This window comes from Bos javanicus, chromosome 22, assembly GCF_032452875.1.
Source record: "Bos javanicus breed banteng chromosome 22, ARS-OSU_banteng_1.0, whole genome shotgun sequence".
In the NCBI taxonomy this organism is placed as follows: Eukaryota; Metazoa; Chordata; class Mammalia; order Artiodactyla; family Bovidae; genus Bos; species Bos javanicus.
The window spans coordinates 51,808,413-52,096,770 of record NC_083889.1 but is presented as its reverse complement, the minus strand read 5'-3'; the positions used below and the strand labels follow the sequence as shown (position 1 = coordinate 52,096,770).

The following is a 288,358-nucleotide window of genomic DNA, read 5'->3' as shown; positions in this document are numbered from 1 at the left end:
ATAATGAGTTGGGTTCTTCTACACAGAGCTGTGACAAATGGCTCAAGATACACTCCTTGAGTTCATTATTCCACAAGGCATTCAGGAGCTCAGGGGATAATTCACTCATTGATATAAAAGAATCTTCTCTGAACATTCTATATATAATAATATCTGTGATTCAAGTTCCCTAAAAGCATAGTCAATAATAAGGAAAAGCATCAATGAACTTAATCTTTCAAATTTCTCTAAACCAGAATTAAGATAGACAGTGAATCTACTCAGCATGCAAAACAATAAAATAAAGTAAAACCCATACTTCAGATTCAGTTCAGTCGCTCAGTCGTGTCTGACTCTTTGCGACCCCATGAACCGCAGCTCGCTAGGCCTCCCTGTCCATCACCAACTACCGGAGTCCACCCAAACCCATGTCCGTTGAGCCGGTGATGCCATCCAACCATCTCACCCTCTGTCATCCCCTTCTCCCCTTGCCCTCAATCTTTCCCAGCATCAGGGTCTTTTCAAATGAATCAGCTCTTCGCATCAGGTGGCCAAAGTATTGGAGTTTCAGCTTCAACATCAATCCTTCCAATGAACACCCAGGACTGATCTCCTTTAGGATGGACTGGTTGGATCTCCTTGCAGTCCAGGGGACTCTCAAGAGTCTTCTCCAACACCACAGTTCAAAAGCATCAATTCTTCGGTGCTCAGCTTTCTTTATAGTCCAACTTTCACATCCATACATGACCACTGGAAAAACCACAGCCTCGACTAGACAGACCTTTGTTGGCAAAGTAATGTCTCTGCTTCTCAACATGCTGTCTAGGTTGGTCATAACTTTCCTTCCAAGGAGTAAGCGTCTTTTAATTTCATGGCCGCAATCACCATCTGTAGTGATTTTGGAGCCCAGAAAAATAAAGTCATCCACTGTTTCCACATCTATTTGCCTTCAGATTAGGCAATACAAATGGAGGGTACAATAATATGTATTTAACAGACTCCTGCCTGGCCCCTGAATATACATGCACATTCCAACACCCTAAGGGGAAGGGCTGATGACCTTAAGTGACTAAGAGTCACTGTATTATGATATTTATTTAGGAAAATGTCCTTATTCTTAGGAGACACTTGCTGAGTTACTTAGTGGGGATGAAAAGAATCATGAGGTATACAACTTACTTTGAAATAATTCACAAAGATAATAAAATAAAAATCGTTTCTTTAGATGCCTAAATCGATTAAAATGGCAAAGCTGAACCTACCTGGTAGGCACAGGAGACTCCACTGTGCTATCCTATCAACTTTTCAGTATGCTTGGCCACAAATAAACAGATGATCAAAAAGGCAATTCTGTTTCCTTTCCAGGTCAAATTAAAAAAAAAAAATGAAGTTCTTTAATAAAAGGCGTGGTGATAAAAATAAAAAAAAATTTAATATTCAAACACAGTACATAGTTATTACAAAAATACATCAATTTAACAATTCCTAGATGGGGTCTATTCTCAACCTAACAGAATAAAACATTAAAACACAGGTTACACCCTGACACTCTTCTGCTCAAATCCCTCCTTTGGCTCCACCTCCAAGTAAACGTTAAACTGTTACAAAGGCCCACAAGGACCCTCATAGTCTCCCCTGACCTCCTCTTCCCTGCAATACAGCTACCTGTCTGTGATTCTTCTTGCTATTCCTCCATATAGCAGGCAGCTCCTGTCCAGAGGCCTATATGCTGGCTGCACCCCATGCCTTGAACCCTCTGATCTTGGATGTCTACACAGCTCCCTTCCTCACCTTCCACTTGTATCCTTGCTCGAATGTCACTTACATGGTGAGACAGTCATTCCGCTAACCATTTAAAATTGCAATTCCCCACACCTCACTCTTATCGATGAGTCCCTGCTCTGATTTTCATGATGCCAGGAACCGGCCCACACACTCTATGTATTTACAATTAATTTATACATCCTAATTCCATCTTCCACATCTAAAATAAAAGTCCACTAGGGCAGGAATTTTGGACGAATTTGTTTACCAGTACTCCGACACCTAGAACACAATGAGACGCCATGATAACACAACATATTTACAGTCTCATTTATCTCTGAGTGAAAAAGGCAGTGGGGCGGGGGGGGCAGCTAGAGTCTAGCTTAAAACTGATCTCACATCCAAGAATGCTTATGTTTTAGGCTCATACACTGAATCACACTGACTGAATTTTTCTGTGTGTTTCTTAACACTTACTTCAGTATAGATGAATCACCCACAGCCACTCTTCCCAGGAGTCATGTATGGATGTCAGAGCTGCACTATAAAGAAGGCTGAGCGCCGAAGAATTGATGCTTTTGAACTGTGGTGTTGGAGAAGACTCTTGAGAGTCCCCTGGACTGCAAGGAGATCCAGCCAGTCCATCCTAAAGGAGATCAGTCCTGGGTGTTCATTGGAAGGACAGATATTGAAGCTGAAACTCCAATACTTTGGCCACCTGATGCAAAGAGCTGGCTCATTGGAAAAGACCCTGATGCTGGGAAAGATTGAAGGCGGTAGGAGAAGGGGACGACAGAGGATGAGATGGTTGGAGGGCATCACTGACTCAATGGACATGAGTTTGAGTAAACTCCGGAAGTTGGAGATGGACAGGGAGGCCTGGTGTGCTGCAGTCCAAGGGGTCGCAAAGAGGCAGACGTGACTGAGTGAGTGAAGTGAACTCAACTCTTCCCAGTACATTTGCCTGACTCCTTCTGTAGAGCCTGGGTGTTCAGGAGGGCCTGGGTCTTTTTCTATTGTATTTGCCAATATTGTATTGTATTTTCTATTTACACTATATAAGGCAAAACATACAATGGAGCCATTAGGCTTTTAATGATCCCTGTTCAATGAATGAAAATACACAAACATACCTATATAGTTTACAGAGGAAAGAAGCTGAGGAAAGAAGGAAGGGTCAGAGATATTTAGGTTCAAATTTTAGTCCACTCTTACAAGCATGCCAATGTCATCTGCCAACACCTCAGTTCCTTCGCTCCTATATAAAAACCATGGCACTTTCTCCAAAGGGTTGTTCTGAAAAGAATCGCAAATGACCAGAGAGTCCCTATATAGGAATTTCCCTGGTGGTCCAGGGGCCAGGACTCTGCACTCCCACTGCAGGGGGCCTGGGTTGATTCCTGGAAGGGGAACTAGACCACACGTGCCACAACTAAGACCCACCCATTGCAGTGAAATAAATAAAAACAAAAATATTTTTTTAAAAAACAACCCTATGTAATGTGTAAAAAATATGGGTGCTCAGAAAGAAATGTTGGTTTATAGTGACTTCCAAACAATGTTTAAAATTTCTTTCCATTTCTTTTGTCTTAACTTCTCCCATCTTTCCCACAAGCAAATAAAATCTCATATATTTTTAGATTAAATAAAAAAGGTCTCAAATATCAATATCATTTTTTCTATTCCCAGAATGGTCTCTGGTCAAACAAAAACCCATACAAACCCATACAAAAAAAAAAAAATCAGTAGATACTAATCAATGACTAGAGTGTTAAAGAGGATAAACTGAGCAAAATCCTAAGCTGACACTTCTTTACTAAATAATTCTCATGAGAAACCGTAACAAATGAAATTCACATAATAAATGAAAAATACGGTGTTCCAGACCTAGTGTTCATTTATCTTAACTTTTATTTCACCAAATACTCCCTTGCAATTCACAATAAACAGTTAGATAAGGGAGTGTCCTGTGGCACAGTGGATAAGAATTCACCCCCTAATTCAGGGGACACGAGTTCAATCCCTGATTGAGGGATTCCACATGCTGTGGTGTAACTAAGTCCATGAACCACAACTATTTGAGCCTGTGCTCTAGAGCCTGCGAGCGGAGACTACTCAGTCATGAGCCCCATGTTGTAACTACTGAAGCTGGTGCACCCGGAGCCTTTCCACAAGAGAAGCCAGTGCAGTGAGAAGCGTGCGCACTGCAAGTAGAGAGTAGCCCCTGTGTGCCACAGCTAGAGAAAGCCTGTGCAAAGCAACAAAGACCCAGGGCAGTCAAAAATAAAAACAAATAAAAAAAAAAGATAAGCTAATGAGAGAAATCCAAAGTCTTATATTTCATAAGGAAACATTTTTCCCCGTATTGTTTCATCATCATCAATTCACATTACTGCAACTGCAAATTAAGTATCACAATAAAAAGTATAATTAATCTACCACCCAAGCATGATATTATCTTGATAAGGAAAACCTACGTCATTCTATTTTCAAAGTGCTATGTATAAAGCACTATTTTGTTATATAAAGGGTAAGTTTAAATGTACACTTGATTCTTCCTTTCTTTGAACTCTGAACTTGGAATGTGGTTCAGAAAGATAGGAAGCATACTATTGATTCCCCACTACAACTTTGCTGAGTCAGTTCTACAGGGAGCACCACTTGCTGTTTTGTAATTTCTTCAGTCACAGCCCAAGATAAATCACTTTAGCTGTAATAAGCCAGCATTAGTTATAGAATTCTGTTCATGACTCATTTAGAAATATTCACATTATCCTGGTTCTTTCCCTAACCCTTATTAAATGGTGGCTATTGTTGTTCAGTCACTCAGTCGTGTCTGACTCTTTGTGATTGGATGAACTGTAGCACGCCAGGCTTCCCTGTCCTTCACTATATATATCCCTGAGTTTGCTCAAACTCATGTCCAATCTGTTATACCATCCAACCATCTCATCCTCTGTCATCCCCTTCTCCTCCTGCCCTCAGTCCTTCCCAGCATCAGGGTCTTACTAAATGGTAAAAGGACCCAAATTCTGCTGCTGCAACCAGTGAGTACACACTGCACTTCAAAAAGTTTGGCTGGCAAGACTACCTCCAGGTACTATGAGTGAAGCTTACTGTTCATGTCAAAGAATCACCCTGTGGAGTCTCCAGTGCTTCCTGCAGCAGTCTGATTCAAGCTTTGTACACTGTAGAAACCGTACGTTCACTAATGAATCAGAAAAATCTAGCCTCACAAGACTAAGGTTGGTTGATTTTGGGGGGAGGTGTGGGGGAGAAGTCCTCTTTTAAATCCCACTAAACCAGAAATGGCCAACTTTGCAAGCTGTTTCTCAACCACTAATGCTTTATGATATTATCTACCAAAAAATTTTAAACAAATTTATATGTAAAAGCATGTCTCAGATACCGCAAAGTACAGAAACACTTTTTGAATCAAATAAGAAGGCTTTGCCAACCCTTTTCAATTCCATGACCACAGGGAACCAAAAGACCCTACAAATGAACCAAAAACACACAAAAAATGTTGAGCAAAGTAAGACCTTTCCCAGACATTCAATAGACCCAGGTTTTCCTGGCCTGAACTGGGCACTGCCACATGGTGTAGAATCAACAAAAAGCAACAGAGACATGGTCTGGCTTGCTAATTTCTGTCTCCATCTAAGAGAAAAGAAAATAGTGTGTTTTCAAACTCAGAAATACTGTGGATACTGTAAATTACTTTTTAATTCAAAGCCTTGGTACTCTGGATTAGTAACCAATATTAAGAACAATTAGGTCAATAATGTGTTCTTAGGGCTGGATTGAGAGGTTTCATGAATCTGAAAATCTGTTTTCATATTTGCAAAAAAAAGCTGCTAGATTGATACTTTAAAAAAAGCAGAGAAAACAACAGGGGTAGGTCCTATGGTAACTCTCGGAAACTGTGAGGTTTGAGGCTAGAAGAGACCTTACTAGCATCTACTCAAACCACCTACAACAGAGCACCAGGAGTCCAAATGGTATCATCTGTGGAGTACTGGCTGACAATTTAAATTTTAACTTTATATTATCTTTATTCTGTAAGAATAAATAAAAAAGACAAAAGAAAGCCACTGCAGCTGAAGCACAGATTATATAAATTTCATATAACTAAGACAATGACAGGACTAGTAGAAAAGATGACAGCAATAAATATTTAGCTTGAGTTATTCATCAGAAATTGTTTCACAATGAATGAAAAAATTAATGAACAATGTAAAAAACATTGGAAATACACGACTGATAACTATATATAAAACAGGGTTTTTACTTTAGTGTAGAATAGGAACACTTCTCATTTGAGAAGTGGGTTGCCATTTCCTTCTCCAGGGAATCTTCTGGTCCCAGGGATCAAACCCGTGTTTCCTTCTTAACCACTGAGCCATCAGGGAAGCCCCGACTGTCTCCACATATTTACCTATTTGGAACATTTCATATAATTGCAATTACATAATATACTGTCTGTTTTCACTGGCTTCTCTCACCTACCATAATGTTTACAAGGTACCTCCACGATACAGAATATGTTTAATACTTCATTCCATTTTACAGTCCAATAATATTCCACTGAATACCGCATTTTGCTTATCCATTCAGTTGATGGACATCCGAGTTGTTTCTAGTTCTGGTTTTATGATTTTTTTTTTTTTTTTTTTTGCATGCATGGCAAACAAACCAGATAATCTTAAAAATTCCTACAAAAACACACACTACCAAAACTATCCCAAAAAGAAAGAGAATAATTTCCTATAGCAAGTAAACAGATTTTGAATCAGTAGTCAAAAAACATTTAAGTATAGCCACTTCATAAAACAGTATGGAGGGTCCTCAGAAAACTACAAGTATTTATGTGAGAACGCGAAGAAATTAGAAACCTTATACATTGCTAGTGGGGGAAAAAAAAAGGTAACACCACGGTGCAAACAACTGAGTAGAGCCCCAAAAAGTTAATTATACAATCTGACAAGATCAGCAATTCCACTCCTAGGCACCCAAGAAGCAGAAAACGTTATGTACATGAATGTTCATAACAGCTTTATTCAAATGAATAAAAAGCACAAACAAACCAAACAGCCATGAACTGATTAGTGGATTAGTAAAATGTGGTATATCCACCCAAGAGTATTATCGAGCACAGAAAGACACGAAGTACTGAATTACACTACAACATGACAACATGAATGAACTTCAAAAGCATTACGCTACATGAAAGAAGTCACACAAAAGGCTACAATGGCATGCTTCCATTTATAAGAAATGTTCAGAATAGGCAAATCCATGGAGACAGAAAGCAGATTAATGGTACCAGAGCTGAGGAGAGAAAGAATGGGAAGTCACTGCTTAATTGATATGGGATTTCTTCTGGGGTGAGGAAAATGTCCTGGAATTAGATAGTGGTGATGAATGCACAACACAGGGAATTTACTAGAAGCCACTGGATAATATACATTTAAAGTGAATAAAATGAAGAATTTCACATGAAGTTTATTTCAATTTAAAAATAACCAAAAACAACAGTCTACTCAGCAATATATAAATTAAAACCACAAAAGTCCGTTTGGAATTCTTAGGTCTATACACTCAAAACCTAGATTTAAAAACAGGCATCAAATACCTCACAACTGTGATTTATTAACAGGAGACAATTTTTAAAAATTCTATCACAAAAGGAAGAGATTAACAAAGTCACACATAAATTTTTTTAAGGCCTAAGTTTGTACTGATCATTGGAGCCAATTTTAAGTGCAAGCGAACCCAAGTATTCTAGCAAGCTGACAGAAAAACACAACCACTATTAACCGTGTCCTTGGGGGCAGCAGGGACTCACCCAGCTTCTCTGGCTCATCTGGCCCCGTGCCTGCAATGCAGCTGCTCTCCAGGCCGTAGGTGGGATCCACCTTTCCGGAGGCTCGGGCTGCTTCTTGAACTTTCTTGACATGAGCCTCCACCAATTCCAGGGGCACCTCCTCCCGGACCCGAGAAAACTCCTCTGTGTAAGAATAAAAATGGAACAGTGATCTGGTGTCCCGTGAATATTTGCTTCAGTGTAAACTAGGAAATCTGACACAACACTAGTGTGTCGTGTGTAACCTAGTGACCTTTCTTGAGACTCAATCTGATCTATCCCAGGAAGTCAAGAAGGCCAAAGTTGATAAACGTGTACAGTGAAGCAATTCCATGACTCTTATGTCTTACCCTACACGTCAGTCTTACTATATAACAAGAGATTATGATCTTTAAATATCTATCAGTAACAATCAAAACTGCTGTCCAAAATTCATCTAACTCTGCTGTTTGGATTTTAATCAAGAAAACAGTAAGGATGAAACAACCAGAATGTCAAGAAAGAATTCTATAGTGTGAGAAAATTCTAGTTAGAATTCATGCAACCCAAGAGTGTTAAATAACTTTTTGCCAATTACATAAAAATCCATATGAATCACAAAATACCATTAAAACCCACTGTTTTGTCCCTCTAAATTCTTAAAAAATGCTCATAGTTTGAAAAATGTTGTATGTTAACTGCTTTATTTAAAAAACATAATCTACTATCCTTAAGGGGTAATACATAAAACTGCAAGCTGATAACACCTAAATCTGAGATAAAACTATCATGAAAGAAAGCATGAAACCATGATCTGAAACGGTTACGCTCACAAGACAGCGTAAGAAAGTCCATACCCAAAGCTGCTTTGGCTGCAGCAGACGCCACACGAGGATCCACCACAGATGCCAAGAAAGCAACAGTGCTCATGACTGGGTTTCCTGACTGACTGAAGGGGACAGGCTGGTAGGCCAGGGGCCCCAGGGAAGCGTCAGAATTCTCAAGGTATGGGTCCTCAATGGGAAGCCTCAAGAAGTGAAGGATGCATTCATCCTGAGTGCGACTTCCAACGTGCTCTGACACTTTGTTCCAATCATCCTTATACATCTCCAGAGCCTGTGATGGAAAAAAACAGGAGCTTTAATAACAAATAACAAGGAAGTAATACTTAATGACATCAGCAACCTGTGACTATTCTTTAGATGGGCTTTAAATTAAAAAAAGTAATGAAAATAGTTATACTGTTCATAGCAGGTAGATCTGATTGCTTTCCTTATTATGTTAAATTCTCAGTCAAGAAAAAAACAAAAAAAAAGGCATGTATATTACAAAGAATTATGGTGCTGGAGAAGACTCCTGAGAGTCCCCTGGACTGCACAGAGATCAAAACAGTCAATCCTAAAGAAAATGAACCCTGAATATCCACTGGACAGATAGAAGCTGAAGCTGAAGCTCCAATACTCTGGTCACCTGATATGACAGCCGACTCATTGGAAAAGATCCTGATGCTAGGAAAGACTGAGAGCAGGAGGAGAAAGGGACGACAAAGGATGAGATGGTTAGGTGGCATTACCAACTCAAAGGTCATGTTTGAGCAAAATCCAGGAGAGACTGTCTTAATACTTTCCAGCATAACCTTTTCAGATGAGCTTACTTTTAAGCTTTTTTCTTTGTTCATTTTCCTTTAGCCAGAGAAAAGTTCAGGAAGTTTTTTTCCCAGAATAAAGCTAAGGAATAGATATGCAGAATTCAAGCCACCATCAGCATCCAGAAAAGCACAAGGCGAGCAGCAGTGAAGTTCTGTGCCTGAGCACCAACAGAAGCATTACATGAGAGAGGCAGAATGAAGAGAGGTTTTCAAAACAAAATGGCGACAGGCGTCCAGGAAGGAAAAGGGTGACAAGCAGAAAAAAGGCATCAGCAGACATTTACACTATACACCACCACCTCCGGCCATCACTGGGGCCTTCACCACCGCTTACCTGGATTCTTAGACTCGCCTGTCTCTACCCTTCAATCCAGCCTTCTTCCTGTTGCTGGATGTATGACACAGGAGACTGTCTCTTGCCTGCCTAAAACTATTTCAGTTCTCACCATTATGTTAAGGAATTAAATCATACTCTTTAATGTTCCGGGAATACCCAGATCCCACATCCTAAGTATTGTGTGTATGTCCAGTTTGTTCTGTACTAGAAATATCATGAACCAGAACCAATACTAGCACCCTACTCCAGGAAGCTGTCCATTACATCTTATCTACCCAGGCCAGCTACACAGCCACTCCTCTGTATGTCTTATGCTCGTCATACCTCTAATCACGTTTCAATCAGTTTCTATCACACACTAGACTATTACTGAACTGAATTACTGAACTGTAGACACTACGGGCTAGTCATCTCAATCTGTCTGCCACAGCGCCTGAAACACAGTACCAAATAAAATGTGCTGAACTTAATCACAGGTAGCCAAACTAAATTAGAAAAGGAATCTTACTTTTCCATGACTCCAAGCATTAAAAGAAAAAAGAAAAAATCTGGGGAATTCCCTGGCAGTACAGTGGTTAGGACTCTACTGAGAGGGGCAAAGGTGCAATCCCTGGTCGGTAAGATCCTGAAAGCCAAGGAGTGTAGATGAAAACACCCCATAATTTTAAAAAAGGCCTTTCTTCAAGACAACTGGAAGCTGAAGTGTAATATAAAATTACACAGGAAGATACCTAGTAAGTAGCCTGCCTATGTGATATGCTTGTCTGATAAAATGGTATGATTTGGGGGAGGGAGAATGGACAACAATAAACTCTAACGAGTCTTCCAGATGTATTTGTCAGGGTGAAATTGATGAAGTTTTTGGTTATAAACTGATTAACAAATTTTCCTCTGACTTCATGTTCTTAAGCTATTAATTATCGATAAATAAATGATAAAAACAGAAGGTGTGAATAGTCAACAATGCTGTTGGGAAGACTTTTATATTCCTCTGTGTAAGTGCAGACATCTGTTGGTTCAACAGCATGTTTTAAATGGAAAATCTACTGGTTGCAAAGCCTCCAGCTGCAGGAGAGAAAACACACTATTGTGTGGAGATCTGTGGCTTTCTTGGCTATGTTCAGGGTAAACAGGAGCTCGGCCATTCTGACCTCACTCTTTATTTACTATCCACTAATCTTAACCAGTCAATCTTAGAAATCAACCCTGAATACTCGTTGGAAGGACTGATGCTGAAGTTGAAGCTCCAGTATTTTGGTCATCTGATGTGAACAGCCGACTCAATGGAAAAGTCCCCGATACTGGGAATGATTGAGGGCAGAAGGAGAAGAGGCCACCAGAGGACCAGATGGCTGGATGGCATTACCGATGCGATGGACATGAACTTGGGCAAACTCCAGGAGATAGTGAGGGACAGGGAGGTCTGGTGTGCTGCAGCCCATGGGGGTGCAAAGAACTGGACACAAAGAAGAAAACTCCTGAGTATAAATGTGCAGCAAGGAAAAGAACTGACAGGAGAATGCTGTTTCAGGCAGTACTGCACAACTGCATCTCTCCCCAGAGCCCACAGATTCTATATGAGCAATACAAAAGCATTTCCCATACATTTCCCCACAAGGGCTGAGAACGGTAAAATCAATACCCACAAGCAGATATGACTAGACAAGACAGACCTGAATTAAAGAAAAAGGAGTTCAGGAAAGAAGCTCTCTGCATACCAATGACACTTAAAGGACAGACAAGAACAAATGAAAATAGTGGTAAAAATGCAAAAGGAACCAATCTTTTTGAATACAGACAGACACGAAGAGAGAATAAGCAAAGTAGAAGAGGGTGGTAAAAATGAAAACGGAAGAGTTAATACACCATTAAAAGTTTTCATGAACCATGACTGTTGGAACAATTCATAAAGTCAAATTAGAGCAAAACAGATACATGAGACACCACAAGGCCCAAAGGATCCCTAAGTGTGGTCTGGAAACTCACAGAGCACCAGACCCCTTCCCAGAAACCAAGAGATCAAAATAACAACACTAGGACATTACTGTCCTACTTGTTATGTCGACATGTGCACAACGGTACAAAAGCAACGGGGGAAACCCCTGGCCCCTTAGTATGAAGCAAGGAGGTGGCACCAGACGTCTTAAGGGCCATTTAATTCCTCATCACCACGTACTTGGAGAAACCACATAAACCAACTTAAACGTTTCCTGGATGAAATAGTAAAAATGATTTTTATTGAATCTAATTATCTTAGCCCATGTGTTTTCAATATTTGATGTTATGAAATGCCAGGCAAACAGGAAGACTACCAACTCTCGAAGCATCATAACTACCTAAAGGAAAAGCACTCATGTGATTGAGTTTCAAGTAGCCACTCTCTTCTCCAAGTATCACTGTCACTAGAACGAATTGCTAACACACCACAGTTTTACAGACACAGATGTTTGGCAGACACTTTCTCGAAAATAAACAATGATTCTCAAAATTATCACTCCAAGGAAAACAACTGATACTGTCTGTTGCCAACAATTAAGTGAAAAATTACAATTCCGAAAATCATGCATCTGCCATGAAAGCTGGTTCTACTCTCTAAAAGACTTCCTAACGAGATTGGTACCAAATATTATCAATTTGCATTTTTTGATATTGTATAATGAACTGCATCAACATTTGGAAGATCTGCATAAATCAGAAAACCAGTATTTTCCAACTTATCAACGAAAGACACTATGTAATCATACATGGGTATAAGATCCATTACTAGTTCAACAGGAGAGACCAACTGATTTCACACCAACTAACCTTTAAGAAACTACCAGTGGTCAAGGTTTAATGTGATACTGTACAAGCATACCTTGGAGATGCTGCAGTTTCAATTCTGGACCACTGTGATAAAGTGAGGACTGCAATAAATCGAGTCACACAGATATGTTGGCTTTTACAGTGCATATAAAAGTTATATTCATACTGTGCTATAGTCTACTAAGTATGCAATAGCTTTATGTCTTAAAAAAAAATGCACTTACTTTCATTTTAAAATAATTTGTTGCTAGTGCTTCCTTGGTAGCTCAGTGGTAAAGAACCCGCCTGCCAATGCAGGAGACATGGACTCGACCCCTTGTCTGGGAAGGTCCCACATGCCAAGGAGCAACTGAGCGTATGCACCGCAACTATTAAGCCTGTGCTCTAGAGCCTGGGAGCTGCAACTACGGAAGCCCTGGCAACACAGAGACCATGCTCCACAACAAGAGAAGCCACTGGAATGAGAAGCTCAAACAGCGCGATGAAGAGTAGCCCCCACTTGCCACAACTAGAGAAAAGCCCCCACAGCAATAATGACCTAGAACAGACAAAAATAAATTAATTAAAAAAAATACAATTTCATGTTACAATTATTAACTTTATCCACAACAACCAACATCTGTTATATTCTTATGTGACATTATCAAGGCTTGTCACTACAAATATAAAGATAGATAAGAGTTTTGTCTTTTCAACTTGAGAAAATTAAACACTAAAAGTTGTGTTGTGTAATACACAAGGCACCAAAAAAGAGAGCAGTCTCAGTGATGGATTCTGGGCAAAGATAACTTCTGAATTAAGTATATCCCCAGGTATGAGTTCTTAAGGAGACAGCCAGAGATCAGGTGATTTCTACTAAGGGGATCATATCAGGAAAGATCTAGTTGTGGGAAATCACAAGCAGTTTGGGAGAGTCATAGAAGATGGAAGTACAAGCTGGAAATCAGTGAGAAAACAGGCTGAGGAAGGAGGCAGAGAATAGATCTTTAAATCCTAAGGATATTGACAAACAGAGCTAGTTCATGTATAATAGGCAAGGCACTTGGCAGTGATATGGAATTATCAGATCTAAATTTGGAAGAATCATTTAAGCTGAGTGCAAGATCCAGTTAAAAAAAAAAAACAAACTTTGCTACTAAAAAGTGCTAGCTATCACCTGAAAGTAAAAGTCGCTCAGTCATGTCCAATTCTTTGCAACCCCATGAACTATATACAGTCCATGGAATTCTCCAGGCCAGAATACTGGCGTGGGTAGCTTTCCTCTCCTCCAGGGGATCTTTCCAACCCAGGAATCGAACCCAGCAGGTGGATTCTTTACCAGCTGAGGTACAAGGGAAGCCCAAGAATACTGAAGTGGGTAGCCTTATCCCTTCTCCAGCGTACCTTCCCAACCCAGGAATCAAACCTGGGTCTCTTGTATTGGAGGAGGATTCTTCACCAGCTGAGCTATCAGGGAAGCCCATAACCATCATCTGAGCCTTCAGTGAATGATCTTTTTGAAATAGTAACATCTAAGACCACAGATCACTGTAAGAAATATATAATTAACAATAAAAAGTTTAAAACATTCTGAGAAGTACCAAAATGTGACACAGACACAAGGTGAACAAATACTGTTGGAAAAATGGCACCAACAGACCTGCTTAATACAAGATTTCCACAAACCTTCAGTATGTTTTTAAAAAAATGGGGGGGTGGCAGGGCAGATGCCTTTATCAAAGAATACTAATTATCTGAAAAAGCCATTAAAATATTTCTCCTGCTTCTAACTACATATCCAGGTAGTAACAGACTTGCCTAATAAACTAAAACAATATACCTAATGGACAAGCAAATTATGAAAATCCAGGTCCATCTAGTGAAAGCTATGGTTTTTCCAGTAGTCATGTATGGATGTGAGAGCTGGACCATAAAGAAAGCTGAGCACCGAAGAATTGATGCTTTTGAACTGTGGTGTTGGAGAAGACTCTTCAGAGTCCTGTGGACTGCAAGGAGATCTAACCAGTCCATCCTAAAGGAGATCAGTCCTGGGGGTTCATTGGTAGGACTGATGTTGAAGCTGAAACTCCAATACTTTGGCCAGCTGATGCGAAGAGCTGACTCATTGGAAAAGACCCTGATGCTGGGAAAGATTGAGGGCAGGAGGAGATGGGGACAACAGAGAATGAGATGGTTGGATGGCATCACCGACTCAATGGACACGAGTTTGGGTAAACTCCGGGAGTTGGTGACGGACAGGGAGGCCTAGCATGCTGCGGTTCATGGGATAGCAAAAAGTCGGACATGACTGAGCAACTGAACTGAACTGAAGACAAACAGTTCTCCTCTGAAAATGGTTAATATGAAACCAGAGATTCTCTTTTTCCTACCCTTCAGAGTACGATTAAGAGATCTGCAAGAATCTCCAAAGACATAAGCAAACTGAAAAAAGCAGCGTGCTGATGGACAGAGATATTGTGTATAATCACAGATTCATCACAGTCTTCACCTTTCATTCACAAGGTAATGTTTTCAATGGCAGATATTTTCAGTCCCTTTTCTGAAATCCTTTTGGGAGATACGGAGGTTGTATGCTCAAATGCATAGAAACTCTAGGGAATTAATCTACAATGACTAACATGGTCTAAGTTAAGAAAAACTGGATATGAAGAAATCCTCCAATTCAAAGGAACATCTGCTACCCAAGGCCAAGGAGATAATTATTGCTGTGTGAAAACGAGGGTCCAGAGTTGCTAGATCTTCTAATTATGGAGGAAGAGTTAGAAATCTAGACTACCTTGGCAAAGTTCCAATATTTGTTAGTAACAGATTTAAAATAAAAAAACTCAACCCGTGCCAAAATAACACATATCCAAGCTTGATCTCCCCTACTGACAGCCAGCACGTTATCTATATGTATATCACAGCCAGTGTGATATACAAACTGTAACAGCCCAAGAATATTCCATTAAAACTCACCACATGGATTTACTATTTTTAGGATAAATTTCAAAGGTGTATTTAAAATGCCAGGCACAGAAACTTGGCACCCGTAAGAATAAAGGGACTCCAGCATTACTGTGCTTACCTCCAAGAGCAGCAGAGTCTCCTGTTCGGTCCATTCTCTTCCAGCACTAGCACCTTTACTCTAAAGGAGAAAGTTCAGAAACGATTTAACTCATTCCTAAAGGCTGAATATGGAGCTCAGCAGAGCTCCTTTCTAAGTTCCAGGGACTGTTTTCTGCAAACCACCAAAATAAGTCCCTGAATTACAGGAATAAAACATGCAAGGAACTTAAACCCCCAAGAAAAAGGCTGTTTTATTTCAAAGATTTCTTGCTGTCTACCAAGAACTCATGGACTACTTAGACATGGATCACTTACACTACTTATTTCTACTACTTTGATATTTAAAAACACCTTTTGAATCTACAACAGCATAGCATTTTAACACATACTATGGATGCACTATAATATTAAAACATAAAACAAATGTTTGGTATACCTTGAAGCCTGTACTTTATCCAAGATTTAAGGACAAACTGTACCACACATAAGGCACTCTGGCAGATAGTTTACTCCAATTGCAACAGGTTCATATATCTCATATTTAACATCTCTTGATTAATAAAATCTCCAAGTGACTCCCTAAGCTCCAAATCACTTTTTTCATTAGAATCTTTGATAACTTACAAGTGAGCTTGTGTCCTCTTGATTAATACCTTTATCATTATGAGATGCCTCTATTTAATTCTGGTAAAACAACTTGTTTTGATGTCTATGTTTATAAATATTAATATAGTGATTTTGGCTTTGTTTAGAAGGTATGTCTTTCCCATTCATTTTCATTCAGTATGTGTCTTTGAGTGTCTCAGACAATATATGTTCTCGATTTTTCATCTAATTTGACAATCTCTGCTGCTCAATTAAAACATTAAAACCATTAACATGCAATTCAATATAACTGTTCTTATGGTCTTTATTCCTTCCTAACCATCATGTGCTTCCACTTGGAATCACTACCCTTCAACTTAAAGAATTTCCTTCAGCTTTCCTACACCTTGAGCTAGTTCCACCTTTCGAATGTCTGTGAAAGTCTTTACTGTACTTTCAATTTTGAAAGGTATTTCTATTGAATACAGAATTTCAGAGTGACAGTTTCCCTTTCAGCATTTAAAAATATTTTTACGTTGTCCTCTGGCTCCTATCATTCCTGCTGAAAAGGCAGACATCAGTTTTATCATTGTGCCATTGACTTTAATGTGCCCACTCCCACTCCCACTCTCCTTGGTTGCTTTATAACACATCAACTTTTAGAGTTTAAACATCAAATGTCCAAGTATGCTTTTCTCTGTATTCAATCTCTCTTATTCTGGGCATTGTTATTTTTTCATTAGTTATGGAAAATTTTTAACCCTTACACTTTCAAATATCAGTTCTGTGCCACTATCTCTCCCCTTATGGGTCTCTATTAATGATAAATGAATCATTCTTCTGACCATATCTCATGTGTCTCTTGCATTCTTTTCTCTTTGTCCTGTTCCCTCAACTTCAACCATTTTTTCTCTTGGTGTTTCAATACATCTATCCTGTCTTCGGCTGTGTCCAGTCCTCTGTTAAACCCATCCAATGGGTTAATTTCAGGTATGGTTTTAACTGTTCAATAGGTATTTCATTCTTTTTATATATTCACATTCTCTGTTGAAATTCTCCATTTTCCCCTCATTTTAACATATTAATCAAAGTTACTTTTATATATCTATCTTCTAACCATACCATATAGTGACTTCTATAAAATGCCATCAGATTTATGAAGAAAGCTCACCTTTACCCTACAGAAAGTAAAGCAAGTTTCTTACAGAAAATGCTGCTTCTTAGAAGTAAAAAGGAAAATTAGGATATGCTAGATTGTAGTCCATATGTCCCTATCAAAAAATCCTTACCTTTGCTAAGGTTTTCTTGGAGTAGATGTCAGTACGAAGACCAAAGTTCTGCAAATCAATTGGTTTTTCCTTGTTCTTCTCAGGAAAATTTAACATCTGCTGAGCAGCAGGAATCTATGAGTCAAATAAACAATAAATGGCTGTACTAACCTCTACAAAGTCAAGGGGACAAAAGTTTTTAAGGCTGTTTAATACTGGCACTTAAATGACTCCTGGTGGAGATTCTACAAAAAAAAAAAAACCTTATGCTAAACTAATAAAATCTCAACATATAAGAAACTTTTTTTTGCCTCTCAAGTCACAGAGACAACAAATTTTATTTAATGTTGTACAGTGGGGGCAATTTATAGATTTCCTTTGTGTTATTCCAATAGAAATGATACACATAATCTGATTGACATAATTATCTTTTCAAGAACGTGTGCACAGATGTCCACTTTCCAAATGTTAAGGAAAGGGAAGAAGTTCTAAACAATTTAAACAGTCTGCTTCTTGATTACTGTCTTTGATGGCAGAGGTGATAAAGGAGTCATGAGTTATGAAAATAAATCTGTAACATGATAAGATAAAGCACAGACTCTTGGGATTAAGGAGAGAGCATTATCTTAAAACATAAAACATTCTTATGGACTCAAACTTTTACAACAGATAAAAACAAACACAACCTACCGGCTAAGAGACAGCACAATTATATGACTGTAACAGTAATTCCTGAATACAAATACTAGAAATGGTTGTCTGTTACTACTCAGACCTGAAGAATGAAAACTGAAACTGTTAGTCACTCAGTCGTGTCCAACTCCTTGCGACCCCATGGATTTTGGCCCACTAGGCTTCTCTGTCCATGAGATTTTTCAGGCAAGAATACTAGAGTGGGTTGCCATTTCCTTCTCGGGATCTTCTGGACCCAGGGATCAAACCCTGGTCTCCTGAAATGCAGGCAGATTCTTCACCATCTGAACCACCAGACCTGAAGAATGGGTGGTATTAATTTACCTGAGGTGATCGAAGATGTAGAGGAACAAGCCCCGAGGGGGTATCAGCTAACACATTGAAATGAGGAGTTGGAGGAGGCCCCATTGCCATGGGTCGACTTTCTGGATCCACTTGGTAATTAACAAGCCCCCACTGTTCTAAAAAGGCATGAACCCTGAAGGATAAACATCTGAAAGTTAAAAATCTAGACAATGTACCTCATCATCTTCATAACCATCATCACATTTCATTAAAAAAACAAACCAAGAAAACAAGTAAACACATTCTTTTGCAGGTTATGAACCTTTACAAAGTAACAGTTTTGGTTTGAGAGACAGTCTCTACAAACTCAAAATAATGTTAATAATATAGCACCCCCAAACCAAGTAGAAAGCCTAATCTTTTCAACCACAGAAATGAGAACAAATACATGCCTGTGTAGGTCCACGGTGAAAGAACTCACACATAAACCAAACACAAATGGAAATCTACTTTTCTTTTCTTTTCTTTAGACAGATTTAGGGCACAGAGCTTATTCACTCCCCACCCTAACCCACTCTCTGTGGTCAGTTTATGATTAAAAGATGTAAAATGTGAATTTAAAAAAAGATGCTACTTTAGGTATTTTATTAACCAAGAAAACATACAGTTTAATCAGCCTAACATTAGCGAAGTACCACTAACCATCTGCAGTGAAATATCTGAGAAAAAGTCCAGACATTTTTACCTCATCACAGCACACACATCTCCAGTTAAGTTCCTCCGACAAGCAGTGCTGGTTAAATATTCTTGGGGATTTAGGCGGTATGTGTCAATCATGAAATTTCGATATGCCAAGTATCTAAAAAGTAATGGCCAAATTCGTAAGGTGAACACACATCCTTTCAAAAACAGTAACTCATAGAGCAAAGTAGTTTCACATTCTTCTGGCAAATACACCAAAAAGTTAAGACAATAGGCCAATAAATCAGAGTGATATTGTACTGACTATTAACAGTCATGCATGCAACTCAGGGTAAGAATCCCTAAAACACAAAACAACTGTCTGCTAACATGTAACAATAATAAGTACAATAGAGTAATGTGATGAAGTTAATGTGAAGTAAAAGAAGCACAGCCTTGGTCACAGAGGTGAATCGATAAATCCTTAGCTGCCTGCAAAATTTGCAAGTAACACTTCGTTACTCAGGCTGTCTCCCTAACTACACTACACTATACCTAGAATTTATTGTGTGCCAGCCTTAGGTCTAAGCACTTTTTGTGTGGTAACACATATAATCCTCACAATCTCTCTATAAGGTAGGATCTATTATTATTCCAATTATAGATGAGGATTAAAGAATTTGTCCCCAGACCACAAGGCTAGTCAGTGGAGCTAGAATTCAGCAGTGTGGTGACTCTGACATTAGCAAAGATTAACTAAGAAGAGTGCTTTAAGAAGCCACTGCCAAACACATCCAAATAGTCAGGTTTTCTAAATACTGATCCCATTAAAATAACTATCAGTATCCGGATCACATCTTAACATTTCACTCACATCTCTGGGGTCTTGGATTTGTTTTTTCCATTGAAAAACTCAGGAAGAGCACGCCGTTCAATCACATGAATACTGAAGAGAAAAGAGAGAGAAATAATTAAGAGTCCTCTTAGAAAAGCAAAATCCTGAAATCTGAGTTAAGCTTGTTTAATTTTCAAAGTAAAAATGGATAAAACCAAAAACTGAGCACTACTTGCAAAATTTAATTGGCCTGCACAAGTTCCTATGTATTAACAGTATGTAATAATAAAACTAAAGAAAATATAATGTATACTAAAAAGTTAAATAAACTATAAAGTTAAAAAAAGATTTCCCTTTCTCACCTCTAATACTTTAACTACAGTCTTTCTATTCACATAACCAAACTCAAAAAGTTCTACCAACACACTGAAGGCTTTAGATTTTATGGAATTGTCCTAACATACCATAACTAGATGAAGAGCCAGAAGATACAAGAAGTTCTTTGGAAATCGTAGGACAAAAATCACAGTAACTGGTATGGCAACAAATTGGTGAAATGAATAACCAAAAGACAGTGGAATTGACAATGATCAGTTTCTCAGATTCAACATTAGTGCACATTTCTGACCAGTCCTCAGAAACTCTGAAGTGAACTTAATTTTTTAACAGAGTTTAGTGACTTACTACTTTTAAAAAGACCACAGCACTAATTTTTAACATTTAAATAAAAGCGTTGATAATTTTATAAAATGTTACAGGTGATAAGCACTGTAGAAACCCTCAGGCCCAAAACATTCTACAAATGAACCAACTGTACATCTAGCACAGAAGTTTAGACATTAATGGCGGCTCAATGGTAAACAACCCGCCTGCCAATGCAGAAAACAGATTCAATCCCTGGGTTAGGAAGAGCCCCTGGAGGAGGAAATGGCAACCCACTCCATTATTCTTGCCTAGAGAAATTCCATGGACTGAGTAGTCTGGCAGGTTACAGTTCACAGGACTGCAAAGAGCCAGACAAGACTACGCATGCACCAGCGTTTTTCCAGATGATACATTTTAGTTTCTCAGTGGCTTTCCATGTACAGAGATTGCATGGGAAAAAGCAAATCAACAGTCTGTGAATACAAATAAAAGCATTCACTCTTTATTTGCTAACATTTAAATTATTTGAAATGAATATTACCAAATACTATAAACAAAATGAATCACCTGGAAACATCTAGGAAGATAATGTCTAAGATCAAATATGTTCCATAGATCTAATGAAATTCCAGGTTTTACTATAAAAAGAGTAACTGTAAGTAATTACAAACTGGTTCTAATATACTCTTATGTTACAGGTTAGGAAGAAGCCAAAAAAACAATTTCACCAAGAACAAAACACATAAGGGTATGTAATCACAAGCACTTTCTTTTTCAAAATCTATGTCTGAAGTACTGGCAGTCGATTCCTTAGGTTCTGTGAATGAGTCAAGTAGTGGAAGGAGTGGTATCCAGAATTAGAAAGCCTGAGTTCTTCCAATGATCAACCCTGCAACTGAAACACTTCAACTGAGACAGCAGTTAGCTCATCTATAAACAGGGATATAACTAATACCTCTACTATCCTTCTAATAGCACACTTTGTGACATGCAAATGAAGTGTTTCTGGAACCTATAAAAACATACAAAGTTATTTACTGTTATGACTTTCTCCTTTTTTGAGAGGCAAATGCTAGTTTCTCAAACCATTCTGAATCTTCCAAATTTAAAACTCATTTAACATCATAATGAATGTAATGAAGACTGACCTTCAAAGTAGAGCTATTTACTTATTCTGTTTCAGCTTCCACTTATTCATAACATTGAGAAACGGCATGAAGAGTTAAGTTTTAAAAAGTATGCTGAAAAGTCTCACCAGTAGAGACCATACCTTCTGGTTTGGGGAAAAAAAGAAGGTATGACTCAAGTGGACCATCCACCCTATTCTTTTAAGGTGGTTTTATAGATATGTATTTAGGTGTATGTGTGTATAAATATATGTATACACATACACACACATATATATGTATATAAAGATATACAGGCACATACATCCTTAAAAATAACACAAAAACCATTGAAAGCAGGCAAAATATCCAAACAGGACCAAGAGATTCAGAGTGAAGGTGGCATCACTAGACTACGTATACAGTCTTCCAATGAAAGGACCTTAAAGAAACTAATCTATTTAGAGTTCTGGTACATTTATTTTAAAATAAAAAACTGTCAAACAAAAATCAGCCTGATATGAAACAGTTACACTTCAAAAGTAATCAAGAAGTCGGATATCTAGGTCTGCATTTACTTCCATCCATGTTCCAAGGATGCCACAGTGGTTGTGGTAAATGACAAGGAGGATGCTGAGATGGGTGTTTTCTTGAACTCTTTTATATGCCAGGGTTTATATGCGAAAGAGCTCCTGTTTCCCGTTAACATAAAGCCATGACTGGGTAATCAGAGGAGTTTTTCTTTATGTATTTCCGTAACATTTAAAAATCACAGGGCTTCCCTGGTGGCTCAGTGGTAAAGAATCCACCTGCCAATGCAGAAGATGGGGTCTGGATCCCTGGTCCAGGAAGATCTCACAAGACCAATTAAGCCCATGAGCCACAACTACTGAGCCTCCACTCTATTATCCAGAGTCCAGGAAGTACAACTACTGATCCTGTGTGCCACAAGTACTGAAGCCCGTGCACCCTAGAGCCCATGCTCCACCACAAGAGAAGCCACTGCAAATAAGAAGCCTGCATCCCACAACCGGATAGCGGCCCCTGCTCATTTCAACTAGAGAAGAGACTGCATGGCAATGAAGAAGCAGCACAGCCAAAATTACATACACAAAATTATTTTTTTTAATCTGTTAAAAAATCATATAATAAACATCAGTATTTTATAATAATTAAATACTCAAGCCTTTGCCTGTCTGAACTAAAACTGACGCCAAATGAGTTAGGCTTAAGTTTATAAAATTTGATAACCCTAAGTTACAACATAATCTAGTTTCTATCCCTAAGTAAAACAACTAAAAGAACACATTCCAGAGTTAAAATAACTTTCCATCCCCCATCATCTAGCGTGATAGGGATTACCGATGAGAGGACTTGGGCAGAAGAGCACAGTACTGTTTCAAGGCAAGTGTCCCCACTCCTCAGTGCCAAGTTCACAGATATAAGCACACACTCACCAGTTATAATCAAACCACGATGCATAGCTAGGAATAATAATGTGATTGGTCTGCTCAGTCACATTATCTTCACCAGGGTCAACGGATCTACTCTGATCACCTTTGCCAGGATCTTCATCTTCCTACAGAAAATAAGCCAAAGTTGAGAGACATAAGGAATAGCTTTCAAACTTCTGACAGCAGTTTACAGAAAATGCAGCTAGCTGATCCAATTTCAAGGACTAGGAAAACAAATGTCAAGGAAAAATAGCTTTTCACAGTTTTTAAAGGTACCTTCAAAAGATGTCCGGATGAGAGAGCAGATTTTATTCCTCCTTTTTAACAGATCAGGGAATCAACTCAAAGGCGGCCTGCAACTTTTTCCACAGTAGCCTGCATCGTATTTGTCTAGTTTTCCCTAATCCTAGGATCAGAAATCTAAATGACTAGTTCTCAATTTATAAGGAGGTTAGCTCAATGACACTAGTAAAACCTAATGATAAAGTTTCTCCAGTTTCAAAGACTGAGTATTAAGCATCCACCAACAGCTATATGTGCATTACCTCACTTACTCCTCACAGTAACAGCAGGTACTATTTATCATCTCTTCTGTGGATGAGAAAATGATGTACAGAGCTAATAACATCAACAGGACAAAATTTCAGAAAATCCAGCTAGAGGGCCTACACTGTTAACCATTCTCACTGCCAGAAATTAGCTGAATTTTATCATATTTATGAAGGTTTTACAACTGAATTCACCTAAAAACCTGGCTTTGCGAATAATAATTGCAAATACCACTGCACTAGGTCAAAACAAAAGAAGACTTTTATACTACAATAATCACTTTTAAATAATATCATTTAACATACAGTTTATATTCAAATGGATCCAAGTGTCCCAGAAATGTCTATTACAGATTTTCCTCCCCAAACCAGAACCTGATCATGGAGTCCAGATACATCTCTTTGGTCTCCTTTAACCTCCTCCTCCTTTTGCAAGGAGGAGGAGTTTTACGATGGCTTGTAGAGTATGTTCCAATCTCTATTTAACTCAATGATTCCTTATAATTAACTTCACATTAAATGTTTTTATCAAGATACTATAGGAAATAAATTTTTTGACACTGAGGTGTTTTCAAACTGTATAGGGTTATTTCTATTAACCTTTTATCTGTGGTGCTTTTACTGTTTTAACCTTATGAAACTCTTTTAAGAAAGCAGTCAAGTTTTGAATCATATTCTTTTATAATGATTCCAGAGTTTAATTTCTACATTTAAGGTAATTCAACCTATATTTCCTGGTAAGGATCTAGTTAGTGCTAGAAACTTAAGACAATAGTTTCCTTAAGATCAATGAATATCAAAAAAAAATTTAAAGTATGAAAGCACTAAGGAAACTGGTTGTTACTTAAATAATGTTAAAGCAAAAGTGTTAATATTGATTACAAAGGTAAGAAATTTTATTTCCCAAACCAGGGAAGCTAGTGAAAACCATGCTTATGATTAAGTTGCTTTTGTGCCACAGGTTTTACGAATTAAATGTGATTCAATTCAGAAAATTTTCTTGAGGAAAAGCAGGGAAAGGCTGGCACTGAAATGAATAAAAGCTGACAGGAGAATGACACTGTGGGACCAGTTACTGGAGTAACCACCTCTAACTGTCTTAGCTTTAAGTTATACAAAAAACTTGTCCACAGTTTCAAAATTACTCTCATTCTTGATGTTAAAAATTTGGGAAATTCTCTGGCTTGTATTTTGCTCTCTTTTACTACCACACAATACTCTAAATGATGACATCTCCTCACAAGCGTAATATTCATCAATGTTAATAAGTTGATTAATACAGAATACTTCTCTGAATACAAAAGTTTGATTTCAAAGAAAAAATTGTAAGAACGATTCAGTTAAAAAGCCATCTACACAAGAGTTTCTTGAAATACTTTTCCTTGAAATCCTGTCATGAATATTTTCACTTCATGAATGTATAAAAAACAGTAAATGTCACTATGGGGAAGTTCTCTGACTCACTGAAAAAGAAAAAAAAAGAACTATTCATTTTCAGCATTAAGGAAGTTATTTCAAGGAGATTAAAGATTAGTTACACATCTTAACACAGAGATTACAGCCTGAATAAATAGTGGGGCCATTTATTTAAAGAGAAGCAAACCCTGCCTGAAATCCAACATCATCCAAGAGCTTAATTATTCTTATGTCTCCAGAGCAGAACCGATGAAACATGAAGTAACCGTAAAACTCAAAAGAGGTAAAGAGTGGACTGGGGCTGCACTAACAGAAATGGGAGTGAGAAAATCAAAGCAAGGCACTGTCCCTGCTCACCTGGAACACTGTGCAGCTGATTATTCACATGAAACCAGGAGAGAAATGGAACCAGAAACCACAGTATATGAGAAATGCTTACCTGGGAGAATGGCAATTCCTCCTGATAACATTGTAGGGGGTCAAGAAAGACAAACTATTTGGGGGGGGGGGGGGGTAGGGGTTTTAAACAAAAATTTTAAAAATCAGAAGAATCTCAGAATATTTCTAAGGACACTTGCAGTTCAGTATGTCTATTGCTGAACACACAGGACCCTTAAGAGTTACTACTGCACCAGGCCTAACTAAATAAATCATTACCTTTCCGCCTGTCGTGACTGTTTCTTCATCCTGCTCATCTGCAAAATCAAACATGAAATTGATTTAACAGGTAAATGCTCTTTGGATTACTTGGAAACTTTAAGGTTTAAGGAAATGATACTGGACAGAGACAAGGCAAAAAGGAGAGCATTATTAAAGCAAATTCACTGTGAATAATTCAGTAAATGAGATCCGTACACAGGAGCATAGAGGCGACTAAAAATTCAAAGCACAAATCATTAGATTTCCAACAATAGGGAATTTATAATTAATTACTGCTTGGCCTACAATCTTAGTCACAATCTTACTTAATAACAGGTAAGGGACTTGATTAGGGCTCCAGCCTCCTGAAGTTTAGTGAAATGAAGTAATGACATTTCAGATCCCAGAGGAAATGAATAAAGAATGCGGAGTAAAGAAGGAGGTGATAATCAATCCCTAAGGACAAAGTTCTGGTAAGAGTATTTATATATACCTTCTGAGGATAGGGACTCCAGGACCTAAATGCTAGCCTTGCAAAAGAACAGAGGCAAATCCATGTATAATTTAAATAGCTGACTTCCATAGCAGAAAGGCAGATAACTTTCCACAGTGCAAAGGGTAAGAGGTTACGGCACAAATAATTACATTATTAACTTCCTGTAGTATTTTTATTTTTAATATAATTATTCTGAGTCTTGGCAGTGATGAAGCACTGTAAAGCTGAAAGAGAATACAAGGAAGCCATCTTTTCAGTATTTTGCCATTATTCATTCAGCAAATATTTCTAAGAATCTGCTACTTGAAAAGCACTAAATAAATTGCTCAGACTAGGGGTCAGGATCTCTAGCCCACAGGCTAAATCTGGCCCACTGCTTGTTTCTGTAGGGAATCTGGGGAAGTGACTTGGTGTGTTCCTAACCGATAGTTAACTGATAGGAAGGGTGGTGTACTGCGCCTAGACTGTGGCACAACACAGCTTGTGATGAATTTCTGCAGCGTGAAATTTTGGTGTGTGTTAGGCAGAGGGTACCCTACATGACCAATAAGAACAATGATCTTGGACTCTCAAAGGGGCTTCTGTGGCTGGAAACACTGCACGCGTGCTGCCACAGGAAGAGTGTACTCCGTGCGACCTCTCAGGTGAGCGAGCACACGGGAGGAAGCCTGCATGCAGACTCTGCCTGTATCATCTTCCCTTATGATCTGTTCATGCTGCCTATGTCGCTCTGATATATGTCAGCGGAGGGTACAACTAAATGCTGAGTTCTACCAGTCCTTCCAGAGAATCTCCAAACCTGGGCATGATCTTGGGGATTCCTATCTCACCTGCAAGTCAATGTGATTTTTGCATTTTTGAATGATGAAATTTAAAAAATTAACTGAAATTCAAATTTCAGTGTCCTTAAATAAAAGTTTTATTGGAATAAGCCATGATTATTTGTTTATATATTATGGATGGCTGCACCTGCATTATAATGGCAAACTTGACTAGTTGTACCAGAATGCCTAAAATATTTATTATCTGGCCCTTTTTAGAAAAAAAGTTTGCCAACCCCTACTTTAGGGATGTTTAAATACATCCTTTAAATGATATAAATATAGTATTTTAACAGGTAATAAGGAACTAGCATTCCAACATTTAACTTAATTTTATTTATTATCTATTATGCACCAGCCACTGTCCAAATGCTAAAGACACAATGATGAAAAAAAAAAATCCCCTGTATTTATGGAGCTTACATTCCAGTTATGAGTGGTAGGAGACTGAAGAGAAAATAAAAGATACCAAATGCTGACAACTGCTATACAGAAAATAAAAACAACGTATTTCAAAGAGGAATTGAGTGGGTAGATCTTTCAGAGTCCATATACCGGGAAGCCTCTCTGAAAAGGTGACATTTAAGCTAAAACTTGAGAGAAGGACAAAGCAAGCATTTCACAGAGGGAAAGAAGCCAAATCAAAGGGCCTCAGGTGGGGATGTACCTGATGACTTCACAAAACTGAAAGACGAGTGAGCATGAGAGAGAGGCTGTAAGAAATGAGCAGAGTGCAGTGAGACAGAGCGCTGCACTACCGAAAGACCTGGATCTGGATCTGTGCTCTCTCAGTAGCTGTGCGCTTAGGAATGTTCCTGAACCTCAGAAGTCTTCATTTCCTAATCAATAAATTGGGGCTAACATGGTTTTATGCAAAAATGCAGACATTTATAGAATGACACCTGACATGTCTCATGTAACATAAAGATGGACACTGTTCCTTGATTTTTAAGTTAGAAACAAATAGCCACAAAGCAGCAGTGTGGTAAGTTACAGTATTACTGACATTAGTCCTCCTACTCTGCACAGGGACTATTTTTTCAGAGGAAGTGACTAACAGAAAGAAATCTGGGTAAAGCTGTCAAAAATGAGCTTTTGTCCTTTGGGTCATAGTAAACCAAAGGATAATCAACTTCTCACTAGATGCTGGTAGTACAATAATCGCTCTCTGGTCAAATTATACTATTTCATTTCAGTTTAACAGATTTTTGTCCTTGAGGGAGTCTTGGTACCCAATGGAAATACACTTCTGATAATACAATATACTGATTCCTAGATGGTGGTACAGAGTCAATGTTGTCCTCCTGCCAGGTATGGACACATGCACTCTCACCTCAGCCCCTGGATACTGACCTTTTAGAGATTTCAACAAAGAAATGACTGTGTATACTTAGCTTGGTGGCATATAAGGCAAAATATGGATCAGTTAAAACAATGAACAACTCTGAACAATTCCCAGTTGATGGATCAGTCAGGTTATAGCCAGTGCAGAAAGTCAAATGCTTAAATGATCCTTGGGAAGCCTGTTGGTCTGTGGATGTAAAGTCAGGACAAAAACTTCAGATTCCAAAGAGTCAAACCCTTCAGTTACGGTCAGCAGCATCCACAAGCACAGCCCTCCTGAGTGAGACCTCTACCTGCTCACTAACACAAAGGGAAGATCTCCTATACCTAGCACTAAAACTCTTTATCCAGTCAGGACCTCATTCCTTCCCTAATCATGGCTTCAATCTGACTCCTCTGATAAAGTCTACTACAAAAATACTACAACAGACACCTCACTTTTAAAAGAACAATTGTCCACTCCCTTAAAACTATGGAATAATTCTTTTTTGGGATTTAACTTTTAAAATATAAACTAGCATTCTGTTTAACAAACTGTCTCAGTGAAGATTATTCAAGTCTTAAGAATATTTTACACTGCCAGAGCACTGAGAATATAGAACATAATACTGTATATCATTAGCTTTTGTGTTTTTGGCCTTTCGGTCAGTAGATAAATGATGGTTATAAAACAGACAATATAAACTTATGGACAATGAAAATTATTACTAGCTATTTAAAATCTATATTCTGTTACTAATGTTAAAAACAGCTATGAAAGAAGCATTTTGATAGTAACTTTATTTTGTTGACCTAATAGTACCTCTCTATAAACTGTCATCAAGACACTTTTCTGCTTTACTTTCAACATAATCAAAAACAGAATCATCCACTGATGTCCGATGACAGGCTTGAAGCCAGAAAAAGCAGGATGTATTTAGTGAAATGAAGTAGAAAAACGCTCCCAAACACCCACACGTCTGCCATCAAGAATCACAGCAATTAATTTGAAATACAGAATTCACCTGACTAGGAGATAGTAAAGCCAAGACTCTTTTTCCACGTAAGGAGATCTTGAATATCCCCATTAGGTCTAAAATCCCATCAATTCATAAATTTAATATATACTGAAAATACTAGGATTCCCTTTGACTTTCACAAATGAACAAAGTAATTGAGATCATTACTTCATATATAACTTTCATGAAAAAAGACGTTTCAAACTATTTTTAAAAATTGGAACAAATGACTACACTCTTTTCTACCCTCACAACACATCCGAGAGTTAGACCTTACTTGTGAAAATGTACTCGATACCCTGAAAATACAGTAGAAGGATGATGTGACTCTCATTTTATCCTGTTAAGGAAACTTTCTGTTGGCTTACAAAGTATTAACAGTTACCAGATTTTTGTTCTGAAGACATAATCAATTTGCACATATCATGAAACAAGTATTCCAGGCAGATTATAAAAAGTGCATTAACTACAACTGTTTCCTTAAAACTCAGATATTCTGATTTAGGTATCATACTACCACATTTGCTGGTTTGCAAGAAAACATTATGCAGAGAGAAGGAAATTCATAAGAATGCAAAGAATGGACCATAAGAAATTAAATTTCCTAATAGGTAACTAAGCAACAATGGTACTAACCTAGCCATAGTAAGTATCTGTGCTGGAAAGCACAGCAACTGAAAATGACACCTCTCAGTAAAGAAAGGATTCTCAAAGGACCTGACATATCTCTGAGACAAAACAACACGAAACTATAGATTTTGATTTTTACCTAGATCGGCCACAGTTCCTCCTTTAACAGGTGTATTTTCACTATCTTTCTTTGGGTTTACTAGAAAGAAAGAAAAAAAAATCATGCTTTAAGGGGAAAGTTCTACTTGTTTTTAAGAAAACAGAACAGAAGATTAAAAAATACATGAATCTCAGGGCAACTCTACTGTCATTTAATACTCACCTCCAAGTAAGTATCTTAAGCTCAGCTAAGAAATATCAACAAAGTAACAGACTATATTTTGTATTAATTAAATAAGCAGAACTCTTCTGTCATCATAGAAGTAAACAATACAGAAATACAGATAAAACCCTGAAAAGAACCTTTTAACCCCTTTACCAAAATTATGTTTTATTATTCTTTTGTACGCTTGTGCATCCCCATTTGTGTGCCATTCATTAAGCCAGACAAATTGAGGGAGCACTGATACCTTTCACATCAGTGGAGACTTGAAAACATCCCGAGGGTTTTAAATCTTACGGGTGTAAAGTTATCATTCTGTGCTTAATCCTTAGTATTCTCTTTATCTCATGTTATAATGCACCTATGTATCTTTCCATGCATTTTTAGTTACATCTTCTTTTTTTGTTCTTTTGGCTGCACCACAAGGCATGCAGGATCTTAGTTCCTCAACCAGGGATCAAACCTGCACCCCTGCAATGGAAGCACAGAGTCTTAACCACTGGACCGCCAGGGAAGTCCTCTTTCATTTTTAAGAGCATCTGTGTCCATGAGTGGATCAGAAGGTAACTAGCCCTATGTCAGCAGAAACTTAATTTATCTTCAATTTTTCATTACTCTCTAATCAACATTCTTTTATACTTATCTTTACAGAGACATGCAATTATTTAATAGGGATTCTGAAATTAAGACTGCTACTGGATGTGTACTTTTTTATTTTGGCCACACCACGCAGCAAGCATAGGAATCTCAGTTCCCTGACTAGGGATTGAACCTGTCCGTGCCCCCTGCGTTAGAAGCACAAAGTCTTAATCAGTGGACTGCCAGGAAAGTCCCTGGATGTACCCATGTTTAAATTTAGGAGATAGCCAAATCACGTTAAGTGGCTTCATCAATTTATACTTCCACTGAGAACTAGGGACGTACAGCAAGGAGAGACTCATCCCATGGCACTGCTGAGAGGGAGTAAATCACAGCTAACATCCCCATGTCTACGCAAAAGGAGACAAACCATTTTTTGGAAGAACCACTTCCTCTATGTTGGGTACAGGTGTTGGGTCTTCCATGTCCTTGGTAAGATCTTCCTGCTCATCTTCCTCTTTCTGACTTCTCCGCTTCCCATAAAGACTAGCTTGGCTAAGACACAAAAGATAAGTGAGCACAAGACTGACTACAGCTACTTATAGCAAACAATTTCAGAGATTTTAACTGTATTGTTGGGAATCTATGCTCAGAATCACTTTAAGAAACAAACATAAATCCAAACAAATTAGATACATTCCCCAAATTACATCTAACCTGTCAAGAGGAAAATAAAAATTACAGGGCATAAGAAATGGCCACAGAAATCCTACAATTCAAACTGGAGACAGTATCCTAAAAGGCAATTATATCAGTATAGCAAAAAAAAACTTTGCCTTGGAAATACAGCAAGTATTTTAAAGATCATAAAGAATCACACAAGAAATTTTCTCGAAGATATATACAACTAAGTGGGTGGTTTGGGTTTTTTTCTTTTGGTTTGTTTGTTTTTTGTATTCTTCCTGGCTCTCTGTATCATCCAAACACCAGGAACTGCAAAGTAAAATCACTAAAGGCAGTACTAACATTTAAATTTGTAAAAATTGCCATTGCTCTTTCATCAATTCAAGCAAATCAACATCTATTTTTAAAACTAACACACACAAGAAAGCCTATTTAAAGTTCACACAAGAATGGACTGATTCCTTATCTTGAAGAATTACAGGAACTACCTCATTTAATGTGATGTGTATTGACACAAAAAAAGGAATAAAAGGACCAAAAAAAAAAAAACCCACCCTCAGAGAGTTAGTCAAATGACAGTTAAGCTAAACCTTGGGAACTAAAACAATTCACTAAAAAGTTGGCTATGTTTCAGGATGAGTAAAAGCATAAGAAAAAAAAACTTCTGTTTTGGGATAATACTTTAGAATATACTGACAGGGAAATGAGAATGGAGAAATAGAGTGAAGATTCCTCACACTGCTGAGAGAATGCACACAGCTCTCTTTCTACAGCGACAACGTGTGGGCACATGTGAGACTAAGGTATAGAGTGTAAAATAATTTTTAAAATAAAAATTATAGGACAAATTTTTAAGCCTATGAAATTAAAGGGGACAGACAGATCAAATACTTTAAAAGCAAGAAAAGATGCAAGGAAGATGAATATAACAAATGTTAGGAAAACAGGTTTCAAGATGTTTTCGTTAGATAGAGTATTCTAAGGGGGAATTTAAACCAGCAAAGTCCTGCTCATTAGAAGGCAGATGCATACATTTATTTGGGGAACGTCAATGTGGTGAGTTTTATACTCAAAAGAATGACGCTTCCCTGGTGGCTCAATGGTAAAAAACCCACCTGCCAAAGCATGAGATGCGGGTTCAATCCCTGGGTTGGCAAGATTCCTGAAGGAAATGGCAACCTAATCCAATAGTCTTGCTGGGAAATCCCATGAAAAGAGGAGGTAGGCAGGCTACAGTCCATGAGATCACAAAAGAGCTGGACATGACTAGGTGACTGTAAACAACAATACTTACAGTAGAGGCTAAATGCCACCACTGTGAGCTTCCTGGACATAACGTTTTGGTTCTGTGGCCACTCCTATCCTAGCAGCCCATCTTAGGCCATAAAGGGAAAAGTAACATAGCAATTTCAGGCCCCAAAACACTTGGAAAAGTTGTTATATTACAGGTAGCTCTGAAATCTCTGAACATCAACAGTACATTTCAGAATTTATGAAATTTATTTCCTAAATTTGTAAGTTTAGGAAATAAGGTTACCCTCAACGCCCAAAGAACAATCTATTTTAACAACAAATATATGTGACTTGACAAAGATAACAAAAATCTTTTCTGTATCTGTGACTAACTCATTATTATTATTTATGAGACTAAGAGTTTCTTAAATTCTCTAAAAGCTTCTACACATGTTTAAGAATGCTTCAAGTAACCTTTCAAGAAATAGTGTGACTCAAGGCATGCTCTGGGCAGCAAAAGGCAAATGTGGCTAAAGAAAGTCACAAAAGGAAACCAATGGAAAAAGATGTCTGCACTGTGAAGGTCTACTTGACAACAGCCAGAAATTCAACTAATTCACTATCACATGAGAAAAATAAATTCTGTAAACTCTCATCTTCTAAAACTAAACTGTAACCTTTAATAAACTGTTTAAAATATATTTTGAGCTAGACAACCATGAAATTATTAAGTATTTACTTAATATACATTTATTATGTACATAATATATACTATGTATTATGGACCATCTGTTATCTACTTCAGGGCAGGAAGACCTATACAAGGTCTTTAAAGTCTCACTTAATCCCCACAAGAACCTACTCAATAGAAACCAAAACCTCCACTCCAGCAAGATTCACTAAATACAAATGTGTCTTACTGAACAAGGCACTACACTGCTATACCATGCAGAACATAACACAGAGGTTCACTCCTCCGTAAGTCACTTGGATCACGTACAGGACCAGGTGGTAAAATCAGGGAAATACAGTACCAAGTCCAAGCTAGACTTCCTACAGCCAAACGTCCCCTGTGAAGGTAAAAATCTGGGAAGTCCTTTAGAGTTTGTTTCAGGGCCTCCTGCATCACAGTGCAGTTCTTACCCTTTCTTCCCACTCTTCTTCCGGGATTCTGTGGGTGTGGGGGGCGGAGGGGAAGGTGAATGTTTCCTCTTTCGAGCATTAGCTGATGCTTTTCTATCTCTTCTCTCTGGACTTCTGACTGGCTAGGAAGAAGGAAATGGAAATAAAGATCAGCCAGCTTTGTTGATGTCTCAGTTTCCACAAATCCTTGTCCAAAACTAAAATTTCACAAAGAAGATGTCAAACCTACTAGCTCAGAGTAAATGAAAGGCACAACATAAAGCATCCTGGACCATTAGCAGCCAGAAGACTTTCCCTACCTTCCAGGTGACACACCATCGATAGATACGTAAGAACCATCCCACAGGTATTCAAACTTTGCTAGAGAACAGACATGCTCAAACCCTGTACAACTAAAAACTGTTCCTGTTCAAATTCTGTGTTTCGGGGGGGTGGGGGAGGAGGAGGGAAGAGAAGGGAGGGGAAACATTTACAATAACCACTGGAAAAAACATGGAACACATGCTATTAAATTAACGAATACAAAGACTGGCTGAATAACCATGTGAAAGAGTACCAGAACCTACTCCTAGTTCATCATTAAAAGAAATACAAAAGATGATTCAAAAGAAGTAAAATTTAATAAGCCTGCAATTTTTTATTTAAAAGCCAACCCACAGGAGTAAAACTACTCCTGTTTGCAGATGACATGATCTTACATATGGAAAAAGAATCCACAAAAACACTCTCAGAGCTAATAAATGAGCTCAGTAGAGTTGTAACATGGGCCTGCAATGTAGGAGACACTGGGCTGATTCCTGGCTCGGTAAGTTCCCCTGGAGAAGGGATAGGCTACCCACTCCAGTATTCTTGGGCTTCCCTGATGGCTCAGACAGTAAAATCCACCTGTAATGTGGGAGACCTAGGTTCGATCCCCGGGTTGGGACGATCCCCTGGAGGAGGGCATGGCAACCTATTCCAGTATTGTTGCCTGGAGAATTCCCATGGACAGAGGAGCCTGGCAGGCTATAGTCCATGGGGTCACAAAGAATCGGACGTGACTGAGAAACTAAGCACAGCACAGAGTTGTAAGATATACTGAAAAATCAATACACAAAAGTCAGTCTGTAGGTGATAATTACTAATTTAAAAGAACAGATCATAATAAATACACCTAAAATGATCCAAAGTATTGTATCTGAGGTTAAAAAAAGAATCAGAGATTAAAACATCAATTAAACATCAGTGTCCTCTGGTATCCTCATACTGCTTACAACTATCCATTTCCTTTCAGAAGCTCTGTAGCATCAAATTCAGAATGTGGATTATCTTACAGGCCAATCAAAGAAGTTTTTGTTTGTGTGTGGCCACAACCAAGTGGCATACAGGATCTTAATTCCCCAACAAGATACTGAACCCATTCCCTCTGCAGTAAAAGCACAGTGTCTTAACCACTGGACCACTGGGAAAATCCCCTGATCAGAGAAGTTTTAAAGAAAATCTAAACCACGTATCTCTGATTGTATAGTCTGAAGTTAAAAGTTTTAAAGGGGGATATTAGTTTTTATATAATCCCCCCTAAAATAAGTGAATAAACAACCTAAATCGGAGCAGGAGTAGATCTGAATATGCCAATTCAATAATGTAGTGTGGAAATCAGAGTATTTCCAGTAACAAAAGACTCGGCTTGAAATACATTAAGGAGAAACAAATACATAAGCATGTAAGTGAGATGGCTGAATGGCATTGCTGACTCAATGGACATGAGTTTGAACAAACTCAGGGAGACAGTGAAAGACAGAGAAGTGTGGTGTGCTGCAGCTCATGGGGCTGCAAAGAATCGGACATGACTTAGCAAATGAACAACAACAATATAAGTGGGGGAAGAGTAAAATTTTAAAAAAATTCAAGTCAAATGCCAAAGAAAATAGGAATTTAAAAGATATGAAAAAGACTCAGCTTTTAAATATTTTTTTCTTAAAAATAAAGAATCTTCAGTGTGTGACAAACAGTTTTAGTAAGAAAGTCTCAGGGCTGAAAATAGGTACAAAAGAACTATACGTTCTAAATTATTTGTTAAATGTATTATGTCTCAAGATTTTTTTTCAGAAAACTAAAATACAAGACAAAAAGCAAAAATGTTAAGTGTCCCCAGCAAAATAGACTTCTGGACTCACAGGTGTCCATCTGAAAATGTCATAACCCAACACGAACACGTCAGCCTTCTTCTCAGTCTCAAGTGTTTCTCTAGTGACACACCCACTTCTAAACTTGTAACTTATAAGGAAACATGGATAAATATCTAAGTGGCTTAAGGATTAAGTGTTAACTATCAAGTTCGCCCACCTCAAAAGAGAACTGAACTATAACTTTTGAGATCTTTAAGGCCTACATTTTATTGTGTGTGCTAATTCACTTCAGTCATCTCCAACTCTGTGCGATCCTAGACTGTAGCCCACCAGGCTCCTCTGTTCATGCGGTTCTCCAGGCAAGAATACTGGAGTGGATTGCTACACCCTCCTCCAAGGGATCTTCCCCACCCAGAGACAGAACCTCTCTTACATCTCCTGCATTAGCAGGCGGTTTCTTTACCACTAGCGCTACCTGGGAAGCCCAACAAAGTTATTAAAAAATATTAAAATTAAATCAGTTTTCCTGTGGAAAATGATATTTACTTTACAAAATTCATACTCAAGATCTAGAAACCAAAATCAGTTGTACTGCCTTACATAGTGCATGACCCACTTTAAACCTTAATGACTCTCTGAGACTGTCACGCTCCTTTTTGGGAGACACCAGCTCCTGAGATGGTCATTATGGTCATTTAGTAACTTTTTATAGACACTTGATGGCTGATGAGCCTTGCTTTGTACGTTAGTTTATTAATAAGATTTGATAAGATACAGGCCAAGGAAGAAAACACCAAGAGAAAAAAAAATGGTGCCGAACCAAATACCTCTTCATTCTTTGTTGAAATTCGCTGACGAAAACTCACGGGCTTCCTGTTCTCATCCACCTCATAATCCTCCTCATTCATCCATTCATTGAAAACATCAGTGTCCAAAATCCATTTTGCATGAACCTAAAATCACATCAAAGCATTAAGAGCTACATAAATAATAAACTGCTAGAGTTTTAAAGTACTCAAAATGAAACAAGCTGATTTATTATACTTAAAGCTTCAATTCATATAGTTTAAAAATATAAGACTTAATGACATATGAGTAGCAACTTAACCATGTCTAATTTTTATTCCACGTCTTTGATTGAGCAAATAGTAAAAAAGCATCACTAGTTTTGTGTGCACTGAGGTTTTGATAATCAAGACCCTTAAAGTTTATAATCATGTCCTCTTTTATTTCGTTTTATTAGGATATAACTGAAAAATAAAAGCGAAGGCATTTAAGGTATACACTGTGATTTGACATGTGTACCCTTTGTGACGGATTCCCCGCCCCAGTGAATCCATCCCTGCACATATTTATCTCGTGTGTGTGTTAGTATGAACATATGAGAGCATTTAAGCCTACTCAGCAAATTTCAAGTCTAAAATACACTGCTTTCAACTTTTTTCATATTTGACATTAGCTCCTCAGACCTAATTCATCTTACAGCGAAAACTAGTCTTCCTATTTCTCTTATTTCCCAATCCTTGGAATCCACTTTTCCACTGTTTCTAGGAGTAAATTTTTTTTTGTATTCTACATATAAGTGATACCATATGGTATTCGTATTTCACTATGTGGTTGATTTCACTAATCGCTGCATCTTTATCTTCACAAAAATCAGTGACAAAAACATTCAAAAACAGAAGGCCCAAGAAAATCATTTCCTTATGCATAAAGGATGTATCTATATTTATACATTCAATAACATTCTAAGTAATTACAAAAGATAAATTTTAGATAAATTTCAAATGTTACAGCATTTGAAAACTTAATAGTTTTTCAAAGTACTGAAAAGAATATATATATTTTAAAAGCAGAGAGGAAGATTCACATTGTACATTCTTTGCTATCCATCAGACCTTGGTAGAATTCTCTTAAGAAAGTATGTTAGGACAGTATGAGTCATTCTGCTGAACACCTTACAAACAATATGATCTCATTTAATCCCTCTAAAGCAATGCAAGTTAGCCTCTCCAGTCTTCTAATGAGCAAAAGGGGCAGAGTGTCAGTAAGCTGCCCAATTACCTACCCTACTAGAGAGAAAACTTAGATTTGCACTGAGTTGTGCCTAAGCTCTTAAACTACTATGCTCTATTAATCTTTCTCATAAAAACTCCTTCGCATCAGAATAATATAATAGGTTGTACAATCTTACATAAAACCAGCCCAGTTTCCTTACCTATAAAATGATACTATGGTAAACTGCTATCAAGCCCAGTCCTAAACTTGTGATTTAGTGTATAAGTTCTAAACTTCTATGCAGAGTACGTCATGTGAAATGCTGGGCTGGATGAAGCACAAGCTGGATCAAGGTTGCCAGGAGAAATATCAATAACCTCAGATATGCAGATGACACCACCCTTATGGCAGAAAGTGAAGAGGAACTAAAGAGCCTCTTGATGAAAGTAAAAGAGGAGACTGAAAAAGTTGGCTTAAAACTCAATATTCTACATAAGACACTTCACTTTCTTTTTCCAGTTTTCAATGAGAGAATGGTTTGGATATAACCTCTTCAGTTACATTTAAGGGTGGTTTTTGTTGTTGTTTTTAAAAATCATCTTCCCTGAAGATAATGGAACAATACAAATACAGAGGGAATTGACACGCTTTACTGCAGGGTCAGATAGTGAACATTTTAGGCTTGCAAGCCATATGTTCTCCAGGTCTATTCAACTCTGCTGCTATAGTGTGAAATCAGCCACAGAATATATATAAATGAAGGGGTTTGGTGATCTATTAAAATTTTATATGCAAAAACAGGTGGCTTTAATTTATGTAAGAGGATACAATTTGCCAATCTTTGTCAAAGGGAAACATAGTTTTATCCAATTGACACTCCATATATCAGACTTAGTAGAGGAAAAAATTTCAAAATGTATAATTACTATAGATTATTCTGAGACCATCAGTGAAATCTGAAGAGAATTATACAACTTTACTGATATAAAAGATCTAAATAAATAGGGAGATAAACTGCTTCCACAAATTGAGACACTCAATACTGTAAAGACGTCAGTTCTCTCCAGGTTGTTCTACAGATTAAATGTTAATTCCAATCAAAACTTCAATGAGTTTAATATGGACCTCAACAAACTGATTCTTAACTTTATACAAAAGTGCAAAGACCCAAGAGACTCCTGAAGAAAAAAGTGGGAGTACTACTCAGAACAAATCAACTAATTAAACTTCATAACTGCAAGAAACAAACCACGACTTGTGTAAAAGCTTACTTTTGACAGAAATGGCATGGGTCATTGGGAGAGAAATCCAGGTTCAATATTTTCCCACCCTGAATGGAGAGGTGATCTAACACCACATCAAGAAAAAATCTTTCCTACATCGTAACATGTTAAAAAATTAATTCCAAGAAGATTAAAGATCTATATACAAAATGCAAAACTAAAGAATAATTTTTCAAGATGATATAGGAAAATATTAAGATGACCTCAGTAGTGAAAAACAAAAAGCTAAGCTTACTAGGAAAATCTATTTTTAATACAAGTAACTGATGATATAACCATGCATGTTCTTATGCAGAATATCTAAATAATATCCACAAAGAAAAAGACGATGCAATGGAAAAAAGCAAGAGGTAGAAACAAGCACTTCATAGAAGAAACACCAGAAGTGAAAGAAAAGGTGACATGAAAAGGTGACAAAGCTAACAGGCAGATGCAGAAAACAAACACATGGTTACCAAGGGAGAAAGGGGGGAGATTGACATAAACACACTACTCTACATAAAACAGATAATAAGAACCTATTGTGTAACACAGGGAACTCTGCTCAATACTCTGTAACGATCTATATGTGACTAGAATCTAAGAAAGACTGGATATATGTATAACTGATATATACTCTGCTGTACAGAAGAACACAACCCTGAAAATCAACTATGCTCCAATACAAATTTATTTTTAAAAAATGACCAGATCAAGCGGCAACAATGAAATACGAACAGTAGACTAAAATACCTAAAGACCCATTCCATATACATCTTTACTTCAAATGATTTGGAAAAAATATTTATATGCAAGTATCAAATAGTAATTCAAAAAGGGAGTAAAATGTTAACAGGCAAATGTGGATAATGGGTATACAGGTATGCCAAGTACTATTCTTTTTCTTGCAACTTTTCTGTAAGTTTGAAATCATTTCCAAATTAAAAGTTTATTTAAAACAAAAAGTAATTTTTGCTAACTCCATGTGGAATCTAAAGCTCAAAGGCTATCTCTCTGAAGGTCACACAATTAGAAATAGGCTGAACCAGGTCTAAAATATAACACTTAGATCCAATTCAAGTGTTGCTTATCCTATGTAAAAGTCAATAAAAATCACATATAATCACTCATGGAAAAGAGCTACCTGTAAAAACACTAGGATAGGGACATTACAAAAAGAGTTTGGAACATCTTTTGTCCCAGAAAAGTACGAGGTACGCAAAAATGAATCAAACAATGCCAAAAGATCACAGGAGGCAGCTTAAAGGAGTTTCCACTGGCCAAATTCAGATAATTCATCAAAATGAAGTAGTACTGTCAGTGTTCTGTGAGTGCATGCAGAGCACAGACACATATCAAGGGAGAATGGAAGAGTTGTCCCCACTGTGAAATGCCACTGCAAACAGACAGCATCAGTCACAGAAATTATTCATGGATGAGCAAACCTTCAGACAGAAATTCAATTTAAAAAAAGGGTATTTCTGCACTCTCAAAGTTTTTCCCTATAAAATATCTTAAATGCTGATGAGAAAAATGGTGATGTTACAGTGAGAAAACCAGGCAGATAGTATCTTAACAAATGATCCAACCATCAGCCATAATGGGGAAAATGGACAATACGAGGTGTCTGGTATGATGCACTGAGAAGGCTACAGTATTAGGTATGGAATTCTGCAGCCCAAAGTGCACAGCTTGAATGTAATAATGAGGAAACATACAAACTAAAATTCAAGGACCTTCTACAACTATAACAACAACCTATGTATTTCAAAAATGACAATGTCACAGAAGAAAAAAAAAAAAGAGCTGCAAGTTTCAGATTAAAATAGAATAGAGATGTAACAACTAAATGTAATGTGTGATCCTGAATTGGATCCTGGATCAGGGTAAAAACTTAAATATACAATAAAGCTTACTGTATCAACGGGACAATTCGTGAAAATGGAATATGGGTCCTGTATCAGGTAATAAATTATTTCAATAATTAATAAGAGGGGAATCTGGAAGAAGAATATAAAACAGTGCTTTGCTTTGTACTATTCTTGCAACTTTCAAAATTATTTCCACACTAAAAGCTGAAAACATTATAATAGAAATGAACAGTAAGATGAGTCTATATAAAAGTCAAGCAAGCACTGCTCCTAGCCTTCCTAAATGACATCAACAATGTTCAACTCCACTTCTAACACTCCTTTCTCAATATCTCAAACCACAATCGAACTTGGCTTTGAGGTGTCCTCAAACATCACTGCAGACATCTGATCTAAGACCTGGATAATGAGGTCTTCAAGACCATAGGTATCTCTTAATAGGATGATAAGAAAGAAAAGTCATCACTCTGTATATATTTCTTTAAAACACTGTTGTTAAGAATAGCTAAGAAGAGTTATTAACTTATGAAACAGTAAATTTTGTTTTTACTTTTTAAAAAATTCTGTTTTAAAAAGGATCTCTCACCTTCCATGGTTTTTCTGGAATCGGTGGATCTTCAATTTCTGCATCAACATCATTACTATGGACCCAAGTATCATAGCTATAAAAAAAAAATGGAAAAAGAAATTAGAACCCAAATTCATTCACTTTGATCTAGAGGTAAAAACACATTTTAGAAATACTGTTAGGATCCAGTAATAGCAAATTATCACATTCTTTTGTCTCTAACACTCTAACAAGAAAACTCTCCTGCAGAGGTCTACAGTAATCTTCACGTCGTGAAACCCAAAGGTTAAGCCTCTGTGCACAGAACTTTAACATGTTAACCACTCCTCAAAGGATGTCCCTTACTTGTCCTCTAAGACAGAGCTATTATCTGGCATTCCTTCTGGACACTAGCCTCTCCTCTGTCTCTATGGCTAGTTTCTCCTCTCCTCCCAAATCTCTTTAACACTGAAGCCCCAAGTTTCACTTTTTGGAACAATCCTCTTACCTATTCAATCCCTTGATGATCATCTCATGCAGTTCCACGGCTTCAAACATACACTGATGACTTGAAATCTTGTATCTGCCTATCTTCCCTCTTCTCTGAACTCTGGACTCATAAATTCAATTGCCAATTCCACATCTCTCATTATATGTCAAATAAAGCTTCCAAACTTAATACACTCAGAAGTCAACATATAATGCCATCCCAACCCCAACAACATGACCTAGCAAAAAATCCCAATTCCACTTTTCTTGTTGTTATGGCCAAAATCCTTGGACGATATCCTTGACTTCACTCTCAATTGCATCCTATAATCAAATTATCAACAACTTCTATCACTTCCACCTTCAAATTATGTCTGGAATCTATCTAACTTCTGACACTTCCACTCTGGGGCAAAGCCCCTGGGATTCCATTTTTCACAGAACAACCAGAGCAGTTTCTTTTAAAAGCTGTCAGTCCACACCACTCACTGTTTAAAACCTTCCAACTCGCACTGAACTCAAGAGTTAAAAGTCAAAATCCTTACACTGGTTTGCCAAGGCTTCATGATCTGGTCCTATGACCTCATCTCCTAGTACTCCCTCTCACTCATGTTATACTCAACCACATGGGCTTTAGTAATGTGCTTTACATACACCAAGCGGGGGTCCCTTCACACCCTTTATATATGCTCCTCACTACCCAGATATACACCTAGCTCACTCCCTCCTATCTTCACATGTCTCTGCTCAATGGTTCTCTTATCAGTGAAATCCAACACACTGATATAAATTACTCCCCTCCCCCGCTACAACCTTGAAATAAGTATAAAATTACCTACCAAGTTACCTACTTTATCAATGCTCCTATATTGGCCAATAAATCATTATAGAACTAAGTCATAACTAAATGAAATATAAATACGGTAACAAGCACTGGCTGGCTTTAGCCACTTCTTAAAAGTTAGTTCAAAAGCATCTGGAACAAGTACAGCTCAACATACCTATAAACAGCACTGTGGTAAGTTTTCTAGGAACATTTAAACATGAACTGGCAGGAAAAAAGTTCCTCTGCCAAATAACTAACTATAACAGGTAAAGATTATGATGGTGATTAAAACTTATATTCTTTAAGTCTTAGTGAGAAAATGCTGCCCAAGAAGTGAGGACACAAACTAAGTTTCTAAAGATAATGAACTAACAAGGTCCCTTGAGAAGATAAGACATGAGCTAGCCATTACAATTTATTTGATTTATAAACAAAAGCCTAGCAAAAAGGCTAACATGTCTTATAAAGTGTTAACTATAAAATTCGTTTCAATCCTGTGCTTTATGGAGCTTGGCATAGATTTGAGTTTCCACCTAAGTGTTTCAAACTCCAATAGTTCCTGTGACAGTTCTTATAATGCTGAAAAGTTTAATAGTGCCGTGAATACCTAAAGCCTTGAGATAAGATATGTTCTCTAGAAAGAATTTACCTAAATATTATTATTTTTTAAAAAATGTTAGTTCATGTAAAGTGGTCAATTATAGTTCAGAAAAGGTTGACAAGCAAGCTAACTTGATCTTGGTTCTAATTAACTCAACTTGTATAAAAACTGTTCTTTAAATTTTGAAGATACCAAAAAATGTATTTCTTTCTCAAAAAAATATATTTAACAAGTAAAATAAAGTTACTCAAACAGATTAACTTAAACACACCACATAACCAAGACATTATATGTCTCCTGATGAAGAACACACACCTATGCAAGTTTTGTTCCTTTCCTAAACTGAAATAGATTCTGATCAACTCTAGACCCAGAGAATGGAGAAACGTTCAAACACATCACAGTGACGCCATAAAAAATCCCAGTGTGGTAAAATCTGCACGACAAATAACCCAATTTCTTGAGTAATACACTGTAAGGAGGGGTGAAGACACAGGGAGAACTGAAAAATACTTAGGAAATAAAACAACATAAGATGTGTTTAAATTCTAATTCTAACAAACATCAATCTTATCAATTAATCAAATGTATCATGTGTCAATGATTTGATATCTGACATTAAGGAATTCCCTGAAATTTTTTAGGTTTGAAACTGGCTTTATGCTTATTTCTTAAAAAATAAAACAAAAAACTTATCTTTCAGAAATGCATACTGAAATATTTATAACTGAAATACTGAAATGATGTCTTGGATTTGCTAACAAAAATGTGGTAGCAAAGGCTAAAAATGGATGTGGATACAGATGAAAGAAGACTGGTCTAACATGAAAAACCCACAACGGAGAGTCTGTTCATTTGACAAAAGTGAAATGAACACGTGAACAGCTCTACCACAGGTTTAAGATAAAGGACGTGAAAGGTTATCCTTTTCCTACATTCCCTCTGTGCAGCCATAACATTAATAATAAGAGCCACTATTTTCAATGACATTAGTTCTTGTTTATAACATTAATTCACGTCTAGATACTGAAACACAGTATGAGTTATGGTACATGCTTCATTTTATACATAATTTCATCCTTAATAAAGAATCCATAAACTGAAAAATAAAATGACCTATTTTTTAATAAAATGGCCTATTTTTTAAAAATAAATAAAACTAACAAGTCATTAAAACATCCAGAAGAAATATTCATTTCCTAAAGGAAACAAATCCAAATTAGCAGTTGGTATTAGACTGATTACTTAAAGACTGTCTTGACAAACACAGCAAACTTATCAGTTTAAGATAAATAAAGCCTGTGAACTCCACTGAACTCAGTAACTTAATAAATATGAAAGTCAGTAAGAGAATACTCAAAAGAACTGAGTTCACTGACTAAAACAAATCAACAAAATTGTTACTACTCAGAAAGCAAAACTATATATAAATAACTGATGAAACTGTTTATATACCAGGTCTAAGGACATTTCAACATTACCTGTCAGGGTAAAACCCCCAGTGTACTAACACCTGCTTGTCTTTTCTCATCACAGGTCTCAACCACTCTTCTGAAAGGGAAAAAGAGAAAAAACTTTAGTCAATCTGACAGAAGAGATGAATCAACTATTTCTTGGACTTAATTTCTACCTAGAGTTTTTGGTTTGCTAGAAGCTCCTCCAAAAATTCCTTATTAAGGGGAGGTTTTTCACTGGTTATTCAGACTTACTAGATTCTAGGTCTATTATCCATCACTCTTGATAAAACCAACTGTCTACTTCAGTAAAATACTCCCCCCTCCCACCCACCTGCCTATTTGTCGCCAGATCCACCCAAATCAAGACCACTATGTTCTTTACAGCTTCCTTTCCCACACAGAACCGCTCCTTCATTTTTCTGGTAAGCTTTGCAATTATGACACATCTTTCAATGTGTAAGCCATGCTTCAGCTCCTTGATGAAAGTTTTACCAATTGCTCTTTTCCCTCCAGATTCACTTTCTCTGGTATCCTACAGCACTTCATAGTGCTATATCAGAAGTTTTAGCAATAATACTTGATTATATGTGAATGACTTCCTGTTATTTTAGCCCACCCAACAAGAGTGTAAACAATATGACATAGTGTAGATACTTTCAAGTTTTCTGAACAAAAAGAGATGCACATGTATATAATCAGATGATTCTTGTTGATTTAATCATAGCTGAATCATATCTGCATTTCAGTACTTGTTATGATTCCTTTGGTAGCTTAGAAAATTCTGGTAGCTTAAAAAACCCATTTCCAGTACTAAAAAGGAACTAATGAGGTGATAACCCCTTGAATCTTGCAAAAAAGCAGAACAGAAAAACCAAGTGAAATCAGCTAAGTAAAACTGGCTTCTCATTGCCAACATCAACAGGGAATAGCCCCAGCTTCACTGACTAATGCCATGAAGTCCACAAACCTATAGGACAGGTTTCTGTCTCAACGAACTCAGTGTTGATGGGAAACCAGCATACTCTGAAAGCCTGGGCACCCACAAATCAAGAGTTCACTCAATGGCTTGTTGCAGCAACAGCAAACTTGTGGTACGGCAGTCAGACACTAGAGAGAGCAAGAGATTATAATTTCCTGAAAGAGAAACTAGCAAAGCTCTCTGAGAAATCATATATTCAAGCCCAGAAACTGTCTGATGGATGCCAGGTCTCAAGCTGGGCTTATCTGTGCAAGTCTTTGCCTGTATCAAGCCAGGCCATAAAGACTGAGAGATGCAGCTCTTTATCCAAATGCACAAAACACAACAGGGAAAAAAAAAAAAATACAGGAAGTGAAAGGGAAAAAGGGCCAATCAAAGGAATAAAATGAATCAATCGTAAAGAAACAAACATCTATGGATTACCTGACAAATTCAAAATTATCATTTTAAAGAAGCTCAAAGTACTACAAGAGAACACACTTAAAACAACTAAACAAAACTAGGAAAACAATGTATGAACAAAATAAGAATTATCAACAAAGAGATTCAAACCATAAAAAAAGAACCAAACAAATTCTGGAGTTTAAGATTACAAGAACGAAACTGAAAAATTCTCTAGAGGGGTTCAACATCAGACTTGGCCAATCAGAAGAAAGAAAGCAAACTCAAAAACTGGTGGTTTGAGGATACATGTATATGTATAATGGAATCCCTTTGCTGTACACTTGAAACTAACACAATATTGCTAATCAACTATACTCCAATATAAAATTCCAAAAGTTTTTAAAAACTAGTCATTTAAAATTATCAAGTCAGAGAACAAAAAAAATTAAGAACAGATAAGAAAACCTAAGGGGCTTTTCTGTCTATCTAAATAATTTATTTTGAACAAGATATAGTCTGTTTTCCTCTTCTAAATAGTATCTAAATTTTTTAAAATTCTCTTTTCTTCTCTGAGGAAGTACACATTCTTTCTGCTAAAAGCAGTAATTCAACCCATGTTCTTAAACCAATCCCTTTATCCCTACCAGGTCTTAACTCAACTATGTGCTCTGCCCAGAAATATACTGTAAAGCCACCAATGAAAAACACAACCCAAACCATCTCCAGTTTCTTTTCCCTGTCATACATTCTGGGGCAATGGTGATCTTCCACCAACTCTACAACTTGCTCTCATTTGCAAGTTACTGAAATTCCATTCTCAAACGTTATCAATTATTTCCTGATTGACCAAATGCCTTATATCAGGCTTTACTTTCTGTAGAAAAATTCCACTGCCCACCGCTTGTATTTGGAAATGTTTTCCTTATCTTCCCTTGACTGTTAAAGATATGGACCATCCTGGTTTGCCATTTGACTTATCTCCTGTGCTCTCCTGATATGTGGATTTATCCCAGACAGTGGTTACACATGCCTTCATCCAGCAATTTGAGACCTTCCCAATGGTTCCTGTTCTCTAACCAGTTTCCTTTTATCAGGTATCCCAGGAATCGGCTCCCAGGAAAATTCTCCATCTTTCTTCACCAAACCATCAAAATTTGTTTACCCTCTGCTTCACTCACCAAATAAAAACAAAACTCTTTAAATTAGACTCATGTTCTCTGACCTACTCACTCTTATTCCCACTATCCTGATACACAAAGTTCGCCACTTGATTTTCCTCAAATTTCATAATTTACTACCTTTATGGTTTTATTTTGTGCCCCCTTTAGCATACCATATTCAAAATATTACTAATATCTTAAATATCACCTTTTATTTTAAACTTAACTAATCTATATAAAAGGCATACTGCATTTGAAAGAGTTTTACAACATGGTTGTAATGTGCTGAGGCTGGTACTGTTATCATCCGCAGTTACCTAAAACGGTATATGTAATAAGCCCAACACAGAGCTTTGCTGAGAGTCAACATTTACTTGTCAGCTTCTCTAAGGTAAATCCTATATGTGAAGAAGCATATCTTACATTAAAAAATAGCTTCCAATATATTAAAATCAAAATGCTATCTCCTAACAATTACCATAACTACTGACAGCAACATACCAAACAACCATCAGTATGTAGTAATCCAGGTTGTGTTAAACAAAGGAGAAAAACAAAACCAGCATGAATAAGAAATCTAGATATAACAATTACAGTTCAAGTCTTTTGTAAAAGGTAATTTTTTTCAAAAAGTTCATAACCTAAAAGTTCCATACCAGCCTTATTGGAGGAGAGTTAGCCAACAACAGAATGCTATATACACAGCTAATTCACCACCTCCATCTAGTGGAAACCAACTGCTATTACCTAAAAGGATAAAAATCTGAGAAACCACCAATTAAACAGGGAAGGCAGAGTGAGGTTTCACATTTTATAAAAGTATCATAATCACAGAGCTAAAATTGTGACTGTTACAAATCAAATCAAGATTTCTGCATCAAAACGGATAATGAAAAGACCTGAATGCCATAGCTAAACTATAAAACTCTTAGAAGAAAGACAAGTGTAAAACTTCATGACTCTGGATTTAGGAAATGGTTTCCTACATTTGACACCAAAAGCACGAGCAAGCAACCAACCAATCTAACCTCTTACAACTATGGTTATCTGTTGGAGCTGTAGTGATGGCCCCCTTCCATTCTTGACATTATTCTTTCTCTTTCTGTTGCTGATGTCACACGATTTTGTCTTATTAGTTTTTTCTAAGAACCGTTTCTGACACCGTTCATCATCTTGCTATTATTACTTTCTAGTTCATTAAGTTTTGCCCTTGTCTTTATTATTATTTCCTTCTTCTTGTAGGTTCAACTTGCTGTTGTTTCTCTAAATTCTTCAGATAAATTTCTTGTGAACCACTGAATTTTCAGTCTTTCTTTTTTCCTAATACGTGCATTTAAAGATAAAGTTTTCCCTCTGAGCATAGCTTCGGCTGCATCCTACAAAATTTAATGTTCTCACACTTTATTATTCACTTCATAATTATTCAGCTCCAAAGTTTTCCCATTTCCATTATAGTTTCTTCTTTGACCCATGGATTATATGGTAATATGTTTCTTAACTTTCAAGCATACAAGGATTATCTGGTAATCTTTTTGTTATTGACTTCTAGCATAACTGCACTGGTCAGGAAAAAACGCTCAACATGGGGTAATTAGTCATTCAAATCTGATATAATTTGGCTTTTCATATAAGATGTCCTAAAGGGATATGATGTGCTTTACCAGAGACTTGATCCCTATAAGAGATCTCTCAATCTAAATTAGTTAACCTGGTTGACTAACTCACAGCTTGTTTCCCAACTTTCCAACCTTTAAAAGAATGGTTAGCACAAATCTTTGTAAAAGGTACAAAATCATTTTTCATAAGTCTAATGAACTCTGGCCAATGACAAAATTAACTTTCATGACAGCCGAGTTAAAGATCAAAATCTGAATCACTATAAATTCACCAAACTAAAATATTGCTGAGGGGCCCTATTTAGACAGTAAGCCAATCTTCCCAAGAGATATTCCTTTATCTTGCAATTTCTCTTAATTTTCAGAACACAAGAGGTACAGCAAACATTAACAAAGTTAATATATAAGGCTGGCCTAGACTTAACAACCAGATAATGATTACCAACAAAGAAATAAGTCTAATGATTAGAAAAATGGGTATCACAGAGTTAGCTTGCTAATCATAACTCAGCAAAAATTAAAAACCCCTACAAACTTAACTTATCAATGAAATTTAATACTTAAAAGTATCTTATCTTTATTTTCTTTTATTTTTTAAAATATTTATTTATTAATTTATATCACTGCATCCAGTCTTATTCAAGGCAGGCATGACTTGGTAGTTGCCAGTAGCATGTGGGATCTTAGTTCCCCAGCCAGGGACTGAACCTGCATAGCCCCCATTGCATGGCAGGTTCTTAACCACTGGACCACCAGGAAGTCCCCAGAAGTCTCTTATCTTTAAAAAGCTGGTCATATTGTTTAAACCACTTGACATAACTTAAAAATCTAGTGAAGTATCAGTTTATTAGTTCATAACCAAAAATTAACTTACCATCCTCTTGTGAGGAAGGATATGGATAAACGTGGTGGGAAGCTTTTGACTTCTCATCAGTAAATGTTCCCTGGAAAGCAAATGAACAAGTAATGTAAAAATAAAACATACGACAAACAAATTATGAGATGCCAGATGCAAACTGCCTGGGAATTACAGGGGCATTATTCTACACCTTAAATTTTAACAGCACTATTTTAAGACTATAACATTTTTATTATTTTTATTCAAGGCAAGGGATAATGATTAACAAGAAGAAACAAAAACAAATTATCTATATACAGTTTATATTTTGTATAGGAAAATAATGCTCATGTATTAGCTAACTCTTGGCTTATTCTCTTCAGAACTCTCTCTCTCTGGGTAACCTTATCAGTAATTTGGATACCTTCAACTAATTTTGCAAGCTATTCCAAAGTCATCACAAATTATCAATGTTACCTGAAGTGAATCAATCCAAGTTTAAGGCCACAAGTCATAAGCTAGGGCCACATACATACAAGATGGACATTTGACTTCACTCCAGTATATATGTATGCTACTGCTGTCTTAAGTCAATGACAGAATGCTGAAGTCAAGTTCTGGCTAAGCCACAGCTAGAATACTATATACAGTCTAGAACATGACGTGGAAGTCATCTATTTTTATTTTATTATTATTATTTGGGGGGGGGGGAGACATACGGGATGCAGGATCTTAGTTCCCCAACCAGGGATAGAACCCATGCTCCCTGTATTGGGATTACAGAATCTTAACCACTGGACCACCAGAGAAGTCCCATGACTTGAAGTCAGTTACACACAAAAAATGCTCATTCTTGGGACTTCCCTGGTGGTCCAGTGGCTAAGACTCTGTGCTCCCAGTGCAGGGGGCCTGGTCAGGGCGCTAGATTCCATACACTTCGACTAAAGATCCCACATGGTGGAGAAAAGGGAACCCTCTTACACTGTTGGTGGGAATGCAAACTAGTACAGCCACTATGGAAAACAGTGTGGAGATTCCTTAAAAAACTGGAAATAGAACTGCCTTATGATCCAGCAATCCCACTGCTGGGCATACACACTGAGGAAACCAGAAGGGAAAGAGACACATGTACCCCAATGTTCATCGCAGCACTGTTTATAATAGCCAGGACATGGAAGCAACCTAGATGTCCATCAGCAGATGAATGGATAAGAAAGCTGTGGTACATATACACAATGGAGTATTACTCAGCCATTAAAAAGAATACATTTGAATCAGTTCTAATGAGGTGGATGAAACTGGAGCCTATTATACAGAGTGAAGTAAGCCAGAAGGAAAAACACCAATACAGTATACTAACGCATATATATGGAATTTAGAAAGATGGTAACGATAACCCTGTATACGAGACAGCAAAAGAGACACTGATATATAGAACAGACTTATGGACTCTGTGGGAGAGGGAGAGGGTGGGAAGATTTGGGAGAATGGCATTGAAACATGTGGAAATGTCATGTATGAAACGAGATGCCAGTCCAGGTTCAATGCACAATGCTGGATGCTTGGGGCTGGTGCACTGGGACGACCCAGAGGGATGGTATGGGGAGGGAGGAGGGAGGAGGGTTCAGGATGGGGAACACATGAGAAATAAAGGAATAAAAATTTAAAAACATAAAAAAAAAAAGAGGTACAAACTACTACATATAAAATAAACAAGCTACAAGGACATACAGTAAAAAAATAAAAAAATAAAAAAAAATAAAGATCCCACATGCTGCAACCAAGATCCAACTTGGCCAAATAAATAAATGCTTTTTAAAAAATGCTCATTATAGAAACCATAAAAATAACAAGAAGTTTTAAAATCAGGTATAAGTAGCACATTAACATATTATCTAATTTTGTCTTTGACAATGAGTATTTACTAAATATTACAATCAGAAAACACTATAATGCAATTTTCAATGGAAAGAAAACTTTATAAACTTCTCAGATTTAGGGCTATCTAAAAACGACTCTTGTGCTTGTGCATGCACAGTTGTGCCCAACTCTTTGCAACCCCGCGGACTGTAGGCCACTGGGCTCCTCTCTCTATGGAACTTTCTGGACAAGAATACTGGAGTGGGTTGCCATTTCCTACCCCAGGGGATCTTCCTGGCCCACGGATCAAACCTGCGTCTCCTGCATTGGCAGGCAGATTCTTTACCACTGACCCATGTAAAGATGAAATAGCTACCAAAGAAGGCAAAGAATTCACAATCACCAGAAGTATTAGAGCACACTTCTAACAGCCAGAGGAAAGGTTAAAAAGGGAATGTCAGCATCTAATGTGTGAGGCAGCAGTCAGAAGAGCACACTATTGAGGACTCTGGCCTCCAGAGTCCATCAGAGAGGCCTGAGTTTGTACCCTAGCTCTACCATGTACTACTTAACATGACATGGGACAAGTCATGTGCTTGTCATGTTTTTGTGCTTCAGTGTCTTCTGTGAAATAAAGTGGTAACAATAAAATGTGTTTTACAATAATTTTGTTAGGACTAGGTTAATAGACACAATGAGCTAACAACAGTGAGAGGCACACTGTAAGTGATCAATCAATAGAGTTATTAGTGCATTTTGAATGCTTGAGCAAAGGCCTGATCATCTGATCTTATTATTACTTTCATAGAATGTTAGGGAAGGGATCTTGAAACCAGGAATCTCTTTTTATCTTTCTGGAGGTTATCCTTAGAAAACAATCACTGAGTCAGATTTCCTAAGAACTATGACACCTAAATGTTCAGTATTAAATTGCAGGAAAATATATAAACTTTTCCCAGGATGATTTCAGAGCAATAAGAGTATATAATTTTAGCTTGAAAGCAGAAACCCACTGGTTAACTTGTTCCATTTATGCCCTCTAACATTCCACCTGTAATTAAGCTACATTTGACGGTCACTCCAATAAAGAATCTAAAAGAAAAAAGGTTAAGTGACTTGTTCAAAGTCATAATAATAGTTAAAAACAAAAACAATTCCACTTCAGACTGCTTGATTTAAAGCCACAATCCTATCACTCTTCTCTTTTGTACAGATGTTATAGGTAAGAAAAAGACTATACTAAATTTCCAATTTTTAGAAGTACAATATCAGAGGGGTTTTCCTGGCGGTCCACTGGTTAAGAGTCTGTGCTTCCACTGCAGGGGGCACAGGTTTGACAACTTGGTTGGGGAACTAAGATCCTGCATGCTGCACAGTGCAGACAAAAAATTAAAAAAGAAAATATAGGTGGTCATTTTCAGCTCTGTGGTGATCTAAATGGTAAGGAAATCTAAAAAACAGGGGATACATGTATATGTGGGCTTCCCTAGTGGCTCAGCAGTAAAGAATCCACCTGCCAATGCAGTAGACACAGGTTCAATCTCTGGGTTGGGAAGATCCCCTGGAGGAGGAAATGACAAACCCACTCTAGTATTCTTGCCTGGGATATTCCATGGACAGGGGAGTGTAGTGGGTTACAGTCCATGGAGTCACAGAGTCAGACACAACTTAGCAAGTAAACAACAATATCATGTATATGTAAATCTGATTCACTCTGCTATATAGCAGAAACTAACACAACATTTCAAGCTGGTTTTAGAAAAGGCAGAGGAACCAGAGATCAAATTGCCAACATCCGCTGGATCATGGAAAAAGCATGAGAGTTCCAGAAAAACATCTATTTCTGCTTTATTGACTATGCCAAAGCCTTTGACTGTGTGGATCACAATAAACTGTGGGAAATTCTTCAAGAGATGGGAATACCAGACCACCTGACCTGCCTCTTGAGAAATCTGTATGCAGGTCAGGAAGCAACAGTTAGAACTGGACATGGAACAACAGACTGGTTCCAGATAGGAAAAGGAGTACGTCAAGGCTGTATATTGTCACCCTGCTTATTTAACTTACATGCAGAGTACATCAGGAGAAACGCTGGACTGGAAGAAACACAAGCTGGAATCAAGGTTGCCGGGAGAAATATCAATAACCTCAGATATGCAGATGACACCACCCTTATGGCAGAAAGTGAAGAGGAACTAAAAAGCCTCTTGATGAAAGTGAAAGAGGAGAGTGAAAAAGTTGGCTAAAAGCTCAACATTCAGAAAACTTCTGAAGATCATGGCAGCCGGTCCCATCACTTCATGGGAAATAGATGGGCAAACAATGGAAAGTGTCAGAGTTTACTTTTGGGGGCTCAAAAATCACTGCAAATGGTGACTGCAGCCATGAAATTAAAAGATGCTTACTCCTTGAAGGAAAGTTATGACCAACCTAGATAGCATATTCAAAAGCAGAGACATTACTTTGCCAACAAAGGTCCAGCTAGTCAAGGCTATGGTTTTTCTGGTGGTCATGTATGGATGTGAGAGTTGGACTGTGAAGAAGGCTGAGCGCCGAAGAACTGATGCTTTTGAACTGTGCCTTGGACTGCAAGGAGATCCAACCAGTCCATTCTGAAGGAGATCAGCCCTGGGATTTCTTTGGAAGGAATGATGCTAAAGCTGAAACTCCAGTACTTTGGCCACCTCATGTGAAGAGTTGACTCATTGGAAAAGACTCTGATGCTGGGAGGGATTGGGGGCAGGAGGAGAAGGGGACGACAGAGGATGAGATGGCTGGATGGCATCACTGACTCAATGGACGTGAGTCTGAATGAACTCCAGGAGTTGGTGATGGACAGGGAGGCCTGGCATGCTGCGATTCATGGGGTCACAAAGAGTCGGACACGACTGAGCGACTGAACTGAACTGAACTGAACACAATACTGTAAAACAATTATACTCTAATAAAAATTTTTAAAAAAGCAGTATTAGCAATATTTGCTTTGAAAACTTAGAAGATAACTTTAATAAATGCTAAAATATAATTCAACCAGCAATTTCTCTTGCAGCAGGAAAAAAAAAAAAAACATCTATTTCATGAGGTTTCTCAACCAACTCTAACATATGGTAAAACTTCGTCATTCAAGTGATGTTGCTTCAAAAAATTATCTTGAGTGTCCTCAGCTAGTTTACCATGACAAAGATTTGCTTACAGTTTAGCCACATATGTAGTCACAGACCTATACATGCATAAATACCCAAGGTCTTCACCACAATAAAGTTAGAGAAAGGAAGTGGAGATGTGAGAAGATAGCACTGGTACATGTAAACCAAGAGAAGGAAGTTTGTAGAGAAAACAGAATCTTCCAGTCATTTTTTCAACACTACAAATATAAATATGATACATATAATGGGAGAGAGGCAGGTTTACTTGAAGTAATCTTCGATCTCTTCCTACCAATAACCGTGTCACTAGCTCTCACTGTTTGACTTTGTAATTACAGGGATGCACAGTACACTGGTCTCTTTAACTCTAAAAAGACATATTTCATTGTAAGACTGTTATGAATCCACACCAATGGCTTTATTAAATGCTACTCCAGGAAACAGCCATGTATCAAATCATCACATTGGATACCTTAAATTTATAATGTTATGTATCAATTATATCTCAATAATGCTAGTGGGAAAATGCTATTCTAGTCTAAGAATTGAAGGCAAGGGGAGAGAGAAGAAAACTTGGGACTAACCCAAAGAGAGGAACTTTCACTTTATGCATATATATATAGAAATCAAAAGATATAATTTATAGCTGAGATTCACAAGAATTCTATATACACAATGTTTCTGAAGTGATCATGTATATTACCTGATGTCGTTTGATTATATCTTTCAATTTGTTAGCCAACTTCAGATCAATGTCTGGAATGAGGTAGATGTTGGGTCTGGCCAGACAATTGCTCTGAGGGAAAAAGAAAACATTTCCAAATTCTTAGTTTTGAAATAATGTCACATTACTTATGCATTTACCTTAATGACAAAAGTTGGCACTCAAAGCCAAACTGCTTAAAATAGGAAGACATACTTTGCTGTAGCATGTAAAAGCCTTATTTCAATACAAAACCTAGGTGTTCAGCAGGCTACTTAATGCCATTCACTGATGAAAAAACTGCTGAGACTCATGACCTACAGAAATTCATTATACTTTTCATTAAGGTATTATATTGATAAATTAATCCTAATCAATTTTACCTGGACTTGAGAGTCTAAGTCTCATGTAGCATTTTCACCTAACCTGGGGGGTGGAGGGTAGAGGGGGGTACATGGGGAGGGATGCCCAATTTGCTTCATCATTTAATTTACTTAAAATATAAAAACTGAATTATAGCTCTTTCCCCCCATTTCTAATCTTATGAATAGCAACGATTAAAACATGCATATTAACTCCCCAAACCATCACCAAAAATTAGACAAGATACAGAAACTGCCCAGTTATTTCTCTTAGTTAAGAGCCCATGAGAAAAGTTTCAGGAATTAAATTAATGATAATACCCAGCAGAATTGTCAGTCCCCTCTCCCCACGAAGGTTAATTCAGTGATTATTAAAAATTACTTATTAGTAAAAACACTAAGAAAGAAAAGAAGAAAATTAAGTGTTCTCTTCTCCAAGTTATAATCTAGTTGGGGAAATAAGATTTCTATTTATGGTACAGCCATGAAACAAATCCAAAGAAAATGACTGTATAAACAAATGACTACTAGGATGAAAGAATGTTCACATTAAATATGAAAGATCTAAATAATGGATTAGTGAAACTACTAAAGAAAATATTATGAATTATCTACCATGTTTAAGAAAAATATTCTGTAAATGACAGTCATACCTTATAGCTCTAATCCCCAAAACTCATAAAAATAATACAATAATAGATTTCAGGAAACTTTTCTCCCTTTGATCTTTGAGCTAGAATAAAGCCAATCTTAGAATTAAAAGCATATTAAAGAAAAAAAGTTTTAACAATCAAATTTTCTGAGTTACCTGAAGCAATGTTTTTTCAATGTTCATAAACATTTCAACATTACGATCCATTCGGGATGGATTCTGCAGATCAAACCTCCGCCTGTAAGCAAAAAATCATTAGTTAATTTGCCTCCGACTTTAAACAAAAGTGAAAACTTGGTTTTAGTACCCAATACAAGTGAGCTCAAAAGATCTGGATATTAAAATAGCACTCTACAAAATGTATAACATATTTTCTTGGCAGTATGAGAAATCAATGTCAACACCGTCATAAAACATTACATTTAATGATATTCAATCTACTCCAGTCAAAATGAACTACCCAATTCAAGAAGCGTCCCCTGTTTTCTGTAGATCTAAGATATTTTACATCATATATAAAAAAGTAATCCACAGATCCAAAGGCAGTGAACTACTATACCATTCTCCAAGTATACGGAAAGTGTCTACTTTATATATGCTTAAAAGTTATCTGTTCAAAGTCAAGAGTGTCTATAATGCTCTTAGAGCCCACTACTGTCCCAAATGTGGTAAAATTCATCTATTTACCTACACTTCAACTCCTTCCCGAATGTTTCTTTATCTAAGTACCCAAGAATAACATGTTACTGTTATTTTTACCTATTCTTAGTCATTTCCAGAGATTCAGTTCAGTCAGCTCAGTCACGTCCGACTCTTTGCGATCCCATGGACTGCAGCATGCCAGGCTTCCCTGTCCATCACCAACTCCTGGAGCTTGCTCACACTCATGTTCATTGAGTCGGTGATGCCATCCAACCATTTCATCCTCTGTCATCCCCTTCTCCTCCCACCTTCAATCTTTCCCAGCATCAGGGTCTGGAATTCCATCACCTCCACTAGCTTTGTTCACAGTGATGATTCCTAAGGCCCACTTGACTTCACATCCAGGATGTCTGGTTCTAGGCGAGTGATCACACCATCGTGGTTATCTGGGTCATGAAGATCTTTTTTGTATAGTTCTTCTGTGTATTCTTGCCACCTCTTCTTAGAATCTTCTGTTTCTGTTAGGTCCATACTGCTTCTGTCCTTTATTGTGCCCATCTTTCCCTCAGTATCACTAATTTTCCTCAAGAGACCTCTAGTCTTTCCCATTCTATTGCTTTCTCCTAAACACTTTGGTTGGGATAAAGCCTTTTCTTCAGGAGGAAAAGGGGGCAACAGAGGATGAGATGGTTGGATGGCATCATCACCTCAATCGACACGAGTCTGAGCAAACTCTGGGGCATAGTGAAGAATAGGGAGGCCTGACGTGCCACAGTCCAGGGGATCGCAATGAGTCGGACATGACTGAGTGGCTGAACAACAAGGACATAATACAATTCTACAAGACAACCTGTTATTTTTTTTAATGTAGTTTTTTCAGGAAAAGAAGAAGAAAGAGTAAGAAAGAAAATCAGAAATGTTCTAAGAGGCTTAAGAATCAGGCTTCCCTGGTGGTTCAGTGGTGAAGAATTCAAGGCCAATGAGGGAGATATGGTTCAATCCCTGGTCCATGAAGATCCCACATGCTGAGGAACAACTAAGCCCATGCATCACAACTACTGGGCCCGTGCTCTAGAGCTGTGTGCCACAGCTAGAGAGTAGCCCATGCTCTCTGCAACTAGAGAAAAGCCCACACAGCAACAAAGACCCAGAAGAGCCAAATATTTTAAAAATTATTTTAAAAAGAGACTTAAAAGAGTCATATGAACCAACTGTAGTGTATGAATCTTGTTTGGATACTGTTTAAAACAAAATATAAAAAATATTTGTGAGATTATCAGGGAAACAAGCACTAAGTAGATAGTATTTAACAATATTGAAAAAGTACTGATAATTTTCTTGGCTGTGATAATGGTACTGTTATCATGCTTTCTTAAAATCTAAAAATTAAAAAAAAAAAAATCTAAATTTTTTTGATCATGCCATGCAGCATGCAGGATCTTAATTCCTCAACCAGGGACTGAACCATGACCCCTGCATTGGGAGTGCAAAGTCTTAACCACTGGACTGCCAAGAAAACCTTTAAAATCTAATTTTAGAAATAAATACACAGAAGTATTTACAGATGAAATTCTATAAAGCAGAAGATGCATGACTAGAAATAGTTCACTGTATTAGTCTTTCTTCTTTTATGTATAATTTATATTTTCCATAATAATAAACCAAAATGGCTTGCCAAACAGTAATTTGATAACATGGCACATTAACACTTTTCTGAATCTACAGTATAAGTAAGCAAAAGTACATATATGAATATTAAGAAAAACTGAACAAAACAGGTAAACACAGTATAACCTTTACTTGAAATATTTTATCTGACTTATTTTTAAATTACCAAGAGTATTTACACTTTACTTTTTAAATTATGCAAAGATGCTCAAACCTGCCCAAAAGGGAAATGTAAATTAAACTAAAATTATAAAACCTTTTTCAAATCTATCACAAATTACTTGGATGAAAAGATGGAGGTAATACAAATAAATACAACTGCTGGCCAGTGAAAGGGGAAAAGGTACACTGTTAATACATTCTGGTTGGACAATAAATCAGTACAATTTTGTTTGAAAATTTGCCAATTGTTTGTATTATGTTTCATGTTATTTCAACCTGAGTATCTTAATTCCTTATGATCTCATCTGAGTCAGCAGCAGAATCAAGATGACAAGCCACTATTCAAGTGCCCAACTGGGTGGACAGTTAAGATATGCACTGTTGGAACATGAGAGATCCACTCACTGCAAGTGTGTAAATCACAGGAGACAGGGGAAGGTGTGTACTGCAACTGGTTTATAATTGTACTTGAAAGAGGATAATTCTGCTACAATCTGAGAAGATTTGGAAAAATTATTATTCTTCACTCCTCTTAAAAAGTCTGTAACTCTATCCTTTACTTCTTTGTTGGCCTGATATTTAAGCCATAGATGATTTATTTCATGTAGCCTTCTAAACCACCTGAAATCTTTTCAGATAAAAATATTTCATTGTATTGATACACTAAATAAGCAAGTTTCATAATGACTTAGGAAGTCATTTCACTTTGAGACTCTGCCCTCAAGAGTCCAGGCTGGACTTGGGAGACACAAGCTGAACAAGAAAATCAACAAAGGAAAGAGTTCCAACTGTGATCTAGAGTGCAGACACAAAACATGTATGAGTCCCCAGACATGCTGTCAATCTTATCAACAAACCAAGGAATACTCTAGTGAGAGCACAACACCAGAGCTGCAAAGAGAACTGAAAAACAGGAAGCTAGCTCTGATGACAACAAACTCTCATGCTCATTTAATCAATCAAATAATATCTATTAAATACCCATTCATATACATAAAGTTCTAGTAAATAAGATATATGTCTGTATCTCTTTCCACTTACCATAAATAAGTCATTTACTTATAAACTTTTCCTGATTACTGATGCAAATACTTACTGGCATTTCTCAATCATAAGGTATTGGATTAGCTTACTTTTTACGTTAAAAGACACAAATTACGTGAATATTCTCCTGGAAAGATGCTAAGATTATAAACCGTACAACACAACTAAAACCACCAAACAACTTCAATACACTTCAGCGCCCTCCTAATCCCTAACCTCACCCTTATCCTTGAAACAGAACCATCATCATTAAACACTCAGTAGTCCTAACAGCTGAACTTCCCATCCTGAGATGGAGAAAACCCAAGAGTTCAAGAAAGAAAAGGAGGAAAGCACCGAGAAAGACAGAGAAAGGAGAAAAGAAAGAGTAAAAGGAAAAGCAAAACTGTAGGAAAAAAACCACCAGGAATTCCCTTCCTAGTTCCATCACTGCCCTCATGACCACCTGCACCCCTCTGAGCCAGACTCCTTTTGTGTTCCGAGGGGGGCAAGCTGGATGACTCTTACTTGGAAGTCCACAGAACACTTAAAACTGTTATCTTTCAGCACATTGTAAGTTTATAATAAACATTTATGTATTTCATAGTGAGCCTACCTTCCAATGTGCTAATAATGTACATCCATCTATTATCTACATGCGACCGTATATGAAAAATATCCTACATAATAAATGTAACAGTGGTTTGATATTTTTCTTGGTTGTGGGCACAAAAGTAAATTAGGGCCCTAGATAAAAGACAACGTACTTTGGGATATTAATCATAATATGCTGATAGAATTCTATAATGCTATATCAAGGAGTAACAGGTTTAACGTTGGAAAAGTTACACACATCACAGCAAAACATGCAAATAAATAAAAAAACTTACCATCCCTGTTCATTTTTGTATTTGTAAGCAGCCCCAAGAATGTGACACAAGGTGCCTCCAGCTTTGAAATCCATGAAACATTTTGCCTAAAAGATGATACAAGTTACACATGAGAAAAAAACTTCTGACAATTACTCCTGTCTGAACTCTAAGCTTTTTACGTAAGTGCTAGCTCATTTGTGTCTGACTCCTTGCAACCCCATGGGCAGTAGCACGCTCCTCTGTTCATGGGATTTCCAAGGCAAGTATACTGGAGTGGATTGCTATTTCCTTCTAAAGAGGATCTTCTAAAGCCAGGGATTGAACCTGCCTTAACAGTTGGATTCTTTACCACTAAGCCACCTGGGAAGTCTAAGCTTTATATAAACTCAATAAACTCAAAATTATAAACTACTCCTAATTCAATAACTTCCTTACTTTTTTGGAACAAATTGAGGCACACAAAAAATGTTTCTAGTTTTAAGTAAACAGTCTATGAAAAAAAAGACTTAACAAAAGATACATCAAATTTTGTCAGCACAAAACATTAATGGACAAATTAATGATATACTACTAACTCCACTGGTAAATTTCAATTTAAAAAACTAAATAAAATTCAAATTTTAAAATGTATAATAAGAAATATCAAGCCAACTTCACCGATGAACATAGACGCAAAAATCCTCAACAAAACACAAGCAAACCGAATCCAACAGTACATTAAGAAGATCATACACCATAATCAAATGTGATTTACCTCAGAAATAAGCGAGGGTTTTTCAATATCCATAAATACACAATAACAAACTGAAGAAATCATATTATCATCCCAACAGATGCAAAAAAAGCTTTTGATAAAATCCAACATCCATTTATGATTAAAAAAAAAAAAAAAAACCATTCTCCAGAAAGTGGGCACAAAGGGAACATATCTCAACATAATAAAGGCCATACATGACAAACCCACAGCTAAGATCATACTCAATAAAAACTGAAAGCATTTCAGTAAAAAAAAACTGAAAGCATTCCTTTAAAGATCAGGAACAAGACAAGGATACCCACTGATACCACTCTTCTTCAACATAGTCTTGGAAGTCCTAGACATAGCAGTCAGAGAAGGAAAAGAAATAAAAGGAATCCAAATTGGAAAGTAAGAAATAAAACTATCTTCAGATGACATGATACTATACATAGAAAATCCTAAAGACACTACCAGAAAACTACTAGAGCTCATCAATGAATTTGGAAAAGGTGCAGAATGCAAAATTAATATATAGAAATCTGTTGCATTTTATACATTAACAACAAAAGATCAGAAAGAGAAATTAAGGAAACAACCCAACTTACCATCATAACAAAAGAGTAAAATACCCAAGAATAAACCTACCTAAAGAGGCAAAAAACGTGTACTCTGAAAACTGTAAGATGCTAACAAAAGAAATTAAAGATGACACCAGCAGATGAAAAGATATACCATGTTCTCAGTATTGTCAAAACGACATCACTACCCAAGGCAATCTAGCTTCAATGAAATCCCTATCAAATTACCAATGATGTCTTTCACAGAACTGGAACAAAAAAATTTTTTACTTGTATGGAAAAACAAAAGACCTTAAACAGACAAAATAATCTTGAGAAAGAAGAACAGAGCTGGAGGGATCACAGTCCCTGACTTCAGATTATACTATGAAGCCACAGTAATTATAACAGTATAGTGCTGGCCCCAAAACAGACACACAGATCAACAGAACAGGAAAGAAAGCCCAAAAGACAAACTAACGCACTTATGGTCAATTAACCTGTGACAAAGGAGGAAAGAATATACAATGGAGAAAAGACAGTCTCTTTAATAAGTGGTGCTGGGAAAACTGGACAGCTACATGTAAAAGAATAAAATTAGAACATTCTCTAACATCATATACAAAAATAAACTAAGAATCCATTAAAGACTTAAATGTAACACCAGTTATTATAAAACTCCTAGAAGAAAACATAGGCAGAATGCTCTTTGACATAAATCACAGCAATGTTTTTTTGATCCATCTCCTAGAGTAATGGGAACAAAAACAGACAAACGGGAAAAAAATTAACAAATGGGACCTAATTAAACTTAAAAGTTTTTGCACAGCAAAGAAAACCATAAACAAAATAAAAAGACAACCAATAGAATGGGAGAAAATATTTACAAATGATGCAACTCAAACAAGGGATTAATTTCCAAAATAGACAAAAAGCTTACACAGCTGTTTAAAAAACAACAAACCAACAATCCGATAAAAGAAAAAAATGGGCAGAAGATCTAAATAGACATTTTTCCAAAGAAGACATACAAACAGGTGACAGGAAAATGAAGATCGCTAATTATTAAAAGAAATGCAAATCAAATCAAGCAATGATGCTGAAGCTAAAGCTCCAATACTTTGGCCTCCTGATGCGAAGAGCTGGTTCACTAAAAAAGACCCGGATGCTGGGAAAGATTGAGCACCGGAGGAGAAGGGGTTGACAGAGGATGAGATGGTTGAATTACATCACTGACTCAATGGACATGAGTTTGAGCAAACTCTGGGAGATAGTGAAGATAGAGAAGCCTGGCGTGCTGCAGTCCATGGGGTCACAAAGTGTTGGACACAACTTAGTGACTGAACAACAAATCAAAACTACAATGAGGTATCACCTCAAGCTGGTTAGAATGGCCGTCCTCAAAAACGTTACAAATAATAAATGCTGGAGAGGGTGTGGAGAGAAAGGAATCCTCCTATACTGTTGATGGAAATGTAAGCTGGGGTAGCCACTATTGAGAATAGTAAGGAGGTTTCTTAAACTAAAAATAAAACTACCATATGATTGAGCAATCCCACTCCTGAGCATATATTCAAAGAAAACCATAATTTGAAAAGATACATCACCCCAATTTTCACTGCAGCACTATTAACAATAGCCAGGACGTGGAAGCAACCTAAATGTCAATCAACAGAGGGATGGATAAAGATGTGGTACATATACAGCAGAATTTTACTCAGCTAGAAAAAGGAATAAAATCATGCCATTTGAAGCAACATGGACAGCCTTAGAAATTAGCATACTAAGTAAAATCAGTCAGACACAGAAAAACAAATATCATGATATCACTAATATGTCAAATCTAAATTTTTTAAATGATATAAATGAACTTAAAAACAGATAACCAAAGAGAGCTTACTATAGCACAGGGAACTCTACTCAATATTCTGTAATAACCTATATGGGAAAAGAATCCAGAAGAGAATGGATATATGTATGTATGTATAACTGTATATATATGTATAACTGAATCATTATGCTTTAAACCTAACATAACACTGTAAATCAACTATACTTTAATACAATTAAAAAAAATAAAAAACATAAATAAAAAAGCAGAATACAAAATCAACTAGTTTTTCGTGTTACAATTATGTTTGTGTTACGTATGCATATGTACTAAAAGCCTTGAAGAATTATGGAATAACAAGAAATTTTACTTGTGGAGATAAAAAAACACTTCTGTTTCAATTCATATCATGTTTGTCTGTGCAATATATTTTGAGCCTTACAAAGCACCTTTTCCCCCCTAAACCTTTCTAATTTCTCAGCATTAGATAGAACATATCCTATGTTGAGCCAGCTGTTTAATATCCAATATGACTTAGTGAAGTGACATGAAAGTCACTCAGTCATGTCCAACTCTTTGAGACTCCATGGACTAGGACCCACCAGGCTCTCCTCTGTCCTGTGGATTTCCCAAACAAGAATACTGGAGTGGGTTGCCATTTTCTCCTCCAGGGGATCATCCCAACCCAGGGATTGAACCCAGGTCTCCTGCACTGCTGACAGATTCTTTACCATGTGAGCCACCAGAGAAGCCCTTAATATGACTTAGGAAGTTAGTAAATAACAAGTTCTAGTTTGATTAAAAAAAAAAAAAAAAACAGCCCAAATAGTGAACTCTTACACCAGTACTACTCATTCAGGAAAAAAAAAATGTTTAAGGTAAATAACTTACATGTTTCACTGAAACATTGTCTGCTTTACTGTCTCTCTCCTTCAGTTTTGCTTTACACCATTACACTTTATTGTATCAATCCCTTTCGTTTGGGAACAAGCTAAACGCTATTTGGAAAGAAAAAGAAGTAAATCTGGTTCCTCTAGCACTAAACCATGAATTATTTCTAAGTACAGCTTATGTCTAAAAATATTCTCTTTAAAATCTTTTAAAATTCAGAAAAACTATAATGGATTAGTTCCCAAGAGTTTAATATTCCCCAAATAAACCATCCTGTAAACACTACTTTTTAAGACACTCATATAACCCTAATTAGGAATACCAATATAATGTAAATCACCTTACATAAAATACTTCATGTAATGCTACATGTAAATTTTATTCTAAATGATTTTATACCTGATAAAATATAAACTATACATAAGTGGAGAGTGAAAAAGTTGGCTTAAAGCTCAACATTCAGAAAACGAAGATCACGGCATCCGGTCCCATCACTTCATGGAAAATAGATGGGGAAACAGTGTCAGACTTTATTTTTGGGGGCTCCAAAATCACTGCAGATGGCGACTGCAGCCATGAAATTAAAAGACGCTTACTCCTTGGAAGGAAAGTTATGACCAACCTAGACAGCATATTGAAAAGCAGAGACATTACTTTGCCAACAAAGGTCCGTCTAGTCAAGGCTATGGTTTTTCCTGTGGTCATGTATGGATGTGAGAGTTGGACTGTGAAGAAGGCTGAGCGCCGAAGAACTGATGCTTTTGAACTGTGGTGTTGGAGAAGACTCTTGAGAGTCCCTTGGCCTGCAAGGAGATCCAACCAGTCCATTCTGAAGGAGATCAGCCCTGGGATTTCTTTGGAAGGAATGATGCTAAAGCTGAAACTCTAGTACTTTGGCCACCTCATGTGAAGAGTTGACTCATTGGAAAAGACTCTGATGCTGGGAGGGACTGGGGGCAGGAGGAGAAGGGGACGACAGAGGATGAGATGGCTGGATGGCATCATTGACTCAATGGACATGAGTCTGAGTGAACTCCGGGAGTTGGTGATGGACAGGGAGGCCTGGAGTCCTGTGATTCATGGGGTCGCAAAGAGTCGGACACGACTGAGGTGACTGAACTGAATTGAACTGAATGCGTATTATATTATAGTGTCTTAAATGATAAAAACTTCAACCAGTTCCTGATTTGATCATTCTAATCTAGTTGATAACGTAAAAGAACAGGAAATAAACACTCAAGTATTTGGAGGTAAAGGAACATGGAATTCTCAGATGATTCAGAATATGCACAAACATGTAGAGAAAAACAGAGTAAGGAAGCAAATGTGGCAAAATGCTAAAAACTGGGGATTCTAAATGAAGGAAAATGAAAGTTCTTTACACTATTCTTGCAAATGTTTACTTTCAATTAATTTTAAGCTTATAAAGGTTACCCCCAAACCCTCAATCTGCCATAGTACAGAAAATATGCTCATTATTCAGCTGAATAGCTCCCATTAAGTACCTCCAATATCTAAACATGTATTTATAAATTATATACATGTATTTACTACAATGCTAATATACTATCTAACTTAAATTACATGTAAAAAAGTAGGTATTTTAAAGAGTAACTAAAAAATAATTAAAACAGAAGGAATGCTCTTGCTCTACAAATGTGAATTCAACCAGCACCCTGTTAACTCTCAAATGTCTTCCTCTAATTCAACGTTTTCTCTAAAACTCCAAATCTCATTTCTAACCACCTTCAGGATTTCAAAATCAGAGATGCCCTACAGGAAAGCTAACTTCAAACAGACTAAACTGAGTACCTTTCTCCAGGAACCTGCTTTTGCACTCTCGCTTTCACCTTAGTGCTAAAGGAATCTGCTCAGTGCAGTCATCCCAGGCAATTCTTTCTTATTTTAGCCCCACAACCCATCCTCCCACCAAAACAAACAAACAAAAATCCCCACAAAAAACCCCCTCTCACTATTTCAACTTTCTATTCTGACTATAGCTCACTTGGATTATGAGAGCAGCTTCTTCATGGAGAAGGAGATTTTAAAGCCTCCAATCTCAAGGCTTCCAAATCATTCTTCATATCAAAGCCTGCAGGATTATTATAAAACCCAAAATTGATTAAGCCACCTCTACTCTCCCCCTTGTTCTGGTTCCCAATCACTTTCAAGATAAAAGCCACACTTCTATCCTTTTATGACTGATTCTGGCCCATCTCTCTGCCTACCGTTCTAACCCTGTTGAACTATCTGAAACCACATTAAAGTGCCAAAATTTTCTAAGGCCTTTAGGGTTTTACATATTGCTCTCATTGCTTGAAAATCTCATCTTTCTTTCAGGACTCAGTTCAAATGTCCTTTCCCTGGGAAAACATCTCCTGAGACCAAAGGCTCTATTTATCCAGCTCAAAGAAGAGAGTAAGTAAGCCCCCTGAGGACAAACAATACACTGCATTACTCCTTGAATTCTCAGAGCTTAGCACGGACTCAAATGCTTAATTTTTGCTAAACTCAAATCAGTGGGGGTAGGCAGCACCCTTGAATAAATGTTGTTGGGTTAACCAGGTGATCATATGGAAGAAGATAAAACTGGATCCACTGCTCACAATGAATACCAAGATAAATTCTAGATGGATAGGGAGTTACATGAAAAAACCCACACCATACAAATAATAGAAGAATGCATGGCTGAAACCCTTTATCACCTATGAGTGGAGAAAGAATCCTAACATGATTCATAAAACCACATCCATTTATTTGACTTAATGAAAATAAATGTCTGGGTGGCAAAAATATCATAAGCGAAGCAGACAGATTTATTCCAAGGTCAGTAAAATAATATTTTTTAGTCCTATTTATATCTGAGAGATCAGTGAGTTATTAAAACAAAAAGGTTAATGATGAAATAAGAACACACAAACCAGAAGCTTTTTAGATTTAAAAAAAAGTCTACCAATAATAAATTCAGTAGTGGCAACAAATAGCAGACTGGAAACTACAAAAACCCAAACCAGAGAATTGGAAGACAAAAATTACAGGAAAAGTATATGACAGGTAGTTCCCAGAAATCTAGTATTTGTACAATCAGAGTTCAGAAATATAAAGAAATACAGACAAGCAGAGAAGACTAATAGACCGAATGTTCCCAGAGGTAAAGAAACGTAACTGAGTTTTCAGACCATGACTTACGAGAACTAGAAATATTTATTAATTTTAAAGATCAGTATGAAAAAGGGAGAAATCAACAGATAGAATCAGATTTTTCTGTATAAAATCAAATGTTTAAGAAAGAACAAAACCTACAAATTTAAAAAAGAATAAAACATGACCAATATCTACACCAAGTCTAAGCTCTAGTCAAAATACCAACTTCAAGGGGAACAGAATCATATTCTCACATAAGCTAAGAATCTCATGTACAAAATAAAAGAAATTCCACAAAACAGCATTCTAGCCACAAGAACTGAATCAGGAGAAAAAAAAGGGAAAGACTTAGTAAAGGCAACAAAGAAATTACAACATAGTAAAATGTTAACAGATAAGTCTAGGTAGTAAATATTGTGATGTCTAACGCCAATGTTAAATGACTCCTGAAAGAGATGCTTCCTATAGTTCAAAAGCAGTAACATTCTACAGCAAAACTTCTGTAGAGATTCCTCCTTTTCCCTATTCTGTACAATAGCACCAGCAAAATAAAGAGCTGTAGGCTCCACTCAAGAGTACAGAAACAGAAGCTGTCCCAGTGTGAGAAGCTGATGTACTTACCGGGAGCTTGGTGAAGGCCGGGTTGGTGACATGCTTCCCAAAGGCATCTTCCTGGAACTGAAGAAGCTGTACCACCAGCCCAGCCAGTGTTTTATTGGTAGGAGCATCTGTGTGAACATACTGCAAGATAAAGACAGAGACTCAAAAACTGGGACAACTGTGCAGAAGATAATGTTATTAGTTTACTTCCTAGTACCTAAGCACTGGCCCAGTGGCAGATTTTTAAGTGTCTGAGACACTTCTATAAACAAATATTGGGGGCAGTGGGCTGGATAAATAACACATCCTTTTAGGGAACAGATCTTAAGGATGAGAAATACTATGTCCAAGAAACCAAACCGAAATCATCTCATCCCCACCTGGATGGTAAGATCCTGGACCTCAAACTCAAGCCTGATGCTATAAGGGAATGAGAGCTATTGGCTACTGAATTTCGTATGTGGCCAGAGAACCGACTATGTTAAAAGTTTTTCAAACTAATCCACAAACTCTTTGATGTTCCTCTCATCTAGAAGTGGGGATCTATGCCCTCTTCTATTGAATCAGACCATCCTTAGGGACTCACTGAAAACCATGCAAGAGAAGTGAAGCTGTGTGACTTCCGAGGATAAATCAAAAAAGATCAGACAGCTTTGCTTCCAAATAGTTCTTTTGGGACATCCACCTTTAGAGCCCTGAACAGCAACAAAGGTGTCCAACCACCCTGACACCACCACACTGAGGAGGCCCAGGCTGCCCAGAGAGGTCACATGGAGAGGCCCCAGCTGATGTCCCAGAAGACTGACGGTATAACCACCAGACACATGAGTAAAGAAGATTCCAGGTTTCTGGTCCCCAGCTGTCAAGTCACCCTCAACCATCAAATCTCCCCAGTCAAGGGCCCAGACACCACTGAGCAGAGACAGTCATCCTGACCATGCCCAACCAAATTCCAGACACACGGGAACTATTAAGCGTAATAAAATGGTTGTTTTATGCCATTTTAAGCACATTAAAATGGTTGTTTTCATGCACTAAAATAAAATACACATGTGCGGGCACTTAAAAATGGTTATGATGGTAACCTTTACAAGTGTTTGGTCAAATTTTAAAAATCTTTTTAAATAAATGTACATGAAAAGTTACCCATGCTGATGTACGTAATGTCACAAAGGGCAAATCCATGGTAGACAGCAAGTGAACATCACAGCAAGGAAAGACAGAGTACATGACAGGAAAAGCATAGATTAGTGAGTTCAATTAAATGGAAGTTTAATTTAGTATTAAGCACTCAATATCACTTTGAAAGGCCATCAATTTTTTTTTTTAAACCGCCAATTCTGAGCAGGAAGAAATATCTATACTTTCATTAAAAAAAAAAAAACAAAAAGCCCACTATTTCTCTTTCTGGAAAAATCTCTTTCCCAGTACCACCCCACATTTCAAAATTAATGTTTCTATTGCAATAAATAATGTCTGATATCTATGCAGCAAAATATCAGCTATATCATCTACTGTTAGTTACAATGCTTTAAGTTGACTGGTTCCCATTATGTGCTACTGCCAAAGAAAGAGCATAATATATTAACAATAGGGCAGGCAATTCTTCTTAAAGCTTAGTATCCTCTCACATTTTTATTTGTTCAAGTATACTAGCTTTCCTCTCTATGTGGAACAGCCAGAGTAAGTTAAATTTTGCCAAAGGCTGGTATTTTGTTGGAATGCTTTGTTTTACACCAAACCCTCTAGACCAAAGGTTGGTAAAACCCAGCCCACTGCCTGTTTCTGTGTGGCCCACAAGCTAAGATTGGCTTAACATTTTTAAATGCTTGGGGGAAAAGTTTTAAGAATAATATTTCATGACACATGAATATTATATGAAATTCAAATGTCAGTGTCCATAAACAGTTTTATCAAAACACAGCACACTCATTCATTTGCACTTTGTCTATGGCTGCCTTCCCCCAACAGCAGAGTCGAGCAGTTGCCACTGAGACATGGTCTGCAAAGCCTCAATATTTACTCTCCGGCCCTTTTATAGAAAAAGTCTGCCTATCCTTGTTCTAAACCACACCTTTTTATCCTTACAAATAGCTTTCTTTTATATCAAAGGTGTTCTGTAAAAACACATTTCCGTAAGGCTATGAAGTGAAACGTGTGTCAGACATAAGCCCAAAACTAGAAATATGTTTCATACAATTAAGCACATAAGATGTCAAATCTGTTAGTGTAAAATAATGGTTCTTAAGCTTTAGCCCCACTCCCAGTCAGGTCCAAGAATCTGCATTCGTAACAAGTTCCCATGCGGCAGTATGGGAATGGGCACTACATTTAAGAACCACTGGGCTTTCAAAAACAAATCCACTTCAAATATTGTCATATGTCATGTATCTCAGTTAAAGAACACATTTATTATAATCTAAAAGTTAAAAAACGAGGTAAGCAATTTTTAAATGTTAAAAACTACTTACAATTCCCCTTTCCTATAATACCAATTCACACAAAAACCATCAAGTTTAATTTTCTGAGGACTATTGTTCAACACAGTAAATCTTTAACGAGGAATACTCAATTTTGACTGTAATACTGAACGTAGTATAATCTTTAATAAAGAATAAACTCTTCAAGTGTAACCCACAGAACTGGCAAAGTATGTTGTACATACTCACAAGGTAACTTCACAATCTTTAGTAAGTACAAGCTTCTCCAAGGGATCTCATGATGTATTGCAGGGTTTTCGCACATGGTAAGGCAACATGAAAAATTAATACCTGCAGACAACTGAACAGTGTCAAATCCTAAAATTGAAAAAGGCACCATTTGGAGGAAGGTTGTTCAGCTAAAACCAAATCAACCCTTTAGGCAAAAATGAACTGTTAATGACCTATATACGTGGCTTTGTATGTATTCTAAACCTCACCACTATCTGCAGATGTTTCATTTAACATACTGTCATTCAAAATGAGAAAGCTTTCACATGGACAACCCTACAGTTTTAAAGATAGCAGGTTCAAAGCTCAATCAAAATGGTTACCTTAGATATATTAAAATCCAATTTTTAAACTATAAAATATTTTTTAACTGCTTACTTTCTCAAATCACTCACAAAAATTATCAAACATGAAAATACATGTAAGAGATGACATTTTTAACTCATTAATTTGACATACACATATTATGTAAACTATACTCATACCCTCTCAAAAGGCAGGGTATGACTATTATAAGATTTTTAAATCAACTTTTAAAAATTTCAAAGAGTAACATTCTATTTAATCAGAGGGATCAGAAGATATCAAAGGTATCACTAGTATCTCAAATTTATATAATCCCATCTTCAAGGACTATCTCTTTTGATTCAAAACAACAGCCTACAGGAGTTACGAATGAACAAGTAAAATGTAGAAATCAAGTGATCTGCTCAATGACATCAATCAGTGGCCAAGAGTACTGAACTCACATTTACCAACCCAATGTAATGCTCATTCTACTATCCCATACTGACAACTCAACTCCTCCTCAAAATCTCACTTAAACATAAAAAGATCCTAATTGTTTTCAAGATAATAAATCCTGATTAAAAGTGTTTTATCTCCTTGATTAAAGGTGTTTATTAAAGGTGTTTTACAGGGGGAAAATTTAATGATTATAGAGACAACTTCAATCATAAAAATTTTATTTGTATGTGAACCGTGAACTTCCTGATGTTCAAGCTGGTTTTAGAAAAGGCAGAGGAACCAGAGATCAAATCGCCAACATCCGCTGGATCATGGAAAAACCGAGAGTTCCAGAAAAACATCTATTTCTGCTTTATTGACTATGCCAAAGCCTCTGACTGTGTGGATCACAATAAACTGTGGGAAATTCTTCAAGAGATGGGAATACCAGACCACCTGACCTGCCTCTTGAGAAATCTGTATGCAGGTCAGGAAGCAACAGTTAGAACTGGACACGGAACAACAGACTGGTTCCAAATAGGAAAAGGAGTACGTCAAGGCTGTATATTTTCACCCTGCTTATTTAACTTATATGCAGAGTACATCATGAGAAACACTGGACTGGAAGAAACACAAGCTGGAATCAAGATTGCCGGGAGAAATATCAATAACCTCAGATATGCAGATGACACCACCCTTATGGCAGAAAGTGAAGAGGAACTCAAAAGCCTCTTGATGAAAATGAAAGTGAAAAAGTTGGCTTAAAGCTCAACATTCAGAAAACGAAGATCACGGCATCCGGTCCCATCACATCATAGGAAATAGATGGGGAAACAGTGGAAACAGTGTCAGACTTTATTTTTTGGGGCTCCAAAATCAATGCAGATGGTGACTGCAGCCATGAAATTAAAAGATGCTTACTCCTTGAAGGAAAGTTATGACCAACCTAGATAGCATATTCAAAAGCAGAGACATTACTTTGCCGACAAAGGTCCGTCTAGTCAAGGCTATGGTTTTTCCTGTGGTCATGTATGGATGTGAGAGTTGGACTGTGAAGAAGGCTGAGCGCCGAAGAACTGATGCTTTTGAACTGTGGTGTTGGAGAAGACTCTTGAGAGTCCCTTGGCCTGCAAGGAGATCCAACCAGTGCATTCTGAAGGAGATCAGCCCTGGGATTTCTTTGGAAGGAATGATGCTAAAGCTGAAACTCCAGTACTTTGGCCACCTCATGTGAAGAGTTGACTCATTGGAAAAGATTCTGATGCTGGGAGGGATTGGGGGCAGGAGGAGAAGGGGACGACAGAGGATAAAATGGCTAGATGGCATCACTGACTCGATGGACGTGAGTCTGGGTGAACTCCGGGAGATGGTGATGGACAGGGAGGCCTGGTGTGCTGCGATTCATGGGGTAGCAAAGAGTCAGACACGACTGAGCGACTGAACTGAACTGAATCCAAAAAAAAAAAAGTTCAACAGCATGTTTTACTTAAGACAACAACAACAAAAAATCTTTTAGTCTCAAAGTTTTGATTAAGAAAGTTAGGAAAATATGCCTAGAAAGCTGTATCAATAAGTCTGCTTTATATTCCCTGTGACATTAATAACATATTAAAAGTTTAACTTCTCCCTAAACAATTCTATTGCAGATGTCCCATATGAAAAAAATAACTGTCTTAACCTGTTAAATACTATATATAAAGGGCATGGAAATACCTTCCTTGGGCAATCTAGTCTGTTTTAGTGATCATTGTTAAATCTAAAGCATCTTTATTTAAATCACCCTGAAATCTTTAATTTCAGGAATAAGCCAAACTTTGGGAAGAAATTTACCTGGAATCTTAATGGCTTACAGATACACTTCACCTTCTCAATGTTTTATCATCTGAAAACCACTCTGAACTATGGATAGAAAAATACCTTTCAGTGTTAAGGATACATGATACACACCAAATAATACAAAACAGGCAGCTTAGGTAGATAACCAGCTTCTGTACTGCTGCAGTGCACTGAAAATGCAACCTTGGGCATTCTCCGCTTCCCTAAACTGGTCACCTCCTCTAGACTCCTTTGGCAAGTAGAAGCTCATCCCAGTCAAGAAGTATTCGCTTTCCTTTCTATAATGCTAAGGCAAATGAATCAACAAAACCTAAATAAATAGGTTTCTATAGGTTTCTGGTCTAGTTAATCTGTTCATTCATGGAACGAAGATTTACTGAGCACCTTCTATGGACATTCAGAAGACAAAAACAATACAAGGGAACTCTCTTTTAATTTGAAATCACCTGGCTTTTACAGGCAGGTGCCAATGTCTATCTTTTCCACAACATTGTGAATTTCTTAAAGAGAGGGATTACAAATAGCAAAAAGAAAATAAAAGGTGGTGGGAGCGGCGGGGTGGGGGGGGGGGGAGGTGTGTTGGAGCTGGAGCCAGGTGGATCTTCTCTGAATCCTGAATTTGTAACTCCGAACTGTAATTCTTAGAGAAGTTACTTAAACCTCAAGTCTCAGGTTTCTATCATGGGGAAAATGAAGTAAACAATATCTATCATACGGGACTACTGTGAGGATTTAAGCAAGTTATGTTTTAAATGCCCAGATAAAGTGGATGCTCAAGTTGTCCTCATAGTGCATGCGTAAAACCATCAATAAAAGTGCTACTATCAACGTCATGTTTATTTATTTGCTGAGATTTATTAATTTGAAAATACAGTATTAAATGCAACACAAAAGTTAAGTTAAAACCCATCAATGTGTACACCAAGGAGAGATATAGTATGTATGGAAGAAGCAAAGAACGTTCTTGTAAATATTTTTACCAAATCAACACCACTCTAAGAGGCTTGATAGGATTCTGACTATCGAGTCCAAGGATATGCAATTCTGAATCTGAACAGGCCTAAGAAATACATTCCAGTTTTATGAAACACTGAGAGGTCAAACATAACTTTAACTCTGTCTTCAAGGCCTCAGGGACACGGAGCCAGCATTAGCCTACTGGCTTCAACCCTCTGGGACAAACCTTGCAATCAGGCTCACAGCCACTTCCTCATCCACCCAAACCCAGCTGAAAGACTATTCAACCCTAAAGCTGCCCTCTGAAAACTGGTCCAAAAGAGATGCAGTCTGGAAAGGTAGAAATAACTATCACTGTACTTCCTTTTTTTCTATTCCCTTCCTTGCTATCCAAAAGAATATTCCTCCTGAGTATCTCTTTGTTAAAGCTACACTGATAAAGTAATATAATATTATATGTCAATTATATCTCGATAAAACTGGGGTAAAAAATCCAGCCTGGGGCTTCCCTGGTGGTCTAGTGGTTAAGAATCCGCCTTGCAACATTGGGACATCAGTTCGATCCCTAGTTCGGGAAGATCCCACGTTCTGCGGGGCAACCAGGCCCCTATGCCACAACAACTGAGCCTGTGCTCTGAAGCCCATATGCAGCAACTACTGAAGCCCTGAGCACCCTAGAGCCTGTACTCCGCAACAAAAGAAGCCACTGCAATGAGAAACTCATAAGAAGAGTAGCCCCCACTCTTTGAAATGACAGAAAGTCTGAGCGCAGCAACAAACACGCAGTGCAGCCAAAAAATTAACTAAAAAAAAAATCCAGCCTGGGAGGGAAAAAACATTAAGGTATATTAAGACCCAAAATAGTGCCTGAAGAGGATGTGATAAACATTAATTTCATAATATAAACATATTCAATTCCCTTAGCTACTACCATAAGCTCTATTGTTTACACAAAAAAAGTGACCAATTTACCAATGTACAAGGAAAAACAATATTGTCTACTTAACATATAAATGAGGAAAATCTACAATCTCAAATGTGACTCCAAAATTCCTGGGGGAATAAAGTCAAAGCAACAAAAGATATATAGTAAGTAAGAATATATGTCACCTCCCACTTTCTAAAAACTGATGTGTGTGTGTTGTGTGCTTAGTCACTCAGTCGTGTCAGACTCTGTGACCCCGTGGACTGTAGCCCGCCAGGCTCCTCTGTCCATGTGGATTCTCCAGGCAAGAATACTGGAGTGGGTTGCCATGTCCTCCTCCAAGGGATCTTCCCAACCCAGGGATCGAAGCCAGATCTCCCACACTGCAGGGGGATTCTTTACTATCTGAGCTACCAGGGAAGCCCAAAACTTGAGATAAGAAATGGTGAGTTCTGAAAGTACCACAGTGGAGTATCAAAAGAACACAAGGCCCCTGCCCATGCCTAACAACTTCCAAAGGCTGAGGAGTTTCACTGCACTGTACACCCGAAACCTAAAGTAGGTTTCTAGACTACTTTATGTTTTCATTCATTCAACAAATATTTACTAAGCAACTACTAAGGGTCAGGCAATGAGGATCAAAAATGTTCCAGGACACACTGTAGTGAACAGGCCAAACAACGTCCTAGCTCCAGGGCAATGGTCCACAACGGAGGAAGTAGAGAACTGTGAAGGGTGTTCAGGAAATTCTAGGACACAAAGAGCAATTTTTTTTTTTTTTTTGGCAGTCGGCTTTCTAAGGGGGTCAGTCATTCCTAAATAAATTATATAAAGGGGAAGCTAAAAAAACTGTTATAAACAATGGGACTAAGTCACAACTTTCAGTATTAATGACTCAGTCCAACTAACACTCCAAAGGCACGACAAGCAGGTAAATGAAAATAATCCCAAAAAACGGTATGAAAAAACAAAGGTGATGTAAAGTGGGGTGACCTAACACGAATGGGGTTCTCAGGGAAGGCCTCACATTAGCTACAAGTCAACATTAACTCTTGCATTCCCACTATACATAAGCAGAGGGAACTGTGAAGTAAAAGCCGTCGTTTTTTTACTATTAGTGAGTTTCCAAGAACACTGTGATCCATTATATTAACCTGCGGTTACCGACGTCCGAGTACAGCGGTCCACAGTCCTTTTTTAGCATATCAACTACAGGTTTAGGAAAACCTTGGCTACCTTACTGGACTTTGAAGACTAGTCTCTTAAACAAAACTTGCCGCGGCTCTTACAGCTCGGCTCCGACAGTTTTAATAACCACTGTTCACACACCTAAAGCGCCTAACAAAGAGGAAGAGTCACACCCTCCGGGTCACGAAGCCCGACCCGCTCCCTCACAAGCGCGGGCAGGGGCTTTCGCCCGGGATGCCCGGGCTCCCAGGAGCGGCGCCCCGAGGGCCCGCGAGCCCCGGGCGCGCGGGCGCCGAGAGTTCGCGGCGGGGGCGTGGCGGGCCCGGCGCCTGCCTTTGTTGTCCCTCGTGGCGCGCTGGGGGAGGGGCGGCCCGAGGCCCGCGAGGCCAGCAGCAGACCCCGGGCCCCGTCGCGTGGCCTCCCGGGCCCCTACGGGCGCGCGGACCCACCTTCTTGTAGTGCTTGCCCAGCCAGACCCGCACCGAATCCAGCTGGGACACTGTCTCCGGGCTCTCCCAAAACTTGCTCGCCGGGCCTCCGTCCTTCCGCCGATAAACGGCCAGGCCCGTGGCCGCCGCCGCGCCTCCTGCGCCCGCGGCGCCGGCCGTCGTCCCCAGCCCTCCGCCGCCCGCCGCCGCGGCCATCGTCGCCGTCCGTCGTCCCCACCGCCCGGCCCTCCCCGGCCCTCGCGGCGTGCCCCGTTCGCGCCCGCGCGCGCAGCCGCCACCGCCGCCTCCCGGCCCCGCCCAGCCAACCCTCTTCCGGCGCGGAAGCCTGGCCCCGCCTCTTCTCGGGACCGGCGCCCTAACCGACGAGGGCACGCGCGCACGCATGCGCAGCACTCGCGCCGGGCTAGGACGAGCCCCCTCCACCCGCCTGTTCCGCCTGCACCGCGGACCGCTTACCCGCTGCACCTCACAGCTTGGGCTTCCGTGCCTGTGGCTGTTTCCCCGGTACCTGCGTTGAATCGTTATGTAGTCTACATCTGCACGGTGGTTCTGTGTCACCGTCTGCCACCGCCGGGGAGAAAGGAGCTGGTGTGAGATGGTCCGAGAGGAGAGCGCGTTTCGAGTGTCGCGTGCCAGCAGGGGAACCCACACGCCGGGTGGGAATCTGCACCTGTCCCCGCTTGCCCTCAGACCTTCTGCACGTAGTGACCCTGTCGTCCTTTGTAAACATCCATCTGGGACCCACACCTTCGGCTTCACACACCTTCCTCCCCACTCATGGCTCCAGCCACACCAGCTCATTCCTGCCTTGGGGCGCTTACAACAGCTATTCCCGCGACCTGGACCCCTCTTCCCCTCTGATTGTCACTTGTGAAGTGAAAGTCGCTCAGTCGCGTCCGACTCTTTGCGACCCCATGGACTATATATAGTCCATGGAATTCTCCTACCAGAATATTGGAATGGGTAGCCTTTCCCTTCGCCAGAGGATCTTCCCAACCCAAGGATCGAACCCAGGTCTCCGCATTGCGGGTGGATTCTTCACCAACTGAGCCACAAGAGAAGCCCAAGAATACTGGAGTGGGTAACGGATCTTCCCGACCCAGGAATCAGACCGGTCTCCTGCATTGCAGGCGATTCTTTACCAACTGAGCTTGACGCTTTCAAAATCATAGCTTAAAGGTACTTCAGAAAAGTGATCCCTCCTGACCTTGCAGTCTTGAACAATCATACTCGCTCGACATTGTCGCGGTAGGACTCACCATGACTTGGTATTTTTATTCTCTTACTTTCCATATAAATTACATGAGAGCCTAGTCTTGCTCACAGGTATACCCTCAGTGCTGAGAGGAAGGCCTGTTACCCAGCAGATGTTCAATAAATATTTGATGAATGAATGAATGACTTATAGGGAGGCAGAAGAGTTTTAAATTATTAACGAAGTGTGATTGGCCATTATGGAGTTCTGAACATAATGCTCTCTGACCCCAGGACAGAAAGTGACAAGCTGTTTGTGAGTTTTTCAGACGAGCCTTTAAAGAAAAAAAGAGAATATGATCAGGGAGGAAGGGAGATTGCAAACACGTGAGGGGGCGGGGGGGGGGAGGGGGGACTGGAACAAAGGTTTTAAAGTGTGAAAGCATGCTTGGTGAAACTCCTTAAGCCCATGGACTGGAAGCAAAGATGTTACTTGGGGTGGCAGAGAATTTTGAATATCCTGTAAGCACTGGAAAACCAGCTTGAAGACACAGAACGACATCACCAGATTTATAGATTAGAAAGTAGCTACTGCAGTAGTGTGAATGATAGAATAGAGAGAGAAAGCCTGGAAAAAAAAAACGCATGGACAACAAAAGAAAAAATTGGACTTCATCCAAATTAAAATCTTTGGTGCTTCAAAATACACTGACAAGAAAATGAAAACACCCACTGAATGAGAAAAAACCCTTGCAAATTATAAACCTGATGAGACATAGTCAGAGAATAGGGGAAAAAAAAAAAAACTCTTACAACTTGATAATGAAAAACAGCAAGATCCAATTTGACAAATTAACTAATAACCAAATGGAATAAACTTAGTACATGCAACATTATGGATGAATCTCCAGGTATTATACTAAGTTAAATAAATCTTACCTGAAGGGATATATACAGGATGATTCAATATATATGAAGTTATAGAACAGGCTAAACTTCAAAGTAGGTTCCCTCTGGGGAAATAGAGGGGAAGGAGGGACACAAGGGAATTTCCTGGGAGTGACAATAAGTTGATTTGAAGTAGATTTGCATTACACCGATGTATGCACACCAGTTGTGGAATGGTAAAGAAAATTTATGCATTTTACTATAAATTTCCCCTCAGAAGAAAAGAACACTAAAGAAATACTGAACTCTTGTTCAAAATATGCATGCTAAAGTGTTCAGTGATGAACTATATCTTTCACCTAGTTCTCAAAGCTACATGAGAAATTCACACAGTGATCTATCAAAAAGTATTTTTATTGCTCAATAGGTGAAGAGTTGATTAGGTTTCTTCAGTTTTTAAGAAAAAAGAATTTTGAAAAGAACTGGAAATTGCCTAATGGTTTGCCAGTTGTTACAGCCTTCTCAGTTTCTGGGAAGTATACCAAAAAGCCTTCTCTAAAATGCACCAAAGAGTATGGTTTAGTAAATATTTTCTCTTTAATTTTTTATTTTAAAAAAATTAAAAATTTTTTTCTTTCCATTTTGCTTTCCAAAACTCTGTGTTGAGGCCTGACTTTCAATAGATCACAGCGAGGGAGCTGCTCTGCTATTTACAAAACCCCAACCCAGAAGCAGGTCGTCTATGAATGGTATAGCACCAGGTTCCCCAAGAACGAACATGAGGTGTGTGACAGGTGAGGGGGTGGCCGCCTTTCAGGTTTAGCAGATATCTTCTGTAAAGGGTCAGATAGCAAATGTCTTCTATAAAGGGTCAGATAAATATTTCAGGCTTGTGGGCCATATGTTCTTTGTGACAACTACTGAGCCCTACCCTTGTACCACAAAAGCCGCTATAGGCAATACATAAATAAATGAGAATGGCTGTATTCTAGCAAAATTTTATTCACAAAAACAGGTGGTAGACAAGGGTTTTTGTTTGGGTTGATGAAAAAGTTTAGGAGATGGATGGTAGTGATGATTGTACAACATTGTGGTTGTACTTAATGTCACTGAATTGTGTACCTAAAAATTGATAAAATGGTAAATTTTATTATATATTTACCACCCAAAAAAAAAAAATTTTTTAAGCACAGTGGCAAGCCAGATTGAGTCTGTGCTGTATTTTGTTAAAGACACCTGACAACGACTAATATACATGTTACCTTTAGCTTAGAAGCATCTCCGTTAAATCAATTTACTCAGAGCTGCTTGAGAATATTACAGTATTGCTTGCTTCATTGAGCTTTTATTTTTCCAGAGGATTAGGTATATTGGTAGATTAGGTATACCATCTAGACCTTAAAGCCACAAATTTAGCTCATGTAATTTATGGAAAATGTCTGTCATATTACCTAATTGACAAAGTCAGTCTTATTGTCAACTCAGTTGGCAAAAAAATTGTTTTGTCAGAGAAAATTTCACTTCATTTTTCAATTCAAATAAATGTGTTAATATTTAAGTCAAGAAATAAAAGCTCTGAGGAATAGATTATATAACATTTTATTAGATGGTTATTAAAAGCAGTCTGGTCAAGACTGAAATGATTATTTCAAAAACCTTCCAATAAAAACAAAGAAACTAAGAAAAGAGAGCTTAAAAAAAAAAAAAAAAAAACTCCCAACAAAGAAAAGCCTAGATATTTTGATGGCTTCAACGGCGAATTCTACCAAACATTTAAAGAAGAACTAATATTAACCCTTCTCAAACCTTCCACAAAAAACTGAAGGGAAGGAACACCTCTAGACTCATTCTATGAGTCCAGCATTAACTTAATCCCCAAAACAGATAAGGTTACTACAATAAAGATCACTTATGAACACTGATGAAAAAATCCTAAACTAAATACTGGCAAACCAAATTCAGCAGTATATTACAAGGATTATACACCAAGGGAGATTTATTCCTGGAATGCAAGGTGGTTCAGCATACAGAAATCAATGTAATACACCACATTAAGAAAATAAAGGGAAAAAAACACATGATCGTGTCTATAGCTGCAGAAAAATCATTTGACATAATTGAACACATTTTCATGGTTAAAAAAATGCACACACTCAACAAACTAGGAATAGAAGGAAACTATCTTAGTATTAAGTATAATAAAAGCCATATAAGAGAAACCTACAGTGAATATCATACTCAATGGTGAATGAATGTTTTCCTCTAAGATCAAGAGAAAAGTAGAGATGCCTGCTTTCACCACTTGTATTCAACACAGTACTGGAAGTTCTAGTCAGAACAATTAGTCAAGGAAAAGAAAAAGCATCTGAATTTAAGAAAGAAATAAGATGTCTCTGTTTGCAGGTGATATGACTGTATACACAGAAAACCCTAAAGATTCTATTTAAAAAAAAAAAAACTCGTATGACTAATACATGATTTCATCAAAGTAGCAGGATGTAAAATCAACACACAAAAAATCAGTGACATTTCTATATATGAATAATGAGCAATCTAAAAAGGAAATTACAACAATTTCATTTACAATAGAACCAAAAACAATAAAACACTTAGGAATTAACCAAGCAGGTAAAATAATCATACAGTGAAAACTGTAAAACACTGCTGAGAGAAATTATAGAAAACACAAATAAATGGAAACATATCCCTTGTTCATAGATGGAAGACCTAATAATTTTAAAATATTAGCACTACCCAAAGAAATCTACAGATTCAATACAAGCTCTATTAAAATCCCAGGGATGTTTTTTGAAGGAATACAAAAACCTATATAAACATAATGTTATCAATAGAATGTAAAAGAAAAAAGAAAAAAACAAAAAATGTTGGAAAAAAAGAACAAAGTTGGAGAAATCAACTTCCTGAATTCAAAACTAATCAAAGCACTATAGTACTGGCACTAAGACAGATATATAGATCAATGGAAAGAATAGAGAGCCCAGGAACAAACTTTCCATGTACGGTCAAGTGATCTTTTGATAAGGGTGCCAAGACCATTCAATGGGGAAAGGGCAATCTTTTCAACAGTTGGGACTGGTTAAACCAGATTAACTATGTGCAAAAGAATGAAGTTGGACCCTTACCGCACACTATATACAAAAATTAATTCACAATGGATCAAAAACCTAAGTGTCGAAATAAAACTATAAAATTACTAGGAGAAAACACAGGGTAAAAACTTAATGACTGGATTTGACAATGATTTCTTGACACCAAAGGCAATGATTTCTTGAATGTGACATCAGAGGCACAGGCAACAAAAGAGAAAGTAGACAAATTGGACTTAATGAAAAATTTTTAAATTCTGCATCAAAAGAATATCAACAGAGGAAAAAGGTGACCCGTAGAGTGGGAGAAATCCCATAGACAGAGGAGCCTGGTGGACTACAGTCCATAGGGTCACAAAGAAACAGACACAACTGACGCAACTTAGCACGCACGCATAATAAAGGATTTTATCCAGGATATGTAGTGGACTCCTAAAACTCAACAACAAATTCAAAAATTGACAAATGATCAGATAGTTCTCCAAGGAAAACATACAAATGGATAATAAGCACATGAAAAGATTTTCAACATCTTTAAACATTCAGCTCAGTTCAGTTCAGTCTCTCAGTCATGTTCGACTCTTTGCAACCCCATGAATCGCAGCACACCAGGCCTCCCTGTCCATCACCAACTCCCAGAGTTCACTCAAACTCATGTCCATCAAGTCGGTGACGCCATCCAGCCATCTCATCCTCTGTCATCCCCTTCTCCTCCTGCCCACAATCCCTCCCAGCATCAGAGTCTTTTCCAAGGAGTCAACTCTTCACATGAGGTGGCCAAAGTACTAGAGTTTCAGCTTTAGCATCATTCCTTCCAAAGAAATTCCAGGGCTGATCTCCTTCAGAATGGACTGGTTGGATCTCCTTGCAGTCCAAGGGACTCTCAAGAGTCTTCTCCAACACCACAGTTCAAAAGCATCAATTCTTCGGCGCTCAGCCTTCTTCACAGTCCAACTCTCACATCCATACATGACCACAGGAAAAACCATAGCCTTGACTAGACGGACCTTTGTTGGCAAAGTAAGGTCTCTGCTTTTGAATATGCTGTCTAGGTTGGTCATAACTTTCCAAGGAGTAAGCGCCTTTTAATTTCATGGCTGCAATCACCATCTGCAGTGATTTTGGAGCCCCCAAAAATAAAATCTGACACTGTATCCACTGTTTCCCCATCTATTTCCCATGAAGTGATGGGACCAGATGCCATGATCTTCGTTTTCTGAATGTTGAGCTTTAAGCCAACTTTTTCACTCTTCTCTTTCACTTTCATCAAGAGGCTTTTTATTTCCTCTTCACTTTCTTCCATAAGGGTGGTGTCATCTGCATATCTGAGGTTATTGATATTTCTCACGGCAATCTTGATTCCAGCTTGTGCTTCTTCCAAGCCAGCGTTTCTCGTGATGTACTCTGCATATAAGTTAAATAAGCAGGGTGACAATATACAGCCTTGATGTACTCCTTTTCCTATTTGGAACCAGTCTGTTGTTCCATGTCCAGTTCTAACTGTTGCTTCCTGACCTGCATATAGGTTTCTCAAGAGGCAGGTCAGGTGATCTGGTATTCCCATTTCTTTCAACATCAGAGAAATGAAAATCAAACATATAATGATGTACTACCTCATGTCCATTAAGATGGCCACTATTAAAAATAATAAGTATTGACAAGGATGAGAAGAAATTGGAACCCTTGTGTACTGTTGGTGAGAATGTAAAGCATTACACTCTCTATGGAAAACAGTATGATGATTCCTCAAAAAATTAAGAACAGAATTACCATATGATCCAACAATACTACTTCCAGGTATACACCCACAAGAATTGAAAGCAAGGTCTTAAAGAAATATTTGTACAACCACATACACAATAGCATGATTCACAGTAGCCAAAAAAAAAAAAAAATGTGATACATATAATGGAATATTGTTGAGTTTTAAAAAGGAAAATGATTCTGATATATGCTGCAACATGGATGAACTTTGAGGATATCACACTAAATGCAATACAACAGTCACAAAAAGATATGTATGCTGCTGCTGCTGCTGCTAAGTCGCTTCCGTCGTATCCGACTCTGTGTGACCCCATAGACGGCAGCCCAACCAGGCTCCCCCATCCCTGGGATTCTCCAGGCAAGAACACTGGAGTGGGTTGCCATTTCCTTCTCCAATGCATGAAAGTGAAAAGTGAAAGTGAAGTCGCTCAGTCGTGTCCGACTCTAGCAACCCCATGGACTGCAGCCCACCAGGCTCCTCTGTCCATGGGATTTTCCAGGCAAAAGTACTGGAGTGGGGTGCCATTGCCTTGATTCTACTTAAATGAGGTACTTAGAGTAGTCAAACAGTAGATAAACAGTAGAATGGTCATTGCTGGGGATTAGGGAGAGGGAAAATGGGGAGTTACTGTTTAATGAGTACAGAGTTTCAATTTTACAAGATGAAATAGATATGCAGACAGATGGGGTAATGGCTGTATAACATAATGAATATAATGAATCACCGAACTGTACACTTAAAAATGATTAAGATGCCTAAGGGAAATAAGTCTGGCAGAGAAAGATACCACATGATGGTCCCTTACATGTGGAGTCTAAAAAATAAAAATAAATACAGGCTTAAAGACAGAGGAGAGACTGGTAGTTGCTAGAGGTGGAGGGTGGGGGATTGGAGAAATAGATGAAGAGGGTCAAAAGGCACACACTTTGAGTTTTAAAATAAATACATTATAGGGATGTAATGTATAGCATTGTGACCATACTTAATACTGTATTACGTATTTGAAAGTTGCTAAGATAGTAGATCTTCAGTTCAGTTGCTCAGTTGTGTCCAACTCTGTGCAGCCCCATGGACTGCAGCATGCCAGGCATCCCTGTCCATTGCCAACTCCCAAAGCCTACTCAAACTCATGTCCATTGAGTCGGTGATAGTAGACCTTAAAAGTTCTTAAATCAAGGGACTTCCCTGGTGGTCCAGTGGCTAAGACTTCGTGTTCCCTATGTAGGGGCCCAGGTTCAATCCCTGGTCAGGGAACTATCCCACAGGCTGCAGCTACAGATCTTGCATACTGCAACTAAGAGTTCACATGCTGCAGCGAAGACTGAAGGTCCGATGTGCCGCACTAAGACCTGGTGCAGCCGAAATAACAAGTAAGTATTTTCTGAAAAAGTTCTTATAACAAGAAAAAATTTATAACTGTGTAAATGATGAATATTAATTGTTGTGATCATTTTGCAATGCATACAAATACTGAATCATGTTGTACACCTGAAATTAATATGTCAATTATATCTCCATTTAAAAAATAAAAATTAAGGGTTTCTTTGATGGTCCAGTGGTTAAGAATCTGCCTTGCAATGCAGGGGACATGGGTTCAATCCTTGGTCTGGAAGATTCCATGGGCCAGGGAGAAACTAAGCTTATGTGCCACAGCTACTGAATCCATGCAGTGCAACTACTGAAGCCCATAAGCCTACAGCCCGTGCTTCGCAAGAAGAGAAGCCACCGCAATGAGAAGCCCAAGCAGCACAACTAGAGAGCAGCCCCTGCTTGCCGCAACCAGAGAAAGCCTGCGTGCAGCAGTGAACACCCACCACAGCCAAGAAAAGAGGAATCGGGTACAGCTTATTTTAAAGAAGCATGGACTGATGCAAATTCAACCTTGTTAAAAAATGTTAAATTACAGAAATTGTTAACATGGCAAATTTTATGCGTATTTTATCACAATTAAAAATTTGGAAAAAAAAGAGAGAACAGATCGACAGGGACTTCAAATATTAAGTTTATTACATATAAATCCGTAAAAGTACTAACTTTTTTCTTTTTACCCCCTCAGCTTTATTGAGATACAATTAACATATAAATTTTATTAGTTTAAGATTCCGTATGCTTATTTTTAAGAAGTAAAATATAAGTTTGAAAGTTTCATCTAGAAATTGGAAAACTATGAGAAGTGATAGGTTGGAAAAAGAGCCAATGAGAAAATATACCAAATGAAAGTAAAAGCTCACTGGACATGTTGAACACTACACTGGACACAGCCAATGAATCAGTGAACTAGGGAGCTAAGTCAGAAGAAGTAAGTCTTGAAGTTCAGAAAGACAAAAAAAATGGGGAGGTATGAGGCAAGGGAAAGACAGGGTAAGAAAGAAGATACACTGTTCTAATATACATGTAGTTGAGTCTCAGGATGAGAGAGAGTAGAGGCAATTGCTAAATAATGATTGAAAGTTATGTAAAAATGACAATAGATATTCATAGACTCAAGAAGCCTAACAAATCCCACGCATGATAAATATGAAAAAATTCTCATTTATACTCATTTTAGTAAAACTGCAGAAATTCTAAAGGATGTACATCAGACGGAGGAAAAATGATTCCTGATTTGCAAAAAAGGAATGAAGAGCAAAGAGAGTAGTAAATAGTGGGTAACTCTCAATATTTACTGGGTAACTCTCTTAAAAAGAAGAGTGTCTTGTGTGGTTTTAAAAGTTGGAATTTAAATACTTAACAAAAAAGGTAGGCAAGTTGCAAGTGGAGAAATGGTAGTAGCCTAAGAAGGAAGGTAAACATATTGATTACCTTTAATATTTGACAAATTAAAGATACATGTTTAGTTTCTAGTGAACCAGTAGAGACTTGCATGTCATCCACAGTTACAGTTAGAAAATAATAAGAAATAAAAGACTAGAATTGAGTATAGGGACAAATGAAAAACAGAAAACTGCATGGCAGGGCCAGCCCAAAATTTATTAGCAATTGCATTAAACTTACCAGAAATAAAAGGCTTCACTTAAATGCAAAAATTTCAGATTAGATTTTTTTTAAACTAAAGCTTTCTCTCCTTCCCATTCCCTTCCTATCCTGAAAAACAACTTCTAAAAGCTTTGAGCGTCCCTGATGGCTAGGAGGGTGAACAATCTGCCTGCAAACCTGAGGGAAACCCAGGTTTGATCCCTGGGTTGGGAAGATCCCCTGGAGTACGAAACAGCAACCCACTCCAGAATTCTTGCATGGAGAATTCCATGGACAGAGGAGCCTGGCGGGCTACACTCCATGGGGTCGCAAAGAGTCAGACATGACTGGGACTAACACTCGACTAACACACCAGGTGAGCAACTGTTTGCGTAAGGAAGGGGACTACGGCAGCCCAGAGTGGGTTTAGTCTGGTGAGAAGGGCACTCACACAATGACTGAGGGCCTGTTCCTTCTGGGAGCGACAGTCCAAGAAGAATTACGAGGGCGTCCATGGCGGGGGGGCGGGATGTGAGGTCCCACACATGGTAAGGAGGGTGCTCAGAATGCAGAGGGGCAACCTGGCATGAGGGCATAGCCTAGGTGGAGTGAGAAGGGTTTTCACATGGAGAGCTGCTTGGCATGTTTGATCAGAGCCTGAGTTAAGTGAGGAAAGTCTCCCCAAGAAGAGAGCAGCCTGGCATGAGGTGTCAGAGCCAGAGGCATTTTTTTAGTCCTTCAGGGACTGTCGATAATGTGACGGTCAAACATGGACTAAAATTAAGTAATCTAACTTAAAGAGAGGAAAGAGGAGATTCTAAATTTCAGGAAAGAACTAGATATTAATACTATCAAACAAAAAAAAGAGCACGTGTGTGTCAGTCGCTCAGTCGTGTCCGACTCTTTGGGATCCCATGGGCTGTAGCCCGCCAGGCTCCTCTGTCCATGGGATTCTCCAGGCAAAAATAATGCAGTGGGTTGCCATTCCCTTTCCCAGGGGATCTTCTCAATCCAAGTGGATTTATTGTTTTACCATCTGAGCCACGAGGGAAGCAAAAAAGAGCATAACAGATTTGAAAAGAAGCAAGTAGGAATACTAAAGTCAGAAAACACAATAAAGGTAATTATAAGTTGATGCATACTTTTACTTTTTCGGGTTTTTTTTGGCTGCATGCCAACCAGGCGTCAAACCTGTGCCCCCTACATTGGGAGCATGGAGTCTTAACTGCCAGGAAGACCCCCAATGGGTAGTTTTAATAGCAAACTAGACACAGCTGGGTAAACTGGAAAATCAAAAGAAATGTCCAGAAAGAAGCATGAGAAATAAAAAGAAAATACAAAGAATATAGGGTATGTGATTAAATGTCAACAAGAAGGGAAATTCATAAAGGACATACAAGACTTCTTTGTACTATTCTTTAAATTTTTCTGTTAGGGAAATTATTTCAAAAAATTTTTAGATATACTTAGATATACTTCACACTATAATCCAAACTTTATGACAAGGTTTTGATATAACAATAAGGATAATATATTTATAAAGTTAAAACCAGGTTTAATAATTTAAGGTGCTGACCAGAGTTATAACTTCAAGGTCACTACCAGTCTCATTCTCTAATAAAAACACAGAGGACAGTGACATTGAAACATAAAACATACATTCTACTATATTTGAAAAGATAGTGGTGACATCACTTCTAGACACCCAGTGAGTCTTAGTTGGAAGAAACTGGGGAGGAGTCACTGCTCAGTAGGCCTCCTGCAACCCAAAGGAACTAAAGTGTTGGCAAGGCAGGCTAAAGACCAGGGACTTGGAGAAGGTTCCTTTACTGAAGAACTTTAGAATGTAGTTTGGGTTAAAATGGAATCCAGTAAACAATAATTATAAATTTTTTCACTGGAGTGTGATGTACTTACAAAAATGCACGTAAATCATAAGCATCAGTTCAGTTCAGTTCAGTCGCTCAGTCGTGTCCGACTCTGTGTGACCCCATGAATCGCAGCATGCCAGGCCTCCCTGTCCATCACCAACTCCTGGAGTTCACCCAGATTCATGTCCATCGAATCAGTGATGCCATCCAGCCATCTCATCCTCTGTTGTCCCCTTCTCCTCCTGCCCCCAATCCCTCCCAGCATCAGAGTCTTTTCCAATGAGTCAACTCTTCACATGAGGTGGCCAAAGTACTGGAGTTTCAGCTTTAGCATCATTCCTTCCAAAGAAATCCCAGGGCTTATCTCTTTCAGAATGGACTGGTTGGATCTCTTTGCAGTCCAAGAGTAAACCCATTGTAAAACCATCACTCAGTCATGACCTGGAGGCAACCAGAATGTCCTCTCCACACCTTCTCTAATCCTTACTGCTTCCGAGTCCTAGAGATTCTCTGTCATCCTTGTGACTTACTGCGCCAGAAATTCTTCTCCCAGTTCTAATAATACTTAAACCGCCATAGGGTTTCAGCATTGAGTTTTACTTTTAAAACTCAACTTCCTTTTGTCTTTCTGCATATACAGAACTCATACCCAAGGTAGAAATTCTGAGCATTCACTAAGTTTTGCAAAACTTGGAACAAATGGCATAGTTCAGTTCTAGAAAAGCCATTTGACAAGAGTGAATTTCACAGCTCAACTTGAAAAGTTCTTTACCTTGGTCAGTCGCTCTGGAAAGAAACAACTCCAGTAGCCAATCCATACTGATTCCATAAAGTTATTAGACACCTATGATGGGCCATAATAATACACTAAGGTCTTAGTATCACAAGGAAATTACTCTGTCACATGAGAATGTGACAACATCAGCTAAATGAAGTTAAAATGAGCCACTGCCTACTTAAACACAAGTTTAACATAACTACTGGTTTCAAACTCAGTCTGAGTAATAAAGTATTACTTGCAGAAAGTGACTAATAGCCACTACCACTAGAATTAATATAGTAAAGATGAAAATGGCAAAATTGGACAATTGGCCAGAGCAGAAGGGTGCTCCCTTCTAGGCATCCATGTTGGTTCTCTGCTTATCCTCAGCAAAGGTTACCAAGCCCTATAAACTTTTGAGCAAATAAAGCCAAGGGTGAGAAAAAGAATCCTATCTGGGAGACCACCAAGAGAGTGAAAAAACCATATGATTTTTCAAGGTCAACTGTTAGCCAGAAAGATTCATAACAGTCTTCAGCAACAGTAAGACAATGTCTTCCCCTCCCCCCTGGCTCCCTCGCCTCGCGGGTCTTCCGGCGCGCGTGCCGCGTCCGTGGCCTCTCCGCCCCGCCCCGCTTTCCCGGCACGCCCGGCTCCTCGTGCTCGCGCCCCCAACAAAAGAAAAAAAAAAAAAAAAGACAATGTCTTGTATAAATCTATTTGTCCTAAGATCCTACAAAGGCTCTCTAGGTACACATACTCTGCTTGAAATCTCATTCTGTAGCTATGCAGCCATATTCACAGACTATCTAACTAATTCCCATCAATAAGAAGTACCATCTTTAAACTCTGGCTTCCTAGATCTACCAGGCAGTTAAATACATCCTTGACAACTATTTTGAGGAAGCTGAAATTCTAAGCGCCATAACTTTTAAAAAATCTGGTAGAGTCTTAGATGAAAGATAAGCTCTAAAAACAAACACATTCCTGCTTTGTGAGAATCTGACAAAAGTACTACAGTGAGTCCTACGGGGAAAGGAACAGAGCTTCCCAGGTGGCTCAATGGTAAAGAATCCACCTGCCAATGCAGGGAGATGAGGGTTCGATCTCTGGGTCGGGAAGATCCCTTGGAATAGGAAATGGCAGCCCACTCCAGTATTCTTGCCTGAAAAATCCCATGGACAGAGGAACCTGGCAGGCTATACAATCCACAGATAGGGTCACAAAGAGCAGGACATGACTAGGCGACAGAGCACAAGTATGGTGGGGAAAGGAATAGGGAACCCTGCTGCCCTCTAGTGTGAACATAAGAACTGCATGTCCCGCTGCTGCTGCTAAGTCACTTCAGTCGTGTCTGACTCTGTGCGACCCCGTAGATGGAAGCCCACGAGGCTCTCCCGTCCCTGGGATTCTCCAGGCAAGAACACTGGAGTGGGCTGCCATTTCCTTCTCCAACATGTCCTGGTCAAAAGACCCAGACAGGCCTGACACCAAAAAAGCAGGAAAGTTTGAATCTTTTATAGTCATTGTGATTATTGCTATGTTTTGGTGTATATGTTTATTTTTCTGTTTACCATGCTTTTTTACTTATATTCTGCCTTCTGTTCAATTCATAGTTTTATTTTTCTTTGACTGTCTTAGAGAACTATATTTCTATTTCTTTAGTAGTTATATTTACATTTCCTTTATACTCTAAATAAAAATTTCTAACAAAATCCTATTCGCCATCTTATCTTCCTCCTAAGACTTTACTTCTCCTTCTGAATCAGGGGTGGTCACTTTTACCCTAAGTGTTGGTGTATCTGCTCATGATGTGCTTACTCAATAACTGTATTTTTAATTTCTAGGATTTCTAACTGGTTCTTTAAATATTTACCATTTCATTTCTGATCACTTTTTTCATAACTTCTTCTTTCAGTAAAAGTATCTTTCCTGTATGTCTCTGAGTATTCCAAACATACTTAAAAGTTTTCAGTTTGCTCCATTATTTTTATTTCAATTACAATGAATTCATCTCTTGATTCTCATTTTGTAGGTTATTTTTCTCTTGGCTAAGTTTTCTTGTATGCTTTAACATTAGTAATTTGACTCTGTTTGCACCATGAAATTTGGGAGCCAGGAGATCCAGTCACCAAGTGAGAAGGTAGCTGGATTTAGGTCTGGATTCAGTGTTGTCTCTGCTTCCTAAGTATTCAACTTCACATAAACTATGTCTTCATGCACAGATGGGATGAAGTTTTTTCCAATATTAAGTTTCGGGACCCCTACTTAAATTCCTAATTGCAAGCTGCAATCCAGGCCCCACATAGCCACATTCCCTCAATCGGTTACTTTCTAAGTTACAAACTCCAGACTGCCTCTATTTCTGAATTCATAGCCCGGCAAGATTACAGCAGTTTTTTCGTGGTCAATAAAATTGTTTATCTTGTTTTTGAATATGGATATGTTATTTTAACCTTTTCTGGTTAATTTTACCATGTGTTTGGAGCAGAGGGAGTAGCATCAAAGTGTGTACTATATTGACGAGAAGTCAGTTTTCATTCACTTTTTAAAAAAATGTTGGTCTTTAGGCAGTACCATGGTTAATAGTGATGGCTAAAAAGCAGCTTGATAGCTGTACAATCTCTTTCCAGTTTTATCAAAAACTATTTTATAAGGTTGGGGATAACTGGCTTGTACACTTTGGCCAATGACGTTAACTAGAGCTTCTGTTTGAAATCACTGATTTTGTGTTTACTGCATACCAAAACACGTGATACTTCATTACCTAAATTCCCCTACTTCTGTACTTTGAGACTCAAAAAATTAACCCATGGAAAGTCAATAAATCAATAAACAAACTATAATCATCATTTGATGCTGCAGTGGTACCAAACTTAAAATATTGGTACAAAGGAGAGGGATGAGATTAAAATTTACCCAAAAGAACTTATAGTTAACAATGACACAAATGATATTAAGGATTTACTAGCTTTCTAAAGTATGATACTGGTTTTGTTATTACGCTGTATAAAATGAGTCTTCTAAAGATGCACCCTGGAATTGTTACAGATGAAATGGTATCTGATTAAAAGAATCTGGGGTGGTGGACACTGGCTGATTTGGATTTAAAGATGAAACAGTTTGGCCTGGAGTTGATAATTGTTAAAACTAGGTGGGAAAGATGGGGACCGTGGGTGTTCATTGTATTGTCAGGATCTGGGCAGGTGCAGGTCTGGAATTTTAACCTGCTGCTGCTGCTGCTGCTAAGTCACTGCAGTCGTGTCCGACTGTGCAACCCCATAGACGGCAGCCCACCAGGCTCCCCCGTCCCTGGGATTCTCCAGGCAAGAAAACTGGAGTGGGTTGCCGTTTCCTTCTCCAATGCATGAAAGTGGAAAGTGAAAGTGAAGTCGCTCAGTCGTGTCCAACCCTTAGCAACCCAATGGACTGCAGCCTACCGGGCTCCTCCATCCCTGGGATTTTCCAGGAAAGAGTACTGGAGTGAGGTGCCATTGCCTTCTCCAAAACCAACTCTAACGACACCTTAATCTTGGCCCTATAGACTCCAGAACTACAAGAAAACAAATTTCTGTTGTTTAAATCACCTGGTCTTTGATATTTTGTTCTGACAGTCCAAGCAGACTATTGCAGATGTATTCTACTTTATTTAATTTCCTGATAAGAGATGTGGGGATTTTTAAAATTAAATGTAAGGTAGCAATGACTTTCAGAGAAGGCAATGGCACCCCACTCCAGTACTTTTGCCTAGAAAATCCCATGGACGGAGGAGCCTGGTAGGCTGCAGTCCATGGAGTCCCTAGAGTCGGACACGACTGAGCGACTTCACTTTCACTTTTCACTTTTATGCACTGGAGAAGGAAATGGCAACCCACTCCAGTGTTCTTGCCTGGAGAATCCCAGGGACGGGAAGCCTGGTGGGCTGCCGTCTATGGTGTCGCACAGAGCTGGACACGACTGAAGCGACTTAGCAGTGGCAGCAATGATTTTATCACACATACATGATTATGTTTACATACACTCTTAGAACTGAAATGTGTCAAAGGGTACACACATCTTAAATCTGATTCGGCCAAACCACCCTTTAAAAAAAAGTACTATTTACTGTCCCCCCAATACAAATGCTTGTTTCCCTAAACTGGAACCAGTTTGCCACGTGACAACGCTCCCTCATTCAACAACACTTATTCAGTATCTATTTCTGAATAGTACCAGGCACTGCGCAATGTGTTTAGGATATAGTGGTAAACAAAGGATTAAGTCCTTGACCTCAAGGATCTGTATTCTAGGTGGAAACGGGAGCTAAGGATACACATATAAATACACAAGATGGCCTGGGAAAGCTGTCTCTGAGAACATCTAAGCAGAGACCCAGATGGAAAGAGGAAACAAATCTTACCAATACTTGAAGGAAGAATGGTAAGAGCGTTTCATGGTTTTAATTATTTTTTAAAAATAAGCAAAGCTGGGAGTTCCCTGGTGGGCTAGTCGTCAAGATTTGGTGCTTTCACAGCCATGGCCCTGGCCCAGGTTCAATTCCTAGCAGGGAAACTGAGATCCCTGCATCCCCTTAAGCTTGTGAGGCATGGCCCAAAAGGAAGACAAAAACAAGTTGCAATTCTATTCCTCACATACACCCAAAACAACAGAAAACAAACGTGTCCCAATACTTGTACACCAACGTTCGCGGCAGCACTATTCTCAACAGGGCCACTATACAGGGAAGAATAAACAGCCCAAAGCAAGGCTGCAAAGGATAAGTAGGAAAGTGCCAGAAGAAGTGGAGAAGTTTCTAGACAGAGAAGTTAGCAAACGGTGATAGGGAAAAGAAGGCAGTGATAAGGGCGTAAGACTAGGCAGTGACTAGGACATGAGAGATGAAATACGGGTGGGGGAGGGAGAAGACAGACACTAACCGGCACTCACCTGGATATAAAATGGGTCATTTTATCAGCCTCACCGGATCCAGCCATTCATTAAGAATAGTCCCACGGCTCAAGAACAGGAAAGAACCTTCAGGGAAAAAACTAGAAACATAAAATGTGCAATAAGGAAAAGTGCTTAGAACATTCCACTTGTACCTCTTGCAGGGCTTCCTCTAGCTTTTGATTTAAGACTTATGTGCATGCTTTTCTCATCCTCTCTTCCAGACTAGAATTTCCTCTGAGCAGGCACCGTGTCTTTGTCATTTAACATTCTCAACAGCACTTCAAGCACAATCTGAATGAGGCCGAATCTCTCACCGCCAGCTTAATCATATTAACATAATCCCTCTAGTCACCTGGGTACAACCTCAAAGTCATCCCTCCACACTCCTGTGGCCAGAGACCAGTCTGGTGCTCTACAATCACCCTCTCGCCTTTCTTGTCTTTTTCACTGCTGAGCACAGTTTAGTCCCTCATTACACTCATCTAATTAGTATCCTAGCTAATATTTTTCCAGCTGGCTCTATCCTCACACTTCCATAATAATATCCCTAAAATAGAAAAGTTATTCTACTCTCCTACTTAGAACTGTAAAAATGTCTTACAAAAAAATAGATTAAAGTAAAAATCCTAGTGTAGGAGGATGGACACATGCATATGTATGACTGAGGCCTTTTGCTGTTCACCTGAAACCATCACAACATTGTTAATTGGCTACACTCCAAAATAAAAACGTTTAAAAAATCCTAGTGTAGCATTCCTAACTCTACTTCTCCTGCTCTATCTCCTCTAAAGAACATTCACATATCCAGCCATCTGGTCACACTAAGAAAGTGAAAGAAAGAAAGAAAGTGAAGTCACTCAGTCGTGCCCGACTCTTTGCGACCCCATGGATAGTAGCCTGCACCAAGCTCCTCCGTCCATGGGATTTTCAAGGCAAGAAGTACTAGAGTGGGTTGCCATTTCCTTCTCCAGGGAATCTGCACACTAAACTACTGAATATTCTAAGGATTTGCCCTGTGTTCTGCCTGCATGCCTTTACTCACATGGTTCTCTCTAATCTTGGAATACTTTATACTTCCTCCCCAGCATTTATAACTTTCTTTTTGCTTGACTCAGATTTTCGTCTTCTCTACTAGGCCCTAAGCCCCTTGGGGGCAGGATCTTTGTATCCTCTACACCTGCTTATCAACTGCCTTCTATCAATATTCATGCACGGATCATCCTCGCATGTCATAGCACCGCGCCCTGCTCAAAACAGGTAACAATTATTTAAATGAACGATGTTCCACGCTCACCTCCCTCACCCTTCGGTCCAACGCAGAGAGAAAGTAAATAATAATAAATACTTGTTGAATTTAAGCGTTTGGACAAAAATACGGGATATGGCCACATCTTAAAAGCACATTTTAGGTCCTTCCAGCTGAAAATGGTGACCCAGCTTCAGAGCTATCCCCTACCGAGATCTCTCCTTTTGAAGCTGGAATTCACTGAACTCACACAGGAGGAGCCTCACTTCGAGGACTGCTGCACAGAACAGAGCTTAAGGCCCTCTCTCACTTCTGAGCCGTGAGGGCGGAGAGGGAGGGGGCGTGACCTTCACAGCCGCCCAGCAGCACTCCGACCTGCAAGGGCCCCCTGGTCCTTTCCCTAGCCGAGTACCGTTTCCAACGCGCCATCACGTAGATTTCACGCTCGTAACAATCTCGTGAGGCAGAAATTCTCATCATGTCCCTGAAGAAACAAGATCTGAGGGGGTTGGGGAGGGGGAGATGGGGAAGCTAGAAGAGGCGTGGCAACGAGCCGCGGCCAGAAGGCGGGTGGAAGCCCAGGACTCGAGCGGGATGGATTTCGTTCCCGGCTCAGCCCCGATTCGAGCCCTGTGAGCTCACTGGCAGCGGGAGGCGCGGGGCGGGCGCGCAGACGACCCGAAGGCCCTCCCGCTCTCACAGCCCGGAAGCGAAGCCTGTGAGAGTCGAGTGGCTCACACTCGCCCCCTCGGAGCCCCCAGATCCCCCCGCGCACCCGCCCCCTTCACTCTACCCTGACGGAAGTCCCGCCTCGCCCGGCCGCCATTGGACCCGGCTTCGCGGGTGGGGGTGGGTCTCCCCGCGGGTTGGCCGCCCGGGGGCGTGAGCCCTGGGCGGCCACTGAGAGCCACAGGCTAGGGGGGCCTTGCTCAAGAGCCGCGAAGACTCGGGGGTCGAGCGCTGAAGGCGGGGTTGCGGGGGGGAGGGGGGCGGCGCGGGGCGCCGAGCGCCGGTAGCCGGCGGGACTTCCGCCACGGGACCCGGAAGGGGCCGCGCCGCCGCTGGTGGGAGTTGTAGTCCGGCCGTGGTTGGGGGGGCCCGCGGCTCATGCGCGGTGCATCGAGGCTTGTTTCACATCTGTAACAACAGGTGAATTGGGCTTTTAATTCTCCCCTTTCGTGCCCCCACCCTCGAGGAGCTTCCCGTGGCCGGGGGTGGTCAGCGCGAGCAGGGGGTCCGGGTCCGACCGCCGGCTTGGCTGAGAGTGGGGCGGAGAAGCGGGCGGGCCCGAAGAGCAGGCCGGGCATCCTAGGCCTGCCCGGGAAGCCGGCCGGGCCGAGCCTTGAGCAACCAGGCCTCGGCCTGCCGTTGCCATGGAGCCGGGGCGGGGGCGGGGGCCAGACCGGTCCGCCGGGGCGGGCCTCGTAGCCAGAGGCACCGCGGGGGCCGCGGGAAAAGCCGCTCGATTGGCGCAACGACGCCTCCGCCTCAGGGGATGCTCTGTTTCCCCGAGGCAGGGCCTGGAGGAAACCCCCGGAGTGCCCTGGGACCTTTGTCTGCCCCCGTGCCGCCTGGACCGTTCGTCCAAAAGGAGGCCTGGTGCATTCGGGCCCTCCTGGTTTGCCCTCTTTTGCACCGACCTTGTCACTTGGGGAGGCCAAGGGGTGAGATGTTCTTTGTTTGCTAGTGGCGACTTGCCCCATTTCGCAGGGGAAGACCTAATGCATGTTGGGTCCTTTGTTTGCAGTGATCTGGAGTCCCAGGAGTCCTCAGAACCCCTGAGCCAGGAGTATGGCGTTAGCATGCCTTCTGGCTAGTCCTCGTGTAGCAACACTGGTCACCTTAATTATGATTTTGCAAGGCGGAGGTTGTCCACTTTGCAATCCCCATCCACAGGGGCTTGTCATACACTGTAGCAAGTGGACTGCAAATGGCCAATTGCAGATTCTCAACCTGTTTTTGGTTGCAACTGAACTGGTCAGAACGAAATGAGACATTGTTTGATGGTTTCCCTTGCAGTTTCTTTGAAGGCGATAATTCCACTGTCATTGTGGGTCTTGACTACATCTTATAATTTACACTTAAGTCTTGGAGTTTCCAGGAGGGAGATTTTTTTTTTTTTTACCCCTGATACAGTATTTCGGATTTCCATAGTGCTCTTTATCTATGTAGCTGTTTTAGGTGCATAAAATACATCCTTTGTTGTGTTTTTTTCTGTGTAGCTTGCCCCTTTAGCTTGAAAAGATACTTACTCTCAAAGTGTTTTAATTTGTGGAATTGTGGTCCAAAGTTTATCAGGTGGACCTTCTTGCCTCTTTCAACCTTTGAAGATGTCAGTATAAAACAGTCTTCAAAGAATGAACCATGGACCTTATAGGCAACAGCGAGACATCATGGAAGTAAGTAGTATAGTATAAGCAGAGAAAACTTAGGAGCTCAGTACCTTAACTGCGATTTGCATTCTGCCCTGAGGCAGTTACGGCATCCTGAGCAGGTTGTGTAAACTTCTCTGGGAAAATCTGCCTCCATTTCCTTCTCAGGGGAAATAGATTAAGTGAGATACAGTCTGTGGAAGTACTTTGTAAATGGTACTTTTACCAATACAAATGGTACTTAACAGTCTTGTTTTCACAGCCTGAAAGAGCTTCTTTATCTACCTTAGAGAGGTTTCTACTATAGTCATAGGGGAGTCGAACTCAAAACTGAAGCAAGTTTTGCTCTGGGCTTGCAGAAAATGCTTTCAGGACTGTACATCCTTCTTTACCATGACACTGTATTTCTTGGTATCTTACAGGTTCGGATATAGGACAGCTCACAACTTGATGGGTATAGAGTGGGTCATGGCTGGTCCTGAAGTGAGGCCAAAGTGTATGATGTGTGTTTCACGCCACTAACAAAACTTGTCCTTGTGTGTTAGAGTTAGTAGATGAATTTCAATGGTCCGGAACAACTTTCTTCCCCTGTGGGGGCCATCACTTTAGTGACCCAGCATTGTACTTCCCAGGAGGAGGCCCAGCCTCGTGATGAGGAATAGCAAAGAGAGAATTCAGCTCCAGTTCAAAAGGATACAAAATCAGAGACTGTCACTGCTCTTGTAAGGTAAGTTGATTTAGCCACGCACACAGAGCAGTGGTGGGTCTCCTGCTCAGCCGCACTGTGAAGCAAGAGGCATGTGTTAAATCCATTTGTGACTGTCTTGTAAGAAGGGTATCATTTAAAATTATACTCTGTCTCTATCCTTGAATCATCTCAGAGTAACTCTGTCTGGAGTTAGGTGGTGTTTCATTATGCAAGAAATCTTGACATAATATTATTTTACTTTTCTCTAGATTATTTAAGAGAAACTCTAAACCACAAAGGTTCTAACATAATACTGTATAACAGGGAAGGCGATTTTCTTTTAGATTTCTTTGAAACTTCCTGTAAAGTATCTCTAAAAGATCCTATTTGAATCTCATCATATATATTCTTTAAGCCTGATACAGGAAACGATAGTGTCATATGAGCCTTGGTTGGCATGGAGAGAATCAGGGGCTTTTTGAAAGCAAAACCAAGTCTGTTTACAAGCAAATTAACTGAAAACGTCTTAGCAAGAAAGTATTGATTCTTCAATAACAATCACTTAGATGTTTTAGATTGTATAATCACATTTTCTTTAAAAATCAGAATCTCAAATTCCACCTTTTTTCTTTTAATTTGGATAGAAAGAATCTATAGAATGTAACTGATTAAAGTAAATTGTATCATTGTTGATATTGTATTGAAGTTTTCTCTCTGAGCTACCATATCCTATCGGCTGAAATTTCCGGCATCCCTGGGGGAGAGGAGGCCATCAGGGCAGACCTGCTATGGACCTGAAAGATTCGTCCCCAGGTCAGCCCTCCACCCCCACCCCCCACGATTTGAGAATGAGAGGGAATAGCAGGCAGGAGCAGGAGTGTAGGCGCCATTAGACTCCCAGTCACGTTGGATTTGCAGATCATCGTGATTTGTTAAAATGTGTTAGATGTTTTTAAACTAATGCTACATAGGGTTACCGCACTGACACAGGAGTAGTACAGTATTAAAAACTATGGGGACTTCCCCGGCAATCCAGTGGTTAAGACTCCATACTCCCACTGCAGGGAGCACAGTTTTGATCCCTGGTCAGGGAATTAAGATCCCGCATGCCATGTGGCGTGGCCAAAAAAAAAAAAAGTCTGTAAGTGTGGAGTTGGAGTGTTTTTTAAAACAAAAGTGTTAAGCCAGAGGTGTTATTTTATGTACATGCATGTTTTTAAGTCTCTGGGTATATTCCTAGTTAAATGTACTAATGAGCAAAATGCAGCAGAGTTTTTGGCCAGCAGTTGAACTTTAACTTAACATTTGTTATTTCATAGAGATCCTGCCTTGAAAAGCTTTTTGTTTTGAATCACTCTTTGATACTGTCAGTCAAGTCCCATTCCTCGGGGCTTGACTAGGTTTTCTAAAAGCCCAGTACACCAGTTTGTCCGTAAGGCCGTCATCAGTCCCATTTCCTGATGCCATATGAGAAAAGGGGTCATGTAGGATTTCCTTTCTTCCCACATGTCCCAGGATAACTGCAAGTATTGTGATGAGGTGGAAATCCGTGTCTCTCATGATGAAATCATCCCCTTCTGTTTAGGAGGGATCATGGAGTTTAGGACAGAGAAAAGAAGGAAGCTCTCAATTAGAAGCAAAGACATGTAATTACTTAATAGTGGAGGTGGCCCTTCCATCCTTAAGACTGGAAGCAGTTGGGGCTCACTAGTGAAGAGCTTCATTTTTCTTGTTTTGTACAGTGCTCTCTGTGTTACTGAAGTCTGCTCTGTGGTTCCTGAACCGAGAATGTTAAGCACTTTTTTTTCGGCCCTCCTTCTTCTTAGGATTCCAGCTTTCCCTCCTGGCCAGAAATGTTCAGCCTGGACTCATTCAGAAAAGGTAAGAGTGTGACTGCACTTGTGGCCTCAGGCCTGTCTTCCCTGTGATGGGCAGCTGTGAAGCCTGTGAAAATCCCTCTGGTGCATATCCGCCACTTACTGAAATCCACCTTTTTTTCTAGGCCAATGTTTTAGACCATTTCCTCTGTGAACCTTTCTTAATTCTATCAACCACAAACAATCTCTGCTTTCTGATTTCCTCAGCACCACCTCTGTACTTTCTCACGCATCCTCTGTCTGAATTACTCATTGCCTCACTAGATTAGAAGCTCCCTGAGACCTGGGCCTGTTGAGCTCTTTTATCATCCATAGTACTTGGCATAGCGTTTTGCACATAATAGACCTCAGTAAAAGCTGGTGGAAGTGGACTGAGTCATCGTTTTGTATTAGTGGTTAGAGAAATTGCTGCAAGACTTGAAATCAGTGCCCTGCAGCAGCTGGGGTGAGAGAGTTGCATAAGTAGCAGCAGAGTTGAGCCATGGCAGGGCGAGAGGACAGTGTCCAAGAGCTTCTTATAGAAAGTGGTATAGCTTGTGAAGATTCAAGGCACCAGATTGCAAAGGCATTGTATATCTTAGACAGGAGCGTGACTTTTCTCCTTTAAGGGAGTAAGGAGTAAAATGTCACCTGTATTAAAGCTGACCATGAGCCTCCTATCTGTACATATTTGACAAATAAATGAGAACCGTAACAGAGCATCTGTAACTGCTGATGAAAAAGATCCTCCTAATTGTGTCTCCTCTCCGACTTGTGTCCCTGGAAGCCTGGAAAACCTTGGCTAGGTGGTGCCCTCTGTTGCCCACTGAATGGGGCCAAAAGGAGGCTGGATGTTCCAGATCTCAGAGCCACCTCTTCCTGTCTCCTTGTTTGTTTTCAGCCACTCCATCTGTTTTCATACTTCAGGAAAAAACTAATTTTTGTCTTCCTCGTTGTGTTGGTTAACTGTGTCTAATAGGAAAACACTGAACTTGAGATGAGCGTGGACAGCACATTTTGAGCTGAAAATTAAGTGCATTTAATTGCTCTGTGTTTATCTCCTCATCAGTGGGTGTTGATGTCCACCCACTTGTAACAGTTGGATGAAAATGGGTTCTCTCCTGGTGGGAGTGTCTGAATTAACAATACTGATTTCTTAAAGAGATGGACAGCCCAATAAAATTAGAGTCCTCGTCCTCCTCACTGTGATAGGGAAATGGTACCAGGTGAGAGAGTTTCGGGGCAAAATTCCTTTCTAGCCTTTTTGACTTCACTTTCTAGGCTGGAAATGGATTTGTTCAAGAGGTTTTCCATCGGGGATGACACTGTTAGCACTCGTCTTAGTGGGAGGCAGCAGAACCTGACTGAGCCAAAGCTACCGACCCTGATGCCCAACGTACATCACACTTATGTGTCTCACTGGCCGAGGAGGCTTAGGTGGAGACCAAGCCTCGCTGTGCCTCCTTCTTCACCATCTAAGTGGTCATAGGGTTGTTCTAAGGATCAGATGAGTTAATATGTATAAAGAGCTTAGAACAGTGCCTGACACCTGGTAAATTCACAAATCCATGGTATTAAGTAGTTTGAGGACATAATAATCAGACACAGTCTGAATTTGGGGCCTTGCTTTCCACACAGTTTAGTATTTTTACCAAGAGTTGTCTTATGCTTGAAGGTCTTCCGGAAAACCATTAATCAGAAAGAGTCACTTATTTGAATATTTTCCTTCAGGCAAACCTATCTTTTCATGGCTGTAAGGCTGAATGCCTTCTCCTGTCTTCTGAATGTGGCTCTCATTTTTAGTTTGCATCATGACCTTGACAGTTGGTCATGACGGGCTTCCCAGCTGGCACTGGTGGTAAAGAACCCACCTGCTAATGCAGGAGATGAAAGAGACACAGTTTTGATTCCTGGGTTGGGAAGATCCCCCACAGAAGAGCATGGCAACCCACTCCCAGTATTCTTGCCTGGGAAATCCCATGGACAGAGAAGCCTGGCGGGCTACAGTCCACGGGGTCGCAAAGAGTCGGACATGATTGAGCGACTTAGCACACACACACCCAGCTTTGTGATGCTCGTTGTATAGCACTTCTTTATCTCCTAGGCAGTTTCTCTGTGTTTCTTTGTTCCTTGTGGTGAAATTATGAGCTCCCTAGGGCATTATGAATCTTGAGAGAAAATGTTAACATGGTATAAAGCTTGAGTCAAACTGGCTAGGGTTCCAATTTGGTCCCCATTAACACTAACGAGGTGTTAACTTACCTGTTTCCCTACCTTTAGGGGTGCAGTGAAGATAGAGGTGGGTTGGCAGGCATTTGATAAATGTAAGTTGATCTATTTGGGGTAACAGCCATACAGCTCATGTTTTTCTGGAGAGTGACAGCCTAGCTTCAATACGCACTGTGCTGTATGGCTGCAAAATTGAGGACCTGCTATGTACAAGCCACTAGCGTGGAGATAGGTGTGTTTCAGAGATGATTTTTGGTACTTAGGGGTTTATGTTCTCGATGGGCTAGGCCTTTGTATGGTTCTGAAGGTAATGGCCCTAGCAGTTCCCTGTAGCATTATAGACAGTGGCCCGCTGGGTCTTGTGGCTACCATCTTTCCTATTGTGTAATTAAACAAAGCTGCCAACGTCTGCCAACTAGAAAACTTGTGTGCCTGGTAACTAACCTGTTATTACCTTTGCCAGCATCTTAACAGTTTTCTTGTCTCAGCTGTAACGCCATCAGAAGCAGGCCATAAAGAGCAAGCCGAGTCTTTCTTTTACAGTCCACACAAAACTTTGAAAAATACCATATCAACCTCAAGAATGTGCAATTTTCCTCCAGCTCCAGTGGTCAGAAGAGGGCTCTGTGATTTTGTTGTGGAATTGTAACAACCTTCCCCCAGTTACTGGAAATGCTTAATGGAATAAAATAATCATCAAATCACTTATTCTTTTTTTTTCCCCAAGCCAGCACCCTTGGATATGAATGAAGACCTTCCTCAATCAGGAAAGGAAAGATTCCGTTTACAACCTTAGCTTCAAGGCAGAGCCAGAATTAATTCCAAGATAAACCTTGATCTTAGGCACTTGGTTCCAGAAGTAACAGCATTTCCGCTGTAACACCACCTGTGTTTTCCACAAAATCACACACCTATATATAATGTTTTAAGAGGGCTTACGGCAGAAATAGAGTTGAGGCAATACACTGGCAATATGACCAGGATATGACAAAACTGTCATGGGCGACTGGGAAGAAGCTTTGGCCCACCGAGGCAGGCGGCTTAGTGTGATGCTGAAAACCTACAAGGAGCCTTCTAAGAGAGCAGAGTGGCAGCTGCTGAGACAGCGCCGGCGGAGGCGGAGCCCTGAGCCCTGCGGGGCTGCCCTGAAGCAGAGAGTGCTGCTGGGAATGTGGGGGAGGGGACCCTGAGTGCAAGTCAGTGATTCCCCCAACACTGTACTATGAAAAAGATTTCAGAAATACTGAAATGTTGAAGCAATTGTATAGTGAGCACCCGTGTGTCTACCACCTCGATCCCCTACAGGCATTGACTTTAATTTTTAAAAAAATAAAGCTGAAGGGGCTTTTACTTTTCCTGTTGAAAATGATCATTCCACTCCCACCTTTCAGTTCCTTTGCCTTAGCAGAATTAGATTTGAACCAAAGGTTCTTACGTTTCACTGATGTCATTCCCCCATATTTGCCAATCGTATATGAGCTAATTTGCATGATAGAAAGGGGCATCATTTTTGCACTGTGGGCTGTTTCTCAAGTGTGTAGAGAGTGTGTGACTGTCTCTCCCTGTTCCTCTCCTCCCCCATTTATTGTAGCAAAACCTGTGGGGCAGAGAGCTCCTGCACCTTTCTCCCCAGACCAGTGTTCTCTGATATTGTCACCACTTAGGTGGTTTTAAAGACCTTACACCTTCCTTAGCCATAGATTTCCACCTTCCCATGGAATGCTCAGTGAGCATTTTAATTTTAGTTCGTGTATATCAAAATTTTGGAACTTCCTAAAAATGTACTTTATAGATCACGGATGGGTAGTATTTGGTCTCCAAGTGAATGGAAATATTTGGAATGGTAAATCATTAACTTCAAGAAAGAGAAGACTAGAAAGTGTGGATCTGATACTGGCTCTTGCAGAGGACACCAGGAGTCAAGTAGCCCCTTCCCTCCCCAATTTGTAGAGAGAGAGAGTAATTGGGGATCCGGTGGCTCATGTGGGGAGCCTATGGCAGATGCAGGGATAGTTTCCATAAGTGGAAGAGCCCGGCCGATTTGCTTGGTACCGTGAGACTGTGGAGAAGCTTATGGGATGGGCATTGCACTCACGGAGGGTAGCTGGAAGAACTGGGACACTGTGAGAGCTTTGAGAGCCAAGGGGGAACTGAGGCTGTCATGTATCACGTCTGTATCTATAAAACAACTGCCTTCTTTCTGAGCGGTATTGGCACTGTTTCTTAGAACCTGTGACTGGCTCCACGTGCTGTCCTGTTGCCCAGAGCTCCTCCCGGGTGCTCTGGGGTGAGTCATTGCAGGGGTCTGTAACGGTGAGGGGTGAGACCTCGTCACCCTGATGCCCTCTCTCTTTCCCCAGATCGGGCCCAACACAGGCAGCGTCAGTGCAAACTTCCCCCACCCCGTCTTCCACCCATGTGTGTCAACCCTGCCCCTGGAGGGACCATCTCTCGAGGTAAGGGAGGAGCCATGTCTCCAGCACCAGCTGGGTCCAGGGCCTGCGGGGAGGTGGGCGGCACAGGGAGCCTGGGTGCCAGGGCCATAGGCCTCTGGAAAGGGAGCGAGGAGGAGTGGGGTTAGCAGAGCTCTTGCTGCCCTCAGGGAGACATCATTTGGAAAGGTCTGGATTATTTCATGATGCTCGGCCACTTGGCTTAGACCCTACTGTCTCACTGGGCCTCCTCGTGTGACCAGGGACAAAGCCTAGGCTCCGCCTGGGTGTCTGGCTCCAGGGCGGGGACGCAGAGGGCTTGGACCTTCTAGGCAGTCTTGGCTCAGGTCTCAGAAGACGCAGGGCACTTGTAGCAGGGCCAAAGCAGGGAGCCCGACTCGACCCAGTGCCCTCCATCTGGAGGCTTTGGGGACACCTGACATCACCATCCTATCTCCTCTGGCGCCTCAAAGCACTTTACTGACATTCAGCTCTGCCTCCCGGGCTGTTTGGCAAGGTAGGCTCTCCCTTTGACTGGGGAGAATGTCAGAGCTCCCAGACAGGTGGCCGCTCACCTCAGCCCACTGGCACCCAGGGCAGGGCCAGTCATAGGACCCAGGGAAGCGTCTCTGCCTGCGAGTGTCTCTTCTCTTCCCTCAGACTCAAATCTTCTCCAGCTCTGCTGAGACCAGTGCTCCTGGCCCACAGCTCTCTTCCCAACTCCATTGGCTGCCTGTCTCCGCTCCCTCAGGTTTTTAGTGGAAGAACACTATGACAGTTCCTAGAGTCTTTGCCTTCTGTGAAGACAGCATGTCCACTTGAGGCTCTGTCTGTAAAGTGCTTTGAAGGTCAAGAGCTCAGGAAGGGTGCGGGGAGCGCCCAGCGCCTCCGGTTCTGCAGCACACGCTGCTCTGCACCCACACGGTTTGTACACGCGCTGCCCCCTGCTGCGGTGGCCCTGACACAGACAGCAGCATAGAAAGCAGTCCTTTCGGCCCCTCTGCCCGTTTGACTTAGGTATTAAAGAAATGCCACCCCCTACCGTTGCCAAAACGAGAGTTGATTGCCCTTTTTTCTTTCTTTCTTAAAATGCCCTGTAACTCGAAAAGGCTGAACGTTAACATTTCCAACATGGCAGGTGAGTGGCTCTGAGAGTGTCAGATGTGCTTTGGCTAAGCTTACAGATGGTTAGCCGGGATTAACCAGGCAGCATGACTAGGCAGTGCCTCCTGGAGCACACGCAGAGGAGAAGGCCACTGCTCTTGGGAGCGGCAGCTGCCCTGCACTGGCGCCCTGCAGGAACGGACACCCCCACCCCCGTGCCTGATTGTCTTCTCACAGCTGCGTCTCCAGAAGGCATCTGGGTGTGTGCATTTTTGCCTTCCCTTTCTCTCTTTTTAAGCTTTGAAGGGTGCTTGCCTCTGTTCCTTTGTGACGGGAGCAACAAGCCCGTAGACCACGTGACTCTTGGACCTTTCTGCCATGCTCTCTGATTCCCTAGAGGCTTTGCTGGTACCTCTGAAGAAGGAAGTGCGGGGCAGAAACAGTCTCTCTGGTATTCAAATGAGAGACTAGTGCTCGAAAAATGGTGGCCACTGAAAGAGGTTACAGTGCCCATCCGAGTCAGATTTGAAATTGGAAAAAAAATATCACCTCCTTTCCCAATCTACCCCTGACTCGACCACCAACCTCTTACCAAGGCCTTGTTCCAAAGTCAAGGGTGAATAAATTAAGAACCTTGCCCCGTCCCCTCCCCTGGGAATCTTTCCCACCACACAGATCTGAGATGTAGAGCGCTGGAAAGTGACATGGAATAACTCACCTTCTGGCAGGATCCCGGAGACCACGGTACTGGTCCGTCCATTCCCTGGTGTAGACGTGTCACCTCTTGGAGTGGTGGTTTGCCTCAGGGGACCTTGTGGCTTTACATACATTGCTGGGAAACCTGTGAGAATGGGTAAGGTGGTCAGGGTGGTCCCCCAGCCCCTGTAGGTCCCATTACCTTTCTTGTTGCCAATTTCTTGCCATTTGAGTGTCCATAAAATATCAAACTCTGACTAGGTGGACAGAACGTTGACCCTGGTTTTTACGGATATCAGTGGCCCCTCTGCTTTCCCTCCAGAAGTTTTCTGGTCTGCCCGAAGTAGACTGTCTTCGGCTTCCTCCTGTTGCATTTTCCTGGGGCCACCAAAGTTTAGAATCCTCAAATCCCCCTCCTGCATATTCAGCAGATTTTTAACCTTAAGTGCATGCTGCTAGATGTCACTGTTTAGCACTTTGAGTACCCGATGTTGTGCTTGATCCAGAAGTGATGGAGAGCTCTCTGAGCCAATAAACCCTTCCGTTTTTCAGAACTTCCCTCCTTTTCCACAGGCAGAGGAGTCAACTTTTTCTCCCCAATGAATGGACAGTAGAAGAGAAGGCTTAATGTTGGTGGAAAGGAACAGGGGCATGCCTGAACCCCCTTTAATTTTCTTCAAGGTCCTCTAAAGCAGGAGTTGGCAAACTTTCTTTAAGTCAGAGAGTACACGTTCCAGTCTTTGCAGACCATATGGTCTCTCGTGCAGCTACTTAACTCTGCCATGATATCACGAAAGCACTAATAGATACTACAGGAACGAGTGAGCTATGTTCTAATAAAGCTTCATTTATAACAACAGGCGGTGGGTAGGTTTGGTCTGCAGATTACAGTTTGGCCACCCCTCCTCTAGACTAATGAAGAGATCACAGAACCAGAGGGGTTTCAAGACCTGGTCTAAGAGTTGCCTTCATTTTGGAAAAAGCAGTGAGGTTTGTGGAGGTGAAATATTTCCTCAAGGTGACACTAGCTATTAGAACCCAGATGGAGAAAATGAAATAGGAAAAGAGGGCAGAGAGCTTACCAGAGAAGGAGCTAGTTGGTTGGCATCCATCACCTGACCTTTTTTTTTTTTTCTTTTACATGAAATCTCCCACATTTGTTTGAGATATGTTTTGTAAAATAGATAAAACAGTATGATGAATCCCTGTGTACCTGGCTTGAACAATGAACAAGCTCATGGCTGATCTTCCTTTCCACTTTGTGCCCTTTGGAAGCTAATCCATGAAATCATAGCATTTCAACCTTAGCTTAAGTGACTGTCAGAGCAGAGTGCTATTCTGAGGGTTTCCTAAAACACAGGATGGGCCCAGGCCCTACTTTCCAGGTGACGTCTAAGCTGTTGCCTCCTTCAGCTTTCAAATACCATAGTTTTCAAACTTTGGCCTCAGCTGCTGCTGCCACTCCCTGACTTACTAAGCTTCTGGATTCTTTTGAGGGAATTTGGGCTGCTAACAATCCTTGAAAACTACTACTGAAGCTGGGTGGATGCCTTAGCTTTTGGCAAATTAAAGTGCCACTTGGCCACGTTCAAAGCTCTGGTAGCATCATTTTCTGCTCCAAGGGTCTTGCCGTTCCTAGATGGATCATAACGACAGGCCGTGGGTGGGGGTAGAGGGGTTTGACACAGATGGTGATGTCCCTTTATGAGGTCAACCATCGGTGCCAGGGCCACCTTCCGTTTTTCCTGCTTTTATGGTTAAACACTGAGGAGGGGAGGGAGGAACAAGAGTTATAGCTGCCCCATTCTGCCCTGGATCTGCTTCCGAGGGCCCTGTCTCCCATCGTCTCAGACCTCAGAGGGCAGAGGCGTCTCTGTCAGAGCACTCTGCAAATCCCTGTTCCAAACATCCCCATTTTATCTTAACCACAGCCACACCAAGTGAGTAGAGCAGGTTTGTCCTCATTTTCCCCAGTGATAAAATGGCCCAAGGTTCACAGCTGGCAAGTGGTAGACTTGGAACTGAGCCCAGGTGTTAGGACTTAAATCCCATGTTCTTGTCATAGGCCAGCGGTTCTGAGTGTGACCCCAGACCGGCAACCTCAGTATTATCTGGAAACTCGTTAAAAATGCAGGTCTTGGACCCCGCTCCAGAGCTAATGACCAAGAAACTGTGGAGGGTGGCTCTCAGTAACATTTCAACAAGCTCTTGAGGGGATCCTGGGAATCTTATCTAGAATTATAAAACAAACAACAAACAACTCCCACCCCCACCACAGCTTCCTCCAGCTGCACTGCTAACCTCTTACAAAGGCCTCCTTCCAAGGGACCGAGACCCTTAGGCCCTTGCTGTCACTGCCCCAACATGCAGATTCAGTCTGATGCTCCTCAGTGCGGGAAGAGGCAGAAGAGGCATGAGCCTGGCTAGAACCCTGGGGGGACGGTTTGGAGGCAGAATCCCATCTGGCTTTCACACACGTGCAGAACAGCAGCAGCTTCAGACTTTTCACTGCTGCATCAGCTCAGTTCTTGGGCGCAGGGTGTTTTTCACCTTTGACTCCTGTTCTGGAGATTCATTCTGGTTTGCTAATATTCAAGAGGTCTTCCATGTCCTGCTTCCAGATTCTTCACTAGTTGTAAGCCATTAAATGAGGTGGATGTGCCCCAGCTTAGCAGTAATCACTATCTTACAGTCCGCCTGCTGGAGTGCAAGCCAATTTGCCAGGGCACGTAGAAGCGATCTACCAGCACTGGGTAGGACCCAGAGGGAACTTCTACTTCTTTTCTTTGGGTGGACATTGAGCTAAGGCCTGTAGTGTTTCCCGGACAACCCCACTCTCTTCTTCTGGCCTTCAAATGACAAGTCTGTGGGTTTGGATTTACAAGGGGTGTGATTTCGGCAGAATCCCAGACAGATCCAGTCAGCCCACCGGTCAACTGGAGTGTGATGTCGGCTCGGTCCCGGGTCCTCCCGTCCGGCAGGGGGCGCGCGGGCCCGAACCTCCCGTTCCTGCCCTTCTGCCCGGTCCCTGCCCGGCTCCGGAGTCGCGGGGGCGGGCGGGAGCGAGATGGCTACCGCCAGGAGACTCATGGCGCTGGCCGCCGGCGTCTCTCCGCGCCTGCGGCCATTGGGTCCCCGCGCCATCGGGCGACAGGGAGGCCCGCGTGGCCTCTCGACAGGCTGCTCCCGCCCCGACCGGACCCAGGAGGCCGCCGAGGCCGAGGCGGCCCCCGGCGAGCCTGGGGAAGGCGATGGAAGCGTGGTGAACGGTGAGGGCAGTGGCGGGGGCAGCCAGGCTGCGACGCCCTTGATTCCTGGGGATGGCAGAGCTAGGGGCGCGGGCCGGGGTCGGGCCCTCTTCGGTATGGCTGAGACAGCCATTCAGTGGCGGGCCGCAGCCCAACTGTTGTAAAACTCAGTGTGGTTCAGGTCCAAATGGACCCCAAGCGCAGAGGTCTGGGACTGGAGCGCCTGCACCTGGCAACAGTAGGTGAGAGGTGCGTACCACGAGGGAGCTGGGGAAAACAGGTAAACGTCCAGGTCCTGCCAGGTCGGTGGTCTAGGGTTAGAGCATCACGGGTAAGCACATCCTTCCCGTTGTAAGAAAAGGGAAAGCTCAGTATACATCTGGGACTTTAAGATCTGAAATAGAGACAGAATGATTGCTCAAAGTTGATCCCAGCGCTTGCCTTCTGAATAGGGCAGGAAATGAAACTAGTTAGAGCACCCCTGCCGATCAAGGATGGACAGAGAGTGTGCTGGCCTCTGCCTCTTTATAGAGTTAGAGTGGGTACCACTGCACATCTATATTATATGTGTGTCTAGTGGGCTACTTAAAGTTAGGCCCTGCTGTGAGATGGAAGCCCTTTGAGTCTGCTTACATACTGTTTCTTGGCTACTTGATTCTCAGTAGCTTTAAGAGTTATCCTTCAGAAGGAGATAGGGCCAGGCAGAATCTTCCCTCTTGGCCAGTTGACAGGGGAGTCTGCTCCAGGGAAACAGTTTGAACCCAGGCAGCAGAGTTACAGCAGAGCTTGTGGAAGAACGTTTTCAGGACACAGAGACTTCCCCAACACCACAGCCACTCTCAAGTGTCCTGTGGGGATCAGTGTGCAGGGCTGTGAAGACGTTCCCCATGTGACTTATGATTGATGCGCATCGGTACACACACACACACACACAGGCACTATAAAAAATATTTTTTGGAGCTGAATTATAGGCCAGAGACTGTGGGTGGAGAATGAAAAAGCTTTCCATCTCCTTTGACCCTGCATCTCTTGAAGGTCCACTCTGGTGCTTTGGGCCTCTTCCTTCTGTTTTCAGCCACTCAACAGGATTCTTCATGGTCTCTCTAAGTCCTGTGTTTGGCACAAGCTGCCTCTAGGTGGACATCTCACCCATTTGTGCTCTGGAATTGATCCAGAGTGCAAGTAAACAAATGTAAGGTATCGCTCATGATGTTTGATGCATCCTGCCTCCACTTGGTTCACTGCGGTGAACTCCTGGGAGGACCAGCTCATGCCTGTGGCTCAGCTCTGGAGGTCTCTAATCAATGTCCCTACACATAATCTGGATGAAAGGGGAGGCCTTTTCCAGGGCGCTGAGGTGTGATTGAGAACTGCGGCTTGGTGTTCAGACTCTGCAGGCATTCCTCCCTTTTGTGTATCTGTTGTTTTAGGGGCCTTGCATTGTCTTGATCTCCAGTGTGTGTGCGTGTGTATGTATGTGTGTGTGATTGGTTTGTTTGTTTGTTTTTCTGTTCAGTGCTTTCTTTCAGACATCAGATTATGGGGGGTTGCTGCCATGTAGGCTTCTATAGCTAATGTATGAAGTTAGGAGCTTGGGTGAGGAAGAGGATGCTGGCTGGTTCCCCTCTGGTGTTTGGGGGATTGACCCTTGTCTTTAACAAGGAGATGATTGTCCAGTGGGTCTAGGTCCACTGTCCTCTGTAAACCCTGAAGCCTTTTGCCCGTCCTTTTTAAGATGCTCCTGGGTGGTTTGGGGTTGCGAGCCAACATCCTCAGTATCCAGCCCAGGGTTGCCCTGAAACACACCCCACAGAGTTTTTAAAGCAACACAACTATAATGCTTTTGTCCTTGTTTTCTTAGCTTCTAGGGACCTATTAAAAGAGTTTCCACAGCCCAAAAATCTTCTCAACAGTGTGATTGGAAGAGCCCTTGGCATCTCACACGCAAAAGACAAATTGGTCTACGTGCATACAAATGGACCGAAGAAAAAGGTATGGTGGCAGGGAAACACGTTGGTCTGAGTCTCAGGAAGGAAACCAGCTGCCCTTTTCTCCCCCAGGTTTCTCGTCAGGGAGGCCACAGTGTAGGTTTTTTGAATTGCGAATGGTCAGCAGTGAATCTCAGAACGAAGCTAGGTCTGGAGCAGAGTCTGGTTTAGGGAAAGGAAACACGGGCAAGTGAAGCGAGACACTCTCTCGTCTTGTGTGAGACAGGCCACTGTAGTGGGCCCTGGCATTGGTCCCTCTTCAACTTCCTGGAACTGTAGAGGTTAGAGTTGATAATGATTCCTGCTCCCAGAGTCTTGTAGGTCCTGGGACCAGGAAGCATGCAGGCAAACCATTCTGAACGAAGATTTTTAAGAATAAGGGTGGGTCCCACCTTGCCCTCTGACTGGAACATGGCACTTTGAAGAAGCAAAGCAACTTGAGGTGGGACAGTGGCTTGAGGGGGGAAGGGGGGGTCCTCGAGCCTTCCAGGGAGCTAATGATGGGGTCGGGGTTCTGTCTTGCACCCAGCCCTGCTGCTATGAGGTCTGCAGCTTTCCTGTGGATTCTCCATGTGATTTGTAATACCTTTGTAGACCAGAGAGGCAAGGGTTCTGATTTCTCTCTTCTTTTTCTCAGAAAGTCACCCTCCACATAAAGTGGCCCAAGAGCGTTGAGGTAGAAGGCTATGGCAGCAAGAAGATCGACGCCGAGAGGCAGGCTGCAGCTGCGGCCTGCCAGCTGTTCAAGGTGACCCTCCCCTCATGAAAACCACGCAGACCTTCCTCCTGGGAGCTTCTCGCAGTAATGGTCTTCCTGGGGCCAAATGCTCCTGGGTTTAGGATGGCAGAGTGTTCAACTGCTCAACCTCCTGAGCCCTTTTCATCGTGTGGTTCCTTTTTGCTTCAGCCGTTGAGGGAACAGATGGATATTACTTTCTTGCCACTGTAGTTACTTACTTTCTGTGGTTTCAGAAACCACGGCGAAGAACCTCTTTGTGGAGAGCACTCCCTCTGTACAAACAGACTTCTATCTTGGCTTCTGTTCTCTCCCTGTTATTTCATATAGGTTTTTCCTTGTGGCCGCATAGTCCTCTTGCTTACAATGAAAGAATAATAGTCATTTCTCTATCACTTCCCACTGATTGGACATGGGTTGCTTTGAGTTTTTGGTCAGGCAGCAGTTACTACATCTTCACAGTTGCTCCCAGTCTTTCTTTCCCTCGCTAACTGACTCCCTTCATGGCTGTGCCATCCTTGGATCTTCCTCACATTCCCTGGTCTTTGGTCTGCCAGGGACAAAGCTGTATTCCTTCAGCTTCTGTCCCGCTCACAGTCTGCAGAGTTCATTGTCCTGCTTCCTTCCTGGATCTGAGGAGGAAAGTCCCTCTTCCTATCCTGGGTCTCCATACAGCCCTTCTCTTTTCTCTCTCCCCTCTCTGCATCTTCTCCATCCCATCTTTTACCCTTTTATTTCATTTTCCAATCCTTCCTCATCTGATTCTTTTCTGTAGGCATCAAAACTTCAGTGTTGGGTAATTCCCTGGCGGTCCAGTGGTTAGGACACTGCGCTTTCACTGCCGAGGCACAGGTTCGATCCCTGGTTGGGGAACTGGGATCCTGCAAGCAGTAGGGAGGCTTAGCCAAAAAAAAAAGTCTTCAGTGTTCCGATCGCTTCCCCCAGCCCTGCTTCCCCGCACACAGCTCTCCATGCTTGTGGTCTGCTCCACTCGAGCGCTGCAGCCCTTGCTATGGTCCTGGTTCCCTTCACATCCATGTGGTGTTTGATGGTGATTGTCGGCTGACTGGGGCAGCTTCGCCAGCACCGAGCCTCTCCCCAGGCCTCGCTCTGCTTGAATGTCCTGTGGCTTCGGCCCCGTGGGGCATCTTTCTCAGCTGATGGGTGTGCCTGCTCTCCTTTGCTCTGGCTCATTTCAAGCTCCTCTTCGTCTCCCACTCTCTGTAAATGTCTCCTTTTCTGTACTCCTTCCCCCAGTGGATCCTATCTCTCTCAGAAGTTCAACCATCCTTTCTTTGTTTAATGTCTTGGAAGTTGCCATCCCTTATTGAGTGCCTCTACCTCAGGGATTCTCAGTTAGAGGGGATTTTGCCCCCTAGGGGACACTTCATAAGGTCTAGAGACATGTTTGGCGGCCACAAAAAGAGGAATGCTGCTGGTAAAAGGCCAGGGATACTTCTAGATGTCCTGTAACACACAGGACAGCCCGCTACAACAAGGAATTACCTAGCCCCAAATGTCACTGGGCTTCCCTGGTAGCTCAGATGAGCTACCTGCCTGCAAAGAATCTGCCTGCAATGTGGGAGACCTGAGTTCAGTCTCTGGGTTGGGAAGATCCCCTGGAGGAGGGCATGGCAACCCACTCCAGTATTCTTGCCTGGAGAATCCCCATGGACAGAGGAGCCTTGTAGGCTTCACTCCATGGCGTCCCAAAGCGTCAGATACGACTGAGCAATTAAGCTCAAATGTCAGTAGTGCCGAGGGGCAGAGGTGCTTTTCTACCTGAATGTGAAAGGCACTTTAAACCGAGACCATGCGCAGCAAGCTGTGCTCACATTCCTCCCCAGCCTGTTCTCTCTCCTCTGTCTGTGGTCGTAGTCTTGTTTGTTTGTATGTTTACTTGTGGGTAAAAAGTTTACTCTCTCAACCACTTTTAAGTGTACGGTTCAGTAATACTAAGCACAGCCACGTTGTTGACGAACCAGTCTCTAGAACTTCATCCGCTTGCAAAACTGAATCTCTGCACCCAATAAACAACTGTTCATCCTAGTCCCTTCCCCAGCCCCTGGCAGCCACTGCAGCAGCTGATGGGAAAACCTGAACAAACTTTTTGGCCAACCCAGTTCTTTCTGTTTCTGTGAATTTGACTACTACTCATATAAGTGAAATTTGTAACTGCCTTATTTCACTTAATGTCCTCAAGTTTCATCCATGTTGTAGCAAGGGTCGGAATTTCTGTGTTTTTAAAGGCTGCTATGTTCTATTGTATGTATATATCCGTTTTGTGTATGCGTTCATCCGTTGATGGACTCTGGGGTCCACCTTTTGGCCAGCGTGAATAATGCCGCAGTGAACTTAGGTGTACAAATACCCCTTCAAGACTCTGCTCTTAACCCCCAGAATTGGAATTGCTAGATGATATGGTAATTCTTAATTCTTTGAGGAACTGCCATAGTGTTTCCATAGTGATGGCAGTACTGTGCCTCCCCCAGCAGGGCACTGGTGTTCCAGTGTCTCCACGTCCTCAACACACTTCCTAGGTGTCTCCAGTAGGAGTCTTGACTGATCTGTGGGTGCTGGAATGACACACTGAGCCTGCCTTTAGGAATAGTCCCCAGCAGCGGCGGCAGGGTCAGGCAAGCCCAGAGACGGGGACCCCGAACAGGCGCGGATGCAGGTCGCAGCAGCACAGGAGCTTTTCTCTGGGGTGTTACAGAGCTGCAGAGCACAGTGGAGGGTCCGATGGAGGCAGGAGGAAGAGAGGGGGGTGGGGAAGTGCGAGCGCACAGAAGGAGCCCCTGGGAGGGAGGCAGGCCGTGGAGGGAGCAGGCTGGGAGTGAGTGGGAGGCAGGGAGGAAGAGCGTGCTGTCGTCCTGGGGAAGGCCAAGGGAGAGGGTGTTGCGTGTGTTTTCCGTATAATCAGACAGTCTGTGTAAACAGTGAGGCAGAAGCGCGAAAGCTGAGGCGGGGCCAGGCATCCATGCCCCCTGCCCCGAGCGGCTTGTGGCTTTCCTCCGTGCGGGTGTGCGTGGCGTGCCCTTTTCCCGTCTTCTGTCACAGCATCTCACTAGAATCCTCGTGTGTTCCTCCGTAGAGATCTGACAGTTTGGTCAAGGGCCCAAAGAGTCCGTCCACGCTTTAATTGGAGTTACGTTACATGGCTTACTTTAGGCGGCTTTGCTCTCCTTGGGAAAAAACGTTTCATCACAGGAACGCCCTCCATTTGTGTCCTTTTACCAAGTTCTATACCTTTTTAAAAACATATGTATACATGGTCACTGTTGCTGTTGTGAGTAGGCTTTACCTGATGCCATTTTAAGTTACAGCTGGTTCTTTCAGAAACCTGAGGGGAGAGTTTTCAGAAGGGTGGTCACTCCTCAGCCTGTTGGGAGTCAGGCGGGGCTGAAGCCACCCTGTGGAGCGGCGCCTGGATCCTGGCGCCCGCCGTCCACATCACGTCTGAAGCCTCTTTACTCACCTGCGGCTCACCTCTCTTGTCTTTGCCACTCGCAACTTGAGCTTTTTAACCTCGTGCTCTAGCCTCTTGCTTACTGCTTTGTTCCTCAGACTCTGGTTTTCTGCGCTTCTCTTGACGCAGAGCTGCTTGAGGGTAGGGACCGGGTGTCCCTCGCTTGGTGCTCAGAGTGCCAGGCGTGTTGCTTTGTCCACGTTAGAGACTTGGCAGGTGTCTTATTTAATTTTCTCTAGAAGAGAATGTTTTAAAATATTTTTCTATAAGTGGCTTTAAAAACATTCGGTGTTAATTCTAGAACAGGTTCCCAGTGCGGGATTCTTGTTTCAGAGGTGTATCTGTTTCACGACGTAGGCGGCGTATTTCCTAGCCACGCCACTCACTGGAGCTTTCTAGATCACTTTGTGGATGCATCTGCTTCCTGTTGCCCCATGGGGTTTTTAATGGGGATTTTTCTTCAGTTTCTTGGTCTTTTGTCTACCAGATGTAAGAATGTACCCTGTCATTTTCATCCGTTGATGCTAGACAGGTTAAGTGCTCTCTGGGCCCAGTTCTGGGCCAGGCCTGAGGTGAGCAGACTGGTGAAAAAGCATGGTTTCACACCCAAGGGCCCTGCGGGGTGACTGGGCAGGTTCCGAACAGCCTGTGGTGTAAGGTGCTAAGGGCCCTCACAGCGCCCCCCTTTTTCCCCTAGGGCTGGGGTCTGCTGGGTCCCCGGAACGAGCTGTTTGATGCAGCCAAATACCGCGTGCTAGCCGATCGCTTTGGCTCTCCGGCTGACAGCTGGTGGCGCCCAGAACCCACCATGCCACCCACTTCCTGGCGGCAGCTGAATCCTGAGAGCATCCGGCCAGGGGGACCTGCGGGCCTGTCCCGCTCCTTGGGTCGGGAGGAAGAGGAGGATGAGGAGGAAGAACTAGAAGAAGGGACCATCGATGTCACTGAATTTCTGTCTATGACCCAGCAGGACTCCCACGCCCCACTCAGGGATTCCAGGTACAGCCAGGGGCAAGGGAGGCCGGGGAAACGGGCTGCGCCTTGACGTGGGTGGGGGCATATTCCCTGGAGCCTTCTCTGAGATGGGAGACCCCTGCCCTGCGCCTCAGTCAGTGTCTCCATTCTCGGTATGTCTGCCTCTTTGGGGACCGCCAGCTGTGGCTGTGTGCCCTGGCTGGGCTCTTGCAAGACAGCAGCGTAGGCCTTCCCTCCAGCTCACACTGGAGCCCTTCAGAGCCCCGGCAGCTGCTCTGCCTGCCCCCTGCTCTCGCTCTCCTGTGTGTCTGGAGGAATTGAGGGCACGCCCTGTGTGCTGTGTGTCTGTGAGAGGACCACAGGCCGAGTGGAGATGCCCCCACCTCCTGGCTGCCCGCTGCAGTGATGCTGTGTCCGAGCCCCTGGGTTTCAGAGCAGGTGAAACTGGCTTGGGAAGAGAGCGCTTTTTCACCTAAACCTTTGGTCCTCTCAGGGGGGGTTCCTTTGAAATGACAGATGACGACAGTGCTATTAGGGCTCTGACCCAGTTTCCACTTCCCAAGAACCTTCTGGCCAAGGTGATTCAGATAGCAACATCCTCCTCCACAGCCAAGGTGAGCTGGGTCTCCTGAAAGCGTGTGTGAGTGGGGAGCCGGCTTGCTCAAGTCTGGGTTTGCCCAAGATCAGGTTGGGAGGGAGACTTAGGTCTGTGGGAGGCCTTAGACGCCCGTTCCCTTAGCCCAGCCTGCGCCAGCTGGGGAAGCTTGAGGTCCTCGGAGGCAGGACGGAAGTCAGGACACTTGAGCCCGGGATGGGGCTGGGGACTGTAGGAGTGGAGACCCCAGGTCTGTTCAAGGGGTGCGGGCACCGATGGAGGCTTGGGAGCGGGTGGCTGACTTGCTGAGGTTTTCCTCTTCACTGCCAGGCTGAGGGGCTTTGGTTACTCAGAGCTTCTCTCCAGGCGCAAGGCCTTTTTGTTCCCCCAGGACGTGCTTGGCTCTTAGCTTGTGTTGGCAGCTTCCACCCACAGCTGCCATCACACCTGTGTGCCTTGACAGTGCTGAGAGGGCAGTGGGCTAGGAGGGCAGGCAGTGGCGTTGCCCAGATGCCGTCTCCTCCTGTAAACCATGCTGAGCGAGATCCTGGAACTGCGGCCCCACGGGGCTGTCTTCTGCCTGTTCAGTGGCACTTCTTTTGAGGCTGATGTTTGGTACCTGCTCAGATCGGGGTTAAATCCGTATCTGGGTTCCTCAGCATTCAGAGAACACTTAGAAGTTCTCGTTCCCTGCCGCCTTGTAACCCCCTCTCGCCCTTTGTGTAGAACCTCATGCAGTTCCACACCGTGGGCACCAAGACCAAGCTGTCCACCCTCACCCTGCTCTGGCCCTGTCCCATGACCTTCGTGGCCAAGGGGCGTCGCAAAGCAGAGGCAGAGAATAAAGCGGCAGCCTTGGCTTGTAAGAAACTGAAGGTGAGTGCGGAAGGGTCCCTGGTGTGATGCATGAGGTGTCTTGGAGCTCCCTGCTACCCTTGGCAAATGGTCCACTTTTCCAGGAAATGAAAATCCACCTTTGCCAGGCTTTTGGAGTAGCTGGTGTCCCAGCCTTGTGTGTCAGGCTCTGGGGGCTCTGTTTCCAGGGCTTCTCCGCACTTCCTGCAGAGGGGCTTTGCTGTGAGCTCAGCCTTTTCAGCACTGTGGGCTGGAGCCCGGGTGAATGCAGGAGGAGACATATGCTCATCTTTCTGAATGGTGTGGAGCTGGAGAAATGGTGTCTCTCTTGGGGGCCAGGCTTGGTGTCGAGAAAGATCTTGGTAACTTGGGCTTTGTGGCCAGTATGAACAGTGTGACTTCACACGGGATGCAGACTGAGGGGACCAACAATCAGGCGAAGGCAGTGTGGCTTACAGCCAGCAGTCGTTTTGAAGCGGCTCTGAAGATGAGATGAATCCCCAGTCGTGGGTGTTATTGAACCCAGTGGAGGTCTGGTTTGCGGACTAAGAGGAAAGACACCGTGTTTTACTCCAAATGGACAGAAACCTGTGGTACATGTTTGGCTCTGAGAACTGAATATCATATATGACTGATGGGGAGAGGTAGCGAGATTTGGAGAACTGAAGAGGGATGGGGTCGGGGAAGTGGTGAGAGAGAGTGGCTGTGTTGTTACCTGTGGCTCAAGAGGACAGAAATAGGGCTAATGGGGAGGACTTTGAGGAAGTCTGTATTTTAACCTGATAAAAACAGTGATGAGAAGATGACCCAAGCATGGTAGACACCTGTCTCAGGAAGGAGCAAGCTTCCCAGGGGCAGCCATGTTCTGCGGGCAATCCTCAGAGCCTGGGAAAGGACAGGGCCTCTCCTGCAGCAGGGTGGGCACCTCTTTTGTTCCTGGGACTCGGAGGCTAGAGGAAGGTGATTGGTCCCTGCAGGGGAAAACTTCCTTAGAAGTGCAGAATCTGGATATGACAGAGTATGGGGGAAACGGCTGGCTTTCCAATGTGTTGGGATGCTTTGTCTTACCTCTGGGGAGGTGGTTTCGGGTATATGCAGAAATAAAACAACAGTTTCCCTTCCAGTGGCTTATTTTACCAAGTTGTGTAAGTAGATACTTACAGGAATTTCCATGTACATTTGTGTGATGAACTGGGTATCATGCAGGGGTAGGAGGTGGTGTGGCAGTTGGACTTGAAAGATTGGTGGGGGGTTGGGATGGTGGCTTTGGTGCGCAGAGAAAGCGGAGGAGCTTGCAGGCCACGTTATGGGGTGGTTAAGGGCCTGGCCCACCTGGCCCAGAGGTCTGTGTTGGGAATTCATGGACATGAGACTGGGCTATTGTGGGGGCCCCTGTTGCTCAGGGGCACAGACCTGGCCAGCTGGGGGCTGTGATTAATACTCAGACACGTCAGGTCTTACTTTCCTTGAATTGTTTTTAACTTTTTTTGGTGGAGACTTAACATTTTCCTGGTTCCTAATTTCTTGCTCCTGTACCATGTCAGTCCAAACCCAAAAATCTCTTAGAAAAGAGGTTGCTCTGGGGTGGGGCGGGATGGGGGGAGTAGAGGTTGCTTTGCAGGACTTCTCTGGAGCTGCCGAGCAGGTCTGGGCCAGTTCTGGGGAGCGGGCCCTAGACGGAGCCATCCGTGTCCTTCTGCAGAGCCTGGGACTGGTGGACCGGAACAACGAGCCGCTCACCCACGCCATGTATAACTTGGCCTCCTTGCGAGAGCTGGGTGAGACCCAGCGCCGGCCGTGTACCATCCAGGTGCCTGAGCCCATCCTCCGCAAGATCGAGACCTTCCTTAACCATGTAAGAGAATCCCCACGTTCCCCCTCACCTGCCCACAGCCTCCACCTGCAGTAGGCGACAGTGACCCCCTGCTTCCCCACTGGGGTGGAGCCTGGGAGCACCCTGGTCCCGAGCCGTCCAGTCTTGCCCACAGATGTCCCAGGGTAGTTAGGGACTGAGTCCTGCTCGGCAGGTTGGACCACAGCCTCTGGTCGAGGTGTGAATTGTGGAGGGACTGGCTGTGGGTAAAGGAGGAAGGATTCTTCTTCATCATTTCATCTGCCTCTCCTGTCCCCCCAGTACCCCGTGGAGAGTTCGTGGATCTCCTCAGAGCTCCGGCTGCAGGGTGAGGACATCCTGCCCTTGGGCAAGGACTCGGGGCCCCTGAGTGACCCCATTACAGGCAAGCCCTACGTGCCGCTGTCAGAAGCGGAGGAGCTGCGTCTGAGCCAGAGTCTGCTGGAGCTGTGGCGGCGGCGAGGGCCAGTCTGGCAGGAGGCACCCCAGCTCCCCGTGGACCCTCATCGGGACACCATCCTCAGTGCCATCGAGCAGCACCCAGTGGTGGTCATTGCTGGGGACACGGGCTGTGGGAAGACCACGCGCATCCCCCAGCTACTACTGGAGCGCTACGTGACCGAGGGCCGCGGTGCGCGCTGCAACGTGATCATCACCCAGCCCCGCCGCATCTCGGCCGTGTCTGTGGCGCAGCGGGTCAGCCATGAACTGGGCCCTTCCCTGCGCCGGAACGTAGGCTTCCAGGTGCGGTTGGAAAGCAAGCCTCCGGCCCGAGGAGGGGCCCTGCTGTTCTGCACGGTGGGCATCCTGCTGCGGAAGCTGCAGAGCAACCCCAGCCTGGAGGGCGTGAGCCACGTGGTCGTGGACGAGGTGCACGAGCGAGACGTGAACACGGACTTCCTGCTGATCCTGCTCAAGGGCCTGCAGCGGCTCAACCCGGCTCTGCGCTTGGTGCTCATGAGCGCCACTGGCGACAACGAGCGTTTCTCCCGCTACTTTGGTGGCTGCCCTGTCATCAAGGTCCCCGGCTTCATGTACCCCGTCAAGGAGCACTACCTGGAGGACATCCTGGCCAAGCTGGGCAAGCACCAGTACCCGCACCGGCACCGGCACCACGAGGTGAGGGGTACGCCCGCCCTGTCCCGCTGTGGCTCCTGGCCTGTCCTCCCAGACTCCCCTCCTTCCCTACTAGAAATGGCAAAGATCGGGCCTGCCTGACAAGGGTGTGGTGAGGGCTGGAGGTGAGGTGTCACGTGCCTTGGCCTCACCGAGTCGCGGTGGCTGTGTCCTATGCACGATCCCTGGCCCCGGGACTGTGACTGGCCTCTCTTCCCCACCGCAGTCTGAGGATGAATGCGCTCTCGATTTGGACCTCGTGACTGATCTGGTTCTGCACATCGATGCCCGCGGGGAACCAGGTGGGTGCTTTCTTCTGTCCCCCAGGCCCACCCTGCCCTCCATCTGCCAGGAGCCACTGGCTCATGCCTGCAGGGCCCCTTTACAGGTGGGATCCTCTGCTTCCTGCCGGGCTGGCAAGAGATCAAAGGAGTCCAGCAACGCCTCCAGGAGGCCCTGGGCATGCACGAGAGCAAGTACCTCATTCTGCCAGGTGAGAGCATGTCAGCGAGGATGGTGGCCCCTACACCAGGCCTGCCCTCTGTCCCAGGGACTGACTCGCCTTGGGCTCAGGGTCTTGGGTTTGTCATCAGGCCACACTACTTTTTACCGGGTTGGTGACCTCTACTGGGCATATTACGAATCTGGACTTCAGTTTCATCAAAATAGGGTCAAAATTCTTGCCTGCCCTTTATGGGGAGGATTTGGCGGAGGTGGTGCGTGCCCATGACCACTGTGTTCTCGCTGCCACCAGTGCACTCCAACATCCCGATGATGGACCAGAAGGCCATATTCCAGCAGCCTCCCATTGGGGTACGCAAGATCGTCTTGGCCACCAACATCGCCGAGACGTCCATTACGATCAATGACATCGTGCACGTGGTGGACAGCGGTCTGCACAAGGAGGAACGCTACGACCTGAAGACCAAGGTGGTTCCTCTCACGGCCTGGCGCCAGCCCAGGTCTACCCCAGGCCTGTGTGTCTGGAAAGGGCTGCACTCGTGGGGTCTCAGTGTCCTTGCGGGAGGGCCATCGAGGGGTCAAGTGGGATGAAGGCCAGGCCTGGGGGAGCGTGGAGGAAGGCCTCTGGCATGTGTGTGGCTGCTCACAGGCCCCCTTCCCCAGGTTTCTTGCCTGGAGACCGTGTGGGTGTCACGAGCCAATGTGATCCAGCGCCGGGGCCGGGCGGGCCGCTGCCAGTCTGGCTTTGCCTACCACCTCTTCCCGCGGAGCCGGCTGGAGAAGATGGCTCCTTTCCAAGTGCCAGAGATCCTGCGCACACCCCTGGAGAACCTGGTGCTGCAGGCCAAGATCCACATGCCAGAGAAGACGGTGCGGCAGGGGTGGGTGGGGGGCCTGGGGGTGCGCAGATGGGGTGCAGGCTGACGGAGGCTCTGCCTCGTTCACGCTGTAGGCAGTGGAGTTCCTCTCCAAGGCCGTAGACAGTCCAAACATCAAGGCGGTGGACGAGGCCGTGATCTTGCTCCAGGAGATTGGTGAGTGGGGCACGGCTGGGCCAGGCTGCCGAGTGGCTCTCAAGGGCAGGACTGACCGCTGAGCTTGCAGGGGTTCTGGACCAGCGGGAGTACCTGACCACCCTGGGGCAGCGCCTGGCCCACATCTCCACTGACCCGCGGCTGGCCAAGGCCATCGTGCTGGCTGCCATCTTCCGTTGCCTGCACCCACTGTTAGTGGTCGTCTCGTGCCTCACCCGGGACCCCTTCAGCAGCAGCCTGCAGAACCGGGCGGAGGTGGACAAGGTCAGACCCGGTGCCTGCACCTGGCCCTCCTCTCCCCGTTCCGGTCCTCCGCTGCCTTCTGTCCCGAGGTGGCCTCCTCTGGTCCCTGCCCTGTGACCCCGGCACCCTCCCCCCATCTCAGGTGAAAGCACTGTTGAGCCACGACAGCGGCAGTGACCACCTGGCCTTCGTGCGGGCGGTGTCGGGCTGGGAGGAGGTGCTGCGCTGGCAGGATCGCAGCTCCCGTGAGAACTACCTGGAGGAAAACCTGCTCTACGCACCCAGCCTGCGCTTCATCCACGGTCAGCGGGCCCCACGCTGCCCTGAGCCCTCTGCCCCTCCCACTTGGACTGGGCCAGTGTGGTGAGGGGGCCCTAGGCTCACCCCAACTTTGCCTCCCCAGGACTCATCAAGCAGTTCTCAGAGAACATTTATGAGGCTTTCCTGGTTGGGAAGCCCTCGGACTGCACCCTGGCCTCTGCCCAGTGCAACGAGTACAGTGAGGAGGAGGAGCTGGTGAAGGGGGTGCTGATGGCGGGTCTCTACCCCAACCTCATCCAGGTGCTGCCTCGGGGCAGGGGCACCAGGCTGCGGTTTCTTCCCATCTAGGCTCCTTGCCCAACCCACCCACCTTTTCCCTTCACCCCTGCAGGTGAGGCAGGGCAAGGTGACCCGGCAGGGCAAGTTCAAGCCCAACAGTGTCACGTACAGGACCAAATCCGGCAACATCTTGCTGCACAAGTCGACCATTAACAGGTGGGGACTGTCAGGTGGAGCGGGGCGGTGGGGGTGGCTCAGGAGGGGCCTCACCCAGCCCTTTGTTCCCAGGGAGGCCACCCGGCTGCGGAGCCGATGGCTGACGTATTTCATGGCTGTCAAGTCCAACGGCAGCGTCTTCGTCCGGGACTCCTCCCAGGTGCACCCGCTGGCCGTGCTGCTGCTGACCGACGGCGACGTCCACATCCGTGGTGGGTACCTGCACCCTGCTCCGCGCCTCCGGCTGCCCTGCCTCCTCGGGCCTGGCCTCACCCGGGCTCCTCGTGCCTTTCCCTTCCTCTAGATGACGGGCGCCGGGCCACCATTTCCCTGAGTGACAGTGACCTGCTGCGGCTGGAGGGTGACTCGCGCACCGTGCGGCTGCTGCGGGAGCTGCGCCGGGCCCTGGGCCGCATGGTGGAGCGGAGCCTGCGCAGCGAGCTGGCGGCATTGCCGCCCTGTGTGCAGGAGGAGCACGGGCAGCTGCTCGCCCTGCTGGCGGAGCTGCTGCGCGGGCCCTGCGGCAGCTTTGATGTGCGCAAGACGGCTGACGACTGAGCCCTGTCTCTGCTGGGGCCATGTACAGAATGAAAATGTTTATTTAAAATAAAGTTCTATTTATCCCTTGTGAGCATCGCTATCCACGGGGCTCCTCTCAGGGAGGACCTCAGCGCCCTGGGCTGGGGGCCACGCTCCCCCAACCAAGAGAAGAGTGAAGGCTCAGAAGGGAGGGACCCAAGGTCTTAGAAGAAGGGGCTTAAATCCCACACCTCAGGAGCTTGGACCAGCCTAGTCTCTGCACTGTCCTTACAGGTGTGGCGGGGCCCACTGTGCATCCTCATTCAGTCTGGCTGCCAACTCCCAGCGCAGGCGGGTGGGGCTGGGAAAATCTCCATAAGCAACCAACGCTCACTGAGACCCTAACCCTCGGTCACAGCCATCTCCCAGAGGAGGTGCTGAGGTGAAGACCACAAGGTGCACACCAGTCCCTTGATGCAGAGGAACAGCGAGGGGGTGGGCCACAAGCTGGAGGGGTAGAAACCAGGACGTACAGAAGACAGGGCCTGCGTATTTAGGACATAAGAGCTTTATTTACTCTGGAAATCGTTACAACAGAATCACAGATTGACATGAGGAACGGCTGAGCCATAAGCAAATGGGGAAGCACAGAAACATCCCCGCCCCGATGGCTGCAGAGCAGAGCACGCAGGGCCTCTGGACCCACCTGTCGGGACAGCCTTCTCAGCTGCTCTGGCTGGTGGGACCCATCAAGGCAACTGTGACCAGACCACCCTTCAGAACACTGACCACTCCAGCACCCCCTCAAGGGCCCTCCACTGGGTCACCTCTCCAACCCCTGCTTTTGGCCAAAGGAGTGAAGAAGACCCAGAGCTTGCCCACCTCAGCGTCGACATGGGTGCAGGCACCTTGAGGCCCAGCACTGCCCCCCCACCTCCCGCTGTGTCCTCCCAGTTCCCTCACCCCTTTCTGCAGACAAAACACGGACAGCGTGATGTCCCTGGCGCTACTGAAGCACCCTGGACGGTCTCTGGCTCTGGAAGTGCTTTTTCCACAAGATCATGCAATTTCTACCCCTGGTAGTGCTTGGGGAGTTGGGGATGTGGTATCGAATCTCCCTGGAGAAAATGCTACCTCAGAAACGGGGAGAACCTTCCCAGCCCAGACACCCTCCCTCTACACGGACATCAAATCCGCATGAAGCCTAGTTCAAGGGCCCCCCACCTTCTCAGCGCCAGGGGACGCCCGAAGAGGAGGCGGGAGGGTAAAGGGGCCAAGTCTGCACTGCAGAAAACAGTCTTCAGAGGAGAAGCCTCGGAGACTCCCAGGCCATTTCACTACAAACTGTTACATTTTAATCCTTTATTAGAAACCATGCAAACTTTAATACAAAAAAATACAAGTGCAATAAGAATCTTCATGTCATTATAATCCCCAGGGCTAATCATTGCAGCCATCCCAAGACCAGGCCTAACTGGGACACGCCTCCTCAGGCTGGGCTCGCCTCGCCTCTCCCCCCTTTCCAGTCAGGCTACAAGGGAGCCTGGACGGCCCACTGCATGTCCTTATTTCCAAATTTCCAACCTTGATTCCCCACTATCCACATGCGTGCCGGGCACATTGGGCTCCTCGGCAGTGTCCTAGGCTGCAGGCTTGGAGGAATTTGACCTCCATGGCCCTCTCCAGTCCCAATTTTATGTCTTCCACCAGATCCCAGGGAATGAGACAAACAGATGCCAAAACCAGCCTCTTGGTTAGAAAAGAAAAGCAGCATACACACAAAATGCCAGAACCACCAGTCCACACTGACCAGCCCCTAGCGGTCCCTGCCTGCTCTCCAGCCCACAGCCCCCACACCACGCCTGCCCTGCCCACACCATCTCTGGGGCTGGGGCCCCGAGCTGCCCAAGCCAGGGCAGCTCCCGACACCTGACCTCCCGGCTGGAGGCTTCAGGATCTCCCCTCCCTGTTTCCTTTAACACCTACTGAGGACTTTCATTTAGACATGGCTTCAACCTGCAAAACTACTCCACTGGTTTTTAGGGGTTATTAAAAAAGAAAAGATAAAGTGTGATAGCAGCTAGGCAGGTATGGGGAGGAGCGGGGACAGGCAACGCTGCCTCTGACTAACTTGGGGAGGGCAGCAAGTGGCGCCTGGTACCACCTGCACGGCGGGCACCATCGTAGGGTCAAAGGAAGAGGCGGTGGCTTAGCAGGCTCCAGGGGATGCAGTTAACGGCAGCCGTCACGTGGACGTCTGCTTCCACTCTTCCCTCCGGATGGACCAGCGAGGAGGGAGGGTATGTCAGTTTCTTTTGGGTTTGGTCCAAAAAACCCAAACAAATGAAGAGTATGCTGGGATCCAGCTCGCCCCTACACCCCAGGTCTCAGAAGATCCCAAAATTATTCTTCCCCACCCCATTTTCCACCCAACCTTCGTGGAGCAGCGGCGCGAAGTGGTGAGGATACAAGCCAAGCAGGGAGCTGGGCCTCGGGCGGGAAGTGGAAGGAACATGGGCGTGGGGGGAACAGCTGGTGCCCTGGGCAAGCGAGGGAGGGAGGGAGGGAGGGAGGAAGGGAGGGAGGGGGCGCCTAGAGGGCTGCCCAGGGCCCGAGCCACAGGATGGGGGGCGGCCTGGGGCGGGGAGCTAGGGGCCCGGCTGCCTGAGCTGGGGCCGCCAGGGAAGTGAGGGCGGGCGGGAGACAATGTCGGCCCCGTGATCGGTGCGGGCCCTGGCGTTTGCCCGGAACGTCAGCCTGTAGGTCTCAATCTGCAGTGACACGGGAGGAGGGAAGGGAGAGGGTGACGGGGGAGACAAGAGGGGGGACACGGGGGACGGAAGACGAGACCAGAATGTCATCATTAGATGCCTGGAAAATAAAAGGTTGCTTCGTTAAAATTCAGGCCACTCTCCAGTCAGAAAACAAAGGAGTTTCAATTTGCAGCCAGTGGCAGGGCCCCTGGCTGGCCCTCAGGCCAAGCCCAGCCACTTACTTGTCTCCTGGATCTGGCTGTCCAAGGTCTGGGCCTCCCTTTGGTCACCACCCCCTGCCAGGGTGGTGTGGCCACTAAGGCCACTGGCTGAAGTGGGGGCGCCAGCTTCAGGCGCTGCCTCAGGGATGGCCAGCTCCTCCCCAGCAGGGGGGCCCGGACACGGAGGGGCCTCGCTGCCACCGCCCTCAGTCTACAAATGAAACAGTGGGGGAGACAGTGCAGGGTCAGTCGGGGAGGGAGTGGGATGGTGATGGTGGTGGGTTCCACACACTGCCCCCACCCCCACTGCCTCGACGGCCTGAGTACAGCGCATCTGGGAGTCGAGCCCAGGTGCTCCCACCCCGACCCCAACCCACCAGGCCAAACCCTGGTTTGAATGGCCCGGTGCTGGGCAAGAACCCAGGCGTGGGCTCTGGGGCAGGAAGCGGGTGCAGCCTGGCTAGGGACGCACTCTAGGAGCCTCCTCTGGGCGGCCTCACGAAGCCTCTGACATGACAGTCCAGCTCCTTAACAAGGCTGATGCCAGATCAAAACAACTATGACAGCAGGTTGTTAGCAAAAAAACCCAAGGAATGATCTCAAGTTGCAGGTCAGGACTTGGCTAGGGAGCTCTGGGAGCTGGACCCATTCCCGTGGGGTGCAGGCTGCCACCTCGGACCTGAGGGACCCCACAGACTCCCTGCCTGGCTAATCACTGTTCACTCACCCCCGACACAGGCCTGTTCTGTGCTGGGCACCCTTTCACGGCCTGGGACAAAGAGGAGCCAGGAAAGTGTCCAAGAGGTATGAAGAGGGAGGCTACAGGGGCCAGGACAGCTTCAGGATAGAGTAAGGACTGTGGGGGCCGTAGACACCCAGTGTGAGTCAAGAGCAGAAGAGGGAGGGCTTTGGGGGTGGGGCCCAGGGCACTGGGTGAGCTGGTATGCCTGTGCCACAAATGCCCAGAGGTGACAACGGAAGGCTCCAGGGTGGTCCTTGCTTAGAACAGTGAAAGATATAGCCTCTGTGCTAGAAAAACAGTTCCAGAAGTGGTTAAAAGGAAAAAAAAAAAGGGAGATGATGTGAATAAAAAGACTGGTGGTCAGAAAGGCCCAGGAGTGAGCCCTGGTCTGCATGTGCTTGTCACATGGCTGGGACCACACTAAAGTTAGTGCCCCAAGGAAGACGACCAGAGAATGGACCCTCACGAGGTGTGGAGCACGCTCCAAGAGTCTGTGATAGAGCCAGGGCCCCCAGTGGTCAAGGGAGCCAGTCAGGGCTTGAACTGGAGGACAGAGGGCGACCAGGACAAAGCTGGGATGGAGCTTGCGAGGGGTGGTTGGACACAGGAGGAAGGCCCACAGCGCCGCTCACATCCCCGCTTCCTCACCCATCTCCCGAAGCAGCTGCAGCCACCCTCAGACTTGGAAGCCTTCAAGGCGTTGCCCCAAAGTGCCCCTACCTGATGACATGGAACATGGACAGAATCTCTGGCAGACAAAGGGTCTCACAGTACTGTGGAAGGAGGGGAAGGGAAGAGAGGGAAGGAAGGCAGGAGAGGCCCAACCAGCATAGGAAGCCGCGCACTCTCCAGGGCCTGGCAGTACAGGCCTGAGGAGGTGGACGTCGGGCCTGCCGCCACGGGCAGCTGGAAACGAGCCACCCCGTTCGCAGGCCCGGAAGGAAGCCTGACACAGAGCACCGCACTGCCCTCTTGCGAGGTGCCGCAAGAACTGCACTCCACTGACCCTTGGCTTCAGTGGGGCCTGCACATCAGCCCTGTTCCTCTGAAAACGGCTGAGATGGGCTCAAAAAGGCAGCCCACGGCTCTCAGGAGAAGGTTCTGTCTCCAGCTGGACAGATGAGAGCTGACTGGGCTGGGGCCTCTTCACCTCTCCTGCCTCACTCAGGACGGATGACACGATGGCAACAGTAATGAAGTGGGTGAAACACGACTCCTGAAGTGACTGAGGGGCGGTGACAGGCACCCATGTGCTGGGACCGACTCCAGCTGCACAAGCCCACCCCCACCTCCAGCCCCATCAGGACCCAAGCACTACCTTCACGGCACCTCCTGCAGGCAGGTGGCCCACGTTATCGAGGGATCCCACCTTTGCCTGGGCCTTTTCTTTGAAGTTCAGCTTCTGACTTTCGATCTTGACATCTCCTCCACCTGGAACCAAAAAGACATGGGTCATTATGGGTGACAGAAAAATACCCCTACAGGCAGAGCCAGGAGGCTGGCTAAGGACTGGGCTGTGCCTGGGAGAGAAACGGGGAAAACGTAATCTGCTCCTGGTGGCCCTGAGGACACGGGTGGAGGCACAGTGAACACTGTCATAACAGGGCTCCTCTTCTCCAGGTCAGGCTGAGCCAATTTCGCCACGCAGCCAGAGAGAAGGAAAGTCACCCTACCACCACCGTGCGTGCACTGCCTGCAGCCCCAGGAGAGCCTCAAAAGGAGCCAAGATGCACGCCTGCCTCCGGGTCACTTGGCTGAGTGACACCTCCCTCTGACAGCAGTACGGGAGTCCAGCCTGCTTTCAGCCTCAGGGACACCCTGCTGGTCACGGTCAGGATCCTGGAATCCTGATTTTCTAGCTGCCAGCACAGATACTGGAGGAGAGGAGTGACCGGCAAGACAGGATGGTCATATGGTCTGGGTGAACAGTTTAACCCAATCTGTCGTGAAAAGAAGAGAAGGTGAGAGGTGGGAGCCGAGGGAAGGTAGTCTATACACGGGCAACATTCACAGCTCAGCCAGAGTGAGGCCATGGAAGCAAGGGCCAGAGAGCTCTCACGGCCACCCAGACTCTCAGCTGGGCTTTTCCCTGAGTCTTCTTCACTCTCCCATCTCCTCTCTGCTCATGTCACCCAGCTTCCTGCCCAATCCTCCAGGTATCCGACCCACTGACTTCTGGCCTGCTGTAAAAGCTGGACCTCAAGTCACTGTCACTAGGGAAGAAGTTACCTCAGGAGAGTGGATTTTCTAGATAGGATGGAAAAACGAAGGTAAGCTGTCAGCCAGTGTGCCTGCTACTGCAGGTACGGCCCTGCCCCACGTCTGCTGCAGACTCTGGACCAGGACACATGAGACTCAGGGTACAGCCAGAACGCAGGCCCTGCCCAGACAACATGCCAGCTGCCAGAGATTTTTGCAGGGGCGCCAGGCCTGTGCTGCTGGAAGCAAAGTCTGGACTGCTGTGACAGTAAGATCCCAGCCCGTGGGCCGAGGCAGCATTGCTGAATGGCTTCCTGTCCCTTGTAGGAACTGGTGGTTGATGCTTCACTGCTTGGAAATATTCTCTGCTCCTGCGTCTGACAGGCAAGGCCCAGCCACCATTTCCTAAAGCTCCTTCAGCACCAGCTCCTGAACATGCAGCAGGGAGGCTGAGAAGGGTCTCAGCTGGTAGAGCACCTCTACCACAGGCCTAGGTCAACAGTGCTGTGTACACAGTGGGGCCTCAAGACTCTGCCCGTGCAAATGGCAGCCCTTACAAACTGTTCCTCCTCCAATGAAGAGGTTAGCGCCCAGAAAGCCCCTCCCTGACAGGGGCTGAGGACTATGCTGTTTCTACTGCTGTGCCCTGGGTGTGGGTGGCTCTAGGAGTCTTAATAAAAAGGACAGAGGCACGGGGGTGAAACCTGGGATGAGGAAGGCACCACTCACCAGGCTTGTGCTTGATGTTAGCCTTCGACCCACACTTGGAGGAGACCTTGGAGATGTCTACCTTCTTGTTCTGAATCTGAACCTGAGGAGAAAAACATACACACGGAAATGACTCACTCAGAGAGAGGGCTACTGCCAGGCTCAAACCCAAGCTCTCTTTATGGTCTCCAAAGTCCAGCTTAGAGGGCGCCTTTTCCAAAGCCTTCCCTGCGTCTCCCCTCGCTCCATCTCCTCTTCATACTGTCTCTTGTAGGGGCGTCGGCTCTACACTAACTGCTTCGTGTGCTCAATCGTCATTTACAGAGTACCTACTACCATCAAAATGGCAGCCTCTGCTTCAGCTGTCTTTCCAACAGTGCTACAATTATGCCTCAGCAGGAGCGTGGGGAAGTGCACTCTTCCCAGTCACAGGTCTGGCAGCTGCTAAAGCAGGCCACCACGTGTCCTCAGCAACTGTGGCAGGCTCATCTTGCACCATACCCGAGATGACCTGTGAGGGGTCAGCAGAGGTCACTCGCCATGGCCAGGCTCTTGCCGGGATGTGGAGCCCACACAACCCTTGACTGTGTTCCAAATGTGAAGCCCAGTCCTTAGTGAAGGAACAGTTATGAGGGGAAGTTTTCCTTTACAGATGCATTCCGGCCAATACATGAAGAAGGGACGGGGAATTCCAGTTTTGCCACAGTGCACCTTTGCTGAACTCAGGGTTTGGGGCAAGAACAGCCACCAGCATCAGGAAGAGAGAGATGAAGAGAAGAGTGAGACATTATGTGCCTCCTGACAGAAACACCACCACTGCCTCTGAACATCCTGCAAAAATGTGGGGGTTAAAAAAGAGCCAAGCCTGAATTAATCTGAAGAAAAATGTGGGACTAATGAATATGTTCAGTGAAACCATGGGGATATCCTCAGTAGAACCCAAATTCTAGGACAAACCATTCAGTTTTACTCATGAAAAGTGTTACCATGAAAAAAGAAAAATGAACAAGGAACTTGTACAGCAAGAGACACCTAAGATTACAAGGGGGCAAATCAACCAACCACAACTTAGGGACCTTACTTGTATCCTGATTAAGCAAACTTGTTTAACACGTTATGGGGTTTTATAGTATACATACATATATTAGAGTTCTTATCTGTTACAGTTATATATTGGGATATTTGCAGATAAAAGATATAACTAGAACTGGCTTCAGAATAATGGAGGTGAGCATACATAGATAAGACTGGCCACAAAAATAATAAATGCTGAGTAAAAAAGGACATCCAATTCACTGTATCATTTTTTTTTCTAATTTTGTATATGTATATGTTTGAAAAGTTTTAAAAAGCTTAACTGCTTCTTATTAACTTAAAAGCCATTGAGACGAGGCTGGTACCTAGAGGAGCCATGTGCTGCTGTTTCTCATGCAGGCCCCAGGCCCCACCCAGGGATGCCCAGTGGCCAGCACAAGCCCAGCCACGACCACCCAGCATCCACACACTGCCTCCTGTCACCTGCTCGCACCATCTGCCCCTGGGGCAGCACAGGTGTCAATACTGCTAATGAAGTGACCCTGCCAACAAGTCTCAGAAACCACTGACATACACGCCCCTCCTCATGAGGGTGAAATGGAACTAAATTGCTGCAAAATTTAAACTCTGATCATCCGCAGAAGTAGCTGTGATGGTCTCGCTCAATGGCCTTTTGGTTCTCAAAAAGGGGCATGTTTGTGTGTACGTGGGGGCATGTGTAGAGCCAACCAGAATCTTGCTCCAAGCCACTCATCTGTGCGGGAGCCCCAGAATTTCTCTCTGGGCAGAAAGAGGGCTTTCGGCGGGTCAGGGTTACATGCGTATGGCTGGTGGCCACCCTTCTACCATGCAGGTATGATTATGGTGGCTTTACGGAGGGGCCGATGGAAGGCGCAACAGTAACTTAGGCTAGGCTGTTTACCCTCATCTTCCCACCTGGAAACATCTCCACAGGCAGTTTCCTAAAGCTCTGCTGTTTAAGGAAGCCTCCTAAAACGAAATACTTGAAAAAAGTACATTCCCTGGCCCAAAAAAATCCTGTTTGAAGTCATGCGCAGGCAGTGTGGGAAGACCATAGTAGGTGAGAGATAAATGAGGACTATTTTCAGAGCTCTGACATATACCACACAACATATACTAACACATTTCTATTTCACACACAAACACACACACACAAACAACCCAATTCCCTCACTGTTCACATTCTGGTTCTGCATCTAGGCCAAAAGCCTGAGAGGAAAAGCTAGAGCCAGTGCCTACTGGGCCCCTCACAGGCTGGATCTTTATCACCTTAACCAGGTGCTACCTTTACACTTTACCTATCTCAATCTTTCCACACCAGCATGGCCAGTGTCTGGCCAACTTCCAAGTTAGCCCAGCACTGCCCACCTGAGTGCCAAACCATGCCAGGAAGAGCCAGTGGTGGGGAGATGCCCAGGAAGGGCATGAAGCAGGGGAGTCAAGTGGGGGAAAAAACAGGTGCTCTATGTTTGCACCCCCACAGCAGAACTGCGGGGTGGGGGCCTCTGTAACCCATGGGCAGGACGGCATGACCACTGAGACGGCAGAGGATGGAGCCTAACAGTGAAGAGAGTAAGCAGAGTGGGACTTAATTCAGGTCAGGGCGGCAAGGAGAAGGAACTGAATGAACAAGGGAGACCAGGACAGCGCTCTCCTCTGGGAGTGGGAGAGAAGCAAGGGGGGCGGCGGTGAGGGCAGAGCCCGCCTGCTGTGGCCTGTCACAGGGGCGTGGAAAACGCACGGGGCGCCCTCCACGTGCTGGATGGCAATGGTGGCCAGCACAGTCTCTCCCAGGACCGCCCTTTGAGCTCTAGATACGTGTGTCCCCAACACAGATCTTAAGGGTGGCACAGAGTAGCACCATGATAGACAGGATGTCTGAATGGGACAGGGAAGGAGAGAAAAAGAAAAGGAAACTGGAGGAGAAAGGGGTAGAAAAGGGCAACAGTGAGGGAAGGAGAGCAGAACGAAGAGAAGGAGGAGGCGGCAGAGAGAGAGGAGGAGAAAGAGCAAGAGCGAAAAAGAGAGCAGAGTCATGAAAATGAAGGGAAGACCCAGGAGGCGGGGAGGGCCTGGTCACGAACTCCCTGCTCTAGAGCAGCAAGGACTCAAGGACGGGCTCTGGAGGAATCGTGACATCTGTCCCCAGGTCAGAACCAACACATCCCCAGGGGCGGACTTGAGACAGACGATGGGCCAGCTGCTGACCACATCCCTCAGACCAGGTCTCTGACAGCAAGGCCTCCCACCACAGGGGCAAAAAGATGCCAAGTGGGTGTCACCCAGCTGTCATTCAGGGGCTCACAAGGGACACCCAGACTGAACTCATGTGAGCATCAGGGTCTCCCCCGAATCCATTCACCCACCAGTGAGGGGGTGGCCCTCTCCCCAGTGCGCCCCATGGGGGGCTTGGCCTCAGACACCAGTGGCCCTGAGCGCATACTTACATTACCACCTCCAGGGACATGCTTAATATTGTCCTTGGAACCACACTTGGACTGAATATGGCTGTAGCTCACTTTTTTGGAGACTATCTGGACCTGGAGTGTTAGAGAACAGAAAAAAAAAAAAAAAAAAACAACACAAAGGGAGAGGGCTGGTTAGAACCGACATGGGGCAGGCAGTGAGTCCAACAGTGACCATGACGGGCGGCAGATGGTGCTGTTAAAACCCTACCTCCAGCAGAACAGCTGTGAACAGCACAGGGCAAGGGACGGGAAGGAGCAGGAGAGAGAGTGAAAACACGAACAAACAACACAAAGACAGTAGATGTCGCCAGAGTGCTACACGGACATCCTCGCCGCTCCTGGGGCCAGCTGCTGTGGCCTCAATCCCCATCCACCACAGCCCACCCGCATCTGTTCTCTCCCCGAGGCTCCTCTCTGCAAGAGTCCTGCTCATCTGGACCCATCCTCACCCAAGGACGGCACCTCCCTGAAATCTAGGGCCTAAAATCGCTGCAGAAAGACCTGCTCTGGGAAAGCAAAGGCTGCACGGAGAAGTCTGGGGCAGCTGGCTCCCGACTCAGATCTGATCCTGACAGGAAGGACAGCAGAGGCTGCTGGACCTGCGATGCAGAGCCCTGGGCACCAGGGGGCACCACCACAGCCACTGCTACACTACCACGGTGAGTCCATTTCTCTCAGGGCTAAAGAAAGGGTGTTGCAATTGCAGTTAAGCTCTGGTCTTTTTTGATGCCAAGGTAAAACCTCTTCCACAGTCCTCCAGATGCCCAACCTTCTGTGTCCTGAGAGTTTCACGTGCAAAGAGACCAGGTTCTGGGCAGGGCTGCAGTGAGCCACAACTGGAGGGCACGCCCACTGTGCTGTACACGAACAGCTCGACTTGAACAAAGCAACATGAAGGCCCAGGCTCCAAGTGGGACAAAGAATTCTTTTTGAGGCTTCTCAAGAGGGAACAGTTGCCAGCTTCCTTCCTTTCCTTCCTTAGAGCCCATCCCAAGTGATGCCGCCCCCAAACTGAAGAGTTCTCCACAAAGTAGAGAAATCTACTCTGAGAAACTCCAACTTCTTAGCAACGTCAGTGACAAAACCACTTTCCTAATGAACCGGGTCTGAACCAGAGGTCTGTACAGGACCTCTGGAAGGCCCTGGGAGCCATGGTGCGGCCTTCCATGCCTACCAACCACACAGAGTCCTTGGCCTGAACCCTCCCATCCTGGTTCCTCAGGGCTGGAGCTCAGGCTTCTCTGGCAGCCCCCGACCACCCATCTGCCACAGAGAAGGGCAGATGGTTCCCAGGGCAAGAGGAGGGTCCTGGCTCCAGGGTATGGAGGCAAGGGGAAAGAACCTAGCACCCCCACTCACCTCTGCTGTCCACATAATGCTGCAATCCCTATGTCGAGTGTGTTTTCTACTGGGAAATGGGAATGAGCATGCTAATTTTCAGTTCAGAGGTCCTTGGGGAACCAGGGAAGCTATTTTCACACCCAGCGGTGTGGAGAGGGGCCTTCAGTTGAAATTTAAGCGCAGGGCTCTGGGGTTCCTGGTGCTGGAAGGTTGCCATGTCTTATTGAGGAAGAAGGTGGATGCTATGGGCATAACAGGTTTCAGATCAAGGTCAGTGTGAAGGACGTGACTGAAAGTCTTTGCATCCATTTTATCCGCCTGAATAAATATCCCCTTAAGGGCTAACGAGCTCCCAGCTCTGTTAACTTTCAAGGTTATTAGAGAAAATTTTCTGATGCCTGAGTCATCAAACACAGAGGAGGGAACATGGGGAGGAGTAGAAACTAGTTGGGGATAGGAAAAAGGTGCAAAAGAAGGGAAAGTGACTCAGGCTGGAAGAAACAGTTGACCGTCTTTTACCTTCAAGAGGTAAAAGTCTAAATAAAACTCACTTTCCCCGTAGGCGGTTTCTGTGCATTGCCAATTGGGCCGGCTGCTTTAGTGACTGCGTTAGGTTCAGGCTTTCGAGCTGGAGCAGCTGCCTCTGTTTTTTTCTCTACTTTGGCCTGGATGGAGATAAAGGGAGGGCAAATTTCAAACCAAGAGGATAACAGCCCAAATGCTAGGAAAGGAAGAAGGCTGAAGGGGACTCGAATCCAGGCCAGGCCACCATGCAGAAGCAGGTCACCCTTGCTCCTAGAAAGAAAACAACCATTTGCCAGGGCAGACCAAGCTGGAGGGAGAGGGGTTGCAAACCAGTCTTGAGATACAAGGAAGAGATCAAGACACCATTCGTGGAGAAGAGGCAGGAAGAAGGGATAAATATGAGTGTGTACCAGGGTTTTCAAAACACAAGCCACCCCTCCCCGGGCCCCATGTTCTGATACGCTCCAAGCAAGCTGCCATGGTCACAGGAAGCCAGTGTTGATGACGGGAAGTGTCACACCCTCAGGTATGTTGGAACAGAAAATACTTTCATCACCAGGCTGAGTTATTCAACTCCCCACCAAGACCTGTAGCAAGTTTTGCACCACGTACGCATAAGAGCACAGAAGTGGGGAAGGCCATCAAGACCCAGCGCAGCACTTGGCTGCCTACGCCAGCTACACTCTCTCGGCACAAGCAACCCTCAGGCCCTCATCCCAGTTTTCCATAAACGCCTTCCAACAGAACAAGGATTCTGTCTCATTTTGGACCCCCTTCAATGTTTTCAGCAGCTCTGGATTGAAACAATGTAAATGTCCTACTCTGAGTCAGGGGAGGCGGTGGCAGCGGTTTAAGACTAGAGAACGATGCAGGGGATGAGGAGGTCACTGCTCCAGACACTGAACCTGGACTCTTGCCACCACCTTTTCACACACAGAAGCCCCATGGTTGCTAGCAGTTAAATAATTCTAGGGTGGATGTACTCAGAAAGTCCTTCAAGTGAAGAGCATGGTTCTCCACCATGACACTCTACCACAGTCCTTTTATTTAGGAAAGCCAGGGATAGAAGAAAGTCACCCTGGCCATAAGAGGACACTAGTCCTCGTCCAGACAGACTCTTCAGCCAAGACACACAGCTCAGGGAACTAGAGGCAGCCCATCTTCTGCCTAGCCTGCGCAAGGAGAAGGAACAAAATGGACCAGGTTCCTGCCCAATGTCTCTCACCTATGCAAGGCTCAGAGGCATTCTCTGTTTCGTAAATAAAGCACAACCCTTTGCCTCCAAACAAAAATGTAAGCCCAGACCCCAATATGCAGACTAGGAGAGGAGAAGAGAAAGCCTGAGCTAAGCCCACTTGCATCCTGTTGCTGGGAGGTGGAGCCCAGGCTGAAACTCCCTGACACTGAACCCACTGTCCTGACTGTCCCCTGCATGGTGGGCCCCTTGGGCTTATGCAAGGACATGCCTGGGAACAGTGCTTAGATGTGGCAGAGGATGAAGCAGGGGCCAGCATGCCAGGGATCCAAGCTCCCTGGACTCACCCGGCCTCCTCCAGGCTGGTGCTTGATGTTTTCGGTGGAGCCGACCTTGGAGCGGACATTTTTCAGATCAGGGGCAGAAGCGTTGGCAGCCACGCGGCCCAGCCTCGGGGCAGAGGAGGTGGGCTTGGCTGCTGTGGGCTTCTTGTCCACGGGAGGAGTCCCGGAGGGCCGGGGAGGCGTGGCTGTGGGCCTGGCTCTGCTCGGAGCCCCTGCTGGGGGTGCTGTCCCAGGGACGGTGGTGCTCTTCTTCACAGAACTTGTGGTGGTGCTCTTTGGGCGACTCAAGTCAGCTGCTCAGGGAGGAACAGGAGATAATACGCGTTCGGGGAGAAAGCAAAAGGGAGCCTTAAAGCCACGGAAGATGTGGGGTTTAAATCCGGATTCCACAACGTGGGGAATGGGTCTTACCTGGTGCAGACTTTGTAGCCATCTTCTTGATCTCTGCAGGTTTCCCCTCAGTCTTGATTGCTGCACAAATATACACTTTTTAATATCATGTTTAAATAAGATGATCCACTGAATGGTTCATCCTAAACTGAGATTCATGCATTCGTTCAACAATGACTGAATCATTTGAGTCAGGGACTGTGTTAGGCTCTGGGAACAGGCTAGTAAATGAGACAGTCAAGTAGACACGCCCAGACGGAGAGTCCAACGCCAGGCATTTGGTCATTTCTACAGTCTTGACAATGCTTCCACATGGCCTTTCTTATTACAAAGATGATGAACACAAAGTGCTGGGTGCTGTGGAATTACGAAGAAAGGAACAGTACATTCTACCTGGGAATTCATGAGAGTTCCCTTCACTCAGGATTATTCTGGATACACATAGCTGCTAACCTCACGTGGAGATTGAGGCTCCACTTTTCAATGGGCCCGTGAAGGACTGGTTCATAAGTCCTTCTATCTATCTACACAGCTGTCTGGAGCTGTCTGGGGTAAAGCCACTGGTTCCCGTGGGAGGGACATTCAGTACTCACCAGTGGGCCTCTTGGGCAGGGGTGTGGACAGGTTCCTACTGGTTGACCCAGGTGAAGCAAGAGTTGCAGTTGCTGGGGCTTTGGGAACAGCCTGGGTGCTCTTGGAGCCAGGTTTGACAGCTGGGGCAGAAGCCGGCTTGGATGGAGAGACCCGCTTCTCAGGAATCTTTGCCTCTGCAACAGGCTGTCAAAAATGGGAAAGTGGCAATGAGAGCGGTAGGTCAGGAACTGCCCCAGGAAGTCACACCAAAGGATGCTTCCATATAAGCAGATGTCAGAAAACGAGAGCAGTGGGCTTGGCAGCTACTAATAGGAAATATGTGGCTCTAAGATCAAAGTCCTCCAGACAACGTGGGAAATGGCCATGTAGGGTGCCTTGTGATCGGGATCAGGAAACAGGGAGTCAAACCACCTCAGTCCAACCTGAACCGGTGAGGATGAACAGCCCTAGAAATACACCACACTACAAACTATGTCTGCCTCCGGATTCACTGCATTAAATACTGATGCATTTAATGTAGTAATACTTGACCAGAGAGTAAACGAAATTATAAAAAATTACAAATGCTTAGTCCAATCCAGCTATTCTGTGGGCTAAGACGCACCCCGTGAATTCTGAACAGGATGGGGCAGCAGATGGAGACTGCATTGGCCAAATCAATCGGGTCAGAAGCCTAAGCTCCAGCTCCAGGCAGCCCCTCGACTCACGTGTGCTCTTGGGCAAATCACTGAGCCTTTCTGGGCTTGATTCCCTCGTCTGGACAAAGGAGGGCAGAACAGAGGATCACTAAGGATCAGCTCCATTAGGGACTGGAGGATGAGAATTCTGTAAGAGCACAGGGACAAATGGGAAAGGGCGGGTGGAGGGTGTGGGCCTGACAAGCAGAGGGCAAGAGGAGGCTGATGCCAGAGCTCTGACTGAATGCCAAAGGGAAAAGCCCCTCAGGCACAGACACAGGCATGTGGCACAGACACAGGCATGTGGCACAGACACAGCTCCTCTTCCATGGAGGCTGGGCACACTATCACCACCAAGAAAGGGAAGGAATCAATACAGGCTGGCGTCTGCAGGAACACAAGATGGACAGACCTACCATGTTACTCAAGAGAGTAAGCCAAGCCAAAGGCACAGCGGATCTGTCTCTTATACTCCAGAGAAATGGCCATTCAGAGGGTAGGATGTGGGCGGAGACAAGGACATTGCTTAAATGAAAAATCAGCTAAGGAGGTTCTTAGAAATTAAGGGTTGGCACCGATTTAGAGAAAATCTAACCCTAATGACCATTGCTACAAATGAAGGGCCCAAGCATCATGTAAAGAACCTAAGGTTGGAATCAGGGAAATGGTCCAACTACCAGCTCTGTCTAGAGAAAGTCATGGGTTCCGTGGAGGGGCACTCCTGCTCTATTTGCTGTAAAATGTTAAGGACTAAACCAGGACCTCTCTGGCAGGTCTTTTCAATTTTCAATACAGTCAGTCAGAATAATTGAATGGGGTCTTATATTTTACTAGTAACAGTAACAATGATAAAATAATTTAGAAAAAGGTTACAAGGGATAGAAATCTCTGAAAGACATGACATTCTTCAGGCTGCTTTTGGCCTCAGCGAACTGCAGAACTAGCCTGCTCGGAGTTACTCTCCTGATTTCTCAACTTTTATTTTCTCCTCTGTCAGACTGACAGATCTGAATAGTTTTATCCCCTTTGTTTCTGTAAATCTTTCTACCAAAATAAGGAAAAAACTAGATTTCATTAGGCTTTAGTTTTTATCCATCTCTCAAAATATCTAAACATCTATATCTTATCTAAAAGATAAAGAGTGTTGATAGAGGCTCTGAGCACAAGCACTGGAGTTAGACCCAAGTTCAAACACAGGTTCCTCTGCTTACTAGCCCTTAACTAAGCTATGAAATGAGAATGCAAATATCCTATCCGTATCACGGGTTTCTGAGAGAATTAAAGGAGTTAATGTCTATAAAGCAATCTGTACAGTATGCTCCATTTTTGTTATTGTTATAGAGTGAATTTCACCAGATGGCACCCATTCCTTCCCATGGCCTCTGTCTCCCTCAAGATTTGCTGCTAAGAAAGTGTCAGGGCGAAGCTGCTGCCATGGCTCCAGCCACCCTTCCTCTGCCCCCTTATTCAAATAAATTGTTTTCTAAAGATCAGGAAAAGCATTCAACTTGGTAAATAAGGATCAGAAAGTGTTCCGAGATTTTCTCATTCCTAGTCTATACTACGATTTCTCAGTTTCTTGGCCGCGGTTTCAACCTAGCCTACGATTCTTAGGTTCCACCAGTTTTATGTACTAGATTAAATTAAAAACAATATCATTTTAACATGGTAAGCTACTCTCCATCATGAATTTGAAGAGTAACATCAGGCTGACCTAAGGCCATTCTCAAAGAAAACAAGATGTTAAGAAAAGGCGCCACAGAGTCCACCCACCCTTTCTTCCCATACCAATCCTGTGAAGTTAAGGTTGTTCTGAACTGCCCAGTTCCTAAGTAGTAATGTGTGGGTGACCTGGAAAACTGAAAAACTTCAGAAGGAGCCCAGGGAGAAGAAGCCTAATGCCAGGAGCAAGTAAGTTATCACATGATGCTGGAATCTGCTGAGATAAGCTGGAAGAGCTAATCATAATCAGCTACTGGAGGAAATTCACTTCTCCAGGATGATTAAGAAGAAAGACAAAGAACTGAATCTGACTGAGACTCTGATGTCAGAATTATACCAAAAGTGAGTATGTGATTGGCATGAGGAGTAGGGGAAACTAGTTAACAAGTATTGAAATAGATGAAGAGTAAGGAGGAGCTGGGAGAAAGGAGTGGAAGCAGAGGCAATATTGCCCCCAACCAGGGCAGAGAAAGGCACCAAGTGAAAAAGATGGTGGGGACTTCCCTGGTGCTCCAGTGGTTAAGACCCTGCACTTCTGACGCAAGACAAAAGGGTTTGACCTCCGGTCAGGAAACTAAGATCCTGTAGGATGTGCAGTGGCCAAAAGAGGTTAAAAAAAAAAATGTAGAAAAGGCCTTCAAATGTCATGGCTGCATCATGGGTGCCCAAAGTGATTTGAGTTAACCTTTCCCCATTTCCTTTTCCTAGCCCCCCAGCCTATTTCCATGTCTGGAAGCAACAGCGCCTAACTATCTGATGCTGGGAGGGGAGAACTCTTCCCAGGCACAGTGCTCAGGTGGCTACTTACCTTGGGCTTCGTGTCTTTTGAAGGTAAGGTGGAAGGCCTGGAGGTGGCAGCAGCAGGGCGTTTGGGTGGGGCAGCTGGTACTGAGCCTGAAGCAAGGCTCATGGGTTTTTTATTCGATCCACCAAGGGTGGTGGGAGCTGTCTGCTTAGGGAGAGGAGTGGGCTGTGTTTTGGCTTTCGATGTTGAAGTCTTTGCAGGTTGAGTGGTGGCCAAAGGCTTTAAGTTGATTTGTTTTAGTTTTTTTTAAAGGGCAACATCAAACACACAGACAAGAATAAAAACAAATTAAAAAAAAGTATAAATTGCACAATTCAAAGTAAAACTCTAAGCAATGAGGAAAGATGCAACTGAAAAGTAGCATTCCTTTCTTCTGAGCTCAGTCAATAGTGGAAAGATGCCAGGATGAGCATAAAGAAAACTGGACATTGTTTCTTAATGACAGTGTCACTAATTCCAATAGTTGGACATCTCAAGATTTAAATTCAGTAGTAACTTTAAACAATTAACTAATTTTTGAAGGCTGCAATAATTCTGTGAAGAAAGTCACCAGCAGGTCATTAACTATTTACTATTTGTAACTCTGTGATGTAATATCAACCACACTAAAATGAGCATTTATACTTTAGAATAAGTGTCTGGAGCTATATTCCACCTTAAAAATCTGTGCTCCTTTTTCATGAAGAAAGACTTCAAAATGATTTCTGAATAATTCTGTAATTCCCTTTATTGGTGTTGTTAAAGGAAGCAGAAGTATCTACAGAACAAATATTCAAGATAATAGGGTCAAAAGCAGAGATTTAAGGGTTTGAGTTAGGCCATCATGATAAAATGGGAATATAAAATATTTTCTAAGCATGTTTGAACTTGAAGAAGGAGAACACATTATTAGCTCAGAAAAAAGTAATTTCACTTGCATAATCCAAACAATAATAGCAGAAGGTAGTTTTAAAAAATTACAGCAGAAGACAACCCACCATTCTTGCACTTACCTTTGTTTTCTTCTCTGGGCTTGGTGGAAGCTCCTTGTTTGGAGGGGCGGTGATGTCATTTCCAGACACGCTTCCGGTAGGTGGTCCTTCTTCTGGTTTGGCTACTCCTAAAGGGGGGAAAGTTATGCTAAACAAATGTTTTTAACACTCATTGTGAAGATGCAAGTCTTTGCAGCGAGTGACACACCACTAACTAGCACTTCATCCTGACAAAATCCACAGAACTCTGCAGCTGAAAGTGGACAAGACTCCGCCGTTTCCCTCATTGTGACAAAGGACAGTTTTAGATTCCAGCCTGTCCCTGTGGAGAAGCAACCTAACTATGATTTGCACAAATGATCAATGGAAGGAAATAGCCCTTGAAGTTTCGTTTCCCTTCCCTGGAGACTGGCAAAGGCGTTCTGTCACCCTACCACTAACTCCCAGAGCAACAGGGACAAAAACCACTTCTACTGGAGTTTATCTCTTGGAATAAAGGGTGCTGAGAGATGGGATAAGAGCCAGATGATTATCCAATGGTCTCCCTTTACTTCCTTTCCCTGCAAAGCACCACTTTATGGAGGATGTGAGATGAACCTGATCTGGTTCTAGCGGTGACCCAGATTTCCAACAAGGCCGAGGAGACCCATGCAATCAGATCCAAGGCCAGAAATAAAGTCTATGGCCTAAGGCTATGCCCAGCAGCACCACTGTGGGGAGATGACTCCAGATTTCAATAGGCTACACCAGAAAGCATTTAAATACCACGAAACTTGTAACTTGGGTGTGGGGAGACCGTTCTAACTAGCACAATCTCTAGATGCCACAAAAGATAAGTTGGAGTATAGAAGAATAAAAAGGCTCAATGTGCCCCAAACAACAAGAAGAGTCAAAAGGCAAATGATAAACAGGAAAAAAGTATTGAACTTCGCATCAAATACACAGAGCTTATTAGGTTTACTCCTACAGATCGATAACTGCTATAAAGGCCAACAACCTACTAGAAAAATGGCCAAAAGAATATGAACGCAATTTACAGAAAAAGAAATACAGATCACTTTTGAAAATATGAAAAGATATCCAATCTTGAAGAGAAATGAGATGTAATTTCCAATCTAATATTTGTTAAAAGTCCTAAAATTTGAATGTAGCTGCTAGAGAGAATATGAGGATATACATGGCTGGCAAGTGTGTGAAGCGTACAACTCATATGCAGGGCAATCTCACAGTGCCTCTGAAAATTCCAAGTGCAGATAAATTCTAATTCAGAAGTACAATTCCTCAACATTTATCTTAGAGATATATTCACATACCTGCCAAATAGCGAATTTGCAAGCTCTTTCCCCAGAGCATTATTTCTAAAGGCAAAGTAATCAAACTACCTATAAGTCTGTTAACTGAAAACTAGTTAAAGCATACGGTAGAAATACCAACGTAACCTCTGAATCTGAAACTGGTCCAGAATCGGAATCTGACTGATAGGGAACAATCTCTTCTAAGCAAAAAGAAAAGCAAAGCACATAACTGTAGGGATAACACGAGACAATACACTTCTATTGCAAATATACTTGTGCATGCATTTTAAAAAAGTCTTTGGAAGGATCGTGATGAAACAAAACAATGGTGATTTAATTCTGGGATGGGGTGGGGGTTGGGGCACAAAACTAAAGAGGCTATATGTTTATTTTTGTGTGTGTGTGTGTAATAAAGTTTTATTAAAGTATAAAGGAGATAGAGAAAGCTTCTGACATAGGCATCAGAAGGGGGTAGAAAGAGTACCCCGAGGCTTTATGTTTATACTAAAACTTTTTACTTTGAGGTACGGGTTCACAGGAAGTTACAAAGAAATGTACAGGGAGGTTCTATGCACTGTTCACCTGGTTTCCCCCAAAGACATCCTGCGTAACTACAGTACACTATCAAAACTGGGAAGCTGATGCCTGTGCGATCCACAGAGCTGCTCAGATCTGTCCAGTTCTGCTTGCGTTCGTTTGTGTGTGTGTGTGCCCATGTAAACAGTTCTGTGCAACGTTATCACACGTGCAGCTTTACATAACCACTGCTAAGAATCAAAACGGATTAATTGTTCCACCACCACAGAGCTCCCTCATTTCACCCTTTTTATTTTTTTCATAGACACCCCAGCCCGCTTTCCCTTTCCAATCCCTTAATCTCTGGCAGCTACTCATCTGCTGGCCATCTCTAAAATACTATTTCAAGACCATTGCGTAAGTGGAGTCATACGATGCACTACTTTCGTACCTGGCCTCTGTCACTGCACAGTGCTTCTGAGCTGCATCCACGCTGTACATGATAAGTCCACGGCATGGCTGTACCGCGGTTTAGCCCTTTGTCTACTGCAGGACATTTTGGTTGTTTCTGGCTCTTTGCTATTTAGGAATTTTATTACAGGATTTTGAATAAAATAGCTTCTTTGTTACTATATGGAAATGCAGTACAGTTTCTGACATGTTCATAGGGTATCCTGTGACCTTGATAAACTAATTAGGTCTGGGGGTGCTATTTCCGGGTAGGGACGGGGAGGGTTTCCCTGCGTGTGTGGGCGGAGGCCTGCAGTGCTGCCAGGTGTGATGGGAGGCCCGGATGACCTCTGCCACTGTACCTGCAAGATGGCTGAGCCCATCCCTCTTCCTGGAAATGGGTAGGGAAATAGGGCTTCTCCTTTCTGGGTCTTTTGGCAAAAGAGAGCAGGTCTTTCATTCTTTCTTTTTGTCTTTTCTTATTTTCTCCTTTTGAAAAAAATCTATGCTTGTTGATGACTGCAGGTTGAAGATACTCTCCAGTACCCAGACCAGGACACATGGGAGGGTCTACCTCAAGCCGTGAGCCCTATCCAGCCTGCCCTCTCCCTCCTTTCTTTCACATTCCTTTTCTGATTATCTGGTACATTCTTTCCAGAGTATTTAGCTGTATTTACAAGGGTGAGCATGAAAAAGTGAATCAATGTCACTTTCTCTTGGTAGGAGATTTTCTCAAGAATAGCATTTTGTACTTTTTGATGTTTGAAACCATATATATTTCTAGTCAAAATGGAACTTTTTTACTTTTAAAAATAAGAAAAAAGAAAACCACTCCCACCATGTAAGGTATTGGTAACGTCTTTGTTCTATAGCCAGCTGAAACAGGATCCCACCAAACGTGTGACTTGCTGTCACTGGCCCCAGACCACCACAAACATTTTTCAATAAGCACACGATTTTTCAGCAAACATAAACACTTCATGAACTCTCACTGCGATGAAACAACCACACGACATTTCAACCTGCACCGCTACCACAATGTCCCCACTGTTCCACAAAGGATGTTCAAAAGGAACACATACTGCTCCACAAAACTGCTCACTTCTGATGGATCTTTCCAGTATTTGTACTAACACATGCCGGAAAACACGGGCTCAAAATCACAGCATCATCTTCAATTCCTCCCTCCTCACTGCCCCGTCTCTCTCTCTCTCATCTTCCACACCCAGTTTTCAAGTCCAGTTGATTTCACCTATGTTACACTTCCCCTATCTCAGTAGTTCACCTCTTACTACTACACGAATCCCCTGTCATCAAGGGAATTTTTTTTCCTTCAAAACCTCTAACTTCCAGTTTATCTTATTTATTGAGAACAGGTGAACTCCTCAAAGCCAGTTTTGAGCCATACTGTCATAGGCAGGCAAGCAGGATAGCTTTTTGAGCATGAGAGTAATGTTTAAACATTTTACGGGGCAAATAAGCTTGGGTTCCATACAAATTTTTAGACTTGTTATCCCATTATTTCTTGCTCAGATGTACGGATGGCTTTGGCACATTTGGTCAACCTACAACCTTCTCCAGAGGAGCCCCAGATGAAGTGGGTTGCTCAAAACGGCCAACACTGCTGAAGGCAGCTTTGGAACCTGGCAAAGAGGTGACCAGACCAAGCAGAGACAATAAGATATATTTACTCATTCTTTCCCTAAAAGAAAGAAGATATGAAAACTATAGTCAAGCAACCTTGGGTTCCTGAGATATGAAATGGCATAAAGCAGGGCATAGAACCCAAAACCATGGCAACCAATGTCCTGTGCAGACCAGAGTCATAAAGGAAGCAAAAAGTAAGAGACAGCAGAGAACAGTTTCCAGAGGGGAAGAGAATGGAACGCATGTTTAGGGGGAGCAGAGGTCCTCAGAGAGACACACGATGGCTGTAGCCAAGCTACACTTCCTGCAAGTAGATTCCCTGAGACTGCCTGTCAGTAAATACCTTTTTTATAAACTAGAGTTCCTGTGTGTGTGTTCCTATTCTATGAAACTAAATAGCAATTAAGAGAAGCCCCACAAATACTCATCACTATTCTTTTACCTAACGTGAGCTGTCTGAGCAGCACACCTTTGCCTGGAAGGCTTTCCCTCCACATAGTTAGGCAGGCTTCCAAGGCTACCTCCTCCAAAAAGTTTTCATGATTTAGAAACCCTCTCAACCCCACCTCCTCGACCGCCCTTGACCCAGCTAGTCACTTGATGGTGCCTAGGTAGTAACTGGCATATGATATGTGTGTTGAATAGTGAGTCTTTATATAGCTTTATCTATAAATTTTAGCAGTCAGCATTCAAACATCTATAAGGTGAACAGATCAGTGAGGTTTATCAGTCATCTGACATTTTTTTTTTTCCTACCAGCATGAACTTCTGTTAGTGTGAACTAAGACAAAGTTGTTCTGAAATAAATATCTTCATTTATTACCACCTAGAAGGTATACAACACTGAATTGGGCACGTGGTGATCAAGGGAAAAAAAGATGAGACAATCCTATCCGTGAGGACCTTACAGTTCTGCCACCATAGAAGGAAGCTATAGCATAGAACATTTGAGTCTTAACATTTTGGAGTCATAATAAATCATAAAGGAAATATGATGTTTATTTGGCCATCATTAAAAAAAAAAACACCACAAAACTATCAGTCTTCAAGGGTCCTTTCCCCAAGAAAATACACTTAATACTAAGAAAAAAAGTTAAAAATTTTTGAAAAAATGTACTGAGAGGTATAAATACTAGAGGAAACGGTTCCCAGAAATGGCTATTTTTTTCTTAAAACAAACAAACAAAACACACATTTTCAATCTGCATTAAGTAGCTTGTAAATCCTGATCCTTTGTACTCAAACTGGACTCAGAGGAAAGCAAGCTTTTGTAGACCACCAACAATAAGACTGGTGGGGGGCTGGGGGTGGGGAAGAGAATAAAGGGCAAGAAGACAGACAGGGGCAGCCGCGAGAACTGCAACCTTCGGCTGTTTATTAATTGCAAGTCTTTCCTCTCTCCTCTTTCCCTTTCTTCCCCTTCTCCCCACAAATCTTCCTAACACACATACACAGAGAGAAAATTAGAAGCAAGATTGGGTCAAACATGAGTAACAGGAAAAGAATATTAAATAGCCAGCTTTACAAGGCTCTTTTTCAGCTCAAACAAAAGTAAAACATTCTCAAAAGCAAAACGGGAAACAGCTCGCACCCAGACTGCGCTACTTAATGAGACGAGGCTAGTGCTGATAAAGCCATTGTGAGTCTACACAGTGACAGATTTTCAAGCAAGGAAGTCAATCGGTTGTGATTGGATGATTTAGGGCTTGGGAATCATCTGGTTCAAACCAACAGAGAGCTGAGGGGTGGGAGGATGGGGGGTGGGCTGGGCAGGGTGACATGAGGTCAAACAAGGGGCTCTGTGTCTTAAGCCCACCCCTCTCTGACCCCAATCGGCCCACGCCCTCAGTCCACACCATCTGTCACGCCAGCAGACATGCAGGCTGATCCAGCTGGAGTCACTTTGTGCACTCTCTCGCCTCACTCTCCCCAACCTTCCGACGCAAGGGAATTCAGCCTTCCCCAAGCAGTCACAGACTCCAGCAGGAATGAGCTGCCTAAGGCTCCTGCCGGTAATCTGTCACTTTGGTTCCTTCCTTGCTGTCTGCTTGTTCCCCATGGAGGCAAAATTTAGAAACATACCATCACGTGGGGTCTCTTCACACAGGAACGATGGAGTGCTCAGGGTTGCAGTGACCTCGATTTCCTTTTTCCCTGCCAGAACCGGCTGTCCTGGCTGTTTCTCACCTCCCTGGCAGACCCGGGAGCACGAATCCGTTCTTGTTTGACTAGTATCTTCCTGTCCTTTCTCTGTGCTGCTCACTTCAGGAATCTGCTCCAGCTTACCAGGGAGAGAGAACCCAGCAGTGCCCAGTTCCCTCTTCCCAGAGCTGCTGCTACTGCTGCTGCTGCTGCTGTGGTTGTTGCTGAAGTGGGTCAATTCTTCTCTCTTCTTGGCCACTGGTTCTTCACAGTTGAAAGGAGGTGTCTCTTCAGTAGACAGAACGGGCAGTTCTCCAGGGTTCAATTTGTGGCTGGTTGTCTGCTCCTCAGCCACCGTCATAGAGCGTCTAATGGCAGGAGTCCCCGGTTTTTTGGGTGCGGGACTCGGCACTGGGCTACTGGTGAGGGGCAGCAGGCCAGAAGAAAGATCTTCTCGGGCGGGATGTTCAGGATACTTGTCTGCAAGGTTGACAGCTGGGGGCACTGAGAGGTGAGAGCATTCAGACAGGGCCCGGCGCACTGCCTTTTTCTGCTGAGGGGCTTGCTCAAGCAAAGCCCCCTCCTCAGGAAAACTCAATTTCTCTACCTCCTTATCATGGACCTGGATATGAGAGCTGGCATCCCAACATTCTGGGGTGAACTCGACCCTTGTGATTGGTGGAACGGCAAGGGGTGAGTGCTCAACAGCTGGGGCTGGGTGGGCTACCGCCACCGGCAGTGAGGACCCACATTCGAGCTGCCTGGAGCTGGCACTCCCCACCCCAATCACCCGGCAGCCAGCAAGGGTGCCATTCTCCTTTCCTGGAGTTCCTTCCCTTGAGTGCTGAGGGACTTGAGCCTCTGACATTGGATGAAAGTTGGGGTTCCAAACACTGGTTTCCTGCTCCTTAACACACTGGGTGGGCATGGCAGCAGCCCCGGGGAAATGCAGATCTGGCTGGCTCTCAGTCTCTGGCGCATTCTTCCCCATCACTGTCCCCAGGACTGTAGTGGCTTTGTTTTTGTCTGGCCCCTCTCTGGGTCCCAGATGGAACTCGGCCGCCTTCTGGTACATCGAGCTCCCCTCTGAGGGATGGTAGGTGTCTGCAATCACATACCTGCTCGCAAGGTGACCCGAGGTGGCTTGATACTCCTTGCCCTGCGCTTCAATGCCGAGCTCTTTGTCTAGCTTCCCCTCAAAGAAGCAGAGCTTATTCTGCTCCAGGAAGCTGGCATTCTTCACAAGCCCGTCTTTCAGCTGCCCGTCCATGCTGACATTCAGCCCGATCTCATTCAGCTTGCCCTCTGTCCTCTGCCACTCAAACCCGGCTTGGCTCATTTCTTTCGGAGAGACTGCCCGGCACTGTGTGGGCTGGCCCTGACGGAGCTGGCTGGGAGCGGCGGTGTGCGAGGCTGGCTGCCTGTGTGAGAGCGACATCGCCTCTTCCACTGCTCTCCCCGCCTCGCTCCCGGAGCTCTCACACCACCTACGATCACATAGCTGGCAGTGACATCACACTGAGCCCCAGCATTCATGACAAAACCCATTCCCCCCCAACACTCCTCTCTCCATGAGCAGTTGGGTGCTAAATGTATTTACTAGCAGGAAAGGAAGGAAGGAATGAATGAAAAAGAAAGAGAAAACAAGGAACCTATTCCTTTCTGTACAACTGAATGTCACTGTTAAAAGTAAAAAGATAATTTTCTGCTAACTGGCATGCTGTTAAGATCTGCAATTTTAAAGATGGGACGGTGCTAATCTGGGTATGGAGGATAGTAATGATGCCAGCTTTCACCAATACAGATACATGTATACCTACACACTCGCTTATCTGACATTATGCTCACACTTCCACCCACTCAACAAAACTGTTTTAAAAATAAAGACTCATTTGCCAATCCTCAGCCACAACCCTTGAAGAACAATGACTCTATAAAAAATTGCTCATAATTTCACTTAAAAAAAACAAAACACAACAAAACCCTCAATGTAATATCAAAATTGGAGACATTCATTCCTCGGGGGAGGAGTAGGTTCACTGTCATAACAACTTGTCAAATTCACTTGAAAACTGACTTGACTGAGTCCCCAAAGCCCAGTGAAAGCTCCATCTGAAGCTCTGCATTGTGCAAGAGTCTAACAAATGGTTCATTCAAAGGTTTCTGTGATCAGTTCTTTGGCGACATGTATCCCAGCTGTAAGACACTTGTGTGACAATACGTCCCTCGTACTTCTACTCCTGCCCCTGCTCCCTCTTGGCTCCTTGGACGAGCTGTATCTCTCCTTCCTGCACCAACCCTGCTCCTTCTGGCCTGCTGATCACTGAGTTGCCACAGGAACACACTGGAGCAGTTCATCTTTCTTGGACCTCCAGCACGTAGGGATCTTGGCAATCTGTGGCCCACCAGAGCCCACTGCCCCTATGTAATTCAGTATAGTTCTCTGCTATCCTGAGCTTTGAGTTTACAAACTGTATATCCAGGACTGAGGGAACTACGAGAAAAAAGTCTCAGAAAAAAGGTTACACTGAAAGGAGATAGGTCAAACTCTGCCTTGAACAAAGCTGAGATTTGTTGCCTGGCCTGTAAGTCCCTAATTGAACTAACATAGGATATTGTGAAATATCCTACCAAGAGCACAAGAGATGTCTTTTTCTAAGATGAAGAAAAGTTGTTTTTTCTTTTTAAAATGGATTTTTTAAAAGCCATTTGCCATCAACTGCAATGATCTGATTATAGTTTTTAAATAATGTTTTTAGAAAAAAAGAGCAAGTTAAGATCGTTCTACTTTGGTCTATAAAATGAGAGATTACCAAGGCCAGCCCAGGAAAGTTTCTTTCACTGGAGCATCTGTCTCCATTACTCGCCTTCTCTGCTTACTATTCATACCCTTCATATAATTTTCTCAAGTTCCCAACTAGAGTGCAGGAGCCACGCCTAACATGCTTCCTGCATTAACGTCAGTACCTGATACAGGCTATGTTCATGGGCGGAAGAGGCAGTGTCGCAATGCTGGAAAAAATGTGACTTTGACCTCTGTTCTGAACACAATCTGAACTCATATACACTGATCCTTCATCTTAACCTTAAGGAGCTCAGGGGTATTATAGATAAAAGCACAATAAAGGTGCACTGGCAATAAAATAGAGTCACCTTACGCTACAGCAAAGCTCTCACCAAGGAAAAACGAGCAAGAGGTATAATAAAATGAAAAAATGCAGGTGGTACCAACAGGGTCATAGTTCTAACCACCAATGGGAAAAACAAAAGACGAGCCTAGGTTACAAACAGGCTTAATGACAAAACATAGTCAAATTTTGTCTTTAAAGGAATGAGGAAAGTGTGTCTTATTCCTTAGCTATCTTCTGTTACTATTTTGCTTTCTAAAGAGAACTTACATTCACGTTGGTGTCCTGTTACAGCTCTCAGAACTGTGAGAGCATCCCTTCAGGCTGCTTCTGAGTGAACAAGCAGGTCCTCCTGCTTCACTAAGAAAACACGGGGATCCAGAGGCTTTTCAAGAGGGAGGGGACAGAGTGGCTTAGAGTTTCATTACACGACTGCTTTGCAGTACATAGCAAGGAAAAGACCACACGGAACAAGAATGAATGGCTTTATTCATCTCCCAGTGAGGTGCTACCTGGATGGTAAATCAAGAGAAAAACCTAGTACAGAATAATTAGTAAAATCTGAGGAAGGCCCTGTCAGTCCCTAGTCCAATTCAGAATTACAGACACAGTCTCACTCACGAATGCACACTCACCCACAGGAGGCAGCTGTGTCAAGGACCTCAAGCCTCATCGGTCACTGTGATAGCTTATCACGTAGGCGAATGAGGAACCTGAAGTCTTAAAAGGATGAGCATGCCCAGGCAAAAAGAAATGTGCTCAAGAACGCGAAGACATAAATTCTAGGCTCAGCTGCCACTAGAATTCCTTGCCTCTGGGTTCTGATTCTCCTCATTCGGAACCCACAGAAATGTCACCTCCTCTGTAAAGTCTCCTAGACCTCCAACTCCCAAACTGAATTCTTCATACTGTCATAGAATATACTTGACCTACCTACCTCTTCTTAGGATTTGGAAACTACACCCTAATCTTTTCCTTATATGCCTTTCGTGGAAGCTTCTAGAAGGCAGGAATAAGATCTGTCCACCTCTGCTCTGAAGGTGCCCAGCAGTGTTGGGTACATATTAAGTAGGCTCGCAAAAAAGTTCTGCTCAAGGAGAAACGGACAGATTCCGTTCACAGACTTCTATCATTTGGCCTGATCTCTCCCATCATTAAACTCATCTAGACAAGTGGTGATTCGGAATGCCCTTCAGGCTGAAGGTTTTTAAGTTCCATTATGTCTGAGTCTGAGGAAAGTGCACGGATTTTCTCGCATGTATGGTCAGAAGGTAACCTCTACGGTTCTTTTATCAGACTGTATAATGACTTGTCAAGCTTTCAAGGGCGCTGGCACAGCTTGATCTCAGCAGATTCCCTGGCAGACGTTTTTGGTTTTTTGCCCTTTGTCTTGAGCTTGTACTCAACCCGTTCAAGGCCTTAGTTTTGATATGCTCCACAACTGGTTTCTCTGCATTCTTTCAGTTACCAAGGGAACAAAACTACTTCCCAGATTGACCAAATGTTCCCAGTTACTGTCTCCAGGAAACAATTTCTAATAAATTATCATTACAATGAAGTCAGTAAGTCTACTGGTTACAGTGATGGATGACATTCTTCACTAATCAAAGCTAAAGATTGTGAAGCTGCAATCTAGTTTCTTACCTGGAAGTAAAGGCTGCTTGTATTTATATATAAATACACATGTATGCAAAAATATTTCAAATTCATATTCTACTAAATTTTAGAACCATCTCTTAGTACATGTTTAACTCAAAAAAATCATGATTCTTCCTGATTAACTCTCAAAAGTTGGGAAGCAGAGAAGGAAAAAACTGAAGCTAGTTACCTGATTTACATGACCTTTGATAAAGGTAGTTTACCAGGATCCACAAAATGGATGCCACCTCAGTCACCCCTGAATCTAAGTCAGGCTGAAAAGGGAAGCACCTGTCAAACCTAAAACACACCAAACACAATCCTCCAACTCAGCTTCAGCCAGTTCACCTTACCCTAGAAAACAGGACCTGCCAGCCTTATATAAGGAAACCCTAGGCCTCAAAAACCAGTCATGCCCTATTTCCCCCAGTTGCCACTTATAATGCTCTATAAAACTCACTCTTGCTCAGAATCTCTCAGGAAAAGTAGTTCACTGCTCTCCACTGTACGCCCCCAATCTATGGATTGTTCTCCCTTAAGTTAAGGACATCAAGTTCAATACTAAATTGCATTATTTTTGTCATTTAACAGGCCAAAGTATTAAAATGTTTATAGATGAAAGTCCTTGAAGAAGTACAACTGAAAAATCCCAGGCCTTTGAATACTGAGCCAGGCATAGCCTCCCTGAAAAAGATACAGAGAATACCTTGCTTACTAGCTCTTCAAACTTCTAGACCCACAAAATGTCATGTCCTCCAGGAAGCTTTCTCTTGCTCTCCTAAGAGGCCTTAAGTTACTTTCTGCTCTGTATTCCCATAGCTCAAACTATTATAGAACTTATCTCACTAGAATAAAACTTATGTGTTATCTCCTTACTCAACAATCCTTGAGGCTTGTAAAGACACATTCTTGTAAAGGATGTGTCTTCTCAATCTACCCTTAGAATGTGAGAGTAATGATACGTTACAATGTTTGTTCAATGAATGAACTAAATACTAAAACATCCAATTCATGTTGCTGCTGCTGCTAAGTCGCTTTCAGTCGTGTCCGACTCTGTGTGACCCCACAGACGGCAGCCCACCAGGCTCCCCGTCCCTGGGATTCTCCCTGTCCACTATTTGCAGAGCAATAGACAATGTTTATATGACGATCAGATTTTTGTCTAAACTTAAACAAATAACCATCATTGCTAAACAGCTTAAAAACCAGCAATTTTAGTCTGTTCATGGCTGAATGACCTACTTAATGTCACAGGTAAAAATAAGAATGGAAGTCCCCTCTACTGACCACTGCATATTTTAAAGAAGTAAAAATACCTACAACACCAAAAGTCAGAAGCAAGTTACTTTCGGTTTTCATTTGCTGTGTGACTCCTCCAATGCTACTGTCAGTCAGAGGGTAAAGAAAAGTGAGTGGTGAGGGAGTGTGAGGGGAAGAAACTCCTTTGAAAGTAGAATAACCAATATTTGCTGGACTCATTTCCTAGAACATTTAGATGTTCAAAGAAGGCGAATGGTAGCCCAGAACTGTTCAAGGATTAAAACAGTTTAACTGAGCATGCAGGAAGTTTCAACAAATGATAACTGATTTAAATTATGGAACATACAGAACTTCCCAATAACTTTCATTAATACGTAGCTAGTAAAAAGATGGGCAACAGTGGAAACAGTGTCAGACTTTATTCTTTGGGGCTCCAAAATCACTGCAGATGGTAATTGTAGCCATGAAATTAAAAGACGCTTACTCCTTGGAAGGAAAGTTATGACCAAGCCAGATAGCATATTCAGAAGCAGAGATATTACTTTGCCAACAAAGGTCCGTCTAGTCATGGCTATGGTTTTTCCAGTGGTCATGTATGGATGTGAGAGTTGGACTGTGAAGAAAGCTGAGCACCGAAGAATTGATGCTTTTGAACTGTGGTGTTGGAGAAGACTCTTGAGAGTCCCTTGGACTGCAAGGAGACCCAACCAGTCCATCCTAAAGGAGATCAGTCCTAGGTGTTCATTGGAAGGACTGATGCTGAAGCTGAAACTCCAATACTTTGGCCACCTCATGCCAAGAGCTGACTAATGGAAAAGATTCTGATGCTGGGAGGGATTGGGGGCAGGAGGAGAAGGGGACGACAGAGGATGAGATGGCTGGATGGCATCACCAACTTGATAGACGTGAGTCTGAGTGAACTCCGGGAGATGGTGATGGACAGGGAAGCCTGGCGTGCTGTGATTCATGGGGTTGCAAAGAGTCGGACACGACTGAGCGACTGAACTGAACTGAACTGAGTAAAAAGAAAACAAGCCAGAAAATGAGAGGGAAAGTGGGAAGAAGGCAATTAGGAAACTTCACAAATGGCACTACATTTAAGATATTCTCAAATGGGCACATCTCCAGTTGTAAGACTGTAGTGAGCTCTAAGATTACAAACGATTTTTTCATCTGCTGAGCATATTTTGTTTATGCACAAGGGCCTTGAAACTGTTAGGAAATGGTGTTTATAAATTACTTCAAGTTTCACACCAAGAGAATTTCCTACCATAAACTGATATTCCCAACTGTTCTAAGACAGTAGGTCGGCTCAAACAAACTGAAGAAAAAGGAACGCAGCCAGATAAAAGGGAGAAAAGGCTCTCACTGTGGCAAAGGGAAGGGCCTATCTATGGACCTGTGATAACTGTCCCACGCCCAGCTCTCCCTGGCTTCCTTCTGGGGGAGCACCTACTGTAGAGCCACTGGATACACTAGAATCCAGGAAGGATCTCCCCATCAGAATAGCTCCCCCCTACACAAAACACACAGTCCCCAAAGAAGAACTTTTCTGACAAGCTGATCTCAGATTTCCTAAAGTATCTCAATGTTCCCTGCTTAGAACAACATGCATAATATGCAAAGGAACCTTCTGCTGAAGTTTCCCTAAACTTAAGGCATGAAAAAAGAGAGGAATCATTACGCTGGAAGAGACTTTAGCAGTATACTTACTTTCTCTACTTCCAAAGAAGATAAGCCTAGTAAAAGGTAACTCATTTATAATTCAAAAACTGTCATTAGGCATCATATATATAAAGTCAAGCTCTATGCTGGGTATTAGGGAGAACACATGAATAAATCAAACACAGTCTCTGCTTAGAGACTAAAATGCTGGACAGACCTAGATTCTAATCCTAAATTAGATTCTGATTCAGTTTATGTCCTCATGATGTGTCTCCATTTTCCAACTAGAAAAGTGCTCAGTAATACAACTTAGGTATTAGAATTTAAAAAATATAATTACTAATCATCAACCTTCACCCTTTTTTTTTTTTTTAAGAACCTAAAGCTTCTAGAAGGTTCCTCTGAGGCAAGAATGAGAAAAGCATGGCCCTGAGAGTCAGAAAGACTTGAGTTCAAATTCTATTCTGCCATATTACTATCTGTGTGACCTTACCATGGTCATGACCTCCACAGTCATAACATGGGAAGCCTCCATCTTCTCACATGTAAAATGGGGAGAATCATTCAAAGTACCGTAGGCTGAGTGCACGTGTTTGTGTACATGACTATCCACCTACCTACCTGCAGACAACCAGGCACTTAGTACTCACTTAACATGTGGTAACTGCTATAATTTTTATGGATACCTCTAATAACACATTGTTCAAACCCTGAACGCCATGGGTAACACCATCTGACCACAGGAGATGATTCAAAGTGAAGAACAAAAGTAAAATTTACTAAGTAAAAAGTAAAATTTACTAAGCCCTGTTACCAGGTCTGTTACCAGTTATGCATGCAACATCAGAGCCCACATGAACCAACGGTGATTGGGCATAAGGGGTCACCCTGCCCCATTCCCCAGGACAAACCCAGACACTCCCCATTCCAATGCAGTCCCCTGCCTCAGAGCACAGCCTTGCTCAACACTCTGTGCACTGGAACATTCACCTGCTCTCTGAACACCTTCAAATAAGACTTAGTAGAAATATACAAGATATGCACAAAGGAAATATCAAAATATCAGCAAGGGATGAAAACACATAAACTTACAACGTGTGATATTACTGAACATGGCATGTATTATGTTGTTGGATAGAAAATCTCAGTATATACAACAACTCTCCCTAGGGTAATCTATACATTTACTGTGATTTCAAGAACAAGATTGACTGACTCCCCCCTGCAAAACTATGAACCAACTGTCAAGTTTATATGAAATAATAAGCAAAAATAGTAAGGAAAACTGTGAAAAATAGAGTGAGATGTGGGGCTAGACCTATTAGATATTAAAATATATTATTAAGCCACACTGTGTTACTTAGAGCACGACAAAGGTGGCATTTCAGAGGGAGCTACAGTACCCCAACACAGTAGGAAAATCAACTAATTGTGTCTCACATCTCATAAATAAAAAACAAAGACACAGAAACAAATAAGCAAATTCTACACTGATCAGAAAGATTAAAAATGTGAAAAATTTAAATGTTTTATAAACTCAGAGTAGATACAGCTTTCATAAACTGGATAACAAAGCAAGTCATTTAAGAAGTAAAACACAAAATAAACTTATACCAAGAATAAATTTTTTAACCTATTAGGTTGGCACACCTAACAAAAAAGAAAAACCACACTATTAGAGAAAGTACAGGGGAACAAGTACTGGTCTAGATCAGGGTGGAGAACAGCTCTGGTGCAGCTCTGGCCCGATGAGGAACTTCGGCAACACCGATCAAAATGACAAACACATATTCTTCAAGCCAGAGGTGTTCAAAGCCCCTTTTTATTATATAGATATACTTTTAAAAGTATATACGTAAGTATGACATTCTGTATGTACAAGATTAGTTTATGTACCTGGTTTCTAATAGGAAAAAAAAAGGAAAACACCTATTCATCTATCAATAAAGAAGTAGTAAAATACATTAGGGTTATTTCCATGCAATGAAATACTATACAGCTATTTAAAAAGGGGGCTTCCCAGGTGGTGCCAGTGGTGAAGGATCCACCTGCCAATGCAGGAGATGCGGGTTCTACACCTGGGTTGGGAAGATTCCCTGGAGTAGGAAATGCCAACCCACTCTGGTATTCTTGCTTGGAGATCCCATGGACAGAGGAGCCTGGCTACAGTCCATGGGATCACAAAGAGCGGGACATGACTTGGCACGCATGCACACATTTAAAAAAAGACTGAGGCCCCTTGCTTTGCTGATTTATAAAGAGCTCTAAAATAATTAGGTTTACAAAGCAAGGTACATGTCATTATGCATGGTATATCTCACTTTTATAAAATCAGGAAACACATGTCATTGATTCTTTATGCATAAATTGTCTGGAAGGCTGTGTAAGACACTAAACATTGGTTGCCTCTGCAGAGAGAAACTTGGATGGGGCTTAAAAGAGAGAAGCAGACTTACATTTTACTGCATATCCTTTTATACCATGTGAATGTATTAGCCTATTCAAAAATTAATTTTTGAGAATTTTAATTTTACCTACTAAAGTTTTAATTAGCAAAAAAAAAAAAAAGGATAGATTGTCCTTAGGGAGAAGGTGTGATAAAATCTAGAGAAGATATTTTGTCCAAGATAAATCACTGCCTCCTTGGCCACTCTGCAAAGCTACTCCTAACACATGTCTCTGAGGGTGGCTAGCCAAGGGAGGGGCCCAAAAGTCTTGTAGCACCTGCTTTGTTTCCTCAACAATCAGAAAAATCCTCTACATTTTCCAGCAATTCTGAGCTAAAACAGATGCCTACGTTTCAGAAAACTTAACATGTTATCTTTTAATTACTGCTGAAACAAAAGAAAGGGTCTAGAAGCTACAACTAATGAACCAGATAGAGGGCTGGGAATCTTAATGAAAGCTGGAAGCACTTTACATACATTCTCATTTCTGGCCTTGACAATAGGGTAGCTAATAGAAAGAAGATACAAAAATGGAAAAGATCAGAATGTCTTAGGCAAATAGCAATGTTTAAGCATTCTCTACTCACAGAACACACATTCCTTACTGGGTACAAATTCATGCAAAGCACAAGCTCTACCCAAAATAACAAGTCCATACCATGCAGAACACCATCCCATGATGAAGCCCCTCCAAAAACCTAACTGGCTACCCCAAGGCCAACCAGCGTGTTTTCATTTCTGGAGTTAGTAGCTACCTCATGCAAGCTAGGAAACAGTGATTAAGAAACAGCATCGTTTGTAGGCTGTGAACAACTTCAAAGGCCATGATGAGATGTATACTTTTCAGGGAAAAAAATAACAAAAACAGATACAGCTCCATCATTGAGAGATCATTTCCCAGTATGAGAAACACAAATATATAAAGTCTGTGCCTACCAATCTGGTTGGAGGCTACCATAAAGGGCCTTCCATTTCCATTTACTCCAAAAGCAATTTGGATATTGATCCCACCGGCATAAGCTACATACGTATACTGGAAAAAAAATCCCCAACACAGCTGGACATGAAATGTTTTCTTTCCTCCTGTGAATCCTTATACAAAATAATGGTTAAAATTTGGCTGTACACATAGGAGGTACATTATTTTTGTTGTTTAATTGAGAATATTGTGGATGGTGACAGGCTTCCTGCTAAACAATTCATCGTTTGAAATTCAACTTCCCCTGAAAGTCAAGGTTCAGTGCTGGGTAAAAAGGCATGCAACCAGGTCACCAGCCTCCCAAGCTGGACACAAGGCATGCCTTGGCTGCAGAAAACACGTAATTAGCAGTTACAGGTCTTCATGCCAACAAATTAACGGTTAACAAGGATGATTAGAGTCAATGAAACCAAAGCACAAGCTCTTTGCCTTTTTGATGCTGACCAAAAGCCACAAGCACACACATTTCCCCACGGCAGGTGCATACCACTGGACTTGAGTTGCTTGGATCGCTCTCGCTCCTGGATGGTAGATTTTGGTAAAAGTGGAGTCAGTCCTCGGGACTTGGTAGGTCTCATGTAGCCTTTCATGGGTTCGGCCACTCTGCTTTTATCTTCCTTCTTCCCTTCTCCCAGAGCCTTTGATTCAGATTTTTCTGTCATTTTCTTAGGTGCCTCCAAGACCTTGCCTTTGGATTCTGGGAGTTGAGGAGCTTCAGAAGCAGTTACTACTAACTCATCTATCATTGTTGAAGATGTCACTTCAATTTTGCCATCTAAGACATCTGACTGGAGTTCTGGTGGTGCCAAGGAAACATATGCCATTTCTCTGATGTCAGAATCCAGACTGATTTCTTCCAATTTATCCTTTTTATCCTTTTCACTTTCTGGAAGCGAGAGAGTCATATCTACCTCCTTATTCAAATTATCTGGGCCCTTGGAATCTCTACCTTCAGTACTTTGGTCCTCACAGAAACTGGGCTTTTGTGCTTTGTCTCCCAGTAGGTGAGGAATTGAAACTGGAGCAGAACCTTGCTCAGACTCTTTGTTTACTGGACATGTTGGGAAATTACTCCTATCTGCACATGCTTCTAGGCGTCTGACCTCACCTGCCAGGCTGGGTTCGTTTGCCAGCACTCCAGAAAGAAGGTGTCCCCCTGCTGGCTCTGTGGTTTCCTCTACTGAGTGCTTTGAGGCACCACAGGGCGTGGACTCAGAGTCTCCTATCACATGCTCTCCATCTCTCCCTGCTTCATTTTTCATGGCACCAGCAAGCTCACCTTTATCCTGAAGACAGTTAGAATGATTGTTAACTGTTTCTATGGCTGTTGTCAGAGTTGAGGCAACTCCTCCTGTGCTCATAGAGGGCATAACAGCAGAGGGACCCTCGGGTCTTTGTTCCTTTGGGACTCCTTCTTTGCTGTAACTATCTACCTCTAATAATTTGGGAATCTGGGCTGGAGCTGTCTCTTGCTTACTTTCTGTCAAGGTGCCTGGAAATGAATCACTTTCCTTTACTACTTGAGAAGTAGAAGTGGGTGGTTTTTCACAGGCTGCTGGTTCCTGAGCCTCTAGGGGGACTGACTTTTTCATCAACCCTGGTGGAGTTCTGGGGCAGGTAAATGTAATATTGCTATTTTCGTCCACATAGCCCATTCCTTCAATTCTGTGGTCCCCTATGGTTTCCATGGGAACATGTATTTTTGTTGCATCTATCTTATTCTCCAGAGTGTGCTTCTCAGGGAAACTATTTTTAGTCTTTATGCTTTTTCCATCATTACTCCTTTTACTTGGTTTGTCAGCCACTGCAGTGTGTCCTTTGGCCACATCTGTCTTATTCTCCTCAGCCAGGACTGAAGGAACAAATCCTGCCCCCGGGATTTGGTCTTGGCAATTCACGTCTGTCATCTTGGTAGCCATTTCAGTAACAGGAGAATCCTTGCCTGTGTTTGTTTTATTTCCGCCAAGAGCCCCAAATTCAAAAGAATTAGCCTCCACATTTCTACCCTTTTGGTCATCTGCTTCCACTGTGGGTGTATCTGAGGTATGTGAGCACAAAGGGACAGTAGGCTCCGACTCCTTGTTTTGATGGGGAGTACTATCGGTAACCCCATCCTTCCTTACGAAAGGCGGGTTAAGGATTTCTTCCTTCCTCTCCATTCTAGCAGGCTGTGTGGAATAATTATTTTTATACTTTTTGGTTTTGCCTTCACTGCCTCTTTTTTTAGGCTTTTCAAAAATCCAAGGAGCTGCCTCATGACCCATCCAAGGACACTTTTCCTCCTTGCTCTGGTTGCTGACCCCCATGTCTGTGGCTACAGCGCCTCTTTCTGCTCTAGCACTGGAAGCCTGAATCATGCCTGACCCGTTTCCCAAAGGAATCAATGCCTGCAAGGTGCTCGCCACCCTAGGGTCCATCATCTCCTTAGGTTCCCCCATCACTATTGCTTCAGTGAGCACAGCCACAGTCCCTGGCTGCTTTGAAGAATCCAGCCCCAACTCCTCACTTTTATCCCCAGTAGCCATCCTCCCACTTGGCACAAAGACAGCTCTGCTGTCCTGGCTATCTGCAAGGAACGGTGGCTCAGACTTTGCTCTCACCTTCCCAGAACTTGCTCTCACCTTCCCAGAACTTGTCTTCCCCTTCCTGCTTTTGCCATCACCTGCCATCCTCTTAAATGGTTCATTCCCTAGTCCAGGGGCCTGAGCTAACACTGTGTCCTGCAGCTGCTCAGAAGCCAAGATGCTGTTCTCATGTCTTTGCTTGGGAACACTTTCCTTTTTTAGTTCTTTAACCTCTTCAGCTCCTTCAGAAAACTCTTTCTGTTTGTCATTCTGCAGTTCAGTCATTTTACTTTCATCATTCCCTTCTTTTAGACTATTTCCTAATGGATCACCTGCTGTCACAGTGGATATGGAAGCAGGCAGTTCTTTTGCTGCACTGGGTTTTGAAACTCCACCCACAGCCTCTTGGTTCATGATGGGAGTGCAACTCTCTTTGGGTCTGACCTCCAAAGGAATTTCTACTTTGTGTGAAGAAACCTCTGTCAGGGGTCCTTTCAGACTGAGGGAGCGGACTGTCTGGCTTTCATCTGCAGGCATCTGGAGGTGGGGTGCAGCCTGCAGTATGCACTCATCTTGCAGCAATTTCTTCTCCTGGCCCTGTGGTGCTGACTTGTTACCTTTCACCTGTGCCTCAACTCTCTGTTTGGGCTGAGAATTTACCGTAGTTTTCGGGGCTTCTTCCAAAGGACGTGAAGGAATACTTAGACTGTCTGAGACAAAGCTCTCAGCCACCAGTTTGGCTTCTCTGGAATCAGTTTCACATACCCCTTTCAAGTCGTCTCTGGACACTAGTCCATGTTCTGTGCCCACAGTGGTGGGCTGGCTGGGGGGCACAGCTGACTTTTGTGAGTCAGTGGCAAAGGAATAACCTTTAGTCTCGTCTCCATTGTCATCATCCCAAGGTCCCCCAGCCCGGGGTTGAGAATACCTCTTCTGCTTTGGTTTCTTCTTTTTTTTCTTCATCATCATTGGTGAGCTTTCTATATCCCAGGCCTCCCTGCCAAGATCCCTCTGAGGTTCAAGGAAGTCACCACGAATAGTTTTCCTCTGGTTCCCAGGCTCACCACAGGAAGACGAACCAGAAACCCAACCCAGCTCAGACAAAGGGCAAGGGCCCAGCCCAGGATCAAGAGTCTTCCATGGAGAAGAGCCTCCCAGCAGCTCAGGAGGGACCCTGGAAGGCCTGGGCCGGGTGGGCCGGGCGGACCTGCGGTCACTGGGTCTGCACGCTGGTTTGGCTTGTGTGGGAGGGGTACCTGCAATACATGAAGCTGGCTAAAATTCCAAACAGAAAATCCCTCGTTACTGTTTCTTTTTTTAAAAATCCATTTACTGACATTTAAATAGTGACATTTTCACCAACCCACAAACTGATTCATTTAGGAAAAGTTTTTTCCAAAACATTTCTCATTCTTAACTGGGATCAACACATATTTAACAAAGACCCAAGATCATCATCTCAGGTGAAGACTTTTTTTTCCTGCAAAACAGATTTACAAAATATTTGAAACTTGAGAAAAGAAATTCAAACAGAGATCTTCTGAACTGTATAATATACACCCAAATACCTATAAATCTCAACTGATCCTTATTTGTAATTATTGTTAACAGGTACATAATTCCCAAGATAATAACAATGGTAAGCTCCTCTTTTGCTCCCATTGATTAACTGAATGAAATATATATGATTTTACAATTCTAATAGTCTGTCACCAAAATTATACTACTTATCAATATTATACCAATTACTTGGGAAACAGACCAGAAGAACAGAACTATACTACTTTAAGAAAAAAAAAAGAAAGGGAAAAAAAGAAGAAAAAGAAAAGTTACTGAATTAGTATTTTGACCAGAGAAACAGCCACACTATTTCAGAACCAGAGCCTCCTACTTTGAAAGACAAATGTGTTAAATTTCAATGTTCTGTTGCTAAAGGTACTTCCCAAAAGACAGAGATATATACATAATGAAAATAGAGTGATGAATTAGAACAATTAGGGTGAGCATCCTTGGAAAAGTTTCAGGAAGTCAGCTAGTACCACCTCTGGCCTCTTAGTTAATGAATGAAGTATGGATCCAAGATCCTGGAAAGAGACTCAGTGAGAGCAGACTAGGACAGCTCTTGCCAAGTCTGATGCAATGAATGACTTCAAAGAATATGAAAATACTTAAAACAGTGACTTTTGTTCTTGTCTTTATCCCCTCCAATGTCCTCCAAATCCTACCATTTACTTAATATACCTCAGGCCAATTATTGTTTTTCTTGAAAACTGCTAGGCTTTAGCAATTCACAGCATCATTTAACTTGGCTATTAATCCACAGCTATTTGGTGCTCTCTCTTATACTATTTAATTCAATTGTTATATACATCTTTGATTGCAGAGTTCATGCCTGGGAACTTATGTCTTAGCATGACATGTGCACAAGGACTTGAGAAATCCTTAATGGTATGCTAAATCACTAAAACAACATTTTAAAAGTCATATATTTATTTACTTGGTGCTAGCCAGTGTTCAAAGCAGTAGAGATTCCAAGTGAACTAAGTCTTGGTCCCTGCCCCCAAGTGCATGTTCTAACCACAGTCACAGAACAGTAGACAAAGAATCACTAAGTTGATAAAGTTGATAATCACGTGTACAGGCTTCTGGCTTAGCATCAAAACTGTGTGAAGCTCACTGAATAATTCAACTTTCAAGTTAGCAAGTATTTTAGGCTCCTTAGTGTATTTAAGAATTTGTTACATTCTGGAAACTTGTTAAAATGCATCTTATGACAAAGGCCTGAGGAGGAGCCGACGATCCTGCATTTCTAATAAGCCCCTAGGTAATGGCTGAAGCTGTTGGGCCATGGAGCCAACTGTAACTAGCAAGGAGTGACAGAACACGTGACCAATTCATTCATCTTAGAACTGAGTTAACTGCATATAAGGAAACTAAATAACCTGCCTAAGGCAACACAGGATATAACAGTAAATGGCTGTCTTGGATGAGTTGTCTTAGGTTGATGCACTGATAATTTTAAAATATCTAACAAGATGACTCTGCCTAATCAACACAAGATCTGGTTAAGTGGTCCTGATGACTACCACCTTATAACCAGGAACAATGTCTTCTAACACCTTCTCGTCTTTCCCAGTTTAAGTGGTTTCAAAGAGGCCACTTTGTTTCCTGACTTACCTGAAGTCTCTGAAGGAAGCTCAGAAGTTTGACTAGATGGTTTCTTTTGCTCTAGTTCTTCTAACACAGAATCCTCATCTGTTGGCAAGCTGTGCTTTTGGCCCATGGCCACGACTGCTTCTAAAGGTAAAAGTCAAAACCACAAAGATTTCAGAAAAGCACTGATTCAGCTACCTCTCCACCTTGCAGAAATTGGAAATGGGAACAGTTTTTGAGGAATGAGGGATGCTCCTATGAGGGCAGAGAGAACTGGAGTGGTAGTTTGAAGGGGGAGGGCAAGGCGGATTGGGATGGTTGGTTTCTTTTTTTTTTTTTTTACATAAGGGAAAAATAACAACTGTTTTTATGTTGGTAGGAAAGATCCAATATAAAGCAGGGTGGGCGGGGGGAGTGGCAGAAATTGGTGAGAGACAGGAAGAGAGAGAATGGCCAGGGCAATGTGCACAAGGAGACAAGGTGGGATTTAGTTTAAGACAAAGATGCTGGCTCTGATGACTAGGAGCAAGGACCGTTTGCTGATGGCAACAAGAGGGAAGGCAGAGTCTAAGATAAAGAAACAGGTAGTAAGATACATGAGCAAGTGGAATTCTGTGAAAGTTCTCTTTAATTACTTCAATCTTCAATTATCTATAAGGAAAACAGGAAGATGAGTGAGAAAAAGGATGGAGAAGGGGCTGGCGGCCGGAGGAGGGTGAAGGTGAGAAAAACTGTCTAGGGGAGCAGGAATGTGTGTAGACTTGCAAAGTACAGTGGGACTGTCTTCATTCTCCCTAGCATGATGCTCGGGCCTCACTCTTCTGGAGACTACATGGACAGAAATACCGCAAGTAAACGTAAGCCCATACCTGGTGAAGTCATGAGAGGTACAGCTGACTGTCCCTCATCCTGGAGAGATTTTAACTGGGAATCCTCACTTGTTGCTTCCTGGGTCTGTGCAGTTTCCATGTCCTTAACAGGAACTGGTACCACCTCTGCTTCTGAGAATTTGGCCAGAGCCGCATTGTTGGCCAGGTTCACCTCCGTTTCAGGGGGCTGAGCAACATCCTTTGCCAGGGTCACCTCTGTTTCTGGGGGCAGAGCCACATTCCTGCCCAGGGCCATCTCTGTTGCTGCAAGTGAAACCGTATCCTTGCCCAGGGTCACCTCTATTTCTTGACGTGGAGCCACATCCTTGGCCAGGGTCGTCTCTATTCCTGGGGATGGAGCCATGTCTTTGACTGGCACGATGACTTCTGTTTCTGGAGGTGCAGCCATGTCCTTGTCTAGAATGGCCTCTGTTTCTGGGGGTAGTCCCATTTCCCTGCTCAGGGCCACCTCTGTTTCTGAGGACAGGCCTATCTCTTTGGCTGAGCGTATTTCTGTGGATGACACAATGTCCTCATCCAGGGGTGCCTCTATCTCTGAGAGTGATGCTGCACCCTTAACGGGGGTCATCTCTTGGTCTGTAGGTGGGACTGTGCCCTCAGCTGAGGCCAAATCCATTGTAACAGGTGGAATGCTCTCTGTTTCTTTGAATAGTAGTATGTCCTGGGCTGCGGATACCTCTGTTTCTGTGGACAGTGCCAGGTCCTCGTCCAAAGACACATCTGTTTCTGTGGGCAATATGGCATCCTTAACTGCGGTTTCCTCTGTTTGTACAGGCAGTACCACATCCTTGACTAAGGCCATATCTGATTCGATGGATGATTCCACGTCCTTGACCAGTGCCTCATCTGGTTTGGTAGGTGATTCCATGTCTTTAGCCAATGCCACCCCTGTCTCTGTGGCTGGCACCACATCTTTAGCCAGGACCATCTCTGCTTCTCGAGATGGCGCCATGTCAGCCGCCTGCAGTTTCATCATCATCTCCAATGCTTCTGCTCTCTCTTCTCCTGATGCCATTTCTACTTCCTCAGCTGGCTCTAAGGGAAATAAGTTGGACACTTAGGATCCATCATTGCCTGCTCATAGCTCTTCACTCAAAACTTACGTTTTTAGGCCATGAGAGATCTGGCTTTTGTGACCATAACGTCCTAAACATAACTAAAAAGCTGTCCATTAATGCATTTTTTGCTACTCTTCAACAGTTTCAATATTTAGAAGAATAAAATATTGGCAGAACATATAGTGGAGGAGGAAAGGCAAAGGAGAGAAAAAAAACACAGGTCAAAAAAACCCCAAAACACACACCAACACAGGTACACAATTAGTGGCAGGAAGGGAACCTATGGATGTCAAGAAACGCCCCCACCTCTGAGTTCTAAATCTGCACTGAATTACACGGACCATCTTTGCCCTCTAACTTTGATTGTATTTCAACTACAACTTAATTCCTCCAGCTGTGAAGTCAGTACTTTAAAAACATTTAAAAGTTTAAAAAGTTTAAAAACATTTGTGACAGTGGTGAAAATTTTATCCATGCTGCAAGCAAAAGGCTAAAAACTATATGATGATTACTGATACTGTAACTATTAAGTGCAAAGAAGGAGTCTAATAATGTACCTGCTGTTGGCTGCAGAGGCTGTGGAACGGCCTCGGGGGAAGTGAAGGATTCCAAGTGTGCAGGGTTGGGGGCTTCTGCAGACCACCCCTGAGGAACAACAGCTGCAGGAGCAAATGTGTCGCAGGGTAACATACCTAATAGTAACACAGAAATCCATTTTTGAAACTCAGTCAACATTGAGGAAAAAGCACATTTGATATCTGAAATCAGTTTATACACTGCCATAAAGACATAGGTCAACAGGAACAATGAGAAACAAAGGAGGAAAGTTTAAAAGTAAAAATCGCTGACATGTGTAAGGTTTGGCTAACTGTTAGGCTGTCACACCACTAATCAACATTGACTGGCCACCTACAGTGTTTTGCAAAGATTCAAAAATTACAATTTTGTGAAAATGATTTGTAAATTATTAAGAACTAGACAGATTTAAAGTATTATTATTATGCTGTCCTCTGCCAGACATAATATCACACGGGATTTAATATCACCGGGTCCTTGCCATCAGGATTACAATTTAGCTAGAGAGGCAAAAGACACATATATCAAATAAGGAAAACTGTGTTGTATGGACTAAATGTTATTAGAGTTTACAAACAAATATGAAGAAGACCAGAATAGTCACAGAAGGTTTCAGAGGAGAAACAAGAATAAGAAGAGAGGAGAGAGAAGTTAATTTCAGGAATGGAGATACCATTGAGCAAAGAAAAGAATGAAGATGCCAAAAGCACATGAATGTTTCTTGGACTATGAGATCAGTCTGATTTAAATAGGTCTTGTAAACCAGAGAGGTAAAACAAGATTAGAACAAACAACAGAAGAAGGATCTGGAAAACCAGATAAATCAAGAGCAAAAAACCCCCAAAGGACAGGGGCATGCTATCTTAAGGTATTAACCATGAAAATGAGATAAGAATAAAGAACAAGGAGTCAGAGTGATCAGGCATATTCAGAAATAATTTTAAAAGGGAGCAGGATTCTGACAGGTGACTACTGAGATACTCTAGGTATGAAGAGATAGGGGCATTCATTAGGGTAAAGCAGAGAGAGAATAAAGGAAGAGAAGAAAGATGCTGTAAAGAGAGAAGTCAATGCAACTAAATGACTCCCTAGCTAGTGAGCTGAAAAAAAAAAAAAAAACAGGAGTCAAAGCCAAAATCAACTCAGGAGATTAGATGACAGCATCAAAGTCAATTTATTCAACATCCTTCTTCCAAGAGATCATCAGGCCACAGGAAAGCACAAGTGAAACATATTACTACTAGTTAGGATCTTTACCAAAAACAAAATTATAAACATAATTTGAAGTGGGACTTACTGATGATGGGTAATGAAGGACACCAGAACATGTCACCCTCAGATACACCACTTTGACATAAAAATTTTGAGCTGAAGGCATTCAAGCAAACAGCAAACCCAGAAAAAGCTACCACCTTTCTGACTAAAGGCAGGATATAAATGTTCCTTTCACTGGCAAGAGATGCTCATCAGGCCAGAGAGGGCACCAGAGGAATCTGCCAACAAACCTGACTCCATTAGTTTCCTCCCACATATTTACCCTCCCACAGTACGACTCTTGGAAGTGTAAAATTGCTTCATTTTTCCTGTCATTTCTCTATAAGTTTATTATTCTTTCTTGAGGATGTTACACAAACTGAATTTCTAAGCTACCACTTTGAGTTGCTTTCTTCCCATGTGATATATGTTGCATGCCTATCTGTCCATGGGGATTCTCCAGGCAAGAATACTGGAGTGGGTTGCCATGCCCTCCTTCAGGGGATCCTCCCAACCCAGGGATTGAACTCAGCTCTCCCGCATTACAGGTGGATTCTTTACCATCTGAGCCACCAGGGAAGCCCAAATTACTTGCTTTTTTCTTTGATAAATCTTTTTATTAAACTCAACTGAACACCAAAGATGAGTAGAAGTAAAGCTTTGCCTGCCCTACAGTTCCTTGGCCACATTCATGTTAAGCTATATAAAACCAGGAATGAGGATACTACTAATTGAGAACCAAGATCTGTTTAACGTTTTACTATGTACCAGATACTACGTGGTGTACTTTTACATAATTTTATTTAATCATCACCACATCTTTAAGGTTAGAACTAATGGTGGCTCCATTTTATAAAGAAATCAAACTTTAGGGAGGATATAACTTTCTTAAAAAGTCCACGAACTAATAAAATGTGGAGACAGAAGCTGGCCCTACGATACAGAGTTCAAGATTCTCCCATAAGAGGAGGTAAGCAGCCTCTGAGCAGCTCAACTGTGAATTTTTATGACTAAAACTCTGTCCCTGGAATTTTCCTGGCAAGAATACTGGAGTGGGTTGCCATTTCTTTCTCCAGTGGATCTTCCTGACCCAGGGATTGGACCTGGATCTCCCGCACTGCAGGCAGATTCTTTACTTACTGAACCATCAGGAAAGCCCAATTTAGAAACAGCCTTGTGACAGACAGAGTCCCTAAACATGACTTTCCCTAGTGGTTCACTTCAAATGTGATGAATGAAAGGCCACATTAATTGCTTGGAATTCAGAAATAAATCCAGTTAGAGAAGTCATACCATAAGTGTCTTTCATGGGATCATTTTGTTCTACAAATGCTGAAGTATTGGTTGTTCCACTGGGGAAAAAGAGCGAATCTTCTAGGCCGTCATCATGGTGCATCTTAAAGGGATCTGGAATAAAGAAGGAATTTAAAACTCATTTCCAGAACACAACTAGAAAGATTAGCATTTATTATTGAATGAATATTCAATATTATTGAATATTGTGTGTTGTCAACAGTGTGCTAAATAAGATAATACGTGACTGAACATGCCAGGGAATCAAATATTCACTAATTCACTTTCACAGTTAAAATTACAAAATCTCATATTCTCTAATATTTGATTATCTAAATCAGTCAGGCAACAAATACACAAAACTGAAAGTACAAATCATGCTTGAGTCTATACTAGGAGGTGAGAGTACAAATATAACTAAACTTTCAATATGTATTTACAGAGCAGACATTCATTCTAGGTTATTAAAAAAAAAAGTAAAAAGGACATTTTCACCTCCTGTGAACATCATGAAGAAAACTGCATTTCAAAAGCTGTCTGAATGAGACAAGGTGAACAGCTGGCATCTGAAGAGAATGAACTCTATACTCAGGAGCTGGCATGAGTGAAGGCACTGAAAACATTAGGTAAACTCTACCTTCTTACAAAAAAAGAGCAAAGCCACTCAGGCCAAGCAAGAATTCTGCTCTCTAAGGAGGCCATCTCAAAATGCAACATACATCTGAGTTACCCCAGAAAGCCAGGGGTAAAAGATTGCTAGGACCTAAGACATGCATTTCTATTCTCAGTGAATGCTAATTCTGTACTTCCACTGTCAGAGGCGGCTGCACTGAAGTCTAGGCCTTAAATTAGCAACAAAAATAACTGTTGCATGGTTCGCGTATTAGGAGAGGAAGACTGCCAAATCACATGTAAAAATCAAAGATTTCTATGAAATTCTGTCATTTATTCATCACTATTTTGTCGTTCAGTTGCTCAGTCACGTCCCACTCTTTGCGACCCCATGAACTGCAGCACACCAGGCCTCCCTGTCCTTCACTATTTCTCAGACTTGCTCAAACTCATGTCCATTGAGTTGGGGATGTCATCCAATCATCTCATCCCCTGTGGCCCCCTTCTCCTCTTGCTCTCAACCTTTCTGGGCATCAGGGTCTTCTCCAGTGACTCGGCTCTTTGCATCAGGTGGCCAATATATTTTACTGGGTGTGTATGATATGCAGACCCTGAACACTCTAAAAATCCTAAGATGTATAAAAATAAGAGTTGAAAACATTTAGCAGATGGATATACTTTAGTTCATATTTAAGCTGAGAACTAAAGATGGGGGGGAGATGAAGAGCCTTCTTTTTCTACATTCCCTCCCCTTAGTGATCTCATCCAATCTCACAGTTCACAGGTAAATATACAGAGACACAAAGTTAGTTAGTGGTAGCTTAGGGTTAGGATGGATAGGAGGTAGGCAGTGAGATCTAAGGAGTACTGAGTTTCTTTAGGAGGTATATAAATATACTAACATCCACCTAATTGTATACTTTGAATGGGTGAATTGTATGGTATGTGAATTATATCTCAATAAGGCTTCTTTTAAAATTACACATATCCAGGGTAACCAATGACTGGAGAGTGGTACAGAACATCAAGTACTAGATGATCTGGAACCAGTTATGAGCACCTTACTTCCCTGGTGGCTCGGACGGTAAAGCGTCTGCCTACAATGTGGGAGACCGGGGTTCGATCTCTGGGTCAGGAAGATCTCCTGGAGAAGGAAATGGCAACCCACTCCAGCATTCTCGCCTGGAAAATCCCATGGACAGAGGAGCCTCTTAGGCTGCAATCCATGGGGTCGCAAAGAGTCAGACATGACTGAGTGACTTCACTTCACTTCACGAGCACCTCATAAGTTAGATAACAAAACAGAAACCATATAGTATAAGTAGAAACAAATACCGTGAGCTCTCAACTTGACTGCTCTGACGTGGAGGTATCAATGCCACTGCTTTGAGGTCCTTATGCAGCCCACCCCTCCTGCCACTTCTAGCTCTAGGCAACAACAGGTATGTTTTTTTTTCTATATATAAATTAGTTTTAATTTTATAGAAACTGGGTATAAGTTTTCATTTCTCTTGTGTCAAATGAGGACAATATACATTTGTCAGAGTTAGGTAATAAATGTAGAGAGAACGTATATTGAGGCTCTAGCACTGTGCCTGGGACAAAAAGGCATTCCACAAATGGTGTCCTTATTACTATAATTCTCGACAGAAGAATTAAAGTTCTAGGGTACAACTGATCATTTAGTCCTCAATGAAGATGAATTTCAGTTAATTTAGTCAAAACAGGTTTTGAAGGGGAGAGAACAAAGGGGCACTTGCCTCAGAGGAAGGGATAAATAGAGAGGAGAAAGGCCAACTAAATGTCCAGAGGAAACCATTATACCTGGGTTGTGCTTTACGAGCAATATTTAGGCTGAAATGTTTTATCTGAGTGGTGACTGGAGGCTTTTCATGTTTAAGTTATTATATTCAGCAGTCACAAGCAAGTCTTGTACTTACCAGTCTGGATAGGATTTACCATGCGCTCAGGTTCAAAGCAAAAGTTTGTATTTTCTGGCCAGTTCTGGCTGTTCTGATATCCCTGGTAGGCCATCTTCTCTTCAAGGAATTCAGATGGAAACCCTTCAAACAGAAACAGGAAACCAAAGTTATAAGGTACCACTGTTGACATTTGATTGTTTCTATTTCTGTCTTTTGTAAATAAAACTACTATGAACATTCAAGTACAGGTTTTCATGTAGACATATGTAAGATTTTATAGAATTATTTAGCTTAGTTCTCAAATAACAAAAACACAAATGTAATAGCATGGCCCCATTCTGAATTATTAAGGAGAAATCAACCAGAAGATGATAAAGAGAAAACAAGATTTTTCTGATGCCCTGAGGTTGATGATAGGACTCCATTTGTAACTGACTCAACAGATTGTAAGCAACAGCCTCAAAACTTGGCTCTTTGGCTGTCTTCGAGAATAGTTTTTCTTTCCCCCACTTTTCTATTAGTAAATATTCTAGTAAATCTGCAAAGGTTAAACCACAGGAGGGACAGAAGGAGGGATAAAGGGAGGGAGACAGAGTAAACAAGCAAGCAAAGGGTTGGGTATTAGTATAGATTAAGCGCTAGACTCTGCTCTACTGAAAGCTAACCATGCAAACACAGGACAGCCTTTTTATTTCTCCCCGTCTCAGTAATGACCTCTAAGGATACTTGTCATTTTATCAATAATTTTACACTACACAGGAAAGTATTAGCATTTCAATCTTTGAATTATGGCCTACTTAGAGAAGGTACACTCACCATCTCTTATTTCAAAGTTAATAAAGTCAATCTGCTTAGGGTTTTAACACAACAAATGCTTCCCACAGAATAAGAATCAAAGTGTTGGGTGCTAACTAATACTGTTCCTCATCCACTGAAATGAACTCCTGCCAGGCTTATTTCCCTTGACTCCAACAGGAAAGCGGATTAGTCCCCTCAAGCCCGTGCTTCTTGCCCCTGTGCCTTTGCTCACGTGATCTACCTGTCTGAAATGTTCCCTCTTGTACCAACATCCCAAGGCCAGGACCCAGGTCAGAGCTTCCACAGAGCCTCTCTTCAGATTTTAATGCTCATTTTCCTTTACTAAGCTCTTTCAACATTTGTTGTTGTTCCTAGCAAACAATTTAGCCCTTAACCACGTATTTTTTTTATTAGCCTTTATTTAAAAAAAAAAACAACTTAAACCTAGATAGCATATGAAAAAGCAGAGACATTACTTTGCCAACAAAGCTCCGTCTAGTCAAGGCTATGGTTTTTCCAGTGGTCATGTATGGATGTGAGAGTTGGACTGTGAAGAAGGCTGAGCGCCAAAGAATTGATGCTTTTGAACTGTGGTGTTGGAGAAGACTCTTGAGAGTCCCTTGGACTGCAAGGAGATCCAACCAGTCCATCCTAAAGGAGATCAGTCCTGGGTGTTCACTGGAAGGACTGATGTTGAAGCTGAAACTCCAGTACTTTGGCCACCTCATGCGAAGAGTTGACTCATTGGAAAGGACTCTGATGCTGGGAAGGGTTGGGGGCAGGAGGAGAAGGGGAAGACAGAGGATGAGATGGCTGAATGGCATCACCGACTCCATGGACATGAGTCTGAGTGAACTCCGGGAGTTGGTGATGGACAGGGAGGCCTGGTGTGCTGCGATTCATGGAGTCGCAAAGAGTCGGACACAACTGAGCGACTCAACTGAACTGAAACCTTTTAAGTATTCTATGTTCATCATGTAAAAATCCATTATTTAACATGTGTTAATCTTATTTCCCCAAATCATTAATATGTGTTCTTTAAAAAGTAAAAAGTATGCTTTTATCACTTTATTTCTTCATAATGTTTAGCTCAGTGCATGGCACAGAATTGTGCTCAAAAAACAAAGTGCTATCAAAATTACCACAAGGGTCATTATTCTAGACTGGATGATTTAACAAATTCATATATATCAACCTTCTTGGAAAACGATTTATATTTAATATGAAAAGCATAAGAAACCCAAGAAGCATTTAAGCGACAGTCTATCATTTCTAAAATAAACTTTAAAAGGCTATGATTCTGCTTAAATTTCTTACCCTTTGAGAAATAAAGCAGTTGTTAATCAGTGAAGTGGGGACAGTTTGCTCACATATTCTGTAGAAGAATAAACACCTCTGGTAATCTCCCCTCTGTGCTGGTGACGCGGCCCAGCCTGGAAGCAATGTTCAGAATAGCCTCTGGCCAACAGTGTTATTAATGAGCATTTTTGACACAGGCTCTCTCCCACATTTTCATTCAGTGTTACTGACCTAGATTTCCTTTTTATAACTCCAAAGTATAAGCAGGAAAACTCCCTTGCAGGAACAACAGCCTTCAGAATAAATGTGTGTGTGTGTGTGTGTGTGTGTGTGTGTGTTTTTAAAGCATAATTGCAATCTACTTAGTCTATTTCAGACAAAGAATGAAATATTAAATTTAAAATAAAAAGTAATTTACTTAATACAATGGAAAAAACCCTAGATACTTTGGTTCTCCTATAAACGTAGAATGGGGGGAAAAAGGCCAGTTTCTATTTCTATGAAATTGGAAGCATTTTACAGAAAAGGCAAATGGCTAGATATTTAAAGTGTCAATTAATCTAGTAATATCTGTATCTCTATATATCAAAGCCAGAATAATTGTATCAGATAAGAGCCATTCAAAGTGCAACACAGACCAATAGATCTTAATTAAAAAAAGTTCATTGATATGGTTTCAGATTCCACAATGCAAGTAACCTTTAAGAAACGACCACTTCTCCAATTATGATGTCAAATCAAAGAAAAATATCTAGTTACCTGAGGAAAAAACTATCAAAATACCCTTTATCTTAACTTACATATATATATATATATATATATATATATGTGAAATGGATTTCCTTCTTATAGTTCAACTCAAACAACATATTGTGACATACTGAATTGTAGCTGTCTTTTATTAAACCAGACAGTTCACCAGAAATTTAGATACACCACCAGCCTTCTTACTCAACATTTTTTTTTTTTTAAGTATACTCATTAAAAATGTTAACCTTGGGCAGGGTACCTTGGGCAGGTAACACATTAATGTTAATATATCATATATTTTAATATAAATTATAATTAATATAAATAAGTCATATTTATTGTTGCTGTTTTAAAAAAATGTTTCTAAAGTCTTCATTTTAATATCTAATTTATAAATATTGATAGATAAAACCCATTATATAAAAAAAAGTTCTTTGGGTCCTTAATAATTTTGTAAATAGCTTTACTGAGGTACACCAAACATACAATAAGCTCCACATATTTAAAGTGTATAATTTGATAAACCTTGACTATGTATGCCATCACCACAAGAGAACATCCTCAAAAGTTTCCCAATTTTTAAATGTGAAAACTGGTCTTGTTGCCAAAAAGCTTGAGAGCTGATGCCTTAAGAGTATTTAGACATATTCTCCCTCTGGAGAATTCTGCTATTTATCTGGAGAGTCAAGTAAAAAAGATACAGAAGCCAAAAAGAGCATGGACTGGGGCAGAAGACTAAGGTACTAATCTAGCTCGATCCAAAGAGTTAACTCATTTAATTCCTTCAAACTTCAATATTTTCACCTGTACCATCAAAGCATTGTACCAATACCTGGTATCTAAGCTCCCTTCCCTTACAAAAGTCTGTTAGTCTACACCCTACGCTTCTATGTACTACACTGTAGGCTCATATTTACTATCATCCTTCTAGCCCCCTCCCCCAACACCCCTCCTCTTCTCTCCCGAGTCAAGAAGTCCAAGACTAAGTTCAGGCTTCACCACATTTTTGTGATAGAAATTTAACCATCTGAGGAATGGGAATACATATAATAAACTATCTCATTATCTCATTAAGCACTAAACTCTATGATGATGTTTAAAGTACATGGAAAATTAAGAAAATTAATGCTGGCAAGAGGGTTTCATAGATAAGATGGGGGAAATCTAGGAATATATATTTTCAATGGCTGTTGACACTTTAAGTAACACATATGAGAATGTCTTAGATTATTATCACAAAGATCAAACAAAATTGGCTAGGGAAATAATGTGTATATTCATACATATATTGATTATAGAATGATAAAGCAATTGTGGCAAAATGTTACTGATTGGTGAACCTGGAAAAACATATGAAAGTTCTTTGTTTTATTTGTTCTATTCTTTCATTGTATATCTGTAATTATTTCAAAATAAAAACTGAAGTACTTCTAGTTCTATTTTCTAAAAATAGAAACAAGTGACAGAAGAAAACTCTTCTCAGATTTTCCACCAATTCCACTTTTTTATAATAAAATAGCTTTAAATGCTCATATCCAACTATATTAGGATGTCCTTCTACTCTGCACTAAACAGGCAAAGACTTCATTAACCTTCCTGATTTGAATGATATATGGCCACCCCTAAATTGTTGGAGATGTTTTTAAAAGACTTCTAGAGTTCTAATACTATTTGAAAACACCAAAGCACTGAAGGTCTCAAGAAGAAAGAGAGATTGACTTTGAGTTAACAGATTCTTTTTGGTTTGCCAGCATGCTTGTCTTAGAAATTTACTAACAAAAAAACAGAAACAAAAAACACAGTATGCTCATTTTGCTTCAATCTGTGCCCCTCCCAGAACGGGCACAGGTGAAGGCTGCCACCATAAGGCCACAATACACCCTAAGTTAGCAACAGTTGAGCTATAAACACTACAGTGTTTTCAGCTGTTCCTTTTACTTGCCATGACACTCGATTTACTACCATCCTGAATGTACACCATTCCTATAAAAATGTTTCTACACGAGATCCTTTTTCATTCTCTAAAAGGTTGTTTCTGTACTCTCCTCGCCAGCATCCTCCATCTCATACAAACTCTTACTTTATAGAAAACAGTATTCTTCCACTGACCTTGCCTCTATTCCAAACTTATCTACACGAGTCCATCATTACTTCTTTCCTTCCTATTTGTGAGAGACGTATGATCCTCCACCTTCACTTTTTTTTTTTAATTTGGGAAAAAAAAAAAAAACACAAAAACCTGTCAAACTAGAGAATTTAAGAAATGCACATCATTCTCCTTTCCAAGGACAGCATTCGTGCAAGTACCCCATTCATCATCTTTCCCTGTATCATCTACTGCTCCAACCTCCTAGACTTGGTCTCTTATCTCTTCTCTCCTCCTGTTATAAGCACAATAAATCTCTACCATCTTTAAAACACAAGCAAAATTCAAACTGTATTAAAGAGTATTTCCTATAGAATTATGGATTAAAAGGAATTTAGATTTTACTTTGAACAAGCCAACAGTAAAAAACAAATGAGAAAATTTGGGAAATATTGGTGAACTGAATACTAACTGGACATCTGACATTATGAAATGGGGTGTGAATGTGTGTGTGTTGAGCTTTAAGCCAACTTTTTCACTCTCCTCTTTCACTTTCATCAAGAGGCTCTTTAGTTCTTCACTTTCTGCTGTAAGGGTGGTGTCACCTGCATATTTGAAATTATTGATATTTCTCTCAGCAATCTTGATTCCAGCTTGTGCTTCTTCCAGCCCAGTGTTTCTCATGATGTACTCTGCATATAAGTTAAATAAGCAGGGTGACAATAGACAGCCTTGACGTACTCCTTTCCCAATCTGGAACCAGTCTGTTCTGTTTAAAACTCAACATTCAAAAAACTAAGATCATGGCATCTGGTCCCATGACTTCATCGCAAAGAGATGGGGAAGCAATGAAAACACTGACAGACTTTATTTTGGGAGGCTCCAAAATCACTGCAGATGGTGACTGCAGCCATGAAATTAAAAGACGCTTGCTCCTTGGAAGAAAAGTTATGACCAACTAGAGAGCATATGAAAAAGCAGAGACATTACTTTGTCAACAAAGGTCCGTCTAGTCAAAGCTATGGCTTTTCCAGTAGTCATGTATGGATGTGAAAGTTGGGCCATAAAGAAGGCTGAGCACTGAAGAATTGATGCTTTTGAACTGTAGTGTTGGAGAAGACTCTTGACAGTCCCTTGGACAGCAAGGAGATCCAACCAGTCCATCCTAAAGGAAATCAGTGCTGAACATTCATTGGAAGGACTGATGCTGAAACTGAAACTCCAATACCTTGGCCAACCTGATGCAAACAGCTGACTCATTTGAAAAGATGCTGATGCTGGAAAAGATTGAAGGTGGTAGGAAAAGGGGATAACAGAGGATGAGATGGTTGGATGGCATCAGTAACTCAATGGACATGAGTTTGAGTAAACTCCGGGAGTTGGCGATGGACAGGGAGGCCTGGCATGCTGCAGTCCATGTGGTCACAAAGAGTTGGACACAACTGAGTGACTGAACTGACTGATTGTGTGTGTGTGAATGGATAAGTATGTTTTTAAAAAGAATCACATATTTTTTAAGCAAATCCAAGACATCATATTATCCTATCCACATATTAATCTTTATGTCTGGAATTTGCTTCAAAAAAATATCTAGGGTTAAGTGGAGGGAGTTAAGTACAGGACAGATGAAATCAGATTGCCCATCTGTTTGAAAAGTTGAGCAACCAACTAGAGTCTCTGCCTCTAGTCTGACGTTCGTCTTCCTAGCATAAAACATATAAAACTCTTCAGTGTTTTTCCAAAACTCACAGATTACTGAAATTAGTCACACAAGATTCTACACAAGCCAGCCTTAAATAATATTTCAGCATCATTCCCAGCTAACCACACTATTCCTTACCCACATCCTACTGTTTCACATGACCTGCTCTATCCATCTGTAACACTTTACTTTGCTCCCCCCTGCTGTCTGCCTGCTCCAGGCTTACTCATCCTCTCAGGTTCACTCCTCTAGGAAATAGATGCATGTACCACTCCACGGGGACTTCTTTCCTCAGTGTTTGTGTGGAAGACTGTGCACACACACAGACATGTGATACATGATATTGCTCAATGGTTCGATGGCTCTATGATGGGCCACCTGAGAGCAAGGACTGCATCTTTCTATTTGGTATTCCCAGACACAAATGCTGTGTCTGACACCTAGATAGTGCCCAATAAATGGCTGTTGAAAGAAGAAATGACTGCAATTTGGAGGGGGAAGAATTAATCTGGACATTGTGGTTGTTCAGTCACTAAGTCATGTTCAACTCCTTGCGACCCCATGGACTGCAGCGCACCAGGCTTCCCTGACCTTCACTACCTCCCGGAGTTTGTTCAGATTCATGTCCATTGAGTCAGTGATGCTATCTAACCATCTCTTCTTCTGCTGCCCCTTCTCCTTTTGCCTTCAATCTCTGTCAGCTTTTCGCATCAGGTGGCCAAAGTACTGGAGCTTCAGCTTTGGCATCAGTCCTTCTAATTCAGGGTTGATTTCCTTTAGGATTGACTGGTTTGATCCCCTCGAAGTCCAAGGGACTCTCAAGAGTCTTCTCCAGCATCAATTCTTTGGCTCTGTCTCCTTTATGGACATACAAAATACTGATAATTCTGGTGGGCTTTTCTTAAAGATACAACCTGAAAATTAAAGATTCTACTTTTCACAACACCTTTGTTCTATTTAATTTCATTCACATTATTTTTTTTTGCTGAATATTAAAATATAATCAGTATACAATTTACTTTTTCTAAACGTTCAGGGGTATTAAACAATACAAATCTATGTTAAACGAAATCAGCCTATTCAAAGACTTAGTCCTGGTTAGGACTACTTAAGGGTAAAAAAAAGTACAATTAATAATTGTGTCAGGGCAACAGACATCATAAACCATGACTGTTGTTTATCTGTGACAAGATGGGCAGCTACCCTAAGTGAAAGTGAAAGTGAAAGTCACTCAGTCACATCCAACTCTTTTCGACCCCATGGCCTATACAGTCCATGGAATTCTGGAGTGGGTAGCCATTCCCCTCTCCAGGGAATCTTCCCAACCGAGGGATTGAACCCAGGTCTCCCGCACTGCAGGCAGATTCTTTACCAGCTGAGCCACAAGAATAGGGAGAGAGAAAAATTAGGTTCTTTCTTCAGACAAAAATAAGAATTCAAATATCTCCTCAAAATATCAATAACTCATAATAAGCCCCATTTATATTTTCACGTTCTGATGAACAGTTTTATATAAATAGAAGTATTTAAATTATTTTGGTTTAAAGCCAGAAAACACTTTATGAGTAGCCATAATCAAAATTCAACTACAGTAGAAATCCCATGTGAACGTTAAATTGCATTCAGGTCCACAGTCCATATTTCACGACTTCTGTTCATTCTGCCGATTTATTCCAGGATAAATTGACATTTGGATAATTGACATTCCAGCTCTAAACTGAGAATGAAAACCCACTGTCCCAAGTAGGGCAAATTACTCATGGATATTTAACATTCTCATTACAGAATATGATTTGGAACACTACCACACACACGAAGCACAAAGGAATTAACGTCCAAACCATTTACTCTCTTCCTGTTCCCTCAGATTCTGACGGACTTCTTCACATTCTGAGAAGAAGTGTGTCAGCAGTGTGGGGTGGTGGAAGGGTTTGGCTTCCCAAGATTTCTGTTCCCCCTCTTCCTCCTGACATGGAGGCGACAGGTAGTGAGATCTTCCCCCGAGGCAGCAAAGAGAGGCTCCAAGCTAGTTGCAGAGTCAGGTTTCCATCTCTTCTTTCTCTCCACACACAACCAGAGGCACATTTCTTTCCAACTCTCCCTAACTACCATACAGCAAGGGAGGTAAGCCCAAATAACCTGCCAGAAATCCTCCAAAACCCAACAGGCCTCTGCTTCTTCGTCACTAATGCTGATAAAAGGGTTATCACCGCAGGCACTTGATGTGGTTGCTTCCTCTCTGCTCTGAAACAAATGGAATGAAAACTTAAGTCGTTTGTGCCCTCTGGTCCCAACTGTGGCCCAGTCTTCTAAACAAGGCGGGTGTTAACAGTGCAAACACACCAAATCTTCAGAAGGATCCACTGGTGCCCAAGGAGGGTGATTTTCCGTAGACCAAATGAAGGTATCCTTTAACGCAACCAAGGCAGGAGGAGAAGGGGATGATTTCATATGTATCAATTTCAGTTGGTTGGACCAGGTCAAATCGTGGTTTTTCTTTAACTAAGTTGAATGAATCAAACATAACAAAGATACCAACAATTTGATGCTACCTTGAGCTGTACTCATTTATTCATTCAACATCTATTTAGGCATCTACAGTATGTGCCAGGCTCCAAGGTGTTTTCTTTCGTTCTTGCTCTTCGGATGAGTGAGACACTGAGTGGCACTCACTTCCACAAGTTTCAGTGGCACCAAACAGGTGACCTTTCTTTACTTCTGCTGTCACCCAAGTCAAGTCCTACTGAGTTTCATGGAGAGTTTTGTTGGTACCCCTCAGTCTGTGGCATCTCAGAAACTTTTCCACCCTCCAGTAGACTTCAAGAGGTCTGAATCTCAGCCTGGGGTGGGCCCTCTTTCAAATGTACCCTTTTCTTACTTCGCCTGCCTCAGTTCCCATATCTGCTATTCGTTTATTCCTCAGGGTTCTCTTTATCCTTTAGTGGGTAATATGTTATTATTAGTTTTTATGTGTGTCTGCTCAATCACGTCTGACTCTTTGTGACCCCATGAACTGTAGCCTGCCAGGCTCCTCTGTCCATGGAATTATCCGGGCAAGAAGACTGGAGCGGGTTGCCATTTCCTTCTCCAGGGGATCTTCCTGGACCAGGGATGGAACTCTTGTCTCCTTCATTGGCAGGTGGGTTCTTTACCACTGAGCCACCAGGGAAGCCCAGTATTACTTAGTTATTGTTTATATTAACTTTCTCTTGTTCAAATTACTGTTTCTATTTGCTGACTGGACCTTAACACAAAACTGGTACCAAAAGTAGGGTGACTCTGTAAGACAGACTTACAAACATGGGATGTAGACTGGTTCGTCAGGCCTTTGGGTTTCAGTGCAATGCTAACAAGCACCTTACCAATGGGAAACAGGATACTATTAATCCACGGCACACATGACAACACAGTTAGTGGAGCTGTCAAATGTGGATTGTGCTGAAGTGTAAACGAAAGCAAGCACCTGGGGAGCCCAGGCAACTACTGCACTTGAATGTTTGGTGAGGGCGATGACTGCAGTAACTGTAGTACGGACAGAGCCTACTGAATATGCTGAGTGCTCAAAGAAAGAAAAGGACCAACTCAGGTCTCTCAAGCGCTGAGAGTTAGCTTGAAAATCAGAGTTTATATCACAGCCCCAGAGAATCTCTTATTTCCTGTAGCCACAGGTCCGTAACTGAAATGTATAATCATGAGGCCCCAGGTCACTGTGGGCCTCGTGAATGAAGGAGCTTGTCCTTAGGAGCCTGAAGATACTGACTAAATCCCTGAGAAAATGTCACCTGGGGCAGATGCTCTGGAAGAGGATGCTCATTCTCCTTGTGGCCTACCACAGCCACTCTCTCACCCTGGGCCCATAACCAGGGTCAAATCTCAGCACGCTCCAGGGCAGTGTTGGGGACTACACTGCATGGGCAAAATTTGCTCAGCCACCTATTTTTTGTAACAGCCCACAACCTAAAACTTTAGACTAGTTTTAGGTTCACAGCAAAACTGAATAGAAAGTATATAGACTTCCCAAATATTCCTGTATCACCACCAGAAGGCTCCCCTCGCATCCAAATACTCACCATCAAGGTACATTTGTTATAATCAATGAACCTGTACTGACACATTATCACCCAAACCTCATTTTTCAATGGTTTAAAAAATTAAAACAGGAAAGAAAATTCTGAGAAGTTCACATTTCAGTGACCAATTAATAAACGGGCACAGACACACTCATTTGTTTACATACTATCTAGTACTCTTGCCTGGAAAATCCCATGGACTGAGGAGCCCGGTGGGCTGCAGTCCATGGGGTCGCTAGGAGTCGGACACGACTGAGCGAGTTCACTTTCACTTTTCACTTTCATGCATTGGAGTAGGAAATGGCAACCCACTCCAGTGTTCTTGCTTGGAGAATCCCAGGGACGGGGGAGCCTGGTGGGCTGCCGTCTATGGGGTCGCACAGAGTCGGACACGACTGAAGTGACTTAGTAGTAGTAGTAGTAGGGCTACTTTGGTGCTACAGCAGCAGAGCTGAGTTATCTGCTGTCAGAGACCATATGGCCTGCAAAGCCTTATATCTGGTCCTTTATAGATAAATGCCAAGCCAGGTCTAGGATAACAGATATACCTTATGAATCCTGAAGGAAACAGCCTGCACAGCAAAAAAAAAAAAAAAAAGACTCTGATAATAATATATTGGCAGAAACTTGGGGACTGGGTGTAGAAATAGTTTCTAAGGACATTTGACCAAGGAGGGTAGAATATAATTCTATATTTGGTCTTTGTTAACTTATGCAGCTAGAAGTGGCTCTAAAAGCTTGCTCCGTTAGGGAAGAAAAAACTCCAATCTGGTTTATACATGAATCTGCACAGACAGACACAGCACTCAAGCCCCACTTACAGGTAACCCTGAAGGACAATGGTGAGAGAAAATCCTCCAAGTGGGTGGACCTTTGAGCAGAGCATCTGGCTGTCACTGTCCATGGAGTGAGACATGGTTTATACTATTGTACCCCACATGATTATACTATTGTACCCCACATCACTAATCATTTAAAGGGTATCCACTGTAAAGAGAAAAAAGTCAAAGCGTTAGTTGCTCAATTGTGTCAGACTCTTTGCGACCCCATGGACTGTAGCCCACCAGGCTTATCTGTCCATGCAATTCTCCAGGCAAGAAAACTGGAGTGGGTAGCCATACCCTTCTCCAGGGGAACTTCCCGATGCAGGGATGGAATCTGGCACTCTGCATTGCAGGTGGATTCTTTACCATCTGAGTCACCAGGAAAGCCCATTTATTGTAAAGGAAGGCCTTAATAACCAGGCTGACAAAATGACTACAGACATCAGCCAGCCTCTTGCCTCAGGCACCAGAGTGCTTCCTCAATGGATCCACGAAAAAGTGACCATTGTTGAAGGGAGAGAAGCTATGTATGGGATCAACAACACGGGCTTCCCCTAAATCAAGTTGACCGGACTAAAGTTATTGCCAAGTGTGTCCAACTTGTCAACAGCACAGACTCAAACTCAGCCTCCCATAGGGTACCATTCCCAGGGAGACTCAGTTGATTACACCACACTTGAACATCATGGGGAGACTGTGGGAGCAATTAAGGAGAGGCAGAAATTTGTTTTCAGTGGACTAGACATGTATTCTGGATATAGATTTGCCTTCTCTTCCTACCTTGCTTCTGCCAGTGCTCATGAAATGCCTGATCCAGTATCGTAACATTTCATACAGCACTGCTTCCAATCAACAGTCATTTCACAGCAAAGTGGGAGGAAAAAAAAAAGGCTCAAGCCCAGAGTATTAACTGGCATTATCACAGCGCATCACCCAGGATGGCTGGCCCAATTAAAAGATGGAATAATCACTTACTCAGTTGTAGTTTCAACTGGGAAACAACACCCTAAAAGAAGGGGGGTAATGCTTTGAATCAGAGAACCTTATAGAGTGCTGTCTCCACAACAGCCATAATATGTGGATTTGAGAATCAAGGGGAAAACACTATTGTGTCCAATAACTGACTCATCGAATTTTCACTTCAAGTCCTGACAGATTAGAGTTCTGCTAATTTGAAGGTCTTAGTCCCCAAGGAGGAAATATACCTACCATCATACACAACAGTTTAATTGAACTAGAAAATGAGACTCCTACATGGCCATTTGGGACTCCTTACTCCAGTGAACCAATGGGCAGGAAAAAGGGCTACTGTACTTGCTGGGAGGATTGAGCCTCATTATCAGGGGTAAATTGGGTTGCTGCAATGCAATAACAACAAGGAAGATCAGGTATGGAACCCAGTGGAGTCTGTGAGGCACCTCTTAATACTTCCATGTCAATAATAAAGGTCCATGGAAAACTAGGACAATTTATCAAAAAAAGGCCATACTACTGAAGAAATGACAACTTGAAATTCTAGATCATTTCACCAAGAAAAGAATTTCTACCGGCTGAGGTTCTGGCTGAGGGCAAGGGAACCATAAAATGGGTAGCTGAACAAAGAACTCAGAGATACAATTCTGGTCTTGTGACTAATTACAAAAATAAGAACCGTGATGGCTTTGTATATTTTCTCTTTGTTATATTCTGTTTGTATATTCCAATAATTTCCTTTTCTTCTTCTTTCCATTATTATGATTTGTCAAAGGTTACCTTTACAATCAGCCTCTTGACAAAAGAATATTACCCACTGCCACTGGGATTTGAGGATTGCATGCATAGCATGACTATAGGTTCTGAGCATCTCACTTGGGGAAAGGATGCACGTCCAACATATGAGAGATAGCTATATCTTGTTAAACACAAACTTAAAAGTTGTTCTGTTGGTATATGAAAGCTCAAATATACGTAGACAAGTACACGTGAGTACTAAGTAGTCAAACGGGTAGATTGTGCCAGGTGTCAATGTATTCCCTCTCAGTTCACTCAGTCTCCATTCACTGCCCTGCTTGTGAATGGAGCCGGACCCTGTAAATGTTTCTCCTTTGCCAGTTGGCATGATATTAAAGTTAGTAGAGAGTGATGAGGAAGAGGCTTCTCCTGCTTCCAGTGTGCTTCTCCATCTCCTCGCTCCTGTGATGCTCTGCTGGTGTGCAGAACATCCAGTGGCACTCATCCGAACGTGTTTTAACGGGCATGCTCGTGAGCATCTTCTCAGGCAAGTTCTGCCAGTGCCCCAAGCTGACTTCCCACAGATTCAGCAGCACGTCCACATACAGCTTCCTGTTTGCCAACCTTGGTCTACATTTCCTCAGCAAACACCCAGTGAAGACATCCAAGAAAAGAAACTGGCTTTGGAGCAGGAGGGCATTCTTCCAAATTTTTCTTTACTATATACTCTGCTTCAGTCTAGGGTAGTTAACTGCTCCCCTATAACTGCCATTTCCGTATCCTTTAGAATAGCAGCTGCCAACTTTCTGGCACCAGGTTTTGTGGGAGACAATGTTTCCACAGACCGGGGGTGGGGTGGAGGGTTCAGAATGATTCAAGCGAATTACATTTATTGTGCACTTTATTTCTATTATTATTACATTGTGACATGTATTAATTATATAACTCACCATAACTTGTCACTCACTGATATGATTTTGATGTGAGTCTGCAAGCAACTGATTTACTATGGGCTCTGTGCAAATTTCTCTGCTAATGACAATCTGTATTTGCAGGGGCTCTCCAGTGTGAGCATCACCGCCTCAGCTCCACCTCAGCTCATCAGGCATTAGAGTCTCAGAAGGAGACATGTGCAGTTCACAGTAGGGTTTGCGCTCCTGTGAGAATCTAATGCTGCTGCTCACCTGACTGGAGGTGGAGCTGAGGTAGGAACGCAGGCAAGGGGGTGCGGCTGAGATACAGAGGAAGCGCCGCTAGCTCCTCTGCTGCTCCTCTTCTGCTACAGCCCGGTTCCTAACAGATACAAGTCCCTGGCCTGGGGTAGGTGGGGCATCTGCTTTCAAGTTCTCTTTACCCCGAAGTAATTAATTCCCCATTCCAACTACTGTGCGGTTTCTGACTCTTGACTAGGCCTTGATTGATACAGATACTGAGAATTAAACCCCTGAGAGGGCGAAGAGTGAAAAGTTCTCATCACAAAGGGAAAAAAATTTCTGTAACTAAGGGTGGTGACAGATACTAACCGAGTCTTTTGTGGTCATCATTTCACAACCTACACAAATTCCAACTCATTATGTTGTACACCTGAAACGAACAGTGTCTTATGTCAATTATACCTCAATTTTAAAAAAATCCATAAGATGGTTTAAATCCACATTACAAAGAAAAATGGGGAGAAGAATAAGCAACGTTTATCCCAAAGAACACGAATTACAAGGCACATGCTAATCTCTAGTCAAAGGGCTGCCGTGTGCATGAGAGCATTCTGCACCTCTGCTGCTCAGCACCAACACCTATGACAGCTGCAACAGCAGATTAGCTCTTTACACAGAAAAACCAACAATCAAATATACTCTTATTAATCAGAAAGCGTAACTCTTCAATGAAGATCACTAAGAAGTCTAATGTTAATACTTTAATTTATAATCTACACAGCTTTGCATCTTCTCAGCTCATTTCAAATAGCTGTAATCTCCACTGGAGGATCAACTGTCCCAGATTTTGGCAGTGACAAAGTCCTAAATTAATTTCCTCACAAGAAACAAAACAAAGGCTCTTCCTTTAGTTTGCCTGGAGTCTTTTCAAAGTTTCACCTTCAGTTTTGTCCTCTGGAAACACAGAATCTCCAAAGACAAAGGACACCGAATGTGCTCTGCTGCTGCTGCTAAGTCGCTTCAGTCGTGTCCGCCTCTGTGCGACCCCATAGACGGCAGCCACCAGGCTCCCCCATCCCTGGGATTCTCCAGGCAAGAACACTGGAGTGGAGTGGGTTGCCATTTCCTTCTCCAATGCATGACAGTGAAAAGTGGAAGTGAAGTTGCTCAGTCGTATCTGACTCCCAGCGACCCCATGGACTGCCGCCTACCAGGCTCCTCCATCCATGGGATTTTCCAGGCAAGAGTACTGGAGTGGGGTGCCACTGCCTTCTCCGGAATGTGCTCTAGTTACATCCAATAAAAAATACACACATTTAGATAGGAAAGGGGGCTGATGACCTAACAGAGAATGATTTATCGGCAGCACTATTTACTAGGTTGCACTTGTAAGAACTATGTGGATGTTAATCATTATTACATTTATTAAACCTCTAATTAATCATTTTACATTTATTAACCCCTCAAACAGGTTCAGTTCAGTTCAGTCACTCAGTCGTGTCCAACTCTTTGCGACCCCATGAATTGCAGCACGCCAGGCCTCCCTGTCCATCACCAACTCCCAGAGTTCACAGGTTACCAAGCACTGAAAGTATTTTCTGTCCCCTAATACAAACAATTCTTTTATTACTAGTTCTCCTGTTATACAGGAAGAACTTTGGGCTTGAAAAGGGCAAACAATGCCTAGGAGACCAAAGTTAGCAGGTGGTAGATCTAGGCCTGCTCTTTACACAGCTTTCTCAAATGTAAACAAACCACTAAAGGGACTTATTTCCTGAAAGACATGTACCAATAACCTGTCAAAAATCACTGCAATTACATCTGACCCTGCTCTTAACACTGCCTATGTGAATCCTGAAACAAACAGAAAGAACCACCTCCTCAGAGAAAAATGCTGGTGAAAAAAAAAAAAAAAGAAGGAAACATAATCAAAACTTTATGAAACTTCACCATATACAAAAATTTAAGCCAGGTAATCTGTTTAAACACAAAATAGCAAGGTGGCCCACTCCTCTTCAACATTAAACAGCTATTATGGTCTAGAAGTTTATAATTTTCTCAATAGCACAGGAAGTTCATAGCACAAGTCTTTATTCCCTGCCACATCTCTTAAATGCTACAGAAATGTAACAAGGGATCTATGGGCCAAAGTCTTGATATGCTTTAGAATGACGCAGAAATCCCCTCCTCCACTGCCAGAGGGGTTCTGCGGCACTCCTCCCCCAGAGCTCGCCTCTCTGCTCCAGTGTGAGCCCATTAGAGCCTCCTCCCAGCCTCTACCCTTTCATCTTAGCAGATATAACACTGTCAATTTAAAACAGACTCCTTCTGTAGAACCACATTTCTTTCCTTCATCTTTAAAAATAAAAACAAACCCACATTCAACAAGACTGCTCATTCAATAATAGCTACTGCACACCTACTCTATGCCAGACACTGGTCTAGGTGCGGGGCCCCAGCAGCAACCAAAGCAAAAGCCCTGTCCCTCTTGTAACATTTATCTTCTAATGAGGAAGGTCAGACAATAAACAAGGTAATTAAATTGTACAAATGATAAAGCAATGGGTGCCATGGATAAAACTAAAGCAAAGTAGGAGAGAACAATGGAAGGGGTACAATGTCGAGTGAGATAGAGAAGACCTCTCTGAGAAGGTGGAGAGTGAACTACAAGTATATCTGAGGGAAAAGCATCCCAGATAGAAAAATCAACGAGTGCTCAGACCCCAAGGCAGGGGCCCACCTGGCTTGTCCAGGAACTCTGGTAAGAACAGCAGTGAAGCAAAGCTAAATGGAAGAATAAGGAAATGTGGTCATAAGGCCTTATGGTATCTGAGTAAGGACTTTGGCTTTTACTCTGAGATAGGAAACTACTGGTGGAGAAGGCAATGGCACCCCACTCCAGTACTCTTGCCTGGAAAGTCCCATGGATGGAGGAGCCTGGTAGGCATGCAGTCCATGGGGTCGAGAAGAGTCGGACACAACTGAGCGACTTCACTTTCACTTTCCTTTCAGGAAACTACTGGAGGATTCTGAGCAAAAGAATAACATGATCTATGTACAGGGCCACTCTGGGTGTTTTTGAGAATATACTATAGGGAGCAAATGAATGTAAGGAGGGAGACTCATCTGGGAGGTTACAGCAGTCAAAGTGAGAGGTGGTAGCTCAAACCAGGGAGAGCAAAGGAGGGGAGGTGAGAAGCGGTCGGTCAGGTTGCAGATCTATTTTTCTGACAAAACAGAAATGGGATGCAAGACAAAGAGAGGATAGGGGAAGTCAAACATTTAGCCTGAGCAACTACAAGAATATTCTATTTCTATTTAATGAGCTGGAGAAGGTTTTGTTTTCTTTTTGTTTTGGGGAGTGGGACAGAAGTTCAGTTTAGGACCCCTCAAATCTGACATGTCAACTCTACATCTAAATGGAGATTTCAAGCTCTAATTTCAAATTTTCTTAGTTCTCATCCAACCTCCTCATGGAATTTAACCAGTATTACATTTGTTCTCACAAGATGTTCCTTAAAACTCTGGTTAGCATTTAAATAATGTGTATAAAGTTGGGCATTTCTCTGCGCAATGGGAAAAATTAGTACAAACTCACAAGATGGCTAATACATAAAACAACACTTCAATTCTGATGAGGTCTGTAAGTACATGATGGTTACTTTGAAAAAAAAATTTTTTTTTAAGTGAGCTAGTATTATTTATTTATTTATTTTTACCATTCTTAAATGTGCAGCTCACTAGCATTGAGTACATTCAAACTAATACACAAACATCACTGCCATCCATCTCCAGAACTCTGTACACATTGAAAAACAACTCCCCATTCCCTGCCTCCTCTCAATTCCTGTCAACCATCATCTTACTTTCTATCTCTATGAACTTGATTACTTATATACAGTACCTCATATAAGCAGAATCATATAAGTGGCATCAGTGTTTACTCTTTTGTGACTGGCTTTTTTCACTTAGCATAACGTCATCAAGGCTCATCCAGGTTGGAGCACATGTTGGAATTTCCTTCCTTTTTAAGGCTGAAGAATACTCTATTGTATATCCTCTTGCGGTTCAGCTGGTAAAGAATCCACCTGCAATGTGGGAGACCTGGGTTGGGTCCCTGAGTTGGGAAGATCCCCTGGAGAAGGGAAAGGCTACTCACTCCAGTTTTCTGGCCTAGAGAATTCCAAGGACTGTATAGTCCACGGGGTTGCAAAGAACCGGACATGACTGAGCGAGTTTCACTTTCACCACTCTATTATACATTATGTATATATCACTTGAGCTGTATCCACCTTTTGGCTATTAAGAATAATGCTGCTATAAACATGGGTGTACAAAGTTCTTGCTTTTATCTGGGTATATATCCAGATGTGGGACTGTTGGTTCATACAGTAATTCTATTTTTAATATTTTGAGGGCCTACCATACTATAACAGTTCCACCATTTTGCATTCTTACAGCAATGCACAGGGTTCCAATCTTTCCACATCCTCATTAATACTTGTTATTTTCCGTTTGTTTGTCTTAAAACAATAGCCTAGATCCTAACAAGTATAAAGCAGTATGTCACTGTACTTTTGATTTGCATTTTCCTAATGATTGGTGATGATAAGCATCTTTCCATGTGCTTACTGGCATATAAGCCAATATATGGAGAAGTGTCTACTCAAGTCCCTTGGTCTTTTTTATTAAGTTTTGTTTTCACGTGGTTGAATTTAGGAGTGTTTTATATATTCTGGATAATTAACTCCTTGTCAGATGTATGTTTTTGCACATATTTTTTCCCACTCCATGAACTGCCTTTTTATTCTACTGATAGAGTCTTTTGATGCACAAAAAGTTTTTTTTGGTAGAGTCAAATTTATCTATTTTTATTTTTGTTACTTTTACTTTTTACTTTTGTACTTCTGGTGTCACATCCAACAAATCGTTGCCATATCTAATGCCATGAAGCTTTTGCCCTATGTCTTCTTCCAAGAGTCTTATAGTGTTAGCCCTTATATTTAGGTCTTTGAATCATTTTGAGGTAATTTTTGTATATGATATAATGTAGGGATCCAACTTCATTCTTTTGCATGTGACCTCCAGTTTTCCTAACACCAAGACTATCTTTTCCCCATTGGATGGTCTTGGCACCTTTTTCTAAAATCATTTGACCGTATATACAAAGGTTTATTTCTGGGCCCTCTATTCTATTCTTTATATGTCTGTTTTTATGCCAAGAGCACCACTGTTTTAATTACTGCAGCATTATAGTAAATTTGGAAGACTGAGAGCTCTAACTTTATTCTTTTTCAAGACTGTGTAGGTTATTCTGGATTCTTTGAGATTCCATGAGAGTTTAAGATAGATTTTTCAACTTCTACAAAAAAAAGTAGTTGATATTTTAAGGGAAAAAAATTCTTTGAAAAAACTTTTTTCCTTTCTATTATGATTTTTTTATAAGATACTGAATGTAGTTCCCTGTGCTATAGAGTAGGACCTTGCTTCTTGTCCATTCTATGCATAATAGTTTGCATCTGGTAATCCCAACTCCTAACTCAGCGCCTCCCCCACCTCCTTGGCAAGCACGCGCCTGTTCTCTGTCTGCGAGACTCTTTGTTTCACTGCAAGTTCACTTGTGTCATATTCTAGACCTCACAGATACGTGGTGTCATATGGCGTATGTCTTTCTCTTTCTGACTTACTTCACGCAGTGTGATAATCTCTAGTTGCATGCACACTGCTGCAAATGGCATCATTTCATTCTTTTTATGGCTAAGTAGAATTCCATCATATGTATGTGCCCCGTCTTCTGTATCCATTCATCTGTTGCTTGGCATTTAGGTTGTTTCCATGTCTTGGCTATTGCAAATAGAGCTGCTATGAATACAGGGTGTATATACCTTTTAAATTATTTTTTTCCAGATACATGCCCAGAAGTTGGACTGATGGATCCTATGGCAACTCTATTTTTAGTTTTCTGAGGAACCTCCATACTGCTTTCCACCGCAGCTGTACCAACTTCCATTCCTACCAACAGTGTAGGAAGGCTCCCTTTTCCCCACACCCTCTCCAGCATTTGTTATTTGCTGACTTTTCAGTGATGGCCATTCTGACAATGTGAGGTGGTACCTCACTGTAGAATAGTTTTGATCTGTGATAATTAGCAATGATGAGCATCTTGAAATAGCACTTTGAATCTTCCTACCAGTGACTGATATTTCACTACTGTTGCTGTAAGCTCATAGTTGGAGTAATCATGAGTATACATCCTCTTATCCATACCCCATATATTTTCACAACAAATTAATTTTGAACAATGTAATGTAAAAAGTATATAAAATTATTATTATTTGAATTTCTCCTTAAAGCATTAGGATGGGAGTTATAAAATATACGAAGCAAAAACTAACAAAATTGAGAAATAGACAAATCAACAATGATTGTTCAGAGACTTCAGTATACCACTTTTAATAATGAATAGAATAACTAGGAAGAATATCAGTAAGAAACAGAAGACCTGAACAATATTACAAATCAAGCAAACCTACCAGACATTTATAGAACACTCCACTCAACAACAGAACAACATACATTCTTCTCAAGTACACATGGAACATTCTCTAGGACAGACCATATGTTATGCAATAAGACAAGTCTGAATATATTTAAAAGGACTGAAATAACGCAAAGTATGTTCTCCAATCACAAGAGAATGAAATTAGGAAATGGCAACAATAAGCTAATTTGTGAAATTCACAAATATGTGGAAATTAATAACACACTCCTAAACTACCAATGGGTCAAAGAAATCACAAAGGATATTAGGAAATACTTTTGAGATAAATGAAAATGAAATCATAACATTTATGAAAACCAGAACTTATAAGATGCAGCTAAAGTACTGCTCAGAGGGAAGTTTATAGCTGTAAATACCTTTATTAAGAGGGAAGGAAAAAAATCATGTCAGTAACATAACCTTTTATCTTTACTTAAAGAACGTAGGAAGAAAAGAGCAAACTAAACCTAAAGCAAGCAGAAGAAAAGAAATAATACAGATGAGTGTGGAAATAAATGAAATAGAAAAGAGAAAAATAGAGAAAACCAAGGTGACTCATTGAAAAGCTCAATGAAATTGACAAAGCTTCACCTAATCAAGAAAAGAGAGATGACTCAAAAGAATAAAACAGAAGACATTACACCAATTTTACAGAAATAAAAAGGTTATAGAGGAACACCAAGAACTACAGCCTGTCAACAACTTAAATAACCTAGTTGAAACGGACAAACTCCTAGAAAGAGAGAAACTACTAAAACTGATTCATAAAACATTAGGAAATTCCAAAAATTAATGGTTAGTTACACAGTTTCTAACAATTAGGCTTTGAAATTAGTTCCATGGTAGGTGAGAGTTCAGTCTTCCCTGTATAGAACTCAAGGATATCATCCTCTATGGTGAAGTAGAGGCAGACAGATCTTTGTTGAGTTAACCTCCTGGTCAGTTGGACACCACTTGTGCCCTGCACCTCTCACCCTTTAAATTCTACCCAATAGGAACCTCTTTGTCCACAGCAGTGACAAAGTTAGTAATACTTAATTTTATTGGTTCTTCCTTTTTTCCTTTTCACTTTTTGCAGTCTCCCACTCTTGTTTCCCAAATCACTTCTCAAAATAAATTACCTACATGCAAAAAAAAACCTTGCCTCAAGTCTAGATTTTCTCCCAGAAAATAGTGTCCAAGAAAGTCTTTAAACAGGACTTCAAACGTCCATTCTTTCCAACTGACTTCTGAAGATTAGAAGATCTACTGAGACATGACACTGTGGCGGAAACAGCATAGGACTTCTTACCAGACTAGGTTCAATTCTGAGCTCTCTTATTTAACCTACTTCAACTTCTTCAAACGAAAAATAAATACTGTTATACAGTCAAAAGCACTCTACAAACTTTAATGTGTTTTACAATAATAAGTTACCCTTATTATTAATAAGATGAATCAGACAGAAAAATATGTTCATGTCTAGATTCAGGTAAAAAATACAAGATCAACTTACAGTAGCTGTGTGTGAACGTTAGTTCTGTAAGTAAAAATTTCTGGTCTCTGATAGTGTGGCTCTATCTATAATGCTTTAATTTTTCTTAGAAAGGAGAATGTATTCTTTTATTACTTACAGAATTACAAATAAAAAAGAAAATATTCTATTATCGACATATGCTTTCTGGCATAGGGTAGAGTTTCATGCCACAAAGAGAAGCAAATCATATAAACAAACTTGAGTTTAAAAAGTATATCACTGTACTCACTCAAAGCTCAGGAAGAAGCTATTTGGTTTCATTTAACAGAATGCTTCAACAGAAACAGAAATCAAATGGCTCACTGTATAATTAAATGCTGTGTTTGGATGAAGGTTCTCAAGCTCATTCCCTGAGCTGCTTTCAAGGGAGTCCTAAATACCCTAGAAGTAAATGTAACATGTTGTGTTAATGGGTACATGTGGATTTTTCCAATAAGTTATTTATTTTTACCAGAAAATAATAAACAACAACAAAAAACTTTAAAGAAATACTAGATGGGAAAAACAAAACCACCAAACAAAAGAAATATTAGGGGTTAGTATTTTACTGGTGTGTTTCCAACACGCAACTCATATCTGAAAAATGAAAGGAAAAAAACTAAAAACTAAAGCTTTGTTTTCAGGATATGAGCAGGGGCGGGGGGAATGGCTGCCTTGCTTTGTCTACATCCAAGAACACAGCGTGCAGCTTTATGTTGAGGCTTCATTTACAAGATCTAATGGCAGCTTATGGGTTGGTTTTAATAGCTATTCAAAGACTCTAACACTACCGATTTTTCTGTTTAGATTTTATATTTTTGATGGCTTAGAACTTTTCTAACACAAAATCCTTTGCATTTCATCTAATGATACAGTGACAGGAATGAAAAACACCCAGGACATTCTCAGTGTCATGACATTCGAACAAAGCAGTTTTACTGTTTGTTTCACTGCTGGGCTGACCTGAGGTAATGGTGACACACCACATTCAGAAGAGTTATCCCAATAAAAAGCCGCCTACTCTGATCGCAGTGGAAACCACGGGCAACACCGCCATTTGTGGAGCACCTAGTGTACTGCATCCAGCCCCAAACCGTAAGTAACTGTAATTTGCCTCCATGGCAGCGGATTTATTCTACAAATAATTTGTGGTTAAATCTTATTAAGCCTTCACTGTAATGGAAACAGCATCAAAATAAAATGGAGGATAATCCAGTTTTACGCATGACTTAGAAATAAAACTAATACTCTGTGCCTGCTCCACCAGTCCTATGTGTTTGTCCAGAACCCTCTCCAGCCTCCCAACTCTACCATATTCACAGGTTAACAAAGAGGAAGAACCCAACTGAGTCCAGGTTTCATCTCACTTTCATCGAAATGAATACACTAATAAAACACACGGATTGCCCCATCATGAAGAGTTTAATCGTAGGGTACCTATAAGGTCAGTCAGGACTGAACATTCTTCTTTATATTTAAATTACTGTGCTTCAAAACTAAGAATCAATTACTGAGCTCTCAATGAAAGGAAACCCAAGAACAAAAAATTGACCTTTCTTAAAAAACAATAACTGCTTGCCAAGCTAAAAAAGTTTATTTATGCCATGCAAATTACCTTAGATATTCTCTTTCCACTGTCTTAATTCAGTCAACATATTGCATTTGCAAATCTATCTACTGTAAAGAAAACACTAACCCAGAACGGCTAGGAAATTGGGCATTCCATTAAATTTTTCCCCGATACAGACTATTAGATGATCAAACAATATGGTTACAAAACTAAAACACCACTGAATGTAACACATTTTATTTATTAATTCAGAAGGCATTTTAAGAATAATGTAAATGTGAATGTTAATTAGACTAAACAAAATTTAAGTGTAGCATTTAGAAAGTATCTTAACAGTAATTGATATGCCATGGAATAATTTTTTGAATAACTTATGCTACCTTAGGGAGATACTAGAAGACAGAGGAGCCTAGAGCGCTGCAGGCCATGGGGTCACAAAAGAGTCAAACACAACTTAGCTACTGAACAACAAACCACAAATTACTTACTCTGCCAACTATCTTTCTTATCAGATGCTATAAAATATCAAATAATTATTTCGGTTTCTTAACTCTTATAGATTGCAGATAAAAGGGAGTACATTCTGTCTAAAACGACAATGTAAGTGAAGGTAGGGGGCAGAAAATTAAAAAACCAAGTAATTATGGAATTATTATGGGTCAAATTAGAAGCTTTGTTAGACCGAAAGCACAAGGGTCTTTATTTACAAATCTCATGTTCTGGTCACATTATACTCCAGTAATTAAGAACCCAGCCAACATCCAGTCCATATAGTGTTAGTGTAAGATGTTTATTAGCGTGATTTATTTAGCACAATGATCACATAAAAATGTTCCAATGTACAAAACCATTGAAATCTATAATCACAAAAAATACAAACTTAGGTGTGTAAATAAAGTTATAAAAATATTATTTAAAAACAAAGCTCTACATTGGGCCAAAGAAGAATAAGAGAGAGAGAGAAAGAGAGATTGCATATAAGAAACAACCATTTCAATAGAGCAACCTTTATCAGTCTGGCTACCTCACCAGTGAGATCCTGGGCCACTGGGTATGACCATCACGGCAATACAGCATTTTATTACAGGACTTCATATGAAGCTATATATGAAATATTACATATATTTCCTTCAAAATGAAATATCCAAGTGAAATATAGCTAACAATATATACGAAAGTTTAGCTGGCTATTAATAGTAATTTTCAACAATTCCATAAATTCAAAATGAAAACATATTTAGAAAACAAAAACAAATTTCAAACAAAAATAAATATGACAAAATGTAAATTAAAGTGGAATAAGTCAATGTCAATAATGAAGCGTGAGTGTGTGTCTGAACACAGCCATACTACAGGGCTCGCACCCAGGCTTTTCTACCCACCTGTTACCTAGACAAGCTGCAGAGATTGCGAAAGACGTGAAAGAAGAATGTCAAGTATGACCTTTAAAGTTACCACTGTCAGTTCTGAAAAGTTCCTTTGCCAGAAAAAAAAAAAAAAGGCAAAAGAAAAACATATGAGAAAGAGTTATATTTTATTAGATGTTCTGCTCTCCTGTGCTATTTTTCAGATTTTTCTCCAATGGTAAGAGTTTTCATATGTATCAACTGCTTAGAAGGTAAGGCTAAGCACTTCCTCTAAAATGTGCCTCCTGTACTGTCTTCTCTCCAGAACCCACAAAAGGAATTCCTGGCAAAGGAACAAACCCTTGTGACCACAGGAGGGAACACTTTCTAAATTCTACAAGTCATTGCAGAGATTTGGTTTAAACTTTCATAACATTCTAACTTTCACATCCCAATGTACTTTTGTATCAGAGGGTCTAAATGTACATCTTGAAATCTTCCTCAGAACATAGTGCTAAATATTCAACCTGAAACAATCAGCAGCTTAGTGATTATAAAAGCCTACATAGTAAGAGGACAGAAAATTTTTTAAAGAGTATCTCACATTCTAGATCTTAAACCAGAACTCCTCCACAATATCAAAGCATGGCCCATGCTTTATATTCTACTTTTAAAAATCCAATCAAAGCTTATCATTTGAAAAGTTCCACAGTGTATGTCCCAGATGGTTTCAGATGTTTTAAGCTATTATTTTGGAAAAATGAGGAATGAGAAAAAACAAATTCCAACTGGGACAATCCTCAGAATGTGTAAAAATAAATGATGAGGTTTCTGGTAAAGGACTTAACACACAAGTCTTCATATGTGACCCACCAGTTCCACCTCAGGCTGCACAAAGACACCACCAGAGTTCTAAAGGAGGCAAACTCTGAACAGAGCTTGAGTCCAGTCAGATAATCATTTCATTAGAAACCTGGTAACTGGTTGTAGTTCTTCAATGTGTTGCCATTTAACTTCTCAGGTTGCTACAGAAACCTATTTTCTATCTATATCAACATCCCAATATTCTAACAATACAGGATTTCATTTCCCTTAACTTACCAAGTTTTTTTTTTTTGATAGCTCATGATCAAGCTAAGAAAGAAATTTTGGATATGAAACTCCATACGTAATAACAAGGCTGTCAAATTTTTAGGAGAATCTAAGCCTGCACAAATAGACCATAATTTCATAACAGAAACAATTTCAGCCTAAATTGCAAATAACAAAGGATGATTTCATTTGAGGAAATATTTCTCAAAGTTTAATCAGAACTACTCTAAATTAGAAAACTTTAAATTAAAACAGCTATCATTATTCAAATGTTAGTAAGGTGGAGAGAAACACAGGTAGCCTGAAGGATGAGTCTACCCTAAAAGCAGGCCTATGGAGGGAAGGAGAAGGAGGGGAGGAGGGAGGCCCACTGCAGTACCGGTGGACTCGACCCCTTTCTGAAAGCACCATCTCATTTGCTGTCACAGTGCCCTGACTCAGGCTGAAGATCGGAAAACCGAATGAAAAAGGCCAACTAAAAATGTTTAAAGAAAAGAAAAATGTGAGGCTGAATTAAACGATAAAATGAGTTTTAAAGAGAACGAGAAATAAAAGACACTGGACGACCCTCACAAAAACACTAGGATTAAAAAAAATCCATCTGGTACTTTGAGCTCACAAAGGGAAAGCAGGTTCCATCAAGCCCTGCGGAGCACAAAAGGAAGCAGGTGGTTTGCTCAGGAGTCAGCAGAAATGGGCCCCGAAGAACTACCCTCAGGTTCTTCTATATCGTGTCCAGGAAGGAAAGCAAAGCTCTGCAAAATGCTGAAGGTTTTACAAGTGTAACGGTGCTTAGGAAAGATCACTGGTCTGGTGTTGCAGCAGCCCCAGTGTTGAGAGACACGCTAGGCTTCTAGGAGGAGAAAAATAGAAAGGGAGGGAGAAGTAGGAAGGGGAAGGAAAGGACGGAAAAGCACAGGTCATTAGTAAACAGCAGGTTCAACATAGCAAGATGCTCATAAACCCTTATACACTGTCAGCAGAGCAGGTCTGCTCTTAGAACTACAGTAACACTCTGAAGGAAACAAAAATGGGAAATTTCAAAATGGCACAAAGCTACATGCTCCAGTTAGTGAGGGCCAAATTGGAATGCTGTCACAACATGCTCTGAAAACATGCACTCTTTGCCCGCTTCCTACCCCTTCCCATCCCCAATGAAACATGCATATTTTCAGTAAAGCACCTGCTTTAACATAGTCAAGAGTTCAAATTCAGAAGATAGCATCTCCCCAGGTGTGCAAACTATACTCTACACTAGGGCGGGGAGGTGTCCAAGAGCAGAAAGACCTGCTCCCATAATGGCAACAGACAGTTCATAAACAGTCGGGTTCTGTTTTTGATGCCACAGAAATAAAGTCTTCAAACAGTAAGGGTCAGGCTGCATGTTTTTCCTGTTTTGTTTTTCTTTTTTTCCCCCTGCACTATTAAGCTGTGGCAGTGGGAAAAAACTGCTACATCAAGTTTAAGTCTCTTCTGGTCAGACCTGACATCCTGCTAGAGAAGAAACCTACTCTAGTGGTGACAGTCATTTCCTTACCAGATGAAAATGGAATTCATTCTTCCCAATGGCTAACCAAATCAATCCCCCTTATTTCCCCTGGCACTGCCACCTTGTTAAAGAAAGTCGAATCTATTCATTTTTAAAAAGTTTATGTTCAAACTTCTCCTTTAGTCATGGGGATATTTCTCTAAATATTTTCTTAAAGCCTTTCTTAAAGCTTATATAGATCTCTGCTTTCAAAGCAGGCACAGAAACAGTCAATACCACATATGAACTAAGATTATAAAAAAAAAAAAATCACAAAAATTTCAGTTCACAAAACAGAGAGATAAGTAAATTTGCACTTCTTGTTGGTTCCAGCTTTTAAAGTAAAGTGTTCCTAATTAATGAATTTCTAGTATGGATTTACTGTCACTGGGTCAAACTAACATTCATAAAAATAGAACCTGGGTGGAGGGAGGGAAAAAAAAAGAACCTAATCATCAATAAACCTAAGGTATAAAGATGTATACAACATTTCTAAAGGTCACAGGATCAGGATAAAGAGTAAATCCTAGAATAACTGATATTGCTAACAGAAGTCTCTGTGGAAGCCTTAGAAACCGAAATCCTTCAATAACTCAAGGCAGGACTTCTAAAGGCTGAGGTGTGCATGCAAGAAGAGAAACACAGCCACGGCTAGTGCCGGCCTCCCTACAGTAATGTGAAGTAAACGTTGCTGCTGCTGCTGCTGCTAAGTCACTTCAGTCGTGTCCGACTCTGTGCGACCCCATAGACAGCAGGCCACCAGGCTCCGCCCTGGGATTCTCCAGGCAAGAACACTGGAGTGGGTTGCCATTTCCTTCTCCACTGCGTGAAAGTGAAAAGTGAAAGTGAAGTTGCCCAGTCGCGACCGACTCGTGGCGACCCCATGGACTGTAGCCCACCAGGCTCCTCCATCCATGGGATTTTCCAGGCAAGAGTACTGGAGTGGCTTGCCATTATGCCCCAGTTAAACAGAAGTCCTTTCATTTGGGTCAACAGCATCAGCCTGATTGTTCAATTAAGCAAATTAAGTGCAACTATTTTTAAAAATTCAGTATGGCTCTCATATTAGCTACCTAAACAATTTATTTACAGAATACATTCCTGTGGACCCTGCTACTGCTTCGAAAATTTTGCTCACTACAAATACACAAGGGGGAACCACAGTAACTCAGTGCTAGCCCTGGTAATGGGCTAGGCGTTACAGACAAATTTCAAAGTAACAGTTAAGGGAAAAAAAATAAAGACAAAACAGACTGAGGGCCCAAGAGAAAGGAAAGAACTTTCAATTTCCAGCTCACAAGTTTCCTAACAGTGAGCCATGGAAAGCCAACTAAGTGCAGTCAGGGACAGACCTGCTCAAAGAGTTGTGGCAGCCAAAGGACTCCACACTACACATTTTGACGATGGTCATTCTGCATCAAAAGTCTATTATTAAGATTGACCCAGCTCTTGAGTGGCACAACTGTAAAAAATATTCACAGAATATCAAATGAAATTCACTCTCTCCATTGTTGGAAATGTTATGGGGCAAATGCCCTGGATTTAAATACAACAGCCAAGAATAAGAGTACCCTGACAAACAATCCATGTGCTCCCACCAACAATCCTCCTCAAAGGAGCTGATCCAGGTGTTAGGTGTTTGCCATGACTGTTTCACCCACACATCTGAGGGCTCCTGGGAACCACTTACCAGTGACATCATTCCGTTCTATTCCGTGGTCACCGTTAGCAAGCACTGCGGCTTGAGAAGATGGAGTACCTACAACGACCACAAAGAATAATTAGCCACTCTGACAGAAAAATGAAAAACAGATGCCACTACTGTCTACCTACTAGAATTTTTGTCACTCTTCACAACATTAGCTGACAGCAGATAAAATCTGTCCAAAATTTAAAGATCAAATGAAAGGAAATCCAAATACAGAGAACAGAACTAAGTCATTAATTTCTACGGCATTCAAACTCTAAGAGGAGCCGCAACTACAGGAGAAGCCTTCCTTACAGCAAGTCAAAGTCCTTCCTGCCCTGTACGTTGTCAAAGACTATCATTATACTCACTAAATTACCATGAAGAACCAGTGGTTTAGAACCAGTGACTCAAACCAAATACTCCAAGGACACAGACTTTCCTGGTGACCCAGTGGTTAAGAATCTACATTCTAGTGCACAGGACGCAGGTTTGTTCCCTGGTCAGCAACTAAGAACCGATGCAACCAAAAATAAATAAAACAACTGCCACATAAAAAGTCTAAGGTCCCATCACTGCTCCTTTACATGATGATTACCTGGAGGTCACCTGCAGCACTTCTGGAAGCAGTGAGCTTTTTTTTTTTAAAAAAAGCTATTCTTATAGACCATGTGGGCTTCCTAGGTGGCTCAAGGGTAAAGTATCCACCTCACAAACCAAAGACGCAGGTTTGATCCCTGGGTCAGGAAGATCCCCTGGAGAAGGAAATGGCATCCCCCTCCAGTATTCTTGCCTGGGAAATTACATGGACAGAGGAGCCTGGCGGGCTACAGTACACAGGGTAACAAAGAGTCGGACACGACTTAGCGACTAAACAAAAACAACATATACGTGTGTCTCATTCCCCAATAACTTAGGGTACTGAGCCTCCTTTCACATGTTTGTCAGTCTTTCATTTTCTTTGATGAACTGATTTTTCTGAACTAATTTTTTTCTTTGATGTTCAGATTTTTGGGACTACTTTTTTTTAATTGGGTTGTGTATTTTCTTATTATTGAATTTTGAAGATTCTTTATTTTTCTGAATATAAACCCTTATCAGGTGAGTTTTGCAAACATTTTCTCCAATTAAAGTATTTTCCAAAAACATATACCCAAAAAACATGTTTTCATTTTCTTAACTGTGTCTGTTGAACAGCAAAAACTTTCCATTTTGATAAAGTCTAATTTACCATTTTCCCTTCATGTTTCCATGCTTTTGGTGGGGTATCTAAGAAATTTCTCCCTAACTCAAGGTCACAGGATTTTCTCCGATGTTTTCCTCTAGAAGTTCTATGGTTTTCATTTACGTTTCACACTGAGCCCTTTTTTCTGTGGTGTTATAATATGGGTCTGCTGCTGCTGCTGCTGCTGCTAAGTCGCTTCAGTCGTGTCCAACTCTGTGCGACCCCATAGACGGCAGCCCACCAGGCCTCCCCGTCCCTGGGATTCTCCAGGCAACAATACTGGAGTGGCTTGCCATTTCCTTCTCCAATGCATGAAAGTGAAAAGTGAAAGTGAAGTCGCTCAGTCGTGTCCGACTCTTTGCGACCCCATGGATTTCAGCCTACCAGGCTCCTCCGTCCATGGGATTTTCTAGGCAAAAGTACTGGAGTGGGGTGCCATTGCCTTCTCCGAATATGGGTCTAGGTTCATATTTTTGTACATTGATATCCAATTGTTCCTTAATTTCACTGATTCCTTTGGTGCAACTGACCATATTACATGTAGGTCTGCTTCTGGACTCTCCTGTTCCACTAATCTATAAACTTACCCATCTGCCAGTACCACAATACAATTAAAATACAATTGATAATTTTTATTTTATAAAATCTTAAAGTGACATCATGTGCGTCCTCCACATTAGGTCTTTTCCAAAATTGTGTTGTTATATTTTAGTGTTTTTGCTTTTCCATATAAATTTGAGAAACAGCTGTTGATTTATTTAAAAAAAAAAATTTCTGATGGGATACTGACTGCTCTTACTATATAGATCAATTTGAGGACATATAACCTTTCTGAAAGGCTCTGACTATATCTAACATTCAGCAACCTGCCTAGCTCTGCAGTTAGCCTGCCAACCCAAGAAGTTCCTGAAAATCCTCTTAACCTCACAGATTTTTCATAAGACAAGTAAAAGTCTAGAACATATGCTACTAAAATACGAAATGCAAGAGTTTACTTTGGAAGACAACAAACTACAATGTCCAAGCTTCTAGGTCTCACAAACCCAATGCAGAAAAAAAATCTTTCACATAAACTCACTGAAAAGATTATTCATTCTGTTATCTCAGGTAACAGAGGAACAACTAGAGAAAAACCTAAAAGAATACGGCAGACCGAAAAGAAAATATCAATTAACTGGAACAGGAGGAGGAAAATAAAAGGAACAAAAGACAACAGACTTTTCTTAAATACCCAGCATGCATCATGTACCATGCTAGGGTTTCACATATTGTGTTTTACTTATCAAGAGAGAGAACAAACATGGGCTAGAACATATTCACACAAATAAATTCACACTCATACAGTAAGCTTATAAAATGTATTCTTCCTAGCTCAAGAAAGAGTGCTTATTTTCAAAAATCCACCTCAGTTTAAAATACAAATTGCAAAAAGAAAATAAAATGTAGGCTATAAGAAAATTCATATTACAAAATGATATCATCTTTTGGCTATAAGCATGATGAAATCTTTTTTAAATTTGATAACAGCCCATGATGGCAAAGGTGTAAGAAAAAGGGTTATCTCATACACCACTGGAGAAATATAAATTGAAACAAACTTTCAACAGTTTACCAAATTTTGAAATACCAGTGTAACAATTCATTTTAGGCAGGTAGTTCATGAAAAAGATATAAATGTACACAAAATTGAAAGTAAATAGGATGCTTACTGTGGCATTGTTTTAAAAGTAACAAATGCCTACCAGGAGATTCACTAAGCTGTGAAATAAGATGCAGCTGTTAAAAGAAATGAGGTAGCTAATATGGGAAAATTTCAGGATGCCAAACGCTATTAAAGAAAAAAGCACATATATTAAAATATAATCAGGGACTTCCTTGGTGGTTCAGTGGTTAAGAATCTGCCTTGTAACACAGGTGACAAGGGTTCAATCCCTGGTTGGGGAACGAGATCCCACATGCCTGTGTGCTGCAATGAAAGATCCCATGTGATGTAACCAAGATCTCACGTGCTGCAACTAAGACCCAATGCAGCCAAATAAATAAAAAAATTTAAAAAAATAAAATAAAAAAATAAATATATATAATCATGTTGCTTTTAAAAAAGAAAGGAATAAAGTAAAAGCAAGTATGACATAATAGCACTATGAAAAACACACATAAATAATCAGGAAAAATATGGAAAAACATATACCAAACATCACTACTTGCTAAGGAATGAAGTGCAGGGAACCAGAGACGGGGGATTAAAATGAAGACCTTCACAGATGTAAACTACTGTTTTAATTGAGCACCTTAAAGAGTGGACAGATAGCAGACTGAAGCACACAGGCCAGCTTCAATATGCTATCACAAGCAGTCAGAAGTAGCAGGAAAGATTTATTTTTTAAAAAAGCAATGAAAGATCTAGAAATCAAGAAGGGTACCCCCTAGCAGACCAGAAATTACAAGAAATATCCAAGTAAATGAAGCAAACAGACCACCCTGAGAAGAAACCCCAGCCCAAAGAAGGCACAGGAAGGAAAACAGCACTCCTTGGAGGTAACTCTAGGCTTGGAGACAGCTGAAACCGTGGGACTTCAGGAAAAGCTGCCACGCCAGTCCCTACTTCCCTCACGCTCTCCCTCCCTCACCCACAACAGTCAGCTTTGTGCCAAACCCCAGATGGGAAAAGACACTGAATGCCTTGGCACGGGAGGAAGCCTGCTCACCGGGTGAATGGTGATACCCAGAGGAGCTGTGGGGGGAGCCCCACATTGCACCTGGCAGTGCTGTCACATCCCTGCCAGAGGCAGGTGGTAGGAAACAGGCATGTGTCACAGGGTATCTCAAATAGACAACAGTATGGCCAAATAACTCAGGAAAACCACTACCAAAAACAAAGACATCACATTCAAAGGGAATAAATTATCACCCAGGGACACAACGCTGACTTTTAAAGAGAAGTATGTTATTTTCCTCTTAAGGATGAAAGAAAATACCATACATCCATAAACAAAAGCAAGCCCCTAAACAAAGTGATTATCTAATGATTAACAAATCCTTTCCAGGTTAGGGAGTTTCCAATTCTTTGATTTTCCAAAATTGAAAGAGGTCATAATGAGGTTGTCATCTGATAGGTCATTAAAAATAAATTTTAATAATATTGAGTTATGGAATTCTTAGCATACAACTCAAAGAACTGAATATATTGCTATAATAAAGCTTCCATTCTCACATAAGAAGCTGTGTGAATAGGGCTTTTTGGCTGTATATTGTCACCCTGTTTATTTAACTTCTATGCAGAGCACATCATGAGAAATGCTGGACTGGAAGAAACACAAACTGAAATCAAGATTGCCGGGGAGAAATATCAATAACCTCAGATATGCAGATGACACCACCCTTATGGCAGAAAGTGAAGAGGAACTCAAAAGCCTCTTGATGAAAGTGAAAGAGGAGAGTGAAAAAGTTGGCTTAAAGCTCAACATTCGGAAAACGAAGATCATGACATCCGGTCCCACCACTTCATGGGAAATAGATGGGGAAACAGTGGAAACAGTGTCAGACTTTATTTTTCTGGGCTCCAAAATCACTGCAGATGGTGACTGCAGCCATGAAATTAAAAGACACTTACTCCTTGGAAGGAAAGTTATGACCAACCTAGATAGCATATTCAAAAGCAGAGACATCACTTTGCCAACAAAAGTTCGTCTAGTCAAGGCTATGGTTTTTCCTGTGGTCATGTATGGATGTGACAGTTGGACTGTGAAGAAGGCTGAGTGCCGAAGAATTGATGCTTTTGAACTATGGTGTTGGAGAAGACTCTTGAGAGTCCCTTGAGAGTCCCTTGAACTACAAGGAGATCCAACCAGTCCATTCTGAAGGAGATCAGCCCTGGGATTTCTTTGGAAGGAATGATGAAACTCCAGTACTTTGGCCACCTGATGTGAAGAGTTGACTCATTGGAAAAGACTCTGATGCTGGGAGGGATTGGGGGCAGGAGGAGAAGGGGACGACAGAGGATGGCATCACTGACTCAATGGACGTGAGTCTCAGTGAACTCCGGGAGTTGGTGATGGACAGGGAGGCCTGGCGTGCTGGGATTCATGGGGTCGCAAAGAGTCGGACACGACTGAGCGACTGATCTGATCTGATCTTATTTGGTCTATGAAAACAACAGGAACAAATATTGTTAAGTCCTTTCCATAGTAGCAAAAAATGGTTACTCACAGATTTAGAATCTAATCAAGGAAAATAATAGAGCAAATAATCTCACTAGAAAAACACTTCCAGGGAACACCCTGGCAGCCCAGTGAATGACACTCTGAGCTTCCACAGCAGAGGACTCAGGTTCAGTCCCTGGTTGGAGAACTAAGATCCCACAAGCCAAGCAGCCCCCCAAAAAAAATCCAATCAGATTCAACTTTTATGATTGGTAATAATTTGTCAAAAATTGTGACAAAGGTCACAACTGGGTACTACTAGTAATTGTGATGATAAATCTCCTCTGGACCAAGTTACACTTAGGCTCCTTTGGTTACAGAAACTTTGTACATCAAAATTTAAGTTTACATACTTGTTATAGAAATATAATTTACCCAAGAAAAAACCTTTCAAGTTTAAAAATATATTCCATTAGGATAAAAATCTATGACAAATGGAATAGAAATGAGGGTTCAAGGGATCAAAAGAAAGATTTACATTTCCAATGATAAAGAACAGCTTGTTCATGCATTTTTAAGTAAATGGTAATAAGAATCAAAATGCTATATATTTAGAAGCATTTGAATACATTTAAAGGACTGATATAACTATTATTTTATGTGGTAAAGTGAAACATCCTGAAAATTACATATTTTCCAACAATGTAAACTGCTGCTTAAAAAATTTAGATGTCAACTTAAAAATGTACAAAGAGTACAAAATTTTTGAGAATTCCCACATGGGTATGTGACTAAAAAGTTTCAAGATTGCTACTTTAGACAAATGCAGAGTTACAAAGAATGGTTTATACATTCTAGTAGAAAAATTTCCAAGTGGCAAAGTAAACAGAGGTTGAACCCATTTGTTTAAAACTTACAAATTTCTGTTTGTAATTTACATAGTAAATAATCCTAAAAGATCTACTACTTCTTAAAAAATAGATAAGTCAGAGTTAGGGGAGATTTTCACTTACTTGAATTTCAATTTTTTAAACAAAATTTTTACTGTAGACTAGTTTTTTAAATTTACAGAAAAATTGTGATGCTAGGACAGAGAGTCCCTTATACCTACACTCAGTTTTCCCTGTAAGAAAAGATGGCCAAAAGAAGCTGGGTTGTTTCCAAAGCAAAGGCAGATTGATATATGATGATAAATTCATATGATGTTTGCCCGAACATTCCTGTCTATACCACACTCTGAAATGTCTACTCTAAACCACTTCTATTCTCTTCAAAACTGTAACCCCTTCCACCTCCATTTCTCAGCATTATGACCTCACCTCTTTCAAAGAAAATAGGAAGCCGTGTCAGAAGAGATTTCCTGCCCCTCTACCATCACACACAGAAACCTAAAGCCTCTGCCAAGAAATGCTTCTGCCCGTACCTGCGCTTCCTTCCAAAGACAAGCTGCTTCTCCTTCTAGTCTTGAAATCAGACATTATCACACCCCTCTCAAATCACACAGCTCTTTATTTGCTCTTTTCTTTTGGCACTTGACTACCTTCACTAATGAACTGTAAACTCCTTGAGGTCACAGCTTTGAGGTTCATTTTTTCTCCTTAATAACACAGCATTCTCAACAAACATTCGCATAGAGAATCAATGAATGACTGGAATAAATGTGACTGCCTGTGTGTGTACGGGGCAGCAGCCGGGGACAATAAGGAGGGAGAAGGCAAAAGCAGGAACTCCTAAGTAAACCTGCAATTTCTAAAAACAAAATTTCAGACACTGTACTTTTAAAACACTTTAATTTTCTAATTTTCTTTACAGTGAAGTTTCAGTTTTATAATCAAGGGAATAAAGCTATTAACAGAAGATTTCAAATGAGATCAAGACCAGAGCCCATGAGTCGTGTGCTATTTCCTTGTTTTCAGGACCAGACATGCCATCTACACAGGGCAGGTAGGATACTGCTGTGGCTTCACAGAGCAATCTTAACATAAAGATGCCTACATCATTTCCAGAGCAAGAAATTTAACTGTAAGAAACAAATGCTCCTCCCAACTTACCTGGAGTCTGTGGCTAAGAATAACGGAAACGTTTTATCTCTGAGGAAAGGATATATTTTTTTTAAGTACGTGAAAGATAGCTGGATTCAGATAGTTTATTTCTTTGGTATCTCTGCCCTATGCAACTCTTAAAAGAGTTTCTCAGCTATAGATAAAACATGGCAAATTAACCTCTTAAGAAATCTCTGCTTTTCTTTTATACCAGGTAGGGTACCATTACTATGAACTATAACTGTTAGTACTGTTTTTTTCTATTCCAAAAAGAAATTTAGGTAAGAAATAGAGTATATTTTCAAATTAAAGTCAGAAAATATTTTTTGCAAAAAATTATAAAGAGGGTTCAGGATCAGACACCTACACCTAAGTGAAGACCTACCACTTTAGTCTGCAGACTTACAGTTACCTGTTAGTCTGCACCTTAACATAACCCAAACCTGAATAAGATGACTTTAGTTCAGGAACAGACCAGATGATCTCAGTGCAGCTTACCAAGCAATGATTGTATCTCTACTATGTGCCAAGAGCAGTGACCTCTCTAACACACATCTGACGAGTTTGCCGCTCGCCTCTATCTCTGCACAGACCGCGAGACTCACGTAATGTCGCTGGACGTGTGTCTCCTTGCTTCCACTCTGCCACTTGTCTCACTTGTCATTTGACCTCTTGTTTCTTATCACTGAGCAACCTGAAGCTGCTGGTACTACGAACTTATTCTGTGCCTCTTTGCTTTTGCTAAATATGTCATCCTTCCAGAATATAAAAATAAACGAAATACTATCCCTATTCTAGAGCAGCTTGAGTGTGAGACAACAAATAGCTTAATTATGACTTTACAAGTGCCTTGAAAGGGCAGGCTCAGGTACGAAAGGCACTTACCAAGGAGAAGAAAAGACAGAGGTGGGTAAGAGGCAAGTCGCGAGCAAGGACTGTAAGTCAGGAAATGTTCTTGGACAATTACAGCGATCATAAAGGATTTTTTGTAGACCACCACCTTTAGCCAAAGCTTTAATTACCATCACCTCCAGATGTGTATCTCCAGCCCAGAATTACGCTCTCAATTTCAGGTTCTTTTATCTAGCTGCCTACTGCTCTTGACTAGATATCTTCTCTACTATCAGATAAGCTGAAATTCTTACCTTTCCCTCAAAATCTACTCCTTCTACAGCCTTCCCATCTCACAAAATGATAAATCACTCCTTTTGGCTGCTCAGGTCAAAATCATCTAGATTCATCCTTGCCAATGTAAAGGCTTGTACCTTCAAAGGAGCAGCTGAGGGAAATGGTATAGGTTACGTTGGATGGAAATGGGTTTAAGAGGGAAAGCAACTGACATTAGAGAGTAGATATATTTGCTTCGAAGAAGGAGCAGCATAAAAGAAAAGTAAATGAGAAGGGCATGGATTGAGACAGAATATTTTTTCTTATGAAGAAAAAAATTAGGGTATATTTGATGCTGATGAATGACCCAGAGGAATGGATGATACAAGAGACAGAAGACGCAAAGGCTACAGTAGTGCCCTTGAGCGAGAGCACGAGCAGTTCACTCCTGAAAGTTAGAGTAACGGCAGAGTAAAAGACACAGGAAAATGTAGGTTAGGAGACCGGCTGAGGGGATAGGTAGTGTATCAATTCTCTTCTGATTGACTTTACTGGATATCTGTTCTAAAAGCCCTCAAATGAAAAAGATGTAAAATAGTTGTCTAGGAAAGTAGAAGACTTTATAAATTTATATAACTTAGTAGTAGAGTTCTCAAGTACATGCTCTTTATGCAAATAAAATAAGACTCTCATTTACATTTCCCTGAACATAGTGTTTACAGGTCTGATAATTCTTTTGACTTAAATAAGTGAATCTTTAGTTTTGAAAAACAGTGTCTATGAGACATTAAATAAATTAGAAAGTAAGCATTCATGAACACAGTACGGTTTCACAGAAAGAACACACAGTTTTAAATAACAAGATTTGGGTTCAGGTTGTGGTTCTATCACTATGAACTAAATGACCAAATACTATTCCTTTGTACTAAGAAGTCAGTCCTGGATATTCATTGGAAGGACTGAGGCTGAAGCTGAAACTCCAATCCTTTGGCCACCTGATGCTAAGAATTGACTCATTGGAAAAGACCCTGATGCTGGGAAAAATTGAAGGCAGGAGGAGAAGGGGACGACAGAGGTAAGATGGTTGGATGGGATCACTGATTTGATGGACATGAGTTTGAGCAAGCTCCAGGAGCTGGTGATGGACAGGGAAGCTTGGCATGCTGCAGCCCATGGGGTCGCAAAGAGCCAGGCACAACTAAGTGACTGAACTGAACTCCTGAGCCTTAAAAACAGCCTCATCTGAAAGAGGGATAATACCTACCATTCACAGTCACCAAGAGGACTAAAGCATAACACTGGAGGCAGCACTGTGGCAAATGCATTTTGTGAAGTAAGTGTCAACTATTATTATTCTCATTGTTATTGAACTATAGATTGAACAACGATATTGATCTACCTATACAAAGATAGATCTTCCGTAGACTGATCACTAGACTACAAAGTAACCTTGAGAGAACACTGAAATTAACTTTTGCCTTATGAAAAACTCATTAAAATGACATTACCAGACTAGATCATAATTGCAAAACTAAGAAATAAGCCACTTACCAGAATAAAAAAAAAGCAACGCAATGAGTTTAGAGGAAAATAAAAGGGAGATGGAGATTCTAACCATATAACAACAAATAATCTCAAAAATCTAAGCTCAAGAGAGAAGAATAAAAACATTACTGCAGAAAAAAAATGAGGTTTTACAGCAGTAAAAAGGTCTGCATACTTCTCTGTAGATAAGACATGGGTTCTAATCATGGGAAAGCTGTGCACTACTGGGTAAGTCTTCATTCAAAAGATGCTAAACTGTCTTCTTTCTGATTTCCCAGAGGACAAGACTCCGGCTTCAGGAAATGAAAACATTCTCAGCTAAATACACATAGCACTGAAAACAATACAAGTTTTTTTAAAACTAATCACATGCTCTGAGATAGCTGTTACATTTTTTTTCTCCTGCAAGAGATTTCAGAGTCCCACAGCTGGCAAATCAATTGGCAGAGGTGGGAAACTGCAAGAAGCCGAGAAGCCATGAGTGCTGTGAAGAAGAGAACCACGGTTAAGTCCGCGTTGGGCAAAATGGCGAGGATTCAGCATGGTCTCAAAGCAAGGCCTCCTCCTTTCCCAAAAGTCAGACCTGTGCCAACGTCGCCCTCTGGTGGCCAATGAAGTTAGTTGTGAAGCTCCTTAACAGAAAGCCCCAGTCAGCTGAAGAAGGACCATTTCTGAGGATCTAGTTGTCATCCTTCCCAGGACTTACTTAGGCCCTTTCTCTAAGACCAGTGTTTCTCAGTCAAGGACGGGCATCCAAGTCACTTGCAAGAGACTGTTAAAACACAGACTGCTGGGCTTCCCTAATGGTTGAGTGGTAAAGAATCTGCCTGCCAACTCAGGAGACATGGGTTCGATTCCTGATCTGGGAAGATCCCACATGCCTCAGAGCAACTAAGCTGGTGCGCCACAACTACTGAGCCTGAGATCTAGAGCCCACCAGTCACAAATACTGAATGAAGCCCACACGCCCCAGAGCCCAGGCTCTGCAACAAGGGAAGGCAACTAAATGAGAAGCCCAAACACCGCAACTAGAGAGTGGCTGCCGCTCACCAAAACTAGAGGAAGTCCGAGCACAACAGATTGTTGAGTCCTATATAAGGTTTGCCTAAGAAATGCATTTTGAACAAAGAAACTATAAAGAAAGATGAGTGCTGAAGAATTGATGCTTTTAAACCGTGGTGTTGGAGAAGTCTCTTGAAAGTTGTTTGGACAGCAAGGAGATCCAACCAGTCCACCCTGAAGGAAATCATTCCTGAATATTCATTGGAAGGACTGATGCTGAACTCCAATCCTTTGGCCACCTGATGCAAAGAACTAACTTGTTTGAAAAGATCCTGATGCTGGGAAAGATTGAAGGTGGGAGGAGAAGAGGACAACAGAGGATGAGATGGCTGGATGGCATCATTGACTCAAAGGACATGAGTTTGAGTAAACTCCAGGAGTTGGTGATGGACAGGAAGGCCTGGCCTGTTGCAGTCCATGGGGTCACAGAGTCGGACCAGACTGAGCGACTGAACTGAAATAAGGAAGCTCTTTTCCTTTCTTTATTGATGTCTCTGAATAACCACCTCGCCTCTTCCTCCCATTTATCCTAGTTAAGCCTTCTATAAACAAGGTGGTATGAGGGAAAAAATACCAGAAATATGCTAACGGCTGTGCTGTACTTAGTCACTCAGTCATGTCCGACTCTGAGACCCCATGAACTGTAGCCCACCAGAATTCTCTGTCCATGGGATTCTCCAGACAAGAATACTGGAGTGAGTTGCCATGCCCTCTTCCAGGGGATCTTCCCACCCCAGGGATCAAACCCAGGTCTCCCGCATTGCAGGAATTCTTTATCATCTGAGCCAGCAGGGAAGCCCTGCTAAAGGCTAAGTGAAGGCCAGCATGCGAGTAAGAGGTCCTTGGGATCCACAGACACAAAAGGACTTCAAATCCACTCTCAGGTTACAAAGACTGGTGGTGGGGAGGGGGACACCAGGGTGCTGCCCTCTGTGGTGCAGACTAGAAAAAGCTGCCACTAAAGCAAAGACAAGAAGCCCTGTGCCCTAGAGCCCTTCTCCCCTATGCAAACAAAAGCTTTCAGCTGCTGGGGGAGAAGTATCAAACGCTGTCAACCCCAGGGCCAGGTGAAGGCCTAATGCAGCTGGGGAAGGAGTAAATCCCCTCTTACCTTAGGGAGGAGCCAGAAAAATCTGAGCCCAGGATCCTACACCAATGCTTAGAAAACCCTATCCATGTAAGAGGGATAATATTACTGAGATAATATTACTCAACCATGAGATACATGCACACAGGACTGAATCTAAACCAAAACCAAAAAACAAAGATAAACAAAACTCCTGCCCCTCCCAGGCTACCCAGCCCTCTTCTGACAAGGGAGGGGAGAGAGGGCCTCCAGAGTCACAGGTGCACAGCAGAGGCCAAAGTGGAACAAGGACTGACAACAAGCCTTTCAGCCCCTCAGCCCCTACTCTAAAAACCAGGAATAGAAGCATTTAAAACCAGTAGTGCAATGAAGACCACCACAGTAACAACAAAGCCCAACCCTAGTTCAGCCCTAGCCTCTACACTTTGAACTAACTACCTAGTAAAAAAAGAGATATGCCATTGTTGGGCTGTAACCCACAGGTCTACAAGGTCTTGCCCAGTTCCAAGACTGAAGAAAGAGCCCACAGTCAGAAACAGAGACATCAACAGTGTAATGGATGGGGGACCTCACACAGCTGAAGCAAGGTCCTGGAGTGACACCTCGCCACGTGCATTGGAAGGCAGGCTGAGGACATGGGGGTAACCTTTGCTTCCAGGTGGCAAGAGTGATTATCAGTTATACAGGACTCGATGTCAGGAGGGCTCATTAGGCACCAGGAAAACCAGTGGAGGGGCACAGACCTCATGGCCCCTTTGATAAAAAATATCACCAGCTAGGAAAGGACAAGTGTGTAGGAAGATCAGTCATGTGAATAGGGCACAGGTGAAGCAGGCCCTGGTCGGACAGGGTATGTACATACAGACAGCAAGAGAACAGCCATCTTGAGTAACCTAACCATACACTCATTTCCAGGCATAAATCCTTTTTTAATCTCAGTCTCTGTTTTACATGTGAGGTCTAGAAGTCACTCAGAAATTAACACACACATAAAAAGTACCAGAAAAAAACAGTGAAGAGACAAAATAATCAGACTGAGGAATGACCCAGATATTTAAATTACCAGACCGATATTTAAAAATTATGATTAATGTGTTGAAGTCTATAGTGAAAAAGATAGAAATATGCATTAACAGAAAATTTCAGCAAGAGATGGAAGCTCTAAAGGTCACATAGAAATGCTGTAAGTTAAAAACAGTAAGGATATTAAAGATAAAGAATGTCACTCAGGGTTCATTATTAGACTCAATGCAGCCAGCAAAAAAACATCAGGGAACTTGAATACAGGTCAAAGAAAATACCCAAAATAAAACATAAAGAGGGAAAAAAGAGGGAGGGAAAAAAACCAAAGCATCCAAGATTCCTGGGACAATATTCAACAATTTAACAAAAAAGTAACTGGAATCCCAGAAGGAGAAGAGAAAAAGAAAGAGGCAAAGCAGAGAACAAGCTCAGCGAGTGCCAGGAAGGCAAAACCTCAGCTAGGGCTCCCCTGCGGTCCAGCGCTAGGACGTCGAGGTTCAGTGCTCTCGGGTCTGATCCCTGGTCTCACAGGCCACAACCAGGAGTTCGCATGCCACAACTAAGACCTGGTGCAGACAAAGAAATACCTTTTTTAAACTAAAAAGCCTGTTGATGAGAGTCAAAGAGGAGAGTGAAAAAGTTGGCTTACAGCTCAACATTCAGAAAACGAAGATCATGGCATCTGGTCCCATCACTTCATGGGAAATAGATGGGGAAACAGTGGAAACAGTGTCAGACTTTATTTTTTTGGGCTCCAAAATCACTGCAGATGGTTGACTGCAGCCATGAAATTAAAAGACGCTTACTCCTTGGAAGGAAAGTTATGACCAACCTAGATAGCATATTCAAAAGCAGAGACATTACTTTGCCAACTAAGGTCCGTCTAGTCAAGGCTATGGTTTTTCCTGTGGTCATGTATGGATGTGAGCGTTGGACTATAAAGAAAGCTGAGCGCCGAAGAATTGATGCTTTTGAACTGTGGTGTTGGAGAAGACTCTTGAGAGTCCCTTGGACTGCAAGGAGATCCAACCAGTGCATTCTGAAGGAGATCAGCCCTGGGATTTCTTTGGAAGGAATGATGCTAAAGCTGAAACTCCAGTACTTTGGCCACCTCATGCGAAGAGTTGACTCATTGGAAAAGACTCATGCTGGGAGGGACTGAGGGCAGGAGGAGAAGGGGATGGCGGAGGATGAGATGGCTGGATGGCATCACCAACTCGATGGATGTGAGTTTGTGTGAACTCCGGGAATTGATGATGGACAGGGAGGCCTGGCGAGCTGTGATTCATGGGGTCGCAAACAGTCAGGCACGACTCAGCGACTGAACTGAACTGAACTGAAAAGGTATTTATTAAAGGTATTTACCACCTAAACACAACATATTCAAGCTGCTAAAAACCCAAGATCAAGATAAAACCTTGAAGGCAGCCAGAAGAAGGGAATACAAGAATAACTATCAAAATTCTAACAGACTTCTTATCGGAAACTACAAGTAGGAAGACTAATTTTCCTTTAAGTTACTGAAAGAAAAGAGTAACACAGAATACGACACCTAGCAAAAAATAACCTTCCAAAACTTAAGGTTTGTTTTTCAAAATTAAAAAAGGTGAGATAATTTACTGTTACATAGATTTGTATATTTCTGTATTCTCCAGACAATACTGGAGTTAAAACAGTACCATAAAAACATTCAATTCATCCAAAAGCAGACAAAGAAAATCAGACTAAAGAACAGATGGAAGAAACAGAAAACAACAAACTGACAGATTAAATCCAACCGTATTAATAATCACATTAGGTATTTCAATAAATAGTCTAACACATCAACTAAAAGATAAGAGTTCTTCAGGTTAGATTAAAAAAGCAAGAACCATCTATATTCTAAGCAACCCATTATTAGTAAATATTAAAAAAGAAACCTGTTGAAAGTGAAAGGAAGCAGTTAGACATACCAAGCAAACACTACCTAAGGAAACTAGAGTGGTTACATTAATGCAAGATGAAAATTAAAATGCAGAGAAAAGAAAATTACCAGGAACAAAGAGAGACAGTAAGAGGTCAGTGCATCAAGGAGACTTAACAGTGTAAATACATACGCACATGACGACAGGTCTTCAAACAACATGCAACAGAAACGGACAGAACTGCAGGGAGAAGAACCCACAAAACTACATCAAAACTTCAGTATCTTTCTCAAGTCATGAGAACAAGTAAATATAGAGTAGGCAAGGATATGAAAAACCTGAATAACACTATCAACCAACTGGACTTCACTGACATTAAAAAAAAAAAAATCCCTAAATATTGAGAAATTAACATACTTCTAAATAACTGATAGATTGAAGAGGAATTCATAAGGCAAAATAGAAAATGTTTGAACTGAATGAAAATAAAAAACATATCAAAATCTATGGGACACATCTACAACTAGGATTAGAGAGAAATATATAACATTAAAAGCCTATTTTATGTGGTTGCCAGAGGTGGGGAGTGGGTGGGAAATGGGTGAAAGGAATTCAAAAGGTATAAACTTCTAGTAAAATAAATAAATCCCGAGGATACAACGTACAGCATAGTTTTTATAGCTAATAATAACACTGTACTATATTTGAAAGTTGCTGAGAGAACAGACCTTAGAAATTCTCATCACATGGGGAAGAGAAGGTATAACTATATGTGGTAATGGATGTTAACTAGACTTATGGTGATCATTTCACAATACATACAAATATTGACACATTATGTTGCATACCTGAAAAAAAAAACAAAACACCAATGAAGCCAAAAGCTGGATCTTTAAAAATAAAAAATAACTAATAAACTAGTATCTAGACTCCTCAAGGGAAAAGAGGAAACAAATTTTCATAGTGAAAGAGAGGACATGACAAGAGATCCTTGACATTAGAAGAATATGGTAATATTACAATTTTATCTCCATTAATTCAATGACTTAGAGGAAACAGACCAATTTCTTGAAAGATACAAACCACCAAAGCTCACTTGAGAAGAGAAAACATGTACTGCTCTCTATTTCTTAAAGGAACTGAATTCTTAGTCAAAAAGTTGACAAAGAAAACTCCAGGTCCAGATGGCTTCACTGACAAAACCTGTCAAACGTTAAAGAAAAAATCAATTCAATACAAACCGTTCTAGAAAACCGAATTAGGAGGGAACACTTCCCAACTCATTTTATGATGTCAACATGACCTCAATTTCAAAACCAGACAAAGGCCTTACAAGAAAACAGACCAATATCCCACATGCACATAAATACAAAAATCCTCAATCAAATGTTAGCAAATTTGATCCAGCAATATATAAAGGTAGCAAATCTCTTTTAAAGGGTTTAATCCATTTTTTAATCCTGACCTAGGATTACTCACAAAGACAGGTGGCATCCAAATTAAGTCTTGGTATAAATATAAAGTATCTAACTTTGCAAAGCTACTTTCAAAGAAAAGGCATAGCAGGCAGTTTAATTTAGGAAATTAATAAGCAGATTATACAGTAGTTGAGACATTACAGAAGAAACTTTAGGGTTAATAGAAGGTTAAGAGTAATCTACAGCCTGAAGAATACATATTCCAGTAAAAGGTGATGAACCTACCTCCTTGGTTTCTAAGAAATGTAGATAAAGAGAAAGTGCTTATACTTAAAAACTCAGTTTAGTCTCCTCAAAAGTCTGTAAGATTTGACCCAAAGTGTAGTCCCTAACCTACTTTCTGAACCTATATGTCCAGTTTAATTACTTACCTTCAACCTGGCTAGTGTCTGAGCATGGTTTCTTCTTTGACTCCGAACTCCCGGTTTTTTCATCAACATCCAGGAGAGGAATATAGTCTGTTTTTCCAACAGTTTCTCCCACAACGTCATCAAAGGCCTCTGCCTCCAATGTGGCAATAAAGTCCCGTTTTATCTCTTCCTCAATTTCTGGAGACGGCTCTGTTAACGCATCTGCAAGACTGAGGTCAGCCATTCTGCACCACTGCAACTGCCTGGTGAATGGGGAAAAAGGTTTCACGTGATGAGCAGCGCCAAAGAGAAAGCATTCCTAGAAACTCTCGTCATTGTTTTAAACAAACATGGAATTAAAATGCAAAGTTTTCAAGCTAAAAGAGACTCTCCCATTTTATAGAATGGAAAATCAAAGCCCAGTAACAGACTGTCTTACCCAAAGTAAACTCTTTTCCTCACATCCTGGGAGGTAAACAGAGCAAGTGTCACTCTGTCCTTTTCAACAATAATAAAAGTGAAGGGCAAAAAAGACCCCTCTATTTATCCAAGTTTATTAGCCATAAGAATTCAAATCAGGTCTTTTGATTTCAAGTCTTCAAAACCCTTTTAACTATTCCATTTATCTTAATTTCCAAAACACGTGCAGAGTAATTCTTAAAATGAAAGTGAAAGTGGCTCAGTCGTGTCCTACTCTTTGCGACCCCATGGACTATACATACAGTCCATGGAATTCTTGAGGCCAGGATACTGGGGTAGCCGTTCCCATCTCCAGGGGGTCTTCCTAACCCAGGATCAAAACCAGGTCTCCTGCATTGCAGGCGGATTCTTTACCAACTGAGCCACCAGGGTAAAAATACATACAAAACAAGGTCAGATTAGGTTACATTCCCATTTTATTTTAAAAAAAGGTACTATCAGGCAAGTGAAATCACTTTTCCTTACCAGAGACTAGGAACCTGGGCCTTATCTTGTAAGGATAAATACTGCTTCATGAATCACTTCTAAAGGACTTGGTCAACCAAGCTACACTTGGCCCTGCTGGCATGAACAAGGCAGGCATGTTCCCTGAATTAGCTAGAGAAGGCAGTCTCCCTCTGTGGTCATGTACGTTACTATCTTTACAGAACACCAACCAAGCTTTCAATTTTTAAACATAACCTAAAACTAAAAAGTATATGGGAGGGTTTCCCTGGTGGCTCAGTAGTGAAGAATCTGCCTGCAGGTGCAGGAGACATAGGTTCAACCCCTGATCTGGGAAGATCCCACAGGCTGTGAAGCAACTAGGCCTGTGGGCCACAACTGTTGACAGAGCCCAGGAGTCACAACTACCGAGCCCTACTACTGAAACCCGCCCAGCCTAGAGCCCGAGCTCCGCAACGAGAGAGGCAACCACAGTGAGGAGCCCCTTCTCCTGCTTGCCGCAACTAGAGAAAAATACTCGCAGCAACAAAGACTCAGCACAGCCATAAAGAAATAGATAAATAAAAGCAGTTTTTTTTAAGTTAAACAAAAATCTTATATACATAAATGTACATAAACACACTGGTTTAAAAAAAAAAGTATATGGGAAGTCCCTGACAGTCCAGAGGACTTTCACTTTCACTGCCAGGGGTGGGTTAAACCCCTGGTGAGGGAACTAAGACTCTCCATGCCGCACAGCACAGCCACAAAGAAAAAGGAATTTTGTAAAGGCCTGATGAATGTCAAAGGTTCCATAAAAAGGAACCGCCTTTCTCTTTTCTATTTATGGTAACTATCATTACAGTTAGCCTTTGAAAGCTGTTAAACAGAGCAAAAAACAATAAGGGATGTCTATAATTAAACAGTTTCTTAGTCAAAGAGACCTTGTAAGAACACCTGTACCATCTTTAAAAATATACAGTAAGAGCCCAACAGATCTATTTTTCTATAATACTTCATGCAATCTACTCAAACTTTCCCTGATTTAGGACACTGGTGAAAACACAAACAAAAACAGCAAGGCCTTTTAAACCTCATATATCTGAGTGCAGATTCTCAAAGGGCAGCTTTTTATTCACTGTAATCTTACTCTCCTCCCTGCCTTGCAACCTCCCAAACCATTTTCTAGGCTGATGTGTGGTTTACGGAATATGAATAGCAGCTTACATTCAGCTTAAGAGGGTAAAATTGATAGAAAATCTGACCGCTGGAAAGTGGGAGGGTCGTGCAGCCAACCACCCAGCATCTGCCTTTCAACACAGTTTAGCTATCCTTTTCATGTCATCACATATAAATAGAAGTATGATTTAAACACACACACAATATACTTACGGAAAATGACTCTGTAAAGGCAATACTAGCCAGTAGAAGTGAAAATACTGGCTTTTAGCCCAAAAGGCCCAGTTTTTAATAAAGAGAAAATTATTCAGTTATAATTATTCTACTCTAAAACATGTATAATAAATTCCTTAGGTGTTCTACAAATCTGTTAAGCTAGTTCTGCAAGTGCTCCAAAATTGATCTTAAGAAGCTCATGAATGAATGTCATCCAACACATACAGAAACATCTAAGGTCACTTAATATTTACTCACACAGTGTCCTTCTCTAATATGGATACTCAAGAAAATCCAAAGACATATTCTTGGGAATGAGAAGTATCTACATTTAAAAAAATTATCTCACGTTGGCTATTTATGCTTTTCTTCTTCTATCTGTATAGATAATAGAGAAACTTATCTGAGTTTGGACTTTTAAAATTGATGAGAGTCAAAGAGGAGAGTGAAAAAGTTGGCTTAGAGCTCAACATTCAGAAAACGAAGATCATGGCATCTGGTCCCATCCCTTCATGGGAAATAGATGGGGAAACAGTGTCAGACTTTATTTTTGGGGCTCCAAAATCACTGCAGATGGTGACTGCAGCCATGAAATTAAAAGACACTTACTCCTTGGAAGGAAAGTTATGACCAACCTAGATAGCATATTCAAAAGCAGAGACATTACTTTGCCAACAAAGGTTCGTCTAGTCAAGGCTATGGTTTTTCCAGTGGTCATGTATGGATGCGAGAGTTGGACTGTGAAGAAAGCTGAGCGCCGAAGAATTGATGCTTTTGAACTGTGGTGTTGGAGAAGACTCTTGAGAGTCCCTTGGACTGCAAGGAGATCCAACCAGTCCATTCTGAAGGAGATCAGCCCTGGGATTTCTTTGGAAGGAATGATGCTAAAGCTGAAACTCCAGTACTTTGGCCACCTCATGCGAAGAGTTGACTCATTGGAAAAGACTCTGATGCTGGGAGGGATTGGGGGCAGGAGGAGAAGGGGATGACAGAGGGTGAGATGGCTGGATGGCATCACCAACTCAATGGACATGAGTTTGAGTGAACTTCGGGAGATGGTGATGGACAGGGAGGCCTGGAGTGCTGCGATTCATGGGGTCACAAAGAGTCGGACACGACTGAACGACTGATCTGATCTGATCTGATAGTAGATTTACAATGTTCCAAGTGTACAGCAAAGTGATTCAGTTTTATATATATATATATAAACACACACACATATATTCTTTTTCAGATTATTTTCCTTTATAGGTTATTTCAAAATACTGAATATAGTTGCTTATACTGTTAACTTTGAATGACTTTGCTAACAGGAGATTAAAAAAAAGCTGGGTTTTTTTCTTATGGAAATATGAAGACATTTCCGTGCTTCACTAGTTCAGTCTGATTCTCAGTTTGGCTTTGAGTGGGTCACCTTCCGGGGTTGAGTTCCTTAGGCTGTAAAATGAGAGTGGTGTGTGAAACAATTCCTGAGGTTGACTATTCGATAAACTACTTATAATTCACTTTCATCACTTATAATTCACTTTCATCACTCCGTGTGACTATTATTTTATACATCAAGTACTCTCAATTATAACTGGGTTCAGGTTTATTTAAAAAGGCAAAAGCCTTTTGGCAAAGAGAAAGACTAGAAACCAACTCCCCAGTGCACAGAGCCCTGCTTGAGCAAATCCCACTGCAGCTTAAGAAACTCCACCCAGTTCTGGCTAACATCAAAGGAGATGTGACACCACTCTGCCAGAAAATAAGCCCCATATTATTTAACCAGGCACCAAAGCACACCGTTTTCAAACACAGCACTCCGGACATCTGATCTTCATTCTGATTACATGCCTGACATGAAATTATCTAGTGAGGATTTTGAAAATACCTAGGTAAACCAAAGCAAGAGGAAACAACAGGACATGATGATGAAGCACAGAAGACAATTTTTGTCTCTTGACTAGCCTTACTATTAATAGCTATGTGCTCATAAAGAGTAAATAAGAATATATGATGAAGTCACAAGCACCTTCTCTTCTGTATGGTTTACTTCAGATCACAAACTCTGGAATTAATTACCGGACTCAATATTTTCTAGGTCTATACAGATTAAATAGTGTTCATATATAATTTAAATGCACAGAAGTATGGATAACTTTTCAAGCTCCCAGAGATTTAGGTTAGTCTTACCTATAGTCACTCAGTTAAGATCTGTGTACTTTCTGTCTGGTTGTCTGCTGAGAAATTAGCATTCTAGTTTGCAAATGGCCTGTTGCTGCCTCTGTCCTCCCCTACTTTTCTCCCCATCCCAGCCCCTAAAAGGTGCTAAACTTTGAAACTAGAGGAAGAAAACTCATGAAAAGGAAGAACAGAAGCCTAATTCCCACCAACATACTCAGACACTTCTCATAACCACTGCATTTTCATTTCACTTGGTCACATTAGCCAAACTTCTACTAAGATTCACTTGCAGCAGCTAGCATTCTCTTTTTAGAAGTACAGAACCCTATTTCACAATTTAAAGGAGCATAAGGGGACGTACACCCTTTGAAGGGCCATCATTCCGCTTTGTGTGAATTTAGTGATCAAGTTAGGTTCCCTCTCAATCCCTGAGATAAATTTCAATGAAAGTGTCTGAGTTTCTGGTTTTAGGGTAAAAAGGAAGAAATATAATGTAGCGACATGGAATACTTCAGGGAATAAAGCAGATTGGATAAGGTGACCAAGTAGGGAGAAGGTATACAGATGGGCCCAGAGGCCCTGGGAGGTAAAAGGAAGAGAGGAACGCCAAAGGCAAGCTCAGAGACCTTTTGAAATACTCCTTCTGTCTGTCAGTTTTAGAAAAAAGGAAGATGCTTTCTTCTCAGTAATTTGGATTAGTTTAGAACCAAAATTAATCATCACTTATAATACTGTTTATCTAAGGGAAATGCACTGAGTTTCAAATAACCAATTTAATAAAGAAACATTTAATAATAACTCTTCCCCATAGGAGACTGTTCATAATACTCACTTAAATTGTCTCCATGATTGATATTCTGTCCTGTTTAGTAGGTGGTGGGAGTGGAGGGGTGAGTTGTGGACAAGAAATGGAACTGTAAAGATATGTGGGCTAATATTTTCTTCTTCCCCTTTTTTTTTTTTTGCATGACAGAGAATTCTGAAGCCAGCACTAAGCTGCCATCCCAAGAGAGTGCTGTGGCCAAAATGCAGGGCTTGTTCCTCAGGCTTGGAAGAAACCCAGCATCCCAGAAAGTCCCAGGGATCATTTATAATCTGACAAGGTGAAAGGTATAGTCTGAATCATTAAGATTTCATATTCAACATGAAATTTTTTTGGTTTGCCTAGCAAGCTTTCCGGAGAAGGCAACGGCACCCCACTGCAGTACTCTTGCCTGGAAAATCCCATGGACAGAGGAGGCTGGTAGACTGCAGTCCATGGGGTCACTAAGAGTCGGACACGACTGAGTGACTTCACTTTCACTTTTCACTTTCATGCCTTGGAGAAGGAAATGGCAACCCACTCCAGTGTTCTTGCCTGGAGAATCCCAGGGACGGGGGAGCCTGGTGGGCTGCCATCTATGGGGTCACAGAGTCGGACATGACTAAAGCGACTGAGCAGCAGCAAGCTTTCAGTTACTAAATGGGGACTTGATTCCTCAGATTTGTTTCAGTGAATTTCTTTCAGAGGTCTATTACACATCAAGCTGAACCCTGTCTGGTGGCTGTGCTCTGTTTTTAACTTATTTAACTTGAAAACTCTGATTTATACTTTTAATCAAAACTATTTCTTTTGAAGTAAAACCAACTCTTTATGGACACAGGTTTGAGCAGACTCCAAGAGACAGTGGAGGACACGGAAGCCTGGCGTGCTGCAGTCCATGGGGTCACAAACAGTCGGACACGACTGAGTGACTGAACAACAACGACAAAAGAGGTCTTTACACAGCTTGCAGGCACGTATGACCGCTGAGGCTAAAGCGAATTTCTCCTGCTCCTCCCCAGAACCAGGCTGGAAATGGCAACAGACAGCTCAGCAACATCTTAACTGTCCTGAGCAATAAACTCCAACCCCCGCTGTGGAATATATTAATTTTCCACCCCCAGGTGCCTCCCCACGCACTAAGGACAACAGCTGTACTATGACGAACTGATGGAATTTCCAGGCTTGGCGAGGTTCTGTTCATCACCACCATTTGTCCTGTTCATCATAGGATTAGCAACAGGAGAGCGTCCTTGATTACTAGAATAGCTGAGGGCATCACCCAGTGACATTCCTGTATGAAAGAACACACTGATTCATATTACTTCCATGCAGTCCCCACAGCAAAGAATTCCTTTTTGCACTGCTATTTTGGGGAGCCTTGTCCTGTAAATATAAAACCCCTGCACACACATGCACACACATATTCACATAACTAAGACCTCGCAGCATGAGGCTGAAGGTAAGAAAGCCTCGCTTGCTTACTTACAGGAACTATCCAGGCAGCTTATATTCCGTCCTGATTGAATGCATTTTGGGTCTCTAAACAAGCACCAGCAGGTGCTTTACATTTCTATCCAAGTAAATTTAAATCTATTTCCCCAAGAAGAATCTACACCAGATACCTCCCACTGTTAGCCACGTGATACAGACAGCATGATGCCTGCTGAAGACTAGTTATGTGCGCCAAAACAAGAGAGGACAATGACACAGCACTTACCGTTTCTGTTGTAACCATCCTCAAGAGCAAATGTTTCTCTCAATTTGTCTAAAAGAAGGGTGAACCTTAACATGATTCTCAATACCTAATGCCCCCAAATTTTGAAAAAGAGAAAGCATTTTTTAAACCTTTACTATTCGTCCCAATTTACTTAACCTCAGCCTAGCAGCACAAAAACATCCAGAGTCTGCTTATACTTATCCAAAAACTATCTCTAAACATTTAAGACCTCTCAAGGCTTTTTTAAAAAACAACTAGTTGGAAAAAAAAAAAACAGTTCAACTAACCTAGGATTCAAGTTCCTCACTTTAACAGATGACAAAGAACCAGAGAAAACAAATCCCTTGTAAATGAAACTGGGGTTAAGGATCAGGCTAAGAGACGATCCTGAGAATACTAGACACAGACGCAGCGTGTGACAAAACTGGCAAAATCTGGAAATTTTACAGTGATATCACGACACTTCAAAATTAATTTTTTTGCCCTACTTTTCCTTCTTAAAGGATGAAGGCAGTTGGCAAAAGACCTGAATATCAGGAAAATATACTGGTTGACTGAAGAGGACTCCAACACTTATTTAAAAATAAAACCAAACTTCTTAGCATGATATCAAGGCCACACAATCTGAGGGGACCCAGTTCTACCACCTACTACAACCATCAGCAGTTTTCCACTTGGGTCTCTACATATATTTCAGCCATTTTACAAGCAGACCACTGATGCTATCAGTGCATACCCTGGCTCATATTGCTCTCCACACTTCCAATTGTCTTTACTTCCTCTTTGTTAGTCTTACAATTGAGGTCCACATCCTATCTATCACCTTTTCTCTGATTTCATTTTAGAATCTGTTCTCCAGTACTATTCAGAACTAATACATCGTCTGTACTTGTAACAGACAGTACAGTCTAATCTATACTAGAGTGAGCTGTATACACCAGGAGCTCCTGTAAACTACGAGGTCCTGAAGGGGAAAGACCCCGTTTAAGTAACGTGCACATCTTCTCTTAGTGCTTTACTTTACACGGAAGATGGGCCAAAACAACAAAAGACAACAGAACACGGGTTAACTAAACATATAGCTCTAAAATGGTAAATGCAAGACAATGAAAAACACGCCTATTTTAAGATTAATTAGAGGTGCCGAAGCTACAAAACTCAGAACTGGAAAAAGAATGAACAGATTCAAGGTGGAAGGGTCATCACTAATGAAGAATATTCACCTCATTTCTTCTACTTTCCAAACATGGCCTGTGACACAGTCATCATGAAAAGAAAGCTAACAGGGAGTAACCAGACAAGCCAGCTCTCCAGGCTGGTCATCTTATCATTATTAGGCAGGGCAATAAAAATAGCTCTCTGCTTTTAGAAAAGCACAACGTGATGCAATGTGGCAAAAACAAATTGTTTTCTGTTCAAGAGATCAGCTACCACCATCATGTTAACATCACTATATAAAAATTAAAACTTCTATAATCGGTAAAATGTTAAATCTCTATAGCAACAGCTCACCTGTCTCTGTCAGGGAGTAATAAATATACTACAGAATTTTAAGCTACTTCAGTTAGGGATATTGGATGGAATAATCATAACTGATCAGTTCTTAGCTTTAGAGAACTGTTTTATTTAAGAAAAACCCTTCCATTAAGTGAAGTTTCTCTCTGAAGTTCAGAGCCATGGTATTTCCTACTTTATTGTATAAAACGTCAGTGAAAGTAAAGGGAAATAGAAGATAGAACCAAGAGGAAATAGGGATTTGTGCTCATAGTTCTGTAATTATTTATCCACAGTGTGCCTCTCTTCCCGAGTTCACCTTGAAACTCCGAGTTTCAAGATGGAAAAGAAAGCACCTTTTATCCTAGGCATCTAGTATAAAAAGGGACTCCTCTTGGCGTCATTATCACACGGGCATTCTGCTGGCTGTGCTTTGTTCCGGATCATGACAGAAGCCTGCTCCTGGTGGGGTCGACACTGACCCAGCTGAAGGAGCCTGCTGGCTCTTCTACTGTTGGTCCTAGACGCAGACTCAGTGCTGGAGCACAGTAGTTCCCGTCTTCTGAGCAGGAAAGAAGACGGCATAAACTCTATGGGAGTACTTAGTAGGCATTTTGTAGAGTACCCTTAGTGGTGGTAAATGTCTTACCTTTAACATAAAGTGAAAATCAAACAAGTAAAATGAAAAGTCAAAGGAACCCTTTTAGTTATTTAACAGAACCCTTTAACATTTTACCTGAAATAGAGGAAAAGATCTGATTTAAAGTGAAAAGCCACTGGCACAGGATCAGAGACAGTCCAGCAATTTCAAAATGAGTTAATTCTGAAGGACGCCCACAGTTGAGAGCTACTGAAACAAAAATCTACCCAATTAAAAAAAAAAAAAAACCTACCCAATATATTAAAGATGAAGTTCACCAAAATGAAACAAAAAACAGGATTTGTACAACTTAACACTAGAAAGAGAGATCAAGTTCTCCCTTGTTGAGATGGTAGACGCTTTAGATTCAGTTTAATAAAAGCAAAGCCTGAAACAGTGATTTTTTATAAACTGAGAGAGTACCCTCAGGAGAAAGTGGTAGGAGAGGGAAGGGAGGTAAAACTGGGTTTCGCTGAATCCAGCCTCTGCCTCTTCCCTGGGGAAGCTGTGCAGCCCAACTGCAGCCCTGAGTCAGCGCCAGCCAGAGGTAAGGGGGCCGGGTTACTGTAACCCTCGCAAAGCAGTCATTAGCTGAGTGAGACACTGGCTGGTTAAGGGAATCCAGACAGGGCACCAGCAGCATCTACTACAGAAGGTTCAAGTGTATAACAAAATGCACCAGATTGGTGTAGGCATAATTGTCAACAAAACTGACTCAAAGCAAAAACACTATTAGTAGAAATAAAATGACAGAGATTTTAATTCACTAAGATTTATCAATATTAAATATCAAACTTGTTCCCATCTAACAACATAGATATTCAAAAACACATAAAAGTGATCGTAATGAGGAGAAACAGATGAATCCAACTTCACAGGGGCATGTCGTTGTAAACCTTCTCCCAGTAACTGACACATCAAGACAAAAATCAGCAAGAACATACTAGCTTTGAGCAATTCAATATACAAGTTTCACTACTAGACTACACTGGAAAGTAGCGTGTACAGTGGAGAAGACACTTTCTCTTCCAGCATTCATGAAACTTTCTTTTTAAAATAAATGTATACTAGGAAATGTCTCTTATTTTTAAAATTATTATGTATTCCACATTTATGAAACATATGAACAAATTAGAAATAAAAACCTGAATTTTTCAATGTATTAGGAAATTTGAAAACTCTACAAATAACCCATAGATTAAACCATTTAATAATAATGAAAAAAATACTTAGAACTGAATAATACCAAAAATATTACATAGCAAGGTTTGTGGAATATACCTAAAAAGATAATTTAAGCAATGTCCCTAGTCTTAAGTGCTTATATTAGGAAAAGAAGAATAAAATCAATTGGTTAACATATATCTTAGATAAAAATAAATCTCAGTAAAATCAAAGGAAGGAAAATAAACTCATAAACAAAAATAAACTACAAGGAAACAGACGAATAGAACAGCAAAGTAAAAGTCCTCTTTGAGGACTAATAAAGTTAACAGGGGCTTCTCCGGTGGCTCAGTGCTAAAGAACCCTCCTGCCAATGTGGGAGACACAGGTTCGATCCCTGGGATGGGAAGATCCCTGGAGTAGGAAATGGGAACTCACTCCAGTACTCCTGCCTAGAAAGTCCCATGGACAGAGGAGCCTGATGGGCTACAGCCCATGGGGTCACCAAAGAGTCAGACACGATACAGCAACTAAAAACCAAAGTTAACAAATCTCTGGGAAGATTGTTCAAAAAAGAAGAGAAGGAATAAATGAACAATTTTAGGAAGGAAAAAGAAAAATATCACAAATGCAGGAGAGAGAAAAAAAAAGATTAAGGCTATGATAACACATTTGAAGAGAAGATGAAAAAGATCAATTCCTAAAACAGTATATATAACAAAAACTGATTCAGAATATGATAAATAGAAAACATCAACAGTCTGAAATCAGTTAAAGAAACTGAAAGTTATTTTTAAATCTTCCAAATACATACACACATACAGACACACACCACAAAGGGTTTATAGTATTCTACCAAACATTTAAGGTACTGATCTAACACAAACTCTAGAAATTAGAAAAAGAATGCTTTCCAACTCATTTTATGAGACTAATATAAGTATAATGTATATAAGTGTAATGTAGTAGGTTAGAGGCCGGGATCCACACTGGACTACCAGAAAGTGAAAGTGAAGTCGCTCACTCATGACTCTTTGTGAGCCCATGGACTGGAGCCTACCAGAATCCTCCGTCCATGGGATTTTCCAGGCAACAGTACTGGAGTGGGCTGCCATTTCCTTCTCCAGGGGAATTTCCCAACCCAGGGATCAAACCTGAGTCTCCCACATTCAATCTTAATATCTGTATCACTTAATATCTATGTGACCATGGGCAAGTTTCTTAATTGTTTTACTTCAGTTTCCTCACATGTAAGTTGGGAATAACAGAATTAACTACTTATGGATGTGCTAATACATAAAATGTTAGAACAGTGCCTGGAACACTGTGCCTTAGGTATTTGCTAGTGATTACTATATAATTACTGGTAATATACCCCAATATCAAAACCAGACAAGACTATGGCAGTGAAAAATTATAAGTTCAACAACCTGGTTCAAGTTCCAGTATAGTAACTGTGAATAACTGCATAAAGCACAAATTTGTGGCTAGCTCTTTAGTCTACAAATTACTACATGAATAACAGTTTGTGCATCAAGATTAGTGACCTATCACGTCACAAAGCCTGTTAGTGACTTGTGACTGAGCATCTGTTATTCAGTTCAAGCATAAACTTGTGTTGCTGCGTCTACCAGTGATAAACCCATGTGACATTTTACAAAAAAGGTAGCTTTAAGAGGGAACTGGTCAAAATGAAAGTGCAGCAAAGAACTAAAGAAGAGTAACACTGGAAGTGAAATTCAAATTGAATGTGAATGGAGTTATAGAAGCAAGAGCTTCACTGTGGGAGTGCAGACTCTACAGTCCCTCCAAAGAGTCTGTACATGCAGTCAGAGGAACATAGTAAAGGTGAGTTCATCTATGTATTTTGGTGAAAAAGATGAGGATGTCCAAGAGGAAGTGACACAGGCAAGATATTTCACATTAAAACAATTCTCAAAGGCACATTGTGACATTGAAAACACAAAGCAAACAATGTGGGAAGCTGATCCAAACTTAGAAACCAGGACAACTTGCCAAGGCAGAGAGAAGAGGCCCATTCCACGTCATATCACAAAAAGAGAGGAACTCTTGATAAGCTTTTTACTATGAAAGAAAACATTTTAATTCTCAATGTTTCTAATGTTTTAAATTACACTGTACTATATATTCATTTTCCTTTTTTTTTTCATTTCCCTATGCATTTATAACAGGAAACAAGAGAAGTTTCTTAAGTTCACAATAATTTTTCACACAGATTTGTTTTTGCCTTGTTGCATGGCACACAGGGATCTTGGTTTCCTAACCAGGTGCCCCATCCGGCGGAAGCGCAGACTCTTAACCCCTGGACCACTGGGGAAGTCCCTCCCACTGATTATTAATACTTTGCAGTTTCACCCTGCATGGCCATTTTTACAGCCTTGGACTACTGTGCTGAAGCGAGGTCCTCAACAACTGTGCGTAGCAAGAGCTGCCTGTACTCCACTCTGCCATTACAGTGTGAAAGCTTCAAAAGACAAGAAAGAAACGAGAGTGTCTCAGTTACATTAAATTTTATTTATGGACACAAACTCAAAGTTCATGTGTTCACTTGTCATGAAATATTTTTCTTTTAATTTTCTGTCAATTATTTTTAAATGCAGAAGCCATTCTTAGCCCAGGGATTATATTAAAATAGGCAGAGCAAACTTCCTGGTGGTCCAATGGTTAAGATTCGCCTGCTAACGCAGAGGACACAGGTTCGATCCCTGGATTGGAAAGATTTCACATGCCTCAAAGCAACGAAGCCTGTTGCCCAGTCCAAGCTCGCGCTGCTTACCGCACAACAGGCCAATGAATCTGAGAGACAAGTTTTTAAGACAAGGAATATGACTTTATTCAGAAAGCTGACTGATTAAGATGGCAGACTAATGTCTCAAAACAACCATCTTGTCTGGGTCTGGAAGCCAGGTTCTTTTATAAAACCAGAGAGAGAAGCAATGAGGAACCAAAGTCAAAAGGCAGAAAAGAGACGGTGAGGCAGTGAGGAAGGTCACAAAAATCACTAACCATAAAAAGCTAAAAATGATAACCTGGACAATATCAAAGGCAAGAATCTATATCCACCCAAATAAACCATTGAGAAAGTGAAAGCAAACCAGAGCTGACAATATCCACAGTATGTAAAAAGAAAGAACCCATATATGGGATATATAAAGAAATTCTACAAATGAAAAGCACAACAAAACAGCTAACTATTATAGGAGCCTATCCAAAAATTCAATACAAAAAAAAAAGTGCTTACTTTCACTAATCAACAGGGATAGGTAACTTAAAAACTATTCTGAGAGTCAGTAAATACCTGCCAGAGTTGCTAAAATGAAAAAGTCTGACAATATCCAGCATGAGGAAGAATGAGCAGCAACTGGACCTCCCCTGCACTGCTATAAATTGATACAATCATTTTAAACAACAGCATGTCCTTATTTATACATTTGTATACATCCTTAGACGCAGGCTTTCCAATTCTAGACTTATATCCTAGATAAACTCATGCATCCATGTCCAAGAATGTGAAAGCAATATTATTCACAATAACAATAACCTTGTAACAACCCAAATGTACATCAACAGATACAGAGAATAAAATACAGCACTGAAAATGAATTAGAGAAATACACATGAACATGGATGAATTTCAACACAGTGTTAACAGAGTCCTACATCTGTGTACAAATATTAAACACAACGAAAGGCACAAATTCAGAACAGTGATACTCTGGTGGGGAAAAAAATTAAAAGGGAAGAGACAACAAGAGATTTAGAAAAGTACAATTTTGTAAGCTGGCTGGTAGAGTCATAAATGTTTACCTTTTCATTATCTTTAAACGTTGTACATTTTACATACCGAAAGGTATATACAATGTATCACAGCATAAAAGGGGGATGCAGAAGACAGAGATGATGGAGGGAGTAGAGAGACAAGGACAGAAGGGGAAAAAGAGAAAGAAAATTCCACCAAACAATATCTAACAAGTTATGAGAAACAACAGCAACTAGAATGCTAGAAATGCTAGGATGCAAGAAAGCAACAGGGAGATGCCTTTAAAAGTGAGAACTTATTTTGAACCTAGAGTTTTATACTCAACCCATTTATGGAATCAGAACCAGAGCAGGAAATTCAAACATGCAATAAATAAAAAAAGTTTATTTTCCAGACATCCTTCCTAAAAATGAACTTTCAGCACAGAGTCTAGGAAAAATGACAAATGAACACAGCATCCGAGGAAAGCCACAGTAACCTGTGAGACACGAAAAGAAATCCCAGGATGATGGTTACGCACTAGGATATGGAAACAACTCTGTCTAAAATCAATCTTTCCGAAAACAGTATAATTTTTAAAAGCTAAAAGACTTAGATATATGGTACAGATAGCATATATTTTCTGCCTACAAGGGGAAAAAAGGCCAATTGCAGTGGGGGTAGAGGGGTGATTTATCAGAGGGAGAGCTATACAAGAGACGTATTGATCCAAATTATTTCAAACTGAACTGTGGCATTATTTTGAGCTAATTATACATTTTAAAGAGCTTCCCTGGTGGCTCAGATGGTAAAGCATCTGCCCGCAATGTGGGAGACCCAGGTTCGATCCCTGGGTCAGGAAGATCCCGTGGAGAAGGAAATGGCAATCCACTCCAGTACTCTTGCCTGGAAAATTCCATGGACTGAGGAGCCTGATAGGCTACAGTCCATGGGGTCGCAAAGAGTCAGACATGACTGAGCGACTTCACTTTCACTTTCATACGTTTTTAAGGGAAAACTGCATTTAATACTTAGGCTTAAAACATTCTCATAAGATTTACTAACAGAGGACATATTTATGAGAAAAGATACATTTTGGCCTTAAGTACAAAAGTGAATAGGGGTTTCCCAAGGTGGCTCAGTGGTAAAGAATCCACCTGCCAATGCAGGAGACTCAGGAGATGCAAGTTCAATCCCTGGATTGGAAAGGGCAACCCACTCCAGTATTACTGCCTGGAAAATTCCACAGACAGAGGAGCTTGGCCAGCTATAGTCCATGAGGTCGCAAAGAGTTGGACAGGACTGAGTGATTGAGAATGTACAGAAGCGTATATGTAATGGATCACATAAAGAAGGGGGTGGGATAACTGTAACAGCAGCTGAAATGAAAGCTGAAAGGCTTTTGCTGACTCTCTAAGTTTAATCTCAAGTGGGCAGAAGGCAAAGAGAACTTTGCCTCCTCACTGGAATGTGCTTCTCTATTGGTCTGCAAGCCTGCATGTGCTGACCTTTAAAAAAACAGGATAAGGTTTCTCTGTTTTCCCTTCTGCTAGTGGGCTGACAGACTGAACATGAGCGGACAATGACTTGGTGGCTCTGGTGCTGGCTATGTTCAATATTCTAGTGTATTTCTTGAATACGCAATGGGAGATGTTTGCCATAAATGCATTTTTTAATCCTTCAAAAATAAACAAGGCATAATGAAGTTTTCAAAAAGTTTAAACCAGTAATGAAATTATAAAAGAAAATAACATGATATAACCATCCTGGGGTAAAAAAACAAAAAAAACAAACCAAACAACAAATGTCTTAAATATATCAAGTACCAAAGAGTTTATAAACTAAAATAACGAAGACTTTCAATCTACATTTCTTCTAAGAAATTTGGAAGTAAATTCTGAATGACCAAAGGTACGAAAAATAACAAGCAGTAACAGAAACATTTCTGTGGTGAATACAGAATCCAAGAATGCACAAACTGAATGGGAGTATGAGATGCTCAATGCTCAACCAATCTGCTTTCTTCTTCCTGGGCACTCAGAACTAACATCTCCCACCTCCATTGCAGTGACAAGGTAGACTACATGACTGGGTTCTAGTTAGCAAGATTCCAGCTAAACTAATATTTGTTGTTTTCAGTTGCTAAGTCCTGTCCGACTCTTTGCAACTGCACGCACTGCAACAAGCCAGGTCTCCCTGTCCCTCACTATCTCCTGGAGTTTGCCCAAGTTAATGTCCACTGAATCAGGGATACTATCCAAACATCTCATCCTCTGCCATCCTCTTCTCCTTTTGCCTTGGATCTTTCCCAGCATCCGGGTTTTTTCCAATGACTCTGCTCTACGCATCTGGTGGCCAAAGTCTGGAACTTCAGCTTCAGCATCAGTCCTTCCAAGGAATATTCATAGGTGATTTCCTTTAGGACTGACTCTTTAGGTTTGATCTCTTTGCTGTCCAATAGACTCTTAAGAGTCATCTCCAGCACCACAATTTGAAAGCATCAGTTCTCTGGCACTCAGGCTTCCTTATGGTCCAACTCTCACATCTTGTACATACAACTGGAAAAACTATAGCTTTGACTATACACGCCTTTGTCAGCAAAGTGATGTCTTTGCTTTTGAAAATGCTAAGTTTGCCATAGTTCTGTTTCCAAGGAGCAAGTGTCTTTTAATTTCATGGATGCAGTCACTGTCTGCAGTGATTTTGGAGTCCAAGAAAATAAAATCTGTCACTGTTTTCACTTTTTCCCCTTCTACTTTCCATGAAGTAATGGGATCAGATGCCATGATCTTTGTTTTTTTTCAATGTTGAGTTTTAAGCCAGCTTTTTCACTCTCCTCTTTCACTCTCATCAAGAGGCTCTTTAGTTCCTTTTCGCTTTCTGCCATTAGGGTGGTATCATCTGCATATCTCAAGTTGTTGATATTTCTCCCAGCAATCTTGATTCCAGTTTGTGATTCATCCAGCCCAGTATTTCACATGATGTATTCTGTATGTAAGTTAAATAAGCAGGGTGACAATATACAGCCCTGACATACTTCTTTCCCAATTTTGAAGAAGTCAGTTGTTCCATGTCCGCTTCTAAATGTTGCTTCTTGACCTGCATATAGATTTCTCAGGAGGCAAGTCAGGTGGTCTGGTATTCCCATCTCTTAAAGGATTTTCCACAGTTTGTTGTGATCCATAGTCAAAGGCAATGGCATAATTGATAAAACAGAAGTCGATGTTTTTCTGGTATTCTCCTGTTTTTTTGGTGATCCAACGGATGTTGGCAATTTGATCTCTGGTTCCTCTGCCTTTTCTAAATCCAGCTTGAACATCTGGAAGTTCACAGTTCATGTACTGTTGAAGCCTGGCTTGGAGAATTTTGAGCATTACTTTGCTAGCGTGTGAGATGAGTGCAATTGTGCAGTAGTTTGAGCATTCTTTGGCATTGCCTTTCTTTGGGATTGGAATGAAAACTGACCTTTTCCAGTCCTGTGGCCACTGCTGAGTTTTCCAAATTTGCTGGCATATTGTGTGCAGCACTTTCACAGCATCATCTTTTAGGATTTGAAATAGTTCAACTGGAATTCCATCACCTGCACTAGCTTTGTTTGTAGTAAAGCTTCCTAAGGCCCACTTGACTTCACATTCCAGGATGTCTGGCTCTGGGTCAGTGATCACACCATCATGGTTATCTGGGTCATGAAGATCTTTTTGTATAGTTTTTCTGTGTATTCTTGCCACCTCTTCTTAATATCTTCTGCTTCTGTTAGGTCCATACCATTACTGTCTTTTATTGAGCCCCTCTTTGCATGAAATGTTCCCTTGATATCTCTAATTTTCTTGACGAGATCTCTAGTCTTTCCCATTCTGTTGTTTTTCTCTATTTTTTTGCATTGATCACTAAGGAAAGCTTTCTTATCTCTCCTTGCTATTCTTTGGAACTCTGCATTCAAATAGGTCTATCTTTCCTTTTCTCCTTTGCCTTTAGCTTCTCTTCTTTTCTCAGGTATTTGTAAGGCCTCCTCAGACAACCATTTTGCCTTTTTTGCATTTCTTTTCTTAGGGATGGTCTTGATCACTGCCTCCTGTATAATGCCATGAACTTCCATCCATAGCTCTTCAGGCAGTCTGTCTACCAGATCTAATCCCTTGAAACTATTTGTTGGAGTAACTAACATGGGCACTAGGTCCATGGTCAAATACATAGCTTCAGGGTATGTGTTTATTTCTACAAGAAAACAAAATAATTGAAGCTTTTAACAGTATCTCAAGTCAAATTTTCTTTAAAAAAACAAAATACCAAAATTTAATACAATGAGTAAAAACTAGATGTCTTAAGTTTGTAAAACCTTACAGGATATTAAATATTGTACTCCTTTAGTTTTATAAAATTATATACATGTTATTGATGTTTTCAAAAGCACTAAATGTAGACCATTTATGATTTTCATTATCAAATTTAATTTTAAGCTTCCAAGATTGCTCATTTCTCATATGAAAATTTTTGGGAAATGTCCAACAACTTAATTAAAGTGAAGATTTAATTCCCGATAGACAATATTGGTTTAGCTGCTAAGTCACGTCTAACTCTTGTGACCACATGGACTGTAGCCCACCAGGCTCCTTTGTCCATGGGCGTTACCAGGCAAGAATGCTGGAGTGGCTTGCCATTTCCTTCTCCGTCAAGTCAAATTTAAAATAATTCACCACTGGCAGATCATCTGCAATCTTTTTACCTCTGCCATAAACTAGATATAAGATCTTGGGCAAATCACCTCACTTTATTTATAAAAAGAATTATCTAGAAGTCCTTTTAAGCCTACCATGATCTCATTCTATTCAGGTCAACAAAATGTATTGAATATTTATTAAGTGGAACCACATAAAATTACTGATATGTTTTTAACCTGGAAAACCTTCATTTTTGTGAGGCTTGACCTAATACTAAGTGCTGCACACTGTGTTTAAAATATACTAATTGTTTTAGGCATGTACACCAACATAGTTCCTTAGGGGAAAAAAAAAACCTACTATTATGCTGATTTAGGGGCTCCTGACTGCTGTCCAAAAAGGAAAAGGAGTACATCAAGGCTGTATATTGTAACCCTGCTTATTTAACTTATATGCAGAGTACATCATGAGAAACGCTGGGCTGGAAGAAGCACAAGTTGGAATCAAGATTGCCGGGAGAAATATCAATAACCTCAGATATGCAGATGACAGAGGATGAGATGGCTGGATGGCATCACCGACTCAATGGACGTGAGTTTGAGTGAACTCCGGGAGTTGGTGATGGACAGGGAGGCCTGGCGTGCTGCGATTCATGGGGTCACAAAGGGTCGGACACGACTGAGCGACTGAACTGAACTGAACTGAACTGACTACTGTCATTAGAGCTAAAGAGCAAAGTCTACACATGTGAAAAGAAAAACCTCTTACATATTCTCTTCTGAATTTATAGCTTGAGCTATTTACAAAGAAGCTACATAATTTTCATTAATTAGTATACTGCATTAGAATACTAACTCAAATGTTTTGGCCAAAATTGCTTCAGTAACTGTATAAACATAAATCCCACTTGTCTGTTACTCCACTAGTTTAGACTTTTACTTAAAATTTAGGGTTAAGTTTGCCTGGTGAAGTTCACAGAGGATTAAATTACCTGTAAATAACCATTCCCATGAAAGACTAAATTGATGCTCATGTTACACCCAATCAAATCAAAGATGTCTCTAAAAACTTTGGCAATCTATACAAAATAGGAATTTAGACTGGCCATCAGAATAGAAGTACGTTTGTTACCAAATTACCTAACAATAAGACACTTTATTCCAAAGACAATGCCCGGAGCCAAATGAACATATTGTTATAAAAATGCTACAGCTGATCTAAGAATATCAAGTGAATATTATTATTCTCAGAGTACATGAAAAATTTATATTTCCTTTGTCTTTAATATTTTTCTAAAAGCATCAAAATCTTCCTATAAAACCTTCTTGATAAAAAGCAGTCTGAGGTCAAAAGAGAAGGTAACAATAGTCTTTTCTTATTTCTGTAGACTAAACTCCAGAATGTAGTTTTTCAGATTTCAATTTTGCTGTTAATGAGAATGTCATTATGCAATTTTATGTGTTGATTTTACACATGTGATTATTACTCCACACTGCCACCATCTGATTAGCCTTAACTAATGAAGCAAATCAAACTACAGAAATGATACTACGTTCTTCATAACTAAGAAAACACTGTCCCCTGTCGGCTTTACCATAGCCCCCAAAAGGCCCAAGCGTCAATACAGCTATCAGTACAGGTTTTCTCATTAGAATCGATTTATCTGAAGAAAGAGAAACATTAACATGTATCATTACATGTGCACAACTGCCAGATACCGACTGGAGGCAGCAAGGAAAGCAGGCAAGAATCGTCCGTAGTCTACGCATGTGCATGCTAAGTTGCTTCAGTCGTGTCCAACTGCTTTCGATCCTATGCACTGTAGCCCATCAGGTTCCTCTGTCCATGGGATTTTCCAGGCACCACCTAGGAAGCCCCTGTAGTCTATAAGAAACTACATTTGGAGAAAACGTTAACAACCCCTCTATTCCTAAACTGCTTATACTGATAAACCTGTATGGTCACTGTAGAGTTCAAGTGAAACACACGCATTAAAAACATAAAATAATAAAGAGTAAAGGGGAATTCTTAAATTATCCAGCTTACTTTCATATTGTACAACTAGTGAGATTCAAAGAGGATTCCCTCTGCCCAAAGGCATCCAGCTAATTAATGGGAAAGTGACAATCAGAACCAAGGTCTTACAACTGCCACCCAGCCTGAAATTCTCTCCCCAGGGAGCATACTCAATAAACCTGTAAGAGATGCCCTAGCTCAGGGGTCATAAAGCAGTGATCCTAGGTCTAACAAGACCCCTTGTGCAGTGGCCTACAGAGTGTTTCGGAAAAATTTGTGCCAACATCTCAAAAATCAGAAATCTGTGAATGAAGACACAGACCTATAGCTTCTTTCAAAAGTCAGATCAGACTAGTAAACATTCCTACTCAGCAACAATACAGAGGAGCTGAAAAGCAACTGCCTTTAGAAGACACTCACTCAAACAGTGCTGCAGCACAATCTTCTTCTATTCACTTTAACTGCCAGGTTGCTCTACGAGTCTGACTCCTACTCTAGAGTTATTTAAAGCATCATCAATTCTAAACAGCTCCTAACAGTAATAGAATTTTTGCTGTGTTTTAGCAGCTGGGTTTAAGTAAATTACTACACAGGCAAGATGGAAGAGGGAGAGAAAAAAAACACACATCGCATGAAAACGGTGGCAGTTTCTTTAGCACATAGCCCAGAGTGTCTTACTTTCCTGGAAGAAATAATTACTAACTCCTCTTTCAAGAGTTTTTTAGTCAATGACAGGAAAAGCTGTGTCCTGATACTGCTGCTTTAAGGAAAGAGCAATAATGGTTGCTCATATTTCCTAAGGCAGTAATAGTTTTAAATTCTATATATTATAGCTACAAACCACTAGTTTAATGGCATTTTATGATACATATTTTAATATTTAGTACTATATTGAAAAAGGAGGTGACAGAAAAGAGAGTAGAATGGGAGAAAGAGGTCTATAAATAAGAACCAAGCCTAAATTTTCCCCCATAAATAGGACATTTCCATTCCATTCAAACACAGATAAAGTTTAATTAAAATCTTCAGGGGCATTCCAATAATCAAGCAACAAGCACACGTAGTGTACAGGACTTGGTTTCTAATATTTTCTCTTACACAGGAAAACGGGCTCCTTTAGAGAAATGACTAATTCTAGGATCAGGACAGAAATTGTACAAGCAAAGTCTGGGACATCTTGTAATGCCAGAAAGGTAGGAAATGCTATTAAAATAGTAATTAATTAATGAGGCAATGTGAAAGGAACACATGGGTTAACTAAAAGCTGAAATGATTTGAGCAACAAAATACTGTATTGGATTGTACCTCAAAACACAAGCATTCATGAATCCATACTGATAGAAATAAATGATTGAATAAATTAGTGAAGGGGAACAACATTCTTCTACCACGAAGAATTCCAAAGCATTAGTCTAGACTTTTCAGCTTCTAAGTGGTAAAACTTAACCCTGATTGCTTAAGTGTGGTGGGTCACACAGTGACCTCCTTCCAAAAAAGTACAGCATGAAAATGGAGACAAAAGAGAAGCCTACTCTTGATCTCCTGATACCTAAATCAGGTGATCAAGAGTAACTAACAGGGATGAGTCATGCTGATAATATGTATCCTTGATGCGTGATAAGAATGGCATTTTACCTCTATAACCTTCCTCTTGAAAATATAAGCAGTCAAAACATAAGAAAAAAATCAGATAAATCCGCTGAAGGCATCTACAAAATAACAGACCAGTACACTGCATAAATGTCAAGGTCATGAAAAAAGGTCATAAAAAATTAAGCCTGAGAAACTGTCCCAGCCAAGAGAAGCCTAACATCTAAATGTAATATGGTATCCTGGATGAGACCCATAAAAGGGTTGTTAGATTAAAAACTAGGAAATCCAAACAATAATTATTAATAATAATTAATAATAATGTATTAAAATGTTAATTCATTATAACAAATATACCATACTAATCTAAGATGTTAACAATAGGGAAGATCCTAACAACTTTTCTGTAAATCTAAATCTGTTTTCTATAGTTTACAAAATTAATTTTAAAAATACTTAGATAGGCTTATTTACATAAAAATATTGATGTAATAATTATAAGCTGTCTTTATTTCTGAACATGGGCAAAACGTACACTTCCAAAGTAATCAGGGAGATTGCTCTATGGCTCTAAGCAATCAAGCACTCGAATGGCTGATGCCATTTCAGTATTTTACATTGTTTAAGCATCCAAGTCATGAACTTGGGCCATATTTACAGAAATTCTGAAATACAGAAAAATATAAATTGCCCACAATATATCCCCTATTGTTCCCGTAACAGGTATTCAGAAACAGATCTAAATAGACAAGTATAGCCCTACATGATTCACAGTTGGCTGAATCCACTGATGTGGATATGGAGGGCTGGCTATGGAACTTAGCCCTCCAGGGGATTTTGGTATCTGAGGTGGGTCCCTTGTGAATACAGAGGGACAACTGTATATGATATCCATCTCCAACATTCCAATAACAAACAGTATTTACTTCCAACTTAAATCTGATTGTTGTTGTTCAGTCGCTAAGTTGTGTCCAACTCTTTATGACCCCATCGACAGCAGCATGCCAGGCTTCCCTGTCCTTCAACATCTTCCAGAGCCTGCTCAAACTCATGTCCATTGAGTCAGTGATGCCATCCAACCATCTCATCCTCTGTCATCCCCGTCTCCTCCTGCCTTCAATCTTTCCCAGCATCAGAGTCTTTTCCAATGAATCGGCTCTTCGCATCAGGTGGCCAAAGTATTGAAGCTTCAGCATCAGGCCTTCCAATGAATATTCAGAGTTGATTTCCTCTAGTATTGATTGGCTTGATCTCCTTGCAGTCCACGGGACTCTCAAGAGTCTTCTCCAGCACCACAATTCAAAAGCATCAATTACTCACTGCTCAGCCTTCTTTATGGTCCAACTCTCACATCTGCACATGACTACTGGAAAAACCTGAAAAGCCTGTGATCCATGAAGGGGATAAATCTGATCCATGACCTAAAACCGCATTCTCACAAAATCTACAATTCCGTTGAGAATCTTCTTATGGAAGAAAGTCTGTATACGTAACATCTAAGACTCTAATCACTGAAAACTAGCTGGCTCTCCATTAGAGTTTCAAATCTGAAGTTCTACCACTGATACTCTTAACTCTAACTTCGTAGATTCACAAAGAATGACCAACTCTAATAAGAACCTACGCTCTGAAATGTAGAATCCTACATTCAGAGAAACAAAATAACTTAGCGATGTATGTCTAATATTTCCAGCCAAATCACAAACACACACAAAAAAAGGCATTTGAAACCAGATTGCACACACACACACACACACACACACACACACACAAAGGCATTTCAATCCAAATTCCTTATTTTATGAGAAAAAGGCTAAGGGAATTAACAAAGGCACTTGTTCAAGGTCATTCCTAAATCTCAACTAGAACCAGGATTTCCTCTCAGTTCTATACTATTCCAAAGCAGGAAACTAGGGAAAGATAAGGGGTATTAAAATTCTGAACACTTCCTATGCTAGGTTAGGAAGCTTTAGTTTTCTCAGAGGTCAACAAAATAAGCCAGCCTACCTACTAGAAATAGCACCAAACAGCTATTCTTTTTTAAATGGCCCTCCTGACATAGATTCTTGTCTCCTATTTAATTATCTATTCTTGGATTGTGCCACTATTCAATATCCATGATGTAAACGTTGAAGCCCTGGTTAAAGCTCCTTAGTGTTCAGTTTAATTTGGTACAATCAGAAAAATGAGTGTGTAATTTTCCTTCCAGTTATCCTTAATAGTTCTTTTCCTTTTGTTATTGAGATGAAATTTACAGAACATACACTTAAGCATTTTAAAGTATTCAATACTGAGGCATCAACTTTTCTCTAGTTTGAAAATGCCAAAAAATTTTAATTAGAGATGCACTAATCCAAATGCAGAAGGACTACTCTGTTTTCAATTAATTCATCACATCTCAAGGAAGGCCTCAATCCAGGTTCCACCCTTGAGTGTGGCCTGAGACCCTGTATCATTCTAATCTCTTTCCACACGTGCCCAACCACAGTCCAGAGGTACTGTGCCAAGTACCTTTCACCTTCTTCCACATATCAAGGGTATTCTATCACACTCTCCTGCCCTGAACATAACCACAAAATCAGGCTTATTGTGTGGTTAGCTGACCCAGCAGGCTTTTGTTTCAGTAAATACTTCAACCATTGCAAACTACTTAGGAAGGAATGATCTCATCCCACTGACCCAACAGCCAACTTTATCAAAAAGCTTTTTGTTACAAGCTGTGATAACCTAGGAAACCAGATCTATTTTTACTGTCCAGGCATGGAAAAGGAAAAGAAGAAATCAAAAGAAAAAAACAGCTCACATAACTGACCATTTTTAAAAATCACCTTTTCTACAGAATTTCTCTCTTTCTTTGATAACTGACAACAACTGAGCGAAAAGAAATACTTTTAGAACTGTTCAATGCTCCAGAAAAAATTATTAGGACAAGTGAAAAGCAAACTTCAGGGACTTCCCTGACGGTCCAGTGGCTAAGACTTTGCACTTCCACTGCAGGTAACACAGGTTTTAGCCCTAGTTGGGGAACGAAGATCCCACATGCCACAGAGCATGGCCAAAAAAAAAGTAAACTTCATATTCCAGTCCAAATATTGAATCTACTTTGGGTCAATTTGTATGAATAAATAAGGATTCCTCTCCAGCATCACCTCAATGTTTACTGCATGCTTGTGTTCCAGGTATTATTCCAATCACTTTACATATAACAATTCAAGGAGTATGTTGAACAATTCTAGTATGGAGGTATATTATTATTTCCATTTAAAATAAGGATACCATGGCACTTACAGGTTAAGTAACTTGCCTAATTTGTGGTGCTGGAGAAGACTCTTGAGGGTCCCTTGGACAGCAAGGAGATCAAACCCGTCAATCCTAAAAGAAATCAACCCTGAATCTTCATTGGAAGGACTGATGCTGAAGCAGAAGCTCCAATACTTTGGCCACTTGATGCAAACAGCTGACTCAGTGGAAAAGACTCCAATGCTGGGAAAGACTGAGGGCAGGAGGAAAAGAGGGTGACAGAGGATGAGATGGTTGGATGACATTATCTACTCAATGGACATGAGTTTGAGCAACCTCCGGGAGATAGTGAAGGACAGGGAAGCCTGGCGTGGGGCAGTCCATTTGGGTCACAAAGAGTCGGTCACGACTGAGCGACTGGGGGCATTCAAAGTACATGGATGTGCCTTTTCTCTGCTTGGCTCCAAGCGGTATACTGTCACCGATGGAGCTATGGCCAAATGCTCCAACACAGGGCCATACCCAGGCTGTTTCCTCTGCTTATGTGGTCAGTGATCAGCCTCTGCTCTAAAACACTCAGGTAAAACAAAACAGATCAAGAGCACTATTTAGAGTGAATCGTCCTAAATCTCTGTGTTAGTATGTATGTGAAAATCAGGTGACTAAAGGTGGCTGATGTAAACAAAGGATTCTACAGTAGACAACTATAAGGAACAAAAGCTAGCATAACCTCTGATGGTTTGTGGACAGGCTGCTGGACATTCTAAAGGTGAATGCCGGCCTACCTCAAGATGAAACAAAGAGATGGTTATCAAGTCAACTGAGAGATAAAGGCTGAAGTTAAATTACTGGCCTAGAGCCTGAAAAGGATTCTGAAGACAGAGTAGACATAGAGTTGACCCTTCTGAAATGCATAAAGCTTTCTCCAGATCTCAACTAGACCACCACCCCCCACCATGTCCTGAACTCTTAATGGCTAAAAACACACCTAACGAGGACAGTAATACAAGCACTAACATGAAATAAAATCTGAAAAAGAAACAAGCAAACTCCAGTAAACAAAGTTCCAAGAAAAGGAAAGAAAGAGTGTCTCCAGGAAGAGGATAGCTGTGACAAGAACTCGAGAACCTCCCTTCACCTCCTCACACCCTAAGTGACCCCCATGCACTCTGGTGCCACACCAGAATTAATGTAGGCAGTACCTGAGTAAGAGTGGATAAGTACATCACTACACTGAGTTAGAAATAAATATAAATATGGACAGATATCAATTCTTCCTCTACAATTCTAAAATAATTCTCTCTCAATAACTAAAATGACATTGTTCTTTTCCACTTTTTCAAGGCCCACCTTGACTCACTCAGTCTGTCTCTAGGAAAGCCTCCATGGCTTCCAGAGCGCTCTAGCAATGTGATGTGTGTCACTAGCACACCACCAACCAACTTTATTATTTACATGTCTATTACCTCTTACGGGGTTTCCTGGTGGGTCAGTGGTAAAGAATCCACCTGCCAATGCAAGAGACACAGGTTCCATCCTTGGATTAGGAAGATCCCCTGGAAGAGGGAATGGCAACCCACTCCAGTATTCTTGCCTGAGAAATCCCATAGACAAAGGACCCTGACAAGCTACAGTCCATGGGGTTGCAAAGAGTCAGACATAACTTAGCAACTAAACAACAACTACCTGTTATCAACTGTGAGCTCAAGAACAACAATGTTCAGTGATGTGCACCAACACTTACTGCAGTTCCATGAAAATAAAAGGTACAAAATAATGTAAAATATCTTGAATATTTTCTAATTCTGATACCTTCAATTTTTTTCTCTTTTGATCACAACCCAAAGGGGGAAAAAATCATTTCATATAATGACCCATATAGTTATATATTACACACACATATACATATAAATGAAGTATATAAAATGTACTGATATCTTCTGTTCCATTTTTTTAAGGTCTTCCTGTAAAATTTTCTATTCTGGTAAAAATAATCTCTTAAGAGAGGAAGGTACACAATTAAAAGCAGTTTTCAAACTTCAATGTGGACATCCCTTAGGAAGATGATTTAAAATAGATTAGAGTCTTATTTCCAGAATCTGATATAGTAAGTCTGGGCAGAAGCCCGTGTTCTGCCTTTTGAAGTACCCCAAATCATTCTGATGTAGATGATAAAACTATACTTATGAGAAACATGCCCATACAATTTCAGATTTAATCTCAAAACACACAGTTTCAACTCTCCTTACACTAAAGTACAGGTTAACCAAACTATCTGCAAGAGGTTCCTGCCTTGCTAATAGACTGGTTTTCAATCTGAAAGCTGTCTGGCTCAACAGTCCTTTAATAGACTTCCTCTAATACAACTTGGTAAACCACTAAAATCTAACTGTTCCTCTTAACTACGGCTATTTGCACCAAGAAAAACAAAAGAATGATATGAATGAAAGGCATTTTTGTTGCCAAGTCATTTGCTTTAGAACTGAAAGGGCTTTTCAAAACCAGTCACACTGGCCATACAAGTGGCATATGTAGTCATCAGTTTGGAACTTCTAAGTACAAGTGGCCTATAGCTCAAAAGTGCTCACTGAATAACTCAACGTCTGACCACAAACTGCTTGAAAGCTACAATACAAGCCTCCTTCACTTCTTGCAATTACAAGCCAATAAGAAGACCCTTGATTCCTGAAAGTTTTAAATTCAACAAGTCAACATTAAAAAAGCATCAAACACTTGCAATGAACAATCCATAAATGACATTAATTCCATTGACAACATCAAAAAGAACACAATAAATTTAACAAAGTACAAAACTTATAGTACTATGAAAAATAAAAAAAACTGGAGAAAGAACATGCCCCAGACTCATAGGTGGGAAGACTTAGTGTTACAAAGGCAATATGCCTCCCAAACTCATCCACAGACTCAATGCAATCCCTATCAAAATCCCAGTTGGTTTCTTTGCAGAAATTGACAAGCTAAACAGCCAAAACAATCTTGAAATAAGAACAGCACAGTTGGAGGACTCACACTTCCTTATTTCAAAACATACTACAAAGTCACAGCAAGCATTAGTACAAGCATAGATATAAAGATCAATGGAACAGAATAGAAAGTCTGAAAACAAATCTTCACATTTATAGTCAATTCGCAAGAAAGGTGCAAATACAATTCAACAGGGAAAGAACAGTCTTTTCGACAAATGGTGCTGAAACAACTGGATATCTACAAGCAAAAAGTGAAGTTGGACCCCCTACTCACACCATATACAAAATTAACTCAAGCTGAAACAAAGACCTAATCCAACCACTATAAATATAAATCTCTTACAGGAAAACATGGGATATATCTTCAAGGTTCTATTTGGCAACAGTTTCTTAAATTTAGCACCAAAGTGCAAGCAACAAAGGAAGTCTTCCCTGATCTGGGAGGATCCACATGCCACAGAGCAACTAAACTCATGGGCCAGAACTATTGAGCCTGTGCTCTAGAGTCCAGGAGCCACAACTACAACTACAGAAGCCCATGTGCCTAGAGCCCATGCTCTGCAACAAGAGATGCCCCACCACCACCCCCAGCCCCTGCAATGAGAAGCCAGCGTATAGCAACAAAGAGTAGGCCCCACTCACAGCAATTAGAGAAAAGCCCTGGCAGCAAGTGAAGATCCAGCAAAGCCAAAAATAGAAAAAAATAAAATTTTCAAATGATACAAAAAAAAGACACACACAATCCAACACAGGATAGGAGAAAATATTTACAAATCACATATTTACAATAAGAAACTTCTATCTAGAATACATTTTTAAAAATAATCTTCCAAAGCAGTAATAAAGACAAAATTACCTAATTTTATTAATAAAATGAGCAAATAACGTAAGCAGACATTTCTCCAAAGATGATACACAAATAGCCAATAAGCACATTAGTCATCAGGAAAATGAAAGTCAATATCACAGTGAGATATCACTTCACACACACTAGGATGATGATAAGCAAAGAAAGGACAGATAACAAATGTTTAAAATTACAAGGACAGAAATTGGAACCCTCATACACTGCTAGTGAAAGTCACTCAGTTGTGTCCGACTCTTTGGGACCCCGTGGACTATACAGTCCATGGAATTCTCGAGGCCAGAATACTGGAGTGGGTGGCCTTTCCCTTCTCCAGGGGATCTTCGCAACCCACAGATCGTACCCAGGTCTCCCGTATAGCAGGCAGATTCTTTACCAACTGAGCCATAAGGGAAGCCCAAGAATGCTGGAGCGGGCATAGACTGCTCAGAGGACTGTAAAACGGTGTGGGTATGTTAGTTAGAAAGCAGCATGGCAGGTCCTCAACAGGTTAAACATACGATCCAGCAATTCCACTCCTAGGCATAAACCCAAGAGAAGTTAAAATATGTCCACACAAAAGCTGGAACACAAATATTCACAGCAGCATTTATTTATAATAGCTAAAAAGTGGAAACAAAAATGTCCATCTACAGATGAATGAATAAGCAAAATGATATATTCAAACCGTAGAATTTTGTGTGTCCATAAAAAGGACGGATACTAATACAAGCTACAAGACCGATGGACCTTGAAAGCATGCTAAATGAAAGATGCCAGTCACAAAAGACTACATGCTGTATCACTTCATTGATATGAAATGTCCAGAACAAGCAAATCTAGAGGGACAGAAAGATTAAGTGGTTCTCAAGGGCTTGTGGGAGGTAGATAATAAAAAGATCAGAGTGATGCATACAGAGTATATGGTTTCTTTTGGAAGTGATGAAAATGTTCTAAAACTGTAGTATTAGTCACACATACTTGTGACTATACTAAAAACCAGGGATTTCTACACTTTAAATGGGTGAATTGTATGGTAAATGAATTATATCTCAAACTGTTACCCATCCCCCCAAAAGAGAGAAAGACAAACAGCACCAGACACATGAAACTAACATCTTTCCTATGAGAGTACCCTAAATATCAGCTTCAGGGATATTTTCTTTTTATTATCAGAAGACATTTTATTTCTTTTTCCAAGAGCACAATTTTTTTTTTTTAATAGCAAAGCTTGGTAAAAGAAACATGCTTTTTTGTTTGAAGAAATTATATACAATGTTAGATGCACATAAAATTATACACAATGTTAGATGCATATAAAAACTTCTGCAAGAAAAGGCTACAGGGAGCCACTAGATGACAAGAAAAACTGAACTTTCAACAATGACGTGTAGGCAGTCTTCATTTTCCATAGCAGCGTGAGACCAAAGTAACAATACAAGTTGAAACCATGCAAAACGCCATAATGATCAATGAGGAAAAGTACAACTATTCTGTTGTCTTTAAAAATTTTGTTGAAATATTAAAAGTTCTGTCATTTATAATTGTATAAGAATAAAAAAAACAGGCAAACTAACATTTATTTAGTATGCTGTAAAAGATTAGAAACATTGAAAATTGTAGAGTAATTACAAAAAAATCGAGAGTAGTTAACCTGTGATGTGGAATGGGCATATTTTCTATGCTTTGGCAAGTTGTCACACTCCTTTCTAAGTCTACATTAGCTTCCTTTGTGTTTTCAATGTCAAAAAGTATCTTTGAGAATGCTTTTAATGTGAAATTTCCTGCCTGTGTCACTTCCTTCTCTGGGACACCTTCATCTTTTTCACTAAACTTTTTCCCTTATTTAGAGATGAGCTCACCCTCACTGAGATTCGATAGCTCCATATCCAGAGGTTTTTAATGACAGTAGTGTGTTCTTGCCTGGAGAATCCCAGGGACGGAGGAGCCTTGGTGGGCTGTCGTCCATGGGGTGGCACCGAGTCGGACACGACTGAAGTGACTCAGCAGCAGCAGCAGTGTCAACATTCCCACAGTGAATTATTTCTTCTGTAATTCCATTCACATACAATTTGCATTTCATTTCCAACACTGGAAGTGAACTCTCCAGTTCTCTGCTGCACTTTCTTCTTTATTGGCTAGTTTCTTCTTTCAGTTGTTCATTTTTGTAAAATGTCACATAGGAGGCAACAGAACTGCATGCTTCGCTATCTGTGCATGAACTGAGTAACAGATGTGCAGTGATCAGTCACCAACAGGCTTTGAAAGGAGTTAAGACAACAAATCACTGATACTGCTATACACCTGTTTTTACATAGTAATCTGTAGACAGAAGAGCTAGCAGCAATTTTGTAGTTTATTCAATAACAGGTAGTATATAATATAAAATCTGAATTGTGTTATTAGGTAATGGGTATTACTTAAATCACAGAATTTCAGGACTTCTGGGAAGTTCCCTCGGGGTTATCTAATCTAACCACAGAGTATACATGGATCAGTGATGCAGATACTGGTGATCATTATGTGACACACATTACTTCACAGCAAAGCTCTTCCACTGCTGAACAGCTCTAATGATTAAACCCCCAAGCAGTCAAGAGCACTGGTTCTAAGATCAGAAGGCCTGACTTCCCATCCTGCTTTTCCTTTTGTTCAGTTCAGTTCAGTCACTCAGTCGTGTCCAACTCTTTGTGACCCCATGAATCGCAGCACACCAGGCCTCCCTGTCCATCACCAACTCCCGGAGTTCACTCAAACTCACGTCCATCGAGTCAGTGATGCCATCCAACCATCTCATCCTCTGTCATCCCCTTCTCCTCCTGCCTTCAATCTTTCCCAGCATCAGGGTCTTTTCAAATGAGTCAGTTCTTCACAGCAGGTCACCAAATTATTGGAGTTTCAGCTTCAGCATCAGTCCTTCCAATGCATTCGGGACTGATCTCCTTTAGGATGGACTGGTTGGATATCCTTGCAGTCCAAGCGACTCTCAAGAGTACTCCAACACCACAGTTTAAAAGCATCAATTCTTTGGTGACCAGGTTTCTTTATAGTCCAACGCTCACATCCACACATGACTACTGGAAAAACCATAGCCTTGACTAGATGGACCTTTGTTGGCAAAGTAATGCGTCTGCTATTTAATACGCTGTCTAGGTTGATCATAACTTTTCTTCCAAGGAGCAAGCGTCTTTTAATTTCATGGCTGCAGTCACCATCTGCAGTGATTTTGGAGCCCAAAAAAATAGTCTGTCACTGTTTCCACTGTTTCCCCAACTATTTGCCATGAAGTAATGGGACCGGATGCCATGATCTTAGTTTTCTGAATGTTGAGCTTTAAGCCAACTTTTTCACTCTCCTCTTTCACTTCCATCAAGAGGCTCTTTTAGTTCTTTCTGCCATAAGGGTGGTGTCATCTGCATATCTGAGGTTACTGATATTTCTCCTGGCAATCTTGATTCCAGCTTGTGCTTCATCCAGCCCGGCATTTTGCATGAAGTACTCTGCATATAAGTTAAAATAAGCAGGGTGACAACATACAACCTTGACATATTCCTTTCCCTATTTGGAACCAGTCTGTTATTCCATGTCCAGTTCTAACTGTTGCTTCCTGACCTGCATACAGATTTCTCCAGAGGCAGGTCAGGTGGTCTGGTATTCCCATCTCTTTCAGAATTTTCCAGTTTGTTGTGATCCACACCGTCAAAGGCATTGGCATAGTGTAGAGCTAGGTAAACTTGGGCAAGTTATGTAATCTCTCCATGACTCAGTTTCCTTATCTGTACAATACAAATGTTATGACTTGCAATCATGGAGCTGTTACAAGAGTTAAATGAGAGTTAACCTCATTAATTCTAACACATTAAGTGTTCAATAAATGACAGCCATTGTAATTAATCATATCACCATCATGAATTGTACAGTGCTTGAGCTTCCTCATTGATCCCCATGCGCCTTGGTTCAAACCTTCTCCCTTACCTAGATTCTGCACCAGCCTCTTGTTAGAGCTCTCTGACATAGTTCCTCACCCGACTCTCTATACAGTCATCAGAATTATCCCCCCAAAAATCAAATCTGATCCTCTTCTTGCCAAACAATTGAGCCTAAAGCACTTGTTAGGGGAGAGCAAAGTTAGAGTCCTTGTTTTGGGGTGGGGAGGGAGCCCTGGTGGCCCAGAGTAGGGCATCAAAAACCTAGTATGGTAAGGCAGGAATTCGCACATTGAGGTGGCCTGACCCAACTTATTTAACTTACAAGGAGTCAAAAGATAGCTACAATTTTAAAAGATCAAATGAATTTCAAAACTGAGGAAACAAATAATAGTCCAAGGAAGAGTAACTAAACTTAATTTTAAAAGAAAACAACTTGTCAAAAGGAGACACAATTACAATACACACCTGGTAACCCTAATTCCTTAGAAATAAGTTAGCATTTCAATGTTTGTTCATTTCATTATCCTCAATTCCAATTTTCACTGCATTCTCTTTCAAAATAAAATTTCATTTGGAATGGTGGTCTGTCTTTAATTTGTTAAAAGAAGGAAACTGATGAAGGCTACTCATCAGGTACATAAATATTAAGCATTTGAAAAAAATGCTAGGTCTTAAACAACACATTCCTAGTTTTCCACCTCTTAAAAGCAAAGAAGGAAAAAGGGAAAAGCGAAGAGGATGATGGAGGAAAAAAACAAGACAAAGAACAAGGCAGATAATAATAACTTAGAAACTAAAATAGGTTGTAGAGCTGCTCTTGAGCTGTAAGCTGATCGTAATGGGCTGATCCTCTCCCATTACAGCAACACATGAAAGCCACAGGGAACGGAGCAAGCACCTTCCTCTGTTACAATCTCATACACCTGCTTTGGATGCTGTTCCTCCATCCACACCTAGTTCAAGTAGCACCATGTATCTGGGAACATCTAGAACCAAGTAAAAGCCTGAAAGGAATTAACCAGGCAAGGCGGCATGGTACTATGCAAGAACATACACTTTATCATCAAAAAGACTGACATGTGAATCTGTCCTTTTATTGGCTGTACAACCTTGGGCCTTATCTTCTCTAACAGCTATCATTCCCAACTTTATAAATAAGGAAAACGTCTACACCGAAATATTGTTAAGGACTGAATGGAATAGTACATGAAACACCCAGCACAAGCCTGCCTCAGACGACATCATAAAACCCCTCAAACTCAATTCGAATGTAAACCACAGCAGTTTAAAAGAAAAAAATTAGAAAAGAAAAATAAAGATTTCCCCCTCCAACCAACAGAACAAAGTGTAAAGGCAGAAGTACTACAAAGGAAGCACTCAAAATCGTAGCCGTGTGCGGAGCTTATTAGGGGTAAAACCTACATGGTTTAGTGCATGTGAAGGATACGTGCCATCATATTTGCTGTACAAAATAATGACAAGTTAACGTAAAATATTATATTTAGGTTATAATAATCACTTCCTATATATGAACTTATTTTATGTCAAGTTCAAATATACATAGATTCTATTTTAGTTACAAAATAGATTCAAATAAGCATAAGAAACTCCAAAGTCATGCCTACTGGGATAGGTAAAAATAGGGAACTGGGCAACTGGGGAACGAAAATGAACATAAATGGATAATACAACAAAAGTCACTTTTGTAATGCAGTCTTAGATCACGACAGCTAGCTGTGGAACTGCGCTTATACAGGAGGAAGAGGTGAATAAAGAGAGTAAACCATGACAGAGAAGTATTATTACCTTCTTGTGAAAAAGAAAGTAGTATGGGTCATAACTTTTACTAACGTATGAAGTGGGGAAAGCTGATAAATTATCCCAGAATACATGTGGATTCACTCGGTAATGGGGTTAACTTAGGCTTTACCCATCTCAAGAAACCAAATCACTTTGCATCTCCCTACCAATCTGATCCAGAAATGAACATAGTGGTTATGAAACAACATTTTAAAGCTATTAAATATAATCAAATGTAAGATCATATAGGAAAAGGTGTTCGTGTGCACTATGCAATAAAACACTGAAACTTGAAATGTAAATACAGAAAGTAAAAAACTTAACTGAAAGAAAAAAATGATGAATTGAAGGTATTTGAAGCTGTTTTATTATGAGCTGTCTGCTATTTAAGGAACTGTAAAAATAGACACATAGATTAAAACAGCTAAAATAAAAAGAGTGACTATACCAAATGCTAGTAAGGATGCAGAAAAACTGGATCTCTCCTACACTGCTGGTGGGAATGTAATGCTACAGCCAATCCAGAAAAATAGCTGGACAGTTTCTTCAAAAATCAAACACACCCTTCCCATACAAGTCAGCAATCAAACTCTTGGGTATTTATTCCAAAGAAAACATTATGTTCACTGAACAACCTATACACAAATGCTCATAGCAGCTTTATTCACAACAACAAAATATGAATCAACACAAATAACTTTCACCAGTATAAAGCTAAACACATGACACCTATATCATGTAATATTTGTTGTTTTTTAGTTACTAAGTCATGTCCGACTCTTTGAGACCCTGTGAACTGCAGCATGCCAGACTTCCCTGTCCTTCACTATCTGAGTTTGCTCAAACTCATGTCCACTGAGTTGGTGATGCCAGCCAACCATCTCATCCTCTGTCGCCCTCTTCTCCTGCCCCCATCTTTCCCAGCATCAGAGTCTTTTCCAATGAGTTGGCTCTTGACACCAGGAGGCCAAAGCTTCAGCATCAGTCCTTACAATGAATGAATATTCAGGGTTGATTTCCTTTAGGATTAATTGGTTTGATCTCCTTTCAGTCCAAGGGATTGAGTCTTCTCCAGCACAGCAATTTGAAAGCATCAATTCTTCAGCACTTAGCCTTCTTTATAGCCAACTCGCATATGTGCATGTGACTACTGGAAAAACCACAGCTTTGACTATATGGACCTTTGTCAGTAAAATGACGTCTCTGCTTTTGAATACTCTGTCTAGGTTTCTCATAGCTTTTCTTCCAAGGAGGAAGCGTCTTTTAATTTCATAGCTGCAGTCACCATCTGTAGTGATTTTGGAGCCCCCAAAAATAAAATTTCTGTCACTGTTTCCAATTTTTCCCTTTCTATCTGCCATGAATTGATGGGACCGGATACCATGATCTTAGCTTTTTGAATATTAAGTTTCACATCAACTTTGTCATTCTCCTCTTTCACCCTCAAGAGGCTCTTTAGTTCATCTTCACTTTCTGCCATTAAAGTGGTATCATCTGCATATCTGAGGTTGTTGATATTTCTCCCAGCAATCTTGATTCCAGCTTGTGCTTCTTCCAGCCTAGCGTTTCTCATGATGTACTCGGCATAGAAGTTAAATAAGCAGGGTGACAATATACAGCCTTGACATACTCCTTTTCCTATTTGGAACCAGTCTGTTGTTCCATGTCCAGTACTAACTATTGCTTCCTGACCTGCATACAGGTTTCTCAAGAGGCAGGTCAGGTGGTCTGGTATTCCCATCTCTTTCCGAATTTTCCACAGTTTATTGTGATCCACACAGTCAAAGGCTTTGGCATAGTCAATAAAGCAGAAATAGATGTTTTTCTGGAACTCTCTCACTTTTTCCATGATCCAGGTAATATTAATTAGCTATAAAAAAGGAACAAACTATTGATACAATGGGACATAAGGGCATTATGCTTAGTGAAAAAAAGCTAATCTCAACAGATCACATACTCTATGATTCTAATTTTATGTCATTCTCAAAATGACAAAACTATAAAGATAGAGAACAAATTAGTGGTTATCAAATGATTGAGACAGGTTGAAAGAAGAGGTTTACAAGAACTACACATACGTACACAAATGCAGGTTAAAAAAGTTAGGGTAAACTGAATAAGGTCTGTAATGCGATTAACAGTAATGTACCAATGTAAATTTCCTGGTTTTGATATTATACTACAGCTGTTTAAGACATCAGTCACTATTGGGAGTAGCTAGGTAATGGTACGCAAGACTACTATTTTAACTTCCTGTGAGTCCAAAATAATGTCAAATAAAAAGTTAAACAGTAAAATAAGGGCTCTTATGAATTCACTTTTTCATGGGTTCACTTTCAAGTTCCACTGAAAAGCATTACACAGTGGCAAAAAGTATGACCACCATTTACTATGTGGTGATCTCTTGATACCTCAATTTCCATGTCCATATAAAGAAGGTAATTATTAAAATCTTACTAAATTTCTCAAATGCAAACTTCCCTATCAAAAAGGCTCTCCAGAATTTTTTTTAATCCTTGTGTATACGGAAGAAATACTTTAGTAATAAAGTTCAAAAGCCTGTAAATCAAAATATTGAATATTGTGACTATGCAAAAATTTTTTAATCTTATTTTTAAAATAACATGTTAAAAGGCAAAAGTTTAACAAAGAGGAAAATATCTGTATTACAATAATAAAGGGCTAACTTTCCTTTTAACTTTTATAAGGTACTAATAGCTCTCACAATAAGAAAAATGCCAACGACCCAACAAAAAAACAAGCCCAGGATAAAAAACTGTTCATAGAAATTTAGATGATTAATAAACTCATGTGAGCCTATCTCATGTTACAAAAAATACAAATTACTCAGAAACCAATTTTCACTTGCCAGGAAGAAAGTTTCGGTTTTCTTTTAATACTCCTATACTGCTTTATTTTCTTACTATTATTTGCCTTAACTTATAAACATTTTGTATGATATTTATTTATTCATTTTTGGCTGTGCTGGGTCTTTGTTGCTGCATGGGCTCTTCTCCAGTTGTATCGAGCAGGGACTACTCTGCTCCAGCGTGCAGGCTTCTCACTGTGGTGGCTTCTCTTGTTGCACAGACTCCAGGGCACACAGGCTTCAGCAGTTATGGCACATATGCTCAGCACTTGAGCTCCTGAGCCCTAGAGCACAGGCTCAATGGTTGTGGGCCACAGGCGCTCAACATGTGGGATCGTCCTGGATCAGGGATTGAACACTTACCTCCCACATTGGCAGGTGGATTCTTTACCACTGTGTCACCAGGTAAATCCCACCATAAACTTTTTAAAAAAATTACTCAGCATGTGTCACATTCTAGAAAAATTTTGTTTCATTTAGAAAACTTCCCATTTGTGAAGACTTTAAAAGTGAGTTTAACTGAAAAATTTACTTCAGTTAATCACTGCATTTTCCCTACAAGAAAAAGTTGTTATAATACCCACAGATTACATGTCTGATTTTTCTCACTAATATTATACATTTAAGAGAAGGGATGATGACTTTTATCAAACATAATACAGGACAAAAAATGACAAACATGAAGAAAAAAATGAAGAGATAAGGGGAGAGATGACAAACAGATCTTGGATTCACATTTAGTCTCATTAAACAGCACCACTTCTGAAAAGCCTAAGATTTTAAAACACACACATACATTCTCTGCCAGTAAGTTATATTACAGTCAGTCTCCAATTTCATTTATAGGGCTACTGAGACATTTTAAATGAATTTCCATTAAAGTATTTTCTTTGAAACAAACTATAAGATCAGACTCCTTTACACTCTTTTATGCAATACTGATTTTGGTAGAGTAGAGGGATTAAAGAGAGTGAACACAATCTGCCACACAGACCTGGAGTAGACCAATGAGGTTGGTGTGGGACATTTGGGGTTTACTACCAGATAGTGATGAACATTCCAAACCACAAGCAGTAGAGACTGGCAAAGAGGAAACAGCTTGCTGAGCACTCGTCGATGATTAATTGCTTGTAAAAAGAATACGAAAACTGGTAACTTGGTATATATTTTCCTTTTTCTAAATTAAAAATTTTTTTCATAGCATTACTTATCACATTTGGAAAAGCAAAAGTAAAGCTATACTTTTGAAGTTTAAAAAATATTAAGCAATAACATTACAGCTTTATGTCTAATTAGTGACTCCATGTTAGGCTGAAAGAATAGCTTTCTAAACAATGACATATGCACCTTCATATTTAAGAAACAGAAATTAAAACAATTCCAAATACTATATACTTCTACATGTATGCTTATCTGTAAAGTGATTTTATCATTATTAGTTTCAGTTTGATATACAGTGCAACTATTCATGATACTAAGAAAAAGATAGAAAGTGAAAAAATGAAATACAATAATTTTTAATTAGATCTGCTACATGAATCTGGACATCAAATATTAAATTCCCAATCTATGAAATAATCTAAACTTCCCAATAAATCTGAACATCTGGAAGTATACTGCACAGCAATTAGAAAAAGTTGCACTATGGAAAAATATTAAAATCATTCTGGCTTATGTTTTGCAAACTCCAGCAGAAAACTAATGCTAGGGTTTACTGAAACAAACACTGCTGGTATCTCCTATTTCCTCCAAGAAAAAACAAAAAGCCATTATTATCTCTGATTTTCTCCTAAAAAGTATAATGATCCCTCTTATGACATAATGGAAACTATGAACTTCAATCAAAATAGCATTCATAAAGACATGTGGATACTTTTAAACTGTAAAACCTAAGTATCTACCCATACACCCAGAGTTTCTGAAACTAATAGCTAAATCTGGTTTACTTTAGACTCCTTTTTGTAAAAAAGCCATGTCTAAACACTGAGATTCATGGGAAACAGTACATCCTTTTAATGTATGGGGACTCCCTCTTAAGCACTTAACCTAGCAGAGTAACACATATGGATCACCTCCTGAATATACACATTACAATTTAACTGATACCACAAAAAAAATGTCATTATACACAAGCATTTAATGACAAGGAATGATACTTATAATAATTAAGTGGAAAGTCCTTGAACAGTATAAACAGTTCATACTTTATGTATGAAGAAAAATAAGTATGTATATCCCCAGAAAACAGCTAAAAGATTACATACCAAAGTGTTGTTATTCTTTCATTTTTTATGTTCTAAATTTTCTACATTAAATATACATTCTCATAAATAGAAAAATAAATATCATTTTTAAAACAATACAAAAACTTATGCTTCTTGGAAAATACAGATTTACTTTTTCCTCTTCCTCCCATTAGTTACAACTAAAAATCCTGGATATTATACATATATAAAACAAACATAAGACTTTGAAAGGTGGACAGAAGAAGGTAGAATGTCAAGGGACCTTGGGATCTAAGGAACAAAAAAGTGATGAGTTCCCTGGGTTTTCTTTTTGTCTAATATATCTCAATATTGGAAATGACGAGCCTGGCAATCCAGAAACACCTAAGAGTGCAGACAAGGAAAACTCCAACAAAACTCTGCTCACTTTAGCCCAAGGACCAGGAAAGAGGCAGCTAAGCAAGACAGAAAACTTTTAGACAATAACCATTTCACTCCAGCCAAACACCAGAGAAAACACAGTAGTCCCAACACTACCGTATGGCAAAGGTGGAACCCTCTCTAGGATGGAGTCAGGGACCAGGGAGTGGATCCAGAACTTCATCCCCGAAGTAGGTAAAGAAGGAACTGCAGTATCAGTGAAGACCGCTTGCAGAGCCAAGACTGCCACCACATTATATCAATATAAATGGCATTTCTCTAAAAACTAAACATGCAACTACCATATGACCCAGCAACTGTACTCTCGGGCAAACTGCCAAACTGTTTTCCAGAGGGGTTGTACCATTTACTGTTAACTGTTTCTATGTCAATATTCTTGTTATATGGTTTTGCAAAATACTACTAGGGCATCAAAAAAGCAAGAGAGTCCCAGAAAAACATCTATTTCTGCTTTATTGACTATGCCAAAGCCTTTGACTGTGTGGATCACAATAAACTGTGGAAAATTCGGAAAGAGATGGGAATACCAGACCACCTGACATGCCTCTTGAGAAACCTGTATGCAGGTCAGGAAGCAACAGTTAGAACTGGACATGGAACAACAGACTGGTTCCAAATAGGAAAAGGAGTATGTCAAGGCTGTATATTGTCACCCTGCTTATTTAACTTCTATGCAGAGTACATCATGAGAAATGCTGGGCTGGAAGAAGCACAAGCTGGAATCAAGATTGCTGGGAGAAATATCAATAACCTCAGATATGCAGATGACACCACCCTTATGGCAGAAAGTGAAGAGGAACTCAAAAGCCTCTTGATGAAAGTGAAAGAGGAGAGTGAAAAAGTTGGCTTAAAGCTCAACATTCAGAAAATGAAGATCACGGCATCTGGTCCCATCACTTCATGGCAAATAGATGGGGAAACAGTGGAAACAGTGTCAGACTTTATTTTGGGGGGCTCCAAAATCACTGCAGATGGTGACTGCAGCCATGAAATTAAAAGATGCTTTCTCCTTGGGAGGAAAGTTATGACCAACCAGTTATGACCAACCTAGATAGTATATTCAAAAGCAGAGACATTACTTTGCCAACAAAGGTCCATCTAGTCAAGACTATGGTTTTTCCAGTGGTCATATATGGATGTGAAAGTTGAACTGTGAAGAAAGCTGAGAGCCAAAGAATTGATGCTTTTGAACTGTGGTGTTGGAGAACTCTTGAGAGTCCCTTGGAATGCAAGGAGATCCAACCAGTCCATTCTAAAGGAGATCAGTCCTGGGTGTTCTTTGGAAGGACTGATGCTAAAGCTGAAACTCCAGTACTTTGGCCACCTCATGCGAAGAGTTGACTCATTGGAAAAGACTCTGATGCTGGGAGGGATTGGGGGCAGGAGAAGGGGACAACAGAGGATGAGATGGCTGGATGGCATCACCGACTCGATGGACGTGATTTTGAGTGAATTCCAGGAGTTGGTGATGGACAGGGAGGCCTGGTGTGCTGCAATTCATGGGGTCGCAAAGAGTCGGACACGACTGAGAGACTGAACTGACTGACTGACTAGGGCAGAGGATACAAAAGATCTCTCTGTATCGTTTTCTTACAACCTTACATGAATCGACAATATCTCCAAGTTACAGGTTTAATTAAAAAACAGAATTCAAAAACCATACACAAAACTGACAAACACACTAAATATTTGGACTTCTTAAGGCAGCACTTGAAGGTCAAAGTGTTAGTTACACAGTTGGGTTTGATTCTTTGCCTGCCAGGCTCCTCTGTCCATGGGATTTTCCAAGAAACAATACTGGAGTGGGTTGCCATTCCCTTTACCAGGGGACCTTCCCAACGCAGGGATCAAACCCAGGTCTTCCACACTGCAGGAAGATTCTTTACCATCTGAGTCACACAGTCTTATACCCAAAGAACCTAAACTGAACCTAGAACACATAAGAGACTCAAAAAGGCCAAGAGTTCCCTCTTGGCCTTGTGGTTAGAATTCTGGGCTTTCACCACCAGGTCAAGTCAGGTCAGGAGACAGATTCTGCAAGCTGCATGGCACAGTCAAAAAAAAAAAAAAAAAACCCTTACTGAATTACATTGAATAATATAATCAACATTTCAAAATGAAGACCCCTAAAAATCTAACAGTTCCATTTCACTGGTTTTAAACAAAACAATCTTACAACAGTAACAAGAAAAAAGCTGATTTCAAGAAAATAAAGTATCCTGGTATTTCCCCACAAAAAGAACAGTAACTGATATCACTTATATGTGGAATCTAAAATATGACACAAAGGAACTTATTTACAAAACAGAAACAGACTCTCATTGAAAACAAACTTACGGTTACCAAAGGGGAAGAGGGTGAGGAGGAATCAATTAGCAGTTTGAGATTAGCAGATACATACTACTACATATAAAACAGATAAACAGCAAAATTCTGCTGTACAGCACAGGGAACTATATTCAATATCCTGTCTAAACCATGATGGAAAATAACATGAAAAAGAATATATATGTATAACTAAATTACTTTGCTGTACACTGAAAGCAAACACATTATAAATCAGCTATAATAAAAAAGTTAAATATAAACCTCAACTGAAAAAAAAAGTTCTATGCATGAAATCTGAAATTACCATATAGGAGAGATTCTTTACAAACCAAGCAGCACGCATAAATACCATGTATCCAGTAATAGCGGCCTCCCCAGCGCAAACCTGAAGTGTGAGGGGCCCTTCCTCCATCGCTGAGGCCAGACCGCGCTCCATTAAGGCAGGGCAGGGGCAGCTCTGCAGCACCTCTCCTGCATGTGGCCACAACTAGTTCACCAGGCCTGCCCGCTGTGGGGACAGCAGGTCCCAGGCTACCTCATCAGTCACCAGCTGAGGAGTGAGGCCAGTCGCAGGCTGAACCAGCCACCTCAGTGATCCCACTAATGAGCATGTCAACTGCCTCGGCAAGGCCACCGAGGTTTCCACCATCTGCAAGCCTAGCTCCACTGAGGGCTAGACGTCCTGGTCACTTTCTGGTGTCCCATCTTTCTGCTCTGAGTAAAGCGGCATCAAGGCCAGTGCACACATTGATAGCTGCCGGAGCAGCCGTTAGTGAGCAACTGTCAACCAGCAACCGTTAGTGGTCCTGCTCAGCCATTGGTTGGTGCCACAATGAGCACCTCCCCCAAGCAAGCAACCGTTAGTGAGCAACTGTCAAACAGCGACGGTTAGTGGTTCTCCTCAGCCATTGGTTGGTGCCACAATGAGCACCTCCCCCAAGCAAGCAACCGTTAGTGAGCAACTGTCAACCAGCAACCGTTAGTGGTCCTGCTCAGCCATTGGTTGGTGCCACAATGAGCACCTCCCCCAAGCAAGCAACCGTTAGTGAGCAACTGTCAACCAGCAACCGTTAGTGGTCCTGCTCAGCCATTGGTTGGTGCCACAATGAGCACCTCCCCCAAGCAAGCAACCGTTAGTGAGCAACTGTCAACCAGCAACCGTTAGTGGTCCTGCTCAGCCATTGGTTGGTGCCACAATGAGCACCTCCCCCAAGCAAGCAACCGTTAGTGAGCAACTGTCAAACAGCGACGGTTAGTGGTTCTCCTCAGCCATTGGTCAGTGCCCAGTGGGCTCCTCCCCCAAGCAAGTAACCGTTAGTGAGCGACTATCAAACCAATAACCCTTAGTGGTTCTGCTCAGCCATTGGTCAGTGCCCAGACGACCCCTCCCCCTCCTGTATACAAAAGGAGTCCAAATTCAGACTGAGGGAAGATGGGCTTTTCAATATATAATTTTATTTACTGGCTGTGTTGGGTCTTTGTTGCTGTGCAGGCTTTTCTCTAGCTGAGGTGAGTGGGGGTTAATCTCCATTTGCAGTGCCCAGGCTTCTCCTTGTAGTGGCTTCTCTTGTTGCAGAGTGCGGGCTTTAGGGAGCAGGGGCTTCAGTAGTTGTGGCCACAGGCTTCGGTGCTCCAGGGCACATGGGGTCTTGCCGGATCGGGGATCAAACCCATGTCTCCTGCATTGGCCAGCAAATTCTTTACCACTGAGCAACCAGGGAAGCCCAGAAGATAGTTTTTGAGATGTTAGTCTGCCATCTTTTTGGTGTGCTAGCTTTCTGATTAAAGTTGTTATTTATTGTTCCAACTACTCATCTGTCAATCGATTTATTGGTCTGTTTTTAAGATTAACTGTCATAATTGGTGACCGTCTCTATTACGTATGAACACAGCCCTTTTTACCTGACAAAGCGTAGCATTAGTCTCTCAGTTGTGCTCCCACGGACTGTAGCCAACGAGGCTACTCTGTCCATGGGATTCTCCTGGCAAGAATACTGGGGATTGCCATTCCCTTCTCCAGAGGATCTTCCCAACCCAGGGATCAAACCCAGGTCTCCTGTACTGCAGGAAGATTCTTTACTATTTAAGCTACAGGGAAGACCCTTTGGGTGGGCTCCAGGAGTTGGTGTTGGACAGGGATGCCTGGCGTGCTGCAGCTCATGGGGTCGCAAAAGTTGGACACAACTGAGCGACTGAACTGAAGACCCTTTATCTGACAAAACTGTCATTCAATAACAAGAAAGTCTCTAATGTTACTAAAAAGATCCAAGCAATTCATTAATTAAAGGAAAAAAATGTATACAGGGACCTGTGTTGTCACTTCATTTAAAAACAATAGAATAGTCTTTTCTGACTAAATTCCCCTGCATGAACACCTGATCTGACAATCTAGGTGCAACATCAGCTGACTTTATGATTAGTGAAGGTGAAGGTGAAGTCGCTCAGTCATGGCTGACTCTGTGACCCCATGGACTGTAGCCTACCAGGCTCCTCCATCCATGGGGTTTTCCATGCAAGAATACTGGAGTGGGTTGCCATTTCTTTCTCCAGGAGATCTTCCCGACCCAGGGATTGACCCTGGGTCTCCTGATTGTAGGAAAACGCTTTACCGTCTGAGCCACCAGGGAAGTCCAGGCTCTATGATGGAATAGGGCCAAAAGTGCCAGGCTGCTACTGGGAGGAGCTACCCCACACCCGAGGTCAGGGGCAGCAGCCAAGAGGAGCAACCCCACATCCAAGGAGCGGTGGCTGCGTGGGCACAGGAGGGCCGAGAAGAGCTACTCCACGTTCAAGGTCAGGAGGGGCAGCCATGAGGAGATACCCTTCGTCCAAGGTAAGGAGCAGCAGCTGTACTTTGCTGGAGGTAGCCGTGAAGAGACACCCCACGTCCAAGGTAAGAGAAACCCAAGTAAGACCGTCGGTGTTGCGAGAGGGCATCAGAGGGCAGACACACTGAAACCATACTCACAGAAAACTAGTCAATCTAATCACACGGACCACAGCCTTGTCTAACTCAATGAAACTAAGCCATGCCCATGGGGCAACCCAAGAAGGGCGGGTCATGGTGGAGAGGTCTGACAAAATGTGGTCCACTGGAGAAGGGAATGGCAAACCACTTCAGTATTCTTGCCGTGAGAACCCCATGAACAGTATGAAAAAGCAAAATGATAGGATACTGAGAGAGGAACTCCCCAGGTCAGTAGGTGCCCAATATGCTACTGGAGATCAGTGGAGAAATAACTCCAGAAAGAATGAAGGGATGGAGCCAAAGCAAAAACAATACCCAGTTGGTGATGTGACTGGTGATGGAAGTAAAGTCTGATGCTGTAAAGAGCAATATTGCACAGGAACCTGGAATGTCAGGTCCATGAATCAAGGCAAATTGAAAGTGGTCAACAGGAGATGGCAAGAGTGAACGTCGACATTCTAGGAATCAGCGAACTAAAATGGACTGGAATGGGTGAATTTAACTCAGATGACCATTATATCTACTACTGTGGGCAGGAATCCCTTAGAAAAAATGAGTAGCCATCATGATCAACAAGAGTCCGAAATGCAGTACTTGGATGCAATCTCAAAAACGACAGAATGATCTCTGTTCATTTCCAAGGCAAACCATTCAATATCACGGTAATCCAAGTCTATGCCCCAACCAGTAAACACTGAAGAGGCTGAACGGTTCTATGAAGACCTACAAGACCTTTTAGAACTAACACCCAAAAAAGATGTCCTTTTCATTATAGGGGACTGGAATGCAAAAGTAGAAAGTCAAGAAACACCTGGGGTAACAGGCAAATTAGGCCTTGGCATACGGAATGAACCAGAACAAAGGCTAATAGAGTTTTGCCAAGAGAACGCAATGTATCCTGTACAATGTCACAAACCTCCGTCCATAGTTCATCAGGTACTCTATCAGATTTAGTCCCTTAAATCTATTTCTCACTTCCACTGTATAATCATAAGGGATTTGATTTAGGTCATACCTGAATGTACTAGTGGTCATAGCAAACACCCTCTTCCAACAACACAAGAGAAGACTCTACACATGGACATCACCAGATGGCCAACACCGAAATCAGACTGATTATATTCTTTGCAGCCAAAGATGGAGAAGCTCTATACAGTCAGCAAAAACAAGACCAGGAGCTGACTGTGGCTCAGACCATGAACTCCTTATTGCCAAATTCAGACTTAAATTGAAGAAAGTAGGGAAAACCACTAGACCATTCAGGTATGACCTAAATCAAATGCCTTATGATTATACAGTGGAAGTGAGAAATAGATTTAAGGGCCTAGATCTGATAGTGCCTGATGAACTATGGACAGAGGTTTGTGACATTGAACAGGGTACAGGGATCAAGACCATCTTCAAGAAAAAGAAATGCAAAAAAGCAAAATGGCTGTCTGAGGAGGCCTTACAAATAGATGAGAAAAGAAGAGACGCTAAAGGCAAAGGAGAAAAGGAAAGATATACCCATATGAATGCAGAGTTCCAAAGAATAGCAAGGAGAGATAAGAAAGCCTTCCTTGGTGATCAGTGCAAAGAAACAGAGGAAAACAATAGAATGGAAAGACTAGAGATCTCTTCAAGAAAATTAGAGATACCAAGGGAACACTTCATGCAAAGAGGGGCTCAATAAAGGACAGAAATGGTATGGACCTAACAGAAGCAGAACATATTAACAAGAGGTGGCAAGAATACACAGAAGAACTGTACTAAAAAGATCTTCACGACCCAGATAATCATGATGGTGTGGTCACTCACCTAGAGCCAGACGTCCTGGAATGTGAAGTCAAGTGGGCCTTAAAAAGCATCACTACGAACAAAGCTAGTGGAGGTGATGGAATTCCAGTTGAACTATTTCAAATTCTAAAAGATGATGCTGTGAAAGTGCTGCACTCAATATGCCAGCAAATTTGGAAAACTCAGCAGTGGCCACAGGACTGGAAAAGGTCAGTTTTCATTCCAATCCCAAAGAAAGGCAATGCCAAAGAATGCTCAAACTACTGCACAATTGCACTCATCTCACACGCTAGTAAAGTAATGCTCAAAATTCTCCAAGCCAGGCTTCAGCAATATGTGCACCGTGAACTTCCAGATGTTCAGGCTGGTTTTAGAAAAGGCAGAGGAACCAGAGATCAAATTGCCAACATCTACTGGATCATCAAAAAAGTAAGAGAGTTCCAGAAAAGCATCAATTTCTGCTTTATTGACTATACCAAAGCCTTTGACTGTGTGGACCACAACAAACTGTGGGAAATTCGGAAAGAGATAGAAATACCAGACCACCTGACCTGCCTCTTGAGAAATCTGTATGCAGGTCAGGAAGCAACAGTTAGAACAGGACATGGAACAACAGACTGATTCCAAATAGGAAAAGGAGTACATCCAGGCTGTATATTGTCACCATGCTTACTTAACTTATACGCAGAGTACCTCATGAGAAACGCTGGACTGGATGAAGCACAAGCTGGAATCAAGATTGCCGGGAAAAATATCAATAACGTCAGATATGCAGATGACACCACCCTTATGGCAGAAAGTGAAGAGGAACTAAAAAGCCTCTTGATGAAAGTGAAAAAGGAGAGTGAAAAAGTTGGCTTAAAGCCCAACATTCAGAAAACGAAGATCATGGCATCCGGTCCCACCACTTCATGGGAAATAGATAGGGCAACAGTGGAAACAGTGGCTGACTTTACTTTTTTGGGTTCCAAAACCACTGCAGATGGTGACTGCAGCCATGAAATTAAAAGACGCTTACTCCTTGGAAGGAAAGTTATGACCAACCTAGATAGCATATTCAAAAGCAGTGACATTACTTTGCCAACAAACTTCCATCTAGTCAAGGTTATGGTTTTTCCAGTAGTGTATGGATGTGAGCGTTGGACTATAAAGAAAGCTGAGCACTGAGGAATTGATGCTTTTGAACCACGGTGCTGAAGAAGACTCTTGAGAGTTCCTTGGACTGCAAGGAGATCCAACCAATCAATCCTAAAGGAGATCAGTCCTGAGTGTTCATTGGAAGGACTGATGTAGAAGCTGAAACTCCAATACTTTGGCCACCTGATGCGAAGAGCTGTCTCATTTGTAAAGACCCTGATGCTGGGAAAGATTGAAGGTGGGAGGAGAAAGGGACGACAGAGGATAAGATGGTTGGATAGCATCACTGACTCAGTGGATGAGTTTGGGTAAACTCCGGGAGTTGGTGATGGACAGGGAGGCCTGGTGTGCGGCAGTCCATAGGGTTGCAAAGAGTTGGACGTGACTGAGCAACTGAACTGAACTGAACTGAACACATATATATGGAATCTAGAAAGAAGGTAAAAATTTGCAGGGCAATTTCTTAAAAGGTTAAATATACACCTACCTTCCAAACCAGCCAATCCACTTTCATTGTTACCCGCTCAAAAAATAAAAGCATGTATCTACACACAAACACACCACACACACCCAAAATCACCCCCAGCACTTATCACAGTGCTATGTGCAAAGAAGATTTCGAAGGGTCTGTGCTATTAAACTGAACATAGTAAAAAGAATGCTAGAAATTAAAGTTCAGGTCCTGACTCAGCTTTGTGGTATGTGACCTCGAAGACAGTTATTCCGGGCCTCACAGTAGTTTCATGAGTCTATGAATTTCATCGTTTCACAGCCAATTTACCATATATATGGTAAAATGAAGCTTTTATAGGCAATGCAATTCCCACTGAAAACACCAAAACGCCACCAATTCCACATCCACCAAGATTATAGTTTTCCTTGGACCACTAGCATTTTAAAGGGAGCTTTCCCCATTCACGTCTCTCTCAATTCTCACAACAACCCTGTGAGATGGGTATGATCAGCACCCTGATTCTGTAAATAAAAAGGTTCACTGAGTTGCCCCAGACTTCAGAACTCTTTTGTGATAGAGTTGGGACCTAAACTCTTGTCTTTTGACACCTGGCTCAGTGCTAATACTGCCATACTATAACACATATATCTGACAAAGGATTTGTATCTAGAATATATAAAGAACTCTTAAAGTTCATGGATTAAAAACAAATAACCTAATTTAAAATAGATGAAGGATTTGAATACACATTTCTCCAATATGTTCTACCTATAAGAAAACAATAGAGAGCTGTCTAGAATCTTCCTGTGTATTTCTATTCCTAAAAGAGAAACTGGGTTCTAATCTAAATATCTGAGAACTTCAGACAGTTTAACAACAGCAAAAAAAAAAAAAAAAGATATCATAGAATTTCAGAAAGTTTAACAACAGCAAAATGATATCTAAGAATTTCAGACAGTTTAATAACAACAACTTTAATGAAGCAAACGTTTTCATAAGGGTCTCTCTACTCACCACCTATCCCCAATCTCCCCTAAATTTTTCCGTTTTTTTTCCTTTTTAAGAATATAGTATGCTGCTAAGTCGCTTCAGTAGTGTCTGACTCTGTGTGACCCCCATAGATGGCAGGCAGCCCACCAGGCTCCTCCATCCCTGGGATTCTCCAGGCAAGAATACTGGAGCGGGTTGCCATTTCCTCCTCCAGTGCATGAAAGTGAAAAGTGAAAGTGAAGTCGCTCAGTCGTGTCCGACTCTTCGAGACCCCATGGACTGCAGCCCACCAGGCTCCTCTGACCATAGGATTTTCCAGGCAAGAGTACTGGAGTGGGGTGCCACTGCCTTCTCCGAATAATCTTCTGTAAAAGCTTTTTAAGTTTTTTCATGACAGTCTCAACATATGTGGGGTGGGGGTGGGGTGAAGGATGAGAGAGAGGCTGTAACTGTTTTATATGTGAGTCATTTATAAGTCAGAATCTATACTTTGTCATAATAAAAAAACCTTATAAACTAACTACAATCAGTAATCAGTAACTACTGTTTGAAGGAAACTAGCTGTGCCTTTAGAGTAGTAAGATGTAAAATATTTTAATTACAATTTTGCACACAAACTATAGCAGAAAATAAGAAATAAGATCTCTTTTGGAAATACTTTAATACTTAAGTAATAAAGTCAGAAGTAAAGAGAAAATAAACATTAAGTTTTGTTTCTAATTACATACTACTAGAGCTTCCCTTGTGGTTCAGTTGGTAAAGAATCTACCTGCAATGAGGGAGACCTGGGTTCGATCCCTGGGTTGGGAAAATCCCCTGGAGAAGGGAGCAGCTACCCACTCCAGTATTCTGGCCTGGAGAATTCCATGGACTGTATAGTCCATGGGGTCACAAAGAGTCATACACGACTGAGTGACTTTCACGTCACTTGAGGATCTGATCTTGAAATTCTCTAGCTGAATAGTAATCTATTCAAATAAAAATAAAGAAAGAACATATCAAAGTTATAGACATAGAAAGGATAAATAAAGCAAAGAGAATGGAATTAGGATTCAAAAGGTCCCCTTTGGAACAATGGAGAGAAGTCAGGAATTACAGAAAGGATATGAGTGTACTGGTGGGTCAGATGGTAAAGTGTCTGCCTACAATGTGGGAGACCCAGGTTTGATCCCTGGGTTGGGAAGATCCTCTGGAGAAGGAAATGGCAACCCACTCCAGTACTCTTGCCTGGAAAATCCCATGGACAGAGGAATGTGGTAGGCTACAGTCCATGAGGTCGCAAACACAACTGAGCAACTTCACTTATAGGAGTGTAAAGAAGCCCTATACATAGTTTCAAGAAACCAACCAAGGACAAAGACTGGTTAACAGCAGCTCTAGAGAAAAAAAGACCTAGAGATGCGCTTACTACCAGACAAGTATAAACTAACACTGAAAAAAAGTGGATATTGGAAGAAAAAAGAACCTAATTTATTCTGCAGCAGCACTGATGGATACTAAGCTCCCTAAGGGCAGGGATCATTTTTAATTTCTTAACCACTTTACCTCCAAGGCCTAATACAGTATTATCTGTGTGTGTTGTTAGTGGCTTAGTTGTGTCGGGACTCTCTTCAACCCCAAGTACTCTAGCGCACAAGGCTCCTCTGTCCGTAGAATTCTCCAGGGAAGAATAGGGAATGAATTGCCATTCCCTTCTCCAGGGGATCTTCCCCACCCAGGGATAGAAACTGGGTCTCCCAAAATTGAACCATCTGACCCACCAGAGAAGCTCTTGAGGACAGAGCATATGTGACAAACTGCAGCATGTGCACAGGCTAATGCCCAACATGGTAAGAAGTTTAGACAGCACATTTCAGAAGGCGTGGCTGGAAGGAAGAAACTGTTTAGTCTGGAAAAGAAAAAATTTAAGTAGGACAAAATAACTGTCACTGAGTAGTTGTAAAGTGGACACTGGATCTACAGGGGATAATTGTAGAGAGCAAAAGTAGAACCAGTAAATAAAAACTACAGGGAGGCACCTCTGAGATCAGTATCAAGGAAGTCTTCGTAAAATGACAAATTTGCAAACCTGGAATTGATAGCCACCAGCTGTGAAATCCGTATCTAGGGGAGTACTTCTGAAAAGAAAGGGCTGGAGGATTCACTTGTACTGTGTGGAAAGCTGCATTAGATTATCTCTAAGATCTCTTCCAAGTCTATGATTCTGCAAATAGAAAGAAGTCCAGTAAAGTAACTGTTGTTGCTCTCAACGCTCCCAAAGTTTAAAATTTTAAAAATAAAAATAAAACCCAGGAACTTTGTTAATTAAAGGAACAATCCCACCAAGAAGGGACAAAGGTAGTCAAGATACTTGCTATGAAGAGATTGCTTTGCTTGGGATTAAGCTTATCATTGGGAGTGAGAATGGGTCACCAACTTCAGCTAAAGTCGCTCATTCCCTGTTTGGCCAGGGGCCAATCTCTCCAGTGAAACTGAAAAAAAGTAATTTAAAATACCAATATTATAGGAATATAATTTAAATTGGTTAACTGCAAGATACTTTGGAATTTACCTTAGGTGATAATTAAAACTGTACTTTCCACCTGAAACTAACACAATATTGTAAATCAACTATATTTCAGTTAAAAGTTAAATTAAAAAAAAAAGAAATACTAAAAGAAAACCCTGTACTTTCCTACTTTACACATATATTAGGGTTGAACTAGTAAGTAAATCTATTATAAATAATAAGAACTAAGTATCTCACTGTCAGATAAAGAAATTACAAATAAGCAAGGAGGGGAATGCTACAATGAACTCTGTGATGCTGGATTAGAGTCAGAGAGACCAGCATGAATCCATGTTTATATTTATACACAGATAGATACAGAAACAGGTATGTGTAGGGAATTCCCTGGTGGTCCAGTGCTTAGGACTCTGTCCTTTCACTGTTGAAGGCACAGGTTCAACCTCTGGTCAGGGAACTAATACTCCATGAGGGGTGGCTAAAAAAAAAAATCAGATGTGTATACCTGGGTCAGTATACATAAATATATTTCCTAACTCTGTTCCCTAAGAGTGTCAAGAAGCAGTAATATCCCAGTAGCAATGAGTAAATGAACACCCAGTTCATTTAGAAACCAGATCTTGGTTTCTAAATATTTTTCTCCAATAAAAGAAACCAGGAGAAATGGTTGATTCTAGGACTGAGGCAGAGAAAATACAAGATCAGACTGGGGCATCTGTGATATCAGAAAGTAAAAATGTGCTCAAAAAAAAGGTGGGGGGACAGGGTAGGAGGGGGACACATCAAAGGAACATAGGTGCCAAATGGTCAGAGCTAGAAGGATGTACACAATGAAATACAACCCAAAGGGAGAAAAATATTCATGAATCCACACTAAATGATTAAGTTAAGTAAATGGGAGGAAAAGCACAAATCTTTCTTACAGAAGAATTCCAAACAATCAATGTAGGAGGAATAAGAGAAATAGAAAATCACCAGTAGAACAGCACAGTAATTGCTGCTGTGGGCAAGTTTCACTGACATTAGAGGATGAAACTTTAAGAAAAAAATCAGATTGTTGTATAGCCTCCCAGAGATATTTACTAATTACTGTGGGTGGTTTTAACATATGCTCACAAATTCTTTGATACTCAGGAGGTGGAGCTTAAATTCCCTTGCCCTGGAGTGTGGGCTTGACTCGGTGACTCATTTCGAGCTTCTAACAAATGAAGTAAGGAAACGGAAGAAGAGTCACTTTATAAAAAACCAGGCAGCCAAGTTACTAAAATCAAGTTACTAAAGTTAATATCAGCAATAAGCCATGTTGATATCGGATATCATCTGATACAAAATGTGTGACAGGAAGGGCATACTATCTCTCTGATATTCTTCCCTAAAATGCTTAATCTCAGACTAATCAAGAGAAAACAAAACAAAATAAGAAAAAAAAAGAACAGAAAACTCAAATTCAGGAACATTCTACAAATGATCACTACTCTTCAAAAGTGTCAAGTGTCAAAGGCAAGGAGAAACCAAGAAACTGAAGGCAGTGGGTACAATATATATTTGCTTGATCCCCTTTCTTGACTCTAACTGTCCTCAACACACTCACTTCAAGCAATAAGGCTGTCACAGTAAGTTGGTTCTAGGGGGCTCCCCAGGTGGCACAGAGGTAAAGAAACTGCCTGCCAACGCAGAAGCTTTGTGATAGACCATGAAGTCGGAAAAAGCTAGGCAAGACTGACAGACTGACACACATACACACAAGCTGGTTCTAAGAATGCCATTTAGAAGGACAAAGAAATCAGAGATAGCTATTCAGTTTCCTTTGCAAATTGAGCAAATCATATGAACTATATCAAGACAACTTCAAAATGTTCCTTTCAGATGTCCTTGCTTTTTAAGGAAAAATAAAACCTACATATCAACAAGTGATGATTAATACTTTAAAATAAACAGGAAAAGGAGAACAGTGATGCCAAAACTTTGAAGTGTCAACAGCAAAAGTTTACACAGCCAAAGGATGGATCACCAAATTCAGAGACACGATCAGGGCAGAAAAGAACAAGACCCTAAAATCAATAGGAACCACATCTCTAAAACTAAGCCACCTATCTTGATGTAGGTGGGTGGTTCAAGCCACACAAAGGAAAGCTCATCCCCACCCACCCCCACTCTACACCCAAAATTAAAACTGCAACCATCTTCCCTGTTCTCAAGCCACTCTGATAACGTTTGACAAACTTGTCACCCTCTCCCTTGAAAGCCAGTTAGTACCCTCTAAAAAAGCCAGTTTATACCCTCTAAAAAAATAAAGTCAAGCCACGTAAACCTAAGAAAATCCAGGTATTTCCCTCACTGTTATCAAACAATGGAAAATGACTTTTTAAATATGTAATATAAACTTATTTATAAATTTGGGGATTTTAACTCAAGTAAATATATGCTGGGATGACAAATATATGCAGAGACGACTTAAAAAACTGAAGAGGCTTCCTTGGTGGCTCAGTGGTAAAGAATCCACCTGTCAATGCAGGACACACAGGTTAGATCCTTGATCCCTGATCCAGGAATATCCCACATGCCAGAGCAACTAAGCCTGTGTACCACATCTATTTAAGCCTGTGCTCTAGAGCCTGGGTACCACAGGCTGAAACCCCCAGTACCTAGAGACCCTGTTAGGCACCAAGAGAAGCCAACTCATTGAGAAGTTTGTGCACTGCAATTACGGAGTAGCCCCCTCTTGCCACCAGAAAAAGTCCCTGCCCAACAATAAGTAAATAAAAGTACCTATTAAAAAAAAAAAAAAAAACTGAGGTAGTGAGGAAATGTGTTAGAATCGCCCCAGCACTGTCCAACGTAAATATGTGAGTTAGCACAATGCAGAAAGAAGGCTGACCCACTAGGCTTCTGTAACTTGATTAAAACATTCCCTAAGAACATCTAGTGCTCTTAGTTTCAATTCTATAATCAACTGCACTCTTATTACTGATTTGCCTGCCCAGAAACAAAGGAGGTGTCCTGGGCCTGTAGGTAATTAATGCCAGTTGTTCATATGGCACTTAAAACTCTGGACATAAATAAATTGATACCTGGCTTATCATTCTCCAGTGAGATTACTTTGCACGAATAAATTCTCAAGTGCTTGAATCACCCCTGTGTGAACCCACAGTTTCTGAACTACTGTGTGGGAGTCAGAAGGACCCTGGTGTGGATGCCACTTAATCTGTGTGACTCTGATTTCCATCAGTCTCAATTTCCTCACCTAGAAATAAACACCAACTAGTGCCTGGCAGACAGCAAGTACTCAAGAAGTGATAGCTTTATTCTACGGAAGCCATATTTGAGAGCAAGGGTATAACTGAGGTAAAAACATTTCATTTAAAAAGCAGCAGTATGGACCGTCAAACCACAACAGTTTAAAAGACACCCCCAGAAGAGAGATGTCCTGTACAAGAGAGTTGAAAAAAGCAAAGGTAAAACGTTGCAAGTAAAGAACCCCCGGCACTGTACAGAGGGAGTCTCTCGCTTAGCAACTCTAGTGTTGTCGACCAAACACCCAACCCGTAATAGTTAGAGCATGACAACTGTTCACTCTAAATCCATGTGCTCAGCTTGGATTCAGGACTGATTTACAAAAATAGCTGCTGCTGCCGCTCTTTGAATCTCTTTGAGCTGATGACTGGGCAGTGTTACCCTATAGGCCTAGAGCAGCTGTATTCCCTCACCACACCCATTTCTCTGTCTGCCCAGCCCAGCGAACGGCACCACCTCACCCTCCCCCAGCCCCCATCTCTGCAGCATACTATTCTCCCTCTTCCTGGGCTGAGTGAGCAAATTACAAGCACAAATATCCCCTGATGCAATGCCACAACCATCCCTGGGAAAGAGCAGAGGCAGTTGCCAAAGTGCAGCAGCAGGGAAATGGGCGGGACACACACAGAGCAAGAAACACAGCAATCCTAGGGAACCAGGGAAAAGGAATCGAGAGGCCCTGGGGAGCAATACTGTAACTGGACCGAGGAGGCAGGGGAGAAGAGGGGGTTCCCGGGAGAAAGCTGGGTAACACTATCCTGAGAAGCACGTTTCACTCTGGGTCTGGGTCCTAAAACACAAAGCTAAACGTAATCCTGTCTCCTCCCCAAAGCACCAAATGTATTCACTTTACCCATTCCAGGATGAAAGCAAAAACCCTAACACTTCCCCCCCACAAGGAGTAATTTCTCCAAAGAACAGCTCAAGCAACACACTAATGGACAACCTGGCCCATGTGCTAAATCACAATCTCCGTTCTGGGTAACAATTCTAACTCCCCTCCAGGTCCTATCCTCGCATCCGCAGGCTTTACAGCGACCCATGCGCACTCCCGCAGCCAGACACATGCTTACTCCCCAAACAGTGTTCTAGGGCAGCGCGCGCCGGGAGAGCCCAGCCTGGGGCCACGTACTCTCGAATACCCCCTACCTCCTCCCGTAACTCCCTGACCCAGCACCCTCTCTGAGGCTCACCTCCGCCCCACTTCAACGGACCCTCAAAAGCTTCACAGCACGACCTTTGAGTTCTCCAGTGTCTCCGAGCCCCACCCAGGGCCCCAGGCTGCAGCCGACCCTCGCTCACCCGGCTCAGCCCCAATCCCGCGCCTGAAAAGTGCGGCTCAGCCCCGTCGCTCCAGACTCCGAGAGGTCCGCCCCGCCCGGCGGGCCCCCTTATCGTGCCTCCAAGACTTGGAAGATCGCGCCCGCAGGCCCCCCTCGCCCGACCGCCCCCGCGTCCCGCAGGCCTGCGGCCACCGCCCTTCTCCGCTTCGGGCGGGCCTGGTGGGGTCCCGGGAGACCACGGGGGAGGCTCGGGCAGTCCCGGGTACAGTGAGGAAGCCGCCCCTCCGATCGGGCCCCGCCTGCCGCTGCACCTACCCGCCGCCGCCGCTGCCGCGCCGGAGCCGGAGCCGGAGGGAGCCGGGAGAGGGCCGGGAGGAGCCGGGAGCTAGCAAGCGAGCCCGAGGGGCGGGACGCAGGGAGGCGGCCGCTTCCTCGTCGCCCTCTTGAGGGCCGGCGAGAGGGAGGGGCGCCGCTGCCACCTATCCCGCGGGCGCGGCGGCTTTGGCCAATAAGCGGGGCGAGGGGGCGGGCGGAGGGCCGCGGCGGACCAATAGGGGCCGGCCCCGCCGCCTCGTCCTAGGCGGGGTAGCGGCCAAGCGGAGGAGGGCAGTGGCGGGCGAGATACGTGAGGGGGCTTCAGACGCCTGTCTCCCGCCCGCCCGCTGCTGCTGCTGCTGCCTGGGCAGCAGGAGGACCGACCGACCTCCCCCGCTGCTGTGTGTGCTGGTCGTCCCTTCCTTTTAGAATCTGAGTGCTGGGAAAGGGGACGATGCGAGAGGCCCGGCACACGCGGCCGGGCCCGGGTCTCCCCGCCGGCAGGGCCTGTGGGTTCTATGACGTAACCTGGGAGGGGCGCGGGGCGGGGCCGGGGCGCTGGCCAGCTGGTCGCGGTAAAGAACTGTAGCGGGATGAGGACGCGACTGTGGGGGGCCTCTCATGGGCTGCTCTGCCACCAGTCCCAAGTGACGTGGCTGGTCTAAGCTGAGATGTGCTATAAAGTATAGAATACACACCGAAATTTCGAGGCTTAGCTTATTCTTAAGTTTAAATTGATCACAATGTGGGTCGTTAGAAAATTGATTGCAGTTTGGGATATCTTTGGTCAAATAAAATGTTTAAAATAATCTTACTTATTTTATACTACTTTTAAAATGCGGCTACTAGAAAAAAATTAGAATTACTGTTTGGTTCACATTGTATTTCTGTTGGGTAATGCTGGTTCAGAACTTAAAAAGTGATAGCTGACACCCTATTGAATGCTCACTATGCTCCAGGCACTCGACACCTAATAACTCATTTAATCATCACGACAATTCTGTACGGTTGGTATTTCATGTTCTCATTCTCATTTTACAGATGAGAAAACAAACACAGAACTAACCTAATGTCAGCAAGCCAGTAACTGACAGAGTGGGGTTTAACTCTGTCAACCAGGCACTAGGGGCCATATACTCAACCTCTAGAGCAGGCTGGTTACCAGAAAGAACAGTGACTTGGTTGAAAGCCAGAGGTCCAGCCCTGATACTTTCTAGATGTGTAACAGTAAAGCAGTTAAGCTTCAGTTGCCTTACTTATAAAAAATGAGAGAATACATCACCAGCCTCTCTTAATTACTGGTAAGATGACCTGGAGGTAGCATACTTAGGTAGTTAAAACTGGACTCTGACCTGGACTCCCTGAGCACTGCTACTTACAAGCTTGTGAGCTTGTAGAAGATATATAATCTCTCTGTACCTCAGTTTCCTCAACTATAAAATGCGTAATAATGGTGCCTACCTTATAGTGTTATGTGGATCAAATGTGTTAATATATGCAAAGTGCTTATGTTGGTCCCTAACAACAAGCACTAACAGAGTTTACAGTTAATATGATAATGACTGTAAAGGAGGGTTAAGAGCCTAGACATATATGAAGGGATTAAGAGTAAAAGGATGGGGACCTCCCTGGCAGTCCAGTGGTTAAGATTCCGTACTTTCAATCAAGGGGTGCAGGTTTGATCCCTGGTTGGGGAACTAAGATCCCATATGCCTTCTAGGCTGCCAAAAAAAAGGGGGGGGAAGTAAAAGAATAAGTGGGGGAGGGTATTTACCCAAAGAAAATAAAAACACTAAGTTGAAAAGATACAGGCACCCCTATGTTCATTGCAAGTGCATATCAGTAGATGAATGGATGAAGAAGGTGTGGTATATTTATACAATAGAATATTACTCAGCCATAGGAAAAAATGAAATTTTGTCATTGCAGCAACAGGAACAGACCCAGAGGGTATTGTTAAATGAATCAAGACAGAGAAAGATGAATACCATATGATTTAACTTATCTATAGGATTTAAAAAAATGAAACAAAGCAAAAACAGAAACAAGTTCATAGATACACAGAACTGATGACTGCTAGAGAAGGAGGAGGGTGGGGAGTTGGGCAAAATAGGTGAAAGGGATTAAGAGGTATGAACTTCCAGTTACAACTAAGTCTCAGGAATGTAATATACAACATAAGGGATACAGTTATTAGTTACTAAACACTGAAATAATTTTGATGGTTATTAGACTTATCGTGGTGATCATTTTGTAATGTACTTAAATGGTAACTCACTATGTTATATACTTGAAAATTAAAATATTGCATATCAACTATACTTAATAAAATTAAATAAAAGATAACTGAGAAAGGGATAGCACTATGAATTTGGAGCACTGGAAGGGACTTTAGGACAATCACAGCTAACTGAAATAACTGGCCTAGATCACACACCAATTAGTAAGTCAGGTGTCTTGGCCCAAACCCAGGGCTTTCCCCCTCTCTCACCTTACCCAGACTCCAAAGTAGAACTACAATTGCCAAGCCTGAATTCACTCATCCAACAGATGCTGACTTGGTATTGGCATATCAGAAAGGGCCACACAGTGAAGAGCACCTCTACAAAGATGAATAAGATAGATTTTCTGTCTGGTGAAATTAGCATTACTTCACACCAAAGCCCACTGCCGGTCAGGAATTTAACTGTTGTAGGAAACCACACAGGTGGGAGCTCAAAAAGTAACTTTGTTCCTTCTTCCTGCTGCCTGGAATAATCAGCCCCTAGATGTGTCCCAGGCTTCAGGACTAGAATTGGCTTTGGGCTTTGAGCTCCTTAGACATAAAATGGCTAAGAAGATTCAGAAGTGTTAGAATCCTCCACTCCGTAAGATAAGAGAGTCATCATGTTCTGTGTATCCCAAGCTAGATAACCATCTCAGTTATCCCCTTCCTTCTCCTTTCTCAGGCCTACCAGATACTCGTTCTGTCTCAGAAACATCTCCATCAACCTGGATGCTGTTCCCTGTTCTCTTCTCTATATACTGCCACAGCTACTTCCAAGTCCCCTGCCAAGCCTGATGACCTTCTGCATGCTCCCTCCAATTCATATACCCACTCCTGCACCTCTTATATACCTATTAACAGGACTTACCACATATGAACTAAAGAACCTCTTGATGAACGTGAAAGAGGAGAGTGAAAAGAGTTGGCTTAAAACTCAACATTCAGGAAACTAAGATGATGGCATCTGGTCCCATCACTTCATGGCAAATAGATGGGGAAACAGTGGAAACAGTAACAGACTTTTGGGCTCCAAAAATCACTGCAGATGGTGACTGCAGCCACGAAATTAAAAGACACTTGCTCCTTGGGAGGAAAGTTATGACCAACCTAGACAGCATATGAAAAAGCAGAAACATTATTTTGCCAACAAAGTTTCGTCTAGTCAAAGGTATGATTTTTCCAGTAGTCATGTATGGGTGTGAGAGTTGGAAAAGCTGAGCCCCGAAGAATTGTTGCTTTTGAACTGTGGTGTTGGAGAAGACTCTTGAGAGCCCTTTGGACTGCAAGGAGATCCAGCCAGTCCATCCTAAAGGAACTCAGTCCTGAATGTTCATTGGAAGCACTGATGCTGAAGCTGAAACTCCAAGACTTTGGCCACCTGACGCGAAGAACTGACTCATTAGAAAAGACCCTGATGCTGGGAAAGATTGAAAGTGGGAGGAGAAGGGGACAACAGAGGATAAGATGGTTGGATGGTATCACCAACTTGATGGACGTGATTTTGAGCAAGCTCTGGGAGCTAGCTGGTGATGGTCAGGGAAGCCTGGCATGCCGCAGTCCATGGGGTAGCAAAGAGTCCAACACAGCTGAGCGACTGAACTGAACTGATATATGTATTACACATATGCATGCATATATGTATATATACTATACATGTACATACACATATCCTTATTAATTTATACAGTAAGTCCCCTACATAGGCATGAGTTCTGTCCTGAAAATGAGATCCTAAGTCCAGTTTGTTCATAAGTCCAACAAAGTTAGTCTAAGTACTCAACTCACACAATCAGCTATATATATAGCCAAACTGTACTATAATCAGTTTGTAATACTTTTCACATAAAATAATACATTAAAAAAAAAAACACAAAAAATAAAACATTTTTAACCTCACATACAGTACCTTGAAAGATACAGTAGTAACCACTACATCACTACTGCTTTTATGCTTGCTTCGAGACATCCTGGGCTTGAAGTAAAGTTACTGTACTACTGTACTCTATCCAGTACTGAACAGTAAAGTACACAAAAGCTCAACTGCTTGTAGAGGACGCACACTTGGGACAATGTACGCCAGACATTATGTGTGTGAATGAACATTCGAATCTTTGACAGTTCACAACTTGAAGGTCTGTATGTAAGGGACTTACTGTATTACATCTTAAATATAATACAACATGTTAATACATAACATAGAGTATTTTATATAAATATTATATATATATATATATATATACATATATATATGATATGGAGCCTTCAGGTAAGCCTTTATGAAAAGACAAATTCAGCTTCATTTCTTCCACCTGTCCAGAATATGGACACAATGCCTAGAGGAAAAGCAGCCATCTCAAGAAAATAAGGACAAAAGCCATGGGCTGAGGGTGAAAATAAGAAGATAAAAGGAAAGGGAAAAAAAGAAAAAGAGAAACCAAAAAAAGAAGATAAGAGGAGACTAGGTCCTTAACATCTTCCAGCAGCTACGCTAATCTTTGACTGCCCACCTCCAGACTTTTTAGAAAATGAGAAAAGTAACCCCTATCTTCTAAAGCCATCATTAGCAACAAATATCCATTGGTGCAAGCCACCACTGGTCTCTACCATTTGCAGTGAAATGCAATCCCAAATAGTACACAGAGTAAAAGAACTAGGCTCCAAATTGAGAAACCCCATTACAGTCCCAGCTCTGCCAGGAACAGGTCGTATGGCCTTGGGCAAGCCATTTCCCATCCCTATGCCTCAGGTTCCTCATCTCTATCAGGGGAACTAGAACAAGATGGTCTCACCTCTCCCTTCTGTGATCTCCCTCACTTACGTGCTGGGTAATGCGCTGGGTGGGACTTCCTCTCCCTTGAAAGAAGTATGAAAGAAGACTATTTCTTTCAAGGTTCGGTAAGTATTTCCTGGTTCCTGTGACCTCCAGAGAAATTACAAGAGCTTATCCTTTTTTTTTTTGGCTGCACTGGGTCTTTGTTGCTTTGCGTGAGTTTTCTCTAGTTGCTGGGAGCTGGGGCTACTTTTAGTTGTGGAGCGCAGGATTCTCATTGCAGTGGCTTCTCTTGTTGTGGAGCACAGACTTTAGCCACGTGGGCTTCAGTAATTATGACGCATGGGCATAGTTGCTCTGCAGCATGCGGACTCTTCTTAGACCAGGGATGGAACCCGTGGCCCCTGCATTAGCAGGCGGATTCTTATCCACTGCACCACCAGGGAACTCCAGGCCTGTCACTTTTGAGTACATAGGATGAAGCACATCCTTTTGGGGTATCCCTTGAACCCAAAGTCCCCTAGCTAGCTCTCTTCCTTTGGTGAGTTTCATTTACCTACACCTAGAGGGAGCACAAAGGCGGTTCTACTCTGAAACTAATGGAGCAATGTGCCTACCTCTGCCCTCCTCTTGCTGTGAAATTTCTCCTCTGGGCCTCAAATTCTTCATAGGTGAAATGAGAGGGTTGCAGATGTTCACATGGCTCTTTAGCCCTGACATTCTAAGACTACGTTATACCTTCTGAATTCCATCTCACATTGGGATAGTGCTTCCCCAGCTGCTAAGTGCTTTGCTCTATGGTATGACAGTTAAGCTTTCTATAACTCTGAGATAGGCAGGGCTAGTATTATCATCTCTATTTCGAAGTTGAGGAAACAGGTTCAGGGACGTGGAGTAATATGCCCACAATCACATGATCAGTAAATGGTAGATCTGGAACTAGAAATCCCATCCTTTGATTCCTTGCTCAGTGCTCTTTCCACTACACCTTCATTATTTTGTTTCCTCTTTCCTTTTTCTCTCCAGGATCCACTTCCTGGCTACAAGCCAAAACTGCTCTCCACTGTGACCCCATCACTGTGACTGATCACAGTCACAGCTTCGGTTCCAGGCACTTGGCCAGCTCAGCCGACACCTGGCTTTTCCCCAGTTCGTCTATCTTCCATTCTGAACCCTTGGTCTCAATAAAACCTCTTAGTTTCTCCCCAACTTTGACCAAGTATCACATCCCATCTAGAGCTCCACTGGGTATATCACCAGGTTGAACTAGACTCTGGCCCTTTGTCTCCAAACACTTCAGACAACTCTCATCCTCGTTCTGTTATTGCTTCTTCACCACACTCTTCACTTCATCCAACCTCTTGTTCAGCATCCGAAGCCCCTAAAGAGATAAGCCATGGTCACAGAAGATGTGAACTGAAAGGCCCTTAAAGATCTTCCAGTCCAAATAGCCAGCAGAAATTGTAAATGGAGAGAAGCTAGTTAGCCACAATATAAAAGAGTAGGGTGGGGGCTGTGAGGAGCAGGAGGGCACAGACCCCACCTCCAGCAACTGGCTAATTGCTCATTTCTGCCAGTTACTGGAAATGTGGACCCAGTGTGGTCACACTGGAGCCAAACAATGTACAGTACCCTGGTTGTTGAGTGTCAACAACTGATTAAGCTTTTAAGAATACTGTGTTCAGTTCAGTTGCTCAGTTGTGTCTGACTCTTTGCAACCCCATGGACTGCAGCACGCCAGGCTTCCCTGTCCATCACCAACTCCCAGAGGTTGCTCAAACTCATGTCCATTGAGTCAGTGGTGCCATCCAACCGTCGCATCCTCTGATGTCCCCTTCACCTCCTGCCTTCAGTCTTTCCCAGAACACTGTGTAGCCCGTGTCGTTGTTGCTGCACGTCTGGTTGTTGCTGCTTACATCCCTTTACGAGCCCATATCCTCATAAGCTTTTTGGCAGGTATATGTTGAACACTTCACTTTCATGGTCAAGAAAGGATCAGAGCCCATGGTTACTGAAAACTGATTTGTCTGTTTTCTTCTGCCTTTTTCCATGACTGTATCTACTGCCTCTTCTTGATTTACAAGCAAAACCTAGAAAACCTACAAAAAAATAAGTGTTTTGTGGTTTGTCTAAGAATAATACAAAAAAAATTGCTGTTATTTTTGGTGAAGAAAATCAATTTTTTAAAATCAATTTTGTATACTTTATTCCAACCTAAATGTGAATTTTGTTTAAAAAAGAAATAAAAGAATACTGTGTAGGCCAAACACCTCTATGAACCAGTGTCTCCTGGCTTGCCAGTTGGCAACCTCTGCTCTGGTCCAAACCCTTCACCTCACAGATAAGAGACCAACATCATGCACCAGATCAGCAGGAAAAGAGGCAGGACCCAGACTTCAGACCGTGTATTTGGAGCTCACTAGGCATCACTCTGAAGCCAGAAAGCAGGTCTGGCCAATTCAACAAGCCTCTGGTCAGAATGTACTCTGGAAAGATGTTCTAGATGAGAGGAGACAAAGAAGAAGGGATTCTTTTAAAAGATGCTTGTCTAAGCTCCATGGCACTTCACTTAGCTTGGGATCAACCATTTGGCTTGACAAACTGACTTATATTTAGCAAGGAGCTGCCCATGTTCATGGAATTTCTGTGGGCACAGTCCACACTGACTGAATTAGGATTCTGGGCACTTTGCAGGGGAGCATTTTCTAAAACTTTTCTTTGGCAATAATTTAAAACATACTAAGTTGCAAGGATAAAAACAGCGCATAGCACTCTCATGTACACTTTACCAAAATTCACCTCTTTTCCATATTTTTCTCATTTGCTAGATTATGTGCTACACACACACACACACACATATACACCCCACACAAATAATATTTTTGGAGCTGAGTGTAGATCACAGGCATCATAGCTTTTTATCCCTAAATAGTTCAGTGTGTGTTCCTAATGAAGGTATTTCTTATAACCATAATACAGACTTCAACTTCAGTAAATTTAAATTGACTCAGTTCTATCTAATCTACCATGAGTATTCCAATGTTGTCAACTGACCCAGTAATGTCTCTTAAAGTATGTTTTTTCTTCCTCCAGAACAGGATCCAGTCCAGGATCAAATGTCACATTTCATTGTCACGCCTCTTTCATTTCCTTTAATGTGGAATATTTTCACAGCCTTTGTGTGTGTGTACATGGGGATTTTCTTTATGATATTAACATTTTTGAAGAATACAAATTCTTCAAAAGTCCTTTCTTTTATTAGAATGTATCTCATTTGGGGAGTCTGATGTTTTCTCTTTGGTTAGATCAGCCTGTATCAATACATCCCCATAAGAATACTGCATGAGCTATGGCATGTCCTCAGGGTATCATTCTAGGAGGCACGTGGCCATCTGCCCTTCACTAGTGATGTTAATTTTGATCAAAGAGACAAAGCACATTCTGACTTCCCCAGCATACTCTTACTAATTTTTCCCTTGCAACTAACATGCAGTCTTTGGAGAGATGCTTCACGACGTGCTCAGATGCTGCTTCTCGTCAAAGTTACTCCCCAGATGTGTCATCCCTTGTTGACTCTTGCCTAACCAACCTTCCCTGTGATGACTGCCCATCTCCCTCCACAGTTACCTGTTGACCACAGCGTTTTGTGGTCGACTAGATCCCTTCTTCCTGTTTTGATCTCTATCAAGGTAAGTGAGATCTGTAGTTCCACTAGAAAACAGTCATTCACATGCAACAGGGGAAAGGAGATAGCTGATCTTGCCCAGCCCCTAAGGGCAGATAAAGGTGAACTGGGACAACCAGTCCAAGGGCTTCAGCTAAAGGAGCTAAGAGAAGCAGAGCGGCACAGAGATTCCTCTATGCAGGGGCTTCACACAGAGTGTCTGTTTCAAATTCTGTTTCTTCCTCTCATCTGCTCTGTGACCTTCAACAGCTCACCTAACTTCTTTCCCCCTCTGGTTCCTAACTCTTACCTTAGAGGCTCATTGGGAAGATTACAGGAAACAATTCTCATCTCACTGGGCCCATGGTGTGCTAAATGAGAGGTACATGTTATATAGTACATAGGAAAATTAGGTTGTGCTTGAATTATGCTTCATTTCCACAAACATCTGCCGAGGAATACCGCATATAAAGGCACTATGCAGGCAGCTAGAGACAAAACACATCAGCTCTCTAAAAGCTCACAATCCAGAGGAAGAAAAAGACAAACTTAATTCCAGTCCTAGTATTTACCTTTTCCCCTCCCCAAATTGGGGC

At 41.7% G+C, this 288,358-nt stretch overlaps 3 protein-coding genes across 36 annotated transcripts in view; 1 reads left to right on the top strand and 2 right to left on the bottom strand.

Annotated features, from left to right (window-relative positions):
- The window catches only part of SMARCC1 (SWI/SNF related, matrix associated, actin dependent regulator of chromatin subfamily c member 1), a 124,839-nt gene extending 46,994 nt beyond the window's left edge, over nucleotides 1-77,845 (bottom strand). Inside the window, exons 1-21 of one of the 3 annotated variants that reach the window (XM_061397641.1) lie at nucleotides 77,612-77,845; nucleotides 68,841-68,960; nucleotides 61,076-61,161; nucleotides 56,847-56,928; nucleotides 55,677-55,769; nucleotides 50,004-50,073; nucleotides 45,015-45,084; nucleotides 41,657-41,732; nucleotides 36,767-36,892; nucleotides 33,832-33,953; nucleotides 31,202-31,326; nucleotides 30,010-30,069; nucleotides 25,600-25,637; nucleotides 22,982-23,103; nucleotides 19,813-19,884; nucleotides 19,003-19,116; nucleotides 18,297-18,450; nucleotides 17,301-17,414; nucleotides 15,446-15,505; nucleotides 8,446-8,704; nucleotides 7,592-7,753 (exon numbers count right to left, since the gene is read on the bottom strand). In XM_061397641.1, coding sequence (XP_061253625.1) covers nucleotides 7,592-7,753; nucleotides 8,446-8,704; nucleotides 15,446-15,505; nucleotides 17,301-17,414; nucleotides 18,297-18,450; nucleotides 19,003-19,116; nucleotides 19,813-19,884; nucleotides 22,982-23,103; nucleotides 25,600-25,637; nucleotides 30,010-30,069; nucleotides 31,202-31,326; nucleotides 33,832-33,953; nucleotides 36,767-36,892; nucleotides 41,657-41,732; nucleotides 45,015-45,084; nucleotides 50,004-50,073; nucleotides 55,677-55,769; nucleotides 56,847-56,928; nucleotides 61,076-61,161; nucleotides 68,841-68,960; nucleotides 77,612-77,806 — 2,320 coding nt within the window. In that variant the 5' untranslated portion in view covers nucleotides 77,807-77,845. Of the gene's footprint in view, nucleotides 1-7,591; nucleotides 7,754-8,445; nucleotides 8,705-15,445; nucleotides 15,506-17,300; nucleotides 17,415-18,296; nucleotides 18,451-19,002; nucleotides 19,117-19,812; nucleotides 19,885-22,981; nucleotides 23,104-25,599; nucleotides 25,638-30,009; nucleotides 30,070-31,201; nucleotides 31,327-33,831; nucleotides 33,954-36,766; nucleotides 36,893-41,656; nucleotides 41,733-45,014; nucleotides 45,085-50,003; nucleotides 50,074-55,676; nucleotides 55,770-56,846; nucleotides 56,929-61,075; nucleotides 61,162-68,840; nucleotides 68,961-77,128; nucleotides 77,419-77,611 lie in introns of those variants that run through there. The other 2 variants (XM_061397642.1, XM_061397643.1) reach the window with 2 other exon arrangements.
- Nucleotides 77,846-97,386: 19,541 nt separating this feature from the next.
- Nucleotides 97,387-125,663, top strand: DHX30 (DExH-box helicase 30). 6 transcript variants are annotated; one of them, XM_061397646.1, is made up of 24 exons: nucleotides 97,387-97,475; nucleotides 99,331-99,425; nucleotides 100,093-100,199; nucleotides 101,213-101,267; nucleotides 105,832-105,927; nucleotides 107,736-107,860; nucleotides 112,813-112,943; nucleotides 113,577-113,687; nucleotides 117,842-118,143; nucleotides 118,613-118,733; nucleotides 119,441-119,590; nucleotides 121,272-121,424; nucleotides 121,704-122,540; nucleotides 122,764-122,839; nucleotides 122,926-123,030; nucleotides 123,292-123,467; nucleotides 123,663-123,869; nucleotides 123,952-124,033; nucleotides 124,104-124,297; nucleotides 124,419-124,578; nucleotides 124,680-124,837; nucleotides 124,929-125,032; nucleotides 125,105-125,244; nucleotides 125,337-125,663. In XM_061397646.1, the coding sequence occupies exons 3-24, from the start codon at nucleotides 100,175-100,177 to the stop codon at nucleotides 125,588-125,590; spliced, it is 3,762 nt and encodes a 1,253-aa protein (XP_061253630.1). In that variant the 5' UTR covers nucleotides 97,387-97,475; nucleotides 99,331-99,425; nucleotides 100,093-100,174; the 3' UTR covers nucleotides 125,591-125,663. The 6 variants fall into 6 exon arrangements, with proteins under 6 accessions (XP_061253630.1, XP_061253631.1, XP_061253634.1 ...); XM_061397647.1 differs by lacking the exon at nucleotides 107,736-107,860 and adding an exon at nucleotides 107,013-107,041; XM_061397650.1 differs by lacking the exon at nucleotides 107,736-107,860.
- A 440-nt stretch (nucleotides 125,664-126,103) lies between these two features.
- MAP4 (microtubule associated protein 4) lies at nucleotides 126,104-279,189 on the bottom strand. Of its 27 annotated transcripts, none has more exons than XM_061397613.1 (20): nucleotides 279,063-279,186; nucleotides 221,390-221,631; nucleotides 204,407-204,475; nucleotides 174,770-174,892; nucleotides 172,218-172,331; nucleotides 169,652-169,786; nucleotides 168,016-169,071; nucleotides 167,171-167,290; nucleotides 161,917-165,249; nucleotides 144,284-144,390; nucleotides 143,295-143,510; nucleotides 140,087-140,270; nucleotides 139,515-139,574; nucleotides 139,107-139,396; nucleotides 137,591-137,704; nucleotides 135,678-135,770; nucleotides 132,196-132,277; nucleotides 130,586-130,698; nucleotides 128,547-128,736; nucleotides 126,104-128,322 (listed from the first exon to the last, which is right to left on the bottom strand). In XM_061397613.1, the coding sequence occupies exons 2-20, from the start codon at nucleotides 221,610-221,612 to the stop codon at nucleotides 128,318-128,320; spliced, it is 6,627 nt and encodes a 2,208-aa protein (XP_061253597.1). In that variant the 5' UTR covers nucleotides 221,613-221,631; nucleotides 279,063-279,186; the 3' UTR covers nucleotides 126,104-128,317. The 27 variants fall into 27 exon arrangements, with proteins under 27 accessions (XP_061253597.1, XP_061253596.1, XP_061253605.1 ...); XM_061397612.1 differs by having other exon boundaries at nucleotides 126,104-128,422; nucleotides 279,063-279,185; XM_061397621.1 differs by lacking the exon at nucleotides 161,917-165,249 and having other exon boundaries at nucleotides 126,104-128,422; nucleotides 279,063-279,189.
- Between the last annotated feature and the right edge of the window lie 9,169 nt (nucleotides 279,190-288,358).

Excerpts from the sequence above, each read along its gene's own strand:
- MAP4 (XM_061397612.1), bottom strand. The coding sequence starts at position 221,612 with ATGGCTGACCTCAGTCTTGCAGATGCGTTAACAGAGCCGTCTCCAGAA. Across the intron at positions 169,072-169,651 it reads GCCTCTGCAGCCAACAGCAG|AGCCAGCTGAGGAAGTAGAA; the intron begins GTACATTATTAG and ends TATTTCCCTTAG. Across the intron at positions 135,771-137,590 it reads AGAAACCGCCTACGGGGAAA|GTCCAGATAGTCTCCAAAAA; the intron begins GTGAGTTTTATT and ends CTAACACTCCAG.
- DHX30 (XM_061397646.1), top strand. The coding sequence starts at position 100,175 with ATGGACCTGAAAGATTCGTCCCCAG. Across the intron at positions 107,861-112,812 it reads TGGGAAACCTGTGAGAATGG|CTTCTAGGGACCTATTAAAA; the intron begins GTAAGGTGGTCA and ends TTGTTTTCTTAG. Across the intron at positions 124,579-124,679 it reads CAGCCTGCGCTTCATCCACG|GACTCATCAAGCAGTTCTCA; the intron begins GTCAGCGGGCCC and ends TTGCCTCCCCAG.